General features: G+C 40.5%; 19 protein-coding genes across 25 annotated transcripts; 9 read left to right on the top strand and 10 right to left on the bottom strand.

The window, feature by feature from the left end:
- The first annotated feature begins 1,264 nt into the window (after positions 1–1,264).
- Positions 1,265–8,437, top strand: zmp:0000001174 (retinoic acid-induced protein 2). Its single transcript, XM_053322569.1, has 2 exons — positions 1,265–1,368; positions 6,744–8,437. The coding sequence occupies exon 2, from the start codon at positions 6,821–6,823 to the stop codon at positions 8,435–8,437; it is 1,617 nt and encodes a 538-aa protein (XP_053178544.1). The 5' UTR covers positions 1,265–1,368; positions 6,744–6,820.
- Positions 8,438–10,522: 2,085 nt separating this feature from the next.
- Positions 10,523–23,446, bottom strand: LOC128361895 (sex comb on midleg-like protein 2). Of its 3 annotated transcripts, XM_053322474.1 has the most exons (15): positions 23,373–23,446; positions 20,637–20,771; positions 20,092–20,166; positions 19,742–19,812; positions 19,024–19,258; positions 17,914–18,002; positions 17,578–17,821; positions 15,295–15,563; positions 15,093–15,186; positions 14,759–14,962; positions 14,450–14,611; positions 13,848–13,979; positions 12,903–13,124; positions 12,610–12,806; positions 10,523–12,413 (listed from the first exon to the last, which is right to left on the bottom strand). In XM_053322474.1, exons 2-15 carry the CDS (start codon positions 20,656–20,658, stop codon positions 12,288–12,290), a joined length of 2,142 nt encoding a protein of 713 aa, XP_053178449.1. In that variant the 5' UTR covers positions 20,659–20,771; positions 23,373–23,446; the 3' UTR covers positions 10,523–12,287. The 3 variants fall into 3 exon arrangements, with proteins under 3 accessions (XP_053178449.1, XP_053178450.1, XP_053178451.1); XM_053322475.1 differs by lacking the exons at positions 20,637–20,771; positions 23,373–23,446 and having other exon boundaries at positions 19,024–19,635; positions 20,092–20,157; XM_053322476.1 differs by lacking the exons at positions 19,742–19,812; positions 20,092–20,166; positions 20,637–20,771; positions 23,373–23,446 and adding an exon at positions 19,554–19,571.
- Positions 23,447–27,428: 3,982 nt separating this feature from the next.
- LOC128361967 (cyclin-dependent kinase-like 5) lies at positions 27,429–60,635 on the top strand. 2 transcript variants are annotated; one of them, XM_053322577.1, is made up of 19 exons: positions 27,429–27,534; positions 29,699–29,921; positions 31,794–31,828; positions 46,210–46,255; positions 46,400–46,536; positions 46,648–46,768; positions 47,417–47,476; positions 48,815–48,905; positions 49,026–49,215; positions 50,401–50,481; positions 51,400–51,566; positions 51,744–52,776; positions 53,193–53,294; positions 53,746–53,851; positions 54,197–54,305; positions 54,534–54,639; positions 54,860–54,982; positions 57,915–58,082; positions 58,183–60,635. In XM_053322577.1, the coding sequence occupies exons 2-19, from the start codon at positions 29,858–29,860 to the stop codon at positions 58,540–58,542; spliced, it is 3,099 nt and encodes a 1,032-aa protein (XP_053178552.1). In that variant the 5' UTR covers positions 27,429–27,534; positions 29,699–29,857; the 3' UTR covers positions 58,543–60,635. The 2 variants fall into 2 exon arrangements, with proteins under 2 accessions (XP_053178552.1, XP_053178553.1); XM_053322578.1 differs by lacking the exon at positions 54,860–54,982.
- A 419-nt stretch (positions 60,636–61,054) lies between these two features.
- On the bottom strand, positions 61,055–64,693 carry LOC128361972 (retinoschisin-like). Its single transcript, XM_053322584.1, has 6 exons — positions 64,642–64,693; positions 64,207–64,232; positions 63,904–64,105; positions 62,370–62,511; positions 62,088–62,283; positions 61,055–61,207 (listed from the first exon to the last, which is right to left on the bottom strand). Exons 1-6 carry the CDS (start codon positions 64,691–64,693, stop codon positions 61,055–61,057), a joined length of 771 nt encoding a protein of 256 aa, XP_053178559.1.
- Positions 64,694–66,115: 1,422 nt separating this feature from the next.
- On the top strand, positions 66,116–78,630 carry LOC128361974 (AP-1 complex subunit sigma-2). Of its 2 annotated transcripts, none has more exons than XM_053322586.1 (5): positions 66,116–66,157; positions 66,906–67,084; positions 69,023–69,131; positions 69,261–69,398; positions 78,121–78,630. In XM_053322586.1, exons 2-5 carry the CDS (start codon positions 66,906–66,908, stop codon positions 78,166–78,168), a joined length of 474 nt encoding a protein of 157 aa, XP_053178561.1. In that variant the 5' UTR covers positions 66,116–66,157; the 3' UTR covers positions 78,169–78,630. The 2 variants fall into 2 exon arrangements, with proteins under 2 accessions (XP_053178561.1, XP_053178562.1); XM_053322587.1 differs by lacking the exon at positions 78,121–78,630 and adding an exon at positions 75,063–75,369.
- A 2,570-nt stretch (positions 78,631–81,200) lies between these two features.
- On the bottom strand, positions 81,201–84,480 carry LOC128361970 (synapse-associated protein 1-like). The gene is made up of 9 exons (XM_053322580.1): positions 84,137–84,480; positions 83,906–84,024; positions 83,743–83,809; positions 83,531–83,604; positions 83,274–83,413; positions 82,921–83,072; positions 82,546–82,601; positions 82,262–82,406; positions 81,201–82,132 (listed from the first exon to the last, which is right to left on the bottom strand). The coding sequence occupies exons 1-9, from the start codon at positions 84,339–84,341 to the stop codon at positions 82,005–82,007; spliced, it is 1,086 nt and encodes a 361-aa protein (XP_053178555.1). The 5' UTR covers positions 84,342–84,480; the 3' UTR covers positions 81,201–82,004.
- A 4,344-nt stretch (positions 84,481–88,824) lies between these two features.
- Positions 88,825–119,366, top strand: shroom2a (shroom family member 2a). The gene is made up of 10 exons (XM_053322575.1): positions 88,825–89,109; positions 97,363–97,511; positions 107,140–107,262; positions 107,661–110,097; positions 110,560–110,645; positions 113,624–114,223; positions 114,819–115,373; positions 116,843–117,017; positions 117,353–117,625; positions 117,743–119,366. Exons 1-10 carry the CDS (start codon positions 89,107–89,109, stop codon positions 118,013–118,015), a joined length of 4,674 nt encoding a protein of 1,557 aa, XP_053178550.1. The 5' UTR covers positions 88,825–89,106; the 3' UTR covers positions 118,016–119,366.
- A 149-nt stretch (positions 119,367–119,515) lies between these two features.
- cldn34a (claudin 34a) lies at positions 119,516–122,561 on the top strand. 2 transcript variants are annotated; one of them, XM_053322581.1, is made up of 2 exons: positions 119,516–119,599; positions 121,691–122,561. In XM_053322581.1, exon 2 carries the CDS (start codon positions 121,764–121,766, stop codon positions 122,490–122,492), a length of 729 nt encoding a protein of 242 aa, XP_053178556.1. In that variant the 5' UTR covers positions 119,516–119,599; positions 121,691–121,763; the 3' UTR covers positions 122,493–122,561. The 2 variants fall into 2 exon arrangements, with proteins under 2 accessions (XP_053178556.1, XP_053178557.1); XM_053322582.1 differs by having other exon boundaries at positions 119,522–119,599; positions 121,688–122,561.
- A 4,874-nt stretch (positions 122,562–127,435) lies between these two features.
- LOC128361973 (putative claudin-24) lies at positions 127,436–128,095 on the bottom strand. The gene has a single exon (XM_053322585.1). It carries the CDS (start codon positions 128,093–128,095, stop codon positions 127,436–127,438), a length of 660 nt encoding a protein of 219 aa, XP_053178560.1.
- Positions 128,096–130,805: 2,710 nt separating this feature from the next.
- wwc3 (WWC family member 3) lies at positions 130,806–160,162 on the top strand. Its single transcript, XM_053322576.1, has 23 exons — positions 130,806–131,200; positions 144,090–144,199; positions 144,319–144,519; positions 144,989–145,065; positions 146,845–146,924; positions 149,863–149,992; positions 150,493–150,642; positions 150,883–150,956; positions 152,778–153,026; positions 154,215–154,304; positions 154,403–154,974; positions 155,074–155,194; positions 155,581–155,661; positions 155,771–155,857; positions 156,175–156,370; positions 156,468–156,638; positions 157,227–157,351; positions 157,473–157,620; positions 157,711–157,875; positions 157,968–158,060; positions 158,160–158,390; positions 158,492–158,619; positions 159,485–160,162. Exons 1-23 carry the CDS (start codon positions 131,055–131,057, stop codon positions 159,549–159,551), a joined length of 3,492 nt encoding a protein of 1,163 aa, XP_053178551.1. The 5' UTR covers positions 130,806–131,054; the 3' UTR covers positions 159,552–160,162.
- A 484-nt stretch (positions 160,163–160,646) lies between these two features.
- Positions 160,647–164,060, bottom strand: traf3ip2l (TRAF3 interacting protein 2-like). The gene is made up of 8 exons (XM_053322341.1): positions 163,454–164,060; positions 163,266–163,308; positions 163,110–163,168; positions 162,921–163,018; positions 162,746–162,814; positions 162,351–162,467; positions 162,180–162,254; positions 160,647–162,038 (listed from the first exon to the last, which is right to left on the bottom strand). The coding sequence occupies exons 1-8, from the start codon at positions 164,058–164,060 to the stop codon at positions 161,892–161,894; spliced, it is 1,215 nt and encodes a 404-aa protein (XP_053178316.1). The 3' UTR covers positions 160,647–161,891.
- A 2,752-nt stretch (positions 164,061–166,812) lies between these two features.
- On the bottom strand, positions 166,813–178,516 carry chd1l (chromodomain helicase DNA binding protein 1-like). Its single transcript, XM_053322579.1, has 25 exons — positions 178,363–178,516; positions 178,039–178,151; positions 176,999–177,105; positions 176,778–176,889; positions 176,662–176,693; positions 176,063–176,144; positions 175,786–175,948; positions 175,440–175,595; positions 174,505–174,597; positions 174,317–174,413; positions 174,033–174,106; positions 172,928–173,038; positions 172,144–172,258; positions 171,888–172,041; positions 171,586–171,766; positions 171,244–171,389; positions 170,245–170,408; positions 169,953–170,152; positions 169,687–169,785; positions 169,176–169,246; positions 168,843–168,957; positions 168,024–168,132; positions 167,679–167,939; positions 167,289–167,373; positions 166,813–167,065 (listed from the first exon to the last, which is right to left on the bottom strand). The coding sequence occupies exons 1-25, from the start codon at positions 178,454–178,456 to the stop codon at positions 166,943–166,945; spliced, it is 3,057 nt and encodes a 1,018-aa protein (XP_053178554.1). The 5' UTR covers positions 178,457–178,516; the 3' UTR covers positions 166,813–166,942.
- Positions 178,517–181,515: 2,999 nt separating this feature from the next.
- On the bottom strand, positions 181,516–184,306 carry sft2d2a (SFT2 domain containing 2a). Its single transcript, XM_053322340.1, has 8 exons — positions 184,241–184,306; positions 184,065–184,154; positions 183,713–183,798; positions 182,913–182,994; positions 182,474–182,509; positions 181,791–181,849; positions 181,655–181,684; positions 181,516–181,561 (listed from the first exon to the last, which is right to left on the bottom strand). Exons 1-8 carry the CDS (start codon positions 184,304–184,306, stop codon positions 181,516–181,518), a joined length of 495 nt encoding a protein of 164 aa, XP_053178315.1.
- A 736-nt stretch (positions 184,307–185,042) lies between these two features.
- tmem45a (transmembrane protein 45a) lies at positions 185,043–190,627 on the bottom strand. Its single transcript, XM_053322389.1, has 6 exons — positions 190,423–190,627; positions 187,723–187,930; positions 187,351–187,563; positions 186,388–186,572; positions 186,159–186,301; positions 185,043–186,008 (listed from the first exon to the last, which is right to left on the bottom strand). Exons 2-6 carry the CDS (start codon positions 187,916–187,918, stop codon positions 185,912–185,914), a joined length of 834 nt encoding a protein of 277 aa, XP_053178364.1. The 5' UTR covers positions 187,919–187,930; positions 190,423–190,627; the 3' UTR covers positions 185,043–185,911.
- A 4,135-nt stretch (positions 190,628–194,762) lies between these two features.
- Positions 194,763–198,763, bottom strand: lnp1 (leukemia NUP98 fusion partner 1). Its single transcript, XM_053322339.1, has 4 exons — positions 198,608–198,763; positions 196,091–196,324; positions 195,234–195,332; positions 194,763–194,933 (listed from the first exon to the last, which is right to left on the bottom strand). Exons 1-4 carry the CDS (start codon positions 198,761–198,763, stop codon positions 194,763–194,765), a joined length of 660 nt encoding a protein of 219 aa, XP_053178314.1.
- A 3,920-nt stretch (positions 198,764–202,683) lies between these two features.
- On the top strand, positions 202,684–211,093 carry tomm70a (translocase of outer mitochondrial membrane 70 homolog A (S. cerevisiae)). Its single transcript, XM_053322406.1, has 12 exons — positions 202,684–202,986; positions 205,009–205,182; positions 206,219–206,345; positions 206,475–206,584; positions 206,678–206,826; positions 207,913–208,120; positions 208,261–208,395; positions 208,510–208,617; positions 208,730–208,846; positions 208,962–209,059; positions 209,151–209,273; positions 209,361–211,093. Exons 1-12 carry the CDS (start codon positions 202,747–202,749, stop codon positions 209,512–209,514), a joined length of 1,743 nt encoding a protein of 580 aa, XP_053178381.1. The 5' UTR covers positions 202,684–202,746; the 3' UTR covers positions 209,515–211,093.
- Positions 211,094–212,287: 1,194 nt separating this feature from the next.
- tbc1d23 (TBC1 domain family, member 23) lies at positions 212,288–222,658 on the top strand. 2 transcript variants are annotated; one of them, XM_053322386.1, is made up of 19 exons: positions 212,288–212,337; positions 213,412–213,523; positions 214,727–214,832; positions 215,539–215,743; positions 215,832–215,955; positions 216,046–216,170; positions 216,259–216,305; positions 216,384–216,487; positions 216,626–216,748; positions 216,835–216,927; positions 217,020–217,190; positions 217,277–217,319; positions 217,445–217,551; positions 217,668–217,810; positions 218,032–218,076; positions 218,927–219,015; positions 219,160–219,295; positions 219,582–219,776; positions 220,524–222,658. In XM_053322386.1, the coding sequence occupies exons 1-19, from the start codon at positions 212,300–212,302 to the stop codon at positions 220,606–220,608; spliced, it is 2,091 nt and encodes a 696-aa protein (XP_053178361.1). In that variant the 5' UTR covers positions 212,288–212,299; the 3' UTR covers positions 220,609–222,658. The 2 variants fall into 2 exon arrangements, with proteins under 2 accessions (XP_053178361.1, XP_053178362.1); XM_053322387.1 differs by lacking the exon at positions 218,032–218,076.
- A 715-nt stretch (positions 222,659–223,373) lies between these two features.
- nit2 (nitrilase family, member 2) lies at positions 223,374–227,648 on the top strand. The gene is made up of 10 exons (XM_053322080.1): positions 223,374–223,468; positions 223,661–223,779; positions 224,195–224,315; positions 224,990–225,078; positions 225,191–225,284; positions 225,374–225,448; positions 225,528–225,606; positions 226,269–226,367; positions 226,612–226,667; positions 227,036–227,648. The coding sequence occupies exons 1-10, from the start codon at positions 223,441–223,443 to the stop codon at positions 227,134–227,136; spliced, it is 861 nt and encodes a 286-aa protein (XP_053178055.1). The 5' UTR covers positions 223,374–223,440; the 3' UTR covers positions 227,137–227,648.
- Positions 227,649–227,979: 331 nt separating this feature from the next.
- On the bottom strand, positions 227,980–231,744 carry LOC128361783 (uncharacterized). Its single transcript, XM_053322338.1, has 5 exons — positions 231,681–231,744; positions 231,247–231,570; positions 229,406–229,687; positions 229,138–229,314; positions 227,980–228,053 (listed from the first exon to the last, which is right to left on the bottom strand). Exons 1-5 carry the CDS (start codon positions 231,742–231,744, stop codon positions 227,980–227,982), a joined length of 921 nt encoding a protein of 306 aa, XP_053178313.1.
- Positions 231,745–233,310: the final 1,566 nt, after the last annotated feature.

The following is a 233,310-nucleotide window of genomic DNA, read 5'->3' as shown; positions in this document are numbered from 1 at the left end:
CCGGGACAGAGGGCAAGCACAGACCTTCAAAAGAACACACACAGTTTCTCTGCACTCAATGCAAAAGACCTGCAGATTTATATGTAAGTAGTCAGTGTAGGTTACACACTCTGTAATAGTGTGGGGACTATGACTACAATGTGTCCAATTCATATAAGAAAAGTAACATGAAAATTCAGGATTATTCACACTGACACATTTTTCCAGCAATGGAACCAGAAATTGTCTGAGATGAGAGCACCTGCGAGGTATTTCCTGCCAAACTTAAATGGAAAACTGTGTCTAATTTTCAGGGGTTTTTCTCCTCTAGTTTGGTGAAGAAAGTATTGATTGGACATCATGAGAACAGCACGCACCAGTCTTAAACTGAGCTGTACTTCCACATGTGAGTAATACTGACTGGAAACAGGGTGGGGGGAGGGACACTGAAGAAGGAACCACACCAAAGTCACCACCATGCCACCAGGGTATATTGTGAGGCTCATTATAGTGCATTAAACAGCCTCCCTGCGGGAGAGGCCCCCAGGGCTCTGAAGTAGAGCCCGAGGCTGGCTGGGACTGATATGGAGACCCAGGGGATCCTGCTCACCCGAGTCTGTCATCCACAGCTGCCTCTCTGTCAGACTTCATTCTCCTCTGATTCTGTCATCAGCCAGTCACACGGCTGGAGTATTGTTCAAAATGAAAGTATAAATGACTTTGTTAAAAAATCCTTTTAGCACTCAGAAATCTACCTCATCATACTTTATACAGAAGTTTATTTCTGTGCATTCTTACAGTTACTTTGATTATATAATCTATGGTAGATAATACAGATAAGATTCATGGTTTTTTGAGCGCTTTTTAAATTAATCTTGCCAAGTGTTTAGATCATCCTGTTTGTTGTCACAGTTATTGCTATGAGTATTATTTTAGTCAGAGTGGGTTAATGATATGGGTGAGGTTACTGTCACAGTCACAATGTTTGATGTCAAATGACTGCCTCTTGTTGTAAACTCTAGTTTGTAACCATGAGACACGCAAAATCAAATAATGTAAAATGAAGAATTTTTTCAGCCACATGAATGATGTTTTTGTGTGTATTTATTTGAAAATCGTTGTTGTTAATATTGTTTATGTTTTCTTCTTAATTCTTTTCTTTTTTTTCTCCTGATGTCCTCGTGCACAGAGGAGGAGGGGGGAGGAGGAGGAGGAGGGAGAGAGATGTTGCGTGCGCAGCTTCAGTCTGGAGTCGCTACGACGGGACCGCAATGAAGCGATATTAATCCTTATCTATTTATTTTAAAGTCTCACGGCTCTCATTCATCGATACATTACAGGGACGCGTCGGCTTGGGAAAGCTGCTAAACACGCCGGTGTGCTTGAGAGGTGAGTAAATAATATATATGTGTCATATTGTTGAAGAATGACATTAAAGGGAAGGAGATGAAACGGGGTGAGACAAGGCTTGTCTGCTTTTTTATGCAGGATAGACGCGGCGGAAACTGTAATTCCTTTAAATATCATCATGTGGATGAAGTGTGAATTATTAAGCTACTAGCTGTGTCTGAGTTTATTACGCATTAAAGCTCCTTTTTCTAACGTGAGAGCCGATGTGCGCAGCTAGCTTGTATCGAGAATAACGCGTACTGTCCGTCAGCTCGAGCTCATTCTCTCCAGTGTAAGCTAGTTGGGGGGGTTTTGGGGTGGGGGGGTGGGGGGGGACTTGAGGTCATAATTTGTGTAGAAATAATATAAATGTAAATATAATTGAATGTATTTATGGCAGCGTAGGCTCACAGCTCTCCGTGTGTGATGTGTAGAGACGCGCGTACACACCTCGCACAGCCTCCTCTGCTTTCATGGCGAACCGTCGGGTCTGTGAGGGACCAGACAGCCTCATAATGAGCATATCTGTCCGGGGAGGGAGGACGGCACCCACACGGCCTGTCTGTGGAGAGATACTAATGTTGTCACCAGCGGAGAAAGAAGGAAAATATATCCTCACATGAACCCTGGCAGTGTCACACTCAGGGCCCTGTTGCGACAGCTTTGGCTTTAACAGCTCGTGCGTTTACTCACGTGCAGGGACACAACTGTAATAATAAGAAAATAGTACATTTTAGTAATAACTTAGATAAGATATCAATATGTAGTAATGAAGGTTTATCTATAGAGAAGGGAATTGTTACTCTAGTGTTTTTACTTTTCAGCACATAGTGAGAGAACTGTACATTTTACGACTGTTAAGTGTAAAGATTTTACATTCAGTATATCATATGAAAACAATCTATTTACCAGCAGTCGTTAAAACACATGGCTACTTAAGTTCTTGTGTGGAAATGTATTTTTATTTTGAAACATTAAACTAAACTATTTCACCATGTGAGCAGAAATGATAACTGGATGAAACAGTGATTAGTTCACAAAGATCAGAATTCAAATCATAACTACAATATGAATCTGTGGATGATCACATTTTAAACGGAATTCAAGGCATCTAATTATTTTTTTATCAATAATTCATCTATTTTTAAGCTTATTGTTTGTGCTGATGTCTTCAGATGAAGTGTTTAATCCGACTAACAATCCAAAACTCAAACATATCCAGTTAATTATAATAAAAGAGTAAGAAGCCTAAAAATTATAGCATTAAAGAAGCTGGAACTCTTTTTTTGTGCAATTTTTGTTTGGAAAATGACTTTAGTCAATTATCAGTGATTTTTCGATACAAATCATTTAAGTAATCGCTGCATATGTTAGTTGTATTTGACTATCGGTGCATCCAGGAGATCAGCTGGAGGGAGGGCAGGCTGAATAAAAGGAAATCTGCATCAATGTGAGAGCAGCTTGCTCGTGATGAAGCTCTCTAATGAGATGTAATTGGCTATTGGAGCGGAGGGGTGTCGAGGGTGATGACCTTTAGATCATCAGCAATGCCGCTCCATCCGTCCATCCCTTCTCCTTTTGTTCCCTTTAGTCTAAACTCTAAATCAAATCCATAACAAGGAAGGATCATGTGAGCAAAGACAGAGAGAGAGAGAGAGCAGTCTCTATAATGTGTTTGGACTGCAGTGCACATTAATGCAGTTAAAGTTAAGGCGTTGTTGTTTTCTCCCTGCTATTGACTTAGTATGGCATACATTCCATCAATGAGGCAAGGAGGAAAAAAGGAGAGGAAATGTGGAAATCATTACAGTAACGGGGACAGGGGAGGGATTTCATTTGGCTCTCTGTTAGGTCTCTTCTTGCCTATTTACTCAATTAGCTGTTACTGGCTAGTGAACACAAACCTCTTGCAGATGAGGAGGGAGTTTCGAACGGCGAGAGATGTGCTTCTGGTCCTATCAGTGTTCGGCATTCATTCAGGTTAGTTTGAGTCACATTATTTAACAGAAACGGCATCAAACAGGAGCTGTGACCTCCATCATCGTGATGTAAAAAGCAAGATTTAGGAAGATTAATGCATTTAACCTAAAGCTAAATTGATGGGAATATGTTTTAATTTATTTTTCTAGCAATTCTCAGACTCTACAGTATATTGTGTGTGTGTGTCAGTGTGTGTGTGTGAGTACAGTTTTGCAGCTTTTTACATAAGTGTTAGATTTAGCTGGAGGAGCTGGTAGCAGTTAATCAGTCGTGTTTGACCACAGTGACGACAGTCGTGGAAGTATTTTAAATCAGAGGCTTAAGGAAAACAAACCAGATCATTAATTCAGCTTGTGGCACATCAGCAAGAATCAGAATGTAAGTAAAGCATCAATTTATCTACGCTTATGTGACATCTTTCTTCGACCTCCACTCTCTGTAATAACACTCTGACAAAGCAAAGTCACACAGTCCATTCATGGAAAAACGGAGCATGTTCTCTATGTACTTTGGCTCCCTCCAGATATTTAAAACTTCCTTCTCCTGCTCGTCTGCAGAGTTTGACATTTCGCTCACATGATTCAAGCGAAGGGGAGGTGGAGCTGAGAGCTGACCAACAACATGTCACCCTGCTGGTGATTCCTGCTTAGCATCAAGTCACCTGATCGGAAGGCTCAGCGTAAATCTCGCTAAACGAATACATCGAGTCAGGTTATTTAAAAAGAATGACAGCTGAGTTAAGAGGGAAGATTATGTAAAGATTATTATTGCCGCTTCAGGAATATCTGGTTTGTTTCCCTCACTTTGTGCACAACTGGGCCAAACCATTCCAGCCTGTGACAGAAGGGGAGTGTTAAACCAAGAAAGACTTCTTTCATATTGGTCAGCGAGGCTTTATCGTGTCACAGACCTCATGACCATGTTATCAAGCAGGAAATGTCTTGCCTCAAACTTCCTGGAATGCAAGTGAAACCGCAGCATCAACATGGAAGAAAAATAGAATAGTTCCAGATTTCCTATTCAGAGTCTTTAATTACTAACATCACATCCCAATTTCCATATTTTCTTAACTTTTGGAAGGAGGAGAAAGAAAGAAAAGATATGAAGAAATGATGGATGAGGCAGAGACAGATGTGTGCCCCATGCTTTGACTCTTGTGGCAACAATTTGTCCCCTTTTTTTTTTTTGTCTGGCCTGAAGTCCCATGACTCTTTCCCATCAGGACAAAGCGATGCGTGTATTACATAAGTCCTTAACGTGCATATAGACAACCGTGACCTGCCGGCTCATCTCTGAGAAGGAGCTGATATCTATATCACGGTGGGAAAAGACTGGCGAGTGTAAGCGCAGAAGCTCCAAAGCTATAAAACGTGTTCATTGGGTTCTCTCAGGGTATGTTAAAGCATGTTTTTGTATTCCCAAGGTGCACGCTTCCCACACTTCCCCGACCTTTCCCCATGTGTGAAATGGCGACAAGGTTATCGGCCGACCGTCTGGCCGTGGAGTCCTCTGTGTAATCCATCAGAGCCCCACTACAATGTCTCATCTATGCTTCAGAACAATATAAAACCAGCCTGGGGGGATAGAGGGCTCCTCCTCGCTGCTCAGTGAGGCAACCCAACACCACATGAAGGCTTCTGGGAGGGAGAAAGGAAAAAAAAGTGTCACGCTTTTGCTAGGAAATTGGAACTGCATGTGTGCATTTAATTGAGTTTTTCACTAGAAAAGGTGGCGTAGAGTGCGGACTTTGTTGTTATGTTTCAGTTTATTTGAAAGTGTCCCCCTCCCGCCCCCCTCTCTCTCTCTCTCTCTCTCTCTCTCCCCAAGAGCTTATACATTATCCTCAGTGATCCCATCAGTATGAGCGACCCTGCTGACACGGGATGCACTGTATCTCCAGGCACCCCGAGGGACGTTTTTATCACTACGGATGGATGAGGTTTGACAGCCAGCGCAGGCGAGACATGTGTTGTGTGGATGTTGACATAGTGGAAAGCAAAGCAAACACGCAATAGGCTTACGAAAGAATGATAGATACGCAGGCAGGCAGATGGAGGGATAGGTTTGGTTAGAAGAATGTCAGAAAATGAAGAAAAATGTCAGTCAACGTCTCCCAAAAGCCCAAGAAGTAACCTAAAATGTCTCGTTTTGTCCAGACCAACAGTCCATAACCCCAAAGACATTCACTTTATTGTCGTAGAGGAGTAAAAAACCCCCTGAAAAATACACATTTAAGAAGCTGCATCCAGAGAATTTGGGCCTTTTTTTTCTTTAAAAAAATTATTATTGATTATGTAAAAAATTATAAAAATGATCATAATAGTGATTAATTTCCTGTCAGTAATCGGTTGTTGATATAATTATGGATTCATCTTTTACTGTAGTCACATAGAATTTTATATCTTGCTTGAATATTTCTGTATTTATACTGACATTTAGTTTCTTAAGGATCAGTCCTTGGGCTGCTGTTGTTCCGAAATCACCCCCTTAGTCACTCATTCACTACTCCCTATATAATAAACACTTTACTCTATAGTGAGCAGTAAATTGAGATTTGGGACAGCTGCTTATCACCATCATTTGAGTCGGTACTGACAGCTGCAGAGTTGCATCTATAAAATGATTGTTAAGAGAAAGAAGCGTGCATGGCATGGACACACTGTGGAAATGTTGAGGGCCCTCTATAGAGGATACAATAACAAATACAATAGTGTCAGGTAAGTATAGAGAGTACTATATAGTAAATAAGCAGTAGTAGAAAAGACGCAGGTGTTGTTCTGTTTTATTCACTGTACTGGAACAGAGTCATCGTTAAGGTTTATTAGTGACACCTGTGCTATGACACATCAAACTGTTCTCTGTTATAAAGGCCTGTCGGGAATAAGGGAACTCTCGTCCCGAATATTAGTTTAAAACAACCAATTTCATGTTGGACTCGTCTCTGTTTATCCTTTTAATTTTTAATCACAGCAACATCGGGTGATAATTGGGCCCTGGGAAACACTGCATGTCAATTTCCTGTGGTATTTTACAATGGTTTGGTTACATATTAAGTTATATAATGTAAAATAAACTAAAGAATCCTCTCGTTCCCCCTCAGTTCGGTACGGTAATTAAATAAGTAGTAATTAAAAAGGCCCAATAACTGTTTTGATAGACGAGGTTTTCCAGCTCCTGCTCAGTAAATGTGATAGCATGTCTTTTATTTGTTGGACTTTGTGATTTCATTTTCTCCTTATTATTAATTCTGTGAAAGATTTTGTAATTTTGCTAGATGCTAAATCTGAAAAAATAAACTTGTTTAGTCCTTACTAAGCTGTACTGTATGGGGGCTAGCATGAAGCTTTGTTGAATTTGTACAGTATTAAACACTGTTACTGTTTCCTGTGTTTCAGTATTACCTGGATGAATAATGGATGAGACGTGTCACTGATGCTTGATGAAGACTGTGTTCGACCCTCGGAGCTGAATTATGGAGGGTAGTGACGATGTGCCTGTGACCATGGCGCAGCCCCAGACTGATGTGTGCAATGCTGAGGCTGGAGGAGGAGAAATCACCGGTAAAGTGGAGAATGGAGTAAATCTGGCTGATTCCTGTGATGCTAGTGTGGCGGGACTGAGTAAAGGAGGGGTCTCTAACCTGGTGGAGACCCCTGCACCGTCAGTGGTCAGTCCTTCCGCTGAATCTCCAGGGGGAGTGGCGCTTAAAGTAGCCACAACTGTCCTTCATCCGGTGTGCCTGGGAGAGAACCCACTGATGCTGCCCATTCACCTCCAAATGGCCGGAGCAGCCGGGGCTCAGCTCGGCCAAATGGGGGCGGCGCCGTACTTGATAACGAGCCAAAACCCCGTTTCACTTCCTCTGGTCTTGGATCAGCAGGTCCTCCAGCACATGAATCCTTCTGTGCTCCCTCAGAGCGCTAATTGCCCCCAGTTGCCGCTCCAGAACAATGTCCTGTGTCAGAACCCTTTGTCGTTTGGCTTGCCTCCAGCTGTCGACCAAAAGTCAGTAGGTCAAGCGCCGGATGCTAACCTGCTCTCCCTCCTCCAGAATCCAGCTTTTGCGGCCATCCTGCAGGACCTCTTCACTTCCCAGGCAGGCTCGTCTACCTGTCAGTCACCAGGCTCTCCTTTTTTCCCACTTCCTCCCCTCACACCTCCCTACACCTCTCCTCTGGCCCCTCTGGTCCCTCCTGCCACACTTCTAGTCCCCTATCCTGTCATCATTCCTCTGCCAGTGCCTCTGCCCATCCCACTTCCCATCCCCATTCCTGTTCCGCAGACTGAGGACTCAAAGGGGAACATGCCAAAACCAGTTTGCACTGTGAGTAAAAGCACTCAGACTTCTCCAAAAGATACTACCTCTCCTTCGTTGTCTTCGAGTAGATGTGTGCCGCCGTTCCAGCCGCAAAATGCCTCCCCGTCCTCTCTTCCTCTAGTTGAAGGACAGGCTCTAGACCTTTCCGTCAGGATGTGTCCAGTCGAACCAAAACAGGAGTACCCCAGTCCACAGCAGGACAGCGTGCTCGACTTGTCAGTGCCTGCTGCGAGGAAAAAAAAGTGTGCCCAGTCACGTAGCTCCAGCGGGTCACCACAGCGTGACAGAGAATCCTCTCTCGAATGCACTCAGAGTTTAGATTCCAAACTCCTGGGCAGTCTGGCTTCACTGGAGTTCAGCCGACAGCATAAGTGGGTGGTGGACAGCACTGCCGGGGGGTCTAGCTCTCTGGGTCAGGAGTCGTCTCTCAGCGGAGCGGGAAACCTCGAGATAGTCAGCACCTCGCAGACGGCCAAGGTGATCGTATCGGTGAAGGACGCGATCCCCGCCATCCTCTGCGGGAAGATAAAAGGCCTTTCGGGCGTCTCCACCAAGAACTTCTCCATCAAACGCGACGGCAGCCAGGGGGCATCTCTGCAGCAGCTTTACGGAGTGCCGTCAGTATCCCAGGGAGAACAGCACGACCCTAACGACCCGCTAAAAAAGGTCCCTAAAAGCAGAGCTATCAAACTGAAGAAGGTCAGCTCACAGGAGATCCATTTCCTTCCCATTAAGAAGCAGAGACTAGCAGCGCTGCTCCCCAGGAAGTGAACGTGCTCAGCGGAGGGGGATTAATTGCTGGCTCGCTCTCTGGTAATCCCTCCGGAGCGTACAACATAAAACACATGTGGGGACATTCTGTAATCAAACTCATACACTTGTATGTCCAATCAAAGCTCAGAGTTGGGCTCCAAATGTTGCAGAACGGAGCCTCGTGAATGTCCTGACAGTGTGACACAGTAGTAACAGACTTCACAAATGCTTTCCATTGGACTCCTCTGAACTGCTTTTTTTTTGTAATGCACTACTCTCCAGTGTTACACTAAACCGAGTTTAAGAGAAATGTTTTGCGTATGGCAGCTTAATGGGCTCTCCATGTGGCTTTGGAGATTGTCTTTATAAATCTAAGATGTTGAAGAAGATTTTTTTTGACTTTGTAATTACAGCAAAGACACATGGGTTCCATATTTTTTATTTTCCATTTCGGTTCATGGTTTGTTTCCACATGTAATTTTTACTTAAGTGCACTGAAACAAAAAAACCCTGATCGTTGAGGTTGTCACTGTTCGCAGCGGAACAGTATGTAATGGCAGGACGTGACTGAGACTGTTAAAACATGTCCCATCAGAGTCATCAGTGGCTCACTGAAGCGGTTCCTTCATTTTTTAAAATGTTTTTTTCTTCTGATGGGTCGGGGGTTTAGCATGACAGGCTAATAATGACTTGGCGAGGCCCGGAGCCGCAATTTTCATCTAAATGAATGTTGGCAACAGCTGTAGGTCACAACAAAATACATTCTTATTTTGTTTAACAGCAGGGAAAAAAAGGGATGTCTTAATTGTTTTCACATTTAAACTGCCGAACTTTCTACAGGCCTGTTTAAAATATAAGGAAAGCACTTCTGGAAAGAGCTATTTTTTGTTGCCGGCTGAATTAACCTTAAAAAAAATGAAGCAGCCAAATCTGAGGAACCACCTCACAGCAAGTGTACGAAACACTAGAAACTCCAGCTGCTTCCATTAAAACCTATTAAGTGAATCTAGGTTGTGATATTGACGGAGAACGAACGAAGAACGAAGTAAGGATCGTTTTCTTCTTGCTTCAGTGAGAGAAAATACTGTAGGTGTATGTGTTAAGTGTGTTTATTAGTCTGCTATTAGAATCAGTCCCTTTCATCCTCCTGTTTATCAACCCCCCCCCCCCCCCCCCCCCCCCCCCGTTCCTAGTGATTTGGTGTCATTTTTATCGTTTCCGTGGAGCGTGGTATTTCTCGGCCCTATGACTAAGAAGTCGTGAATGTGCGAGTGTCGTCCGTGTGTGTGAGCGTGTCTGTTTATTTATCCTCTTGAGTGCACTTTGTCATAGTTTAGTTGAAAAAGTTACAGGGTGTCCTACTTTAATTCTTCGGGAAAAAAAAGAAGTGTGTTGTCCCCTTTGGTGATGATAGCATTTATGAAATCTGTAAATTTACAGGCCAAGAACTAATAACAGCCATATGCAGTCTGTCTGGATGGAAAATACCTAAAGCTCCACATTTTACCAGTTGCTTTATTTATATTGATGTACATTACAGTACATTTGACTCTAACTCATGTCTGCAGACCACACAACAGAGGGCTCTTTTGTTTGTACCCACAGTGAAGTAGTCTGAACTGATTGTGCAGATTTCATCCTAACTTATTCTTTGTACGACTTTTAATTTATACAATCTGTACATATAATGACAGTGTGTGACTGGATATTAAGAAAACTGCTTCCTTTGTAACCAGCAGTCCTAAGAGGCATTTTTTTTTATGTGCTTCTGAAAACTGTGGTTTTAATGAAGATGTCAGTGAAAAAACAGATGAAATGTGCTGGCGGTTCAGTGTTTGCTTACTGTACAGTTTATGTGCTTTTTATATGGAAGTGAACTAAAATCCCTGAGGTCTACATTTGTGTCTCTTCATTGTTCCTTGATTACATTTATCAAGTTTTTTATGTCAGATTTATCATTCAGTGTTCTTGAAGATGAATTGAAATCAGTGAGAAATGTTCTTGTGTCAGAATTTACTCAATTTTGCAGTCTGGCAAGAGACAGGCCCAGGCTTATTTCTTATGTTTATGAGGTCAAATATTTTTAAAAAAAGACAGCACAGACCCATTGAATTTTCTAAACCAGCAACTAACTACATGTTTTTGTGATATTAAACAAAATTTAAATAAATAATTTCAGCAGCTTCCTTCCCCCTGTGTGAAAACCCATCCTGAGAGTAAAGCATTAGTTCTAATCAGTGACAACACATGCACATCAGTTTGTTTCGATAGGTTTATAAAAAAAAAAAAAGAAAAAAGAATATACACAACATCATAAACACATATTGTTTATCTGGTGTGATGTAATGGACAAGGGAATTTTTGCAACACAAATTTTTCAAGTAGTTTTAAGAAGATGTGAGAGGGGAACCGACAGCACTTGGATCCTGTGTTGAATATCATATGGCACGAGTCGTTTTCAAAATCAGAAAAAGGGGTAACAGGAAAATTCTGTTAAGTCTATTATAAACAGTTTGCTACAAAAAGCTTGTACTAACAAAGACCACTTTAACCTGAGAAATGTCATAAGTAAAGCGAGACAGTCTATTTACTGGGAGTATTTCAACTAAAAAAAAAGAAAAAAAAAAGCGCTGAGATAAGTATTAAAAAGCAGAATGGAATCCTTTGTGAAATATTCACCACATCCACATCGCCCTTTATCTTCACATTTCTAACTTATGTATATGATTTCCTTAAAATATTAACGTTTCTACAAAATGTACATTCTGTCGCTGATATTCATGGTTAAACCCATAAAACTGTACATATCTGTTTTCATTGCTAACAGTGATTGTAACGGTCAAAAGTGTCAACTCTGACGTCGCAGGCCGACCCGCGAGCTTCGAATGATTATGACTGATAAAAAATATTACATCAGAACTAAATGTGGAAAGCCCTTAGAAATGTCTTATTTGCATTTCCTTAACAATCCAGAGCTTATGATACAAACGGTTTGACATTGATAAGAACTGCATGGAGTCCAGTAGGAGTGTCAGCTGAAGACACGGTGAATACGTTGTGTCACGGCTGAGGGTTCTGCAGGACACAGGTCGTGTTATTAAAAAGGTGAAGTTTGATTTTCAAAAATAAAAATCACATTACAACATGATACAATTGTGTCAAAGCAAATGAAAACTTTGTGTGTCTGGCATTGTGTGAAAAACATGGAATGCATTGACAGGCATTCTTTCGGGCAGGCAGATATACCCATACTTCGAGGCATACACGTGAATTAACGAGGTGAAAACAACTATACAACAGCACAGACCAGAGAGCATCCAAATTCTCTTGGAGAGCATGGGGAAGAACATCTGATGGTTTCACTTTTTTTTTTTTTTTTTTTTTTTTAAGTATACCAACCCTTCCTTATTAACTGGAAATTTAACAATAATAAAAACATTATATAAAGAAGAAACATTCTCCATCTTTGGGGATCCAAAACCAGGATCAAAAGATTTCATCTCCGTAAAAAAAATGTGTCCACGTGTGCACATGTGCTATGCAATGTAAACACTACAGGGATTATTTTCCTTTGGGATTTCATAGAGTCAATGGCGTCTTATTTAGACTTGAACAGCTTCTTTTTTTTTTTTCTCTCTTTTCTTTTTTTTTTTTCTAGCTGATGAGGGGGATGAGGTAATGTGTCAGCAATGCACGGCACACTTCTCCACTCTGGAAGTCACGATGAACTTGCAACGTCTACTGAGTCCCTCAAGGTGGAGTATAGAGTTCATGTGTGGCCCCTGCTTGCCCCATGAGTCCAAACGCTGGTCCTTATCAGGGCTTATTGCTCACGGGTCTGACAGGGACAGGGCTGCCAGGGCACCTCTTACAGTTTGCCTTGTTTCAGCCTCTCTATGTGATGGCATAACTTGAGCGCAGGCCCTAACTTCAGACCCATGTACTTCATTATCATGTCACTCCGTAGAAGCATCAAGGCTTTCCCATCAATCTCCTGTGGAAACATATGCAGAGAGCCAAATGAACTAGAGCAGCCAAAGCTAATAATACACAGTACATTACATGGTGGACATGATTAAAGACAACTTTTTGGATTTTTTTAAGCTCAATTTAGCAATACAAATTGAGAAAAGGACGTCGCTGTTGGTGGTTAATTGTTCTTTATTTGAAATAATAAAAGGTGAACTTACATGTTTTCTGAATAGTTCAGCGTGTGGGGCTAATGCTGTGGGGTCGGCGTCCCTCACAAACTGCATCACCTCTTCGATGGACCAGGAGGAGGGGTTTTTACTGGGCGGCCGCAGACTCTCGCGGTCAGACGCTACAGCCTCGGGACCTGTGGTGGAGCTGGCTGCATCCAAAGCAGAGTAGACACACTGAACATGAACTACCACCGAAAAAAAAAAAATCAGTTTTCTTTTTACATGTAGAGACTGAAACATGGAGGGTTTTCTGGAGAATTTGCTAGAGGGTCTCACTGTACCTTCAACTCGTCTGAGCGGCTGCGCGGAGCTGAGCTCTGCCGGGTTCGAGGAATGGCGGCGCATGGGCGTGCCGTTGCCGTGATGGTAGAGGCTGCTGGCCTGTGGGTGGTACTCTGAGGAGCTCCGTGCCGTGTGAGGCCGAGGGGTCATGGAGTTGGAGGCCGAGTCCATGTAGCGCTGCTCCTTTATTAGGCCGTTCTCTTCGTGAGGCAGGGTCTCTGCTGGAGAGAGGGAAACACGACGGAGGTTAAAATATTGTTCTATAAGCGCTTCTATAATAATAATAAAACCCAATGATTAAATGTACGCGATGTCAAAGTGCATCCGAGCGCAGCAACAAAGCTTCAACATGAAGAAGTGCAGTCTTCCGTGAAACAGGATGATGCATGTAATAAATAAGGGGATGTTGCATATCCCTGCATTCCTGCTTATTACTATACAGCTGCAGTTAAGGTGACTAAACCAGCTAAATACACTCATTATAGTATCACCGCTCCATTTAGTGCCAAGGTTGACAATAACATTGAGCAATCAGTAGGCTTGATTGCACACACATGCAGAATAGACAACGCAGCATATTGAGGACGAATTGTTTTTTTTTAGCATATTACACAACACAACTTTTACGCCAGCCAAAGAGCTCGAGGTAGAATACATTAACATAAAAAACATGTGTTTTTAATCTGCTTTCTAAAATACATAGAGGCAGCCTCGCTAATGGAGATCCAAATGTAGAGAGTGTGGCGGGTAATGCAACACAAATATGTGTATTAAGATTACAAACGTTAGTCATAATGTAATATTTTGTTAAGATAATAAAAACTAATAAACGTTTTCTGTAATGGAGGACTTTGAAATTGTTTATCTAGACGTACAAAATGAGTCTTAATGAGCCTTAAAAATGACAGAGGAAGAAATTGTGTCATCTGCAAAGTGAGCTGTACCTTCTGAAGGGTGGGCTTCAGCTCGTAAATGTTTAGGAGACAGAGGGGCTGCGTATGGTGGACACACCCCAGAGAGACTTCGTTTACTACTGCCCCGAACCAGGGATGGAGCGTCCAGAGCTTCTTCTTTCACTGCAACACAATAACAGTTCAATACTTTTAGGATTATTGGGATTAAACAGCAAGATTTATGCTTTGAAGTATATTGTTTTCATTCAAATATCACTCACAAAATGTTCAAGTAAATTAAAAAAACTAAGCTCCATGGCTACAGTCAGCTACATGTGATGATCAGAGTCCAAATGTGAAGATTCAAACCAGAGTTGGTGTGCTGTTGTTTGAGATGCTTCATTAGGATATTAGCTGGAATGTTTTAATAGCATATTTTCCTTTGTAGTTTTTTGTCTCAGTAGAAGTTTATCATGAGAGGTGGCAGTTATAGCTCAGAGAGTAGAGTAAAGTTGGCAGTTTATTCCCTAACTTCTCTAATTCCAAACTGTGAATGAGAAACTAATTGTAAAGAGCTTTGGATAAAAGGCGCAATATGATTTCAGTCCAACAACCAGTAGTTTTTTTTCTAACTCAGCTCTCGGTGTATTTACCTGACTTGTTCCTGTCGTAGGCAGTGAAGTGGCTGAACGGCTGGCTGCTGAACAGGTTGTCGCATTGCAGGTGACGACACATGGTCTCCAAGAAGCGCAGCACGAAGGAAGCGCTGGAGGCGGATGGTAGTTTGACCATGCGAACTCCTCCGTCCGTTCTCACTGAGAGGAAGAACAACATGTGCAGCTATTAAATGAGCCACTTTTTTTTTTTTTAAACAGAAGTACTGAATCATTATTTTAGAGGTGAGATACATCCTAAAAAAACAGCACGGGCTATAACAATAAGCTGCTTTGTTTACGCGTTACCTCTGACGACCTCTCCCCCTCCTGCGTGAGTCTGCAGAGCGCTGAGCAGGATTTTAGGCTGGTAGGCGCAGTCTATACATGACTGGACCACCTGCTGCAGCACAGCGTTCACTGGCCCCGGGCCAAAGTGGTCTGGCAGATGCTGCATCTGCTTCCTGTCCAGGTGGGGACCGCAGTTTCCGTGCTTGTTCACATACACACACACTGGAGAGACACACAAACAGGCGAGCGCACACAACAGTGAGCAGATTAGATATTGTGACGATAGCTTTAATTCCATGCAGAAGAAGATGAGACGGCTAATTGTGAAAGACAAACAGCTGTGAATCGTCACCTGTTGAGACCACAGAGCTGAGGCTGGGGGGGCTTTCTTGTGAGACCTGGATGCTGGGTAGATGTGCTGTGCTTTGGAGGATCTTCGGCTTTCTCTGAGAAACACATGTTCAACTTTTAGCACGTGCCAGAGAATAAATCCACAATGACTCCGGTGTATAAATAAATCTCCATTTAGAAAAACAAGAGCGGGGGTTTCTTACCTTGCTTCCCGGTTTGGGGCCTCTCTTTTTGTGGGGTTGAGGTACGACGATGGGTGTGGTTTCGACCGGGGTTCCGTTCTGGGCGGCCGCTGCCTCCGCCACGGCTTTGAGGAGGGCGATGGTCTCGCTTTTGGGCCGGCGGCCTCTTACCCCCTTCCTGACGGGCAGCATGGGCAGAGGGTTGGGGAGTCTGTAAGGGGTCGGCAGGGAGCGCCTGCTGGGCTTGGAGGGCGATGCTGAGAGAATCTGTGGGCTCTTTGGCAGGGTGACTGTAATAAAGCATACAACACAACTATTATATACTCTAGATACCTATAAGACAACAAACTAAAACATAAGGCTTAAGAGACAACCAGTGCATTCTGCTGTATATGGACAGCTAACTGCCTGCACAGAATTCAAGGAAACGCTGTAATTTAAGCAAATTAAATTGTTTCCTTGATAACAATGCAAATACTGAACGTGACATCATCCCTGTACATGACAAAAGGACCTTCAATGGCTCCTGTGCTAAAAGGAAAAAAAAAAACGCAGAAACATGTTGGCCCCACATAGTTAACTCTCTTCTGTAGAGTCTAATTAGAGAGATGAATAGAGTGTCATTATCTCTCGACCCAGTGACCAAACGTGGTGTGCTGGCCTGCTGTTGGTGGCTTGCAATTAGAGTCAAAGCATTGAGGTGGTCTGGTGTCAATCTGGGTTTGGACAGGGGCAAGTCATTACTGAAATGTCAGGGGAAATGCTCGGCTTCATGTCGTACAGTAACTGATAGCAGTGTTTCAGTCGTAATACAATGACCTCTGTTTTAGCAGCAAAGCCCGTGTTGCTAATATAGCCTCGCTTCCTTATTTGAACGGCGCTGTCTACATTTTTTCTGCTAGCTATAAGTAGAACTACCCCAAACTGTACTGAAAGACATAAAAAAACAAATCATCTCAAAAAAGGGACAGCCCATTTACTCAGCTAGTAAATATTTCTCAAGTTTCGTTACGGTGCTCGCGATTTGTCAACAAAAGACCCACGTAAACACAAGCCCGATAATTAATCTTCCTTCAAAACGAAAGAGCGACCTCAAAACTGAGCCCACGGGTGACAGATCAGAGACCAATCAGCATCAGATGGAAGGAGGGGGGAGAGGGGAGGGGGGTAAAGATGACGAGGATGTTTGGGGGTCTGTGTGTGTTCTAAGTATCACCTCTAAAATCGTTTAAAAGGGTTGTATTAGAGCTCCTACGTGAAGCAGGTTAAATTACATTCTTAAAAAAAAAAAAAAAAAAAAAAGTAAGTTGTGGCTGCAGCTGTTTGTAAAGCTTTCCATGTTGTTACGTAGCAGAACATCTCCTCCTCTTCATCTGGAGTCTTAAACACAGACGTGCTGAAGCTGGACTGAGCGGCCCTTTTTGTGTAAACATAATTTTTCCATGTAAACAGGTGTGATGTGAAGGACATTAATCCTCCCCCGTCATCCCTCCCCTCTTGTAATTCTGCCCATTTCCCCCCCCTCCCGTTCTCCCCTCCTCCCCTAAACAGAGACGCGCACAAACACGTCGACGGGACTGTGTAGAGTAGATCATCTGCAGGGTTTCACATGCGATACATACACCGCAGCTTCTCCCGTGACAGTTTGGTGCTCGTCATGCTCCTGCTTCTGAATGAGCCCCCATTTTTTATTTTTCCTTTTTTTAAAATCAAGACCACCGTGTTGGAAACCATCACGGTGAACTTGTTACTAAGCAACCCTGCTTCCTTGAGCCTCTGTGGGGAATAAATCTTTATTTATTGAGGGTGACGGTGATGTGTGTGACATTAAAAAGAACTTAAAAGTGTTAGTGAACGAGGAAAGGAGAAAAAAAAAAAAACGGATGGAAGTTTTTATTATAGAGTTCTGACGTTTTTCTTGATCGAAATTAAATTGCTGGCTTCCAAAAAATAAAGTTTACTGACGACAATTCAAATGAAAACTCTTCAGACTCTTTTAACACTTGCTGCCTTTCCCTAAGATGTGAAATCATCCATCACACACTGATCAGTAGGCAGAATTGATGCTTTCTTTTACTGTGTGTCCAACACCTGTTACACATTAGTCTGTGTATATTTTACTCTGCCAGACTAAGCAACAAGAGCAGCTCATTAATGTTAATTGTGTTTATATTTATTTAGCTGTGGGTGCAATTTCCTGACTGTAACTAAATAGTGACATGGAAACATTGATTGCAAGCGACCGCATCTGCCTCAAACATTGTTTGTATCAAACCTGTGCTGCCACCTAGTGGCCCAACTCACCGCTGTTGCCTGGTGGCTGCAGGCTGTGTTTGGTGAGGGAGCACCAGCCCACAGGGAAGATGTCCCGGGAGTCGAACTTGCACCAGTAATCGAAGGCTCCCCGCCAGCCGTCGAACATGATGAACACTTCGTCGCCCTTCACCTCCCCGATGGTGGCGGGGCAGATGAGGTACGGGTTCTTCTTGTCCACGGCCTCCAGCTTCATGCCTGGTTTGAAGTTGTTCTGGGGGGGCCTCTGCGGTTCCTGAAAGGCAGCGCGACATCCTCATTGCAACAGCTGCGCTACTAATGTAATGATCTCTGTGTGCTAGAGATTTTTTTTAAAGCGATACACACCTTTTTAAAGGCTGTTGCCGGTGCCATCTCTGCTCCGTTTAAGGTTCTCAGCAGGAACATGGGCCACGAGGAGGCATTCATCCGAAATCCTGGAGGAGAGAATAAAAAAAATAACTGTTAAATTTCAATCACAACTATTTGGAAATCTACAGAGCTAAGTAGTGTTGTGATGAAGTGCGTGGTGAGTAATTTCTAGTATTCCTTTCATTTCAGACGACCTCGTTTGTTTGTGACCTCGGTGTGAATTGACCTCGGGTGTTAGAGCTGGGAATGATGTCACACCCGTTCTGGTTCAAGAAGTCAGAAAACCAGTTCTAGCCATTGATAGCAACACCAGTTGATAAAAATCACCATAGCGACATGTCCACAGATGTTGGACAGTCCAGTGTGCGCGACTGATTTAATGAGACACAAATAAGACAAAAGGGATATTACTACAACATTCACACTGTTGATAGATGGGCAGCCATGTTATATTTTGAGGTGGGGGGAGTTGGTGAGGTTGTTCCGATCTTCCCGAGTCGGAAAACTGACTACAGGGGGCATTCCGGTTTCCAAACGGGAACTTGGAAAATCCGACTTCTGAGTAAAAATGGAATGACCCATTAGACGTGGGCGTTGTTTAACTTTTTACTGCAAAAAATTCCATTTCATTATTTTTGTGTACACTCAAATTCACTGTATGTGTGCAGCTTTGTTATCTGACTGCACAGATGATGCCAGTTACGACACAATGACTTCATATTAAAACATTTCTTCCAACCTTCTGTTATCTTCAGGTTCTTTCAAAGAATACAAACAATAATGACAGAAATAATAATGAAGTAGGAGTTTCTTTCACTTCCCCATGCAACTCTAAGTGACATTTTATACATCGTGGTCTATCAATTATTTTCGGTCCAGTTTTATCAGTCTGCCACTCTTCTTTTATTGAGCTTAGTTGAGCTTTTATAAATCCGTCACAGCGGTTCTGTAGTGCACGGAATGGAAAAGAAAACCTGCTTCAGTCAATCATTTGTTCTGTACTGTGAAGAGCTGTCAAGTCTGACATTTTTTTGGCTTTAACGTCTCGACAATGCGCTTCCATCACACCTCCCCTCGCTTTCTTACCCAGCGGCGGCTGCAGCATGTCTCCGTTCTTCTCGCAGGTGCCGATGGGCTGGATGTCGGAGGAGTCCACAAGCCTCCAGAAGTCGTTGCTGTTGTCGCTTCCGTCCAGACGGAGACGCAGACGCACCCCGGTTAAGCCCATCACCGTGGCGATGCAGACGGAGGTGGAATTCCTCGGGTCGTGGGCTTCCAGCTTCATTCCCACTTTGAAGTCATTGGAGGGTGGGATTCTAGCCTGCAGACATAAGAACAGTGCTGTAAGTGTGGGTATTGTAAGAACTGCTGAAAAACACTGCAAAAATGATTTAATCACCCCGCATCATCAACCAAACCTAATTGCAAGTATGTGTTGTGTTATTTGGTATTTATGAGTTGCTAGTAATGCAGCGCAAAAGACAGTACGCTTCAGTGCTGTTATATCCTTTGGGGAGGGTGTTGTTGTGTTCAAAGCCATAAATACACAACCTTTGTGATGGAACAAAACCAGTTTGTAAATCACTCTCAGCAGCAGTTTACAGTCCTGCGGTTACCTGGGTAACCTCGGACTTAAAAACACAACTTTAACTGCAATGCCGATTAAACGCTTCTGTAATCCGCTGAGCGTCGTCAACCCTGATGACAAAAACGTCCCAGTTCAGTGTGTAATATGACTCCACACTGTGCCTATCTTCATGCAAATGGTCCCTGGTAAATATTTAATGAATGCAGGAGGGCGCACCTGACGAAAACAAGCCGGTGGAGCTGGTGTAGATGATGTTTCTTTTAGGTATTCTTCCCAGCTGAAAGCATCTAAAGAGAAACACATAAAAGATTACATAAAAACACTTGAGCAGTATACTGCAATATTCATGATATCTTTCAATGAATTTTGAGTAAGGGTGGTAGAATGGATTGTAATTTAAACAGTTAATGTAACAGTAGCATAAAATAACAACAATGTAATAATGTAAACAGAAACAGAAGTAGACCTACAAAATACCTGTATAACACCATTCCTGGTAATACAATGTTCAGTGTGTATAATACATGTCAATTAAAGTATCAAATACAATGTTTGAAAAGTTTCACCTTTAGTTGTAGCAGGAGTTGTACCTGTTGGTAGAACCGTCCTCGCTGGTTTCTCTTTTTTGACATCTTTCTGATCTAAAAATGACACATAAAAAATACAATATGATGTCATTAACGTAATGTAATGTAATTTAACTATTAAGAAGACTGTAACAAATCTCAACAGTATGTATGTGCTGATATGAAATAAGAGTCTAAAGCGTCTATCTCCACACAGGTGCTTTCACTTATTGTGCTTGATTAGAGCTCTCCTCCACACTGCGAGGGAACGCACACACACACACCTTTATCACTGTTACATACATTCTGATGACATGGCATCATTTTCGGTGAAGCTCTGCCAAACTTTAATCTGAAGAGAGGTCTAATCAGACGGAGTGAGTAAAAACATGTGTGTGTGTTTGTGGGGTCTTTAAATGAGAATAAATTGGGAGAAATGGCGTATTGATGATTTGATTGTTACAGGTGTGCTTCACAGAGATTCAGCTGACCACACAATTTTGAACACCGCCTTAATCAAATACAGTCGAGTGATGTCTGCTTGCCTTTTAACGGAGTCTTCCCCATGGTGACTGATGACCAATGGTGACAGTCGGACGCTGACGACCAATGGTGACGCTTTAATGTCGACGATCAGGACGCAGGATGTTGACCCGGTATGCCTCTGTGCCTCCTTTATCCTGAAAATATAAAAAGGGTGAAAATAATTAGCATGAGACGCACACAGCGCATACATGTAAACACATACGACATTCAAGACATTATTTAGAAGTCAGCAATGTATATGGAGAGCTGGATTTGAAAGAAAAAAAGCAACAAATTCTGACATTTGAGAGATGGTCCGTGACTAACATCTTCATTACATTTCATTACCGATTCATCGTTGTGATTTCAATCATTCCAGCCATTACATTTTGAAATGTTCTCTACAGCTTCATAAAGCCTGAGTTAACATGTTCAAACTCCTTGGTTTTTCTGACCAAAAGTCCAAATTTATGATTGCAGACTAAGAATGCCAACTAAAATCTAATTTACAAGTGTCAAACCAGTGAATTTTATGGCATTTTCGCTTAAATGAAGTAAATGATTATTTGATTGTCATAATGGTTGCTGATTAACAAACAAACACATCCTTTCAGCTCTGTTTGTGCAGCTGGAAACTGTGAATGTTTGTAGAGCCTGACTGATACTGGATTTTCTGGGCCAATGCTGGTACTGATATTATGGAGTAAAAAGATTCCTATATTGATATATCAGCTGATTATCCTACAGATACAGATGTACAGAATATATACATACACACACTTGTCACAAGAATTTGTAATGATGAGGCATGCTATTTTACATTTAATCATTTTAAATAACTATACATAAAAACACACACACACAGAAAAAGTATATATAAAGCTTTCATTAAGAAAAAGGATCAAATACACATAACACACTGCCTTTACGACTTTAAAAAATGTAAAAATATATTGGTATATCCATTACAGTTACTGAGAAAAAAATGTGTCATTCACTTACAGTTATGAAAATGGTGATGATTACAAAAGGGGGTTATATCTGAAGTCAGACCTTTAAGATTTTGCTCAGGATGGTTTTTCCCTCATTACTTAATATGCACCATATTACTGAATACATATATAACTGTTTTTAATTCTTTGAAATAAATATTTTTTGTATTTCGTTAGTAAATCATGACGTCGATTTATTTGGAGCACACGTGGGCTTAAATGGTGTCACAGTACCAATTAAGCTCATGCCAGACTTTTGACTGTTTCATAAAATATCTTTATTTTATATTCCAAAATCTACATGAAGTAATAAATACATTTTCAAATGAGAGATAAATCTTGCTTTATAAGAAATGATCTCCCTTATAAATCATGTCAGTATCCATGAAAAACACCTTAACTTAATGGGTACACTTACCCTAACAGTTGAAAACAGGTTTCAACAGGTATCAAATTACTTTGATAAAGTAATTGAAATAGTTACATTACTTATTACATTTTAAATAGGGTAACTAGTAAGCTGTAACTTGTTACATTTCCAAAGTAACCCTCCCAACCCTGAGAACAACATAGTAGTTACCATACTGTAACATGTCATTACTTGTGTTACTGAATTTCTGTTGATTTTCTAAAGAAAACCAAGTGAAAAGGGAAGTTGAGGTCAGACTGTCTCCAGTATAATTGTGTTAAATTGCTTCGTAATTTGATTAAGTATGGAGGCGTGAAGAGAAGCAACAGGCATGGAAGTGGACAGTAAGTAACTGCTGTTAACGACAGCTTTGCTGTGAAGTAAAAACATATCAGAGCCTCTTCCATGGACACTGGTGTGTTATTCCAGTAATGGACACTCCCACACAGACAGGAAGGGATTTTTTGGTGAGTTTTAAAGGGTTTAACAGTATAACGGTGGGCCTAAAGTGTAGGTTATTAAAACAGTCCACGTGACTATATTTGACTTTGTGTACATTCCCAATATCAGTAAGACACGTAGTAAACATAGGGGATTTAATACTGAGTTTGTTAAGAACGTCGTCCCTCATTTCCTTAGTTGTAAAACGATCAAAACAGGACTTGGTGTCATTTACGTCAGGTGATCGCTTACAGTAAAGACGTATGTTAATAACAAATTAACATTGACGGTAAAATGAGCCATTTTGAATAGCTTAATTAAGCTTATACGTTACCGCTCTGAGCCCAAATTAATGTAAACGTTTCATTTACGTTGCTAGGTATTACCTATTATACGCATAACCTATATAGGTTAATGTATATAGTCAAATGATTAACTGCGACACTTCCCAATGTTGTTTTTCTCACCAACTCTACCTCTCTATGTTTAGTGTTAGCTGGTTGTGTCACTTCACATTTAACGTAGCGTTTATGTTGAATGGTAACAGCTAGCATTAGCGTTGGGTTGGCGAAATGCTTCAGATAGCTATTAATTTACTTTCTATATAGACTTAAAGCATGTTTTGGCATTATCATTATTACATGTTTACTCTCGGATGCCGTATGACGTTTAACATTAACGCTACACAGTTCCAGGTAATAGTCGGGGCCCAATGTTGACAACTGGGGCTGCCTGATTTGCTAGTTACTGCTGCTGGCTAATAACTGGGTTGGCTAACCTTCGCGTAAACGTTAACCCACTGAAAGCAGTGTCTTTCTACGTTATCAGAGGGATTTACACATAACCCGGGTCGCATGGTTTCAACTGACATTCTTGCTAAACTAAATATTATTTACTGTGAAGAACAAACTTACAGGTGCCGTGTTTTTCTGGATAAATCGAGTGAAGATCCACACACTTTTCTCTATTCGTCAGCTGCCATTTTTTTTCACCCTTGTAGTGTATGCTTACACGCATGTAATATATGCCAAAGATAGTGATGAGCAGAGAGCAACGACTACAGCAAAGACGCGAGATGGGCTGGATGTGCAGTTAAGTAAGGCCAATAAATTCTCCTGATAGTCACACTCACAGCCAATCAGAAATAGGCTTACTCACTTTAACCAATCAGCTTTCTGGGCCACTCCGCCTGTAATTTGGGATTCCATAAAATAACACAAGTTACCCATCTATATATTTTTCTCATCTTTACACAGCACTCTCTCATACATCTGTTGTGAAAACTGCTTAAAATGTGTCAGTGAATGTCTTTAAAAAAAAAAACTAAATTGCAATATTATAACTGAATCTATTTCCACTCATACCCTTTTGAATGAACTCAGGACAATATTTTAAATGTGTGAGTAATATGTGGGAGAAAATCCCAACAACTGAATGATGTCACCCAGTAGGGTAGGTACAATAATAACGGACTATAAATAAATAAATAATGTCTCTAGAAGAACATGTTTCATATTTCATTTTCTTTTCATTTTCATTTTCATTTTCATTTAATTTTGTGCCCAATTATGAAATTTAAACGTCATTATTAATATATTAGTATAATAAAATACAAAACATATAGCCTATAAATGAGATATTTAATATTCTAAAAAATCTCATTTTAATATTTGGAGAATTCAGGTTATAATAATGATTAATGAGATAATTGGGGTGACACATTCAATCAAAGCAATTTCATTACAAAAATACTGGTGCCAAACCACAATCAGAATAAAAACAAGCCTCATTTATATGACAGCAAGTGAAATTTATAAGGGGAGCATGTGAAAAATTTCCAGTACATTTTCTATTAAAATAAGGAGTTGTGCGTCATCACATTAGGCAAAAAGTAGAACATGACTCAGAATCACTGCCCCATGTCAGTCTCTGTGTATTCCCCCACCCACACTAATGTCTAGAAGAGTTTAACTATATCAGCTACATAAACTGTGTGTCACATAATGATTAAACAGAGTTCAGCACGTAGCAACATTCCTGAAGTAGCCAGCAACAATGTAAATACTGTTTAATAGCACATGGCTATGATGAAGACATAATCAGGTTGCAAATGTTTTATTTAAAGTGTGTGTAATTTACGGTTGATAATATTTTTACTTCAGTCCAGGCTTAGGGAAAGCACCAAAGTAGACAGTATGCTAAAATCATCAGCAGTGTCTGAGGAAGTATCAAGTACTAAATTAGGGTACTTTACTTTCCATTCATGCTACTTAAAACTTTTACTCCAGTACAATTCAGTGAGCAATCCAGTTTGTTCTCCACTGGCCTGCATTTATCATACCATTCACTAATAACATATGTAATATATATCATTTTAATTGTGAATTTCTTTTACATTGCTACTTCTATTTCAGTAAACGATGTAAATGCTTCCTCCACCTTTGTTCATATTCAGTGGCTGTGAATCATCCTGTGTTTACTTTCCATGAGGTTACAGGAAATGTGCAGCCAGAATATGCTGGACACTCATTGTGTTGATGCTTTCACAGCTGGAGTGGCACAATGTTGTACAGTATGTGTGTAATAAAAGATTTAGTAATAGATTTTTTTTTCAAACAAAAAAACTACAACACATGAATTAGTTAGTGCCCAATTAGGCCTTTAAACAATGTTTTGCATTTTTAATATCACTGTGAAAACTGCTGAAAATGTAAATTTCAAAGCAATGACTTGATGTTATACACTGAACAAATGTTAGCAGATTATATAGTAGGTGCTCTCTATTAGCCCAGAAATATTTAGCCCTTGTGTTATATTCCATCATTATAGGAAACGCCTTTATAAGAAATCACTCTCCAGTCAGTTATGGGAGCTTCTCACGCTAGTCATGAGTCAGCAAAAATCATTCTGAAAATATGTTTTGTCTCTTGTATCAATAGTGAAACTGATACAGTCTTGGTGGTCTCATACATCAAATGATTTTCTCATAAAACGTGACTCAATTTCAAGCATGACGAGAACTTTATGAGTACCACTGACTATTGAGACCAACTGTATAGTTAATTAGCAATTATTCAAAAGGTGAACCTATTGGGTCCTTATATTAATAAACCGCATATATAAAATAATATTGAAACCAACCAATCTAAGTTTTCTTAATAGCTTTATGTTTTTGTATCTCATTTGTATTTACTCTCATTATTTTTAAGACATTTGACATATCGTATAATTTGTCCCTGTCACGCTCCTCTATTACATGTGAGCACCACGACCTAAATAAAATGACTAACTTGGTAGAAAAGCTATAAGTTGTTCCTCAAGAAAAGAAAGCTGCAAATGAAGAACACTAATTTTAGACATTTGGATTTTAAAATAGAGCTGTAGCATAAAAGCGACCTACTTTGATTTTTTGATAACCACTTTTCTTCTTTCTGAAGCCTTACAGAGCCAGTAGACTATGATGAAAATATCAGCTGGGTTCACTTTATGTAGAAATGGGCATCTTCAGAGAGTATTTACTACAGTTTACCCCATGCTGCCTGAGTAATGGGATGTTAGAGCTGCAACCACTCCTCTGGGACAGTTAGTCTCATTACTGATCATTGTTATAGACACATTATGACAAACGCCTGTAGATCCAAACAATTAAGACCCAACTGATTAAATACAGAGATAAACTGGCAGGTGCTCTGAAAGCATTATGAATACCAGTGAGAAAACCAGTGGACTTAGTACAGTTAATATTGACTATCTTATCACATGAATACATTCTTACTCCTTTTCATCTTATTCAAAGCACATCAACTTTAACTCAAACTGTACAAATATTTGAAATATGGTAAATTCACTCAATATAGCAATATTTCAATGTTTCTTTTCCTATTATAGGGTCATCCTGTGGGTGGCAGCATGGTTTCATCTGATAGCACTAACTTAGTGCGTTTGCGTTGTCATACTGTATATATAGTGTTTTAAATGTCAGCAGCTCACAGTTGGACTGAATAGAGTTAGGAGGGAGGGGGGGGGGGGGTGACAGGAAGTCATCAGCTATTTATTCTTGCTTTGTACTCGCTTGAACATACAAAGTAAATTGTAGGCTATTGTTTTTTTTATTTTCTATCCATAATCATATGGTAGAATACAAAGAATATATATAATTAAGGTTTTAGAGCCGTCTTTGTATTTTCTTCTGTAGACATTTGATGTCATTTTGCCTAAAAAGCCACACTGCTCATACACAATTTACGAACTTTCATAAGAGTTCATAATTATTGATCTGAGCTGGGTGATTACTTGGAAAATCAATTCCAAAAAACCAGTGACTGAATAAAATGAATCTGTGGACATTTGTGTGTTTATAATGTGTTGAATCATCTAATCTATAGTGTGCTGGAGGAACTTTGTTGTTGTTGTCAGGGCGGACTTTAATCTCTGAAGTTATTTACTTCCTCTTTTTTTTTCTTCTCAAAAACAAAACAAAAAAAGAAAAGGAAAAGAAAAAGAAAATGCATACAGCCATAGGTGTCGCCAACCTTAGACTAATAATGAGGAATGAGCAGGTTTCCTTTGAGCAAGGCACTAGCTCCTCATTAACGCAGCCCAGTTTTATATTTCTCTACACTTTTCTTAAATTGTGTTTCTCTATGACGTCCTTACGGTGTCATTTCTTCTCCTATATATGCTTTGGTTTGGCCTTTAGATAAATTACGTGTTCATACTGAACGTAGGGTGTGATCTTGTGAATTATGTAATTGAGAAATTAGAACAATAATATCCCACCTCACACCGAAAAAAAACAAAAAAAACCCACCGTCAGACCGCAGCACAGTGGTTCAGCCCCTGCAGCCGTTCCGCTCTGTGATTGGCTCAACAGGAGGGGGCGTTCGCATAACTCAGCATTTCGAGCGTTTTCATTGGCCGTCGTCACGCCACTCAAACTGTTGCCTGGTGATCTGCTTGCAGCTTGTCAACCGCACGATCCAGTTACTGTAGCTGCCTGCTGCAATGAAAATATCTTCGTTGGTGGGTGGATATATGGGCCCGCTTCCATCATTTGTTTCCCCAAATACTGACTGAGTGAGTAGTTTATTTTATCTTTACATAGATAAGACTTGTAAGCTGTACTTGTAATGTGAATATGTTGAGTACAAGCTGACCAGAAAGCCAATGTTACCAAGCTTGAGGTTTGTTTTTAGCTCATTTGCGGGGTTTTGTATGTTTTGTGAATAAGGCAGAGCACCAAGGAAACATAACGTAACTAACCACAGTGCAGGCTACAGAGCTGTTAATGTGAGGCAATTTATACTAAGTTGGCTTCAATGTTGTCATATGTTGGACTTGTTGGATTTATTGGTGCCTTGTATTGAAAATGTGGGTGCTACATCCAATCTGTGGGCAGTCTTAACTGACACACACCCACTCTTTCTCTTTCTCTCTCTCTCTCTCTCTCTCTCTCTCTCTCTCTCTCTCTCTCTCTCTCTCTCTCTCTCTCTCTCACTTGAACACACAATACAAGCTACAGTGCCTGGTAAAAACAATCATCTTTCTGCCTGGTTATTGTGGGTTTTTCACCTGTGCAGGATGTGAGAAATTTCTAACAAGTGGCAACAGGACAAGTGCATGACAGACAGATACATCCACAGCAAAATGATTTACCACAATGCAACCTTTCTCCATGCATTTATTGCTCTCAAAAACTGTGTAATCAAAAAAAGACCCTTCAAATGGCAGTGATGTTGTGAGCTGGATCCCTTGTTCTAATATCTGTATATGTCATTGGAATGATCATAACAGCAATTCAGCCTTAAAAATAGCGCGTTGATCATGTGAAGTGGTTTAAAAGCACTGTATTTTGTTGAACCCCTCAGTCTATTACCACGCATGAGTCATGCTGTTGATAGAGACAAAATATATGATCCACAGCAATGCCCAGTGCATTCCTGATCATATTAGCCTTCTAGGTCTGGGCCTGGAGGGTAGATGGCTGAAATCTGCTCTGAAAAACAACAGGCTGCACGCCACTGTGTGTAGGCTGGGGGAAATGAGGAGAAGAGGGAAGCACATTACCACCACACTTGTGTTTTTCTTCTTTCTTTTTTTTTTAAAAGAATAGATGAATGCAGGCATTTTCCCTCCAGCTTTGTCCACCCTCAAGTTTACCCACAGTTGCTCTCAGTTTACCTGTGCCGACGGTCTACAGCTGAGTAAGATGAGGGAGTAATAGACCACACGGCGACGTTTAGTGCTCTGGGAGACACAGAGAGTTTATTTTGGTGCCGAGGCTCTGCATACTGATGAGCAGCTCCCGTGCCCACAGCACCGTAGGAGACTGGGAGTGTGAGTAGGCTCTGTGAGTCCTTGAGCTTTCCAGCAAAGGAAAGGATGAAATGGAGAGAGCGTATCTGGAGCCTTATCTGATTCAATAAGAGTAAAGAGAGCACGGATACCAGAGGAGACGGTCTGATCACATTCAGAGATAGCTTGGTTCTGTTTCACCCCCTCCGAAAAAAAGGTAGGCACAAGAAGAAATTTGGAGGATTCATGAAAAAATGTTGGTTGATTAAATTTGGTATATTTTTCTCTTATTTTCTACAAACTTTATATGTATAAGGCATGAAATTTGACATTAACTTATTACCTGATCTATCATAAAGGGGCACTCTGATTTTACACAGTTTACTTGTCATTGGAGAGTGCTTCTCAGCCTGTGATAATATAGTTGTATAATGTATTGTGTGGCTCTGGAGGACGGTTTGTGAGCTCTGAGAAAATAACCCAGATGATGTCACCAGGGTTAGGTTGAATCAAGGTAATATAGCATTTAATAGAGAAGCATTAAGAGGTTGTTTTTAAATGAGGGCATTTAACAGGCAGAGAAGGTCTAATGAAAGATTAATATTATTGTAGGATGCAGCAGTTTTTTCCCTTGGTTTTTAATTGTGACTAAAAGTTAGCATATTGCTTTTTTTTTCAAAATGTTCCCCTATTTTTTTTCCAATTTTCAATCATTTTCTCATCCCCCAACTTTATAAAAGTGCTATGCTAAATAGCTGGAGTCCCCCTTTAATCATCATTTTTCTCCCCTTGAATTGCCTCATACAGATTTGTGTCATTAAGCTACACACTCTTGACACACATGAGCTACAGTATTTCACAGCAGGTATTGGCAATGAAATGTCAAATGTTGAGGGTAAATAAGGAGTATACAGTATATATTTTTATTTACTACATGTTTTCGCAGGTAAAAGCGAGCCAACTGGAGACGTCATGAGGCGAGTGATATGGCTCACAGCTGGCATTTGTCTCTCGGGAGCCAACAGCTGGCCGCCTCATGCCATCCTGTAGCCGGGCCCTCGCTCTCTGAGCTCCACGCACGTCATGCAACATACCTTTTGACTTCATGAAGATCCCTGACATCGGTGATGTAATGAATAAATTTGAAGTCCTTGGGATCGTGGGTGAAGGTGAGAAAAGCCTGTTTGCTTCCAACGTGTTAAAAGAACAATTTGCACGCTGTCAGTCTAACAAATGTCATCAACTACTAATCCAGTCCAGCAACAGCATTTCATTTGCACTCACAAATGCATTGTAGGGCTTTTCAGTGAGTAATCATTTGATTGTTTTTATCCAATTTCCCTGTAGAGCAAGGCCCTTAAAAGCCTGATCTTGTGTTCATGTTAGCGCAATTCAGTAAGGTCAAGGACAATTTTTAAAAGACTTATTCATCAGGAACAGCTTAATGTGGAAAAACTGAAGCCAAGTACTGTGACCCGAATTCAAACTCTGGTGTTGATGGTGTAGAAATAAGTGGTGGTGGTGGTGGTTTTAGGTTTTTTAGACTTCATCTCTATTGTTGTAAATATCAATGACACAGGATGATTTGATACTCTGAAGAGCTTCTCATGGCTTCTTCTTTTTCCTTGAGTCACTTGTTCGTTTTAAAGTGGCAGAGATCCAGAGGTTGAGGCCACCCAATTGTCCCAGTTTTTACAGTCATGCGCCCACATCCCAGGATTTTTTTATAACCTGTTCATAACACGTAGGACACCACAGTTCAACTTTTAGATGGATTTTTTTTTTTTTTTTTAAGTGCATGTCCAACGATGAGCAAGACTGGAAGGGAGGTAGCTCTTTTTGGTGCTGTGTTTAACTGTAAAGTTGTACAAGTGCTTGAGCCGGGCTCTGCTCCCCCTGCCCCTCATGGCACAGCTTGCTCCACTTGATCCAGCATCATAGATTTTTCCTCGTTGATCATGAGGTCAGTCAATGTTGTTAGTCATTTAGGGCCGAGTGCTGCATGGCTCAGCCCAGCTATTATAAAAAATACGCAGAATTGAATGCAATTATCTACATTGCCATAATCTGAGGAGGGAAATGGCTTATTATGGTGCTTCTTTATCTTTTAGCACATCATCACATATACTTTTTATTAAAGTTATGCTATTATATAATAGTAATGGATTTGTCTGTCATTTGACTTCCTTTTTTGGTGTGTTTAAGTGCATCAACATTCAAGATTTGAAAGTTGGCTGATGAGCAGCTAATATTTTTTATGGAAAAAGTTCATTTTTGGCACTTTCATTAAATCATTGTAAGTCATGTAAAGTAGTTCATAGACATAAAAAAACCCACATCTATGGTCTTATTGGAGTCAAAGGGTGCACGTCCATGTCTATTTGAAGTATTTTAGAAAGACAGTAAGTGTATAAGAGCAGTTAACTTGAAGAGATTCGATGGTGTCTTGTGGCGCTGATGTGCTCGTGAAGGAGCAGCGAGCAGTTCGTCGTATGCCTGCTCAGTCCAAGAATTCCTCTTGAACCCTCGGGGGATGCGTGTGTGTGACTGCCAGGGTCGATAACATCAGAACTACAGTAGCTTGCCAACACTTGTGTCCTACTTTCTGAGCCACCTGTCTCTTTATAGAGGGGGATGATTTTCCTTAATTCATGCAAATGTTTAAAAAAAGGGTTCTCTTTCTTAAAACCTTTTTCACTTTGTAGCACGGTGTTGAAATAAAAAAGGGGCTCAGGTGGGTCTTAGACTTGTTAGGAAAGGGACATTCAGTGTTGGCCAGCTCACTTCATGTGAGAGTGAGAAACTTTCTAAATGGAGCTAGTCTTTCTTTATTCATGACAGTAGCTCTGGCATTGTTCATCCCATTTTTGAAACTGAATGTATGCTGTCATTTTTTTATTATTTCATAAGGCTCTGCTTTTAAGTGAAGTAGGCCCACGTGAACAGCAGTAGTAGCCTGTGGAAAACATACATACTTAAAATATTCATGGAAAGATTAGTTGTGGTATATCTCAGAGTTAAACCTTCCTTTTCCTTTCTAGGTGCCTATGGTGTTGTTTTGAAGTGCCGACACAAGGTAAGATCTTCCAAATTGTAGTATAATCAACTCAATCTCTCTCTGCTTGTTAGTCTTTATCCGGTTATGTTATTTATGTCATGCAATAAAAGTTTTAAAGGACTGGTTCACCATTTTTCATAACAGTCAGGAGCCCAGATTAACATTGAAAGAGGTTTTTCTAACCATAATCATTCCTCCTGTTCATACTGACCATTAGAAGATCCCTTCATAATGCACTTGCAATCTAAGTGATGGGGGCTGAAATCCACAGTCCTCCTCCTGTGCAAAAATGTATTTAAAATTTGATCTGAAGCTAATATGAAGCTTCAGCTGTCCAAATGAGTCAAATTAAGTAGATATCTTTCAACCTTACAGATATGTGGCAGATATCCACTTGATATGATTCACTCAGACTGCTGAAGCCTCATATAAGCTTCACATTAACTTTTAAATGACTGTGTGGACACACTGTAGATTTTGGCCCCCATTACTTCCATTGAAAGCACATTTGAAAGGGATCTTTTAATAGTCAGTATGAACGGGAGGAATGATTACAGTGAAGAAAAAGCTCTCTCGCTGTTGATATGGGAACCTGACTGTTCGTTTAAGACAGACTGTCAACCTGTTCTTTAAAGCTTTTATTGCATGACATTCATATGAAAATGTAGAAAATTGCAGGACTGTGGGGATGGAGGTTGGAGGGTTGGAGGGAAGGCAAGTTGACTTCACGATATGCTTGTTGGAGGTTATATGACATGCATCTTAAGCATTAGCATTAGGGTACCGGGGCTCGCCCAACATAATGTATTTTTAAAGGTTTGTCTGAAGCAAGTGTTCTTCATGCAGCTGGTCTCTCCACTTTAGTGTAATGCACTGGTCCTCTCCCTCTGAATGATCAAATTGGCTCAAGTGGCTCCCATGGATGGCTGGATAATCGGTTATAGTCCTTTTGTCTCTGTTCAGGTTAATCAGTGAGAGGATCTGTTTTGAATGGCAGCACATTTTTCAATTTAACTACTCTGTGGCAATTATTTCCTCTGCCACTTCATATATATTTTTATTCATGTAAATGCGTCTGTAATAGTGCTCCTCGAAGCAATTAATATTTTAGCGTGCGTAAAAAGAAAATCAAAACAAAACAAAAAAATCCAGCAGGATTTTGAAAAGCAGGCGACCCACACTGCAGTAACAAGCCTTGTCATCTCAGTCCATTTAAGGAAGCGGCTGTGCCAGGAATTGACAGCAATCCAGTGTGAATAAGAGAGACTAACTACCTCCTACTTACTGAGATCTGCGGGAAACAGACAAAACACTTTCCGAGCTCTCCTCATCAAAAATTCCTCGTCGTTGTTCTCGTTCTACAAATTGCCACAGCGCGTATGCATTCATTACAGTGTTTATTACAGCAATGACCTTACCCAGTGTATCCATTAGCCAGGTTTCTAATGCCAACGAGTTAGCTCAAGTGTGAGAATCGTAAAAGACAACGGCGCCAGACTTGATGTCGAGCGAGCGTTCAGAAGCGAGGAAAAAGAGGAAAAACCCCGCTGTAAGCCGGAATCACAGCCTATAATTACTGAGCTTTATTATTCAGACTGATTGATCCTAGGCCTTGGCAGCTGCAAATGCCAATGTCTCCATTTAACACAACAGAAGTCACGTCAGTCGGCCTCAGTTAGGTCCACACAACAGATGGAGACTGGTGCTTTGTCTGTAACACTCTCTTTATTGTGTTTATTTGTGCGAAAAATCCATCATCATAACCATAACCGTAGTGTTCAACATCCTTGAGGAAATAATGACTTCTTTTTTTTTTTTTTTTTTTTAAACCTAGTCACCAAGTGAAAAGTTTATCAGAGCCATTTAAACTAAAGCTAGAATAATATGTCAGCTGGGCCAACGTGAATATAAGCATTTGGCTTATTTTTAATATTTTGGAGGAAGCAGAAACAATATACTTCTTTCATTACAAGCTGGTGTTAGTAACTTAATATGCAGTGGAGCAATATCTATGCCCACTGTAAATGTGTATAGTGTTTATGTTTAGTTATATAATGCCACAGTCTGCCCTGTCCTATAATCATTAAAGTTGCATTGATCAGTATTTTGGTTAAAGTTATTGACTAGATGATGAACATAATGGAAAATGTGACTAAGTTACTTTGCAGCACTGTCAAATCAGTTAAATATCAGAGTATGTGGCATCACTTGAAAACAAGAAGATAATGATAACATAAAGATCGAGTTGGACTCCGTTCATTATTCACCAATGTACTGATTGGTGCTTTACTGTCCGTAATGCGGCAAAAGTGCTGTAGTAAAAAAAAAAAACATTACAGCAATCAGTTAGTAGTAACCGTGTTTCCATTAGTGGATTTGACAATGGTTTGTAAAGCTAATTTGGAATGACCTTTTAATTAGATCATTACTTTTTTACAATTTCTCTGGCATTTAACAAATGAAGAACAATCCCCTATAGAAGTCTGACATTTTCTTACACAGTCTCTGGGCCTTGTGTGTGTTGTAAATTCAATAATATATGCAGTTTCCATACAATATCTGTTAGTAACTTTATTGCTTGACGTGTGAATGCACAGGAGGATGAATTTTCTGGCCGCGAATCAATATGGACCAGTGCCATCTGGAAAATATTGTATTGTTAGTGTGAATGAACCAACGTGTGTTTGTTTTTTTTCAAGGGCTAACTCACAGATCTATGCTGCATAATTGCGTGTGCATCTACACACAGACGCAGGCACACAGTCAAAAGAACAGTTCATGCGCACAAACACATGTGTTGACACTCACAAAGCAGAATCACACATAAGCTTTCTAAAGGTTTTTAATGGTTCTGTGACTACGGGCATTAAAGTGTACCGGCCAGAGAAAATGGCTTCATTCGTATGTAACAACTGCCGCTGAGTCGCAGCTGCTCGAGCTTTACAGAACATACTTATTTCACCAGCGGCACGCCCCTCAAATTTGTTTTACACAATACATGTATTTAACAGGAATAATTAGATCCAAGGAAGATCTGGGGGCCCGATACAGAAATGATAAAAATAGACCAACTGTGCATTCACCAATTTCCACACAATAATCTGAATCTATCTAGAGGCTGCTGGATTACACACACACACACTCACACACTCATACACACATGCTTTACAACATCCACACACACACTGAAGAGTCAGCTGGGCTGAGTGGGACATAGGGAAGTGACACAGAAAGGGATAATGCCTGAGGATAGTTTTTGGTGATATTATTTGGAGGTTTCAGGAGCAATCTTCTCAGTAGCCTATTAGGTCTAAGCAGATAAGTGGATGTGGATGATTCATGTCATTTTATCTTATTTTTTATAATTATTTAAGCAGTTTGACTGAGAATGAGTTGACTATTTATGGCAAATTGTTGGTCCAAAATAGGTTTGTTTTTATCTTAAAGGATGTTTGACAGAACCGCGCTTAAACATACATATATGTCTGAATGTCTAGTGACATCTTGTCTAATAGATACAGTCATACAAACTCACTTTAAGGTGACAAAATGTAGTTTAACAGGAAGCTGAAATAAAGTATATGCTTTCTGTAGCAGCCCTTCAGTTCTGTTGGTATTATCAGGTTCCTTGTAGGGACATATTTATTTTATGACTACCTTAACACTGTTTTCTTGAGACTCTTGTCTCACTCACTAATGCCACATTTTTGAGGGAATACCCAGACTGAAAGTGCAACGCTGTAATATCAAAAGGCTTGAACACACTGGGGCACAGAGAAGCCTTTGTCTTGTTGTTCTGGCTCATCTTTTATTAAAGGTAGGATGAGTGGGATTTTCCTGAAAAAAAACCCAATGTATATACTCATACAAAAGTCATCACTTATGACCTTTTAGAAGTGTGTTGGTATATGTATCTATAGGGACCCTGCACTCTGCCTGTATTTTCTTACTTTGGCATCTTATTTATCCTTATTCTGGAGGATGGGGCCAACTTTGTATGTCAACATAACAGTGGATTGCCAAAAGAACTAACCCTAACCATCTCAATTGGACATACAGTGCTGTACTGCTGCTATGACGACAGAAATAAGGGAAATACCATTTTCGTGGATTTTCAGCTATGTACTTGTGCACCTTTTACCAGCTGAGTCATAAGAATGCTCCAGGTCTTTTTCTCTTGTTTGTTGAAGCTTGATAAACTTGATTAAACATGCTAATTATAAGCTTTTGTCACTAAACTTAATCATATGTGTGGAGCTGTTAGGCTGTTTTTAAAACAAAAAGGTCATACAGATTTCACATGTAGATTTAAGATAGTATGGTATAAAATTTGATAATGTTTTTGATAGACCAAAATAGATAAGTGTCCCCACTGAAACCCAATTGGAGATAGATGAAGTGTGAGATTCAGTGATGGAGAAAATGAATGTTCTCCTATTTGTACCTGCGAGGACTGTAGTTGTATATTGATTATACTTCTTTAAATGATTCCTCCCATTCCTTGTCAGTATAGTATCAACGCTTATGATCAGTTAATTAGTGCTGCTTCTCTTTATTGTCATTTGTAAAATAAAATAATACTGAACACACTCCTTGCTTGCTGACAGCACTGTTTAGCCATTCAAAACCAGTTCTACTGCGGTGTAACGCTGTGAACTCTTTTTTTTTTTGCTTGTTTATTCATTGTGTTGACGAAACTGAGAATATCAGTACTGAGAGTGGAAACCACCCTTTTTTTTGCTTTGTCCAGTAAGACCCAGAGTTCACTGACACATGTTTGAAGGAATGTTTGCTCACTGTAGATTAAGGAGCAAACCCCCACCCTCCCATTTGACCCTGAACATCAGTTTTGCATTCAAACTAGAACATTTTGAGCATGTTTTGTATAGTTATTTGTTACATAAATGCTGTAAGCCTTTTAACAATTTAGTAACTGAGGTGCCTTTTTCTTCTCATTGTCCTTGAACACTGGCTACACTATTTAACTCTACTTCTACTGGCACACTTGTGTTCTAAGACCTTCCTCAAAAACACTTTGTACGCCTATCAAAGTTGAAACTTACCTCTGAGCTATACAAAGGCTTCTCTCTAACAGCTAATCTAAATCCAGGATAAGGCCCGTACATAGCCATCGGGGGTTTCTTTAGCTCGCTCCAGTATACGTGAGATGTAGAAGTGTGAGGGTAAACATGCGGTGAGCTGTGGTGAGTATTTATTTAAGTGGAACACCTCTCAGGAATGCATACTACACACAGCGGCACCCTCAATGTGCTTATCATTCAGTGAACCGGTTTCCCAAGCTGCCGTGTCTACAGAGAGGTAAAACATTGACAGCATCAGGGCTCTGTCTCCTCAGATTATCACGGTCTTAAATGATTCAGCCGGGAAGATTTTTAAGCACTAAATTTCTGTGATATGTTTTTTATTATTTTTTTATTTTTTTAATATTAATCGTAGGAGATTTAGAAAATTAAGCCTCTTTATGGCCCTTACTGCGGAGGTGTTCTGGCTACATTATGATTGGACCTCAGCCAGAGTCAGACAAGTGTAAATGCAGTCAATAAAAGTATGTTTACATCATTGAGAAAGTATCTGCCCACAGAGGAAGAGAGGCCTTCACGACAATTTAAACATATTTTTCATTTCAAATCACCAATAAAATGAATGTCTCATCGAGGCGTCGCAGTGCTTCAAGAGATCTTGAGGTAGACTGCAGAGCAGCTGCGTATGAGGAGTCATTTTCTGCATCTATAAAAAATGTGACTTTTGTTGACAGTGTACAGGCTTGTTACCTCCTTACCTAATTGCCTGCTTGGCATACTGCATGTTTAAAATAAGATCCCATTACAGTGTTGACAGAATGCAGACGAGAAAGCACAGAGACATCAGGTGTAAATGCAAGGCTGTGAGCATGTTTATTATCCTGATAACACACCAGCAGTCAATGCATTATATGACACTTTACAGATGTTTTTACACAATTGCCACAACAGAAATTTTTTAAAGTGCTGCACTGCGTTTTGATTTTGGAGCTCTTAAAAAGTCACATGAGCTAGTGCATCATGTATCATGCATGTCGCATTTACTTACATATAAATTATATAAATAGCAACAAGAAAAAGGCTTATATGGACATAAATATTTGAAATGATGAGGATTTCGTGTTCGTGTTCCTTTGCTACAGTAAATCCTGTATATTCAAGAAGAAGCAAAGTGATTATCATGGTTTTTCATTGCATCAATTTATATTTTCTTTTCTGCATCAGCCACAAAATGTGTATTTTTGCACTAACTCAGGTTAATATCATCATCAGTATAATATCAGGCTGCATTTAAAATTTTGAGCATGTAATTTTTTTGTTTAAAGCTAAGGATTTAGCAAAAGATTTAGCTTTTTGCACAAGTCTTTTGCCTAGTGAAACTTTATTGTGAAAACTGAAACAATCCAATTGTAGATTTACTCCTCTATCAAGTTAAAGTGATTGAAACAAGAGGAGGAAGACTGCTGAAGCTGACTTAAGATGAGACAATGAGAACAGTGGCTAATTTGACGTTGGCATGAAAAATCTAAGAGAAAGACATGAGCTTGAGTTGATTATAGGTGTATTTAATACCTCATGACAGGGATGTCCATGCATTAGTTGACACGCGTGAAGCAACAGACAGCTAAGTAAACAATCAGTTTCCTTCGTACAGTAAGTGGACAGTTTTATTTAGAGCCTCTTGTAGATAACACACTTTGGTCATGTTGCACTGCATAATCACTCCCTTTATTAAATGTGAACAAGCAAATTGGTGAGTTAAAGTGCAAAGAACACAGCAAGTGTTCTCCTGAGGAGTGGAAAGCAAATGTGATCACATGAGTCATCCTATTATTAGAAAGAGAGCAAGAACATATGTGGCACATGCCAAGTGGAGTCTACAGGCACAATGCTCGCCTCTCATGGTGAAGGCTCCTGGCAGCTCCAGTATGGCGTGGGGTTGTATTTTCCTGGCATGGTTTAGGTTCACTAAACCCCTGAGGGCAAGAGACAGATGCCAACATTAAACCTATCTTAGTCAACATGCTCAACCAATGGTGAAGCAGCACTTACAATCCAGTGAGTGGTATTTTTTCAGAATGATACTCCATACTTTCCCATTAGCCTCAAGCACCTGATTTATTGTGTGTTAGCACACAAATAAAGATTCTAATCAAATTTGTTGCACAGCTGAGTTACATCTATCTGCTCTCTGTCCCGTATTAAAGACTAAATAAATCACCAGAGTATTTCCATTTCTCTGACTTTGAACTTCCAAATAAAAGCAAAGAAGTTCCTAGAAATAATCTTTGAGTAAATCCACATTTAATGACAGAGAGAAACAAAAAAAACTGTTATTGCACTGTTATATATTGACTTAATGCGACCCATTTGCGACCACTCTTTTTTTGTTTTTGTTCCATTTTCGTTCCTAACCTCCTGTTGCCATTGTCAGATGCAGTAAACGCAGAGACAATTTCTCAAAGTTTTGGACTCATGTATACATTTATGATTAAATTATATGGCCTGACTCATTCATTTGACGTTAGCTGCTGGTGGTAGCATATTAACCTACAGTATCTCAGTACGTCTAACTCTCAGAAAGAAAACAAATAAAAGCAAATTTCCCAGAATGTTGAACTATTCCTTTAAATTATTAGTACAAAAATGTATGTGATTAATTTTTTCATTTTTATTTGTCAAAAACGATCACTAAACCAGCTGATTTTGCTTTGTTGGTCTAGAAGCTGACCTGTAAACATGTATTAAAATACTATTTTTTTGTTAATTAGCACAGTTTTATATGGTGTATTTGACAATTCTGTGAAGTGTAATAATGTAAATAAAACCAATAGGAATTAGTATTTAGCATTTCTGACTAAACCCTAATTAGTAGCTAACAGCAGGTGTTTCTCATCAACGATATTGGTAGAAACACCTGCTGTGATGTCACTAATTAGATGCTCCAAAAATGTCAACTCTCAGATAACAGTGAAACACTTTTCTGCTCTGTGTGACTCACGGATGATTTGCCCTTTAATGTCATGTCAGTTTACCCACTGAGAGGAAAACCATTAACTGCTGGAAATGATTCCTAAATGTTTGCATTACTTTAAATTGTTAAATGGAGATTCAACACAACGATAAAAGAATTAGTAATTAGTGTATTGACTGGATCCATTAAGCCCATCACTGTTTTGGGAGATGCCAAGTAGCATCCAGTGAGTCACCACAGCTCTGCAGTCATCTGTTGTTTGTCCTGTCTCGATCATAAATGTTCCGTTTTTTTTGATTGTCTATTATTTTAGTATCGCTTCAGCTTTGTCGTTGCGTAACTAATGGCGCCTTTTTTTCCCCACACATAATAGAACTGATGCAGTAGGCTTGGATTTTATTCTTCCTAAATAAGCTGAGTGGCTGTCAGTAACATCTAGATTTATTTGGTGGCAAAAAAAAAAAAAAGTCTATCCGCCCCCTTTGAAGGAACAGTTATTTTTGCACCCAGTGAACAGAAACTGGGACAGGAGAGGAAAAAAGGACTTTCACATCTAGCATTAAATGGGTCACCTTGAGTGGAGCACTTGTCTATGTGGTCCTATCTGGAGCCAGAGAGAGAGAGAGAGAGAGAGAGAGACAGAGAGATATAGAGGGGACACACGTTTCCTGTCTGAATGTTCGCGTCCTCATTGTCCCCTGATAGATGGAGGCTATTTCAAGTCTAATTCTGAACACAGACTGTCTGTGCCAGTCCACCTGTTGATGTGCCCTTTGTGACTGGAGTCTCACATCCTGGACGTGGTCTCTTTCTGAAGTTCTTTCCACTTATAGTTATTATTATACTAATAATAGATATAAAGGGTTGCATTAAAGTGACGCACTCCTGCCTTCTAATTAGTCTAATATAAAGTTTGATTCTCAAATGTTTTGCAACTTCGTGAAGAAAAGCTGCATCAGAGACTACTGACTATATTTAAATGTGGACGTCATGACAGCTCCCAAAAGTGAAGCCAAAGCATCTTGAGTGCTTCCTGGCTGCAGTTAAGGTCATAAGTCCCACCCCCTCCATATTAGCAGATGAGCCAAACTAAAAAATTAAAGTACACAACAAATACTTTTTTTTTTTTTTTTTTACCAAACATGATTTCTGTCATTTTAGATAGCTCTTATAAAGTGCTCAAGTTTATTTTTAATTACTTATTTGACGGTATAAAAAGGGGATGTGACTTCCTGATTGACAGCTGTGACAGCCACTGTCAAACCTCTGTCAGTTGGTGGGATGGCTGAGGTAGGACGTGGAGACGCGTCGTCCATATTTACATACAGTCAATGTCTAAGACAGTCACCTTGGCTGTCCTTTCTTTTGATTTGACACATTGAGTCGTTGTCAAGCGCTATCTGTTGGTGGCTGATTAGCATTTGTAGCGTCACTTGTCAGGGCATATACCATGAGGTGGACTATTATCAAACAGCACAGGGTCATGTTACTGTGAATAACCCTACTGGACTGATGTTGCTAGTGGAGATTGTTTTGTGTAAAGATGAACAGGTACGGATGGAGGGATGAATTTCTGTTGGCTGCTGCAGAGCGGCTGATCAGAGTCATTCCTATTCTCTCTGTGTCTCATGATGTGGCTCCTCATTGACCTATACAAGAATTTTACATTGTAGAATAAGAACAATATGAAAGATGAATAAAATCAGCAAGGTGACATGACACTAGGGATGGGCATCATTTAAACAATTATGATACCAGTACCAATCCAAGTACCCTTAAAGTGATACTGATACCAACTGACTACTTCATTTGATACCCATCATGTGAATAGAAGCATTAAATTGCATAAAATACCTGCACCCCTCCACATCTAAATGAATAGATTTTTACACAAATGCATTTTGAAAGTCTTCAAATGATTATTTATTAATCTAAGAATGCTTGTGTTGATTGGCTGTGAGCAAGTCCATACAAATAGTAATATTTTGTAGCTCTGGGTGCAAAAAGGATCGATTGCAGGTATCGTTTGAAGGGACATGTTTTGATACTATTTGGTATCGATTAATTTCGGTTGATACCTTAAAGGTATTGAGTACCAATACCCAGCCCTACCTGACACAGTAATAAACATTCCTTTATGCTTACGCCATACACTTAAAACTGTAAGCTCCACTTTCTGCATCACGTTGCCCACTCCACTCTGAGCTTAATGTCTATTTAGAGTTTAAAGTCTGCTTTGATCTTAAAGTCCATTATGTGATTTGTTTGAGGTCATTTTTTAAACATTTTGTTAAAAAGTCTAAGTGCTCATCATCCCAGAGATTCACCAGCCTGTTATTAACACGTTTCACGGTCCATCACTTCATGTTTGATCTCCTCCTTTTAGACAGTATCTATAGAGACGCAACACAAGATTTTGGCATTATTAATCTGCTCATATTATCATCTGTGTAGAAGATCATCTTTGACAGGAAATCAATGTTGTTCAAGCCGCAGAGGTTTGACAGCACACACTTCAAACCAGATGAAAAGGATGACAGAATGATGCTTGTAGGACTGTAGATCATCTTGTTTCAATCAATATCAAGAACAATAAATAACTTGGTGATTAATTTGTTGTCTTTTGTGATTTCCAGTAGGTGGTGTAGCTATGAAACAGACATAGTGTGAAAAAGATACTAAAGGGTTCCTGAGTGTACGTGACCATGATCTGATTCAGGATCTTAGTCACATGTCATCCCCTTCCCTCTGCTTCTGCCCTTGTCTTTCCACTTTCAAATTTTGAACTTTGAAAAAAGGGCAAATCTGAAAAATAATCCTATAAGATTAAATCATGACTTAATCTCAGAGGGCAGAAAAACTGCTGCTGCACTTCTCCGCCGCGGGTTGAAACTTTGATGCGTGTTGCACTCGTGGCTATATTCTAATCATTGACGTCACAGCAGATGTCTCCCAGCAGCTGTCAAGGACAAAACACCTGCAGTGTCATCAGTAATTGGGTTGTAAATAAAAAGTTTTGAACCAGAGAGAGGAAAGCAGTTGATGGCCTGATTAATAGTTAACTTTACGGCAGTTTTACATCTTTTAAAACTTTACATATAATACAGCATGTGTAATTTTATCTGATAAAGTTGTCTTGGATATACAGCACAGTAGATACAGTACTGTAGGTCGCCTGACTAGGTGGTACAGAATAGGTGGTCCAGTTTAATAAAAAGTGCTTAATCTGTGCTATTCATGTCATGGGAGAGGGAATGCATGTTCATAGTAAATAATCATTTACCCAGCTTGGATTCTCTCCCACATAAAAGAGCCTTGCAGTCCATCGCCACATGGGAATTCCTAAAGAGCTTAAAATAAAATGTTACACAAAAAGGTTCAGAGCAGCCGGTGTGCTGCACTGATCCCTCCAACATGAACATGAACACGTAATAAACTGTAAAACTTATCCAACTGTTATAAGTTACTAAAGTGACTCTCTGAATGGCTGTTAACAAATGAGAGATGTGTGTGAACATATTTATTAGGTTTAAACTTCACATTTTCAGATTGTGTTCAGACTGTAACGGATTTTGTTCTTGAAGCAGAAATAACTCGAGCTGACTTCAGTGATGTAATACCCTGTGAATCGGAGCAAAGAAATCTTAACAGGTTCCCTTGAGTCTATCAAGTCGTGAAGTCACTCTTTGGGAGGTGTTCTGTGGAGGTGGTGGTGATGGTGATGGCAAGTGCACGATGTAGTGACTAACTTTAGAGCCCTTCACAGCTCTTGGGACCAGATCAGTGTTGTCAGCACCTGTGAAGTTCCTGTGAAATAGTGCTGAACCATATGCTGAACCCTCTCCTCCATTGTCTGACCAAACATTTATTAAAGCCCAAGCATTAAAGTGCTCGGGCCATAATAAATGTTTGATGAGCCCACTCTGAGTCTTCTTGTGTCCACTTTGTGCTGTACGAGTAAAGTTACTATGTGGAAGTGATAGTTATTGCCTCCTGGGAAATGTATTGCTCCATTAATATTTCACTTATGTAGTATCACCTACTGGCAACAGGAAGAGGGGCTTAAAGGGCACACAGTTCATCAAATATATCCCCAATATCCAATATGTCATCTTCAGCGCAACATACTGCACATAGAATATAATATTTTACCCTTTCACACAGTGTCCAATAATCCTTAAAAATTTAGAGCTGTGTCAACCGGCCTCCAGCAGCGATCCCACTGTTACCGCTCCATCCAACGTGCACATCCTTCTGCCATGATACTGTGTCCTGTTCATAAACTGTGCAAGTGTGTGTGTGATGACGAGAAGAGGTTTCCAAATAGAGGATTTGGAATGTGGTTTTGGGTTTCTCTGTTTTTTGGCAAATGGGTGGAATCTTTGTGGGACTGAGTCCAAGACAAGTGAGCAGCAGCCACCATGGCTGCATGAAATAAAGCAAGTTAACAAGCTCCCCAGCACTTTATTTAATGTGTAATTCCTTTTTAATAAAATATTTTACATTTTACATTGAGGCACACATTAGGGATTAACTACTGAGAGATAATACTGAAGGGGACCTATTATACTTTTCTTTATTTTCAGTCACACACATTATATAATGTTACAATGTTGGATGTTAGTATTTAACATATAGCTACTGCGGTATTGAGTTTTTCCCTACTGCACAAATTAGCAAAGCCACTCAAACCGTTGCTATAATTGCCATGAATAAAAGTTTAAAAATGCAACCTCAGGTCTTAGGAAACAACTGGTAAAATACAATATTGGCCTGAATGTAAGGCAACCCTGACTAGAAAAAAATGACCCAATAAACAGACTTTAAGACACTTGGTAGCCTAGCAATGGTAAGTCTACAAACAACCCATATTGCAACACTCAGTGTAAGAGTGGGTTTTACACTGGTCTTTATTCACTCAAAAAGAATATTTTATGGTGTTTCCTGTAAGCTCGCTTCACAATAAAAGTCTCCTATTTAAGTCAATTAAAAAAATTTAATATGAAGTGGCAAAAGCAGGATATGTTGGGTTTGCATCAGCGGGAACTTAACAGGACTCTGATACAGCTGTCCCTCAGCAGGCTTCCTGAAAGCTGGCCAATGTGAGCAGAGTGGGCTCATCGGGAGAGGGGTTTTAAGACACATGAGCTAAAACTGCCTCTTAGAATAATGCAGCTACAGCCACTGACTGGCTCCTATTTCCTGCACTAGTCAAATGATTTAGACATATAACAGGTTATTAAATTTATACTCAGGCTGTATTGCGTGTGCACAGTACAGCGATGCTCATGAAGTTGACCCTTCTGTGAGTCATCCTATATTTCTCTGTGCTGGGAGGAGGGCTCACCGTTCACTGTGATCCATGTTGGAGTGGTGTGATGCTGCCTTTGGCTTTCTGAAGGGGGGCGGGGAGGGGGGGGGGGGGGGGGAACTGGAGCACAGCTCTGAGCCATAGGCAGAAAATACCAGGCCTAACTAGGACATGTCGAGAAACGGGGCTAGTGGTGGGGCGTCTCTCACAGAGAACTTCATAGAGCAATGATGAAAAGTGTCTCAGCGAAACTGTGACTCAGTGGTGATTTCTCAACCAGATTAGCTCCTAATTTCTCCATCCAAATGTCGAAGATTAAAAGATTGTTTCATAAACCACCCACAATTCCAGGTGTGTCAGTCCTAGTTGTTTACTTATTCATTTATTTCACCAATGAATCATTTTTCTAAAAAAAAGTTTAACCACATTTGTTTGTTTGTGAATAGTTAATACAGTATGAAGTGAACCTTGACCCTTTTCATGGAATGATTAGCTATGGCTGCGACCAAATAGTATAAATGTCCATCCCAGGCTATATTATGAGACCAAGAAAAGCACTTAATTCTCACATTTGAGAGCAGGTAAACATAATTTGAGGTATTTTCGCTTGGGAAATGTCAACGATTATAATGTAGTTGTCAAGTAATCTTAAATTGATTGACTATCAATTAATTAATACTCATCATTGTAGCTCTACTCTTTCTTGAAAAAGCAAGGAAAGATAAAACCATATAAAAAAGAAAAGATCAGAAAACTATATATATATGAAAATTTAAAAAAAAAATCTGCCCAGTCATCATTGTACAACCTCTTCAATTCATTAAAGCCTCAAGTTTGAACCCACTGATCTGATAATACACACTCATATCATGTTTTTTCATTTGTGTGCAGTTAGGTACAGTATGTAATCAGGTGATCTTGTGTGAAGATTTGTACTTAAACATGTGTTTAGGCACAACTATCTATATCATTTCTTGTATCAGCGATAGCAATACTGTGTACATGATGCACTGACTGCAGCAATGACCAGGAGGTATAACTTCTCATTATTTGCTCTGTGTTTTCATTACAGGACACCAATGAAATTGTGGCAATTAAGAAATTCAAAGACAGTGAAGGTAAGAAGGGTCTCTTCTTTGATGAGGAACACTCAAATTTGTATTTTTCTGTTAAACAAAGGTTTTCTGAGCGTCAGTATGATCATTTCATCCTTATCTCAAATAAGCTTATACGGTCCTGCTTTCCCTTCTGTCTCCATGCAGAAAATGAGGAGGTTAAAGAGACAACGCTCCGGGAGCTTAAGATGCTCCGCACCCTCAAGCAGGAGAACATTGTTGAGTTGAAAGAGGCCTTCCGCAGGAGAGGAAAGCTCTATCTCGTCTTTGAGTATGTGGAAAAGGTAGGATTCTTCTTCAGACCAGTCCTTAATGAGGTCTATACTGACTTTGTTGATGTTAATTGTTTTTTATTCATTGTGACATTTTTGGTTGTGTTCTCTTTTTTTTTAAAGAACATGCTCGAGCTGCTTGAGGAGCTGCCTAACGGTGTGCCGACGGAGAAAGCTCGCAGCTACATCTACCAGTTAATCAAAGCAATTCACTGGTGCCATAAGCATGACATTGTTCATCGGGGTAAGATCTCCTTTTCTTTTGATTTTTTTTATCAGAACATATAATGAAAATACTGAGAGGGAGACTGTGTCAGTGAGGCAGAGAAGAGCTGATCCTGATCCTAAGCCAGTAGAGACTCACGCAAGTCCTGGAAAGTACAGTATTTACCACTGGCACCATCTGGGCTTACATTTTGACAAACAAATAGACCAACAGTTGTCACATCTTTTTGAAAAATTGTGTTAAATAATGACAGAAAAAAAAATCTGGTCTGAAACTATGACTTAATAGGTTTTTTGATGTGTTTTATAGTGTTCATAAGACAAAAGCTTTTGGTGAATCAGTGACAGCAGAGCAGGAAACCAGATGGCCCATGTGAGCTTTTGGCACACCAATAGCCACGGAGCAGGCATCCAAATGGCCTGTGGGATATCCAAGCACACATACTGTATATGACAGTATTACTTAGGGATTTGATGTATAAGTTATGCTTCATCTTTACAATCTGTGAATTTTCACCCATAGATTCTTTTGATTCTTTGAAGTTTTTTTATGAGGATAACTCATTCACATTTTCAGAGACATATGAACAAGTGTAGCAATATAATGATGATGCCCCTCACCAGCTTATGTGTTGACTTATCCATCTGTGCTCTGCTTCTTCCTCAGACATAAAGCCAGAAAACCTTCTCATCAGCTCTGATGACGTACTCAAATTATGTGACTTCGGTGAGCTCCTCTGCAAAATATTCATACACTTTAGAGCTGCAAGAAAGGTAGCCAAACAGTCAGAGCTGAGATATGAAAGGAATATTTTCAACAGAGACTATATTTGGCTGAATCCAGTGCTTGAGTAGTGCTACTTGGAAGGCTTCATCCAGTCTTCTAAAGCTCTGTGTGCAACCCTCTCTTTTGGTTCTTGTGCTGATGCTGTGCATTCTTCCCCTCATATCAATTAATGAAACATGTTGAAACACAAGAGGCTAATCATGCGTTGACTCAATCTGGTGGACCCACAACAAAACTGGAGGGGGGGGGACGGAAAACACGGCGTAGCCAGCATCATGTGGGCAATCTGGAGTGAGAGACTGAAGACCTGCTGTTTGCTCTGTGTCAGCCAAAGGCGTTGAGTGAACAGACAGAGGCCACATAGACTCCACCGTGAAGGTTTACATTAGTACCACTGCACATTTATTTTCATTGTGTGGGATTTGGAAAGTCGGTGCAAGCAGTTTTGGACTGGGAATAAAAATCTCATGCAAACACGCATATATTGAATAGTCCATCATTGTATTTCAGACTGATTTTCCTCCCCTGCAGACATGTTTTGAGACATTAAAAAAAAATCTCTGCTGGGAATTATCAGTTGTTTTATGTTTTTCCCCTCCAAAAAGTTCTATTAACTTTTTTTTCAACATCTAACTAAAAAAACAGACTCTATTAATATCTAAATCTTTCAAAAGTAAAAGTGCAACACAGAAGATGTGTCCCGCTGCTCTGAAAAGTCCATTTTCAGTGTATGTACACCAGAGGTTTCAAGTTTCCACATTATACTTATATAATCTGCATACTGGACCATGATTGGCTATCACAAATCATGTTCATAAGTACTTTTGGAATTAGGGTAATGAAAGAGAAACCGTCCCCGACAACAACCTTTTAGTGTCAAACTCGTGCCCATACATCATTCTGCACAGTAAAGCCCAAACACTCAAGTGAAGATACAATAAGCAAAACACAATTTTGGTTTTTAGGTTTGACATTTTAGAAGTATGAGATTCATTCACAAAAGAGAGTGGTATCATCTGACTCTTAGCAAGAAAGCGATTAGCGTAAGTAATATTAATACCGCTACTTTTACCAGTACAGTATATTCTCAGAGGACTCATCATCTCTCCTAAGTGCTGCTTTTACTTAACTCGACTACTTCATGACTCACACCTTTGAATGATAATGAGTGCACAGAGAGGTGCCCGGCTGAAATCCCTTTCAATCGTCTCAGCATGTAAAGCATATCAAAAAAGCTCCTCATTATACTATATTGCTTCCTCTGTCTTCTCTTGCCAGGCTTTGCACGTAATCTCTCTGAGGGGACTGATGCCAATTACACCGAGTATGTGGCCACTAGATGGTACCGCTCTCCTGAACTTCTGCTTGGGTATGTCAGGCTTGGTTTTTTTTAGTTTTTTTTTTTTTTAGCTTTGTCTGGTTACACACTGATATTTCCTTTTACTATCTATTCTTCTCCATCACCAACCCCTTAAATCTCTGCTCCCAGGGCTCCTTACGGGAAAGCCGTGGACATGTGGTCAGTGGGCTGCATCTTAGGAGAGCTGAGTGACGGGCAGCCTCTGTTCCCAGGGGAGAGTGAAATTGACCAGCTCTTCACCATCCAAAAAGTGTTGGGACCCCTGCCACCAGAGCAGATGAAGCTCTTCTATAACAACCCCCGCTTCCATGGGCTGCGGGTAACGACAGGCCAATCTCACACACTCTCTCTCTCTCTCTCTCTCTCTATACCCCAACCTTATTACTGCTCCTTTTCCCTTCTCTTCCATCGCTCTTCACTTGATCTTCGTTTGCTGTCTCTTTCTACCTCCTCCTCCTCCTCTTTTTTTCTCCTTCCCTTATTTATTTTCTCTCTCCTTGCTGTCTCCACACTCTCTCTGCTTGTTTTATTATTTTTTTCCCTGGCTGAGTTTGCTGTGCCGTGACTGATTGGATCACAATGACTCATCGTGTATCATGTATCCTGTATGCTCTGTGAAGGAAGGCTGTGATAAGTCTTCTGAGGCAGGCTGATGGTACAACAGACCCTGGTCATCCATTCCCTTTCCCCTCCCTACCCACGCCTCAGGATATAATTATTAGTTTTTAAACCACCCCTTTGTAAACCCCTGACAGTGAATACTAACTGATCAGACCCCTGCTTGATAACGCTGCATTTTTATAAATGTGGAATACTTTTGGGGCGCATGGTGGACAGATATGTTTCCTCTATAAACATTAAGCATCTACTATTTTTAGCGCTCATTCCAGGGCAAAAAAATTCTATAATCTACAAAACTTTACGCCCGCTGTGATCGAAATGAGTAGAGATCGTCACCCCGCCTGAACTGACGAGCACTGAAAGGAGAATTGTGTTTTTTTTGTTGTTGAAATATTTATGTAGCAGACCAGAAAGAAACTGCGCGACACTTGTGATTGAACACAGTATGTTTGATGGTTTTTTTCATCACGTCGGCCACCCACGATGTGCTTTCTGTAACGCTTGCACATTTGTGATGTAAAACGAACAGCTTCTAGATGTCTTCTTGGCAAACAGCAATCTCACAAAAGGCAGAATCTTCCTTAAAAAAAAATTATAGGTTGATATAAGGAGATTAAATGTGGAAGAAATTAGCACTCTCAGGCAGAATTTAATCTCAGGAGATCAACATTAAAAAAAAAGACTATTAAAAAAAAAAGGATAAAGGTTACAATCTCAATTAATACACACTCGTTTTTTCAGAGCATCTCACTTGCACACACACTACAGGTGGCTGATACTCATGTCTTTCTACACAGCAGTGATTGTTTGATCATTTATCTCTTGGACATGTGTTCTGGCTACATTTCTCACTGCACTATTTTTCCACTGCTTCTTCTTTTAGTTCCCTGCTGTGAACCACCCCCAAACCTTGGAGCGAAGATACCTCGGTATCATCGGTGGAGCCCTGCTGGACCTGCTGAAGGTAGGGATCACAGGTCTGGCAAAGCTTCTCTGCTGAGGGATTGTTTTTTTTCATTCTTACTTACTTACTTTTTTTTTATCAAGTTCAGTTTATTCTTGCTTACATGCTATCACCAAAGGATACACCGTTACCATGAAAACTAAAATTGTCATTAGCCGACATGTGATAATTGCATCATTATCGTCGCGGTTACGTCGTGACTGCTTGATGCCTCCTCGCTGCTTCAGCATCTCCCAGCTCACATCCTGGTTCCAGCACTGCTGTTATTGCTGTGTCTGCACTGTAAACAGGAGCTCCATGTCAAGAATGTGGGCTGTGCTTGTGCACTTGCGCTTTTCCCAGCAGATAATGACTCACTGCTAACATAATGTCATCAGGACTGACTTCAGCAAGGGCAAGCATCTCTCTCACTACCAATCAGTGTGAAGCCTTTCTTGAGTCGACTTTAGATGTTAATCAAATTAAATATATCTGCTAATTGCTAATGCATAGCAGCGTGGCTCACAAAAGGGTAATTGCTTCAGATTTTGCCTTTAGGAACTGTGAAAAGTTGCTCCTTCTGTAACTTTTAGTTATATGGAAATAAAGCAGCAGTTGGAGGGCACAAATTATCTTTAGTTACAAGTCTTATTTTCTGAGCCTTCATACAGGATTCAGCCTTTCATTAAAGCATATGGAGATGGCTATTACACTTATTTATTCCAGTAAGAAAAAAAAAAAAGCATATGTTGCAAATTATATTTCACATCTTTGTTTGGCTTGTTTGGTGGCTGTAAGACACAATTAAATGCAGTGGCCAGACTTTCATGATAATGGCAGTGACTTATGATAGCAGTGACTGTTCAGTTTGTTTGCAAGCTCTTGATGTTCAGGTTGTCTCGCGGCCTCACAGGCTCCGTCTGTGTCTTTGTGCGTTAGAGCCTGCTGCTGCTGAACCCGACGGAGCGCTTTCTCACAGAGCAGAGCCTGAACCACCACGCCTTCCAGACCCTGCGGCTGGTAGAGCGGCCCGGCCCACCCACACCAACACCTGTACGCTCCTCCAAGAGAAAACCTCACCATGGAGACAACACCACCCCCAGCAGGTCAGCAGGAGGCACTATAGCTAGTTGAAGCCTGTCAATGTCTCTGTGTTGTCTAATGTACATGACCATTATCTATATCAGTCACTGTGCACTGACATTTTTGCCGATGTCTCGCCCTTTGTAGGATGATTTTAGATGCACTGTATGTTTATTGTTGTCCTTACTTCTCTTGGTCAGGAGCCATGGGGGAAAGAGCTCAGGAAGCCACCGCTCCAGCAGCAGAGAGTGCTCCAGCTTGCCTCGGCACGAAGACCTCCACCCCAGCAACGACGGCTTTCTCAACGGCAACATGCCCACAGCAATCAACCTCAGTCCCACCCTGCATCCTAAAAACTACCAGCCGCAGATCTATAACCACTCCACCTCGTGCAACATGGACCTGGCCAGCAGCAACCTGCCTCATCTGCTCAGCCCCGGCGAGGCCAAGAGCAAGGGCGACTTGGGGTCCAAGATGTCCGACGGCCCCGGAGCCAAGTACCTCAAATCCAACTTCCGCTCGCAGCAGAACCGCCACTCTTTTGTGGAGGGGAAGAACAACACGCTTCAGTCAGGGGAGAAACACAGTCGACACAGCTACATGGAGTCTCACAGCTCCACGCCGTCCTCCTCTAAGTTCGCCTACTTGAACTTGTCAAAGAGCTACGGCACGCTTAGCGATGCCAAGTCAGTGGGGAACTTGAATGATGTGCATCTTTATGCTGATGAGCCCACGTCTCGTTATTTCCCCTCCAGCTGCCTTGACCTCACAGCGCCGAGCAGCCCGGCAGCCCGCCGAGTTGACAGACTGGGACCCGGCGCTGCTGGCAGGGGAAGCACGCGCTCGGAAAGAGAGAGCAACACGCTGGACTCGTCATACAGGCGCTCCTCCACTCGCCACAAGGCCTCAGAGGAGTCCCAGTCCCCAGACGCCCTGGACCCAGGGGAAAGTGGCATGGAAAGGAGCCACGCTCATTCTCTGTCCGCCCCGCACGACCCTCTGGCTTACGGTCAGGGATACACCAGCCCCTTCTCCTCCCAGCAGCGGCCACACCGCCACTCTATGTATGTAAGGAGGGACCACCAGAGGACACACGGAGGGGATGAGGGGTTGTTGGTGGGGCAGGGAATGCCCACCAGAGCCAGCAGCCTGCAGCTCCTGTCTCCACAGCTGCAGCACCGCACACTGCCTCGCCACTCTGGGGGCTCGTCCAGAGAAGAAGACATGAGCAGGGTCAGTCATCAGCCCACATCAAACCTCTCCAACCTTAAGGAAAGCCTAAGCCCACAGGATCTAATCATATCAAATGCCTACATCAGGTTGTGTTGGATAACTCTCCCTCAGTCTCAGTTTCACTAACTGTGCAGCCAGGGTTTATTCTGGTGGCGTCTGAAAATATCAGGATCTGTGTTTGTTGTTTTTAGCCAGATCTGATTGGTCAGTTTGGCAGGATTAACATAGCAGCAGCAGCATCTTAACGGTTTCGAGTGTGGCTTTTCTTGTAAGAATATACACTAAATCATGTTACTTGTATGTTTATATATACTGTATACACACATATAGTATATATAGCGTGTGCCGGTGTGTATTTGCATGTGTGTGCTGCAATGCTGAGCTTACTCCATGCTTCATCATGTCTCCATTAACAGAGCGAACAGGCACCCACTGAGGTCACCCACAGCAGACCCCCAATAAGGGACTCCACAAGGGACAACACCGCATCTTTTCACACACAGCGGCAAAAAAACGAGGTCCGACATTCTGCCTGCACCCACCATTCCCCACCCACATCCAGTCTTCCGAGAGTGTGGATGTGGGTGGATACTGCTGTCATGAACTGCTCTCTCTCTCTCTCTCTTTCTCTCTCTCTCCCCCTCTCTCTCTCTTTCTCTATTTCTCTGTCTCTGCGCATCAGATGCCTCTTCATTTTCACTGTGTGCTTTGCTTCTCTCTAATGTGACTACTTATGATAGCACAGTCGAGCTTGTCACAGCAGCACATTTCAGTTTGAATACATTTATAGCTTCTACAGATGTTGTTTTATTATAATGACCACTTCTCAATCAACAACCCCCCCTCCCCTGCCCTCCCCTTTTGTTCCTATCCTTTCAGGTAAATAAAAATATGAGCTCAGATAGTGAAGCATGCAGAGCAGGTGGCCTTCTGAGTGTTTGTGTGATCAGTTCTTTTGTTGTGACTCAGGTTGGCTTATATCACGACCAGCAAACAGAAGATGGGGGCTCTTCCAAAGAGAACCGCAACATCTACAGCGAATCCATGCCTAGGAGGGTGGGCAGCTTCTACAGAGGTTGGTTTAGTCACACTGATATCTCTGGCCGTGCCTCTCTTTCTCTAACTGTTGAGATCAAGACATCAGTTCAGATTTAAGCATCACTCGACTGCAGTCTAATCATTTCTTACAAATCAGATATTTTCCTACTTAAAGTCACTGAGTGTACAATTGTATGTGATTATAGGATCTTTTAAATACTATATTGATATTAGAGAGTTTTTTGGTTACAATCAGTCTTGACTGATGATTATTGATAATCATACAACGTGCTTTGAAATAGTTTTGAGCTACAAGGTAAAACCTGCTAAATGCGGTGCATCTGTGTATGAACTTACAGTATTTGTTGTGTTTGTTGAACAGTCCCTTCTCCCCGGCCAGACAACTCCTTCCATGATAGCAGGAGTCAGAGGTCAGGGGATGGCAGCAACATGACCAACCACTCCAAACGCCAGCCAGCCTTTGACCCCTGGTAATTATCTCCAGTGACCATGACAGAACATCCTAAAAATGGGTTACCCTGATAATAAACACTAATATGCTCAGTGCCCATAGCTCAAATTTAAATTGCTTAAATGTCAAACTGCTCACACGACACAGCTGTTTTTCACACAAATGATCAGGTCTGATTGGGGGTTGGAGAATATTATACATTGGTAGCCAGGACAACATGCTCATTGCTCTCTTGTTTTACTACAAGGACCGGCCCAGACACTGTAGTGTTGAACCCCTCTGAGCCATCCAAAGAAAAGGAAAAGCAGGGTTTCTTCAGAGCAATAAAGAAGAAAAAGAAAAAATCTCAAATGGTGAGTCTATGTTGAGTACTTCTCACTCTATGATTCAAACATTATTGAGCCATGTTCTGGATTTCATACATATGAACCGTCTGTCTACATATCTCTTCATCTGCTTCTCAAATGTTTAATGCTTTTATTAGCACCTTTACCGAGAGATAAAATCACTTCTTGTTGTTGTCATGTGCACCATGTTTCCCTGTGCCACCAGTCATGTGCCTCTATATTACAGATGGAAGTCCCTGATGGAAGACCTCCTGTCATCAAGAAATATCTTTTCCCTCTGTTTAGCCCAAAGAATAACATAAAGTATAGTTCCTCTGTGAGAGTCCTCCCTGTAGTATCCTCTCCCATGGTACATGCTGTTTTACACTATCCTACTCACCTCCTAACTCCATGCCACAAATCTAACATTGCATGCATTAACACCAATAATCAACCCTGCATAATTGTTTTTCTTTAAGTTCGCTTTCAGCGGTTTTCTTTTTAAATTTTGTAAACACATTTGGAGAAATGGTTCATTCCCATAATAATGAATTGCAAACAGAAACCAGCCAGATCCATCTACACGAGTACATCAGTACGGCTTTTGCCCAAAAGGCAATGATGTGCCTATGAATATATAAATAATAGATTTATTGCAACCAGCTTTTACCCTTTGATTTTTTTATTCAATGAAAAGCAGAGCTCTTAAGGAATTTTTCTTCCAATCACAGGTATGGATCTGGCTGGTCATTTTTGTGTTCACTTTGTCTGTCTTTCTGATTCTGATTACTCACCACTGATTTCAGCCGCAGCCCTAACAGCATGTCTCTGGTTATGAGCTGAGGATGATTGAGAGCGCTCAGGCTTAGGTTAACCACATGAGTTTTCAGGAGTCTGTTGTTTGTGTGCCTGGTTACACTCACACAGAGCTTTGCTGCTTATCAAGATTCAAGAGATTCAAGAGCTTTTATTGACACATACATAGAAACACAGCCACACAAACACTGGAGGCAGTGAAATTTGGCTTCTTCAAGCTTGAGTTCCAATTATGGTCTGAAATAAATATTTACAATTATTTAAAAAAGGAGAGAGAAAAGAGAAAGATAAGAGAGATGAAATAAACAAAGACTAGCTCACAACATAGTATATGGCGGGACTGTGTATGAAACGCTAGAGGGCTTTTCACCTGAAATCATTGATACAGGAAATTGTGACATGGGCGACCAAACACCCAGGATGCGCTCCTGGCTTTGACCCAAGTGGGTCTATCTAACTTCATATGTTGCATACCCACTTGGTTAGGTTAGGTTGGTTGGGGAGTGCTGTGTAACATGCCCTGAGGATAACAACATTCTGAGAAAGGTCCATTTGCAGTCTTGTAGACCTATATAACACACTCACTTCACTACACAACACCCTGACCAATGTTGTCAGCATAATGAATTGTTATACGACACATACTCCTGACCCCTAATCTTAACCCTAATTATCTCATCATGCCTCAACCTAACCAAGTCTGGGTGTGTCATGTAGATGGATCTACTTGACATAGACTGTAAAAACATAATGGCCGTAGCCACTGTGATGTCAGTCGTTGGTTTGTTGACTCTTGTTTTGAAACATCAAGTTTGCATTTTGAACATCACCATCTTGGATTTTTGGAGTCAGAAGTGACCCAATTTGGACAAAAGGATGGACTGACCATAATGTTAGCTGCTAGTTTGGTTAGCATGGGGCATTTACAATCTATGGTTAACTGTTATAAAGCTAATGCTAAATGTTGATAGCCAAAACAGGCTTAAAACCATTCAAACTAAATGTATTTCCTGAAAAACTGAACATGCGACTAGTTAAAGGGTCTTTCAGTACAAACAGAGGCTGAATATGGTTGTTTTAGGCAACCAAAATGTTACAATTAACTTTCATGAAATGATAACACACTAAAATAACCACAGCTACATCCATGTAACATCATGTTGCATTGAAGAAGACTTGAAACTAGCAGTTGAGACCATGAACTAATTTGGAAAATGTTAATTTTACTGATCAAGTGTAAATTAGGGTCATCTTCGTGTAGTGAAACGGGAGTGCCATGTAGTAAAGTGGGTGTAGGCTTGCAAGACTGCACGAAGACATTTTGCCTTTGACTGTATATTTTTTCCCACCTGCACTCTACAAAGACTCGCCCCTACTCTGCCTTTGACTGGCCCAGACCCTGATATCCTTACTCCAACTCTAACCAATCTCACTCCTCATGCCTAAACATAACCAACAAAAGAGCCAATCAGAGGAGGAGTAGGGCAGGTGTATTTATAGACATTATATTGCACATTGGTGCACAAGTGCGGTATTGCACATAAGTGATAATTAAACAAACAAGTTTATTGCACATATGTGATAAATACAAATGACGAAAATATAAATATTGCCTAGTAGGGAAGAGTGTGTGTTTGGTGAGGAATGAGTAAGTGTGGAAGAGAGGAAGAGAGACTGAGACTTTGTGTGTGTGTGTGTGTGTGTGTCACGGTCAATTTTCTGCCAATTTTCTGCCAAAGTCTATCAAAGTTAATTTCTTAGATCATGATCATATCTTGATTATAGAGCAGAAATTTGGAAGGAGGGGCTACCAACTGACAAAATGATTTGCTAAATATAAAAGCAGCCACATTTTGACATGTGAAACTGACGGTTCAGCATGAAACAGGTGTTTGAGACTCTTTCTTCCCCTCACATTTCTATTTATATGTGGCAGTTTGTTCAGATTCTGAGAGGAGGGTTACTGCTGATGACAGAGCACAAATAAACACAATCTGGCCAGGAGGAATCGGGAGGGAGGTGGGGTAGGGGGGGTGGGGTGCTAGTGTGTACTGCTGCCTTCAGATTTCTCATGGACTGTATAAGTGGCAAATATCACCCAACGAGAATCATTTATCAATAAACAAGAGGAGTTGTCTCTCCTCTTCCTCAGATCAACGAACGCCCAGAGTTTCTGGCTTTTAATTTTTATTAGACTCCACTGCACTCTTGACCAAATATTGCAAAAACTCATGGCAATGGTAGGTCCACACACATATATACTACAAACATAGAAAATGTGCACAAAAAACATATTTAGGCTCTGTATGCTGTAGCCTTCAATGTAATGTAGTGACTGTGGCTGAAATGTTATGATTATTTCACCTAAAAACACAATTTGTAAGCACATTTCTTGTTCTTTAGTTTGTGTGGACCTACCGTATTCATATGTGTGAAGTTGTATGTTTGAACTGGTTTATTTGAATAATGTCTACACCATGTGACAGATTCCTAACGACGGGGTAGATACAGTCATCCAGAAGTCCTCCAGGTCCTCAGGTCACCAGAGCAGCCGCCACAGGTCTCGTGACAAGAGCAGAGACCGGGACCAAGACCGAGACCGAGACAGGGACAAGGACTGGCCACCTGAGAAACTGTCTGATTCACACTCGCCGGTAAGTTTCACAAAAGAAATTCAAGTGTGTTCTGCTTTTACTTTAGGTTTGGTTTAAATATGTTGTTCTTCTGTCATGTGATGTCCCTTTTTTTATTTAGAGTCAGCCACTGAAGTCTTTGCGCAAGCTACTGCACCTTTCATCCTCGTCCTCCAACCAGACCGCACCCTCTGACATGCGCTACCAGCCGCTGCCTAATCAAGCCTCTGCCCAAGGTGGTTTTACTGAAAGTCGGGGTCACTCAGGGGTCAGTACACCCCAGCTGAAGAGCCGACAGTCAGGCTACCCGCTGCCTGGACAGCTGGAGTCTGGCTGGCACACGTCTGCCCTGGGCCGCCCCGAAGGCAACCCTTACCCAGAGCAAATGAGCATCAAGGGGGGCCAGAACGGGCACGGCTTCGGACGCCCCTCCAGGTCTCGTATGCCAAACCTCAACGACCTGAAAGAAACGGCTCTGTGATCTCTACTCTGCAGCTCTCAGATCCACTTTAAACTCCTCTGTTTGCCCCTCTGTTGCTCCCCCACCTCCCTTGCATAACACTTCATCTGCTGATCACACACACACACACACACACACACACACACACACACAAACACACAAGATACCAAACCTTCAGTTTAAACACTGCTTGCAAACAGGCCAAAAGCCTTTTTATGTCTTAATGTTTTTTTAAAGCTTCCATGTTTGATAGACTTTATATTATTACTTCTGTAATTCTGATTATAATTTGTATCATACAGTAAATACATTACAAATTAAATATATATATATAAATGGATAGATAAAGTGTAGATTTTAAGTGTAAGTATTTTTGTTTCTATTCGATATAGAGATATAGTACATTTTACTGCGTAGTATTTCCTTAAAACTATCTAAGGCATTCTAAACAAACCAAGTTTTATCAGTTGTTACGATAGAGATCGTTACAGTAATGTCAGTAACTCGTGTTCATCTCACCCGGGATTGTATCTCTTGGTCCGAGCTGTCCTGCTTTTGGATGTGCTCTGTCATACTGGTCACAGATGCTCAAACGTCAAAGCAGTCTTGTTCTTGAACGTGTAGCTGTTGACACTGACAATCTATAAAGCTTAGATTAGATTTTTTTTTTTAAGTATATCTAGGTTTTCATGTCTTTTTAAAAAAATGCAGCCATTTTAGACACTACAGTGCCATAAACTGACAGAAATCCTAACCTACATCGCCCTCTGTAGGACATAATAAAGCACTGCATTTACTCTCTCTGACTGAGATTACAGCATACTAACACAAGGCACTGACTTATCATGCATCATTTTCATATATACTATGAAAACATATAAAATTATCTAAACTATGGTCGCACCTCAATCACGTCCAATAGAAACAAACATAGCAACACCGTATAACAGAATATACCGAAGGTCTTTTTTATAGTGATGTAATCTAAAATTCATTTCTTTAAACACTGAAATGTGTGTGTATGTACAAGTGTTACGAAGCATCCTTATTGGTGAATCATACAGACATACATTTTGATAGGTTGCGCTGTTTTGAGCAACTTTAAGGATCCAGTTTATGGCAAAGGACATCTGAAATGAAAGGATGATAACTTCCTTCACTACCAGGAGTCAAGGAAGTCTTTTTGTTTCTCATTTCTTGCATAAAGATTTCTAACAAAAAAAAAAAAAAAAAAAAAGCTCCCTCTAAGTAGTTCTGCCTGTTTAATGCAGTTAAAGAAATGTGCAAATACATTCAAAATATTATATACAGTTTAACTGCTGTAAAAATGTATAAAACGTGAAATGCAAGTTGTTGTTTTTTTTTCCTAATCGTTGTTAGAAACTTAATTTTTACAGCAGTTAAATGAACTCAAAAGCCATTCTGGGTGTACTAGTTCATTTTAACTGATCTGACACATTGAGCTACTTACATTGAGCTTTTAAAGAAATCTTAAAGCACAGCCGGGGCCGACGCTCTGCGCTGTCACATCGTTTTCTGTCTGAGATAAAGTGCCATGATAGTAGCTCGGCAGAAAATTCCAACCTAAACTTTTTAAACGTTGCACTTTGAAGAGACCTGTGTGTTTCAGCAATATTGCTCCGACTCTGTAAATTCTTCCTCACGTCCATGTTCTTCGTGTGCACAGTGTGTGGAGACTTGACGTTTCGGGCTCCCACAGTAAACACACTTGAGTCCAAACATGACCGTAATCGTATTGTGCGTGGTGCATCTGTGAGGACTGTGCACACTCTTGTACTCGACACAGTACGTTTTCTCTCTTTGGATTAATGTTTTGCTGAAAGGAACACCGTGTATTATATTAATACTGATGTGTGACTACTCGTTTGGTAATATTTATAACAGAAGATGTTTATCTCAACTGTTTAAATGAAATCAAGTATTAAGTTTGTGCTTTTATTACAGACACAAATTAGTAGCATAGTCAGTGTTTTATCTGCTTTTTTTTCCAACAGAGCATTTACATAAGAACATAAATCCACAAATGAATGCTTAACAATTTTAGATTATTCATGTTTACATATGTAACAGTAAATCTCAAATAAAACAGACTCGTTTGATTTGACACTCAGCCTGTACAAACTTCTTCTTCTGTGTGTAAAACAGTGTTTGTCTCTATATGAGTAACTAAATCTTTATTTCTCTCTCAAAGCTTTATGAAGATTACAGGCCTCCATAAATGACTTTTTTTAAACAGGAATGTGCTGTGTGGGTATTTAATATTTAAATATTAAAATAATTAATTCATACAGATTTTAAGACAGACCAATCAATGCATCAAAGAACACCAAACATGTCCACCTGCCCAGACTTAGTTTGCTTTGAGCCTCGCCAAAAAAAAAGAAAAGAAAAGACAGACATGTTAAAGAAATGATAGGTCATTACAAGATGGATCTACCAGATGCTGGACAAAGTGTCCCCCTTTTGGCAAGCGGCAGGCTGGCAGGGGAAGGAAAAGCAGGCCGGGTGCACTTCACATACACTTGTTGGTGCACATCAGCAGCTCCATCCTCATGGCGATGCGGGTGTGCCAGCCCAGCGGCAGCAGGCGGATGTAACGGGCCACGATGGGTGGGCGCAGCAGGTTCTGCACCGTGGAGGAGCGGTCAGAATTCCCATAGAAGACCTGAAGATTGGAAAGCATGTGATCATTTCTATACATTCATTATTCAAGGCCATACATCAGGAAAAACTGGGCTAGTTCACTGACTTTCTGACTACCTAATTGTCACATATAGAAACAGTGGCTACTGTGCAATGAAAGTTATATAGTTTCATTATAAACTTATTCAGTAAAATACATTCAAACAAAATATTTCCTAATAAAAGTGACATCCGAATACATTAATGAGCATAAAACAGACATACAGAGGGAGACAAGACTACATATTACTATTAAGGAGAAAATGACACAAGGTTAAAGGTCAGTTATAGTGTAAACAAGCTGTACAGTGCTGTGCTGACTTCCCTGATTGTAAAATATCAGCCCAGATAAATTATTGTTTTTGAGTAAAGTTATTATCCTAATATGTTGTTGATCATTTTCTTGAGCAGTCGATTAACTGTTTAACGTGTAAAAAATTAGAAAATAGTGAGAATCACAAAATGATTCACTTTACTGTAGTTAAGTCATCAAAAGCAACACATATTTCTATTCTTTCATACTTGATTCTTCTACTTTATTAATAGTTTGACTACTTTGACTGTAGTTGATCACCAAGGATCAACTACAGTCACAAGATGCCAAGAGAGGAAATGATAAAGACTTTAATTAGAATTTAGGACTTAAATCTGATGTTTGCACCTTTCTTGTATAATACTTTGACTGAAAAAAGTCTATGTGCAGTTCTCCTGGTTACTTCTGTCACATGCAAAGTGGTGTCTTCCAGAAAGTGTATCATTTTCTAAAATTGGTTATTGAGTCACTACTACAATATATATTTTTAAATATACATTTCAGGTTCAGTGCAAGGTCAGGTTCAGTGCTGATTAGTGTTAGTACTTACCCTGTTGTTGCCTGTCTGGTCTTTGTAATAGACCCAGTTGAGATTTTCCACAGAGCGGTATTGGATGCTGTATTTAGTAATCCATTCATCAGCATCGCAGCGACCCTGTGTGAGGATGCCAGACACCACACCCACCGACTTCAGGTCGATCTGGATCCACTGGAACTGGTCGTTAAACTTGGAGAGCCAAGCACAGCTAACAGAGATGATACAGAAATACAGTCATTTGTTTTTGTATATTTAAAATGATTGTAAGAAGAAAAATGGGTCGTCATGACTTACCCAAAGCCTTGGTTGTTAAGACGAGCCTTGTTGGGGATCCAGGAGATGTACCAGCCGGTGTACTGGTCCTGATTGGAGCAGCTGATCTGCTCTGATGACACAGATCCAGATTCAAACCCCAGGGCTTTGTGGTAGGGGCATTCTGTGGAGGAAACAATGTCATACAGTTCATTTGGATATCAAGACAAGACAGAGCTATTATAATGTATGACAGACTTCATTTGATCAGGACTTGTATTTATCACACTGCTAAAAGTAAAAATCCTTCTCTTGCTTACAAAGTAGAAGAAATGTAGTTAAGAGCAGAACATACCTGCTTTCTGTCTGACTGTACAACATATAATTGCTCATGATGAATAATACATTAGCTGAAGCAGCACAATTAAGAATAGAGTTGTTTTTGCCTTATATAGTAATGTTACACCACTTGCAAGTCATTTCTTTTTTACTTCATAATTAAGACAGCAAACAACAACAGCAAAACAAATCCGCCTTTGATTTTGTTTGCAATCACTTTCTAAACATCTTTATTGTCAGTGTGCTGTTAAATTCTCTTCATTATAGGTTTGCAGTGTAGTTTCTCATCTTCAAACAGCAGTTTCAGACAATTTTCTATATTATTTTATGTATGACAAATATCATAGATTAGTTAATACTACTTCTACTACTACCAGTTCATATCATATGTTAATTACTCCCTTAGATTGAAAGAATAACATGGCTGAGTGAGAAAACTGTAAAGATTTGTATCAAAGATTGTAAAATATCTGTCCATGTGTCTGATTGCTTTTCCTTCTCTGGGCATATATGTGATTACTTGAGAGATGCTCTTCAAAGTTACTTTTACACTCGTCTGTAAAGAGGATTAAGTCACTTGGTAAATGTGTTATATTGGTCACACCCTGTGATTAACTTGAGTTGACTCAAGTTTTCTTCGAAGGTTTGCATGTGTGGCAGGAGAAGATGATCAGGATATTACCTGATGTGTGCTTCCTTGCCCAGTATCATGCTATTAGACGAAGGGCAAGCCCTATTTTGGGCTCCCTAATCTGCTCATCACATTCCTGCACAGGTAATAAGATTATCTTACAGCATTTGCCGTCCACTATTCCACTTCTCTTCCTCTCTTTAAACTGTCATTACCTCAATAAAAGTTTCAAGTTCAGAGTCCACTAAGAGGATCTCAAGATCACTGTGGACAGTGATTTGAAAGCACTGCAGAGATAAAGAGACAGAGCCAAGAGTGTCTGAGTGCATTTGAGGACACAGTAGGCTACCGTCAGCTGTGTGATCCATCACGCCACCTGCAACTCCACAGGAGAGCTTCCTGCCAACCATTAATCTTCACGTGTGTAATGTCCCCCAACATGTCATCATCCTTCACATAGTACAATTATGAGAAAGGACTGTGTTTCCCATTCATCACTTTTTAAAATAACCTACTGGCCTGGAGACTTTATGGCTTTCAAAGCAGATAAAGGATGTCCGGCATCCTTGTAAGTGGGACATGTCAGTCCAGGTCAGTAGTCCCCACCTGGCATGCAGGTCAATGGGTTATCCACAGGCGACGGCCGTGACAATGAGATTGGCGGGACAGACGAAATGACGGTGGGGCTGCTTGTAGGTGAATCAGCAGATTCACAGTCACAGGTGCAGGCTTTGACGCTTGACGTCCATGTCTCGATGACCTGCTGGTCCTCCTCCTGCAACTCCTCCTCCTGGATTGCCTCCTCTTCCTTAAGGATACACGGGGAAGGAGTTAAATCAGAATTTGCTCTCACAGTTAAAATCACATTTCAGACTTTTTTTTAGGTTTAGGTTACTAATGGCCTCTTACCTCCTGTGTATGAACAGCAGTCAGGGCTATACCACATCAATAAGAGTGCAGGGAATATAAAGCAGATATTTAAATATTATGTGTGAACTAAATCTCACAGAGCAAAAGGAAAAAATAGGAACAAAACCAATATCATTTTATTATATATATGTAAAAATGGCTTTATATGTCCCAAAAAACTGATTAATATAGAAAGAATAAGTGTGCTGACAATAACAAACACAAAACTGTTCATTTGCCATTGTCTTCATAATGAAACATGATTTCAATTATTTCTCTTTTTCCATTCAGAATAAAGTGACTGTCTCTATCCTACACATAAAGACACCATCACTAAGGTAAATTGTACAGAGATTCCTGATTCCTTCCATTCAGGCAGAGAGTATAATGATTTAATAAAGTCCCTCATACCGGTGCCTTACTTTAGTAACTTACCCTGAGATAGAAGCAGGAGGAACAGCACAGCAGCACGAGCAGTAACCTCCATCGTCTTCTTCAGCTCTGATGGAATGAACTGTGTGTGATACCCAATGCTAAAGGATGGGATTACTGTAATCCACAGTCCTGTGATGGCTTTATCTAATACTGGTTATTGGTCCTTAGACACCTCCCTTTGCCTCACCTATTGTACTGCACCTGTGATGAATGCATCATCATTATCGCCTCATGGAGTAAGTGTCATGGTGGCAGTGATGTCTATCAGGATTACAGTGTCCTCATCAAAATCACAACGCACTCCTGGGTTTGAATCTATGGATGCTTTGTTAGACAAGATCTATGCCAGTGGTTGGAAAGGGGTCATGAGATAGATTTTAAAAGGTCAAACCTAAACAGTCTTCTAATCTTTGATTTATTTTTCCTGTGGATAATTTTACATCTTTAATTGTCTATCATTCCAATGGAATCACTGAAAAATACATTCTTTGGTTGAGTTAAAAGTAGATGTCCCATTTTAACACGTGCAAAAAAAGTAGGGAATCCATGACCTATACAAAGGTATATATATAAAACTAGAGTATGTTGGGGCACCCTGGTAAATGGTAGTTTAAGGTGCTGAACATGAACTGCAACATCTCCAGCTCAAATCTAGCTGAGGACCCTTGATGCAAGTCATTACTCTATCTTTCTCTTCCCTCGTGACCCAATTTCTCTACTATCTAATAACGATACAAACGCAACATGTCTTGTTTGTCTTAAAACTAAGGTTTGCTTCCCCTGTGTGAGCAGTATATCTTCAAGAGAGTGCAAAGGCTCCAAATGCTGAATGGAAAATGGGACATCACTATGTAAAGATCACTTATCTGAGCAAATTTAGGTTGGGGTTAGGTAGGTTCAGTTCACACAAATGAATCAACAACAAAAAAAAATCACTCATTCACCTACATACAGCATTAGAATGTAAGCAGAAATGTCAGAGACAAATACAATAAACAAGAATTGAGATTTATTTATCTTTTGCTGTAGTTGAACCACACCTTTAATACCTGTAAGTGTTTGTTGCTCACATTCTATCACAATTGTAGCCTATACAGTGTTGTAATATTGCACATTATGAAAAGTCATATCAAACACACTGTTAGTCTCCTCTTAGTTAGTCAACTTGCCACTCCTAGCTGTAATTAAGCTGGTGGTTCAACCCACAGACATATGTCTATGTTTCCTCCTCTGTTTACTTTAAACCTTTAGCTCAGACCTCCGTTAATGACGTGAAGTGGGCGGAACCATTCGGCTCCTTGAGTTTTGTTTGACGTCTCTATCAGCCACTCACACGCACACCAGCAAGTTAAAGCGTCGAAAAGGCGGGGGCTATCGAACACCAAACCCTTCGCCAATGAGCGACGGCGTGAGAGCTCCATTGGCCAATCAGAAACTTGATGCCAACTGGCCGTGTTTCAGGGTGGCGCTGGGTAATTCATTTCTTCAGAGGGGGCTTACAGTGTTTTCATTGAAGGTAAGTAGTTTTAAGCTTCAACTGTTCAACCGTTTGTATGAAAATATATACACGCTTTACTTGGTCGTGTGTTGTATTTTAAATAGACTAGCCGGTTGGTTGAACGGACTAACCGCAGAATAACGGTGTTGTTACCGGTGTTCCGTTAACGGGGCTGTGTTGATAAGGCGAGTTGATGATTTCAGTCATGTCTGCAGGGTAACTGGAGTCTACCCAGAGTCCGAATTGCCTATTAAAATGTCAGGTGTCGTGTTCCCTGTTTGAGCGAAATAAACATATTCAGTAGGTTGTCTATGGTTACTGCTCAGGCTGCATTTGAACCAGGAAGTGCGCGCTGTTTATGTTAAACACATGGCAGCAGACCGCACACACTAGTAACTTAATGTCACTATCTTAATGATAGCAATGTTTAATTGGTACATGCATGTGATTATTAGCTTCCTGAGTTGAATGAACCCATGAAATTGAATGTGTCTTGCATCCTGGTAAATGCTTGTACACGTCTCCTATAATCGTCCTATAATTTATTTTTAATTTTTCTTCACTTGTCTGAATCAGTCTGACTGTAAACATCCCACATCATCACATACAAACTGTTGAGACGTGTTCTTCTGAATGCTCTTTGTTTCTCTCTGCAGATGTCTTTTAATCACCCACTCTTTCCTCCCATCTCTCATTGTGTTTCACAGTTCTTCTTGTGCTTGTTTTTTTCTCTCCTCTCCTCTCCTCTCCCATCTCTTAATTTCAGATGCAGTTCATGCTTCTGTTCAGTCGACAAGGGAAGCTCAGGCTTCAGAAATGGTACGTGCCTTTGTCTGATAAGGAGAAAAAGAAGATTACCAGAGAGTTGGTGCAGACGGTCCTGGCTCGAAAGCCTAAAATGTGCAGCTTTCTTGAGTGGAGGGACCTCAAGGTTGTGTACAAGAGGTAAGTAGAGATTGGGACATGTTTATGAACAAAGCATTTTCCGGGTGAACGCTCTCAGAATACAATTCTCACACTCGTCTGGGCAATTCACAGACCCATCATTCATAGACGTGGCTCAGTTGGGGAATTGGGAGAGAGTTTTATCAAAGAGACGAAGACATCATCGCTGCAATGAGAAAGAGCATTAATTTAGGCTCATTATATTCTGTTGCCGTGCCAACAGACTGGCAGGCAGACTATCTGTGAACCCAGGGGACCCAACAGGGACCGACTCAGCACAAGAACCCATCCAACAGTTACTCTAGTATTTTAATAATAATAAGTAATACAAAGGTATACCAGCGTCATTAAACACTTCCTCTGATTGTTAAGTAATTGAGACCACTGCCTGTGGATCTACCTGTACTGCAGGGGTCAGAATTCCCTCCTTAATAAAGACCAGCATGTAAAAAGTAAGTTCTTGGAAGTAATTATCAGAGTGTTATTAAATATTTCTGAGCCAAAAATTAGCGAAACTTTCACCTTCAGCACAAATGTGGGAAAGAGATCCAAGAGTAGTAATTATTTAGAGAATACGATTCAATGTTGGGTATGTACCAAGCTATAAGAAGCCACAGATACTTGATTTTTTTTATTACTTTTGGACACAGAAACTTAAGTGAGAAGAAATGGAAAGTATAAGATGTCAGGTCCGATTTGTTGGTACATGGTCTGCCCCAGAGCCAGCTGAGCCTCAGGACACAATAACTGTTGCCTGTTTGTTGAGGTTTAGGCCCCGTTTGATGTAAAAATACCACAACATGAAATATAAAATATACAATGTAGCCATGAAGCACAACAAACAGTTCAGACAACTGAACAGAAACCTTGTTGTTTTAGCTATCCGGATTCATTTCAATTCTGAATGTGTCTCAGAGAGAAGCCTGAATCCATGACTGAAGGAACTACTCTTGCTCACATTTTTTGCCAAATTGAATGACCTTGATATTTGCTAATTGAAAATATAACCACAATAACGGCTATTGGCTTCCTGCCATGCTTGGAAAAGATTATGTCCTTTTGACTATAAAACCCAACAAAGTCATAAACATTCAAAAATGAATTTAAGTAGAGAATAAACCCATGTTTAACACAAGGATCTAACTGCATCATCAGGATGTCAAATACAACACTAAGAAGCAAATTGTTTTAGCAACATCCTCTACATACTGTAATAGCTTTGCTTCAAAAGGTTTGACTCTTTGACTTCCTCTTGCTGTGACTGGTGGCTTATTAAAGTGTTGCTTCACTTCTCTGTGCTGCAGACAACTGAACTGAAGCCTTTTGTGTTTCCTGAGCTTGGCTGTGCCTTGCATTCACTTGCACCAACAGATGACAAGGATGGAACGCACCATGAAACAATTAAAGAATTCAAAGACAACTGTTAATCAATTGATAATTGATTGGAAATGCCAACTGGTTGCAATTTTGTACTGTTGGAGACTTGTGCCAGTATTTTAGCCATGTCTCTGTAAAAATCAACAGTGTAGTCCTTTGTGCCTTTCTGCCTTGCTGGTGGGATCAACTGACCTGCTCCTTTATTAGCCAATCATCACATGCTTAAAGAGTGCCTTAGGGATTATCAGGGATAAAGAACCATGGCAGAATGAGGCTTAACTGATACAGCCTCCTGCATCCGGCTTTTGGTTTTTAAATGAATACCCTGCACACAGTAAACAGCAGCCCTTAATAACAAGGAACTGCTATCTCAGCACAATTATAGTGACCTGGGAGAAAGTATATTACTTGGAAATCAAGTCTTAAGTGTTGAAAATGCATAAAGTCAGCTCTTTTTTTAAATTCTCTTTGTCAGGTTGACGTTGCAGTTTTTCACAATGAGAGAATGTTTTCTGTTTTGATTGTCAAACTGAAGCTTTCTTTCGTGTCACTCTCTTGCAGATATGCCAGCCTGTACTTCTGCTGTGCCATCGAGGACCAGGACAACGAGCTCATCACACTGGAGATCATCCACAGATACGTGGAGCTGCTGGATAAATACTTTGGCAGTGTGCGTTTGTGTTGTCTCCTCCTTACCTCTCTTAGTTTTCAAATGTTGTGCTCAACAGGTGGCAAAGCTACACATCCCAAAATGATTTTTTCCGGTGATAATCAGTGCTATTTCTTTTCTGCTCAACAGGTGTGCGAGTTAGACATTATTTTCAACTTTGAGAAGGCCTACTTCATTCTGGATGAGTTCTTGCTGGGTGGGGAAGCTCAGGAGACATCCAAAAAGAATGTTTTGAAGGCCATTGAGCAGGCTGACCTGCTACAGGAGGTAAGGCACACTGATAGAATCAAAGTGGAGAAAATATTGATTTCATACTAATGACTTTGTTTAGTTTTCTTCCTCCCACCTCATCAATAATCTACATTCTTGAGACCAAAGTCAGGGGAAATAGAAGGACTTAGAAAAGAGGCAGAACATCCTCCCTTAAGGATACTATTTAAGTTCTTCAAATTAACATAAATCACAAAGCAGGTATGTTATAGAGTGTCAAATTTCAATTTACTAAATGTTTTAAGGTTTATTTAAGGTGAGACAGAATGTTTACAGTCACTTGAAGAAATATGAATCTTGTTACCACAGAAACGAGTAGCTATACCTGACACACTTGCTCAGGAAGTCTTTGAATGTTGCTAGTTCTTCCTGCTGTGTCATTTTTCACATTTCCTTTCTGATCAGTGATACATTCTTCAATCTTTAACTTATTTTGGTTTTCCAAGCTGCATGAATACACTCATCCAGCTTTATTTGTCAAATGTCTTACATTTAATTTCCTGTGATGTTCCTCTCATTGGCCTCACAGAGCTTTATCGTCCTCCGTTTCATTTCTTTACCTCACATCAGCTGACGTGTTTCTCTCTTTGCCTGTGTATTCTTTACTGTTGTGATTTGCAGAATATAGACTTTCAGACGCGCCTGTTTTCAGGTACAGTTTATAAAAACCTAGCTCACCCTTGCTGTAGTGTTAGATCCGTACCCTTAGATGTAGATTCACCACCACCACCAGCAGAAACAACACAGCAGCAACAGCAATATTTCAAGTGGCAGGAACACATTACAGATATTGGAAGTTGCTGATGTGTTTTTTCTGCTTCATATTGACTTCAACCCTCATATCTCTGATGTAATTGTGATCTTAGACACTGACTAGGCAATAACTCTTTGTCAGCAGCATATACCTAATGTGGAAAACCTCATAATAATAGAAGTGAAAAATCAAACTGTGTTCATCAGTTAAAAGAAAGAAAGTAGTGAAACCTGTAGTCTGGAGCTGTGGATGCAAGTGCACACAGGATGATTTAATGTTGAGCCAACATCAATAGCACAATTATAGTGTAAACATTCAATCATTTTGTTCTCTTTTTTTAGCGTCAGTAAAATATCTGAAATGATGTGATTATACTCACATTCTTTACAGTCTCTTTGGTTGACAGCTGAAGTGAGGGGGGGGGCTCAGATTGCAGCCCAGCAACAAAGCCTCATTGTCTGCATTACTAAGACCACTCAAACACTTTGTGGCCCAGATTGGCTACAGCAGCAAAACCACAGTGTCACTGCAGCTATGGTGCTGACTGTAAGCATATCCAGCACCACACATCACAACAATTCAACGGTCACAGCATGACAGCTCAGTATGAATGTTAATAGAAAAGAGGTTCTCTTTCACTTCAATCTGATGATGTCGTATCAAATCCAGAAGCTTGAACATTCAGATAATTCAGATACCGTTACCATTTTAAATTTTTGTGTATACTGCAAAACAATTTGAAAGCTTTGTAAGTGCAGTTTTTTTTAATGTTAAGAAAACAGTAAATGGGGTCTAAATGTAGAATATATTTGGGAATACAAACCTGTCTAGTATTGACCTAAGCAGTGTCAGCAGGCTATTGGTTGTTGCTGGATTTGTTTGTTCAACACTGAGTGAGGCAAAAGGCCACTGCTAATGAGTTCAGGAAAGCAAAATTAGGCCAGTGCTACAAGCCCATTAACATCCAGTAAAGAAGGGTAACGTGAACTATGGACCACGTTTAAATACGCAACATGAAAGATAACTCAAATTTGGCCGTTACTGACAGAAATATGTACTGAGGCAGGACAGCATGCAGTTTAAAAATAACCTAATAATGTGTATACAGAGTAGAATCATTTAGAATGTACAAGCACAAGTACATTGCTTCTAGAGAAATGCACCCTAAAAAAAAAAAAAAAAATCTGCTGTTGGTGAGGTGATAGGTACCTTCCTTTATTTTTTGTGTGATTTCTATTTAATTTAAACAGGGACAGTGCACAATAAAACATTAACCTTGTATAAAACAAGGAGAGATGCATTGCACCGGGTTTTAGCAAGTTGCTATTTTCCGCCCGTAGTCCCTGGGTAGATAGATGGAACATACAACCAATTAAAATCAATAACATGTGGATGAGAATTTTGACCCACTTTGACATTTTACACATTACCAAATCTGGAATAGAAAGAAGCCTGATGTACGAAATGATATGAGCAATAAATTCATGGAGCATTAGAAAAGCCAAATGTGGCCCGTGACCATTCGCTGCGAGGAGGTTGCAGCCAAGTCCATAATCCCTGAGGACAAACTGTGAAGGTCTGCATTGATTTACAGTCAGCTGGGCCATCAGGTCGTTGCAGTGTAGAGAACATACTGTGCAGTGATCCTAAAAGGCTTATGGTAAGTTCTTAATGTAGGCTTTTTCCTTTTAAGGATAGGAAGTGAGAAGTTATTTAAGATCATTTCACTGAAATTCTCACTTTCGAAGAAGTGGTGTCAAAACCTCCAAGATTGCCAATCCACGTTTACCCTGAGAGGGAGGGAGGCAGAAACAGGTCTCTGATTGGCTCAATTCTGTATTTATAGAGCCAGAGTGAAGACTGGGGAAGTTTGCCAAATGAGGAGATCTTGTAAAGGGCCTAGAGTCCATCCATGCCTCCGTCCAGTCAATTGGTAACTACTAGACTGGTGCAGTCAGTCGGTCAGCATGGGTTTCCAGTATTGCGTGCCGTGAACTTCTACCTGCATGTACTTCTGTCAGCATGACTGTCTCATGACTCTGAGTGAACCAAACGTGACACGACCACAGAGTCATAACAGGCATGAACTAAAACAGTAACGTTTAGGTCATGTCTGAGAACACCCAGTTTCACTTACAGGTGGCATAATTCAACACTTTTCAATTTGATCTAAGATGTTGGTGTTATAGTCTAAATTTGGATCATTTTGACATCAATGCAAAGTCATCTATTCAATTTTTTCCCCCACTAATGCAATTTGTAAAATGTTAAAAGCTCATCTGAATTGGGATTGTAAATTGAAGTGGAAGAGCTATGCTGCCTGTGTGAAGAGTAGCTTGTTGTTTTACTAATAGCACTGAATGAAATTGCTCAGATTAATGATTATGTATGTTGGATATTAAAGGTGGTAAATGATCTCTGAAGAGTAACACTCAAATAGTAGTTAATTAACTTGTACTAATATTAATTCCCCATGTTTTACATATGGTGCTATTGACCTCAAAGTAAGTTGTAGTAGTAGCTGTTATCTTCTAATTAATGTCATGTTATTAATTCATATAGTCAACGTTAATCTGTATTTTTCACTGTCAACAACTTCCATGAAAAACCAACAATGCCTGATTTTTATCTCTTAATACTCTCCAACTTTCCCACCTTATCTGTGGCACTCAGCCTCTTGCCCATGTGTACTACTGACACATGGGCTAGAGGCTACAGACATTCATCTTTAAAAAGAGGTCACCATTGTTTCATTTCATTTTTTTAAAAGGGGTTCTGTGACTTCCTAAAACAGCTGGTCTGTGCAACATTACTCAAACAGGAGTAGATAGTATATTTGTTGAAAACTATTTTCATTTGTGGATTATTACTAATACACATGTGTGTAGCATTAGCTAATTAGCATTAGTGAGATTGACTAAAATTAAACTACAGTGCCCATGTTCATGCTATTATGGTAATATTAGATTATAATTTGGCTCATCATTTTTATGGACAACAGTGGAACTTTATGGCATATAGGAAAAAGCTATTTCACGCCTTTGGGTACACAAATGATACTTCTTAGTAGGACTGAATTTCTTGTTGGTTATCGTCTTTTCATGGGATTTGTTGACTGAGGAAAAAAAGAAGCTGCCAGCCAGAAAAAAGCTGCATTTTGAATGTTTCAGTGGTTTTCTTTGCAAAGAAAACAAGCATTCATTGTGACCGTTCCAAGCACCAAAGCTTATCAATAATTAGTTATTATTTCAGTGCCTCTTCTCGTCGAGGTCATTTTATAATCATGACAGCAATAAGATCAAATTCAGAAATGGCTCTGCTACTTGAGATGAACCAGCTCCTTGTTGGTGTAATTTAATCAGCTGAACTTTTAAACTACTGTGATTGAAATGGTGAGATCCTAGATTTCCACGTTTAGTCAAATTTTCAAAAGGTGGTGTATAAGATGCATGAACAAACAAACAAATACACAAAATCCATTCTCTCATTTCATGTAGGGGAACTTGAATTATTGTCAACCCACAGGAGTTTTACACATAGTGTATAGTGTATATATTGGGTGAAATAAAGCAGGGGTTGAGTTGAGGTGCATTTGGATCTGGTTCCTCTGGCATTAATAGTGCATAGTGCAGTAATTACATGGAAAACATACCACAAGGGATTTGGTCGAAGCTATTTTAATAAGCCTTTAATGAAACATTTCTCAGGAGCGGGCCATTACTTTGGCGCCAGCAAGCACATCTTCTGTTAGAATAATGATGCCTCAGAAGATTTCCAGCTCAGCTCAATTCTGCGTCTGAGACTTTAGAGATAAATTAAGCAGAGAAGTCCCCATGAAGAGGGCATTGTTATTACAGTGGTGCGCGGTTCATCTACTGGTCCCTGAACTTATCATGTTGATTTGTTAACACTGTAGGTTCCTGAGACATTTTCCCTTGACCGTAGTTGACCAGTGGTGTGTCATTCTGTTTATTTTTTTGTCTTCATAAAAATGTTTGCCTCACAGGTATGATGGTCCCAAATGTGTCCTCTGAGTCCTCTGGACTTTTCCAGAATTAGGCTCGCTGAGGTGAATACTCTATGTCTGTGGATCTAGGCCGTCTGTACAACTAGAGCCCTCTAGTCAGAGAGCTAGTCTCAGTCTTCTTATACTGTCAGTCTGTCTGTAGCTCAGTTCCAGTAAGACAGTGTCTCTGGTCTTGTTCCTGGTCTACTGTCAATAGTAACAGCTTCTCTATGGCTGAAAGTACATGTTTATATTGTAAACAAAGTTTGTCTTAGTGTGTGTGTATTTGTTTTTCATTCTCCAACATTTCATTGACACTGTTTATGCTACTGTATAATTGAATCTCTGTGGTTTGGATAACTGACACTTTGACTGTGTGCCTGCAGTTAGACACATTTAAGACAGGACTCAAACTGTTTCCATAGTTTCAAAGTGTTCATCTCACCCCACTCAAACTCAATTAAATGTTGTTGCTTTTGGGGGAATTACTATTTTTTCCTCTCACTCAGATAAGATATCTTTTCCTAAAGAATATGAGATAAATTAAGCTAACAACACTATTAGGCATAAGAACCACTGTGAACAGTACCAGGCTAGCAGTTCTTTCTTGCTATTCTTTTCAGGCTCTAGCTTCATATTGAAAGCACAGGCATGAGAATTATCCCAGCTAAAACTTGCAAGAAAGCAAGTAAACACATTCTATTCCCCAAAAAGTGGAACTATATTTCTGATAGAAAATGAGAAAATAGTGAGTTTTTTGTCTTTGTCACCAAGTGATACATCCTGCCTGCTGCTCTGTCTCCTGCATGTCATGTGTAAGAAGTGGCTGAATGAAGTGGCTGTTACAGTAGGATGCAGTGTCGCTGTGTTTTTCTAAGCTGTGTGCATTTCTCTCCCTCAGCCCCGTCATGAGTACTTTAATGTGCCTGTGTACTGAATGGCTGCCATCGCTGCTGCTGCTGCTGCTGCTGTTGCTGCTACTATCCACCCTGCATGCTGAGCTCCTCAGTGCCTGGCACCTTTCTCTCTGCCCTCTGAGCACCTGTCATTGTCACTGGTTTTGGGATGCAAGAATCTTCTTGGCTCACTATTCAATTCACTACATGACAGTCATGATACAATATTATCACGAGGTTTAAAGAATATTAAAAGAACAGTAAATTATTAACACAATGAGGCTGGATGTTCCAGTTACTGGGGCCTGAAATACTATCCACTTATACAGAAGTGAGTCAGCAACATGTTTATTCATGTTTTGTGGTGATACATTGTTACATGCCTGTCATTGGTGTTCTTAATGTTGGTTTCATTGCACAAGTTGAACACCTCTTTTTTATTATTATCACTGTAAAGCAGGAAGTTTGCATCAGGGGCCAGGGTGACTGAAAGTACGCTGTTTGACCAAGAATTTGATCCACTTACTGTACCATAATTCTTCTGGGGCTTTTGGCTTAAAGCTCTAGGAGATATCTAATAAGAGGGACCTTGATTTAAGATTGTTGATTTTTGATCTAACTTCAAGCTTAACAAAGAAATACAGTTTTGAGTTCAACCAATGATTCAGCAGCTAAATAACTAAATACTTAAAACTTGCTGAAATTAGCTGCTGTATTTTTTGGGTGGAAAAACAAGGTGTACACCATTGGATGAAGATGGCACATGATTGAAAGTCACTTTAAACTGTTGAAGTCTGTTCACATTTACAATACTGATTTATCAAGCAGAAGTTAAACAGGACAAATCATGTCAAAACTTTAGTTATGATAGATGTTCTTCACCTAGTCTCTACTTCCTTTTCTGCTCATCTGTGCCAGTGCCACTCAGAATATGTGGGGGAAGCCTGCCCCCTGTTGCACAGGTTGTAGTACAGGTGCACAAACATGTCCGACTGTGTTCAGTTATACCGTATTATATACCGTAGTATCAATGCATACAGTATTTATGTGTGAAGTGATTGAAATGATTATGTTAATGATGTTAGTTAAAGCATAGAGGACCTTCCTATTTAATATCCAAGAGGTGTTCATCATATCATTTTTAAATGTCATGTTTTTATGCTTCCCTCATTGTTCTCGCTTTTGTGACTGAACTCACATTCATGGGTGTGAAGGGAATGCAACAGGAGTCATGTGTTACCTGTTCCTTTATCATGTCTCTTGTGGATTTGTAACTTAGGTTTGTATCTTAAGAAATGTTAGGTTTGAATGTTAGGTATTGTCCTTGCTGTGATTACTAGGAGTTGTTGTTCTTAGAAGACAATACAAGCCTTTTTGACATCTGTGCATTAATAAGCTCAGTATGTTCATTTTTAAATCTATAAAGTTGTTTCTAGAGCCTGATAATTTCCTATTAAAATCATTGAAGAAAAAAAAACGCCCACTCTCAAGGTAAGTGTTACCCGTGGGATTAATGCTAAAGAAATATTTGCTCTTTGCACTAATTAACTAAGGGCTCTTTTTGATTTCTACACCATAATGATGAATATTTAAACAGTTTAAAGAGCTGAAATAATTTGCCTTACAAATTATTTATCTATCATTAATGCACACTGGCTAAGCACTTCAAATGTTTTATATGATCTGCCAATGCTCATTTGTGTTCTACTAATAAAGACAGATGGCATTAATAGACAAATTGAGGGTATTTTTTATCAATGTATATAATAGGTAAATAAATTGTTTATGATTCTTTGGCAATTAAGCACACTGGTGTCTTTCTTTACTGTAACTGACTGGTCCCTGTGTATACACATGTGATATCTTGTGAAGTTCAGTCTGACACTTAGCAAATAGTACTTTTTATAACAGCTGTTTTCTTCTAATTGGAGAAAAACAAACTCAGTAATCTTACCACTGAATTGTGCCAAGCTCCATATGCTTTGCAGATGAACATGTTTATCCTACATTAAAAAGCCGATCAGGGATTCATCATTTCTGCTTACCCGAGAGGGAAAAAAAGACTATAAATGGTGAATAATACATAGTTTATGTTTCAAGATCTGGGCTGAACATTTCACGCTGAAATGACACATCTCAGAAGTGTCTGTGTAGAAGTGGAGCTATTTTCACCTCTTACTGTACGATGAAAAAGGCAAGATTATCTGTTTCACTGCTCTGATGCTACTACTCTCTTTACTTTGTGCTGAACCTTGTTATAGGATGCAAAAGTAAGTGCTTCTCTCTTTCTTTCTGCCATGAGCTCACAGTCTTGGATGTTTTCCTGAATAATATCTATGCTGTCATTCATATCAGCTTAGACACAAAACAGATAAAAACTAATAAGTATTTTTGAAAAAGGTTAATGATTTTGAGTGTGTTTGTGTATGTATAGTAGTATAGTATAAATGTCCATTAATGCAGCTTTAACAAATAATGGCCTACATATCAAGTGCAGTATCAATTTCTAAAATATTAATGTAAAATTCAGAGGGTGAACTGAACTGCAGGATTGATGCTCACTATGAGCCACCCCTTTCACTTTACAGGTATTAATTTGATTCGATAATAATAATACCCAATGCATTGATATATTGAAGATTTACTGCAGCTTTAACTTCCTCAAATTTAAATGAAGAGGTTAGAGGGCATTGCTCACTTTGAGCCACACCGTTTCATTTTATACGTCTTTATTTAAGTCAATGGTTATAAAGGTTGGAAGATACAGCCGAAGAAAATACTGATTAACACAGCCTTAACTTATTGAAGTATCAAATGCTTAATTAATCATTCAGAATTTGAAGGGTAAGCTGTCATTTGCATGAAGCAGAGTGGAAACTGAGTGTTTGTCATGTCAGTGAATTAATATTAATAGTATTGGTACTGATGCTGAGGCAGTGGTGACACAAGATCAAATGTGGCCTTGCAGAGTGTGTGTCACTCTATTGTCTAAATCTGGTGTGATCACTTTGTGGTGTGCAGCTCACTGATCACAGGAGTTGTGGTTCCTCTCTCCTTCCACAGGACGCAGAGACTCCGCGCAGTGTACTGGAGGAAATTGGACTGACATAAAATGGCCCTCGTCATCACCATCCACTCACTACAAACTCCTTCCTTTGCCAGCTACTCTGCTGTATGTTTCCGATACCAACCCCAGTTCACATTTTAGCACATGCACGCTCACAATCACACACACATGCATGGTTTTCTTCTGCATCTGTGCTCCGCAACTTTCCACAACGATGCTTTTGTTGTCTCCTTTTATATTCGGTGACAAACAATGTAGCACTGTTTGTCTATTTTCTACTGAGTTATATGTTTGTCCAGTATATTGACAGTAACTGTTATTGTACCAAGGGAAAACGCAGCATAATTAAGTTATTTTTTTGCTGCTTTTCAGTCCACATCATATGGTCTGTGGTCCACAGGAAGATGCTGTACTGAGTTAACTACTTGATTTAGATTTGACCAGATTTAATCACTGTATTCTTTGAAATAGATTTCATGATTTCAGAAGTATTTATGAATTACAAATGTTAGACCCAAAAGTGTTACATTTACAGAACCAAAGAGGTATGTTTCATAGTAAGCATTGCATTGTGATTATCACAAACTTAGACATGAACCATAGTTTCAAACATATTAAGCATTTAAAATTGACTCACTGTACTTACACTGTAATGCACTGCTGCAGTTTAAAGTGAAATCACTGTGGATGAACTGGCTTGAGAATAGAAAGTGTATGTCATATAATGAGGGCCTGCGATTGTTTGGTATAGTAGTTTTTATAATGACAGGTTCACACCTCATGTTGAATGCCTTAATCTCTTGAATGATGGATATCTATTCATTTGAAGTGAGATAAACTGTTAATGCCCCATTATCACAGCATTTGCATGTCAATACATTGAGTTTGATTTATTGATGTATTATGTGCATGAACTAAATTGACTGTTGAAATTTGTTCATGTTCTTCTCACTACTGTAACCCTTTTAGATTGTTTGTGATGAAAACATTTCAGTGATTGATGTTGTAGTATTCCAGTCACTTCAAATATCTAATCAGTATTGTTGAGGCAGAATTAAAGCACTTAAAGCTGCATTGGTCGATTTTCAGCCACTAGATGGCAGAAGAACTCCAATGCAAGTTGACATACACCGAGCATTGAAATATTATTGCCTTAATACGTTGTTAGCAAATCAAAAACGAAACAAGAATTCCAGCAAACAATGACCTACTTTACATTTCCATCAGATATGGAGCACCATCATCATCCCATTGTGGTGATGTTTCTGACCATCTGCTGTAGTCTATAACATTCACAGTACTTTAACTCTATTTGGTCTCCACCAACTCCTTAAGAGTAACATCTGAATATTTACCTGCCACATATTTGACTTTCTTCACCAGCTAGTTACTACTTACACTGGGTTCATCAGAGCTTGTTTACTGGGACAACTGGCTGCTGGAAAATGGGTTAATGAGAGTGGTGAGACTGAACAGAAAAAAAGAACAGCACTGCAGAGTTGCAGGGTTGTAGGTGCTCTTTGGGTTCCTTACTACGAGTAACCCTTTTTATACCTAAATGTATTCACGGATTCATGATTTAATGTTAATGTCGGATTAATGCAGCTTTAACTTTACACTTAAGTTTCAGATTGGATGTGATTATGATCTTAGAGTGTTTTTCAGAGATGGATAAAATGGCAGTATATCAATCACTCCTGCCCTCTTTATACTTATACTTCATACTCTGAGGTAAACAGTGTTTTTCATTTAATAGCAAACCTGTGTCAATCATACACAACTCTGACCAGCGCGACAATTTAAAGCCAAGGCATCTGAGTATTTGACTTTAAATCACACCTAACATCCACCCACACAGGTTCTTTACTTTGCTGGGACTGTGTCTGATTGACATTTCTTTCACTCTCCTGTTGTTTCAACATTTTAGGCGCAACAAGTTCAGACCTTTATTTCTCAATAGCACATGAGTTTGTTGACCTTACGTAATTCTCAGCATAGCACCACCCAACTACAAATCTCCTCATCTCATCAACAAGAAGAATTGAAAACAACTTTTTAAAAACTGTTTCACTGACTATCTCAACTTGGTAATGCTTAAAACAAAGTAGCTTTGACCACTGACAGCCACATGTGACCTACTGTACAGCATAAAAACTACCGGTTTACTACTGTGACTCTGAAAAAAGGTAGTTAAAACTTGAATGATTAAAACAGCAATGGTGTCAGTGATTTCCAGCCACTTAGATGAGTAATTAAAAATTATGGAAACTTAGTAAACCTCAAAAATGCCTCGTACACAGGACTGTACAAACATGAACTGGCATTCTGTCTGTATATTATCTCTTTTCTTTAACAGTGTGTACATTTTTAAAAGCTGATATTGTAAAAACTAAAACCAAAATCTTATATATATATATATATATACACTATATATATATACACTCAGTTTTTGTTTTTTCCTTTTTTGCAACATCTGTATATCACAGTTGAAATATTAAAATCTTCCTATTCTAACTTTTGTATTATTTTCAATGAGCATTTTCATGTATAATGTATGCAGTGTTTGATATGTTGTATCTCAGTTGTGTGACTGATTGAATCTATGCCGTTCTATACTGTGAGCTAAATCTACAGTGGCTTAAGCATGAATGCAGTGCAACCTGTTTATTACATCATGGACTTGTGTTTTCCAGAGGATCAATAGTGTAGTCTACTGGTACAGTGTCTGCAATTGGCAAAGGAGGAAGATTGTGTTTTCCTGTGTCAAGTTAAGCAATAAAGAGTAATCTGGGGCAGAGAGCCTGTACTGTCACACACAGCTTGTTTCCTTTCATTCTTCACTGGTCACCCACAGAGCCTAAGGAATGGACGGTTGAGTTTTAGTCATGAAAAGAGCAATGTCTCTCAGAGTGTTGTTACACACTGACAAAGATGTTTGAAGGACACTTAATGGGCATGAGAGATTTTAAGCTAACCGAAGAGAAAGATATGCTTTGGTTTTAGATGCTTTTTTCCCCTCTATGCAAAAAACCCATATACAACTAACAGAATCACTTAGGGGAAAAAAGACAATACATTTAATGCAATAATAAAGTTCATGTTTATGTAAACATTTATATAATAAAATGTAACAATACACTGCTGTTTGAATAACTATAAACACAAAAGACAATGGATTTTGAGTCAGTTTTTTTCTGAATAAAGTTTCGTGTAAACAGGAAGAACACCCAGCTTGTTTGGACAGGCATATCCACACATTACATCAGCATCTACAGAATGTGTGCATGTGGAGACAATGCATTTGATTTCATAAAACACATACATATGTTCAGTCATTCAACAGCATTAACGAGTGATATCACAATTAAATCATTTCCATTTATAGAAAAAAAAAACATTGGCTCAGTTGTAGGATAACCTTTGCTACAAAATATACCTTACTTGTTCTATGGTTCACATGAAATCCACTAAAGCTGAAAAAATACTCGTTTTGTTAAATGTTTCAATTAATTATATTTCTGCAGCAGATTAATTAGTATGGCCGGAAAGACACATCAAAGCCAGTAGTCTAGCATTCATACAAGCCGTCTTTGTCAGTATTTGGGTTATTGCATATCTTCACTCATTAACTGGACTTTTTAATCAGGATGTACTATACACATTTATCTTCCACAGAAAGTCATAGTCACATTTTTATATTCAGTTTCTGTTGAGCTGCAGAACCAGTTCTCCTCTATTTCTGGCCGTGGAGATAACATTTAAATGTTGTATTTCTCTATCTTGACAGTTCCCAGAGGGTCCTGAAATATTATCCAAATATTAAACTGTATTATTACACATGGCATATGTTTCTGACCTTAAAGTGGTCTGACTAACTATCCTAACTGTCCTCCTTAAGCATTTCTTCAATCTCTTTGTCCCAGTTGTCATCACAGTTCTCAGTATCAGGCAATACGTCGTACTCCTGAAGTTCCTCCTGCAATTCTTTCTCCCAGTCTGTAGTCTCCTCTGTAAAAATAGAAAAGAAAGAAAGAAAAGAAACACACACTCACACAATGAGTCACTCATTGAACTTTCAAAAAGCAACTGCACTGATTACATTATAACTCAGTTTAACAAAAAAAGCTTCAAACGTACCCTGTTGCTTGTTTGGATGATCTTTTTTGTCTAGAACCAGCTGTTCCATTTCCTTGCGTAGGTCGTCCTCATTAATCTTGCATGAATCAAAAGCATCGCTCGCAAATTCCAGTGCAGGCGGGCTGGTGGAGATCTCCTCTTCATCCTTTCATTACAAAAATATAAGAGGGTCACACTGTGATTACATTTGTACTATCCCAATCACTGCTTTTAGAATGATCTCTATACTTTCTTGGATTTCATGGTGGAATGATGATAAAAAGTTGGACAAAAAGGTCTCTTACCTCAGGCTTTTGTTTGGAAGTGCTCATGGCCGGGGTAGTTGTCCGTTTAACTACATCTGCAAAAATGTTCTCATATTATCTTTTGAATATATGAAAAGACAATAAGAAGGTAATATTCAAGTTCTCAAACTGTTACTTATAAGACTTCCTGAGCTGTATTTATTTATTTGAAAAGTTCTTAACACTGTTTTCTATTTAACATCGTCCAATGCAGGTCACATAATCTACAAAGTAGATTATTTCACAAAACAGTAAAATATGATGTATATTTTTGTTTCTTTGAACTATTTTTGTTTTTGCCTGAGAAACTATAAATTGAAATAAATGATCTTAGGTTTTACCCCTGACAGATACACATTGTAGAGCATATTATACCCTTTTGATGGACGTCCTCAGGACTGGACCCAGTTTTGTCATCGTCCCTCCGCTCAGCAGCCTGTTGTGCTGCAAGAGCTGTGAGCTGAGCTGACTGTTTTATCAAGGACACACGGTAGAAGTAATTCTTCCAGAACACCTCCTCTTTCACCCTACAAAAAATTAACAAAGGACATAGTGGTGATGTCCATGTTGGAATGATACAACAGGCATCCCGTGGACCACCACACACACATGCTGCACAGAGCTATAATCATTTTGTTTTTAATATGACTGATTTTTAATAAACCCACAGAGACACACATGATGAAAACACAGCCCTGAGTATTATTTGAGTGTCATAACATTCTTACTGTTTGGGGACCAGATGGAAGCGCATCTTTCTAAGCAGCTCATCTTCCTCTAACATCACCATGGCGACTGGATACATTTGCTCAAAGTCAAAGTGAAACTGCACCCCAGCAGGAGGGTCACGCAAAAAATTTCGTTTGTCCTGTCAACAAATAAACCAATAAAGCAAAAGTTAATTGTTGATATCATCATATCGATGAAGAATTTTTCTATTTTTCCACATCAAAAGTTTGTTTTCTGTTGAGTGTAGAATACTTACAGCTGAGAGAGCTAAGATCTGATGCTGTATGGTTTCTTCTTCATTATAACCCACCCATGGGGGCACAGCAGCACCTATGAACAATGAAAACTGTCATGTAATATGCACCTACATATGATTCAGTTTTGATTAGCTGCCTTGATAAATGAAGTGTAAAAACTGACATATTCAACATGTCTGGATACATTCATAAATAAATATTCAATGCTTACCAGACTGTTTTGATTTTTTCTCCTGAACAAACTTTTCTTGCTCCTTCTGGAAATCCCCCAAAATGGTCTGAGGAGGGAAGAAGAGATTTTAGGCAATACTTCTCGAATCTAAAAAAGGGTATAGTCATATTTAAAATCAAAACAGACAGGAAGAGAAGTTTACCTTATCAATAATCCCATTTATCTTCCCCTCCTCCACACTTTTCTTGAAGGTTTGTGCTGTTTCAACCACGGACTGGGATAGTTTCTTCGAGGCGTTGCTGGCGAAATTATAAAAGTAACCTGCAAAGAAACGAGTTGAATAAATATTAAAGAGGAAACAGAGGACCCAAATCCACTGGCACAACTATTAGCACTAAGTTCCTGTACTTTATCAACTATCAACTAAACTTACCACTGAAACCCTTGGCTTTTTCAAGAAGTTGAGGCGGTTCAGCAATTTGCTCATTGCTCTGCTCAACTTCAGCTTCAGCAGTCGGTTTGTTTATTCCATCATTCGTGTCTTCATTACCGTCAACAAGAACTTTATACTCGCTGTCTTCTTTAACTTGGCCATTTTCGTTTTCTATCCCGAGCCAGGTTCCAAAGTTCTTAAACATACTTCAAATATATTGTGAATAAAGCTAAAACAAGTGTTTGAACATGCTCTAAAGGCGACCTTAGTAGTTTTATGCTTCACAATATTTCGAAAGTGTAACACTGTTGCCTAAAGCATAATAATAGCTGGTGACGTTTCAACACTCAAACCACTTCCGCGACGGAGTTAAGTTTGGTCCTACTGCGCACCCTTAAATTAACGTAACAAGTTGTCATGGAAACGTTTGTGCTTTAGCGTTTCTAAAGTTATCCAATTTAAAAGTTCGCCACGTAGCCATTCACTGCGGTTAGTTGTGTTTCACGCCCAGAAAATGTTGTTAAAGCATTCATTCAGAGGGCTACAATGTGTTCCTACCTGTAAGTGTAAAGTTGAACAGGTTTTTTGGGGGGAGGTTAACTTGTGTGCAAGCTAACAGTAGATGGCGCAGTTGGGCTATAATGCTGCTACACTTGTTCTCCCCTGTTGTCCATGGATGGGGTTAGCTTAGCTTAGCTGATTTAAACTCTCCTGAGTGTGTCAGTGTGTCGTTGTCGGTTTGTATCATGAAGTAGGATACGGAGTGAACGGCGGTGTTTAAAACAACAGTGAGAAAAAAGCACTGGTAGTCGGTGAAACTGAGCAAAAAAACAACAACTGGCGGATAACCAAAAACAACAAAAGTGATTCCTTTGGAAATGAAAAACAGTTCCAAAAGATGAAGTATGTGTAACGTAAACCTGGGAGATAGCTGCGAGCCACCCTCGACCAAACGACTGTGTCCACCGGTTTATCCAGAAGTTGAATTCCCAGGTAAGGTCAAACGTTTTATAAGTATGAGTTTTGTGTAAGAAGTGTGGAAAAAGCGAGGGTACTTGTTGAGTCGAGTGTTTAGTTTTATGACAAAGTGCTTGATTCACTAGTTTACCTATTTCATATAAACAGGTCTGCTGAGCTCTGCTTATCTGTCGGTACATGCGAAGATGGTTTCCATTGTGTTGCTCGACAATGTTGTGTGTAATTGTCTCACACATAAGAGCATTAAGTTTAAGTCAGCCTGTCTGGAGTATGACAACAGGTGTTTACGCAGTGTTACATTTTAACAAGTTAACAGGCTAAAACAAGGATACATTTGTATTCACTATAAAATCAGGAAAACATCTCTCATTACAGGCAAAGTTACTCAAATCAACAATCAGACATTCATTTTATGTGTTTAAGGATAGTCCCTGAGTACATATGCAGTCTTTAAGACTAACAAGAGTCCAACAGCTACAAACATTCAGAAACCTATGGTGTAAATTTTCGGATTTTATATTATACGTTTTAGTCTCAGTGAAAAAAATGATGATGATAAGGGCTTTTAATCTGCCCCCAGTAACCTTAAACCTCTGAAATGATGCTGATTGATTACTTAAAATGAGATGCATTTGTGTTGCAATTGTATTTAACAAATAATATTAAAACAAAGCAGAACTTTTGTCATAGAAGATTAAATTAATTTAATCCTTTATATTGAAAAAATGAACGTATTTCTTCATAAAAGCTATTAAGAAGCTTATCCTCCATTGGTATTTGGATACTTGTGATACTTCTTTTGTTTAATGCATAATTATCAGTGATGAAATACTACAGGCTGCTAATAAGCTAATAAAGTTAGCAAGAGCAACTTTAATACACAAAAACTGTGTGTTAAGATGCAGTTGGTCAAAATTAAATATTTGGAGTTAATTTTTGATCAAACAAAATGAAAAGCATTCTGTACAAAAATGGGTTAGGGTTAGGGTTAAAATGTTACTATAACTACATATTTATATAATTGTGTGTATACTAATTATTAAAAATAATTTGGCTTTTAATTCTTAATTAGTTTGTATGTTAAACCTTAAAGATGAATATGTATTATTTTTAATGCAGCAAATGGATTGGGAACCATGGAGCAATTATTTATCACAATACCACCAAATAACAAAAACAAGCAGCAATCAAACTGCCTTCTATATATAGTGGATGAAACTGAAACATATACATGATCATAAGAAACACAATTAGAGCTGCAACCAATACTCAACTAATTGATTGACAGAAAATAAATCAGCAACTGTTTTTATTATCAGATAATTGTTTTAGTCATAGTAAATAAAATATCTTTGGGTTTTGGACTATTGATTGGACAAAACAAGAAATATGAAAACAGTCTATTTGACTCTGGGAAATGTATTCATTAGTTTTTTATTATCTTCCATCATTTTATAGACAAAATTGTTCATTAAATCATCCAGAACATATTCTACAGATTTATTGATAATGAAAATAAGCATTAGTTGCTGCCTTAAAAACAATGTCAGCTGTAAAAGAAATTAAAAAAAAAAAATAATGACATAAATGATTTAAATAGAATAAATAATTGAATTGAACATTTACTTATCAACCAGTCTAAAGGTGAGCCCTAAAATCATTGTTTGGCTTGTCCATCCACTGGGAAATGCTCAGTTGCTTTATTCTTGAGTCTAGGTTGTACAGCAGTTGGTTGTCTTTCCAGGTCATGCTCGGGTTCAGAAGGGCTTAAAAGATCAGCAGTATAACGTGGGGCCACACTGTGCTGAGCTGTGAAAGTGATCAGTTAAATCTTGATCATAAAAACTGACTCGTCAACCAGAGTAAAGATGCTGAAATGTGAGTAATATTGAGTAATTCTGATGTGCTGGTGAATATCTACCAGCAGCTCTCTGTTTCTGCAGGATGTTGTTGCTGCAAGGACTGTAGAGTTACAGCAGGGTGTCATCAGCATAGCAGTGGTACAGATCATGTGCCCAGGTTGGACAGTATACAATGAAAAGAGGATTAGGCCAGAATTGCAGTCTCATTTGGCCAATGCTGACTAATCGTACTTTTGGACAGGTTCATATCATTACCTGTTGCCTGAACATGTTTACATGCTCTCTGTCTTTGTGTTTCTTTACTTCTATATCAGTGCCATGGATGCTGAGCAGTACAAAAATGATCCACGCTATACAGAGGCAGAAAGTCATTGGCATGTAATGCAGAAATCAGGAGATCTGGAGCAGAGGACCAGAGATGGGGAGGGCTGGAAGCTGGTGGATGTATTTCTTTCAGGAGGTGCACCATGGGGATTTACACTCAGAGGGGGTCTGGAGCATCGAGAACCTCTGCTCATAACCAAGGTAAGACGCTTATTTTTTCTAAAACGGAAGAGAATTGAAGTGGCGAGTTCAAGTTTTCTGCCTGAAGAGCAGGACTGAAATCCTTTTGTTATGTCTTTCAAAATCCAATAAAAATGAAATATGTAAATTGTCAATTTTAATCAAAGTGTGCATTTTTGATACCTCACTTTGCACTCAGGAATGTCTACAAAAGTTTCCTTTCAACAGACGGCGAGGCATTCAGCCACTCTCACTGTTCAGAAATTGTAGGTTCAACAAGTTAATGGATGTGAGTCAGAGCAGGTGCGTGTTTGCTGTGAATTTACAACAGTAATTACTGCCAGTGTCCAATTGTTCCACCTACTTTAAAACTCTTTAATCAAATGTTTTCAAAAGTAAACACTGAACACACACCTCCATATTCCTTTCATACATCTGTCTGCCAGGAACAAAAATGACATTATGTGACCTTTATCATAATGGCACAGATGATGATGTCTGGCAGAGTGTATCATTGCTCAATCAGTTTTGGCAGAAGTGACCTGAGAGCCAGCTGAGATGATTATTTTATTTTATGAGTCGCTGTCATCTAACTAAACACAAGGTGCTGACTGCTCCGACACCCGACCCATCACTGCTTACATAGCATACATGTTGCTGTGCATTTTTCTTGTCTCTACTTTAACAGCATTTTCTAACACAAGATAATAAAGTAGAAGATGGAGGAGGGGGCATGACAGGAGACAAATGTCAGATTTTGATATTGTGAGCTCATAATGATCTCTCTTAACTCTCTGACATGAGCCTGTTCAGTGCAGTTCTTCATTTTTGAAAATCATACAAACATCTGGGTATGGAGAGTGTTAACGGTCTCTAATTAAAGTGTGATCTATGTAGTCAAAGCATGTTTGTTTGGCCCAATGTTGGACTGAGTATTGTTACACATTTGGCTAAGCGAGTAGTAAAATCAGAGTGGAGTTTCTCCAAAAATTGACATCCAACAAAACTTGCACTATAGCCTGTTTAATGACCTTGTTAAATGGGTGATATAAACCACAATAAGGCATATACTGCAAATAAGAGGGAGTGCATCTAATCACAGTGCAGCCCAATCAGCTCTGAAATCACACTGTTAACCTCACTTCTCTGTTGACTGTGTAATGATTAACCACAAAAGACCTTGCTAGTTAATGACATGGTAAAATACCAGCACCTGTTTGTCAGGAGCTGTGCCCCTGCTTGATTTTTGTTCGTCATTTCTGTATTGACTTAAAAAAGGGTCCAAAGTCCAGCTCAGAGGGGGGTGAAACTCTGAAACTCAGGAACACAGGCACCATATGGGTTTAGAGTAATACAGTCACGACCACCTTCACCCCATTACGGTAGGTTTTAGAAAGCATGTGATTCTAATGACGAGAATTTCTGACCATTTAAGTCTTTAAGCTATAAGATTAAATGGTGAGGTCACATTGCTGAATAGTGTGTGGTGGATCATTGCCCAGCTGGACTGCTGCTCTCAGGTTTGATATTGGCAGCATTTTTTTTTTTTTTTTTTTGTTAATGTTTTGTCACTGAACGCTACATCTTTACTCCAAGGACCAACAAAAGTGGACCCGTGTGCATCTGATGGTGAGACGTTCATTTCTGACCTTTTTGAACCACTCTCACTCTTGACTTTTCATCTGCTTATTCACTACCCTTTAAATATTATTTTATAGTCTCACCAGAGTCTCCCTGGTACTTGAAGACATTTTCAGTAATCTCATAAAGTAAATTGGTCATGGACTAACCTTAACACAGGTTTGACAAGCTGATTCAAAATGCTCCAGAGTTTAGTTTGCTGCCACTCACGCCACGATGTGTGTTATTAGATTCCCACCTGGGACATTTTGCTTTCTCACAAATTCGTGCCGGGTTAAATTTCAGTTCGGAGGGGTAGCGTGTGGTACCAGGAGCAGGGGAGGAATGTTGGAGCTTTGTTTGATTTTCTAAATGTAGTGAATTATCCGTGACAGCCCGAAGCCCGTTGGAATGGCATGATGAGATAAATTAAGTCAGGATTAGTGATTTGTGCTCTTTTTCGGAGCAGCTCACCGAGTATAGCCACTAATTTTCAAAGGTATGTTGTTGAGTTATTTCTATTAACTAGATAAAGATGCAAGTAATCAATTGTGTAAGCAGTCAAAATGCCCACAGTATGTCCACAGACGAGAAGAATCTTAAGGCCTCATACTCCCAACATTTGTCTTTCTAATGATGGCATACATGACTGAAGTCATAAATATGTGGTCATACAGCAACTTAGTAAAACATGTACTGCCTGATTCTGTTTGTTCTGTATGTTCTATTTCTTTGGAGGGCACTTTCACCCATGAAGGCTGTTCAAAGTGACACATTGTATCCTGGAATATCTGTGTAAACCGCAGTGAGTCAGGAGCTACAAACTATTTGCATATCCACTGTAACATGAACAAGTCACACTAGTTAATATTGTTCAAATCTGTTCCCCGTCTCACCGTGTACTGCATGTATGTAACACAGCGGTGACCATGTGAATTGTGGCGTTCAAGTTCTTCACAGCTTTCTGTAACATATTTCAGCTTCAGTCCACTGTGCTGTTAGTCAGACTACACATCTCACCTCAAATGGGTATATGCAACCCCCTTTTTTACATCTTGTTCTAATATTAAATGACTCTCTGTTTCTTTGTGAGCACACTGTTGGTCTTGGCAGGGATATCTGTATTTTACACAGTAACCTGAGGAGTATAGCTACATGTAAAAACCTTGCTGGCTGCATATGCATTTTTACAGATTGATAAAATTAAAAGATGATAGAAAAGAGAGGGCCCACAGTTTGATGAGAGGGTAAGAGTATTGGTTAAAAAATATCCTGGATCTAATTAAAATTCTTAACATTCCACTCATAGCTCAGGTTATGCTCAAGGTCTTCGTGGACTTAAAGTCCTTAGTCTCAATAAACTTAAATAATCCTGTTTTACACAACACAGCTGGGCATGTACCTCATACATATGTTTCCTCTGCCAGGATCCCATTTTATATGGAGGAAAATATTTGGCTCTTAAAACACGAGTGCCAGATAGACAAAAATGTCTCTGTTCTTACACGCTGCGATAAAACCCCCACAGGTAAACGGGTTTTACTAATGATTGAGTCCTGTGTGCGACATCTTTGTGGGCTCGATTTGACTGTCCCACAATTGCACAACCACTGGAACACAGATGATTTGTAGAGAAAAGGATTATGGCTCATGGCAGGAAAAAGACTTCAATATTGGAATAGTTTTCTATTTGTGGGAGTCAGGATTTTGGATGTAGGAATATGGAATGCTGAAAGGATTATTGATTGAGTTCAGAAGGAGGACTGGTTCAGAGTGTGCTCTTTGATGGAAATGCTATTGTAAACAGTCATAAGTGTTAAGTTAGCGTTAGGCCGTTGTGCCTTGTTATGCCAAAACCTATTAGATTTAAACTGCGCTCAGGCTCGTTTTGGTAATTCACTTTGTTTGATGGTCATTTTCATTGCTTCCACCTTTGCCTTCTGTGGGGAAAAGTTTTGATGGTGGAAAAAAAATAAAGCCAGCTTTTGGTTCCACAGACACATTTCAGTCAATATCAGTGAAGTACTGTGGTTTGGTTCCCAGCTCAAGGTAACTAAACCTCACCACAAACACCAAGTACAATGTAAATTGTGCCATACTCAAGTGTTTAACAGACTATTTGATATTCATAGGGTTTGTGATTGGAACTTTCTATCTGGTGCTTTGAACCAAATGCTAAGTTTAGCATGCTAATTTGCACACAATGACAATGCTGATGTTTAGCAGGTATCATTTTTCCTTTGTTCACCATAATAGTGCTAGCATGTTCATTTTGACTAATTAGTGCTAAACACAAATTGACATGTTCATGTTGACCTGATAATGGCGCTAGTTAGAAAGAAAAAGGATGACCAAATATATTCTGATTTGTCTTGATGGGATGGATGAATGTCTGCACCAAATTCCAGAGCAATTGATCCAAAAGTTGGTGAGACATTTCACAAATATCAGCCTACTGGCGAAACTAGAGGAAAAGATCTGTAGGATTCATCCTCTGTGGACAATAAATGTCTGAAATATCACAACAACTACTGGATTGATTATCATGGCTTTTCTACAGTCTGAATTGGCGGGGGCCCTCTCAACACACCAATAATTATTGATTTCATATAATAATATGATCATACATTTACAACACCCAAATTGAACATATGGCAGTATATAAAATAATAATAAAAAATATCACTTAAAAACAAATACACTGTTAATAATCAAGGTAAGAAGGACAAACATTGACAGTGAAAAGAAAATGGTAGTAAATAGACCAAATGAATAAAAGATAAAAATAACAGTACTGTGAGGAACATAGAACAGTGTACAGCACACATTCCTCACAACAGATGAGTGATTTTCACCATCACTTTGCACTTTAATGCCTTTTCAATGTCCCCATTTTTAAGAAATTCCAAAAACATCTCCCAGACATTGTAAAACTTAGAGGCATGCTTCCTAACTATACAAAGGAGTTTGTATGACCCAAACTTGAAGTTTTTTTTAAACAGTGGTGAAAAGAGGGACAACTAACATTCTCCAACATGGATACGGACATGACTCAACCATTTGCTTTCTCAATTAAATAGAGAACAATTGTATAAATTCTCAGTAAACACAGTTTAGGACTTAGAAGTATTGGAGAAGAGGTACTTTAACAGATGTAGTGTTTCACGGAACTCTCCCTTTCACCATTATATTATATTTTTGAGTAACACACCCGTTGCTGAAACCTTTTTTTGGGGAAAATATCTCCAGTGTGGACATTGGAGGCTGTTGCTCTGAATTCTTTCCGTGTGCTAGAATAAAACATCTAAGTTGTAAATACTTGAAGTAATGTTTCTGTGGCACATTGTACTTGCTTTCAGCTCATCAGATCGTTGTCCTCATAAAAATTCAGTATTTTAATTATCCCCATAACCATGTTTTAAATCCCATGTCATTTTGAGCCGGGTGTTCATTGCCCCAAATTGGTGATTAAACAAGATAAACAACCGGGGAGTCACCCAGATATTTATCTACTTGATGCCAGACAACAAAAGTGTTTTTCACAGAAGGATTAACTATGTTTTTTCATTTCTAAAAAGCTACTCAGCACCAAACCCCTCAAGGACAACAATTCAGTTTGTAAGCAGGGCAGATCAACCTCTCTAGAAAACCAAAACATTTCAGCCCTCAACCGGGCAGCCCAGATGTACCACTGTAAATTTGGTTGTTCTAACCCTCCCTCATCGTAAGGTAAATACATAAGAGAGGCTAAATCTTGGCTTCCTGTTATTCCAAATAAAATAGGAAAGCAGCTCTTTGACTTTTGGGGAAAACAAAGGACAAGGAGCCAAAACATATAACACATATAAAAATGTAGTTCATATATTCATCTTAATCATTCTGCATTTAAAAATATTCTTCCCATCATAGACAAAGGCATTGATGTCCGTCTTGTGAATTAAAATACAATTTAATTATTTAATTCTGCTTAAATTCCATAGATTCCTCGAAGGAACTCAGCGTCCAGGCTAACGTGGTTTACTACAACCAAATGTTGTAATTTACTGCAAGAACTTTGCAGAAAGACAGATGCTTAAAACATCTGCCTGTCGTACAGAGACAGATGCCTCTTTAACTAAAAGCTCAAAAAGCTACAAGCGGAGCTAAAGGTCAACTTTGGGTGAATTTGTTTATGTGGTTGCTGGTGGCTTGTCAAAGTGGAATGAAACACTCTCAATGATGTGTGTGAAGGCAGCCCCTAAAACCATACATGAGGTCTGAGTTCAGTGCCCTGTCAGCACACTGCACCACACATCTGTCAGCAGAAAAGACACATTCCTTACCCCCATCACCACCACATCCTTCCCTTCATGTCCCATGGAGAGACATAGGGCTATTTTTGAGGATACTCAGGCATCCAGGATGGCTGTAGCTTGACTGATTACGGCCTAGAGGAAGATGGTAAACAAAGGACACGGTATGGCTCATGCTGATTGGGCTGCCATGGTGAAAAATGTTTGGAAAAGCAGTAAGAAGCTCCTGTCTTGATGTTGTGCAAACGTTGTTTTTACATAACCATTTTGTTTTACTTAATGCTGCCATTACACTCTATTTGTTGATATAATTTACATTCTTTTTGTTTTCTTTTCTTTTTTTACTGTGGAGGCATATTTCCTGTTAAATTTCTCTGAATAAAAGCCAGGCAGCTGTGTAGCCGTGGGCCCTCCAACAGATGTCTCAGCATGTTGTTGTTATTGATGTTGAAGACATAATTCTTGTATGCACTGTATATGCAACACAATTAGTTATCTCATCAGATCTACATAAATGTGCTGAAACCTAGTTTTGCCCTCAGTTTTATCCTCCGCCGGGTTCCGCTGAATAACTGACGACTTCCTCTGATTCTTTAGTTGTAGCTGCAGTTCACCGTTCCTGCCTGCTTAGTCTCTACTACAACTAAGAATTTGCACAGCAGACCAATATGGTCCCAAACACTGTATAATCAATTATATTCTGCTGTTACGTCACAAATACCTCAAGTAAAAAGCTTTTAAATATCATTAAAGGTCAGCTATGTACCCTCCAGCTTTGCAACCATTCCAAAAATGTAGCAGAGAAGAGTTTTTTAAACAGTGAAACTTAATAGAAATTATCCCATCTCTCAGAGTCAAACCGAGGTTTACAGTTTACACATGAACACAGTGTATATTTTTCTTTTTTGTCAACAAACCCCATGAGTTAGTCCTGCTGCCGTAAATACTCACAGGAGCATCAAATGTGAATTCATCCGCAACTGAAAATAGTCCCTAGTAAATGAACTATTTGTTTCTGTTTGAGTAGTGTTTGCTAAACACTACAGCGGCCTGCTGTTTTGGGAAATTACAGAGCCTTTTTCTTAGAAATTAAAGTATGTATTTATGACTCATTAAAAAAAAAAAAAAAAAAAAAAAAAAAAAGCGATTTACTTCTTCATTACGAAACAGGCTTGGCTCAGAGACCCCAGTTAGGGTAGGAAAGTGAGAAAGTACTGAGAGACAGTGTAACACAGTGTTGGCTTTGGTCTTTTCATGGGAATTATTGACAATGAAAGAAATATATATGTACATATACAAAAGCTCCAGACTGACCCTTTAATACAGTTTGCTACCTCTGACATCTCTATCTACAATCCTACCTTTTTAATCTAGCAAAAGCCACAATCACTAGTTTACCAATGTGAATGATAGTCAGTTAACCTAAATGTGAAGTTCATTTCATGCTCCTATTCATCCTGCTGTTAACTGGTAAGAATGGTTTCTCATTTCCAGTATAACTGGGGTGTTTTGTGTCCATTTTAGACATTGTAACCTACACTAAGTATCTGTGAGTGATTCAGTCTCTCTTAAAAAATACACTACCATATCTGGATGATCTCAGGAATCTAGCCAGCTATCATAAAAATCCTCAGTCTGCCCTGCCTTAACCTTGCCTTAAAATCGGTATTATAGAAAAATGAAAAGAGGGTATGATTAGTGCTATCTGGGCTCTGGTTTTCTGCTGAGGATAAAGGCCATATAAGACGTAATGGTCTGTAAATGTACACATACCTCTGTGGTTGAGTCATGCAGCCCCCTCTCACAGGTTTGAGTGGAGAACTGATTATCAGCTGCAGTGCTTGGCTTTTGTGTGTTAATGTGCCAACTGCCAAGCACATTCTCACTGCTTTTCTTTCCACAGTGAGCCGGGCTATCTTGCACCTCTCGTGTCTGACTATCTTCAGCAGTGCGAGGACAGCATTGACCTTTTACGTACGGTATACCTGACACTTCAGGGACCTTCGCTCGAAGCTGTCGTTCTGTCAGTTTAATATCTTATATCGTGAGTCGACACTTTAGTTGGCGGGTCGTCTCCAGAGATACGCCAACACTAGCTGTTGCTGACATCAGTCCACTGTACGCAGTTCACTGTACCTCCCTTTGACAGATGTGTTATTTCAGGTGTCTGCCCTCAGACAAACAGTACAGTTTGTTTTCACATCATGCCACTGGCTTGGACAGCAGCTTTTTGAAGTATTTTTATAGCCTTTGAGCCCTGTCTTTAGAAACTGGCCTACCTGCTGTTAACTTTGATAAACACTGTGTTTCTTTTGTCACTGTTACCCTATAAAATCTGCGAGGAACGTCAACAAGCGAATCTTGGCTTTATGGTGCATTTTTCGCACGTCTTAAGCATTTTTCTTTTAGACGTGCCCTTTGGTTTCGCTAAGTTTACTGCCATATAATTACACTATACAGTTCCTTTTTTTTCATATTAGGCTGTCGAAATCTAGAATCTATCACTCATACACACTCATAAGTTTGCAAAATGTAAACAGGGTTCAGCCATCATTAATGTTAATAACTGCAGCTGTGCTTTGACATATTAAAATATCTGCTGTAAAGATTATCTGTTGAATAGGTTTATGATGATGAGCATTTCGTTAAGTAATTAAAACATCATTTCTTTCATGTAGATGAAATGTGTAAATTTTTTATTTCGTCATCTCTTCAATAAACACAAGAAATTATTACATTTAAGCTTTTTACTCACGTGTATAGATATAAAACAAGAATCTCATCCCTAATCTACAATCTTTTATTTTGAAAATTGAAATGATTTGTTCATTGATCGATTAGTTTAAAAAATGCCAGATATTCTCTTGCTCCAACTTCTCAAAAACAATTCAGAGACACCACCTTTGACTGTTGTGATGGTCATTTTTCACAATTACGTGACATTTTATCGACTAAAATGTTGTTTGTTAAAGTTAGTACAAGGAACTTTCATTTTGCTTTGATTTTAGTGACCCCTGTGGACAAAATTGGTAGTGTTTCCCCGGAATGAAGACTGCAACACCATCTCATATTGCAAAGATCTTGGCATATTTGTTTCTGGAAACAAGTGAAAGACACTCATTTTGAAAAACTATTTTTCTTTTTTATACTGCTGTTTGCAAGATGTGTAGCTATGAGGTATCTGTTTGTCTTTTGTAAGATTAATAATTGTAATATAACAATGTTGAAACAAAGTCAACTTTGTCTTAGTACCTTGCTCTTTTTATTCATTGTTCGTGTTCTCTCTCTTTTTTACTCATCTTTTTAAAAATGTGTTGGGGAGCCAACTAACTTTTAAGGTTGTCAAACAAAGACAAATGTCCTCCCCCTGTCCTCACCTCACCTTATTATCGTTGTACTCCGTCATGCTACATTGCTACAAGTAATGTAAGCAACTGGTTAAGTGCTGAGAAGCACTAAGTAGCGCCAAGGTAAGGTTATATGAGGTTATTTATTCCCTTTCACAACACTGTGGAGGGACCCAGTGATGTAATCTCGTTTCTATTGAATTCACACACCTGCCCCACAGGGCGCACACAAGTATGTCATCCTCCTTTCTTGTTAATTTTATACAGAAATCAGTGCTGGTGTGTTTGGACTTGGCAAAGCTATTAAGTGAAAAGTTTCTACAGTGTCAACAGGCCAAATTTGTTTGGATCAAACGGAAGCTTTTAAGTATGAACTCTATGCAAAACACAAAAAAGTGAGCTCATGTTAGCTACTGGTCATCTAGCATGTTATTTCCTAAGTTTATTCTTCTGTAGCTCTACCTAAGTTGTATGCAGAGGCCTGATATATTATAGTGATGGAAACAGGTTGTATGGAGGAAGTGTCGAGATAAAACAAGAACTAGTACCAATATATGTCACTTGCTCTCTGTAAAATGGTGTATTTAACTCTCTGTTTTCCATCTGCTCTGTTTATTCTCCAGGTCGAGGAGGGCAGCAAGGCGGCAGCTGTGAGTCTCCAGGTGGGAGACGAGCTTGTCAACATCAACGAGATTCCCCTGAGTGGCTACAGACAGGAGGCAATCTGCCTAGTGAAAGGCTCCCACAAGACCCTCAGTCTGGTGGTGAAAAGGTACCTAACTAATTCACTGTCCCCTCCCTCTCCTCCTTCATCTGCTGCTGTCACAGGTGCACCTCCCCCTCCCTTACCCTAACAAGTCACCATGGTAACCTCTCCAACAAACCAAGGTGACGGAGGAGGAGTGGAGGTAGAGGATCCTAGCCCTTGCAGCTGTTTGTCTGCAGACTAGCTGACACTTTCTGGGATTTGTAGCTATCACGGGGAAGTTCTCGGTAGCTGGATGGTCCTGTTTTGCCAGGTTGTTCTGGGTTGCAGTCAGCAGGAGTTCATGCTTTGTCATATAGTTGTTTTAGGATGATGAAGTTGAAGGAAAGAAGAAACGTTGTGGGTGACATCATTCACCCAATTATAGAACCCACCCAGGCATGTGTGGGAACATTAAGCAAAGGGAAGTTATGATGCAAATGTCGTGATTTGACACTGAGATTTTTTTTTTAATCCGCTCAGAAAACCACCTCGTCAGTTGGTGTGACTGCCTTTGTGATAAGACATGTCTAGTTTGCATTGTTCTCTCTGCTCACACCACACATGTCACTGTTTGTTAATGACCAAAGAACACGCTGTTGATGAACAGTAAACCCATTGGAAGTGCTTACATTCACTCTTTTTGTCCTTAGCTAATCCTTGTGACTTATTGACTCTGTTGTATTGTTTGGTATTCATATCTTGTTTAACTGATGAATCATTTGTGAACTGAGTCCTGGAGGCCTTCCTACAAATGGCCTTGCTGTGTGTGAAACACCGGACTCATTGTCTCTCTTTGCCTTTCTTTCTGTATTGTATCATATCATAACGTAATCCCTGAACAAATCCTACCGTACAAGGAAGTCCTTTCACCATTTATCTTTCCAAAAGGACGTGGCATGGAGTCTCACTCATTGTCTTTTATTCTCAATAGACATGTCTGTTACAGGATCTAAATACAAGGAGGCACTACTGTCTGTAACAATATTAGATGAAATGTAATTCAAACTCATAAACTTGTGTATAGTTTACTTTTACAGACATAAAAGCTCTGAAATCATATTTTATCAATCAGTTACTATGAGAGCGATGGGGTCCAAGATAAACACTCAATTTTCCTGCGAAGTTAGAATGATTTTGTTTGTTTCACATGAGAGATTTCAGTATTTGTGTTTCTGTGAGGACCCACATTGGAAAAATGTGATGTCATGCACCACTGCGCACCAATCGTGATTCAGCAAGCACTTGAATCACAATCTGATGACTGTTGTGTGGTTGTTTGCTCATGTTGCCGGACACTATCGATCAAACAACCGCAACCACATGGTCCAGATTAAGCAGATTAGCGTTTTTCAATGTAAAATTCTTGAAACTTCAGAATATGTTATTTTCCTGTCTTTGAATCAGATTGTTGTTCATTTATACACAACATCTTAATGTTCTAGAAAATACTTCGTTTTTAGTGGCTTTGAACCAAGTAATGAGAATTTACTTTCTCTCAGCAGTTAGCGTTTTTAGCCACATAATATGACGTCTTTCCAAGGGTGTGGTACGGTTACAAGAGAGATATTAAATCTTCGCTTTTTATTGGTTTGTTCAGAAGTGGGCATGAATTAATGAAACCTCAGCTGCATTCTTTTGAAATGTAAAAGTTTTTGCCACCACAGATGTGATACTGCTCTGCTAGCTGCTACGACACACTAGATAACGTCAACTGGAAGGAAGACAAAAGAGAGGCAAACACTCAAAAACTCGCTCAGCTTCTTCTGAGTTACCAGTTAATCAAATATGCTGCTGCAAGTTTTTCATGTCTGATTACATGATGGATGTCAAAAGAGAAATAAGAAGCAAATCAACTGAAAAATAACCCACAAAAAGTACAGATATTAGTAAATCATGTATCATGGCTTCTTAGTTGCCTGGAGAAGTGTCTCTTTTCATGTGGTTGCAACACTTGTTTTCCCACTTGAAACAAGGTGTGTGTTAACACAGAGTTAATACCGGGCAGATTAAACTACAGAAGAGCAGGAGGCCTAACTGAAGGATCTGGTTATTGTCTTTTCAGTGTGCTTATTGTGATTGTAAATGGAAAAAAGATGTTTCCTTACAAGGACAAGTCTTATTGTTCATATTGTGTTTTAGACAGGCTTTGGATCCCGTGGGAGTCTCAGTTCCTTCCTACTCCTCGTGTTCATGTTAAAGAATTCACTTTGTTCTCAATGTCTCAAATAGCATCTCCAGTCAGTCATTTTCCGAGGCCACAATAACAAGTCTGCGTCTGATTTAGAATATAGACGGATGATAGTTGTTCATTACAGAACCTCAAAGCTTCAACTCCAGTCCCACTTTGTGTTGTTTTGATCCACAATGCTGTGTGCACGTTGCGAAGATAACGAGCACTGAGGTTTGCAAGTGTATCACAGTTTAGCATTCCACATCTACCCACATGTCTACCCTTCATGTTTGTATGTAGCTTCATCTGTGCCCAGGCATGTAGGTGTGAGCCTGCACATTTCTTTTTTATCTCAGGGATAATGCTGGATAGTCGATAGAGGATCAGGAAGCTGTCAGAACCTGCTCCTGTGTACAGGTGTGGCCTCTGAACACACTGCAGAAAGGAGGAGCTTGGTTTTAACGAGTCATGTTTTTTTTGCATGCAGTGACTAATGTGAGATTGTTGGCATAACGTCATTTGACAGAGGGGTGTGACTGGAAAGGGGGAGTTGCTTGTCACACAGAGGGACACACAGGTGAGGTTATCTGTGGGAAAGTGTTTCGTCGTCTTCGCACATGCCCCAACAGAACCGTTCTGCACTGGATATCTAAAATTTTGCTTTTACATTCTTTCGACTTATTTCACAAACAAAATCAGGGTGTGAGCTACCGTACAGCCTAATTGCACGTTTCATTCAGAATTTGTTTAAAGCTTGCCAACACTAACTACTGCATATACTCAAACACTATAATTGTGCCACACCAACACATCGCATTTGTACTGTATGTACTCCAGATCGGCATTGTTACGGTTTGTGAACTGTAAAATCCAAACACTGTAATTTGGTTTAAATGTAGCATATTGAAAGTTCACTTTGAAAGAGAACATTTCACTGTTATATGGACAAGCCTTGTTTTCAAAGCAGCTTTTTCCACAAGATGTTCACTGAATGTAGTTTTTACTCTCCATAAGGACCCCAACAGTCTGGCCTGCCTTTCTTTGCCTTTAATCAGTTTGCTGTACATCCATCCGGTTGCATGGAGAATCATTAAACTTTACAACATGAAGCTTGAAGTTTATTGTGGCATTTGGTTTCCCCCTTCTGGCATTGTTACAGAAGTACCACAGACGTTAAATCTGCTGTTTTTTTACACTTGAAGAAGAAGTTGTCTAGTGTATCAGCTGCCCTCTGTTTCGTCAGTCAGTGTTCTTGGCATCAAATATGCTGATTAAGAAGACGTTTCCAACATCCCTATACGTGTTTGTGTCTATTTTGGATGAGTTAGGCCTGTACAGAGGTTTGGTGCACAATCCAATTATACCCGGAAAAGCTTATTGGCCTAACTTAGAGTGTAAGCGTTCGGTAGGGGGTTGCAGTGTAGTGGCTTACATCCACCGGTCTTTGTTTTTCTAAATAAGCCCGTGTAGTATGTTTGGAATGCCGAGCACTGAATTCTCATCGTAAGTAGATTTCTTAAAATTGTTTGGGTCTCAGCAGAGGAAATCATAGTTTAGAGATTTTCAGTGTAGCCCGTTCTTAACTACTGCACCCCTCGGATTCTTTTTGGTTTGTTCCGCCACCAAGGTGAGTTGACAGTCAGAGATGTCACTAGTTTAACAGGAAGAAGGTTTTAGTTATTTTTTTAAACCATACAATCCAATCCAAGAAAAATACTTTGCTTTGCTTCTTTCTTTTTGGTGCATGACATGAAGAAATATGAGTTCTTGATAAACATTTGATGAGGTATGTATGTGAATCTGGAAGACATTCAAACATTCAGCATTTCTAGGAGCTTCAGGTTTTTGCTTTGTCATTATTTTGAACTGTACAGTGACATTTTGCCTTTTGGGCCAGACTTTGTGTATGTGTGTAGTTCGAAGTAGTCTTAACATTGTCACTAAATGTTTTTAATGATGTTTTTTTACAAAGTCTGTCTCTTATCTTGTCCAACATGTGAAATATTGAGTCCTCACAAGACTTGGGGAAATACAATCAGATTGTGTAATTGCATAAACATTAGCAGTAATTTCTCACACCTTGACATCTCTGCACATATTTACTTCCAATGTTATGTTATACATGACACTTTTATAGATGAGTCATTGCAGTCCACAGTAAGTCATTGTGAGTGAGTACAGTTAATCCCTACACTGTCTGTCGTTGCTTCATTTACTTAATGTTGTCTTCTACTCTTCAGCTGCGTCAGTTAACAGAGAAGCCAAGCTGCTTGATTTAAGTTATAAACAGGTTGTTGGTTAATTTAATACCTGCATTCTGACCCGTACATCTCGAGCTGTAACAACGGACTTTGTTATAGTGATGGTTTTCAGAGCCTCAGCCTCAGACAAAGGTTTTCCAGGTGTTTCTGTGGGTCAGAGCAGGCTCCCAGTGACTTGACAGCTGGTATGCCACTCATCCCAGGAATGTGCTGGTCATTACATGCTGCTCACGGTTCACCTCTCTCACCCGAAACATGACTGGTTTGATTGTAGGGTCTGCTGAAGAAGGCCTTTGTCAAACCCTCAGGCACCGACTGAATCCACCCGCTCACCTGCAAGTCCAGGTTTGGGTGCATACAGCCATCCGTATGTTTCTGTACAGTTATACTGGATGTGATGCTGTACTTTATCATGTGTTATTGGCATGTTTTGTGAAGGGAACTTACTTGACAGACAGGTTGTTATCACAGTTATCCCTAATTTTATCTTCTGGAAATGTTATACAAGTTAATACTCAATTCTTTGTTTCAAAAACATATTGTTGTCACTTTTATGAGTTTTACTAGAGGAATCACCCAGGTCACATTTAAGATTCATGTGTTATGAGTGTTATTAGATTAAAAAACCTCAACACAAAACAGAAAATCATGCATTTGCTGAACCTCGCAATGAAAACCCTCATTTGAATTGTATGCTTGATTGCTTCCCTCACAATAGATTACTGTGGATTTTATTGCCGTCCTATCAGCTTTAGGTTGCAACCATTCTTTGCTAATCTGCTTGCCTGTCACCAGACCTCTCGCTGGTGTGCCAGAGCACGTTTTAATAAGAAACACTTGTTGGTCACTCAAGAAAGTGTATTTTTCCTCTGTGACGCCATGTAAGATGGTCATTATCCAACGTTAAGACAGCTATAACTATCTGTACTATCCTCCTGTTGAAAGGAAATGCTCAGTCAGTTTCGCAAATAAAATAAAAACCCCAAAAAGAACAGTTTGGATAATTGTGAGATTATTTTTTATTAGAAAGGACTTGCATTTATTTACATTGGAGTACTTGTTTCAAACTGCACTTGCATTGTAAATAATTTCCTATACAGAAACAGATCCTATTAAATATAATTAGTTGTATGAGAGCATTTTAGTCCAGAAGAGGACAGTATCAAAAACTGTTTTTATTAAGAAGTTAGCCAAGGATTTGGACAGAACAACCAGCCTGTACCCTAAAATCTTCAGCTTTGTTGATAACAAAAGAACATCTTTAAAGCGGGTTTGAAAGAGAGATTATTTAGAGATATTTTTATATACATGTTATGTAATAGTTATCAAATAAACAATACTAATCTGCTATAGGGAGATATAGCCTGTGAATTCTATTTTAAAAATGTATTATTTTCAATGCATCGTACCAAAGGAGTGAAAATTAGCTGGCAAATATTTAGATTTTCAGTAATAGTTATTAAAGTGCATTGTCCTTGTAAAAATTAAATCAATCAATAAATGGATCCATCTTAGTACACATCAGCATTATGCATAGCAAAATGACTACACATCAATAATTTTTGCTCAATAAAATAACACTACAATTAGAAAGCAGTGAATGAATGACCTATAATATACTGTCTATGAATCAGAAATAGTGTAATTAAGTATGGTGCCACTGTGCCATAATCCTTTAAATCCAACCTTTAAATATACTCTAAATATTACAAATGAGTGACGGATCTTAAATTAAAAAATGTTAGTGTGGCATTTTAACCTCAGTGAAACTAATGTAAATATAAACAGTATAAATGTTAAATATTTACCAGTTCTTTAAGTTCATGCATGTAAAGCAGATTAACAAGCAGAACTAACTCAAACTAAAATCTAATAACAGAATCATAACAAAATGTTCAGGAGTCAGTACTTTTCAATACTGAGTGCTATCTGTCATATGTTATTTACTTCCCTTACTGGGGCATTGTTGCATTGCTCATTACCCAAGGCTTTCAGGAAACAGGGTGCCCTCGCACCCTAGAGATCAACCTGTTGCCATAGTAATGGGAGAAATGCATGTCTGCCTCACAACAGGGGAGATGGGAAGAGAAGAGTCCGGCATTTCATCCCATCATTAGCATATTAGCCCCTTAGAGCCAATAAGACGAGGCAAGGTACGAGAATACTCCAAGGGGACTGGCTGTGACAATGGCCCTCCTCCTTCTCTGTACACTCATCCACCCCCCTTTCAGGGGTAAAACCCCAGTAATCCTGAAGGAAATCTCCCCACCAACTAATTCTGCCAGGAGAAGTTAGTTTTCGTCATGCTCATTGTGGGTTGAATTCTGTGTTTGTGAGTCGGTGTGTTTTAGCAGGTGGTGGATGAGTGGCGGAGTGAAGCGATGATGCTCAGATCTGTGCACGTCTCTTTATTTTGGCCTGTCTCTGAAGTGTCTGTGGAATGTGGTGCCTGACCAGCACACGGGTACAATTGGTCTCACTCTGTTGTCCAAACTGAGCTCCAGTCTGATATTATTGTGTAGGTCTTTCGGATTTCACATATTCTGCTTTGTGTCCATTTTGAATTCCTTCATCCAGATGTTTGGTGAGTCGAAATTAACTTTGTTTTATTTACTTTTTGTGTTTTTGAAGGCCGTTGTACCTGCAGCTTTTTGTATTTAACATATTGGGGTTTCCGGTGCTCGGGTTTTATGACCCTAATACTCTGTTATTGCTTTTATTGTTTTTGTCTCATCATTCAGCATGAGGTCATGCATCATTTAGGTTAAGCCATGATCAGATAGACTTAGCTTTTCAAAACCAAATGCAAATTAATTTTTGAGAGAAAAGGGTTAATAGTTAAAGCCAAATTATCTGTGAATGTTCTTCTCAGCACTACAGCTGTAAGATATCATTAACCACAATAGGTGATGAGTTTGTCTGGAAGTGTAACATGTTCTCTGTTTGGTTTTAGTATGCATATGTGAGCTGTTTATTTTTGAATGTGGACTCTTTGGTACCGGACACAAGTGAGATGGGGCTCCAAACCGATCACCCTGAAAACAGTCTCTCCCCCGCCCCCATTCCAGCCAACTGATTCACTTTCCGAGCATATCTGTGCCGGCCCAGCTGTAGCCCTGACGATAGGCCTAATAAAACCAGCTTCATTTGCATACCAATAGCAGGCGCCATGTGTGGCTAGCTCCTAGTGCCCCAGAAACATGGACTCTGAGGAGACAAGGAAGACTGAGCTTCATGTTGGCTTTTCTTTGTCCTCTAAATAGGCCTTAACTCTAATCCACAATTCATTTTTTCCTAGAAGTGTCCCACTTTATTGAGATTAACCAAATCCCTCCATCTAAAAACTATAAAAATCTATAAAATGAGTTTAAATATAAGAGTCACTCATTTCACCCAGCAGTTAGTTTTTAGGGATAAGTCTCGATCTGAAGGAAGCTGTTGTTTGGACCTCTTGTCATCAGATCATTGAAAGCCTTTAGACAAGGTGACTGAGGGGGTAGGACCTCTTGACCTCCGGACTTTGTAGGGCCGTCCTGAGTCCAATGAGAGTGAAAGCTTTGTCTAAAATTCTTGACCATTTTAACACCAATGTTTCACGGTCCCCTCTCAGTAAATCTAGTTACCTGCAGCTAAAAGAGTTTGGAAGCTGATGCATAAAAATCATTATATAAACTCATTCTAAACACTGGCCTTGAATTAGTTTGGTGGCATGTTTCATACAAGCAGTGAAATTACCACTTGTTTTCCTCCTTTGTAATCATTTTAAAATCATACACACAAAACTACATAATGAATATGTCTTCAGCTGTAACTACAGAGTACTACCAAAAGTCCCTTGTTCCTGTCAAACGTTGACAGGTTTGGACCTCATCTCATTGAGGATCGAATTGCTGTCTGGTAGGCAGACGACAGCTTGGATTGAGGGGTGAGGTGGCTGATCTGATTGTGTAAGAGATTCTCTATTCTCTAAGCCCCCCCGCCCCATGCTGAGCTTGTGTTCCCCTTGGGACCATATGGCAAAGTCTGAGCGCAACCAGCTCACCTCAGCAATGTCCTGTTCAAATAATGAGCCTGATGAGAGACAAGTAAAACTGTGTGTGTTTCATTGGTGTCATCAGCTGTGATGCAGGTCCATCATATGGGGAGTTTTCATATTACTACATGAAACTCAAAACTATGTGACAGCATGAGCATGTAGTAGTTTGTCCAGGAGAGGGAGCTATAACACCATTCATCAACAGCCATTTACAGTCCTGTAGACTACACATTACTGTCTAGTGAATTAGAAGCAGTCTGTTGTAACTTAGCTGGATTGGAAATTTAGGAAACCTTTGTTCTAGTGACCTCTTGCAACCAACGCACTCACTTTTCTGCAATGTCGTAGTGAAGCACAACCTTTCAAAAGTCGGCACAGACTAAGTCTAAATGTAACAGTTGGTGGTGTTTGTCTGTTATCAACTGAGTCCAGTGTATTGTGGGTGAGCTCTTAGTGTGTTTGTTCCTCCCCCTGCTGCCTAGGAATATGAAAATGGTGGATATTGTAGCTCAGAAAATGCCCTCAGAGAATGACGTGCATGTGGCCAGAAGCTTTCTTACGAAGATTTTGCGAAGTTCCATGAGGTACGGTTCTGTGGCTTCATCGTAATCAGTAGTGTCTATCCCCTATCTTTCCTTTCCTCCCTTCCCTGCTGTGCCCATAGTCACATTAATCATTTGTCAAGTGACGATATCATTCATTACTCTCACTATCCTTCTCCTGTGGTTTATTACCTGCCTTCAGCATGCCTGTTCAGAGTGTCATGTGGTTCACTTCATTAGATAAATGAGATCTCTTTCATGTGTACAGCATGCAACACAATGTCTGTCCATGACATGTATATCCAAGTTTTATGTTTGTATTGATAAGGAATTTAAATTGTGTTCATTTTATGGTGATATGTTGTATCTCTACCGTTTCCTGACATGCATTACAGAAAGAACCGCTTTAAAGGGTATGTTCGTATGCATAATTAACAACTGTACCTTTGTGATGAAGAAGAGAAGCAAATTAAGTTTTTAAAAGTTTTTATTTGATATGTCGCATCACTGTCTTGATGGACGTGCAGTAGATTGACGAACAAGCACCAACTCTCAGTTGCAGAGATTCATATGTGGAAACACATGATGTTTTCCATAAGGGGTTGGTCTCTAATCCACTGTGTGTCTTTTGCCCTCTCTGCAGGCGGAATGAACCCATAAGCAGGCCTCACTCCTGGCACTCTACCAAGTTCAACGAAAGCCAATCAGAGACTGCCAAAACACAGTCTCCACCCACACCAGTCTGGCACACCAAATATGATGCAAGGTAACTCCGGGATCTTAAAGTTCTCTTCTTGGCTTTCAGTGTTAGATATCAAGCTCTTTTAATGAACAGTTTCTTATTATTATGCTCACAGGGGCTTTAAATTGAAATGTTCTTGAGTTGTCATTCTACAACATAATCCTTTCCCTAAAAATCCAAAGTCTTGTTTTCTTGTGAGCTGAAGAATAATGAGATGGCAACACCTTCTCAACATTGGCTCGTTTATAAAAATAGAATCATAAATTGCAAGAAGTGGATTCATGAAACTCAGCAGAATGAGAGCCCATAATTCATAACTTGATAAACCACAGCGATCTTTAAAACAGCAGTCTACCTTTTGCTTAAGAAAAACGGGTTTTTGTTTGTATTTTCACACTTTGTCCCTTGGCTTCAACCTCCAGCTCATCTTCAACTGATCTCTCCTCTGGCTGGGAGCAAACAAACCTGCGCCGAGTGTCTGACCAGTTCAGCTCTCTTGGCAGCATGGACAGCCTAGAACATGTATCACACCCATACCCTGCCGGTCAGCTGTCACCTGCCAAGTCCAACAACAGTATGGAGCACCTTGGAGGGGGGAAGCGAGACTCTGCCTACAGCTCCTTCTCCACCAGCTCTGGCACACCAGACTACACCCTCTCAAAGAGCAACGCTGCCTCAACAGAGAACATGCTCTATAAAGTCAATCAGTGGGACGCAGGAGGAAAGCACAACGGCAGAAACAGCCAGAGTTTGATTGAGGGAGTCAAACAGGATGATAGACTCACCTACTTTCAGATGCCAGGAGGCTGCGAGGGTCCACAGACTGATGACCAGGCCGGTTCCCGCCATTCCACTTCAAGTAGGACCAGCTGTGGACCTGTTTGGCATGTTCCTGAAAAAAAGAAGACCACGTCCCCATCTCCTCCCCCTCCTCTCCCACCTGCGCGCAGTGACAGTTTTGCTGCAACCAAGGTACATGAAAGAGGGCTCATTATAGCTCACCCTGAAGGACCTAATTCAAACATCCCCTCTAAGGTTTCCAATGAAAATTGCCGCAGCCACAACCTATCCCCGAAAAATGAAAGTTTTTACACTTCATCTGATAAATCCAACCACAACCAGGTCAACTCAAACAAGCAGTACTCCCTGTCCAGCTGTGACGTTCGGCAAGGCCAGCCCTACCATCAAAGACACCATAGTGACAAAAGCACTTTTTATCCACAACCCTGGGCTACATCCGTACCAAAGCCACAGAACATAGGTGGCTATGCTTGTAGCATGCAGGAACTGCCTACTAACGGTTCTGCACAACACTTTGGTCAGAACCAGAGAAGGAACTTAAGCACCTCCCTAGCTACCGCTGCTACTGATCAAAGCACTGACAGCAGCAGTGGGCATAGCCGATACTACTGTGTCACTACATGCCAGCCCACTCAGCCAAACCCCCAGACATCAGGAAAACCAGAGGACAGGAAAAGTGCCACAGGCATAGACCTGGCACAGACTGGAAATGAGCGGAACTCACAGACAGTCACCAAAGCCAAGTATAATCTGCCCCAACATCAACAGCAGCAACACTCCTCGCATAGTAGAGACAGTAATGGATACAGCAAGCACCAAGTTACTACTGTAATAGAAACCTCTGTATCTAAAGCCAGTCCTGATGATGGAGGAAACCAGAGAGGACACAACTCACAAACTGCAGAAACTCAGTACATGAGTTATCCCCCCAGCAGACAGTCTGAACAACGGAGGTCTCTGCCACTGCAACACAGAGAAGTACCCCAAGACATCAGACACCACGGCCAAGGGAGCAGCAAGATCTGCCCCCAGGCAACCCCCATGCTCCACTCTCTATCCTTGGATGCTGCAGGTCAAGATGAAAACTCAAGAGGCTCAAACTCCAACGAGTCCCTGGAAAGCAAGCAGTTGAGACGTAGTGAACGTTTTGCCACGACATTAAGGAGCGAAATCCAGATGAGAAGAGCCAATCTGCAGAAAAGTAAAAGTGCTGCTACCCTCCCCGGTACTGAGGGTGAGACTGAAGAAGATAGGGATGCCTGGAAGTCGACTGAAAGCACCATCCCGACCTCTGCAGATAGTCCCTTCACCAACACCTACAAGGATAATCTGAAGGAGGCACAAGCGAGGGTGCTCAAGGCTACTTCTTTCAGGAGGAAAGACCTGGAGCCTGTGTTGCTGGAGCACCCTGTGGCTGAGGCCTTACCTAACTACCCTTCCTCAGCTCTTGCCCGCAAAGATATCACCCCTCTACCAACTGTGTCAGAGTCTGTAATGAGTAAATCAGGGCCTGTGGGCGGTCAAGTAACTCGCATTGGTGGCCGAAAGCGTTTTCAAGCAGAAAAGAAGGTTAGGTCCTTCTCTGAACCAGACAAAATCCATGAAGTCGGGGTAAAAGAAGATCTCCCTCGCAAAGAAAATACAAGCCTCTCACTTGAGCAACAAAAGCTCTTTAAAGACGGGAAACCAACATTCCCCAATCACATGCCCCCTCACAGCTATACCGAGAACACAGCTGAGGCCAAGGGCCGAGGTCTCGCCTCCAACAGTGAAACAGAACACACGCTGAAAGGGATCAGGAGCAGAGAGTACTCTGAGGAGCTCCAGGGAGTCCCATACTCTGCACAGAAACAGTATGTTCTGGACCAGCAGAGACTTGGCACCTTTGCTGAGTATGAGGCGAGGTGGAATATACAGAAGAAACCTCCAGAGACAAAAGCGTCAGGACGGTACCGGTCAGCTGATAACATCCTGGATCCAGGACCAGAGGAGAGAACCAAAGCCACCTGTTTCCATGAGAGATCCCAATCCTCTCCTTCAGCTGACATCTACGGGCAGGTGAGGGACAAAGTCTGATTTATCATGATCGAAACTGATTTGCACGTTACCCTTTCACATTTGAAACTTTCCCACTTAATCTGACATTTTAGTGGACAAGTGAGATGAGGTGTCTCATTGTGACTTAATTTTAGTCACTTACCGTTTGTAATTGTGTCAAACCCTCAAGGTGGCTTTACATCTTGTTAAGACAAGCACACTGGATGAAGTGAAACGAACAAAGGAAAAAGCCAAGTCAAATATTAATCCATGTTTGTTCATGATGACACACCCTCAGCTTAAGAAGGACAGGGGCAACTACCCACTGATTTTCTTGAAAACCAGGAAGCTGCAACATAGGTTGTAGAGTTATTAACAAAAAACAAGAGTTTTAGCCCCTTGAATGAGTTAGAAGCCTCTTTTCTGTACATTTGTAGATGTTCTTGCATAACGGAGGATGTGTTTGTTCTATTTTATTTACAGAAGATTCCAGTTCCTGCAGTAACGTCTGAGACAGAATATTCCCAGGCGGAGAGTAAACTTGCTGAACCACTCAACACAGCCACAGAGTGAGTAAATCTCATTTGGTGTAACTTGTAAGCACATCTGTTGCAGTGGGAAACTCTTTGTGTCCACAATAAAGTGGCATTATAACCTTTTTTGAGTAACACAATAAAGTTTTAATGAGGCAGTGTTGCAGTTGGTTAGGGGATTGTTTTTTGAGTCATCTTGAGTAATCACTGGTGTAGTAAACTGGTAATGTTATGTGTCATCAACTGAAACTAAATGCTAGTATTACAACGAAGACTATTGTATTTGACCTTTTATTATTAATAATTTTGCTCTTGCTCTCGTCTTCATTTATCTGTCAACATGTTTAGTGTAATATCTTAGTGTGTTTCTGCTCATGATCTCGATCAGTCGTGGAGGGCAGTAAGTTTGTAGAAGAACAGTGAAGTCTTTATTATCTGTCAAGGCATACCAGTGGCACTGCCTTGGCGCAGCTGTGACAACATAAGCCTTCTCTCTGGCTGCGCTTTGTGTCGTTTAGTGGAGGCTTACTTCTGTAGGCGAGGCATCTGACTATGTCTGTGACAGTGAGGAAGTGTTTCTTCAGCCCGCTACCAGAGTGTAATGGGGAGCCCGGTTCAGAGGGCCAGCCTGAAGGCATGAAAATATCGTCAATAAGATCTGTTCCTTTGCACAATAGGAATTTTATGGTAATGTAGGTTGACAAGTCCACCACTTTAGTCAGGGTTGATATATCTCTGCCACTATCAATCAAACTTCAATCAATCAAACTTTATTTGTATTGCACTTTTCATACATAATGTAACACAAAGTGAAAACAAAAGAAAACAAACAAACAAAAAAGAAACTATTGGATGAAATGCCAGAAAGGTGTGTACAAACAAATGATCACCAACAGGTCAAAATTTCTCCTCCATTAAAGTATTTGTTTGTTTGTATATGTAAAATTTAAGACTTTTCCATCATTATACCGGCCAAACATTAGCTTGCTACCATTGTCATTATGAGCATGCTAGCATGCTGACATTAGCATTTTGCTCAAAGCACTGTTGTGCCTAGAAACAACCTCACAGAGCTGCTAGCATGTCTACAGACTCTTGTTTTTTTGCAAACAATTAGATGCAAGGTAGTGTGTCTAACCAGCTAAAGGCAGACTAACTTACTATCATAACTTTTATGAGAACATGTATTTTTGTAGTTATTATTAGTGTGGCTTTGTTTGGTCACAGTGGATCAAACCTGCCTCCTTAGTAACTGTTTGTTTTGTGGGCCGGGTGAAGTGTTCATGTTTTCATGTGATCTGTTAATGATCATTCATTAACTCCTGTCTCATGAAAACAGTGAAATATAATTGTTTAATGTTAGATTCTTGAGTTGCCTGTTGTGCCAGTCCACCTCTCTTATGTATGTAAATTCATCATTTTTCCACCGTTCAGCCAACTGCATCCAAAAGCACAGTTTGTATTAAAGGGGCAATCCACCAAAAGGGGCAATCCACCAAAAGGGGCAAAAGCACAGTTTGTATTAAAGGGGCAATCCACCCCTGTTACATATGAAGTTCAGTTTACTCACTTCATGAATATTTCGGCCCAGGCGTGAGACATAAAATTTGCATTACAGGAGATGTATTTTTTTTGGAGCTTGACCCAAATTATAGACTTAAAATCGGGATATCTCGGCCTCTGCTGCTTCAACTTCAACGTCCATTCTTTTTTAATTCCATCTCTTGTGAGTCCACTAACCTTTATGAAAGTGTAACACTTAATTCCTGTAGTTCCCCTTGTAATGGGGAGTGATTCACTTTGTAATGAAGGTATTATCTGATCTATACATTGTGAGGAATTATTTCCTACTGCCAGCATTTTGAAAATTCCAAAAACATGATTCCCTGTTACTCCAGTTTTTTGTGACTCATGGAGTCTGTAACAGTGACATGGTCAAGATGACTTCATGGATTTGCAACCAGTTATTCAGGATGCTTTTTGCACTATCTAACTTTCCACAGGTGAGACTCATACACGGGTGTAGAGTATCTTGTCTTGAGCAATCTTATTGTATGAGCCCCACCATATGACACTCTTACAACAACAGCGTAGCGGATGTTATTGTTATTGAAAAGCGTGGGAGATGAGCTTAGTGAGACATGCACCACCCAGATATTGTTACTGATACAGGCGTAAAGAGATCCCAACAGGTGGCATGTGTCACAGAGAAAGCAGCAGACAGACGGCACTCGCTCACTTTTACTTCTGCTCTATGGAGACGACAGGGTTAAAGCTTCACTCAGGGTGAGTAGGAACATGAACTTGTCGCAGCTTGTAAGACTTGAGAGGTTTGAATGATGGCGTCTGTCTGTCCACGAGCCACCACGCTGTATCTTGTGACTACAGGATCAATACAATTTTGCCTTAATGTTCTCAGAGTGCTCCTAATTTAATTTGTTTCAGGGCACTCGCATGCATGGAAATGTAATCTGTGTGCATGAAACCAGGCTGAAGCAGGTCTGCATGCCTTTACCATTAACAGTCTAGGTGGTTCAGTTAATGACAGCATGCCACTGTGTCGTAAGGTTAAATTAATGCTTAAGGAGGCACAACATTGTTTTTAACTCCTTTAGTTCACCATCAGGCTTCCAGTAATGTCTGACTTTACCTACAAAGAGTTAAAACTGTAAATGCAGGAATCAGGCAGGAAAAAATGATTCGGTCTTGCTTCGGACTTGCACTGGAGGATTATTTATTCCTCTATGCAGACTTGTGGGAACTGAAATATGCTTCTTCAGACTGCCAGCTGAACAGTTACCAGGGAGGAGCCTTGCACAAGAGGGAGGGAGAGAGAGAGAGAGAGAGAGAGAGAAAGAGAGACATGTGTCTTGTCATGCTGGCACAGTCGTAATCATAGTGGCTGCTGGAGAGATGAACAAGGCCTCTGCCACAGTGTATTATTTGATTGAGCTGCAGATGATAGTCCGCACTGCCTCATCGTGTAATTAAAAGCTTTCTATTGTGTTCCTCAGGTTCTCTGACAGAGGGCCCGCTGACTGTAAAGTGAGAGAAAAGCCTGTGGAGTTTGAGCGTTACTCAGCGCCACCCCCTCCGCCCATGACAGGAACCAACTCTGACTGCAGACATAGAGCTGCTCCAGCCACCGTGAACCACAGACCCACATCTATCTCTCACAGTGTCCCAGAGTCTGCCCCGCCTCAGCCTGAGGACCACAACCACACCGAGCCGCCGTCTGGATCGAGGAGGAAGCCCCCTGTGCTGGAGAAGCCTTCCCCACCCAGATGCCCAGACTCCCTAGAGTCCTTCGCCAGTTCCCAGAGTGAAATCTTCACCCACCGCTCTCCCAACAGTGATCCTAACACCGCCTTCGTCCCCTCCCACTCTCCAAAGGGAGACTCTGAGCACAGCAAAGGACTAGTGGACAAAGGACAAGGGGCAGTGCATCAGCTGTCAACATCCAATCCTCAGCCTGCCTCCTCTCCCCCGGCTTTCTCCTACAGACCTTCAGGGCCGGTGACCATGGAGGGGCAGCGCTCTCCATCGCCACAGTTTTCCCCCCAGAGGCTCAGCGACAAGCCTCCTGTCTCTCTTCAGGATGAAGACTCAAACAGGTAATCTTCACTTTTTCACCTCCTCAGAAAGAAAATGAGAGTTTTCATCCAGCAGCCACACCAGTGCAAACATTGCTGTGAGTGTTAAACCACTTCTCAGTGTAGTCAGAACTTCTACTCATTGTGTCTTTTATGCTACATGTACAAAGGAGCTTATTGAGAGTCAACATGTGAGTGCTATCAAGCCGCAGTGAATTAGAGGGATTCTCCGCATTTCTATAAAAGCCACAGGCGGTTAAGGCGCAATTCAACCCAATGCAGAAAATGTCAAATGTAGTCTAAAGCCACTCTCTTAAAGCCGTTTGTTCATCTTCTTGATTCAACAACTAATTGATATCATCTGTAGTGAATTTATGACTGTACAGACCGATTATTACAGCTAGCAGAAACCAGAGTAGTGGGAGGAGTCCAGGAGTCTTGGATATTCCAGCAATACTGGGCATGGAAAAAATCTCAGTTGCCATCACACAATGAAACTTTAAATCAGCATATGGCTGGAATAACAGCTAAAAAAAGTTTTGCTCCTCCTTTTCACAGGAAGATTCAAGGAGACTCTTTCTATAAGATTGTTTTCTGTCTTTCACTCAAATTTCAGGATGGAACATGTGATAGAAAACCAGAATCCTGCAGTGAAGAAAGTACCCGTCAGGATTGTGCACTCAGAGGGAGTCACAGAGAAGGAGAATTGTCCATTTTTGCGGCACACCGACTCCCCCGTTGCTGAAGCTGAGAGTCCTGATGTAACCAGGCTCGGCAGCCTGGGCAGCAGCGCTTTCACTCGTCAGAGGGACCCCGACGGCACGCCGGCTGCTCAGACAGACCTGAAGCCCCCGAGAGACCCATACATGACCACTGTTAGAGACCACAACACCTCCAACAGTCAGCAGCCACCGCAGCCCACAGAGGAGCCCGGCGGCAACAGAGGAGGCGTAACCACAGGACTGTCTGAGGACCAGAAGAGAGAGGTGCTGGCCAGGGACATCATGGGGAAGGATAAGTCACTCGCTGACATTCTTGACCAGAGCAAGATGAAAACCACTATGGACTTGATGGAGGGCATCTTCCCTCAGGGGGAGCAGCTGCTGGAAGAAGCTCATCAACGCAGGAAGGTGCCAGTAAAACAGGCCGTCACTCGGTCTGCTGAGGAAAGGTCAGCCTCTATCTTTAGCTTCTATACTAGACCCAAGAGGGGCCCTGCAGCTAATATCAGTGATTTATAAGAGGTGTTAACATTTTGATTACATTGTTGAAGACACATTTAATATTTACATTTTCTCACCTTGTTGGGTCTTTTAGAGTCTATTTACTGTCATGTATCAACTAAATTCACTCCTGGAAAAAACACTTAACATGTATTTAGCTATATGAGGTGAAACTAATTCATATGCATGAATTGCGCATCTGTTTGGGTCATCCTGGAAAAAGTTATATACTGAATTACTGTGACGTTACACTAACAGTCATTACCAGCTAGGCAACTGGCAGCCGTCAGTCATTTTCAGCCGTAACTGTAAAATTTAACTGTAAGATATGTAGTTAAACACAGTAGTCCAGCCTATCCTATACATTCCTGCTGTGCTTATTTAATGTAGTGTGTTGCTTTGCAGGCGTCGTATAAACCAAATCTACCCAACAGTGACATCTCACCGCCGCTCAGACTAACTGGTGGCTGCCTTTGTCATAGTGGGAAGCCGCCATACTGCTTACCTCACTGCTGTATTCATTCATACTTATTTGCGCTTACTTTTAATCACTTTTACTAGTTACTGCTTATACTTACTTCTACCATATACTTTTTTTTTTGCTCCACGCCTTTAAATTGTATGTACATGACGCAAGGGTTTTTCTTACCCAGACGTTATTGTAAACAAACACTGTGATTGGTCATACAGAGCCTTTTACTGCGAGACTGTATGGTCCAAGTTTGATTCATCAAACTTTTCAAGTTTAACTTGTTTAAACTTGCCACCTGTTCATGAGCAGGTGCACGTTCACAAGATTTGATCACTTACGGAAATGTTACCCAAGAGTCAAAAAAACAAAAGAATCACAATGTGGAGCTTCCAATTCTGCTGTTTGAAATCAGCAGTCAAATACATAACACATTTAACTATGTCAGTATTCATATGAGGGGACCCCAAAACTATTAAAAGAGCTGCAAGCGCCATCAGATCAGCTCAAAGAGGGAATAGTTTGACATGAAGTTAGATAATAAGAAACATCTGGCTAAAGCAAAGTGGTCAATGAGTTAGATGGGAGGAGGCAAAAGAGACGTGACCGGAGAATATTTTACAGTAGGTGATGTTACACTGCTGGTGTTGGTAACACATTAAACTCCAAATTCATCCAGATGAAGACCATTTTAAGGGAGATAACGTTTTTTTCACTGTGGAGAAAGGCAGACCATCTCTGCATGATTCAGTCAAAAGACCAAGATCATTGGTGAAAAAGCTCTGAATTCTTAATAAGGGAAAATTACTGATTTCAACAAGTTCCCTGAAATCAGTCATAAGTGAGTCTTGAATGAGGTCCAGTGTTTGTTTTAACAAGAGTTTACACTTGATCTTTGTTTGGTTTCTTTGCTAATATGAGAAACATTGTTTGTTATTTGTATCTCAGGGAAAAGGAGGACAGCATGGCGGCTGCCGTCACCATGGTAACCAGCTCTACATATTACAGTACATCTGCTCCCAAAGCTGAACTCCTCATCAAGATGAAGGACATGCAGGAGCAAGAGCAGGAGGAGGAGAAGGACTCTGAAGATGAATTGGACATTGATTTGGCCAACAAGAAGGTAACATGCAGCTAGAACCCACTATCCATCTTTAAGATTCATATGATAACAAAACCAGGAGGTATTTGTTCTCGAAAGAAAACTAAAAGCAGCAGGAAAAAAAAAAACTTTGTATTGGATCACAGTCCAGTGTTGGTGCTTTAGGCCCAGACAGTATTTCAGCCAGTGCTATCCACCTATTTCGCTCCCCATATGGACTGCTTACCTGCATTTTCCTCTAGAAATCGCCAAAACAGAAACCAGAACACAAATCTTCATTTATATGCAGAATCTGTTTATTGAGATTAACGTCTTTCCCTTCATAAAATTTATTATATTTTTATTCTCATTCGCAGCAAGAGCTGATCGACAGCCTTACCAAGAAGCTCCAGGTGTTGCGAGAAGCCAGGGAGAGTCTTCAGGAGGACGTCCTGGACAACAATGCTCTGGGAGATGAGGTGGAGGCCCAAGTCCAGAAGGTCTGCAAACCCAATGAGCTGGATAAGTTCAGGATGTTTGTGGGGGACCTGGACAAGGTGGTTAGCCTGCTACTGTCCCTGTCAGGCCGTCTGGCCAGAGTGGAGAACGCCCTCAACAGTCTGGAGGAAGATGCTACTCCTGAGGAGAGGGTTAGTAAAGTAAAAGTCTCAGATAGTAAATGCTTCTTTAATGATTCCTCATTCCAGCAGAGAAAACTTCATGTATCTTCTCAAATCCTCTTGTTCTTTGTTTTTTTTCCTCTCCAGCGTACATTAATCGAGAAGAGAAAGTTGCTGATCCGACAGCATGAGGATGCAAAGGAGCTAAAGGAGAACCTGGACCGCCGGGAGGGTGTGGTTTTCGACATCCTTGCCAACTACCTGCAGGAGGACAGCCTTACAGACTACGAGCACTTTGTCAAGATGAAGTCCGCGCTCATCATCGAGCAACGCAAGCTCGAGGACAAAATTAAACTAGGCGAGGAGCAGCTCAAGTGTCTGATGGACAGTCTGCCGATAGAACAAAGGTTGTCCTTTTGAAGAAGCTGGACCCTGTTTGTGGTTGAAACAGCCCCAAACTCTTGAATGATAAAAGGCTAGTTATTGTGCTAGTTGCAGTTGAGCGCTGTATCCAGCAGAGGGAGACAGAGATGAGAAATTACAGTGACAAACAGCCTGTTTGGATCTATGAAGACTGCTGCATTTTCTGTCATTTTTCATTTCAGCGTCACACATAGAGCCAAGCACATCCTACTACTTCACACCTTCTACACCGGACTGACAGCATCCAGAAGTATCTCCTCTGTGAGAGATGCTGCTTTTCCTGGCATCAAACAACCACTGTATCTAAAGTCTTTAATGCCATTTTTTGATTTGTTTTTATTTTAATGTTTTTTTTTTTTTTTTTTAGTAATTTATTGTAGCCATTTGAATCCGTGCAGGAGGGGACAGTATTTTATCTTCAACTGATTTTGAGCTGCCATGCTACCTGGTGTGTGTTAACACGCTGAGCAACTAGGAGTATTTATCATGTTTTATTTTTAAAAAAAATTTCACACTCTGAAATCCTGTTCACGTTTCACATCATTTGAAAATCTGGCCAAATATTTCAACAAATGTGAGGTTTTGGTTAACATTAATGTATAAACTAGTGGCCTTTTATAAAGACATATGTGCCCCCTGCTTTTATCACTGAAGAAGCTTTTTTTTTCTTCTGCATTAAAATGAACTGTGATAAATGTGAGGTGAAGTTGGAAGGCTGTAGAAAGTGTGCAGATTCTGGTCATTTTTAAAGAGCACTTGTTGAACTTCTCTACACAGAAGAAGCACTTCACATTCAGACTTTTGTCTCAAGTGAAATTCACATTTGAAGTGCCTGGGAGTCACCCCATGTCACTGCAAACACTGTCCGATATTTTATCCACTTTTGCAAGTGCTGTTCTGTTTTATCCACTCACATTCAGATCATCTTATTTAGATTATGATGTGGCCACATATAAGTTGACCAAGTGTTGTTGTTTTGGTTTTTTTTGTATAGGGGTCTTATTACTTCACTGTGTATTGTTACTCACGGTGAAGATGTTGAATGCATAGTTACCACAGTCGTTACTTGACTTCTAGTTTAATTTCAACACTAAAAAGAATTGTTCAGGTTGATCATTTTGCAACCAAAAAAAAATGGAAGTAAAATCATTCCAAAGCATTTTGACCAGCTTGAACGTCACTCTAAATTTCAGACTTTAGGGATTAAATCTGTCTCCCGAATGTAAATGTTTGTGCTGCACATTCGAGTATGTTACAGTTTTACACGCTTCATGCACTGCTACAGCCTGACTCTTAACACTTTATCAGCTGTGCTACTTTATATCAAATAAAGAGTCTGCTGAAACCAGCCAGTGGTGTCCAATTTATTTCCTGCTGTGGATCAGCTTGTTGTCCGATGTCACTTATTAACTCCACCACACCCTCCTCTCTACTGATAATGTGGCAGGTAAAGACTTTGACATGACCATCTTTACAGCCAGACATTGTGTCGCATAACTGAAGCAAAATGCAAGTTTTTCAGCATGTGTGGAAGTATTCTGTTTATACCGAGGAATAACAAAACTGAAGTTCATTGTCAAGGTGAGTAAAAAGGATAAAATGTATTAGTGGTTGCTTTATTTCCTCTACCTGGAAATATTTAATCGGACAATCATTAACCACAGCAATGCTCAAACTGACCTGCACATGTACCTGCAGCTACTGTAAAAACAAGCTTTCAATGCAATTTTATTCTATTTCTCAATGTAACTGATGAACATTTGAACTTCATCTTGAACAGTCCATGTATATTCCAAAATTTCACAAGGCAATTCCTCACCATAATGATTTATAGGTGTATACTGTGAACAATAGGTGATTTGTGAGAAGGACTCGGCCTATGATGTCTGACTATCTCATGTAACAAAGAGATAAAGAAAAGAGTGAAGAAAAGTGAAAGAAAATTAGAGAATTATAAGTAAATTTCCTGTAAAAAAAAAAAAAAGAAAAGAAAAAAAACCCAACACATTAAAACGTCATCTTGTACTGTTGGTTTATTTCGTCAGAATTCCTTTCCCTCTGTAACAAACAGGATATTAATTGTTGTAATGTCATTTCGCTTAAGGATGAACAATATCCCTTATAGATAAAAGTATCTTTGTGTTAGTCTAGGTGAAGATTCTTACAGTTTATGCACCGCTTACATTGAAAAGAAAGGCTAACTGTTATAATGGCAGTAAAAAAGACAGTAAGGAAACAGACACAATAATACTGTACCACTAAAACTTGTTTTATCGTTTTTAGTATTTCATAATTTACATGTACTCAATATTTCAAAATAAGATGAGAGTAAATAATCCTTTTGCATTGTTATTGTTAAAACGTAACGTAAGTATACGTCACAACAATTGTACAGTAAGAGTTGAACGTTTGGCCACTCCTTCTTGTCCCAGGAAGTCATGACAGTGAGCCAGCATGAAACTGAAGCAGCTACATGGAAATCAGCCATTGTTAAATTTATTATTTATACCTGTGCTTTTCCTACCGTGACATGATAAAATGTCATCTGTGAAAAAGGCCTGTTACCTCCTTTCAAAAAATAGATGGTGGACATTAACCAACAGTAAAAATGTGTTGATTGCATGTCTCTGTTTACAACACAGTCAGCGTTTAATTCAGTCATTTATCTTCCTGTTGCTGCAATAAATACTCCTTGATGGGTCAGTTCAAGTTCAGACATTTCTTAAATAGAAAGGGTATCCAATGAAACCTGTTTGACAGTGAGGTCTGTGGATTATCAAATGTAATCAGGACACTGTTTACCAAAAGAGGTTTTTTTTGGGGGGGGGGGGGGGGGTTGGTCATTTCAGTAAAGATTTTAAACAACAATAATGCAAAGATAATGCAGTTCCAGTTACTCTCAAACCTGATGTGAATATGTGATTGAGAAGATGAAAAGAACAACCAAATGTGTTAAGAAAAATAAGAAAAATCATATTTTAAGTTGCAATACATGACATTCAGCCACTAGGTGTCACACTGAAGCACTAGCAACTCAGACAAAGACAAATGTACATGTGACACTTCATTTGTCACGTTGTTTACTTAAGTTGTGAGGAAAAAACGGTACAATTCTCTTTGTCTACATTACCTATTTCTTACTTTAAATGTTTTCAGAAACATATTTTATTGTACAGTTCAGCTGTCATTTGAGAAAGTTTGCAATACATTGGCCACATTGGAAACAGATTTGGAGGACAGGGAGGGACTCGCATGCACCAACATGCACATGTGGCAGGACCGACTACTAAAACGAAGAACAGAGAAATTCAGATAACAACACATATGAGTGTGACTTCATTCACTGCTCAGGTCGCCTTACTCCACTGTATCTTTACATAGCAAATAGCTGTTTTCTGTCATCCAGTGAGGCTGAATGTTGTATATTGCACCTTTAATTCAAATATGTATTTTTTTTTTAAATCATTTGGGTGAACTGACTCTTTAAAGGTTTCCTTTCTGAGGTGAATCCCAGCATACCTTTGGCACAAACCCAACCACGAGTCCCCACTGACGGGTTTTCTTATAATTTCCTCAGTGTATTGTGACCATGTTTACAGATCTGAGCATAATACCAGAATATAAATGAGTTTGAGTCCATGTAACACAACTGGATATGTTTGTATTCAGCAGGAGTGATGGATGTGTACTCGACGTGTGACTCAGAGATCCGTCTTTCAGAGCATTAGCAGTCACACAGGGCAGGATGATCTACCTGGCTAACACAGCTCACTGGCAGTTCCTGGGCCTGGTGGCAGGGTTTCTGGCATGGATCCTTATCATGACCACAAACGGCATGAACGAGTGGCGTCTTTGGTATGTGACTGACAAGTCAGTTGTCACCTCAGGTGTGGCCTGGGTGGGTATCTGGAGGGTGTGTTTCTACAGCCACACCCTTCCCAAATTTGAGAACTGTCAATGGATCAGCATCTCGGACACCTTTGTTCCAGCAGAGATCTCTGTGGCTCAGGTGCTGATGCTGCTGGCGGTGATCTGCGGCCTAGCGGGGAACATCAGTGCTGCATTGGCCATGAGGATGGCCTACTTCTCTGTGGAGGATCGCAGCAATATCCGGCTGGCCTTCGTGCTGGCAGGGACCCTGTATGTGTTCACAGCTGTGTTATGCTTGGTGCCACTGGGTTGGAACATGAGTTCTGTGCTGAACAACAGCACCATAGACTTTCCTCCAGAGTTCTACCTTCCAGAAGCTCCCGCCAGTCAGCAGGTGGGCACAGCCATCGGAATGGGCATGGTTGCCTCCATCATGATGCTCATCTGCGGGCTGGTTTTCCTCTGCTACCAGTACGTCTGGCAGACCCTGAGCTCAGAGGCCCCCAGACACACTAGGGACCCACTCCACGGTACCTGGACAGAGTTTCCAAATGGAAACCAGGGCATCGATAATCCTACCTTTCAAACTGAGGAAGTGTCATGATGGCAAAACAGAACTTCTCGAACAATTAAGGGACTTTTCATAATTTCCATCTTCAGGAAAGTGACTTCACTCGGCACCTTTTGTTGTTAACTTTTGACTTTATTCAGCAGAACACTGGCCATCATGTAATATTATGAGATACACCATGAGTTGTACATTAATCCAGGACGCCACATGAAATAACTACAGTAATATAACAATCGAGAATTCACTGTCACTGGATCACAAGATGAAAAATAAAAATTGATCTAAACTGTTAGTGCTTGAAAAACACATGAGGATTCTTATTAAATAGAGTTACTCACATTTGAAAAAGCATTGATTGAGTGTGATATTAAAACCCTGACATGCCCCCCAAAAAGCATGAATGGTACATAAAACTGGGTTGGAGAGTTTACACCTGCAGTTAGAGCACAAATGAAAACCCCTGCTTCATTTATTTAGGTCAAATATAAGTATAAGGAATAAACTTCACAGTGAGTTAGGAGACATTTTGTGTCCAACAGTTATACAACATTATTTAAATGAACAATATTGGCATATTCATAGATTCTAGGGTGTTTCGATGAGGAAGAAGGAATAGATTACATGTTAAGGTTTTTAATGAGGTGATAAAACATATTAGACACGTACTATTATTCCAAGCAGAGTAGTTGACATGCAGTATGTTGAAGTTGTGAGCCAACAGTTGTTAATTTTACAGTTCCAGCAAGTATGAAACAACATTAGCTTTGATTTGGAGTCATGTTTCTTGTCACCTGACAATTGTAAGTCCAATGTTCAATCTCCTTCTAACCTTTAACAAAGTTCTGACAGTGCCGGGGAGCTAACTTACAGTGAGCTTGTCAGAGTTTTACATTTCCAACTCTGCCAGACTCACTGACCACTTTAACTTTCAACCAAAGCTGTGACTGGAGCTGAATTATATATGCTGTAAGTGTCAGTGTGGTGATTATTCTCTGTGTATACAAGCTATCATGTGATTCACTGTTGATATAAAAAATGTTGACTATAGTCATATTATGGATTGCAATATGTCCTTGCAGTCACAATCTTAATTTAATTTAGAGATAACAGCATGCCAGCCATATTCTATTTTAACTTTATTGCTCCTGTGAAGTGAGCACAGTTACAGTGAAGTGAAGCCGTCAGAGTCCAGGGACAGATATCTGCTGTTAGATGTTATACTATCATAAACTGTTTATCTCTCCAACAGAGCAGTCTGAAAACAGACCTGACAGATCTTGTAGTGACTCATCAGCATAATCGCCACACAGGCTGGTGGGAGGTGATGTGACATGTCAAGGTGTGGGCTCCTGACAGGCCTCATGTGAGGAAGGATCTGAGCAGGTCAGGTTGGACTGGGGGCCCTGCTCATGTGACCTGGGTAGGAGGCTGACGAGAGCAGGCATGTGAGTATGGAGAGGGGGCCGTCTCACAGTAGTGATTGTTGCCAGGGAAGTCATACGCACATGCATGCACATACACACACACACACACTGCACCTCTCTGGAGGCGGCTAGCTGCAATAGAACAAAAGACCCTCTTCAGCCGAGCACAGCTCTCTGTCAAAAACACAAGTCCCACAAGTGGATGAATGGTAGACCTGCTCTGACCACTTCAGGGGGGCGGTGAGGTGTATCGCAAACTGCATTTTTGGTGCCAGATTGAGTATAACTAAATATTATGCAGAAACATTCCTCCAGATAAGAAAATTTGGGAAAATTCATTCATCTTGCATCCCCTCCTCTTTGTCTGTAATTCCCTCCCACTACATTTGTACATTCCCCTCCGCAGATAAGCCTGTCATAACACCCTGACCTGCCTATGTTTTATCTAATCTGTTATGCTAAGTCATCTTCTTTGTCAGCTATAATGGAGGGGTGAAGGTTTTTAGACAGAAAGGTGACCAGTAATGTGGAAAAACTGGAAAACTCAAAAGCTAAAAAATTACTAATGGTTTATTTGTTGTGTACTTAAAGCTGTAGGCAGATGAACTTCCTTTTGGATTTTTGCTATTCCCAGTGATCAACATCAGATAAAAGTTATAACAGACAATACTCCATCAGAAGACAGTGGTGGAACGTTACTTTTGAGGTACTTCTAGAGTATTTCTATTGTGTGCTTCTTACCCAAACACTATAAATATCCAAATAACCAAAATATAAAGGTTACTGTTCTTTTACCCTACAGCGGTAAAATGATCAGAATGTTGTTTTTTCTTTTTTCCAACCTCGTTAATCAGGGCTGTCAAACATACGGCCCTCAGGCCAGAACCGGCCACCCACGGGTCTAATCTGGCCCACTGGATAACTTTGCAAAGTATGACGCCAGCCACCAGGTTTCAGGAGCAAGTAAAACTGTGTTGAGCCCATTTCATTTAAAATTCTGCTTCACTGCCTCAGAAGTTCCCACCCCCCGGGCAGAACACATATTGTGGTCATATTGAAACCATTCATATATTGAACATTGTTCAAAATACTGTCAATCAGCAGCTTCTGTGCAAAATAATCTGAAAAAAACACATAATGTTGTTGAAATTACACTAATTTTTTGAAGACATCTCAAACTGTTTTGTAAATAGATATTTTATAGTATAGTTTTATTACATATATATTATATGTCATTTATAGCTTGTTATGCAATGGTTTTACTTTTCTGGCCCACTTAAGATCAAATTGGGCTGTATGTGGCCCATTTATCTTGTGACCCTTTGGCAGGGCTCATGCACTAGATTGGAGACCACTGAGATAAACTGTATATTATATTCTGTATACCTAACTCAACGAGCTTCAACAGGAAAATGCTGCTACCTTGCCTTGTTGCATCACTATCAACATTTTTTTTTTGAAGAATTAATACTTTTACTTTTACTATGTTAAGTACGTTATATGATGATAATAATGATAACACATCTGGAGCACATAAATACTTCTTCCATCACTGTCAGTTGAAACCATTCTGATCTTATATGTAGACTAGCTCGGAAACTGTCAGTAAGTGTCTGTACTGGCAGGTCATTGCTTCATCTTTACATTTTACAAGTAAAATCAGTTATTGTAGCATGTATCTCATCTAGAGATTACTCTATTCTCAGCCTCCAACTGTCATAAACAGTTAAGGGGGAAATGTGAATTGTGAGGGCGTTGAAACATTATCAAGATTGTTTAAATTCCTTTATGGATGTGTTGAGCTGTGGATTTCACAAAACTGCAATATCCAACCTGCTGCACTGACTATAATATCTTATCAGAGTTTGAACTCGGGCCTGGATTATCTTTATCAACATCTGAACCATCAGAATTGAGGGTCATGTTCCAGTCAGTCATCTCTTAAGATAAATAATTTGAGCAAAATGTTGAAGAAATATTTTGAGTGGTTATCTTATCAACCTCCTCTGGGGCAGTTATGTTTGTTTACCGTCGGATGTATTTAAAAGTAATTCATGAGAAGAGCATTTCCTTTGTGTGTAGCCTGTAGCTGCACTGCCCTCGAAGCCTCTACGATAATCAAAAGGAACATCTCTGTTGTTTTCACTGCCTCCCTGCTGATAGCGGCCCTCACACTGGGAGACAACAGGCCCTCCCTGTAGATTGCATGGCATCAAAAGATTGGAGGGTGCCTCTCAATCCTGCTCCCCGCTCCTTGGCTCTGAAAGGCCTGACAGAACCACTGTTAGCTTCTTTTTCATCCTCAAAAGTGAAGTCTGTCATGTCTTAGGCCCCTCAGCCATACTTCATTATTTCTCATTAACTTCATCCTATAAGAGCTGACTACACAAAAAGCACCATGAATAGGATCCTCACACATCTGTGTAACTATACCTGTATGTATGTAAATGATAAAGATAGACATTTTGGAGTGAAGAGAGCAGCGGCGGTGGTGGCGGCCTTTGACCTTGACAAATTTGTGTAATTATGTCAAAGCAGGAGCCGCGAGGGCAACCTGTTCTACATTCTTCCCAGTCCACACTGGCCATTAAAGCATTCATTAAACACAGCTTAGCTCAGCGAGTGACCAGGAAATCTGATGGAATTAGTCTCAAGCTGTGTTTCCACCGCCGCAGACACACCTGACGAACCAAGACGGCTGTTTTCAGTTTCTAACCGCCTCCCCCCCCTTCTCCTCCTCCAACACCCCTTCACTGCTCAGCTTGTCGTCTGGTAAGAGGGCGACTGTGTGGACTGCTTCAGACTAAAATAGGCTGCAGGTTTATGTGACTAATGGATGACCAGATGATGAATGGGCAAAAGAGCAGTCATGTTTCAATCTCTGACCTAACTGGAGACAGATGTAGTTGGTGTTTAATACAGGTCCTCTGAACATTACTTAACATATTCAGTATATTCCAAATGCAGACAATAATCTGGCTCAATCAGTGTAGTGCAAGAAACTGACAAGAGACAAATTTTCAAAAGAAATTCAATATAGTTCTTTATGTCAATCATCTGAATGTGCAACACAATGCAGCACATAAGCAAAAATAAGCAGGCACATAATCATTTGTGCTTCAGGAGGTCATCTCTATGTTTTTAGTACTCAGTATAATGTACAATCACAGCATTTTAAAAGCTAAAGTGTCATGAAAACAGACTTTAATATATATACTGTTGGCATTGATAAGAGAAAAAGTCCTGAAGCCCTTAATCCCAGAATAAAGAATATAAAGCATTTATAAAATATATCTTCAAAAATATATTCATTTAACTGATAACAGCAGATTATCTTCAAATGTACTGTTGCATTTTGATTGATTGATTGGTTCAGTTATACAAATGGATCTTTTTTTCCACAAGCAATGAAGCCACCTTTATACAGAATGTCGTCTTTGATATACAACCAGTTACTGACATTGTTTTAAAAGCAGTTTGAGGTGCAGCTCTACATGTGATTGTGTTGTGTTGTCAGTCTCTATATGTGTCACTTTTTCATGGTTCGGCTCCTTAAACATACTCCAACCGCTTCTTGAGGGAAGCATCAGTACTCATCACCTGGTACCTCCGCTGCATCGCAGGCTGAGGCTCCTCTTGTGAACATAAGCAAGAAGTGACCAAGATCAACCCGGCCACTATAAGCAGAAATCCTCCTGCCCAGCCGCAGAACAAGGCATCTCCAAACTCCCATCGTGGCACCACCTCAGGTACTTTATCGTCAAAGAAATGTATCACGGCTAAATGGGCCATGTAGGAAACGGGGATCAGACACAGCACTCCAGAGACCATTCCCAGCACCCCTCCCATGGTGGTTAAAGACCTCTTGGTTCGATTGCCTCTGTTCCCTCTACAGCTGTTGATCAGGTGAAGTCCAGGTATAGTCACCAGGATTCCCAGCAAGCCCACTGCGAGGGAGGCACACATGAGGATGCGAGCCAGCTTGAGGTCACTGGAAAGGCCCAGCAGGCTGTCATACGATCTGCACTCCATACCCCCGACATCCTGCACCACGCATGTCTCCCACAGGCCCAGCTCGTAACTCTCTATTGGCAGCAGCGCAGTGGACATGGTCAGCCACTGTGGTAAGATAGTGGTGGCTAAAGCGCACAGCCACGCTCCGACATACAACAGCATCCCCAGCAGCTCCAAAGCGCAGGCGCATGTGTCCATCTTTCTCTCTCTCTCTCTCTTTCTCTCTCTTTGACCTTTACGCTTGACAGAGCCACAAGAGTTCTTCTCCGACTGCACTTCAGATGGAGAGACCTGCAGTGTCCACTTGGGACAGGAGCAGCTCACAACACCTGATAATTAGAGTTGACCGCTTGGGCTCTGGACTCGCAGCTCTTTCACAAACAGTTCCCACTCAGAGGAGCACACATCTTCTGCTGCGGGGAGGAGAGGGGGGCCCCGTTCGGCCCTCCCCTTTGTGGTCCTCCTGCTCCGGCTGCTGTGCCAATGGGCAGCAAGGGCAGAGGCAGAGATAGCCAAGCTTCCACAAGATCATTGTCAAATGCCTATTTTTTTCTGCCTCTGCCGGCCACAGGGGACACACTTAGACGTAGACAGCAGCTTAATTTATATGAAAAAACCTCCTGATGTCCATTTATTGCATCCTGTGCGTCCTCCATGAGAGATAGCAATTTTAGTGTCCAAATAAGCAATTAAAATGGGCAAACACAAGACAGACAGACAAAACAGAGCAGAAAGAGATAAGCTCTTCTCTTGGGCAGAGATGCTTTATTCATTTTGTTTTTATTCTGTGATTAAAACTTCATACTAACATATTTTACTTCCTTCAAAAGTGTCCATTCTGTAAACTTATAAACGTATGGAAAATGAATACATTCATAAAGACACTATTATCAGTGTATCATGTGTCTTCCATAGGACATCCTTTACAACCAGTGCCTTCAAGTTCATTAATTTATTATCCATGTAATATCATTACACAAGCAAATTAAATGTGCTCCATGGATAAAAAGATTGATTGATGATCACAGCAGCTGATATAACCAGTTAATGAAATTATGTTCATCTGTCTGGGATTGTTGTTCTCACACTCCCGCTTTTTGTTTCATGTGACTGAAAATGAAACAACAGTGCAGTTTATTGTGTCCTCTCATATGAACACTACACAGCCTGTGGGAAATCATTGTAGGAGGCTATAGATCAAAGCTGTGATGTGAGAAAATGTTTCCCAACCACACACACACACACACACACACACACACACACACACACAGCTGTACACACCACGAGCAAACACGAAGACAAAAACGCACAGATAAAATCCCCGGCCTGCTAAACTCCTCCTTCTGTGGAGAACAAAATGCTCAGCTGACTGCCCTGACTGTCAGACTGCAGCAGGAGTGCACTTGTCTGATGCACAGGAATCACTTTTTATCACATCTCCTGCTGAGCCTGTATTTCCTCTCACAGTCTCTTCTGAGGAACATTTCCTCAAGGAAACAGGTATGAAGAAAATACTTGTGATAATCCAACCAGTTTGTCAACAGAATCCCCCCCCCCCCTCTGTGGAAATTCCACTTGATTTTCAAGTCACACTGTATTTCAGTCACTGCACCATCAACTGGAAGAAAAGTATGAGGAAATGTTTTATTAGTGTTATTGCAGTTCCTTGTAGTCACACATAGGGGTCGACAAATACCCTAAAGTACCTAAAATGTCAGCAAAACTGCCTCTCTCTCCCACATCACACACACTAAGTATGTTGTGTATGTTATCAACATTGAGTTAGTTTATTATCTGATAATAATTTTCTTATATCTGGTCTAATTATGTACTTTTATAAGTGGCCATGGGGAAATCACCGAGAGTACAATTGCTGTGACCCCTGAACTTTTATACTGTTGCACTCTTGTAATACATTGCTCCTGCAGCTGGTAGGTGTGTGGATATTTTCCTATAGACAGTAATTGGTGCAAATTGTCCCAAAAATGTCCTCAGGGGTCCTCACGTGGTGCTAAGTAGGGAGCTTAAGGGTCTAAGGGGCAGGTCAGTTTCTGTTTATGTGATTTTTAAAGGGAATTAAAAAAATGTACAAACAGCATTACCTTGGATCTATAATATAGGTAGACTACATCAGTGGTTCTAAAACTTTCCCCATCAAGGACACAGATTTGACGATTTATTGCAGAAATTGTATGAAACTCATGACCAAAATAATCCTAAATTGTGTCATTGTGTTATGGATGGAATTATAGCAGAAATGAACAATTCTCCTTTTTGCTGGGGACCCCCTGTAATCCTCGCAAGGACCCCATCATAGCCCCCTACTTTAAAACCCGCTGGCCTACATTATACACTGGACAGTGTAAACTGCTGCAGTGTGTGTAGGGGACAGCAGATGGCGCTGCTGCATCACTCAAACTACCTGCAGTCAACAACAAACCACACTATTGCTGCTTTCCTGATGTTGTCAGTACATTTAAATTAAATTAAACTTATTTAAACTACTGACCCACTTCAGCCATGTCCCCTTTTTTGAGTTAATGATAATAATAATTTATTATATGATGGTACCGGCCCGTTATGTCATGCAGGTTAAATAGAAATGAACAGTTTTGTCCCGCTGTCTTTTTATAATCCCTCTCTGTTTCTGATTGAGTTAAAGTGAATGTAAATAAACTTTACATAAACCGTAGTATCGATGGGGTTTTTTTTTCTTCTTCTCCACAGATAATGAACTTTAATGAAAGTGTTGAGCTCTGAAGTTCCCCTATTGGACAGAGGAGCTCGCTCAGTCGTACGTCCGACCCGTTTATGCAAATCCGCTCTTCCCGAATATGGACACGGAGGAATGAAATATGGTGGAGGAGGCGAACATGGAGGACCGAGGACCGTGAGAGCGCGGCGGTGGCGGCGGCGGCGGTGTTTTTTTTGGGGGGGAGTCGTGTGAAGAAACGTGGATGTACCTCCAGCGGGACTTTTTTTTTTTTTTTTATCTCCGACGGACAACTTCGGTGGAAAGTTTTGTATTTACGTCTCCATTGTTTTGCGCCGACAAGTGCGTCGAGGTAGAGTTGGTTGTAATGCAGTGAAGACCGACTTTTCGGGAGGATAAAAAAGCAGGGCAGGGGGGCTTCAGCCCTCTCACCATCCCGACGCTATGCCGTGGGTCAGCGGCGGTAAGCGGAGAGAGAGCTCGGAGCTGCCGCTGCCCGCGGGCTGGGAGGAAGCCCGGGATTTCGATGGCAGAGTGTTTTTTATCGACCACAACACCCGGCAAACTTCATGGATTGACCCCAGAGATAGGTATGCTAAAGGCCTGGGAGTGTTGGGATTACACACAGTCACACAAAGTAAGATTAATCCAACAAGTCCTCCTAACAAACAGCCTTCATTTACAGGAGGAGATGCCAGGGCGGCCAGAGGGAGGGAAGTAGGGAGGGGGGGGCGACAGAGGGAAGGCTGTTTTGTTTTTTTTTGTGGGGGGGACAGGACAGTATATTTCCCTCCATTCCCTTTAATGTGATCCAATGTAGCTGCGACCGATGGATCAGCTGAGATTTGTCAGCAGTCGGCCTCCCCACCTCTTGAAGAAGTCCCCATGCAAACACGGGATGTAACGCCCATGGTCACCTACCGTGCAGCTGCTTCTTCTCTCTAATGCTTTACCAGTGTGTCTCTGTAGTCTGACTGGGTTAGACAGCAGATCAAGCCTTTCCTTGCTTTGTTATGTTTCAAGGAGTTGGTTATCAGCAAACAGAAAAACCCACTCATGCTAATGTACATGTATGAGTCCTGCTCACCTGAGTTTGTACTTAGGCTATCTGTCTCTTCTTCATTGGAGGAAGGAAACTTGATGTCTGTGTCAAATCTCAATCATTCAGACTCATCAGTAAACTCAGTAGATTTATGACTTCCACTGACCTGAAACATTCCTGGTTCACACACCTAACACAGAGAGCTATTGTTATCCACCCCCCCCCCCTTTCCTTTTCATAAAAAAAAAAAAAAAACACCTCCTTCAGACCAGTGTGTCAAGACCTAGCTCTGAAGTCTCCTCTCGATAATTCTGCATTTCAGTCCAAAACCACTCTTTAACTGTGTGTGTGTGTATGTGTGTGTGTGTCACTGGATTTGAGAATGGAGCACAAGCACACGGCCAGAGCTTTAAACTTCAACTCCCAGAAATCTTTGTGAAAGTATGCGAGGAATGCTAGTTGGGCCACTGGGAAAGCTGCAAGGATGTGCTTTTGTGGGGACTGGGATTTCACCAGCCCAGAAACAGGCTCGATCAGGCATTCACGGCCGACTTTGTGAGATTACTGGGAATTATAGCGAGTGTTTGACTCTGCTGTGCTATGAGGGAAAAAGCAAGAAAGTCACAATGCTTCACAGAGTCCAATTTAAATGTCTGTGTGTGTGTGTGTGTGTGTGTGTGTGTGTAACTTTGATTATCCTCTTCTCCAGCAAACATTTAAACCAGATTTCTTGCAGCTGATTTCAGCAGTGGGAATGTAGTAGCTGTATGTAATCTAGATAAGAAAAAACCTGATTTCCTTGAAGCCCCCCCCCACACACACACACACACACCTCCTCCTCCCTGCAAGTTGATTAACCATTGTTATGTGAAGCTGATAGCAGTTCCAAAAGATCTTCAAGTCGTCAACGTTTGAGAGAAGGGGGTGGACACTGGCTTCTGTTTTTTTTTCTTCCTTTTCTTTACGTTTGCATGACTAAAGAATGTTTTCTGCATTCGTTCTGGTGCTGCTCAGTGATTTATAGGTTATCTCGACCAGAGGAATCTTTTCTGTCACCACCTGATACTGACTTTCCAATAAATCACGCCACCGTGCAGCACTAAAGCTGACTTTCTGCTAACGTGCAACAGATACAAAAAGGTGTCAGCTATTCAGTCGTCGTTGCTGCTCTCTTCACGGCTGCGGATAAACGCTCTGTTTGCATGCCACTTGAGCATGATGTGTTTGCGGTCTTCCCTTTTTTTTTTTACGTGCGGCAGCTGCTCTACAACGAAAAAATCAAAGGCTGATAGTTTAAGGATGGTTGTCTGGTATCAACCGCATGTTATCGTAGGCCATCATCATCATGAGTTACAGGCTTTAACCGAGTGTGACGCACTGCTACATGAGACCACGTCCCAGATTTCGAAACAAAGCGATTGTGATCGGATTCCTGACGTTGTGTGGCGGGGAATCAGAAGAATGAACCCAGTGCGGTCAGGTGCAGGGATCTGTCAACGTAATGGGAGCTTAGTCAACTTTGACTGATACTAGCATCAGTTGGATAAGTAGGGCTGAAATAATTAGTCGACTCACCGATACGCCGATCAACCAAAAATGAAGTGGCGACTAGATAACCACAAAAATTTAAAAGATTCTCTTGTTCCAACATCTCAATTATGAAGATTTGCTGCTTTTCTTTGACTTATGTGGGTTTGAATTGAATATCTATGGGGTTAGTCAAACAAAACAAGCTAGTTTGATGACATAATGGGTAACTTTTTGTAAATTTTATAGATCCTAAAGTCACTTGAGAAAATAATGGTAATGATCAGTAGTTGCATCCTTGGAGATGATGAAGCTTAGTTGTAAAACATGTAGTTCATACTGAGCCAGATTTCCCAGACCAGTTTTAAGTGGTTCTTGGTCATTTGTGTCAGTTTGTGTTGGAGACTGAAATGACAAGTGTGACACTCAGAGGGGGCTGAAAACCTTATTTGGCAAGAATGAAACCTTCATGTTTTTGGCATAACATGATCTGTGTTTGAAGTCAAACGCAGGCCTCAGGAGGTCCCCCTCAACTTCTGATGCTCAGGAAACAAAAGCTCAGTGTAACACCTTGTGGGAGGCATCGCCGAGCGCAGGTACGACCGTCCTGTGATCTAACAGCTCTCGGCGAGGGCCGTCTGACGCTCGGGAGCCTCGAGTCTGCCATGCTGCTGGGAGGCGTGTCGCCGGCGGATCATCGCTTAATCACTAAAACACAAGAGCCATTGAGCTGAAACATAATTGTCAATGATGATCGTGATGTGCTGCAATGGAGCCGCGTATCAGCCAGAGTTCAAATTTGTTCCTGCTGGCACGGCTGACGTCTTGCAGGCAGCGGAGAGGCAGGACGAGGCGGTTTTGGTTAGATGACAGCATGTAGTGAAAAATTGGATTGATGTGTGAATGCAGTGCGCAGATACCTGGGGAAACTTGATGGAGTACCTCTCAGTCGGCACACATCTTACTGAACTGTCTGTGAGACGACCTGTAAACACTTTGCAGACCCTTTTACATCCCCTGCACTCATTACCGTCACCCCCTGACAATTATTACGTCTAAAAAGGATGGTGGATACCTCGAGTGGCTAGGGGGCGGCCCCGCCAGCTCCTGCCGATAAGCTGAGCACTTCTGTGGGGCTTTTTTGTTACTGTGGAATGAGCGTTATGTCAGGCATGCCTACACTAATGCCCAGGGGCTCTGCTTGCTTGCGGCCCCAGACAAAGCAGCAGAACAGAGGCAGTTCCCACGTGTCTGCCTCCTCCTCTCCATCCAGGGCCCTGTAGGCCTCCTTTATTAGCTCTGTTATGCAACAGCCATGGCCGGCCTGCCGCTCAGCAAAGGGAGGCCTTTATGCTTGGTCACAAAGCACACCAAATTCAATTATTCTGGAAAGGGTGAGCTGTGTTTCCAGCACCGAAAGGTTATTCACATGCGCTGAACCCCGCTGTTATTTTGCTTCCCCCAGTGTTTTCATTATGATGGCTCTTTTTTTGTCTTTTGGTTGTGGGGGAGGTTGCGAACACGCCATCGCTTGATCTGGTGTCATTTTGCCCTATGTGTTTTCGGTGTTCTTTTTCATTGGCGGACAATGTGTTTTTCTTCAGCTTTCACCTCGCTCCTTGTCCTGGAAGTTCAAACATCTCTCCTCCAGCAGCCCGCCTCTTACAATAAGACCACCACGCCTCATTGTCCAGGTTCCCCAACTGACTCCATTCATATCAGTGTGATTCACAACACAACACTGAATAATCACCTGGATATGACTTTGCACTATTTTCTACAACTTTGTGTGTGTGTGTGTGTGTGTGTGTGTGTGTGTGTGTGTGTGTGTGTGTGTGTGTGTGTGTGTGGGTGTGTGTGGGTGTGGAATTTCCTTCTTCAGACCTGTAGGTTGCTTGTGTTTTTTGTGTATATTGTGAAGAATGCTACCTAAACAGGACATGCCAAACTCAGTGGACTCGCGTAGAGCTGTGGGACACCATTGTTGTTTTTTTCCCCCCTTCCACATATTTGCACAATACTTATTCAAAAAGAAAGAAAAATGTAGTTTACAAGTAACACTGGCTCTGCCTGTTTGGTGCGTATGTTTCTGTACTTTGCACTCATGTTGGAGGTGAAGGGTAACAACAAACCTACTTATTCAGCAGGTTTTTATGAGGTTGTAGTTGATAGGGCTCACTCGAGAATTCAGCTAACACCTGGCATCTATGTAGCAGTAATGTTGTAAGCACATATAAAGATTTATTATTCATGTTCAGGCTTTGTCAACAATCCTAACTTTTCCCTTCAAGACATATGTCATAATAAAGATGACAAGATTGATACCACTTGCTAAAATGGTATGTGAAATATGACAGGAAACAAAGCCACAGTTAGCTATTTCCCCTCATTTCGGTATTTATGCTAAGCTAAGCTAAGCTAAGCTAACCTGCTAAAGGCTGTAGCTTCATAGCTAACGTACAGACACAAGGGGGATATTGACTTTGTTGACTCTGACTAAGAAAGCAAAATATTGTGTACTTTTTGATGAAGTAGCGGTCATATTTTCCAAATTTTTATTAATGGATAGCCCCTTGAGAGGAACCATCTCGTTTTCAAGGGAGTCCAACATATTTGCTTTTTGACAACCAAGTATCAGACTTTAATACAGCCCAATGAAACCCACAAGAAAGCTTCTATTGGAGAGACGAAATGCTCACTACCATTAAGTTCATGATTGTGGTCAGGGTGCTACACTGTTCTTCTGACCATATGTGTTGTAATTAAGTATTTAAAGTGGTCTCCTAAATAGCTTTCTTTGCTATTGTGCAGGTTTGATTGAGCAGCCCTTCTCTATTTGACTAATATTATAGCTTAGAGTCCACATTTCTTAAGCAGGTCAGTCCTCGCAGCCTTGAGAACTGTTGTGACAGTTTTACTTTTGTCACAGTTGACCCAGCTCTGTTCCGCTCCCCGTGAGACGAGCCCTTCCCATGTGTCCAGACGCTGTCTAAATGCGCACAGAGACAGAGATGTCAGTCTACTTATAGGAGACCTATTTCCATAAGATTCGACACATAATGGGAGAAGCGGGTGTCCGTTTGTCTGTCAGCTGCTTCAGGCCTCGCTCTGAAATGCTGCACCAGGCTCTCGGAGAGGCTGGACATAAGTGGCATTCCTCCCAAAGTTGTTTTCACATTTCTTTTTTAACACAGAATGGAATTTTTAGACCAACAACACTTGTGGCCTTTTACTCAGTGACTGTGTCTGTCACCCCCCCCCCCCCCCCCCCCCTCTAGAGATGAGCTAAGAGAGAATAAAAGCAGGTGGTATTTGTGGTGCATTTATTGGAGTAAAAAAAAAAAGGGGGAACATGCAGAATTTAATGTTATCGCCTTGTGTCCATGTACATCACTGCCTCAGTGTCATCACATTTATTGTTTTTCAGTTCACATGTGTCTTGATTCTTATTTGTAGATTTCGGCAGCTGTCTCACAGGGAAGACGATAAAAGACGTGGACTTTCTGCAGTTGGGTTGTCATTGTGATTTCTTTCTGATCTCTAACAGTCCTCCGCTGTGGTTGAGTCTTTGTATTGTATCACATTAGTGTTGGGTTTATTTGTACAGTGAACCTTTGCACAACTAAACATCCGCGTCAAAAATTCATCCTATGTGCAGTCCTCCTCTGGGAAGCCCTCATGAGGCTGCGGTGACAACTTGTCTAAATGAACACAGTTGGTGGAGTAATCATCGACATGCCTTTTAATTTAATATGAACTGACTGAACCGTATGAAAGGCGGCAGCGGCAGGAGCGCCTTTGATTGTTTGTTAGCAGCTTGGAAACATGTGGCTGTCAAGTCTTTGAGTGGTTAGTGTGCTCATTGTGGTCACAATGAAGGATGGCAACCCGAATGCAAAGTATTAAAAAAACCCCGGCTTCTTGGCTTCAACTGCGTTTTCAAACAATGTCTCTATTGATTTTAACAATAATTTAACACATACCAGTATATGTGTACATCTATACACATACGCACAAGAATACAGGACACATGAATAGAATCTCCAGTATGGCAACAGAAGATTTAACCACAACATCCTCCACTCCACAATCCAACCCCCACCCTACCTCCAAAAAAGAAAAAAGGAAAAAAATTGGTTTAGGATCATATTAGGTGAGTTTAAGTAGATCTTATGTGAATGTGCAGATGTTGCAAAAAAAAAACTTTGGATGGATTTAGATGTTGAACGGTCCCCAAATGTTGTGAAAGAGTAGCTGATTACACCTGATAGCATATGTGATTTTTTTTTTCTTAGGGCAGAGTCGTAGATAATTCAGACATCTATTGACTCATACTGAGCCCTACTGACCTTTTCCCATGACAGAGCAATAACTCTTTTGGCCCATGACAAATGTATGTTGTTGTCTCCTTCAAATGTTATGATCAGCTGGATATAATCCAGGTATGAAAAGCGTTGTGTCTATAGGTATTTCTATGTATTATATGTCCTGGATTCACCCTCTTACTGCTTCCTACTTCCTTTTCGCATTTGATACACATATCAGATGTATCACTGTCGTCTTTAATGAGCTTCTCTGGAGTTGCAGGAATATTATTTTAGGTTTAATGCCGAGTCAGCTGTTTGACACTTCTTAATTTGCACATTGTTGTACCCGAGGAACAAAGGCTGAGGAGCTGCTGGGGATGACCAGACCAGACGAGGTCCGCTAGGCCCAGACTCCAGTTTCACATGCCTTTCCCATGCAGCGGCCCGTCGCCAGGCAAAAAAAAAAAAAACGGGGGTGGGGGGGGGGGGGGCTGCTGCAGATAGAAATATCCTCTGGGACTACCCAGGATGGCACAGATTATTCTAGATTTAGCAAACGTCTTTGACAACTAAATATATTTTGCTGGGAAGTTGCGAGACGCGAGCAGGCCCTGCCGCATTTCATTCCTCCACAGCTGAACATACTTGTCATTCTGTCAGTCTCTCTTTTTCTATTTCAGATATCTGTCTCATTTTCTGTTTCCTCTTAGATTGAAAGAGGATCCTGGAGAATGTGTTGTATTTTAGAACAAAACTGAAGCCCATTAATAACCATTTAACTGCTGGCAGAGCAGCTTAACTAACCATACCAGTGTTATTTTCATTTTTAAGCCCATGAATGCCTTTACAAATGTGCATCTGTATTCTTTCCATTCCATTTTCAGTTAATCGTTGGATCTACAAAGTAAGAAAACAGTCAAAAATGTTTATCACAAGTTGACAGAGCAGAGGTGATGTCTTTGAATGTCTTGTTCTGTCTGAACAAACCAAATCTATGCAGTTCACTATGACATAAACAAAGATAAGCAGTGTATGTTCACACTGGAGAAACTAGGGAATGCTTTGAGTTCCTGCTGACTCTTATGATTCCTTTATTATCAAAATTGTTCCCTAATAATCAGTTAATTGTTTTAGCTCTGGAACTTCATCCAGTTAAACCTGATTTCTGCTGTTTAGTTTTGGCATGGGGTTTGAAAAGGTGAGGCTGCAGTTTGGCACGGTGTTGCTTTGAGCTGAACGGTCATAAACCAAAGTATTCGAAAAATGGAAAATTTTAGAAGATGGAACGTTAAGGGATCACTGAAGTTTGTACAATATATCCAAAGGGGAACATGCCAAATTTTATGGTGATCTGTCCAATAGTTGTTGAGACATAGCTGTCTGTCTGTCTGTCTGTCTGTCTGCATGTCCTCTGCGTATCTCTAACTTTTCATCTGATCAACTCCACATTTAGAGGGTGTCTTGCTGGGGACCCAAGGGAGTGCAGTGTCAAATTTGGTGCAATTTGGACACACGATATGTTTAATATTAATACACTTTGAATGCACTAGTGATCAGTGAGCCGCTCTGCCCTATGAAGGGGCAGGGCAGAGCTTCAGGGCTCTGGGAGAGACCAGAGACCAGAGACCAGGCGACAAGTCAGAGAAAAGCGAGAAGTAGACCATTGAAAACAGCTTTTAATCAAGAATGGACACTCTGACTCTGTTTCTAGACAGAAAACATAGCGTTAGCAGCGAGTGACCATGCAGGAGGCGTTCAAGTACATGGTCACCTGCATTTTGGAAGTGCTTGGAGCCCAATACACAGTGACCATAGTTACATAATGTGACCCTCCACTGCCACCACAACAATTTTACCTCCGGCACAATGTGCAATAACTGCATAATCACTTTATTTTATATTCTATTTGTATAGTTATTTATCATTCAACCCACAGTTTCTTTTTATGTGAGCATGTGAGTGAATGGACGGATGAGTACAGTGAATTGGGTATAGTTTTCCTTTTTAAGAGAAACAGCAAATTTTGTTCTATGTTAAAATGCAATGACAGTAAAGGCATTCTATTCTAGTTATGCGTGTAAAACAGAGCAAATATGTCCACGGGCAGTTAAAAACCAGTTTGTCTCAGATGCTCTGAGACCGTGGAGACTGTGAAGCGCCACTATGAGACAAAGCACAAATATTTTGAGCAAACATACTCACTCAAATCCAAATTGAAGGCTCAGAAAACTGGAACTATCTAAGAGCCCAATAGGTTGATCGACTTTGTTTTATTTTGAAATGCCCTTGTTTTAGGCTACATGAGTATTAATATCATCTATGTGTAATAGAATGTTAGTTTCTTTAATGGTGTTGCTATAAATACTGATTCACACCTCACATCAGCTTTATTAATGTTTCTGGGGATCAGAAAAGTCATTAGGATGCGTCCACTGGGGACCATGAATGTCTAAATAAAACTTAATGGCGATCCATCCAATAGTTGTTGAGATATTTTAGTCTTGACCACAGCAGACTCTTAACAGTCACTGCCAGCACCTGCTTCAGACTTACAGTAATCCCACAATAGCTCTATGATAACCTGATAGTAAAATAGTTATTATAGGAGTCAGTGTTTAGCCTGACACGCCACAGCAGGGTCAGTCCTGCATTAACTGGCGGTGGCTGTTGACCAGTCGACAGCGTCAGCAAACACCGGTTTATCCAGGGTCACTGTGTCAGACTGACGGGAGCGTGACACCATTATTTCTCTGTGCCAGCTCGCTGACAGACACAGCCTCATGAATTTGATCCGTGTCATGTTTTGTTTTAGATTCCAGTTAAAAATGCTGATGTACCCAACGCAGCTAGATTCAGTTTTACTACATTTTTTGGCTCGTGGCTCCTGTGCTGCTGTGTGTGACTCTGCCGTGCCTGTGCAGCGGTTTACAGAGTCTCCCAAGACCAAGACATGACTTGGAAAAACAGCCTCTGCTGTCACAAGACTGCGTAACAAACCAAACATTCAGATATTCTCTGATTCTGATCTGTGAGAGGACATGTTTTTCCCGTTGTCTCTCCCTTTCCCTCTCTCTCTCTCTCTGGGGAGGTTGGAGGGCAGTTGAGGACTGAACTCCTCTCTGCCCTCTTGTTTTTCCCAACCGCTTTGATGTGAGCCCCAAAAATCTATCAGAACTGCTTGAAACGCCCCTCGTCACTCATTCCTTTCACGCCGGTTAAAAGTGTGACTGAGTGTTTTTTAAGTATCTACAAGTGCAGTTAGTGTCAAGTCATTTATTTACCTTTAACAAACACTTAAAGCAGCAGCAGGAGCAGGTGTGTGTATGTTTGTGTGTGTGTGTGTGCGCTGGTGTTTGCCTTCTCCTGTCTTGTGTTTGGCTGTACACACTTGGCTCACGTTTAACCGGCTGTCACCGCGCCGCCGACTGAGTGTATCAGATCTTTGCAGTTATTTAACAAATACGGGTGCATGTCCCAACAGGTACATTTTTGGGAATATGTGGGACTTTGCTGTGGCAGTCACTCACCTATGTGTTTCTATCCAGTAGGGACACGAAGGAGAAGAGGAATGTTGCATTCAGGAACAGCCGTAAATTAATCGATTAGTTGGTGGTTTTTCAGTCTGGGGTTGTGACCCTTCAAAGGCCGTCACGAGATGAACCTAAGGGGGTCGAGAGAACAAAAAGCTGGTTCTGCTTTCTTTTTGAAGAGCTTTTTTTTTTTTTTTTTTTTTTTTTCTGGTGAACTACTGAATAGTTTCACCTCTTTAGGCCTGGAAATGATTCAGATTCAACAATCTGAGGAGGCAGAAATCACTCTCACAGCTCTTAGAAATATGTAACCTTCAAGGGGTGGTGAGTGGAGGTTAGGAACCAGAGGATTAGTTGATTGACCAAAGGAAAATCAGCAACTTTTATATTTAGTTACTTGCCTTTCATTTTTTCTGGCTCATCTTAAATCATTGTAAAGTGAATATCTATGTGTTTTTTAACAGTTCATTGAACATAACGGAGCATTTGAAAAAGTTCAGTGTCAGCAAATATTTGTGTATTTTCTGACATTTTAAAAACCAAACATTGAATCCATACATTTGAGAAAACGCAACACACAACAGTCATACATTCATATTCACGTCCATCATAATAAAATCAAACATTTACGCAGCCAATTGGAAAAATGAGATGTGAGGTTTGAGGTTTAACTCTGTGACATACTTCCTGTAAGAGTCGCCTCATCTTTCACTTATGAACCATAACATCTGAGAATTTTGTCATTATAACATTAAAGCAAGAAGATGACGAACAAATCTCATCATCTGGCTCTTGCATGCGAAGCCGCACATCAGCTGTGCTCGCCGCAGGCTCTCCCAAAAAATGTGTGAAATGCGAAGAGAGCCCATTGAATTTAAGGCATTGTTGAAGGATTTTGACAGGCGCGTGTGATTCACTACTGCTAGGATTCCTTTCGCTACACCCAAATAGAAATACATGTGCCAGTAAGGTTATAAACTATGAATCATGAGCATAGAACACTTTGAGAGTACAGCTATTATCTTTTTAGATGTTGTTGGCAGGGGACGACCTCTGTGTTTGTCTCTAATTTGATTTAACAACCTTTGGCCTGTAAACGATTTCTTTGCAAAGTCAGATCATAGAGGAGCGAGTTCATCCTGAGTGGCTGTGTGTGTGTTTGTGTGTGCATGTGTGTGTGTGTGTGTGTGTGTGCTGTCTCCTGAGGAATGCGTTGCAGAATGCCTCAGCTACTCTCTCTGGGCCGTCCCCTCATTGTATGCATACCTCTGCAGGATCAGGCCTCTTGCCCTGTCTGCATTGTGAGCATACTGTGGTGGAAGGGGGTCACTGGTCGCTGGACCCCCCCCCTCGCCCCCCTTCTTTTTTTTGTCTGCTCTGATTGATGGTAATCAGACAGTTACTGTGTGTGTGTGTGCGCTGCTGTCATCAGACCCGCTGGTTCACAGCTCACTGATATGTGTAGATTAGAGGAGTCGGTTATGCATCAGCCTGATGTCATTAGCTTTACCCTGTTGCTGTTATAGCCTGCTGCTGCTGCTGCTGCTGCTGCTGTTTGGGGAACACACACACACACACACACACACACACACACACACACACACACGATAATCATTATTATTTCTTTTTATGCTCTCTTTTATAGTTAACACATTTCTCGTGTATTTTTATCCTATGAAATGACAGCAAACAGTAAATGGAAAAAGTGTTATTTTGTTTATTTTTTTTTTATGTTTTATATGTTTATATTAGACTTTACATTCATTTACAGCCTAACCCTTGCAGCCAGTGGTTGTAATGCTTTAAAGGCTATTAGGTCATTGTGTCCATGCATAGTGAGGAGCAAGTCCCCATATGTAGGTCTCATTAAGGCTTTTTCTAGCAGAGCAAATGTATTAATTCACAGCATGTTATGTTTGTTATTTAGTTTAAACACTGTCAAACCTATCAACACTTCGGTCTCCATCTTCCCCTGAGGAGCTCTAAACTGAACACCTTTTTATATCCTTGTAAAATACTCCAGCTTGTAAATCTGACAATCATCAGAATAGAGAGAAGAGTTTGACGCCAGAAGGAGATCTGCTGTGTCTATTCTCTTAATTTCTATCCAGATCCAGTCATCATTCTCTTTCTGAACGTTCAGTGTGATAGCTGGAAAGTTTGGGATTAGTTGTTCAGTGTGCTTATCTTGGACAGATCAAGCTTTTGGCTTTTTATAAGGTGTATTTGGGATATGAAGGAATCTATATCAGGGCCTGACCAATACTGGATTTTTGGGGCCGATACCAATATTAGGGAATAAAAAAATTCCAATATTGATACATCAGCCTATAATCTTATATGTACAGAATATGTACATAAACACACTTGTTATAAAGATATGTAATAGAGGCTGAGACATAGACTGCCTGTATATCTTCTTTTTTTTTTTTTAAATCGGCGCACATGGGATGATATAAACATTGATACCGATATACCTGTGATAGGACAATATTGGCCAATAATATTGGTTGACCAATATATCAGTCTGGCTCTAATCAACATGTCACATGATATAATTTATTTTATTCACATTAGAGCATTTCCCCATTTTATAATATGAAATCAGTGAGTAAGGAATGATCAGCGTAGAACATTTGAATCGGTCATATGAATGAGCCTGTGTACTTTTAAGTGTTGTGACTAAATAGTCTTGATGGGGCAGATCTGTAATAATCTCCTCTCTGTAATAAGGTTGTACGATGCAGCGCTACAAGTATATAGAGAGGGTTGGACTGGTACAAGGTGGAGTTTTGCTGCTGAGGGTCAGCGTGCACAGGGACACGGTATTCTTTAGAGTCAATGTTTGCTTTTGTAAACATGGTAATGATGCAGAGCGGCCCGTGGGGAGAATGACATCATGTAGGAAGCCGCAAACTAGATGACTGTAAGAGTAATTACATTCAATGAAAAATGGGCACTCCTAAATTGAAAAAAGAAAGTAGTCTTTGAGTCCCTGTAGGAGAAAGTGTTCCTGAAGTCACATGTAGTTACTACTTTAGCTGTGATTGAATGGATTTGACATTTCTTTCAGGATCACCAAACCGCTGACGTTTGCCGACTGTGTTGGAGATGAGCTGCCTCTCGGGTGGGAGGAAGTTTATGACCAGCAAGTGGGAGTTTACTACATCGACCACATCAACAGTGAGTACATCCAATTCCCCCCTTTTTACCTCCAAACTGTATAAATGACAAAAATAATCTCACTTCTTTTCCGCATCATTTGCTCATTAGTCACTTTTGGTTGTATCTTCTGTTCTCAGAGACCACCCAGATCGAGAACCCGCGGACGCAATGGCGGCAGGAGCAGGAGCGCATGCTGAAGGAGTACCTGGTGGTGGCCCAGGAGGCCCTCAAAGCCAAGAAGGAGATGTACCTGATCAAGCAGCAGCGTCTGGAGCTGGCTCAGCAGGAAATGTTGCTCTTCCACGAGCTCTCTGAGGACAACCGCTCCATCACCAGCAGTAAGAGCCGCTAACAAGCCCCCAGCTCCTCCCCCCTCCTCCCGATAGAGAATAAGTCACAGTGTTTCAGAGAGGGTGTGAAAACTGGAAGCATCCATTTAAAAAAAAAAAAAAAAAAAAAAAAAAAAAGGGAAGCTGACCTTAGCTGACCTCATTATCTGGCTTGAACATGCTATATTGTTGATGTCCATTCAAGACCTGGGTTGGGGTTGCAGATCTATAGGAAATCTCCCCTTATCCTTGTTCCTGATTCACCCCACCCGCCCTTTTTTTTAATTGAACCACCTCCACCCAGTTTACCGTCCGACCTCAGCCAGCTGTCACACAAACACACAAAGCAGGGCAATGACACCGGACCCCCCTCCCCTCCTTTCATCTTTTTCTGTTACAAGTTCACCTCAAAATCATCACTATCAACTAACTGACCCCCCCCTCCCTTCCCTTTGCTCCCCTTTTCTTGTGTTCACAGCAATCTCCGGCTCGTCCTCGAACGCGAAATACGACCCTGACCAAATCAAAGTGGAAATAGCTTGTAGACGAGAGCGGGTAAGTCATTATCGAAGGAGAACAATGGGCTGCAGCAAAGGGGCCCTTCTGGGCAGAAGAAGAAAAAAAGGGGGGGCCGGGGTGTGGCCCCTACAGGATACCGTGGCTCTGGCCCTGGGGCCTCGAGAGGATGAGGATGAGATCATCATCAAAGGGTCAGGCAGAGGCTAGGTCACTGACTCACATGGCCAAGTTAGACATTTCTGTGCGCTCAGTCATGTGGGTGAGGGTGTTTCCTGGATCAGAGACATTTCAGAGTCGAGTGTTACACTGAAAGACGAGTCACACTCCAGAGTAATGTTACAACACAAATCTCACTTCTAATGTCTTTTTTTTTTTAGTTTTTTTTTTAATCTTACGATGACCAATTGTTAAATATACTTAAGTGATTTATGGACAGTTGTGTTTCCAAATTTGTAATTCATTTTTTCCTCCCAAAAACGTCAGCGTAGTGATTAAATTTAGGGCTGAGCAATAAGGCTTATGTTAGTATCACACCATTAACATTAACATAACCTTTTCTGATAGTGATACAAATCACTTTGAAATGTAATTTGCAAACGTTCAGCAAAATGAATTACAGTACTTTTAAAACACTGAGCCCGAAATTGCTCTCAAAGGCCATCGGTGTGTACTATGTGTGTGAATGGATGTAATATAAAGCGCTTTGAGTGGTCGGACGACTAGAAAGGCGCTATACAAATGCAGCCTATCACCGTTTTACCAAAGATAATCCACTTAATGTTCAGCACATTGAGCTGAGTGTATTACGTCAACCAAAAATTCTTCACACATGTAAAACAAAGAGCTTAGTAACTCATTTTATTGCTTTTTTTAATATATAAATGTGTCTTCACAAGACTCAACAGAATCACATCACCATCACCAACAGTAAAGATCCTACAAAACACACATTCATACACTGTCCCTCTGTCACTGTGATGTGTATTACATAGAAACATGAGGGACCATCCATTACCTCCTCTTCAGATTAAGTCACTGTATATCTCTGTCAAGTGATTTATCAGATGCTGTTGCTCATCTGTAATTGACTGTCCAAAAGTGACAGATGTGAGCTCCAGCTGTTTACATTTAATACCATTTATTTAGTTCTCTACATGTTGAGTGTTCAGGAAACATTTGATATTGTTTTTGAGAGGCCTGAATACACACAACAAACTGGCTCCCTCAATGTAATGTTCATCACAGCTCTGCAAGCTATCATAACAGTCTGAGATCAATATTTACTTAAGGTGAGATATGTTTTTATACCTCTGGATTGGTCCAAGAAATATCATATCCCACCTTAACTTAATTAATCTGTTGTGCAACATTATTATCATCAAACACGTCTCATATCAGTCTTCCTGCACAGGGAGTGAAATCCAGCACTTTTAACACCGGAGGAGAAGTCAGACATTAACATGATATGATCATGTCATTGTTAATAAAATTGAGTGATTGCCTCTTTTAAATGGATCTGATACTCTTAAAAAGCCCTCAAGGTCATAATAAGTGATTCTGCATGAGTAACAGTTCAGATTCAAACACATCTTTTTTTCCAGGAGAGAAAAGCCTCAGTGAGAGCTCTGCCGTGGTCGGACACACGCGCACGTACACACGCATGTCAATGTGTGCACGCGCGTGCGTCCCTGTATAAACACTGCCGAGCATTCCTGTATGCGAATAGTGATGACTAAGCAGATTTGGTGGGTGGTGGTGGTGAGAGAAGCCCATTGTACGCCATGGTAACCTGGTGCCTCGGCCTTGTGTCCGCAGCTCTCCAGACTGAAGCAGGAGCTGGCCCAGGTGAAGCAGGAGCTGCAGTATAAGGAAATGGGAGTGGAGACCCTGCAGGAGTGAGTGTTCCTCTGCCGTTGTATCCCAGGCCCACCCTTCCTCCCATGACCACCCTTCTCTTTCCTTTAACAGTCAGCCCCCGCTGCTCCCCACCCAAAGGCCTTTTCCCCTGTTTTACTCTCTCTGTCTCTCTCCCCCTCAGTGTTCGTCCTTTATCTTCAACTCTGTCTGTTTCTTCTTCTCTTTCTCCTTACACATCTCCTTGTGTTCATCCAACCTGTTCTACATAGGTCAGTTAAGCTTTGACATTTAAAGATATCCCTTTTAAAAAGTGATTTTGATGTCTGGAACAAAAAGATTTTTGACTCAAATGTAAGCTGTGAGGATTTTCTTCAAATATTGAGGAGATACTCTTCCTCAGCTTGTATTTTAGAGGCAGTCTCCCATCTTTCCTTTAGTTTGTGTTGCTTTTTCAGACACATACACACACACACAGTGTCTTTTTTGTGCCGGGAAACATTTCAGAGCGCTTCCAAACTTCGATGTTAGAAATAGAAGCTCCACCTCTCAGAGAGGGGAAAAAAAAAGAGAGCGTTTGAGAAAAGGCAAATGGAGGGAGTTTTTTGATGGAAAAGGGGACTCCACCTCAGGAAGAGGATGCACCAGTGGAGTGCAGGGAGCCAAGGCTCAGCCTGGAGAGGAAGTTGCTGCGCGGAGAGAGGAGGGGAGGGGGAAGAGGAGGAGGAGGAGGGGGTGCGGGTGGGGAGGTGTGGGCTCGAGAGCAGTTTCAAAAACACAGAGATATCTGGCAGCAAATTCCTCTGCACTTCCTGAGTCCTGGCAAAGAGTCCCTTATCTCTTAGATAATATACAACTCGAGTGATTCCCAGAATAGCCAGGAGAATACACAGCTTGCAGAAAACATGGAAGCATCCTCCTCTTGAGTTTTTCACACACATGCGCACATGCACGAATGTATGTACGTGCTTGTGTTTTTGCCTTTGTTTGTTTGTGTGTGTGTGTGTGTGTGTGTGTGTGTGTGTGTGTGTCCTATTGTTTCTCCTGGGTTGGTTTTTACCCAGTAGGGTTGAGGCCAGGAGGGACCCTACGGCTGTTGTTTTTTCAATCTCAGCTGTTGTCAGCAATATAGCTAATTGTTCTCTAGCCTCGTCACATCAGATAACGCAAACAAACAGTTTCTGACGTACGACCCCCCCCCCCGAAAAAAACCCTCCTCCTCCTCCCCTCTTCCAGCCCGTCCTTAATCATCACAATTCAACGAAAAGAATCCAGGAGTTGGAGTCAGGAGTTTATCTCTTTTCGGACAGTTTGGCGAACGAGTATCTTTTCTACTCATCTGTAATTCCGCCTTATCTTGACAAATTTCTCCGATTTTCAGACACAGCTCATGCTTTTACTGAAGCACCAACCCACATCCAAGCAGCTAACGCACATAAAACATATTACTTGTTAAGAAAATATTAGCCATGCATTCTTGTAGAGTACACAGGGTGGGGGGTGAAATACAGGCAGGCACCGAGGGGTGGGTATCGCCTTTTTTTTTTTGGGCTTTTTTTTGCCGAGTATATAAACTCTCAGGCCCTGCCAATGGGGTGGGGGGGAACAAAGCAGGGCTTGTTTTGGGAGGAAGAGGCAGGGTCGGTGGATGAACAGTACCTGCTGTTGAAGGAGAGTGAAGGAAGCGGGCTGTGGTGAGAGCAGGGGCCACGTGCCAGCAGGCCCAGTGATGGAGGAGGAGGAGGAGGGGGGAAAAGGAGGCACCATGCCACACACTCCTCCATCTCCCAACCCAACAAACCCCCCCACCCCCCACCCCCAACTCCCACTCAAGAACCAGTTTATTTCAAAGAGGGAGAGCAGATTGGCAATTGGTTTCACAATCAATAGACACTTTAAATCACACTTTGGGTTTCTTTCAAGGAGCCGGTACTCAATACTGAGGGTCTTCAGTTGGGTTTGACCCCCCCACCCCCACCCCACCCCAGCCCCCCTCGAAACCTGAAACAATATCTCAGCATGTTGACACAAGCACAGATGAGCATTTACACCGGCCTGTCACATGCAGTGTCAGTATTTCATAACTGACCACAGTCTAAAAAAAACAAAACAGTGGCTCACTGATATCGCCTCCCACACAAAAATACTTCAGATGTTCGTCTCATTTGTGTGTGTGTGTGTGTGTGTGTGTGTGTGTGTGTGTGTGTGTGTGTGTGTGCGCGTTTGTGCGTGTGACTTATTTTCCACTGACCTGTTATCCCACATAAAGCACCACCCAGTAACTAGTAAGTGAATGAGAGATGTCATTCTTAATTTGAGACCTGTGTAGAAAGGGCGGGCTGGATTCTTGTACAAACTATAATCGGGTGAATGTGTATATAGCGTAATGATGCTCAGCAGACACATTTTAGCTTTCATTTGGTTTTTCCCCCTCCCAGAATTAACGATAATAATAATAATAATGCAGCATCTGCTCTCCGCCATCCCTCTCTTATCCCTATTTTTCTTCAACACAAAAGAAAAACCACTTTTAAAAAAAATATTTACAACTTGAGGAGCTTCATTAAAACACCATTCAACTCCTTTCCAACTCCCCCCCACCCCCCCAAAATACTCCTCCTGACACTTTATTATCACAGAAACTAACACTTTACAGACTTGGTGGTCTACAAATATTTAAAATACCGTCCCCCCTGCCTGCCTGTCAGCCTGTTGTCTTTTCCTAATTAGATGGAAATACCACATCACATTTACTATAAGAGAAAATCTGCAAATCTGGCATTTTCTATGATACAAGGATAAAAATATAACTAATAATGCACCTTTATATGCTGATATTTTACATGTAACATCTAATTTATATCTTTTTATTATTGCCTTTTAGAGACAACAGGAGTTCTTTTCCTGTATGCAAGGATACCTTTTTTTTAACCTCATTTGGGAAATCTAAAGTGTTAATATGTGTATTTTCTCTCACAGGATTGACAGGAAGATGTCCAGCAGTCAGACAAACTACAAGCTGGACGAGGCTCAAGCCATCTTCAGTGAGCTGCGTAGCATCAAGAAGGCCATCAGCACAGGCGAGAAGGAGAGGCAGGACCTCATCCAGGTGTCTGATTCTTTTTTTTCTTTTTTTTTAACCCATTTCCTTTACTTTCTGCAGCATTTTCCTCCCGATATAGTCATCGTTGGAGTATTCTATGCTGACCTCTAGTGTCTGATAACCTCCACTGTCCTGTTGTGTCTTCATTGTCTTAAAAAGCACATTTCCAGACATCTGACTCACCGACCACGTCTCTGATTTTGCCAGCAAAGCAAAAAAAAAAAAAAGTAAAGGAGTAATAAATAATGAACAATTGAGTGGTAACAATATAGTGATTCACTCTGAATGTCAGATTTACAGAGGCATTTCCTGGCAATGTCAGAATCTACTTACGAGCACATGCTGGAGGCAGATGACACACTTTTACATGTTGAATTGATTAAAAACACACAACAGGAAACTAATGCTGGAAATGTATTTAGCAATTATTTTTTCCATTACAAAAAATGTCACACTGACAATTTGTTATTTATTTTTCTATTTGTCGCGCACGCTCCGTCTCGCAGAGCCTGGCGAAGCTCACAGTGAACTTCCAAAGCGGCTTGTCTATCGGCGACTCGGCCAACGAGGTGGCGAACAGCACTGGAACGGCGGGCGACTCGTGCAGTCTGCAGCAGTACTGTGACACCGGCTGTCAGACCGACATCATGGGAGAGGTAGGAGACGGTTGCCGTTCCTCCCTTGTGTCTCACCCCTGCAAGACTGATCAGCAGCTCTGAATCATGACTAGATCAGCTGATGATCACTCCACAGCTGCCTATACTCCCTCATTAAGAGTCGCAGCCTGATCCTATCTGTCACTGCAATCCCTGTCTTTTGTTGTGTGAAAGTTTAAAGCTGCCTTGTTAATGTTTTATCTTGTGCCCCCCCCCCACCCCACCCCACCCCTCTCAAAGTATGGTTCCCAGGATTCCTCGCACTTGGTGGACAAAGTGAAACTCAACTGGCAGTATGAGGAAGCCAAGAAAAAGTAAGTATGTTTGTTGCTGATCTGTCGTAGTACTATGACACGCCGGCATGCTCACACTGACTCACTGAGCCCGACGGGCCCCCTCTCTCGTTCCTCGGGCCTTTTCCAGTGGGAGGATGTGTTATGAATAGTATTTGCGCCTGGTGGCCGCGGCTGCTGAGCGATGTCTGGCCAGTGGAATGAGCTGGGTGGTCACATTCTTCCCTGGCCACGCTGCTGCTGACTGTGTGCTGCCTTTGTGTGCACGGCCAGAGAGAGCGCTGCCCAACGCCTGTCCTCAGTGCACACCCCGCTCCTCCGCAAGGTGGTTTAATGTACACACTGGATGGAGTTTGCTTATATATATAGATATATATCTCCCAGCTCACAATATGGCCCAGGCTAAATCATCCACTGGCAAAATCGACATTAAAATGAAGGCTGGTGTTTAGTTTTATGAATTCAGTGCAATCAGGCGTGTCATAGTGAAGTGTTATCTAATAATTGGTACACCTCCTGGTTGACGCTCCAGCTGTGAGGCGGTAGATGTGTGATGAGAGAGTCATCAAGCAGCAAGAGCAAGAGTCACCGTGTTATTACTCTGGCTCCTCTCAGCCTTTTTTTAAAATAAGATTCATGTTGCTGTGGTGACCCAGCAGCAGCAATGCCAACCATGACATCAGGGAGGGAGGGAGGGAGAGAGAGAGAGAGAAGGAAGACCTGTGGAAACTTGCATGCTCTGTCACTGAGTCACTCTGTCTGAAATCCAGCACACATAAACACAGTTATTTCATCCGAGCCGAGCACTCGAGCACTCGAGCTCCCTGCAGATCCCCCTTCTTTTTTTTTTAAGTCGGTCTGAATAACGTCTCGGAGGTACACACCTGTAAGAGTGCTTGCAGGCTGATGCATCATGGTAGCTCAGGTAGAAATGACTCGGCTCAATGCTGTCATTATAGTCGCAGCGTGAAGCGTCTGCTTGGCTCCAGTACGCGGTGTTATGCAAAGCTGATTCTTGCCATATTGCTATAAACACTTGTGCAGAGATGCTGTATTTAATACTGCAGGTAACATTAACTCAGTAACCTCTCGTCATATAAATATTACACAGCAGCCATCTGGGAAGTTACTTCACTTTAAGTCAATAAAAACTACTTAGTGGCTGTCCATTGGTCAAAATGAAGCAACATTAACCAAAGTTATTTACGCATTTATCTAAAAAGCATATATTTATTAGAAAAGCATGTAATTATAAAGGAATAATTCCAAATTTTAGGAACTAGTTTTTCTTTCTTTCCTGTAGTTGAATAGATTGATACCAAGTACCAACCTCAGTACGCCACCAGTACTTAGTATGTCCTCAGTAATAAACATAAAGTAGAATTATCACCTTTTTGACAATGTCAACAAACAATGAAAATATATAAACTTAAGAGAATTTAAAGCAGAGCTATTGTATTGGATTGAATTAAGTTGTACAAGTGCTCCTAAGTGGCTGATGACTGTATTTGGCCCATGGATGACAGTCTGACAGAAGTGTGTGATTGTATGTGTGTGATCTGGGTGAAGGGAGTATGAGTAAAGAGGGGGATGATTTTTGGGATTTTTTTCCATGCCGTAGTAAATCTGTACTCTTGATACTTCAGAGGCACATTTGGCTCCAGAAAAGTTTGTGTAAATATATGTTTGCAGCTCAGTAGTCACAGCATGTACTCGCCTGCCTCTGACTATAAATTTGTCAGCTGTATCCATAGTTGACCCAGTGTCAGGTGTAATGAGAAAATGAAAGTTATCCAAACGTTCCTGTGCAAAACTGATGTCCCCTCCCTCCCATTCTGCCAGGGTGCAAAGTATCCAGCACCAGCTAGCACAGCTGGACAGTGAGAGCTGGTCGGGGCGAGCCGAAGCGGACCGCGACCGGGACTTCTTGCAGCTGCTGCGCGAGAAGGAGGCCCTCCTGCAGGAGATCATCCTGGTCAGCAAGCAGCAGCACTCTCCAGAGACGCTGCTGCAGCTGGAGGAGGAGCGCTCCAGGCTAGAGGAGGAGGTGCAGAGAGCCCACCAATCCCAGAGCCAAGGAGCCAATCAGAGGTGAGTACTAGCGACGGTCTTGAGTGTAAAAGGTTGAATTTGGGCACTTGAACTCTTCTTGAGCTTCTTGAATGTCATCTATACTTGTTTTAACATGTTTTTACTGTTACTATCAGGCCTTTGTAAAGGCCACGCTTTAAAGAATGAGATGCATGCACCTGATACTTGACAACAAGCAGACTAGTGAGATGAAAGCATCACACACACACACACACACACCTCATTCCTCTCTCCAGGCATATCCTCCCAGCTTTTCATAGATAATTTGGCTAATTTAAACTTGGCAGTGAGTAACACCTGGCAAGTAATCACATACCTTTTTAAATGAAACGCTGCTTTATTAATTAAACTTAAAACACCTAGCAACACATCTCTGATTTATGAACCAGGTTCATAAATTCCATTTACACCCAGGAAAATGCCAAGATCACCTTGTCAGGTATCATCAAGACATTTCAGGGCACATTGCAAACTGCAGGTTAGTACACTGACAGACACACAGATGTGGTTGATTGATGACTCCAGTAGACACACAGGTTATTTTTGTGTTGTATAAATAAACATTAAAACATGCTTCCCCTATGCTGAACTGACTTAGTAATAGTGAGCTGTGTCCCAAATTGACACCAATACTAAGCAGGTTATGAGTATGTTGGTGTGTTCATATTGAAAGAGTGACATCATAAAGTACACTCAAAACAATGTAAGTGCAAGTACTGGAAATGCTTTTCAAGTTTGCCCTATAGGTATTGGCAGTGTGTAAAACCACTGTATCATTTCCTGTTTTGCAGATGTAATACATACTATAAACAGGTAGCATGTATTTTGCAACTGGGACATAGCATATGTGTGTTAAAGTAAGCAGGTCAAGAAGAAGTAGCTCTTAGATTTCTCAGTATGTGTTCACTATCAGGTAATCTGTCAGTTTAGGAGTTCTGCTGTTGAAATCGCAGGGGAAATACGGGTGCCCTCATGGCTCAGTTTCTCCTGTAAGATAACACACTGCGCTGTTATGGACTCGCTGGCTACAATGGAGTCAAGATACAAGCAGGACAGATAGATCTATGATTGTTTTGGTTTTCTGGATAAACCACACACACTGCAGCGTTGAGAAAAAGAGAGAAAAGGAAAAACTGTGTGCTTATTTCACTTCATTTAACTTGTGCATCTATGTGTTATTCACACCAGGATCCTGCAGCAGGAGAAGAGGAACGTTCTGCTGAGACAGCTGGAAGAGGCGACACGCATCACCACCTACCTTCACTCCCAGCTGAAGAGGTGCGGCACACACTCATTCTTCAAGCCGTCAGTGGTTCTTCGTTGCATCTCTTTTCTTACACGTCTCATCCCTTCTCCTCCTCCTGTCTTCTTTTCAGTTTGTCAGCCAGCTCTCTGACGGTCTCATCCAGCAGCAGCCGCGGCTCTCTAGCCTCCAGCCGGGGGTCCCTGGCGTCTAGCCGAGGCTCCCTCAGCTCCATAAGTTTCAGCGACATCTACGGTCTCCCCCAGTACGAGCGTCTCGAGGGGGCCGGGGAGCCGCTCGACCCCCACCTACGCTACCTGCTGCCCCCAGAGACCATGTCCAGAGACTGCTCCATGTTCACTCCCGACCCCCTGACCCAGAGCAAAACCAAACGTTCCCACGACACCCCTCAGTCCCTGGCCTCCCTGTCCTCCCGCTCATCGCTCTCCTCGCTGTCACCGCCCAGCTCCCCCATGGACACCCCCTACCTCTCCGCCCCTCAGGACTGCCCTCTCACCCAGATGACAGAGGAGTACATGGAGCAGGCGGGCCGCGGCCTGCTAGAGGGGCTTCGCGCGCAGTCACAGTCGCTGTCACACAGCGCCATGTTGAGCGGCGAGGACGCGGTCAGCTCCGCCGCCGCACATCAACTGGACAGCAAGAGTCTCAGAGACAGCGGGGCTCAGGGGGCTTTCACCTCCACAGGCAAGAGACCGAGATCTGATCCCCGTGCCAAAAGAATCAGCGGTACCTGTGATGATTTGTGCTCCGTGTTAACTGGATTGAATGTGTTCCTCTCTGCAGGTGTTACTCTGAGGGGGAACAGTGCCAACAGGAGCGGCAGGAGGGCCAGGAGAGTGTCTGCAGGTGTTTCTGAGGACGCTTTGGCCACAGACAGCGGTGTTTTCGAAGCCTGGGGCAGGAGGTGAGAGGAGGTCCACCCCTGATGTTAAAACATAAACACAGCAGAACATAAACAGCTGCGCCTCCTAGTGACAGAGGAGGAAACTGCAAAACCTCAACCACAACAAGGAAAAGCAGAATTACAGCTTCATCACAGCTGTGAAATGTGGCATTTATGTCTCAATGAGATTTAATGCTGAGTGTGAAAACTGTTTTAATTTTTCAATCTTAACATTTTATATCTTAAAATAAGATCTTAATATCTCACTTACACAGAAATCGATTATAAGGGGAAAAAGTAACTGTGTAGTAACTGGACTACATTCACGTGTTAGCAGATGAATGTTTGTGTCCAGTACAAGTGTGAAACAGTTTGTTTATCTCTCTGTCGTGTCGTTCCTCCCTTAGGGCAGAGGAGTCCGAGGAGACATCGTACATGAAAGAGCTGACGCCTGGGAGCGAACCCACCCAGATCCAACTGGGGCTGCTGTGAGTAAACTGTTAGTGCAGACTGTGTGTGGATGGCACGCTCACTCACTGTTAGTATCTGACTCTGTATTCTCTCTCTCTCTCTCTCTCTCTCTCTCTCTCTCTGCAGGTGGGAGTCCAGTTCTCAGTCTCTGCGACTACATCTGCTGCAGCTCAAGAATCTGAATAGGTCCATCGTGAGAGACGGCTACAAAGTGTGAGTGCATTCAGCTCTGATGATTGTGGATCCTTTTTTGGGGTGGGGTGGGGGTGTTTTTGCTTTTATTCAGTAAGTTAGTGGCAGACAGTCCGACAGGAAACAAAGGGAGAGAGAGAAGCGGGTATGACATGCAACAAAGGTCCCTTGCCAGATTCAGAGCAAGCATATTGAGGATATATAAGGCATGAGCTGTAACCACTTGGCTACCAGGGCGCTCTATTTGTGGATCTTTTGAATTTGAACTTCTTCTATTTTGTGCCCAAATGAGGAAAACTAAACTTTGTTATGACCAGTCACAAATCACATCGTTGCAGGTATGTGAAGGTGCACCTGATTCCACTGGACGCCGGCAGGGCCTGCGCGTTTTACTGTTGTACGGCATTGGAGCCGCAGTCCCACATGAGTTTCAACGAAGGCTTCCGCATTCCTGTCCCCGCAAACGCCCTGGCGGTGTGCGCTCTGCAGCTGTCCGTCTGCTCGCTGGGACCTCAGGCTCAGGAGGAACTACTGGTGGGTCCGAAAAAGGCTCGACTCTAGCCAGCCCTGAAGCAGCTGCTGTTATCTAAATTAAAATAATGACGTTGTCTGTGTGTGTGTGGACCTGCAGGGTACAGCCCAGGTGAGTCTGGCAGACTGCGAGGGAAGTGCAGAGATGGTTTACCACTGGCTGCGAGTCCAGATGTACAGCGGGACGGAGTTGCAAAGGCCTGAACAGAAGAGCCTCGTCCACCGCAGACAGCACGACGGGATGGAAGAAGAGCAAAGGCCCAGAGCCATGGTAAACAATACGTACATATATTTGTTCTGTAAATAGCAGCAGAGTGGAGGAACAGCATGACAGCAGACAAAGTGATCTCTGGTATCAGCTTCAAGGAGATGTATGGAGGGGATTGGGAAAATGGGAAGTAGAGATATGTCTATATGTGACCCTGTTTTAGCAACTATCGGACAGATTAAGATGAGATTCGCCCCCACTTTAAGTTTTTTTTAATGGTCTACAGAGGTAGAATAAATCCTGTAGTGACTGCTCAGATAAGAATGGAAAAAGATCTGTGCTCTGGCTTTTGCACAACCTGATCATGAGAGAGTTATGGTATATTATCGGTCTAAATCAGAAAGAGAAGAGTTTTCTAGTGCATCCACCAAAAAACATTTACAAACCTGAGGTGTTACCAATAACTCACTCGCTGCGCTAAATGCAACAGTAAATTGCACTGCGCCTTTAACAGGAATTCCTGTTTTTACTGTTGTTATGTAGCTGTTTGCCTACAGTCTGCAGAAGCTTGTAAAAGTGAGTAACTGACAAGAATGTGTCTCACGAGGTGAATGAGCCATCAATCAGCAGTTTCGCTCTGTGACGTTACAGGACACTGTATGTAACCTGCTGTCACGCACCACCGCCACCACCACCCACCTGGAGGAGCAGGATGCAGAGCTGGAGCTGCAGAGGCTGCAGAAGAAGGACGAGCCGGGGGAGGTGGCATCTGAAAGGTGCCAGCATTGTTTTTTCATTTTAATCCATCACACTGGCACACAAAAAAAATACAACATTCACTTGTTTGTTTTTGTCTGCAGAATATGTGACAAGGTGTTTTTTTGTTTTGTTTTTTAGGAGCTGGCAGGCAGAGTCTGTAGACAGCGGCTGCAGCAACAGCACAGCGTTCAATGCTCCCTGCTCAGAGGGACTGTGTGCGGAAGGCATCTGCATCACCACTGGAGGGCGCTGTGATCAGACGACTAGTAAACTCTCTACAGTAAAGGTGAAGTCTTTAGCGTTGGTACTGTGTAACCAGTCAGTTTAAGAATCTGTGGCACAGGTGCAATAAAGTGTTGTCGATGGGTTGTTGCAGGTGGAGAAGGCCACCATGACAGAGGGTCTGTTCCCAGAGCCGGTGCGAGTCCGACCCAAGGAGAGGGGGGGTCGCTGGGGTCACGCCTCACCTTTCATGCGCGGCAGCACCATCGTTCGCTCTCAGACTTTCTCTCCTGGAGCTCGTAGTCAATATGTCTGCAGGGTGAGTTTATGCAAACATATCAAAAGAAAAATATTTACCATGTTACCTTTTTTTCCCTTCTCTACATACAATGGCTTATTTTTACCTTTCAGTTGTATCGCAGTGACAGTGACAGCTCAACTTTACCAAAGAAATCACCTTTTGTCAGAAACACATTGGAAAGGAGAACGCTGCGATATAAGCAGGTACAGTGTGTTTAGTATTCCTGCAGGTTACATGTGAGAGTGTTTAGTATCCAGCATCTGAGGGTGTGTTTATGTGTGTGTGTGTGTGTGTGTGAGCAGCAGTCGTACCGCTCCTCCCTGGCCGAGCAGCCGACACGCACCTCCCTGGACCTGGAGCTGGATCTCCAGGCCTGCAGGACGCGTCAGAGGCAGCTGATGGAGGAGCTGAACGCCCTGAGGGAGCTGAAGCTACGACTGGAGGAGCCGCAAGCCAAGGAGGCCACCGAGCTCCCCCACTGGGCTCTGAGGGACGAGCGCTTCCGCTGCCTGCTCAGAGAAGCCCAGAGACAGGTGAGGCTGAAAGCACAGCACAACAGCTGCTTCACAACCCAAGTGAGATTCATCCATGTCCAGAGGTGACTTTTTTTTTTTTTTTTGTTATTGTTCCGCAGGCCAGCCAAAGCAAGCAGGAGCAGCGGCAGGAGGAGGCAGCAGAGAGGAGGCTGAGGAAGGCTTCTAAAGAGGTTCTGCAGATGAGGGGGCAGAGCCATAAGGAGCCCCTGCCTGTGCAGACATTCAGGTTGGTATTATGCCCCTCCCCCAGATACAAGTTACATTAACTTAAGGTTGAATTATATGCTGCTTTAGATGCTTTGTTAGGTCAGGAGAGTCCCTGCTAACAAATCCAGCATCCAAACACACTTTTTACTCTGATACTGCACTGACCATGACTCACAATGACCACTAGGGTTTTTCCAGGAAGAGAAAAGTATTTATGATACTACTCTACCAGCTAATAGAAGCTAATGATCAAGCTTGTTTTTTTTTTTACTGTCGTCTGTATAGAACACAGTCCTGATTTATAAAATGTTTCAGACTTTTTTCCCTGGCTGTCAAAATCATCAGAAACTGCCAGTTTCTCATCTCGCTGCAGTGATTCAACAGAGCTTCGTGACATCACTGCTGGTTGTGGTCACAGGTGCAACCGAGCACGTTTCCGACCTCACCTGCTGCGAAGTTACACTTTGAGGCTACAAACAACCCATACAGCCTTAAATATCTAGTGCTCAAAGATAATAAGACCTCCACTTTTTTCAAACGTGGGAGTCACGTTTGAAAAAGTGTTTTAGTGTCAGTTACTTGGTCCCAAATCGACTGCTGAGTTGAGATGAGTCATAAAAACTGGTCTTTTTTCAGGGGCAGAGCAACCCAATTTAAAATATTTTCATGTCTTATATACACCAGGCTCATACCAAAAGATTAACGTGATAAAAAAAAAGTGTGCGATCTTTAAATTCTTTTAAGAGTGTTGTAGTGATGAAATGATCCCGGTCCGCAGCAGGTGATCTGTATAAACTCACTGACCTTTTTTTGTGTAGCTTTCATTTGACAACCACACGACAGGATGCGTGTAAAAAACATTTAATTGTGTTCTTTGTCTGCAGAGAGAAGATGGCTTTTTTCACAAGACCAAGGTTCAACATACCTCCTTTGCCAGCTGATGATGTATGAGAGCTTGCCTCTGTATTATGTGACTTAACATGAAGTATTTGTCAAAAAAAAAATTGTTCTGAACTCATGAAGTACAAAGTTCTTTCTACCGAGGACACGGGCAGGGCGACACGCAGATTATGTTGAAAGATTAGAAGGTTTCACATTTTCACATTTGTGCGGCTATACTTATAAAAATGAACACACTAGACACAGTTACTGACAACAGCACGGCTGTTCATTTCCTTTTTTGGGGGACGACACCTTTCATAAGGAAACAGTATCTCTTTACTCCTGTATGAGTTACTTCTGTTGTTTGTGCTTACAAAAGGCTGGAAGACGGGAACAAAAGTCGGTTTGGACAAATTCACTGTACTGTAACTTATTTTATAGTACTTTTCCTTGAAGGAAATTAAAAAAAAAAAAACGCTTCCTGCTTTTTAAGTGTATTTTGTAGCTTTGAACAAATAGCACTTCAGTGTTTTTACATACAGTAAAATGGAACTATCTCATTTTGTTTCTGTTACCTAATTCTTAAGAGTTATTTACATAAAATGTCACTTTGTAATCCACTTTTATTACAGATGTCATTGTCCTTTTGTTGTTATGTTATTAAAATTAATATTATTTCATGTACTTTTCAATATATGGATGAATATATGAAACACTGTATTCAGATTTTTTTATGATGTCTGTATGAACATCTGCAGTGTTACCTCTTGTGAAGATAAAACCATTAAACCACGGCTCGACGCTCGGGTTTTTCATCAGTTGTGTTTGAGGTGCAGATTTTAAGAGCGGCTGTTTATTTAATGATTAACCTCCACTGGGATGAGCAACACATCATGTTCTGCACACACACATTTTCTGGAAGTGTGTCACAATGTTACACGTGATTTCTCTGTGACCACAAACGGTGGTGATGACCCATTTAAGTCTGAACTTGCCGATTCTTGAGAAGCCCTACCGCACAGTAGGCAGGCAGCTGTGTCAGCTATTATCTTGAATTCGACATCCTGTTTAGGTCTTTCAACATAAGCCGCGAGAAACCGGGGAGAGGCGCAATCAATGTCGTTCTACCTGCAGTGTGTTGATGGATCTTAATAGCAACGCACACCTAAACCTTCACATTTCTCATGGCTCATTCCCAAAACAGAAAAATGCAGCTTGCTATTTAAAAGTTGCCCTCAGAACGCTGCAGGCAAACTAGTCTCAGGTCTCTGCTTGTCTGTGTTAACTCTCAGGTTTGGGACCAGCTTCCCGAGTACTGATTTATGGTTCCCTAGACAGAGATTTTAGTGTAAGGCCGAAACATTATCACCTGCAAACACACCATTCAATTCAATTATTTTATACATTGTTTTTTAGGTTTACAATTCATTCCCCTAAAATGGTTCGTGTCAAAATACACTTGAAATATCTGTAACATCGACTTCTATAACCAAATAATTAAATGATCACAGTATCAGTTTTTGCTTGCTTTAACCTTTTTTTTTTTTTTTAATACTGATTCAGTGGGTTTTTATTTTTCTGTACACAATGAAAATCTAACTGTAGAGACTATAACCTTGATTTAGGTTAAACCCACAGCCACAACTATTGGTTTCTTATTCGTAGTAAATGAGCTGAAAATGTGCAGAAACAACAATGTGGCCCCTTTAAGAACAACCATCCAGTAAGCCAGCACCTGGCTACCCACTGAAACCACCTTTTTGCACATTTTTCTAAAAAATAATTTAGTTCTGACTATTATGTAATATGAGTGGATTGAAGACGATGCATGATTCTGGATGCTGCTTAGCTGAAAAAAAAATCTGCACACACTGATAACGAAGCAATGACAAGTCTACAGCCTCACTGTTTAAACAAAAGCTACCGTGCACCAAGACATACAAACAAAGTCAACTACGTGTTTTAATGCAGTGCCTGTCTTGCTCACTCTTCAAAATCATACCAGTGACTCCATCCAGTTCGTACATCTGTTTGCATTAGACACACACTGTAATAAGTGAGACAACATGGCAACAATGAGGAGGTGTGTACTGGTGGGAAATATCTGTCCATATCTCATAATGACAGCCCTGCTGCTCCCCACTGCAAATAAACTGTAATAATCGGACTATTCTTCAGTCTCTGTGTGGAATCTAAAAGGAGCGACCTACAATTATGCAACGTATCCCAGGAAGTTCACATGAGTCACCTTAATATCACAAAAAAAAGTACAATCTCTACACGATCACATTTAACACCAGAGTAAAATAAAATACACTCCGCTCCACGTGTGTCCCTGTCCTCCTCGACAATGTCATTCTCCAGAGAGAAAGTTTCAGGTTTCAGTTCCAGTCTGAATCTTCAGGGTTTTTATATGGGGATGGAAACAATGGTTGGCAGTTCCCCAATGGGAGGTGGATTATATTTCTCCACCCTCATCAGCCGCCTCAGAATGTCGTCCCGATCGCGCGGCCATCCATAAACATGTGTGTTTTGAAGCCAGTTTGGGACGTGACACTGATTTTTTTTTTTAAAAAGAGAAGAAAAGTTTCAGGGTTCAGTTACATCACAGATGAACGTCTTTATGCTATTGTACACGTGAGTGTCACAGTGAGGAGAACTGCAGAAATAAAGTGAGACATATAATACAGTACCAACCTTTTTAGCTCCGGGGAATAAAATGGGAATAAACCTGAAATTCTTGCTTCCATTCTGGATGAATTCATTCTGGAGCTGAAAGACAAACAAGAAACAATAGTATATAATTACAGTCTATAAATATCAAAGTGAATATTTGTGTTTATTCTGGACTCAGGAGGGGCTGTGAACCTGTTTATGTATGTAGACGGTGTTGAAGGTCCTCTCGTCGTTCTCCAGGCCAACAGGGGAGGCCGTCACCGTCTCGTAGTACTTGGGACTGATGATGATGATGATCAGATACTCTCTCTGGGTGTTAGGACAGCATAATAATAATATTTTAATGATGATGGGCACTTGAAGATACCTTAAAATGTCAGTGAGCTATTTTCATTCTTGTGCTATTTAAACATGTTCAGCCTTGCAGAGAGAAAATGAACCCTGACATTCTGATTACCTCGAGATGTCACAATAACTTTCACAGCTGAAATATTCTATTTAAAGCCTTTGACACTTGTATTAAGAACAACATGAAGAATTATTATTATAGAATTAAGAATTGAATTAATGAAATAGATTGTTTTTACCTCGCTGAGGTACCGCTCCATGAAGTCTATCTTGCTTATGCTCCTGAACTGCTGCTCAAAAATATCAATCTGAAACCAATAAAAACATCAGTCAGGAAGTTTACCTGAAAAACAAAACTCAAACTACACCCAATAAGCCAAAACCTTCATTTAGAACAAAAAAATGTGTACGTACATGAGTATCAAAGCCGTTGTGTCGCAGCAGAGCAACAAAGTTGATGATCTCCTTGACATGCCCGTCGTTGTCGGCTTCATAGGTGACAAAGACCCTCCCTGTATTCAAGATCAGTAGATACATTGAAAGGAGTGTGCAGCATCTAAGTAAATAATGCCCTTATCTGCAGATCTGGGTGTCAACACTTACTCTGCTCCAGTGACAGCGGTGTGCTGTAAGGTTTCTCTGGGGCTGGAGCATTGTGGCCACTGCACAGAGTTAAAGATTGTCAGATATTCGACTTGTGAGCTGTGTTATTCAAACAAGTAGTAACAGGCAGGATTATAATTTAAACAAAAAACTCACATCTGTGTGTATCCAGCTCCAGGAAGTCTGCAGTCACCTGGATCTGAAGCAGATAAGAGATATTAGAGAATAAATCTTCACATAGTGTGATATGATGGGGAGTAGCACAGCTCACACTATGTTTACTGTTCTGAATGAGATACATAATGTGGCTGAGTCAGGGTGGATAAACAGTGCAGCACACTTACAGTATGGGCCATAAGCTGGGTGATACTGAGGCCAGACGTGTTTGTTGGCCACAGGCCCCCTGTTGAAGGCCTCCGGAGGGCACTGCGCGCAGCAAGCCGCACCAGGTGGCGGGCACGAGTACGGAGACAGAGTGTGGTGACCAAAGTCGGCCGACGGGGGGTTGGAGCGCAAAGACATCGGCTGCTCCAGGCTGGTCATACTGGTGCTGTGTCTGCCGGGGAGAGACAGGAACTTGTACCTGGAGGTGTTGCTGTCTCCAGCACAGCTGGAGTAATCTTTCTGGCTCAGATATGACGGCAGGCTGTTGGTATAGTCTGACCAGTTGCTACTCGGGGGGGGCCAGGGGCCTTCAACCTGGCTGGGGAAGGGAGTCGGCTGGCTATACCCAGCCGGCAAGCAGCGAGGAGGCGCGTATGTGCAGTAGCTAGCACTGGGCATGGGAACAGTGTGGTTGTGCTTGTGTTCCTGCTCTAGGTTGAGCCTCTCTCTACTGAGCAGGGAGTTATCAGCAAGCGTGGCATGCTCAGGAAGGGGGTGTTGTCCATTGGGGTGAGATGTGGAGTCCGGCTTCTGGATGACAGCGGCTTCTCTCTCTTCTGTGCTCATGGTTTCATCGTCTTCTTCAGGTGTATTTTGGTGGTTGCTCAGGTACCTGCTCAGCTGGCTGACGTGACTGTGAGCAAGAAACAAATTCAATTATTAATAATCACAACTACACCCGCACTACCAAACAGTAAAAAGGACGTTGGTTTGTGTACTGTGCTGCATTTTCTAACAGTATACTTGTCGTGAAGCTCACCTATATGGTGCTGAAGCTGAGAAGCTCGAAGTGGGCAGCATTATTTGGGTTCTCCCTCCTGACATCCATGTGTGTCTGGTTTAAGCTGCATCTGAAATTCTTTTGAGGACAGGTGTCTAGTTACAGGACAGATTCACATTTTTTCTTATCAAACAACAACAAACAGTCTGGAGCCCAAGTGATCATTAAAACAGGTGTTTCTTGCTCTAATCATTCCTCCTGTTTATACTAGCCATTAGCAGATCCCTTTATAAATGTACTACCAATGTAAGTGATGATGGACAAAATTCAGTCCTCCTTCTGTGTAAAAAAAATATTTAAAATTGTATCTGAACTTCAAATGAGTAAAATCAAGCAGATATCATTCAACAGTAGTCTTTTAAGTGCAAAGGCCCTCTTTTTGTTACTATACTTCCACCACAGCTCAACACAAAGAGGGAATTTGATGCTAAAAAGACTGTAAATGTGTCAGATATCCACTTGATATGACTAACTCAGACTGTGTGGACACAATGTTCAGTTTTCATTTGTGGAACAGTGATACAGCTGAACAAAATCTAAACATCTGATTTAAAGGACAACACCTTTCTGTTTGCATATTCACACACGATGACATTTAACAGATGACATTTTTTAATAGTCATTTCCACCCCTGCTGGAGTCTCCTTGATATACAGATGCGAGCATTCAGTACATGACAGTGTGTGTGTCTCCCACACGGGGACTTTTTCTTGAAATATGTAGTGGGTAATAAATCAACGCATGTGTGGGAATAAGGAAATTCTGCCTGTCACGAACAGAAAAGACTTGGATGAGAGAAAAAAAAACCTGACACCACAAAAACGTCCAAGAGATAAAAACTCTGCGTAATGACGCGCGATTTAAGATAATAAGTGAAATAGGCTATCCTCACTGCACTTCAACGCATCATTTATAACATCATTTATAACAGCAGACATCACATTTCCCACGTACAGTAAACACATTCAAAGTCCTGTGAATTCAAGTCTGTTTTGGGTGAAGTGATGGTAAACAAAGGGGGTCAAAGCCTCTCCCAATTACACACGTTTACTTATTTTTAGGGCAACGCAGATTGATTTTTCCGATGCTACTTAACATGAATTTAGGCCTGTATAACGTCAGTTTAAGTGGGTTTTTACCTTTACCTTCCACACATCTTACTGTTCCTGTAAATACACACTCATTAAAAGCCTTTGTGGTCGCACACACACACACAGTCGGCTGCACTTTCCACTGTGACTGACCCAGATATGTCTCCGTGTGCTTCTCCATACTGACTTTAAGCATTTTAAACCACAAGTTAAAATATAAGCAACCTAATTAGGAGAGTGAGTAGAGTTTTCACGCAACTAAACCGCAGTATAGCTTTCAGTTGCTAGTAACACCTTTCACTCGGTCACACGGGCTATTCCGAAAACACAGGCTACGGATATATATATTTTTTTTAAACCCAAATAATGAAAGGCTTTAATACTAAATGTACCTGTTAAACGTTAAAACTACGCTACAACCTTTACCAATGTTGTTATTCGTCAATGTGCAACAAACTGCTCATTAACAGGTGACATAATTATAGTCTACGCAACTTACCTTCGCTGTTCAACGTGCTGCGTCTCCTACAGGTAAACTCAGGCTCCTCCGTTTACGCTCATTTAACGTCAAAACTTTCACCGACACGACGACTTTAAGTTAGTTATCAGTATACACGTCCTTTTTTGCCGTCAGTCCGACACTGATGAAACTGCATCGAAGAGTTGGATGGGTTTGTGCCTCACTTTGTCGCTCAGCAGGACCGCCCAGCCAACATGCTCCACCTTTACACACCGTGCTTGTGTGTGTCAAGTCTGTCATAAGCTACTTTGGGGGACACATTTCAGACTTCGAACAGTTACTTGGGGAAAAAAACTGATAATTGGGTCAGTTGTTAAAGTTAGGGTAAGCGTCCAGGAATTTCATGTAAGCCAATGCAATGTCCCCAAAAGTGACCATGGTCATATGACTTGCGTAGGTCCCTTTCAAAGAGACACACCAGACTAGACCACCAGCTGAGTCCCTAATTGATAAAACACTGATTTTGGGGTTAGTGGTTAATGTTAGGTTAAAGGTTAACAAGTGGTTGTGGTTTGGTTTGGGTAAGTCTCCAGGAAATTAATGTAAGTCTATGTCGATACCCCAAAAGTGACTTAAGTAAACATTTGTGTGCGAGTACTGTACACACACACATACACACACAAATACAGTCCTATGTCACTTTTGGGGACATTATACAGCATTACATTAATTTCCTGGAGACATATCATAACCCTAACCATAAAAACTACTTGCCTAACTTTAAATACTGACCCAAAATTCAGCTTTTGTTGCCAATTGAACAAGCCATCCCTCACTGGTGCGTAATCCAAATTTGAAATTTGTCCCTGAAAGTAGCTTATGACAAATCTACAAACACACACTGCATTTTTGACTCATTACACAAACCAGAACTACGCCAACAGCCACCCAGCAAAAGTGTCAACCCAAACCATTTATTTACTTGTTTCACTCATAAATCAGAAATTACAAATTATTTTGATAGTGTATTTTCTAACAGCAGAGTTCATTCAAGCTAAAACAAAAGGATTTTTTTTTTAAAAACAAAAAAAAAACAAAAAAGCAATGAAACAGTGTTTTATCTGAGCACATGAAGGAACTGTTCAGTGTTGACTTTTCGTTGTTTGACGAAACAGGACTCAAGCCAGGCCTTCTGCACAGGGACAGCCTGTGTGTACTCCCCCACCAGATCCTGGAGCTCCTGTTCCACACAAATCATACACATCAAAATTAAAATTTAAAAACTTGTTTTCATCACCATGCTTTGCTGTAAGAACACTGTAGTGCTTTCGCTTCTTTTTTCGGCAGCCTGAACATTTACCACAGCATTATTAGACTTTTTTTCCCCCATACCACTTAAAAATAAGTATGAAGGGGAAAGAATTGTAAAAGTCAAGGGAGATTATGATCAGTGTGATACTAACCTGAGAGTGGATACTGCTCTCCACCTCCGCAACTATGTGGGTGACCTCCGGACTCATGATCTCCTCCTCATTTCCATCGTAAGTGCACTGCAGCTAAGGAGCTATGACATTTTCACACCGCACGATAATAATAATAAACACATCTCTGTATTTCTTGTGAAAACAAGAAGACCCAAAAAAACCAGCGGTACATGTAAACACACAAAGATGTGAGCTCTGATATTGAGATTAAAAACGGATTGCTTTTTAGTTTAACTTGCTCGTTATGTGTCAGCTTCATGTCAGGGGACGATACCTAATCTTGACAAACATGAATTCACAACTAACTACTTTGTGTTTATCAGGATTTCTCTAGTTCAATGTTACAATACTATGATGAAAGGATATGTGATGAGGTAGCGAGCCAGCTTCTTCCTCTCAGAGGCAGGTAGATTGTAGAAAAACACACAGACCCCCCTCATGAAACTGGGGAGCTCTGCAGGGCCTCCGCTCTGGACAAGAGTGGAAGGGCCTGCCGTTTCTGCCTCTGCCTCGTCCGTCACCCTGCTGGAGTCATGCAGCTGTGGTTCAGGGGAGGATGTTTGCGCTGAGGTCACAGAGGTGGCTGTGTGAGGTGTAGCTGTGTTCTTAGCAGTTCGACTGTGATAGTATCTGTCGGTCATGTCGCGTTAAGGGAAAAGATTCTGAGAAATGGCACTTTTTAGATTTCAACATCAGCTAAAAAAAAAAGGATACATGAATGCAGGGATGCCTCTGGAAGCCAGGTGCTTCCTAATTAGCCTCTCTGTGCCGTACCAGTTGAAGCCTTTGGTGGAGTGGCCGATGCGTGGAAGATGCACACTTGCTGTTTTTTTTTGGGGGGTGTGGGGGTAAGAAAAAAGATAAGACAGGGTGATGGTTAGGATTTCTATTAACTGGAACATGTTTACACTCCCCTCAAGCTGAACCGAAGGTGGGGTGACTCAGTAGTGAGTCATTTTTGAGCAAGGTGAGTTGATTGGTTTGTTTTCTCTAGGGCGTGACCTGAGGCAAATTAAAAAAATTCCTCTCATGAACAGTGCTCCAGTAATTGTGTTTGCAAGAATTTGTCTGTGCACACAAGACGCCGCCACTGAGATATCTCGTCAGTCAAGTCGAACAATAATCAAACAAACAAACACTACTTTTATCGTGCTTCTCACAGGCTTCGTTACTCTCCTTTGTTTCAAGGTATTTTATGTCATGAATGTTTTTGTCTTCTTTTGCACTGTGTGGGCTGAGCAACCATACTTTTGTTGTGCCCTGTACAATGACAATAAAGTCTATTCTGTTCTATTTCTCCCCTTACTTAATTAACAGTATGTGTTATTGGTAAGTGAGGTGCTCTCTGACTTCATATTTAAATATATATTCATTCATATAGTCTAACATCTTATATAACCATTTTTTCCCCTTTATTTATTTCAATTATATTCTGGCTTCATCTTTGCATTAACAAAAGCTGAACCTGCAGCTTGCTCATTATTGCTGCATGTTAACACTTAATGAGTTTTCAGTAAAAGTGCTTGAATATACCCTTGTTTCTTTTGGCTGCAGCGTAAATCTTCTTCAGACCTTCGTCCAGCGCAGTTAGAAAGATCCCAGACAAGTTGTTGGCTTTGTCTCTTTGCTGTGCCACAATGAGGGCCAACTGACGTCACAGGAAGGAGATCGAAAACAGGTTAAAATGTTATCTTATCGTTGCCACAACTTCACAATTCTGTCACCACACATAAACCCAACTCCGGGTGTATCGCACTTTTGATCACTACTACTGCAGAGAAGCAACGCGAACCATAAAGCAAAAGAGCATTTCCAGGCTGCAGACTTTCTGTGCACAGCCTGGCTTTCACTGAGAAAGGAACCTACCTGATCCTGGCCGTCCGGTCTGGACTGTTTGTCGTCGATGGGGAAGAGCAGCACGTTTCCGAGGTCCAAGTCTGACAGAAATATTACAGTAGCACTTTCAAAACAGTCACTTATAAGATTCAATCAACACAGTCGAGCCTTTTAAAGATCTCTGATGGTGTACAGATGGCGGCAGAACAGCTAACGTACTGAAAGACCCATCCCACCCTGACCTGCTGTCCTCCAGTACATGCTTTATATCCATCCAAAAAAAAAAAAAAAAAAAAACAGCTTCTACCCCCAAAACTGACTGTGACTTGTGTGACTTGTGTACAGCTATATAGGTTACAGCAAATTGCTGTTCACGTCTGAATGCACCATCAGCATTTCAGCTCAAATTATGTTGCACTTCGGTTTAGTTTCATTCTTTATGTACATCACCTGCTGAGGTTTTTCACAATTAGCGTGCACTGACAATAGAGGAATTCTATCCCATTCTATGAGTCCTCTAAGCAATTATGGTAAATCTCACCTTTCATCTTGCCAGCCAACGCATATTGCTTCCGTGGTTCATCAGATCTCACCTCTAGAGCTGTGAACAAGCCTCCCCTGCCCCACCGACCTGAGTCATCTGTGCAAAGATCATCACTTTGATAAATACAAAACATACAGGAAAAGCAGTACTAAGGAAACATCTGGTACTTTTTACGAAGTTATCTTTCTGTATATCGTAAAAAAGGGGTATGTTGCTATGGTAAATAATAAGCTACTGTAAAAAAAAAAAAAAAAGATCAGTACCAACACAGTGGACAATGATAGCGTTTCCATGTGCAGCGTGAGGATGAGTAACATCCCCCAGAATATACTGGATAGCCATGCTGTCTGAGTCTGTGGAACACACGCTGTCGTCGTCATCATCCTCATCTTCCTCCTCTTCTTCACTGTCCACAGACTGCAGGCACATTGATTTGTAGCCACAGGACTCCCACCATGCCATTCTGCATTATAAGCAAACAAACACACACCGAATAAACATGGGACTGAAGTAAGAGATGTCTACACTGTGAAGAGTTCATTGATTAATCTTTACTTTTTCTTGTATTTCTGCTCTTGCTGCTTCCTCTTCATGTCTTCCTGCATTTTGGCTCTCTTGGCTGCAGCCTCTTCCCTCCTCTGCCGCCTCAGTTCCAGCTCAGCCTCAGTAAGAATTTTCCTCTTCCTCGTTGGAATTCCAAGAGCTACCGCCAGTGAAACCTGGGAATACATGAAGAAAATCCTGCTGTTATAGCTGTATAATAATCATTTCTGCGATAAATCTGTGGATACCTACTTACTATGAGGTTTCACAAACTGTGGAAGATTTGTGTATTGAGTCTGGTTTGTTTTAGTTGCTGGAAATGCTGTCAATTAAGACCTCTTGTTGAATAAAAAATGTCCTTAAAACCACATTAAACAATTTGCCTTCAATAGCACTCTTAACTAACGTCTAATTAACTTATTTTTCCGGCTTTATTTTCATTGAATGTGTTTTTGTGAGCTGTTTGTGATCATTAAAGAAGATAAACGGTATCAAAACAAAGGTGTCAAACTGAGACAATTTGCATGGATGTTGCGCTGCTCAGCACACATTGCTCCTAAGGTCAAAGGGTAGAAGGAAGGATGTGTTTTTTTGATGTTTCCTACAAACCTCGATTATGAACATGAAAAACATTGAGTGTAAAGCCTTTGCTAAAGCAGAATTTATGGTAATGGTACATATCTATAAGGTTCTCTGATGAGGAAAGACTTTGTTATGTAATTTAGTGGAGTAGTATCTGTTTCACTTGTGCAACTGCATTTTTGGTGTCTTAGGTCCACATGGGTAGTGCACATATATGAGCATAACACAATAATAATAATAAACTAAATGTGACAAGTTAAGATACTAGAGCTAAAAGGAAATGATGGGATCATTTCCTGCTTTAGTGTGTCTGAACAGACCCATACCACAGGAGCGACCATGACCTAATTCAGTGCCCTGAATAAAGCTTTCTCAGGTGGGTGGTACCTCCCCTCACACAAGTTGGTAGTGAACAAGACAGAATCTTACACCGGCTTTGTGTCGTAGAGCTCGTCCCTCTCCTGCAGCTTTCTGGAACTCGGCCAGCTGCCCTTCCAACAAGCGATCAAAGCTCTTCTGGTCCTCAGAGCTGGGGTCCTTACTGTAGTCTTTCCCCTCAAAGTAGTACATGTGGCCTGGAGGGACAGGACAGCATGGTGAAGTGTTATTATCACTGATACTAATATAAAAATGATGGGTTAAAGTTGTGGTTGAGGTTGATGGGATACATCATGGCTGAAATAATCACATTTACCAGGTAAGCAGTGAATATTCTGTAAACACAAACACTGATTCAAGATTTAAATGTGATCACTTGATAGTAAAACATACTCTGCCCATCAGAGTCGTTTTCTTCCTCCTCTTCCTCCCCCGTGAGCGAGGTGGTGTCTTCATCGTCGACCCACTGACCGTCACGTGATGCACCGAGGATCTTCTCCAGTTGCACATCCTGTACAGAGCTCTCTTCTGACGACAGCAGCTTATCTACCCCGAACTTCAAGATCTCACTGAGCTGTGCAGGGACAGTAAGGAGTAGAGTAGAGACGGTGAAAATAAAGAGGAGGACACAGACAGTGAGGAGTGCAGCAGTAACTGAATATAAGTATTGAGACAGTTTATGAAAGTTCATGAACCTGCAGTCCCGCTGCAGCTGACTGAGCTTGATCCAGCAGAGAGAAGCGTCCCTCTTCGATAACAGTGTTGGTGAGTTGCAACTTGGAGACAGCGCGGGAGTACATGATCTCCTCCACGGTGTCTCTGGCCAGAAGGCGGATCACTTTCACGGGTCTGTTATGAGAGAATATAAGCACAAAAAAACATCATAAAACAATCAAAATAAAATCCCACTGAGTAGCCTGTTGGGATTCATTTTTTTGACACACGCTGCACCTGTTCTGACCAATCCGATGGCAGCGTGCAGCAGCCTGCAGGTCATTCTGAGGGTTGAAGTCACTGTCTATAAAAATGACAGTGTCAGCAGCTGTGAGGTTCATGCCCACTCCTCCTGCAAAAACAAATTGTTAGGAAGTCAAAACCACAATGTCTGAAAAGTGCAAACCTATTATTCACTCAATTCTCACTTATTTTCACACAGAGGTGACATAATTTCACATAAAAAGTGATCAGCTATGACAGGAAGCCAGGTTGTTTCCTTCTCCCTACTTTCACATTGTGAGTGAAAGACGGTAAGAAAAAGTTTCTGGCCTTATTTACACCGGTGTGTCATCCTGCCACAGCTCTTATCTCTGTGTGATCAGTAACCCTTTCTTCTCAGCTAGTTCTATGAACTTGACTGTAGACTTAGATATGCATGAAAGCTTGCAAGTGCAGCTCCATCACTTTTGACTTATCACACAATATTAACTCTCTTATCTTACATACTTGCCACAGTCTTGTTTAATAAGATGCAATTATTTCAACGATATTTCAGGCATGCTCAGTAGACTCAGTGAGAATGGAAAATGTGTGAATCTGCGTCTACCAACAATTCATACAACTAAAACAGCTGCAAAGTTAAAAGCAGATAACTATAGATGTTTATGGTGTATCTAATATCCTGCATACCTAAAACATATCAAATGCTGAATATGTATATTGCACATTGCTGGTGATGTTCAGTATAATCCCACACACACCTACAACAAGGAAACACATTTATTTCACTTTCAGTCACCTGCTTTAGTGCTGAGCAGAAACACAAAGATATCTTTGCTGCTGAAGTTCTTCACCGCTAGATTTCGTTCTTCTCCTCTCACAGACCCATCTAGACGTTCATAACTATAACCTGAAGGGGGGGGGGGGGGGGGCACAGTTTAGCACTTAGTGGTGCGGAAAATTAAAAACCACTGACTTCTTGCTGTTAGGAAGTAGATTAGAGATTAGTTAAGATGGAAACAAAACAGCATAATTAAAATAAGTAAATATACAGTAAGAAGTAAATATAAGAAGACATCTGAAGCGGATTAAAAAAAGTAGGCAGAATGTACACACTGTGAAATCATCAACAGGTGTTATTATGCCTGTTAAACTTCAAAAAATGGGACTCATGGATGAAGTGTAAAAATGTAACAGATAGGAATGTTATTTTGTTTCTCCTTTTTTGGAAACAAGTTATTAAAAGTATGAGAGATTAGCTGCATAGGTCACTGCCATCCTGCTGTGCTTATTAAGAGACAGGCCTCTCTTATAAACAAATAAACATTTTGGACTTGCACTGGCGAGCTTTATTGCTGCTTCAAGGATCCAGCACTGAATAGTCTGATGAAACTGGATGTTGCCGAATGATTCAAATGAATGGCATTGCCCCTTTTTAATCACTAATCACAAGGATTAATAATTATAAAGAGAAGTTTTATTAAATTTGGTCTAATTTTCTGATGTAGATAAAGACAGAAATCTAAAAGGAAGAAGACAATTTGTTTTGTGCTACCTCATTTATTATATTATACACATAGTGCCTGTTTGCAGCTAATTCAGTTTGCCTATATTTATTTATTCTTGTTCTATTACTTATCTTTCAGTGATTTACTACAATGAGTGGTCTTGTGTTTCCTTATGTTTTTAATATATTGGAAAAAAGCTATAAAAATACAAATTGGCATAGCATTTCTTCTTGATGTTTCAAAAGAATGAAAAGATTAGTGTTAGACTATCAGGATATTAGGTACATTTTAAACTTTGCAACAATCACTGCAACATTATTTGAACATTTATGGTCAGTTTCAGGAAGCATGTGAACTGTTAAATGACAACACTCCCTCCTGTAAGCCCCTGTTCACCTCTGTACTCCATGTAATCCTGAAGAATGTCCAGCATCCTCGTCATCTGAGAGAACAGCAGGATCCGATGGCCCCTTCAGCAACAAATATTTTTTAAAAAGAAGTAAATTAAGACACTACTAATGGAGGAAAAAGTGACTTAAAATATGAAAAGTGACTGCTCAGAGTGATCAGTATACTGAGTCGGCATCTAGTTCATGTGGTATCAGAGTTATCAAAGTGTTATGAACTGACTCTATATTTCCACCAGGTGGAGCCAAGTAACAAACAACGGAGTGACGAACCCTTTGTGCAGGTATGTCATGATGCTGTCTAGAAGGCAAAGTTTCCCACTGGCTTCAATTAGATGCTCTCCCATCTCAAAGGGCTCTGGCTCCACCCCTGGGTGAGGAAAGAGGAAAAATATTTCTGTATCCCACTTGGATGTCGCATCGGTCCTTTCAGTACACGTTTATCACTGAGCATGTCTCACCATCAAACAGGTAAGGGTGGTCCACACACTTTCTCAGCTGTATCATGATGTTCAGCAGCCGGGTTTTGCTGCCCTGTTCATTCCCAAAAGCCTCTGAAAACAGAGATGTATGCTCATGAGTCAGCAGTTACATGTTCATCTCAAGATTAACAGAACACAGATGCACTGATCTCCACACCAACAACATGCTGTGTGAGTGTGTGTGTGTGTGTGTGTGTGTGTGTGTGTGTGTGTGTGATATGCATGTTGTGTCTGTGCAGCAGCTGCTGCTGTGTGTGTGATATGAACCAAAGTGCAGCTATGTGGGGAAAATCAGACATGAGACTGATCGGGGGCCGGTCACTGGTCACTGGTCACGGCTGGTCAGCTGAAAATCATTAAAAAACATTTTCGATCGGTGGCCAATTGATTAGTGTATCTCTATCAAGAACCATTCGTATGGGTGTATCCTGCAAAGATTTACACCAACAAAATTTACAAGACCTTTGCACTAAGGCGTGCCATGGTGCAAAGGTCTGTAAAAGTGAAGAAAGATTAACAATTGGATTGATCATTTTGATCTAAGACTATGGATGTAAGATCACCGGTATTGCCTCATCATTGTGTGTCCTGTGGAATGTGCGTTCTCACTTATTTGCACACAGAGGTGACATAATTACATATAAAAAGTGATCAGCTATGACAGGAAGCCAGGTTGTTTCCTTCTCCCTACTTTCACATTGTGAGTAAAAGACGGTAAGAACCAATCATAGAATGTTTCTATGTCTTAAAAACACTAGAAAAGATGTTAGTCTGACCGTGTATAATGAGATGGAAGCTTGCTTTTGTCTGTGTGAGTTCTGTCTCTGTATTGATTAATAATAACTTAATTTAATCTTCAGATCAATCAGTGTCTGTGTCCAGTGTTTTGGCAGTAATTCCACAACAGGTCTTACCCAGATCCTTCATCAGAATGGCTTTGTAGTATTTTTTCTGCAGAGCCGACATGCCATGGTACACCACCAGCTCTGTCTTCTTGGGCAGATCTACAGCCACCTCCGCCTTGACTCGACGAAGCAGGAAAGGCTCCAGGATGCTCTGCAGCTCAGCAGCTATAAACACAAGCACAGACACATCAGTGTTGATGCAATGCTACAGGGGTTTTCTACAACAGTATATCAGATACATCACAATCTCTGTAACTGATGTTTTCCAACAACTCTTTGATTAAACATCATGAGACACTTAATGCTGTATATAACCCACTGACATAAACAATACTAGAAATGATATCTGTTATACCAAGAGCAGGTTGATTCTGTACATTGGAGTAAGAGTTGACAAAGTTGTCCGTGTCATCTGCTGTGAAGATGCTGGGCTGAATGAAGCTCAGCAGGGAGTAGAGCTCCTGCAGGTTGTTCTGGATGGGAGTCCCTGTCAGCAGCACTCTGAAACCGACTGAGAACTGCACGAAAAATGCAAGAATTAAAAAGCAATTAAGTGGTCGAGGAGGGAAAAAAACTGCGATGACAGCGGGGAAACAACACAACAACCCAAAAAACCAGGTGCTACTCAGTACCTCTGTCAGTGTTTTGTGCAATAGTGAGTTCTGATTCTTCAGTCGGTGAGCCTCGTCTACTACAAGCACCTTCCACTTCCACCTGAGCAGAGAATACAGCAATTAGACTATTAATCAATTAGTTAATTGACAGAAAAAAGGCAACTAATACAGCTCTAAATACATGTATGCATGGAAGTACAGTGCTATTTGATGTTTATATTCATTTTACTAAGTTAAAGTCAATAAAATAATAAATAAAAAGTATGTGCTGATAAACACCTGCTTTTTCAGAATGTACCCACCTGTTGATTTTGGCAAACCAACTACATTTGATATCTCTCTGATAGATTTAGTGACATCATATTAAGGAAACACCAGCACTTTCTATGTAACATGCATCCACAGTAACAAACTCACATCTATGTCTCATTTCTAATGAAAAATCAGCTCATCATCAACATTTACAGCAAGTTAACTACTTTAAATGATTATTTGTCATGCAAGATTTGATTATTAATTCATCAACAATCTGTCATTTTAGTTTCAAGTACACCTTGCTGGTCCATGTAACTACCAGCAGTTATTTAACATGCTTGTAATTCAGGACACACACTCACCGTCTCAGGAATGAAGCGTCTTTGAGACAGAGCTGAAAATGAGAGAGATTTCAACATGTCAGTTTCAGCACAGACAAAACTGGAGGTTGTTTCATTCTCACAGAATAGTCACAGACCTCATATGTAGTGAGCAGAACATGGAAGTCATCTGTATCTGTCTCCCTCTGAATCTCTGCCCGTCTGTCCTTGTCTCCCTTGTAACACAGCACAGTCAGAGAGGGGGCGAAGCTGTAAACAACACATATGAAGTTAAGGATTTTACATGTTTACAGTTTGTGATGGACAATGTTAGTCTACCAAGCTAAATATACTGAATGCATATATCGACGTGATTTACCGTTCCAACTCATTCCTCCAGTTCTCCATGACAGAGAGGGGACTCAGGACCAAGAAGTGACCGTTCTTCCCAAGAGCTCCAGACATGTACACCAGCAGGGAGATCGACTGAAGAGACAAATTATGATCACTTGGAAAGAAAGGAGATGTGTGGTTGTCAGCTTAAAATTGTTGCATTTTGAGAAGAGGAAATGAATGGAGAAAATGTAGCTTAACTGTCAAAGAAATATATCATGTTTTCTGTGTAAAGCATTATCCTGTTCTGAATAATAAAGTGTTATTAAACAGGAGTTAACAGCGTTTGGTGCCATTTGTCAGGAAAGTATACTAAGTTATAAAATAATAAATAAGATACAGGTGCATGATATGATCAGTTTACCTGTAATGGATAATTGCTTATAATGACTGTACATTATTGGTATATAAGACACACCTACATCACATTTATGACTGATATATTGCACAAGATTGTATTGGTTATTGTAAGTGGATACGCTCATTTTAATGTATGTACAGATACTTGTAAACAGCATAAAGCAAGGAAATATTATTATTGACATCATACATTAATCTGCTAATCATTTTCACAGTTAATAGATTGAATGTTTACTCAATAAAATGTCAACAAATAGTAAGATATACAATTTCCAAAAGCCAAAAGTGATGTCAAATTGTTTTATTTGTCCAACCATAACCTACAGATATTCAGTTTATTAACACATAAGACAACAGAAGCAGAAATCTTCACACTTAAGAAATTAGCAGTAGATAAGCTATATAATACGTTTATTAATTCCAGTACAATGAGTATAACGGAGTCATCAATAATGTTATTGGTAACACCTGTGATTTCCCTGTCAAACTGTCTAGTCAGTGTTTGTGTGTGTGTGTGTGTGTGTGTGTGTGTTTCCACATCTGCACACTGGTGAAAAGTAGACATGCAGAGGTGAAGCAGTGAGAACAACTTATAATCTATTACCGTTGTTATTAGTATCTGTTTAAAATAAAAGGGATAATACAAGTTTTGGAGTCATCTCAAACCTGGCAGGTTTTTCCCAGTCCCATCTCATCTCCCAGGATGCATCCCTGCTGGTTGTTGAGGCACTGAGTGAGCCACTGTACACCATCCAGCTGGTAGGATCTGAGCTGGATCCCTGTCAAGAAACACTGCTGACACTTTACCAATATCTAATCTGAGCTCACAAAGGAGAACCAACAAAATAATCACGCTGAAAGTGTAAAACTCATTCACCGACTGACGCAGTTTACGGAATGTTTACAAATTAGCAAGTTATGTTGCAGAGTGAATGAAGACAACGTTAATGACTTCCCGTTAAACTCGACCGAGTTAAAGACTCTCCGTACCTTTTAAACCCCATTTCTGCAAGTCACTTTGCGTAAGAGACGTCTTCTTTTTCTCTGCTACGCTGTTTTTGATCTTTAACACAATGTCTGACATGTTTACAGACCAACCAGACTATAATAAACACAAACTTCCTTTAGCTATGACATGCACGGGACGCGGTATTTTTTCCTAGGATGACGAAGTTATGACCCGCCCTACTCTGCCTCTGATTGGCTGACCCAGAAATTCTCACCCTATCCCTAACCAATCATATTCCTCATGACTGACTTTTTAAAACTTTATTCAGACTTACTAGTTGACATTTCACAATTGACTTGTGTCATAAAGAAGAACATAAAAACAACAATAAAACATAACAATAAAACATGAAACGTCAATGTTATGTCATTACATGTGAGCAATGAGTAAAAACAATACAATCACAAACAATTGAAATAAACACACAACAGGTTTAGTTATTCAGGTAAAAAATTGAAGCATTTGCATAAATCAATAGTTTTGATTAATTTTTAATTTGATACAGGTTTTTAGATTTAGTAGGAGTTTAGGCCATTTTCTCGTGGTAATTTCTTCAAGAATTTAATTTTATGAATTTAGATAAAATAATAATGACCAAATTAATGACAAATTGTCCATTGCTGCAAAATTTAGGATTGTTGAATGTGAATAACAAATCATGTCCTTTGAGAGAAATGTCCTTCTTTAAATATGTTTTAAGATCCAACTGAAAGTCAGCCCAAAAGATTTGTCATATATACACACTGAATAAAAACATTTCTTCTACGTCATTATTACAAAAAGAGCATTTGTCGTCTATATAGGGAATACATTTGCAAATAATGAAGTTGACAGAGTAATATCTATATCTACAATAAATAACTAATATCTAAAATAATCTTTGATTTATTTAGATAACACATATTTGTGTGGGAGAGTAAATACAGTCTTCCATGTTCTACAATCAAGAGCTTGATGTGTCCATTTATATTTAACAGGATGTATTGTTCTTGGAGCCTCATGCCTGAGCTTACCAACCCAAACAGCTACAGAGCCCAGAAGTTCAAAAGGCTTGATCTTCACATGATTCATGTAGACCTCAAAAACAAGTTCTTGGTGGGCAATTTAAATGTGTGTGTCCTAGAATAGAACTCCCTATTTAAATCACTCAGCTTAGTGAACAAAAAAGCAAAAAAATACTGAACCATTAAGAAACTCTTTTCCTTGAAACCTACCTGTACATTTGTATTGTAATACCTTTTTATTAGATTTTTCTTCTTATTTTCATATGTAATTATTTCATGTCATACTTTTTATTTCCTCCTATTTCTGAAATATGATCTGTTGATTGTTGTTTTGGTTGCGAAGAACCTGAGTATATCCATTTTCACTCCTGTCAGGTTTTGGCGGCTGGCAGACTCTACTTATTTTGAATTTGAGTGCTCAAAGTGCGCATGTGTGTACAGTGTGTGAGGGAGAGATTGGAGATGCTCACACAGAAGCACAGATCATTGTTCCATCTCTGACAGCAGTACACTGAGACTATATTTGTGGATTTAAATTTATTATGTTTCGGTTTCAAAATGTTTCTACCAGTTTCGAACCACGGACCTTTCGTGTGTGAGGCGAACGTGATAACGACTACACTACAGAAACTGTTGTAGACCCCAAAATATATGAAAAAGTATATGAAAATTTAAAGGACATATAACTTTATTAAGTTGCTCAGATGAGAAGAGTGCCATGCCATCTTTACTCACATAGACTAGCAGTACAGTGGAGCTGTGTGCTAGCAGGTGATATCATTATCATCAGTCATCATAGTCATTGTGCTCACCTGTGTTTAGCTTCATATTTACATGAAACAATTCACTGGTGTTGTGATTTCTTCTTTCTAGTATAATCAGTGTCACACACTGCTGTATATGAATGACTATTAGCTCTGTTTTATCTGAACACCAACTAAGTGTTAGATCATGTATGCATGTAGTCAAACAAAAAAGAAAAGAACAGAGGACCAATACCCAGACATTAATTCTAGAGTTTTGTTAAACTGTGGGACAAAATCATTCACATCAAGATGGAGGAGTACCAAAAGGCCAACACCTTCCTCCGGGACATCGTCCATCTATAACAGGGAATGAAGTTTGGTCAAAAAGGAGGTTTGAAGCCTGTTCAAACAGAGATGATAATAGCAGCAACATCAATTTTGGCCAAACAGGAACATATGAAGCCAGCTGACTGCAGTCAAGAAGAAAGAAACCCCATCTGGCAGAGAAGGGGGGAAAAAGGAAGACCCAGCCCTGCCAGGTACTTGACAAAGCTGATTTTTAAGACAGGAGAAATGAGACATGAGCCAGGAGACAGGAGATGAACAAGGTTGTTTATTCAAAAGGCCCCATTCACTCAGCCTGAGAGGATGCAGCCAGAGCCAGCAACCACAGCTACAGAGAAGTATGAAGGCCTATTGCAAGCAGACCAACCAGACTCTGCTCATGATCCCTGAGCTTGATCTTCAGCACATAGGAGAAAGGAGGAGCAGGCATCAAAACTGGTCAACGAGGAAGAAGGCCTGTTCAAAGGGGTAGAGCAACTGAAACATCAGTTGGAGACAAAAACGAGAGTGGTAAACCAGCATGGATGTCAAATAGGTCCAGACTAAAAGGATAGCTCCACATAAAACCGGACAATTTGAAAAGGCTCTGGAGGTTGAGAAGGAACAGTGGAAAGTGATGGAAATGACCTCTTCATTGGTAAGTGTGGTGGAGGTTGTAGCCAAATTGAATAGAAAGGGGAATATAGCTCCTATGACAAGAAATAACATTTATTCCACTCAGCAATGGAAATAATGAGGCACAGTGTGATCATCCACAAAAACCAGTAACATTTTCATTTATTACAAATATTTACACATATTACAAAATAAGATAACACTTATTTAATTTGGTATAAACAAGCTGTAACTAATACATAATAAGATAATCTGTCAGTGATTAAATTAATGAAACATAAAAAAGAACACATAAACATCTTAGCTGATAAAATGTGTCACTTATCAACAGGAAGGATGTGCAGTATGAGGGAGAGTCACAGAAGATCTGAAGCAACTGTTACAGCAACTTCAATAAGAGATCTGATCATTTCTAAAAATCACTTCATCCAGACTTGAAGCAGAGAGACACCAGCTTCAGTATTGCATCCCTGGAAAGTAAATAGTATAAATTAGACATGTAGACTGAGTACGAACATAACTTCATGTTGCTGATTCAAATAAATGCTTTTAAAATTACAAACCTCACAAACGGGATGTATGACAGGCTGTACCTGTAAAAACCGAATCAAACACAATAAAAAAAACATTGCATTCTTTGTCATAAATGAACATCAGCTGGGAAAAATGTGTTAAAACTCAAGAGGAATGGTGACTCACCAGGTAAATGACAAGATTTGCAAGATGACAAATAGTAAAGCAAGTCCAAAGTTCTTCCACTGTGAGGAAAAAACAAGTGCTGAATGATGACAGATTGAAATGCATTTAATTCTGTTCATCTGCAACATTGACCACATACAAATATGGACATCATGACAGAGCCCCAAAAGTGAAGCCGAAACATCTTGATCGCCCCCTGTTGGCTGGCTGCAGTATAGGTCATAAATCCATCTCCCTTCATGTTAGCAGATGGGATAAACTAAAAAAATATCCTGCATAAATCTCTCTGTATTCCTTAAATCTGGTGTCAGTGGCAACATTTCCACATTGGCTAGATGATTCTATGGGCACTAAAGACTTTCACCTAGCAGCTAACTTCTGGTTAGCCTTCTGCTAACATGAATGTGGATCAAATCATTTAATTGTGCATCTCTAATAGACTTTCCAAATGTTATCAGACTGCATGGAGCAAATTTTGACAGTGACACCAGTAATTTTATTGGGGTTGTGTGACATTAAAAACAACTTATTCACTGTTTCACCACCACAGCAGTAGCAGAGCCTATGACTTAAGCATGTTGACATTGTTTTTGTTATTATTCTCACTGCCAGAAGGGGCAGACAAAACTCTCGCACCGCAGCTTTAAGTTGGAAACAATGACAAATTATTTTTCTTCACTTACCCAGAAGGCTGCACAGAGAGTCAACACAAGACATGTCTGGAATAATGAATGGCACAAATGTTATTAAAAACATGGATGTGTCAACTTTCACAAGATTTTCAGATACAGTTGTACATAATCCAATTAAAGAGGCAAGGTCAAATGATTTCCATTAAATTTGCCTTTTATGTTTAAATTGTCAAAGCAAGTGTAATAACTTTCAAGGATATGCCACCCAACACATCTCACAGCTATTTTTTGTTAAGTTTTCTTTCCCAATAGTATGAGCACTTGAGTACATTTCCTGGTTATAGAAGGAACAAGTTTTCAATCCCGTTTCACATGTTCCAAATCTGAGAATCTGAAAATCTCCTGAGTGACAGTAAATAGGTTTAATGGTGGCAAAGTAAACTAGTAAACACATGACAACAGCAGTTAAAAATCATGGTTTTAGACTCACAATCATAATAGTGGTGGCCAGCGCTCTTGTCTTGTCACACATCCTTTTCAGCTGCTTCATCGGCCCCAACAGAAACATGGTGCTGTTGAACAGAATCATGAGATAAAAAGTAAATAATCAAAAAGTAGTGCTGGTATACTGGTATTTTAATATAAAGCCCTCTTTACACACGCTTTAATCTGAATTTCTTTCAGGGGTGGAAGAAATGTTCACGGATAAAAAGTAAAAGTACTTGCTATGCATAAGGCTTCCTGTAGAGTGTTATATTATTATGGTATATTGTATTGTTTTTTAGCATTAATAAATACATTACAACGTTGTGGTTTATAATTGTGGAGCCAATTTTAGATACCTTGGGTAGATTAGCAGTAGTAGTAGTGCATCATGTTATATAAGTGTATCATATGTTTTTAAACAATGCTAATAATAACAATAATAATAATAATAATAATAATAATAATAATAATAACACATTTTATTTATATAGCCCATTTATATAGAATCACAAGTACATAACACTTTTAAAAAACTAAAGAGGAGACAAAACAATCATAATATACATTACTTAAATACATTATTTTATCTAAAATCTTAACCTGAAAAGCAACTAGTAACTAGCAACTAGTAAGTAGCAAATAAATGTAGTGGAGTAAAAAGTACAGTATTTTCATCTGAAATGTAGTGGAGTAGAAGTACAAATCAAAATACTCAAGTACAAGTACTTTGTTCTTAAGTACAGTACTAGAGTAAATGTACTAAGTTACATTTCTTCATTGCATTGTGTTGTTGTTGACACTGACCTGCCCAGAGTACAGACGTTTCCAAATGTGTAAAAGACGATGAAGAGAGTGACGCCAATCTTGGGGAGGAAGAGCATACACACTCCCTGCAAGACACACATGTTCACAGATGATTTGCAGCATCTTCACATGGTAGGTCATCTGTAAACTAAATATCTCCTCTCTGACCTGCAGTTGGCTCATAAAAGTCAGGACTGACTGCGATGTGAATGATCACATCTCAGCATTCCTCAGATCAAGCCGGACCGGTAAAGCGACCTCACCTCTGCCTGTGCGCTCTGACTTTCTCATTGTAGGAAACACAACTCAACAACAGCAGATAATAATTACTGACATTATTATAGATCCTTACCAAAATAGTGCATACACCCCCTATCACAAAGCAGGCGATGAATCCCTTCACACGTGTCCCCCAGCCTAGAGTCGAGGCTTCATTGACAGTCTGCGTGAACACATTGATTGAATCATTAATTAACAGCTGAGTTTCGGTGATCGTCTGAACAGCATAGACTAAAGTTTGAGTTTTACCTCTAAAACTGTTCTGTCATCTCTGCGCGCCTCTTCGCCACTCAAAACTGATTTTAATTTATCCATAGCTGAAGATCCGAGAAGAGATCGAACAGTTATTAAATTAATAAAGTTTGTTTCCTGGAGCGACAGAGATGATTTGATGGTTTCCTCAAATCTGTGTGGATGGACAACAACGTCACATGTCTGCTGGAGGACTGGCAGCCGACAGTTAAGCTTGCCTGGCCAGCTGCATGACTTCAGGTAAAGTCACACCTGAGCGCAGAAGCAGGAGTGAGGTCTCACTCTGATTTTATTTTTCAGTCAAGTAAAAAAAAACAAACATTTGAAAACACACCAGGGGTAGAAAAGATGACTTAATTACATTAGACAGAAGACAGTTAGAATATCTTATGGACATTAAGAATCGAAGCATTAAAACACATTTTCTCTTAAATATTTAAGTATATTATCATGTATACATGTAATCAGTAGGGAGCAGGTTCAAATTGTTTTACAAGTAATAAACCAACATTTATCACCTGAAGTTGTAGAATGTGCTCATATCTGCACAAACATGTAAGGACAAAATCCCACGTGAACCAACTGTCATTACTTAAGATCAGAAACTTGTTTCAGGTCTGAACTGTGACAGACTGCCTATTAAAGGAAGTCTGTCACAAACCAAATCAAGGAAAGTGCTTCAAGTGTTATAGCTAATGCTAACAGACATTAGGATCGTTTTTTCACCATTGAGTGATACGTCTTCTGCTACACACGATCTTTTCAGATAACTCAGATGTAACGTATTATCCTGCACTGACAAAAGTAGGCAATTTCTGAGCCTTATGATACTATTTCTGCCTCCTGCTGGGATAACTTTGCGACACATAAGTGATCAGTTACTATTAATGTTATATACTGCAATATAGTGAGTAATTAATATAACAAATATACAAAAAATGTCCATATGTATTTCATAGTGTCTCATTAAAGCATCAATTCTGTAGATAGTCTCAATGCAACCTTTCAAACAGACAGGAAAAAGTATGATAGCTGACTCTTGGACAGCCACTAAGTTCCTTCAGATAGTCATAGACACAGTCATGCATATACAACAAAAATACTCTTGGTGCTGTTTGGTTGATTAGCAATCTGTAATAAGGTCAAATGGCAAAATAGAAACATTTAAACACATATGTGACTCAACTTCTTGACATTATGTCACAAAAAAGCCAAGTAAAATACAGGATGACATGTTTTCACATGTCCAGATGTGCTTGAGTTGATGATGATGATGTTTTTACCACAAGGTGGCACTACCTAACCCCAAAATGTCTGACAAGAAAAGTTCCATATGGCAAATGACAAGCATGCAATCCATAAAAAGCTTACCCTTATCACTTCATGTTCACTAACACTGTTTGTGCAAATTTATAGTAAAACAAATGATATGGCAGAATATATGCAAAGTGTAAGGCCACAGTGAAATAAATAGCGGTAAACAATGAGTGTAGGGCTAAAGGGAGTTTACAGCTGATTAAATAAGGCAGAGGTAGAGATATATTTCAAAGATAAAGCGTCCAGAAACTCTGTCCTTATCCTCCGTCTGTCTGTGTGGCTTGCTTGTACTGCTGCTGAAACTGAACACATCGTATCCCTGATTTGATTGTAAGCAAACAACAGTCGTCCTCATAAAATGTCATCCTCTGAGTCTGGATCCCTGTCTCTGGGTTTCAGTAGCCCCATTTCCATCGGGGGAGTCCTCTTCAATCTGGAGCGAACCACGCTGCAGAGAAAGCACAACAAAAACCAGAGTCACTCATCATACCTAACATAAACTGTTCTGAGTGAGTGCCATTAGAGGCACTCAGGCTGTTAATATATATGTGTCTGTAAAACATCCAGGACAAATATACAGTGATGAAAAGGTTCTCACTAGTTGACAGTGCAGTAGAGCACGCTCACGACGAGCATGGCGAAGGCGAGGTGCCAGGAGTAACACATGGTGATGAACATCATGTTGCTGGGATCCTTCAGGTCCCACTCAGGGCCGTGTGGAGGGTACAGCACATAACCAATCTGAGGAGAAAGCAACGTCAGGTGTTAGTAAGCAATGATGTGACAAAGACTTCTGCTTGCACGCGCTCACGTTGGTTCACATGTACCTGCCAGAACCAGCTTCCCTGCAGGATGGTGAGGGTGCAGCGCAGCAGCTCCAGAATGATGTTGCCTCGGTGGAAGACCTCCATGAAGGCAACGAGAGCCTGGCCGAAGATGGCATAGACCAGGAGCTGGTGCACGTGGACGTCCAGCATAGTCCTGCCATGGAGGTGGTACATGAAAAGAAATCCTGCAATAATAAAAAATAGACAGAAGAGGAAAGTTTTCACCCATTCATCACTTTTATACATTTGTCAATTTGTCTCATGGTGTTTTGACTTGAGATGCTTATGTAACTTTTTGTTTTCTAATTGATTAATTGACAGATTAATAGTTAATGGATTAATGGTTTTAAATTTGAGCTGCTTAAAAGCTGTTATGAATTCAGTCTATTGTTTAAACCAGAGGTCACTAATAGACGGCGTCCTATCCGGACACGTAACTGATGGAATATTGAGGATTGTTCAATTCTGTCTGAGCGTTTCTATTTTAACGGGCGCAGTTTCTCCAGCTTTCACAGTAAAAGTGTAGTGATCTGTTATCGTACATGCAGTCAGTGAGATACACAGGGAGAAAAGAGTTCATATGTGTTAAGATGTTTTGTTAGATGTTTAGATGTGAAATTACATTTATGGTTTAAATTTAAGTTAAGTTTAAAAGTATAAAGGGATTCTTTTTTTAAACTAATCACCTTATTCAAGAATCACAATCAAAAGCTTTCTGTAATACACTTTATTTCAAAAATGCCATCTTTATTTTATTTATTTGAATCCCACAAATTGAGTGTAAATACTAATGAATGAATTCTACTGTATTTATTTAACAGTCTTCAAGGTACTGTAGACAAATATTATGATGTTTCAGTCCTTCACTTGATGAAGATTTCACAAATTCTAATGAAATACCCCTGGTTTAATCCATGTCAACGAGAACAAGGACTATACAGACTATACAGTCATTTTTCTTACCTTCATTAAAGAAAGAAATAGCCAACATTAGCCTATCCAGTGCTATTGGAGCAGCCTCTGTGGTGTGGATGATCAGAGACACAGCCCCAGTCAGGCCAAAGAACAGGTACATGGTGGCATGCTGCCAGTTCATCAGATCTTCCCAGTGTTTCTCTGCAAAGTCATACAGCTGGAACCTCGGTCCATTCGCTACAAACTGTTCCAACAGCATCCCTGAAGAATACAGCAAACCATGCAATCAACACTTAGACCTGCTTAATTAAAGAGTGGATTCTGTAAACGCCTATTTGTGTCAGATGCACTGTCATTAAAGGTTAAATTGCCTCAGTGTGTGCTGGATTTATCTCCTTGACTTGCTTTGTCAGTGCTTACCGACAAAGGAGAAGAAGAGTATGACAGAGCCTTCAATGATCTCCAGACGGCGCTGGGAGGCTCTGCTGGACAGCCGAGTTGAACCTATATTCTTGTTCCTGCGGGTGGCGTACCAGAGCGAGTACTTTCCGGTCCACCAGAGCCCCGCTATCAAGAAGAAGCTTCCAGGGAGTGCGTGGCCCTTAAAGCTCCCCATGATTAACAACACCTGAATCATGGGAGGAAACAGATCTATTTAGCAGTAGGAAGGGATAATTACATCATAGCAGATTAATAATCAGGTGAAGAAACACTATTGCTGTCATCTCAGTGATTTAAATCTCAGGTTTTGACACAGCATCACTTTACTCATTATCTATAAATAACACCAGCAAGAGAAATACCACAAGGTAAATGTATCAGAACATAAAATATCATTTGGCATCATAAATACTATTTGGCAGGTATTTTACAGTATATTTTTAACACAGCTGACAAACTGAAGGAATTAGAAATGAGAAGATAAATGTGGGGGAGTGTCTGCAATTTAGTTAAACAGCGTCATTAGTCATAATTAGAGTGTGTGCTGGCGACAGCCCTTCAGCTGACCTCGGTACAAGTGTGTCTAGTCAGGGAAGAAAACCTGTGAGAGTCTCAAGGCTTACACACCTTCACCTTTCAATAGTCAAACCTGTTGGTTTTACTTACTTACTTTGCATTGTAAAAAAACAGGATTTGTTCCTCCCCCATCCATCCATCTATCCATCCATCCATCTATCCATCCATCCATTAATGGTTTACAAAAAACCCCCATAAAAGTCAAACATGCAAATTGGATCATACAAAGAACAGTCTGAGCTCTATTCTTGATCCGGTATATTTATTTACCTGGTGTGAATGTTCTCCTCTCTCTCTCTCATTTCATTGCAATTTAAAACTGCACCTGAGTCATGTGTGCTAAGGTCTGTGGGTGCAGAACAGGCTTCTGCTATCCATCCCAAAATAGTTACTCTCAAGGGTACAAAATGTACGACCGACAAAAGGAAAATGATCAAAAACTGCCATTTCAAAGCCACTCGTGTTTGTGCTCTTTCCTGTCGACTTCCTCCTTTCACTGTAAATATAAAATGACTTCAACCAGTGTAAAGATGATTTATAACCTGTTTTATTTCCTTTAGCTGTAAATCATGCTGTGATCATGTGTCATCAACAGTGAGCAGAGAATAAGAATAAGGTGCGTTGGCTGTTGGCTGTTGGCTGTACTCTCTTTTGTGATGGAGATGACCGGCAACCATGGGAAGCTTTTGAAAGAGCACATTCAATACAAGCAGATTGTTTGGGATTTTAAACTGAGCTCATCTGTGTCCGACGGCCCTCTTCACACTGAGGAAAACACTTCAGTCGCCATGGCAATCACTCCCTCATGTCACTTCACTACGACTGGAAGACTCAATTGTCGGGCTGATTTACTCATCAACAGCAACATCTGTGCTGTCTTGTTTCCAAAGTCAATGGTCCCCAATGATTTGAAGGATTTCATGAAATAAATAATTGGTATTATGTAAAGTGGAATAGATCATGCTTTCCTTGAGTGTTTGTGGTACTTTAAAATTGTACTTCACTGCATTTCCCCCACAATTTACAGTTACTTATCAATTCTAATTTTACACACAAAACATCTGTTCACTTCACAACGTACAATACATTGTCATATATTATATATTGTATTACCTCAAAGCATATGAAACATGTCAAATGAGTTTATTATTAAACATTAAAGTACTGCTTACATGTTAATGCATTAATAGTAATGATCAGATAATAAAGTATAACACTGATTGGGACCAATCTGCCCACTTCTGATACCTGACCTCCATTCTGTTGCTAATACCTCTGTATTTAAGTCACATACTGAATGCAGGAGTTTTACTAAACACTACTTATATTCAGTCTTTAAAGTCTGTCTTTTACTTGATTGTTTTGTTTAGCTATGAACGATGAAATTCAGTAGAAAGACATTCCTACAATCCTGCAGACAGTGTCAATGTTGAGATAAACTACACTTTCACTAAAGTAATTGTGAAGTCAAGTCATGGGGTGTTGGTATCTTGAAGATAACACGATGTCTATCCTTTCTGTGGATCCATGTTTAGTCTTCATGGACTAAAAAGGGATAGAAAAGGTGAGGCTATAGCAATGACAGACATCAGATGTGTGGCCTGACGGGATCTGGACTTTAAAACCAAATATACATCTAAAAATGCAGATTTTAAGGAATTTCTTCATCTGCCTCAATGTGCTGAGACTTTTTTTTTGCTATGGCCAAGCAAACAGAAAGTGGAAAGTTAGTGAATGGTAGCCTATGTATGACAGTTACAAAACATTAAGAGCTCATGAAATATCTTTTTCCATGTGATACTGGAAACAAGATTTTACCATCCAAGAATTATGTTATTATTATTTGATCATAAAAAAAAACTTTGGTAGTTTGCTGAAGTTTGCATAAATGTAAACTGCTGAATCAGTCCAACATAAGAGTTTTATTAGACCTTTTATAGACCTATATATATATTTATGTTTTTTTTTATTGTAGGCATACTTTTTATAAAGTGTAAAGCCTTTGGAAGTAAAGGCCTGGCTGTACATGCACCATTTACTGTACAGGATGCAGTAGCCTTGAATTCCTTTATAGTAAAAAGGAAAAAAACGGGGAGGTCTTACCCAAGCAGATTTGTTTCTGGATATGAAAAGTTGCTTGAAGTATCTTCACCCAAAAAAAATCAGAGCATCTTCATTTTCCAATCAGATAAACCATTTTTTTCCAGTAGCGAAGAAGAGAGCTTTCTCCTCTGTTTCTCAGCAAGACACGAAGTAAACATCAGCTGTCTCCTCCGGCCCTGGCTCCCCGCAGCCTCCAGTCCAGACCCGTTTCACAACCTTTTTTTTCCCTTAATTTTTTCGACTCTAAACACTTCTCCTCCAAAAAACGACGCCATTGGACGACTGAGGTGAGCTGGCGTCATCGGCTCGTACTGTTATTGGCTGAAGTCCACGTCAGTCTCAGGTGTCCACGTGTGCACTTTCACTCCGCCCGCTCGTGCTCGTCTCGAGTCCCTCCCTGCTCGAAGGAAACCGCTACTTTCCATCCGGCCAATGCAAACTGGCCCGGGACAAGATCTTCGGCACGTACACTGCAGCTGGAGAGTCTCCGAATGGACAGACAAGAGGCATGTCTCATAGTGAAGTTGTGTCATACAGTCCAAACTGGAGGGAAACTACTCTGAACTACTCTGAAAGTATGCAAGCTACTAAACATCTGAACTATAGCAAAGATACCCTCAAGAGAGTTAGCTACTTGGAAAAAAAACCCTACTGGGATGAATTAGGGTAAAATGGGACATTGATTAAAGTGGGACAGCTAAGCTCCAGTGCATGTATCTCTTTTTCTTCAGACTGCTAGTTTTTTAAACTAAAAAGTGTGGGTACGCACATTTAAGAAAGTTTGCTGCTTATAAATCAAAGTGTTTCTAAGCCTTAAAACTAGTGTCCCACATTACTAAATCTACAGTAGGGAATATTAATATAAGTGCTATGTTCCTTTTGAGTACAATATCCAAAAATTGTCTTCTGATTTAAAACAAGCAAACATTTCAGGGATTTCATAATGATATAAGGGTTTGATATAATGTATTGGATTCATATGTAAATAAGGTAAACAAGTAAGAATTGCAAAACGTGTCCCACATTACCTCAATCTACCCTACTAAAATTATAACACATAGGCTGAAGCCTTTATTAGCTTCAGCCCCTAAAAGTAGCCAAACTTGAAGATATCGACTGAAAAAATACTGGAATTGGCCCTTAAAATACCCACCATGTTTATATTTTTTATAATAGAATATAAACTGCTCCCAGGTTGCTAAAAAACCCATTCTTCACTCACATGTACAGCCCTGTTTTTCAAGATAGAAAGTATGTTTAGTCAAGCACTACCTATGTAAAATCATGTGGTGGGTGTCTGTGTTTTTAACCCTCACTCTTCAACATATAGTGAGAGTTACAGCACTCATTACTTCACTATAGTTATCTGAATTTGCATGTAAAACAATTTAAAACATATGATTAACAACACAATAGCCACAATGAGATTTTTTAAACAGCTGTAACTAATAACATTGACAATGACGATGAATGTCTGTTTCTTGTGTAAGCTCCAGTGTTCTGGTATTGTGCAGGCTTACTTACATGGAGTGGAGCCATGATTAATATTATTGGTTACGCCTGTGTTTCTCATACTAAGTCAAAAATGTCTGCCTTGAGAAAAGTTGAGCTATTATAGGATTTTTTGAAAAATGTTGAATACTTCATTACTCCCTTTGATGGGCTGTAGTGTTAAAATCTACACAAAGGAAGCACCATAAGTTGAGAAAACTACTGTAAATGATATATATATATATTTAGACACAGAGAAGTGGGCGTTTGTTGAAAGTAAACCAAACATTTATTTAGCGAGGGAGTGTCACATCGGTGGGATTTTTATTGAAGAGTGTACAACCACAGCAGTCACAGGAAAAACAGTGCTGTGTGTCGCCAGTCTGTTCTCAGGAAAACAGTGAAGATAACGGCTGAAGGCTGGCGCTGCCTCGGGCTGGCTGTGTGTCGGCCGTAGTGTCGCTTCACCCTTCAAAGCCTCAGTGGTGTGATGCGGGGCTTATGCAACAAGTCTGTGATTTTTGGCTATGAGTAAAAATCGTTTAAAAATGTAGGACAGCAACAAAACGCTCAATATTTCACATGTGAAAGACAATTGAAAAAAAAACAAACAAACAAATGTTCCACTCACCGAAAGGACAGTAAACACAGCTTCAATCAATGTCAGTGAACACTCATAATAATACAAATCTTACAATCTGTGTAGCAGTTGGTTGGTTGGACATAAACTCAAGCAAGATCACAGCAGATTACCAGGATCTATTGGTTATTGACTGACTTATATGACTTATATTCAGCTAAATATGTAGTATGAGTCACATGAAGCAATAATAATATAGTGATTAACATGCTATATGTGGAAAGGTTACTGTTTATATAGTTGTAAGATAAATTTATATACAAGCAGTCCGATTTCGTTAGACATTTTGCACATGCTGTAATCTCTGATTTGGCAGAGCAAGAAGCACAACGCAACAGAGATGCTTGAAAGCTCAACATTGCAAAATTGACAGTGGACAAGACTTTGCATGCAAAATATGTTCGCATGCAAAACAACAGCAGAGATAAGGCAGGAAGACGGAGTGGATGGAAAGTGAGGAATGACAGACAGGCTCACTGTTTCACTGTTTCATGCTTTTATAATTTCAGAATAAAGATAATAGATATAGCACTTTCAGATTAGCAAAGCTGCTCATCATAAAGTATTATAACATTAATATTTAGTTCTGTCATTAATGTGGGTTGAGCGTAGAGTACAGTGCATGAAAAATACTGGCTTCAATTAGTTTGAATATGCAAATACTATTGACAATTTGAGGTTAGCCTGTAACTCAACAGCAGAGGACAAAGGAGAGGTCTTGTTTTCAGGATGCTTTTACCATCCGTCTGTAATCAAGAGCTGTCAATCAATCAACATGGTACAAATCATGTGGATCTGCTCAAAAGCTAATTTGGTTCATATAACGCCAGGTTCAATGTCCCAACAAATGTTTTGAACACTGTTGAAATCTGTATAAAAAGACAAAATCTCTCCTAATAGAGCCAATAATACAAACAGAACATTCTGATCTTATAAAAAAAAGAAACAGCACCCAACAAATAACAACTTCTCTTTCTTTTCTCTCAGGGTCTGATAACTCTCAAACAGCATCCAGAGGCCTCTCATGACGAGGGATGCACTACATTAAAGTCACCTCCTTGAAAGTTTCAGGTACTTCCTCAAACAGCAGGAGTTCATGCAGAAAGACTGAGGTGTGAAGGAGTTCGGGAAGTCGGGAGGGTCACACGGGCATGCGTGCGTAGCAAACAGACGTGCAGGACCGTTATGGGACATGGATGCGGGACGATGACCAGTAGAGGGGCTTCGGCATTGACACGTGGATGTGGCATGTGGGACACTTCTGTTTCTTCCACAGCCATTGCTCCATGCACTGAAACACAGTTTGAAAGAGATTATCGCGTGTGTTTTTGGAACCCAGGCTCAATATTTATGACTTTACTGCAGGTATTGATCTTCTTCACTGATGGCAGCAGGTCATTTCATACATACTGACCTACAATAAGTATGCAGCACTGACCCTGACCTGTGGCGGTGAGGACACTGCTGTCACATGTTTTACTGTTTTTTTCACAGACGGCATTGTTGATGAAGCCCAGCCATAAAAAGTTATAAAACAAAAAGTATATCAAATTTAGACTTTATGAGTTTGATTATTTATTAACTTTGAACACTGAAGTAATGATTGAACACAAACACACACATAATTCGGACTTCATTACACTTCGAAGCACAAATCCTCAGACTCTATCATTTATCAAGTGACATGAAACAATGAAGAGGAATATGCAACTAAGTCACAATATTCACACTTAAAACTTATGTTGTAGTTGAAATGAAGATGAAAATATTAAGCTTATTCTTTATATTCTTTGCCTGTGTTAAAGCAGCAATATATGTCAATATGACAGCAGGTAAATACAGTCTAATTCAAGCAGGAAACTTCAAGTACAGCTAATTCCTTGAACAAATAACATATACTCTGATTTTTTCCTAATAACAATGTTCAGCAAGTTAACACTTTTTTTTATAATTATGGCTTATTAATTCTCACTTTGACACTGAAGAGAAAGAGCAGTAATGACTCCAAAGCTGACACAGCAATAGAGCTCACACAGCAGTTTTACAGGATCAGGTCAGGCACATTCAAGGCCCTGAGATTTCAACACTTGCAGGTGACATCATATACTAAGTTAAAGTTCAGGACAGATTCCTGATGTTTGACCCATGGCTCCCAACCCTTCATCTTCTCCTCCCAAAAGGAATCACATCATCCTTCCTCAAAATGATATCAGCGATGTCTCCGCAGGGAGAGTTGACGACGGAGTGAGTGCTGCTCCTTCTCCATGGAGATGGGTCCATCTGCCGACATCCTCCTCCCACCTGAGGGTCTCTTCGCCCGACAATCGGCTGCTTCGCTGCTGCTGCTGCTGGGCCGACACTGGTCTAACCTCCGAGCCGCCTTCAGCGCCCACCAAACGGAGATATCACAACCGGTAAGTGTCAAGTCTTCACACCATGGGAAAGCTGTTATAGCGCTCCATGCTTCCACAGAGAGAGAGAGCTTCAGGGGCAGGCGGACTGTTTTCATACCATTTCACATCATGCATGTCCAGGAATGAACTGGCTTCATGCAGCGGGGGTTATATCTCACATGCTGGGAGTGAATAAGTGAAGACTTTGCAGTAGGGAGGTCAGGGCAGTGTAAATACAATGCAGAGAGGAGACATGCAGTGGATCAGACTTCTAGAAGGTGTTTTACCTCTTTGTGGAAGCGGTGTGTACAGTGCAGCTCTTGAACTGTCCCTCCATTCTTACGCATGTCCTCATGACAGATCAGGCACAGCTTGTCATCATCAGCCTGCAAAAATTAAGGCTTTTTATTTAAAGTCCAGATCCTGATCAAAATGAACTGTTATACTAAAGTAAACAAGTTTTTACAGTATGTATAATGTGTCAATGCATGCAACATTAATGCCTAGTATTTATCATATAAAAGGCTAAAGCTTCAAATTTGATGACTAAGATCAAACACACAGCTATGATTTGGAAAGCTTTGTTGGATGCAATACACATTTAACCACAAATTCCTCTCCAGAAATCTTTTAAGTTATCTGAATAATACATTAGCAAATAATAAATATACTTTATGTGACAGTTAATCTAAGCCTTGCGGTGAGAAACTGGCTTGATAACAGCAACAGCAAATGTTCTAATCATAGTAAGTTAAAAACAAGATTAAAGGATGGAAAAATTAAAGACAAAACTTATAGAAAATATGAAATGCTAACAGTAAAATACAGACTACAGAGGTAATGTAGCTAGTGCGAAAAAAATGTGAAATGTTTCACTCTACAAGTCGTCATAATATCACTGCATAATATGAGCTTTTGGGACGTGCCACGCAAGTTCAAACCTGCCCATGATCCTGTCAGTCCATTTAGACAATGCACCTATTAAGGCCTCTTGAATCTTTAAGAACTTCATAATACCCAGCAGTATTAGTGAAAGACAGAATAGAACAAACCTGATTGACCCTGCAAGGCTCATCAAGAAAACTGTGAAAACTATTTGAACTTTATTGTACTTTATAATCCTCTTGCTCACCAGAGACGCGGCCCTCTTATCACGGAGGTAAAGTCTCCTCTCAAAGGACTCTGCGAGCTCTGGGATTGTGGTGATGCGGTTCTCGGGGATGGCCGACTTGGGACGGCTGTTGTCGTCCGAGGAGGAACGACGAGCTCTCTGGTGGGGCCTCATTTCCCCTTTCTCCTCTCTTGTTTTAATGTGGCTGGGGGTGGGTGCCATCGCTGCTGCGTGGAGCCGGTTCAACTTCATGGCATCTAATTGTGACTGTGGATCACAGAGAGGGACAGTTACACAACGTTACACTGTTACACAACGTAAAAACTTGACTCGACTATTTACATGTTTCTCATTATAGCAGAGTAAAGAGCTGCTGTGAAAACAATCATGACTCTGCTGAGCTTTGTCTCTTAATGGGGTTAATCACTCCTAATATTCTTAAGTAACAAGCAAAGCACCTGCCTAATTATAGGAGCATGGCCTTTTGACTCCGGTCATCAGTTCACAGATTATTCACACAACAACAATAATCTGATTGTTACACTTTTTTGGAGTACGTGTTGCTAACAAGGTATATTGAGGATGAAGCCTAAATGTAGCAAACACAATGTGTAGATTTTTTGTTGGTGTGAGGTGAATATTCTGATGATCCAATCACTCATTCGTAAACTTAAGTTGATGATTAAAAGAACAATTCAAACCTTTACAGCAGGACATATTTCCTTAAAGCAAGGTTTAATTGAGATCGGGACCAAAGTTCACCTGTTTTATCTAAATCAGGGGATAGGGTACCTGCATATAAAAGAATAAAAAATCAGGTGGTGCTTGGGCACAGTTCCAAAATAAACAGTTCTGCTTTGCTTTACACAAGTATAATGACAATAAAGTTACAGTTAAAAAGTGATATATTTGAATCAATAACCCTGACCTGAGGAGACTGGGTTACATATCAATTGGGTCATGAAGCTTGTTTGTCCTCTGGCTCACATGCAGGAGTTGATCCGTGCTGGCAGAAGAACAGACTTTCACATTAACGCAAATCCAAATTTTCAATTGAGCTGCATTATTATTAAGGCCATTAGTGCGTTTGTTTGACAACCCCTGGTCTGTATGAAAATATGCTGCTTTTGTTTTATATTACATGCCAAGTAACTCATCATCATTTACCTTATAGATAAAATCAAATCGAATATTTAAAACCTCATATTATTTGTTGAACTTGATCGATTGAATTAAAGTGGAGTAACTCATACTGTAGGCATTAACAACCTACATTATACAGATGTTGCCTCTGATTTTAATACATCCATCTTGCTGAAGTGTCTAACTTGAAAAGCTACTTTAAGTGTGCTGCTGTGTGGCTGCCAGTGACCTCTGACCTTGCTATGAAGGGAGGCAAGCGCATATTTAATTCCCTTGGCAATGGCAGTGAATAGAGTAGCACGCTGCTCCATTTAGAACATGTTGTCTGGCATCTAAAAGTTCGTGACTAAGAGAGAGCAGGTATTTCTGTAAAACTAATACGATTTCCTGTAAGGGAGTATGTTTGCTTCAGCTGGAAAGTCACGTCTCCCAAACTTACATCATCACTTGTTCACAACAGAAAACATATCCAAGACAAAACTTAAACCTAGGTCTGGATTCATTTGAAAAGTTTATGTGTGACAGTATTTGCACAACTTTGACCCCACTGGCTGACATAAAGTAATACAGAACTTTGAGAACAGTAAATATCTGACACCAACGTTTTTACTCAGAGTGTTACTAATTTGTTTTTTGGAAGTTTTTGTGTTGGAGTTTTGAATGTAGCATAACAGCAATGAGTAAAGTTAAATAAACGTATGTATGAGTTGCAGGAATATACACACGAGTATATAGTCAATTAAAGTGTGTGTGTGTGTGTGTGTGTGTGTGTGTGTGTGTGTGTGTGTGTGTTACAAAACAACAATAAAGAAAGTTAAATAAAATTATGTTTTTTGACTTGCAGCAGTATGTGCAGAAGTATATAGTCAATTTAAGTGTGTGTGTGTGTGTGTGTGTGTGTGTGTGTGTGTGTGTGTGTGTGTGTGTGTGTGTGTTTGTGCGCGCATGTACATCTGCAGGCATTATTGATGTGACACTGGTCAAGGCGAATTACAGGTTAGGACATACACAGGCCTACCTTGTCTCCATATTACTCATACCAAAGTGTGTGTTTTCATGTCTGCAGATAGTAAAGTGTGTTTTATGCATTAGTCTGTACTTATTGTCTGCCAAAATGTAAATGAGACCATACTTTCTTTCTTTTTGCCTTAGTCTTTGTTACAAATCTTCCACACTAACATGTGTGATTTTGATGCATGTTGATACAAGCAGAAGTATTTGTTAATTTATCTTCAACCACTTTATATCAATCTGTTATGCTGTGGTCAAACATAGCTTGACTTTTTTCTTTTTTTTAAAAGGTAAACTGGAAACAAGTGTTTTGTTTAAATGCCAGAACAAACACATATTGAGCAATAAACAGCTGAATCCACAGGCATGCATCCATTAAACGCTGCTGGTCCTTACCACAGTTGGAAGCGATCCTCTTCGATCAGCTTGTCCTTTTGCAGGTCTTCTGAAACTGCGTTTTCTTTCTCTGGAGTGCCCAGATTCTGCTCCATGGCCCCAGTAACTACTCATCCATTTTGTGAAGTTGCCATCATCGTCATCATCATTGTCCATCATGATGGCCGGCAGGAGCCTGAGAGACATGATGGAGTTGTATGGAGAGCCTCTCGATGCGACAAGTCCGAGCACAACAAGTGAAAGTGCGATCCTGGCCGAGTGGTACAGAGAGTAAAGACAGTGCTTAGCTGACCTACTAAGCCTCTGACTGACTGGCAGTTGGTGTGGCTGCTCTACTATACTACTCTGTCCCACAAAGCAAAGGTAACTGACTTCATTTAGATCCCTTTTGGTGCCTCAAGCTTTGTTGCTGCAGTTGTGTTATTCTTAGATGAACCAAAATAAACTGCAGAGCTTTTGCTCAGGTCTTAAAATAAGTGAATCCCCTTTAATCTAGTTAACTTCACTGGTAGAAAGTAAAAATGGGGGTGATTGGAAGGCGAGAGTCAGGGAGGTACGGCTAGAATTTTGGCACTGGGTTGTTGATGTGACCACCGCTTTTAATCTTTCCATTACAGTCATGTGCCTGGGGGTAGACAACTGAAACTCCAATTTCCCCATACTTTCCACTCGTTGAGTACATCAAACCTGTCAATAACTATGGAGTGCAGGCGTATGTGTCTACTGCTGTGAGCTGTGAGCCTCAGGCTTGTGTTATACAGGACAACAGGGGGGCATCTTTTCATATTACAGTGGATATGACTGAATCAGACTGTTGTTCTTGTTGTTCTTGATTTTGTTTTCAGAGGTAATTTTTAATCAAAATTGTCAAATACAGTTGTGATGAGAAAAATGCACCTGTGCAGTACACAATTTCAGAAATAGGAAAAGCAGCATTTGCACAAATTGGTATAAAAAACTTTGTGAACATATATTTGAAGGAGTTGCACTGTAAAATGAGGTGCTGTTCATCTGCCATGTATCATTTGATTTTGATTTGAATTACCTCAAAAGAGAATATATTCTACATGTCATAGAGCCATTGTGAAGTCCTTGTGTATCTGGAGTGTCCATTACAGGTCATCAAAGTGCTCTGAAGCTGAAGTAAGAACAGCTGGCTGTACTGAACATGCTTTAATAAGTCCTGCAACTATAGAGATCAAAAACACAACATGGGAAAAGTGCAGAAACTGCAAAGTAAATATTAAACATATAATCACTTAAAATAGTTTAAAAGAAACAAATAAAAAACTTGAACTACCCAAATCATTTCAACACTTTACTTTAAGTACTCCTATTTAGCAACAGTATATAAAGGATAAAAATGTATTGTTTCTTACACACATGTAATATAGCTGTGTAACAAATAATTATAACTCCTATGAATGATTTTTTATAAATACATATATACATAAATACATTTTATATTATAACTGTATTTTACTCTACTGTATATACATACAGTTATGGGTTCCCACAGCACGAGTTTTAGTAGTTGACAGTGTGTTGATAGTGTGTTATAAACTGAATAAAATAAATGTTGACATATCAATGCTAGATGGGCTCTTACTGTCACTACAAAATCTTCCTTCACGCCTTCAGAGGGAAAAGTTTCAGATGCTGGAGTCTTACTGAAGGGAATAATCTGGGCAGACAATGTTCTGAGATCTTCATGCTGCTTTCTCATGTAACCTCAGATGACTGAGAACAAGATTACAGTAATCTGGTGTTCTCTCCAGAGATGGGCTAATTAAGGCAAATACTAATCATATTACAGATTTGGGGGGTTTGGCTGAATTTATATGTTTTGTAACATATTTAAATTCTTTACAGTGGTTTTACATGATCATTTACATAAACTTATAAGTCACAAATGTAGAAAATGCCTGCAAATCTAGCTGAAAGACTAGAGGATCAGACCTGTGAATGACACTATTGGCTGTGATCCAGCTCAGTGACTTATTATCGACTGATTTAACTTGCTGTCTCTGTAGTTGTGTGATTATATAGGGTATTACTTAAAGTACTTGGTGGAACTTAAATCAGTCAGCCAAAGGTCAAGATTAACAACAAGATGCATAAACTGTACCCACACAGAGATCTGAAATGAATCAGATTACATGATCTAACTGGAATAATTTAATGTGATTTACATTTTCAAAGTGCAGGTTGCTCACAGATTATCAAATATCTTGTTTCCAGCGACTAAAACTAAGCCAGGCTGAGCCAACAATAGCAGGCACATATTACAGGAATAACAAGCAGAGTCAGGAATAGCCAGAAGATCAGACCACCTTATTGGAACCTCTATACGCAGCCCTTCTGACCTTTGTAAAACAACAATACTGCTCAGCCAGCGAGGACACACCACACATGCAAAACACACTTATTGTGTCTCATCACGTGTCATAGTTTAGTGGCCAAATTGATTTTGTGGCTTTTCAAATCAAGCTACTTTGTCAGTATAGAATTGATTCTTTTGATGCCAGTAACATGTTTTGAGTAACTGGGACATTTTTATTTTATTTTTAACTTGGTATTATAAACCCATTTTTAATATCAAATTGTATATTTTAATATGGTACAATTTCAGGAACAGAATTGAAACAACAGCAGAATGTCTCTGAATTGTAGACCAACTCTTGAGGGAATAGTTGCTCTAATACATACCTATGTTGCTGTGAGTACAGGGCTCTTCATCACACAGGCTTTCCTCTAACCAGCCACAGCTGACTTTGAAAACTGGGCAGCGCAGGTCACTGTTCGAGGAAAGATGACCTGGGGCGAGCAGCGTCCAGACAGACCAGCCCTGTCATGGGAGAGAGAAGAGACTGAAATACAAACAGAAACACACACACACACATATATTATGAAGTTTGTGAGTGTTAGTGCTACAGCTGAAAAATAAGCATTTGTAAATAAGATTGTCTATACTGTAGAAAATTACACTATACTGTAGCCCTTGTGTTTCATGACATCAATAAATTAATTAATGTCCTCTAACATACAGGCACATACAGAGATAATCATGCAACTTTTTAATTGAATTGATCACCTCTGTAGAAGATTGGGAGAGAGTCACAACACTGCCACCTGGTGGCTGCAGTCAACCTGCATACAGGCAAAGAAAAACATTTTTCAAGACTGAAAAATGATTTTATTTTTTAATGGTTTAAAACATTTCCCCAAAAAATATAAAAGGTAAAATGTTTTTTAAAAAAAGAAAAGTGTTTTACATAATTCATATCACATATAAAACTCACACCAGTTGTTATGTTGCCCTATCTATCTGTGTGGTGTACCTGGGATCAAGCAGAAATAATAGACTGGGTAGTCTGTGGATCACATTTCTCATAAAAATAGCATGTATGCAAATTACTGATGAATGGTAAAATCTGGTGAATAACATAGTGTTCCAACATAGGCCTACTTCTCTTGTGTATAACTTTACAAAAAAGTGTTTCCTATAAAAAGATTCAGATACTGTACAAACTGTTTAGTTCTGATAAAGTACACCACAGAGTGGATAATGCTATTATGACAGTGTCAGGTGGAGGTCATGTTTCCTGAGAGTACTGATATACACTCACTGAGCACTTTCATAATGAACACGTGTAATCTAATGCAATCCAACACTAGCCTACAGCTCTGCCATAAAGTCTATTTAGAAATGTTCAGTTTTCTGTTGACATTGACTGTTCTACTTTGTGTTTAGTACTGAGGTCAAAGTGGGTGGTGGTGGTGGTGGTGGCGGTGTAGCCTAGATTATATTGAAGTGTTCCTAATATTTTGTCCACATCAATAACATAAATTCAAATTCAAATGTGTTTGTCAATTTGTCTTTTTTTACACTTACACTGCACACTGTAACTTAGACAACAGCAGATAACTGAAACTAAAACAAACAGCTCAATATTTCTGAGTTTATATTTGAACTACAAAACGTCATACCGCACTACAAATACACACAGTGCGGCAGTATCCCATGATTCCTCGCGGTGTGTGACCTCTCAACGCACGGGAAGAAGAAGCGGCCCCGCTCACGCTGTCTGACGCACGCAGGTACTCACTGCTGGCTAGCCACTGCTCGCGTATAGATCATGGCTGCTTCAAAGCCAGTCGAGCCACAGTCCGGGACTGGACTCCCCCGCTGGCAGCTGGCACTGTTAGTCGGGACTCCCATAGTGCTGGGGGTCGGGGCGGTTTATCTATGGAACCGCAGCCGGACGAAGGAAAGGCGAGGGAAAGATACCGGAGAGCGGAAAACACCGGAAGGCAGCGCCAGTCCAGTGCAGGGCCAAGACGGCGCAGCCCGGGCCAGCAGAGAGCAGGAGGACATGGTAACTGATGCATGGACACTGAGTTTAATTCACCACTAATACAATAGCTCATGTTTGCATGTGTACCGTGTGTACGCCTCGTTCACTATGTGCGTCATTACCGTGAAAGAAGCCTCAAGGACACCTGACGTTATCGAGAGTCGGTGGCCGCTACCTTCAGGGGAGCAAGGCCATTAGCAGGCGGCTCAGCGGGGCTGGATTAGCCGGGGTTAATATTCCTGCTAGGTTAATTTAGCCTGGTTGTAAAAGCCTGCACGCCTTTAAAAGCCGTCATTGTCCATACAGAACATGCCAGTGTAACCGAGGAGTGAAAACACAGCAGGGACAACGCGACACAGGGGTTGTTTTTTTGGAGTTAAGAGCACACCTTTATGGTTTATATGTTGTGTAAATGTCATTTGAAGCAGACTAGTTTAATTTAACAGTGTGACAGGCTGCCAGCTGTCTACTTTCACTTCGTGGTGTCAAGCATGCGTAATATACACCTGACTTCTCTTGAGGAGTGTCCCGCTGCTCGTCCATTCACAGTGCAAGAGTGAAGCAGCTCTGTGACATGAAGAGAGCACAGTGTCATTAGTATGAGGTAGTTAATGAGTTACAAATGAGATCTCAATGTGTAATAATGTGGATTAAAGTAAATTGTTTTCCCAGATGAACTGCACTGTTATCAAAGTGGACATAACATTTTAAACACACCCCCTGTAATCACCCCACTGATCACGTTCATATGTTTTAATCACACTGGACTTTACAATTGTGCATTATAGTCAGCCTCCTCTGTTATGTAATTGAAGTGTTTATTGCACATTGTCACATTTAATCTTTGCTCCTGTCACCATTTATTGGTCTGTAGTACAGTCCATATTCCCTTTATACAATCACTATTTATAAGTTTTGTCTCACATTTCAAAACTATTATTATTCCATTCTATTCATAGATTGTAATTTTTCATTTTTTTTAGTACTACTTTGTTTACTGTATCCTTTCATCATCATTATTATTATCTTACTCTTCTGTATTTTTATTTTTGTTTTGTTTGTGGGAGCAGTGACACATTCTTTATATGCTGCATACTCAACAGATTCTGATTATATGTGACAGGAAACAGATTTTGACTATTTTGTGATATTAATGTGAAGTAATGGAGCAAAAATGAAGTTAAAAAACTATTAAACTATTATTAAATTAATAAACAAACCGTGCACTTTTGGAGGCAGCGGAAACCGTTTCACATTTCAAACACAAACATGATCAATTAGTCACAGTTTATTTGTTCCTGTGGTGTTTGCTAATGTCAGTGAAATGGGCATTTCTTCTCCATTACTGCACTCATTTATTTATAGAAAAATCTGAAAGCAGTTTTTTGAGTTAATGCATAATTCATCACTCAGTTGATGGTCAGAAAATCTATCCACAAAATAATATTCATTTATCATAAAGTGCTTTTGTTTCTTGCTAAAAATGCCAAACTGCACACTCAGTAAATTGTGACAATCAATTTTTACTTTTTTGTGACATTTTTACAGACCAAATGATTAGAAGAAAATAACTGGTAGTTTAATCAATTAAAATAATTATTACCTACAGGCTGAAGCCTACAGTTAGCATCCTTAAATGTTGGTGATGGCATTGTTGTTATAAATTATGCTTTTGCAATTATGTCTCTTTTATCAGATGACATTTAAAGTCTATGGTAGGGTAAAATGTATTGTAGGACTGCAACTAATATTTTAATTGATTTAATCTTTTGGTTTGTAATAGATCAGAAAATATCCATCACAGTTTCTTCAGCCCAAGGCAATGTCATAAGATGTCAAGCTTTACCTTATCACTGTCTAAAATCCAACAGATGTCCACGTTATTATGTTAAGACAATGATCGGGAGTTGCCGGTTCATTTTCTGTGCTGCAGCTCTCGCGTGTTTTTAAAGGATACTCTTCAGTTCTGGATCTAGTCTACTGAGTCACAGGAGACAGCGTTCCAGCCAATAAACACTGCCTTTTCTCTTCTCTCTCATTTAGAGCCCACTGGACCGGGCCCAAGCAGCAAAGAACAAGGGCAACAAGTACTTCAAAGCTGGGAAGTATGAGAACGCCATCCAGTGCTACACAGAGGCCATCGCTCTCTGCCCCACAGAGCAAAAGTCTGATCTGTCAACGTTTTACCAGAACAGAGCAGCAGCTTACGAACAACAGGTTGGCACCACCTTCTTATAAATGTTTACATGAAAGCTCCATATGATATTTAATAAAATAAAAATGAAAGCTGAAATGATGGCAGAAGCACTTTCCCATTCACTGAAATGAGAAAGAATGTCCAACAAAGACAGTTTCTTCTTAATGGATGAATTGTTACTGCTGGTTTTAGTCAAATATTTCTTAAACTAGGTTTGTTAGGTTTACTATAAAGTGAATTTCTCACTATTATGTCAAAGTTTAGCTACAACGACACTGTTCTTCATTCATTCATTCTATTGCTGAAATTAACAATGCAGTATCATTGTAGCTTGTTTTAGGATATCCTATTGTGTATGTTGCAGTAAAGCACAATTTCCACCTTTCTAAATGTCCTCAGAGATATTCAGTAGGCTTATAGAAGGAAAGGCACACCACTCAGTACTCGTTACTCTAACTTGAACTCAAAATGGGCATGAAAGGGCTTCAGTGCATATTAACATCCCGCAGAAGAAATACTCTTTTTACAACTTAAAGCCGGGCAAAGATGGTGTCATCTGTAGAAAAACATTAGTTTGAGGTCTTTGGTCAATGTGGAGCAACACCAAGTGAAATGTCAACACTCAAATCCTTCCACACTCATGTTTCGTCGGGTGTTGCATTAACCTTACGTTTGGCTTTTTGGTCTCCGTCTGGAAGTGTAATGTTGAGCTGATTAATCAGTGAAGATTAAATCCCAGTTGCCAGCAGTTGCATCTTTAGTTTATAAACCATTAATATCCATTCAGGCTGCAGTTTTCCAGGTGTAGCTGGTTGTGTTGGTTGTATATGTTGTATGTCTTCAGCTATCAGGATCACTGTAGATCTTGTGTGGTGAAATGATCTCCAACAGTCTGTAGTGTTATCCAGTTCAGTTGCAATTAAGCAATGTGACATTATGGAAATGATTTGATATACAGGCTTGTGCTTCTCTGGATAGTGGAAACACTTTTGGACTATACTGTGTTCTCATGCAGATATTTTTGGAAAATGTCAAAGTTTATAACTGTAATTTCAGATGAAGTGGACAGAAGTGGTGCAGGACTGCTCTCAGGCTGTGGAGCTTAACCCACGCTACGTGAAGGCTCTCTTCAGGAGGGCTAAAGCTCTGGAAAAACTCGACAACAAGAAGGAGTGCCTGGAAGGTGAAATGAGACCTCTTTTCTTTCTTGTGAAATGATTCTATTACAAACATATCTTTTTAAAAATGTGTCATTTTTGTTGTGACAAATGCTGTCAAGTTGAGTTGCTATCATTCCCTTTTAATCCTCCAGATGTCACAGCGGTGTGTATTCTCGAGGCTTTCCAGAACCAACAGAGCATGCTGCTAGCAGACAAGGTGCTGAAACAGCTGGGAAAAGAGAAGGCCAAAGAGAAATACAAGGTATTCCTACACTTTTACAGACATTAGTTTCACTTTCATTTCCTCTGAATTGTGAGGGTAAACTTTTTTTTTTTTTTAACCCTCTCTCTGTAGAATCGTGAGCCCATGATGCCTTCTCCTCAGTTCATCAAGTCCTACTTCAGTTCATTCACTGATGACATCATCTCACAGGCCCTGCAGAAGGGCGAGAAGAAAGATGAAGACAAGGACAATGAGGGCGAGGCGGCAGAGGTCACTGAGAGGTCAGAGAATATTTGCTTAGGATCAATTTAGTTTGGACATTTGGTTTTACCAGGGGGGATGGAGAAGCAGTTTTGGGCAGTGACACATTATTTAGTAACCTGTTAACCTGCTAGTTATACTATTTTTAAGGGATTACAGTTTGAATTCAGTTATTACAGTTGCTAATCCCAGTAATGCCCTGGTACTTTTACATGTGGGGGTTGGTGTTGTCTCTGTATTCAGCTAACAGACACTCTGAAGAAGGAAAAATGTAACTTGCATTACTTCCAAAGTAATGCTGTAGCTTAGCTGGCTTGCCTATATTCAGGAGTCACCTGGTGATCGTTTAGTTTAGAGAATTAAATCTGTGAATCGTAGATCGAAGGGCCAAGACTTCTGGAGTGCTTTGTGCAGTTGTTAAGGTTACACTAACACTAGTTGAATAAATTCATCCAAACTGTATCCTGCCTCTTGTTAAGCCACAACCGTCTCATTTTTCTGCTGTGTATCATATACAAACACAATACATATCATGTGTGGGTATGGAGGGTTCTGGTGGAGCTGATGGGTGAGTAAAGTAAAGTAAAGTAAAGTAAAGTAACAAGTTATCTAATGCATTACTACTTGCTGCTGAGCAATAAGTACAATTATGTAATTAGTGATATATAATCAGAAATGAATTCCAATTTTCAAGTTAGTTGCCCAACAGTGCAGAGGAGTTTGTGACATAGAACATAATGCTCTAAATGTTCCACAGGAATCACTCTGTCTGTGTGTTGACATAACAGTCACAAAATGTCCAAGAATATTGAAATGTAACGGGCAGGATGACATGAAAGCTCCAAACATTTTCATACATTCAACAGAAGAGACATTTGTTTTTATGATGCTGTGGCCTTTCTATCAGTGGCTATCTTAGCACACAAGGACAGGACTGTGAGTGTTGGAAATGTGACTTTGCTCATTGTCATGGCTATCTTCCATATAGGTTTTTTTATTTTTTATTGTTTTTGACCAGAGAGGCACATTGAAGATCTTTTGAGGTTAGGTGTTTTACTTGCAGTTTAAAAAGTGTATTAAATGAAAAGTCTTCTTTGTGTCCTTAGCTCTGGCTACCTGAAAGCAAAGCAGTACATGGAGGAGGAGAACTACGACAAAATCATCAGCGAATGCACCAAGGAGATCGAGTCAGGCGGTCGCTACACCGCCGAGGCTCTGCTGCTGCGTGCCACATTCTACCTGCTGATTGGCAACGCTACTGCCGCTCAACCAGATCTGGACCGAGTAATCAACATGCACGATGCCAACGTGAAGGTACGGACTGTTAAACCGGTTCTCCAGGTTTAATCAGATTTTTTTAACGGATGCCAGTTTGTCACAGTTTAACTGATGATTTTTATTTATAAATACTTTTGTGTCCTGTTTCTTTTTTTTTTTTCTTTTTTTACTTACAGTTACGAGCCAATGCTTTGATCAAACGTGGAAGCATGTACATGCAGCAGCAGCAGCCCATGCTCTCGACACAAGACTTCAACATGGCAGCCGACATCGACACACGCAACCCTGACGTGTATCACCACAGGGGTCAGGTAGGAGTCTGGATGAAGTGGTCTCTTTAAGAATATATTGAACTCACTGGGTGTCAGTGTTACAGGAGATGTTTGTGATGCTTCATAACAAGTCCTCTGTATTTCCTCTCTCAGCTGAAGATTCTGCTGGACCAGGTGGACGAGGCCGTGGGAGACTTCGACGAGTGCATCCTGCTCAGGCCTGACTCGGCTCTAGCCCAGGCGCAGAAATGCTTCGCTCTCGTAAGTTTTTTTTTGTTTTTTTTAAATGGTAAGATGTCTAAAGTCAACTCAGCTATCTCATGAATGAATTGTCGAGATTAGCTGTTGAGTTTGTTTCTCTGTTTTATTCCAGTACAGACAAGCGTACACTGGAAACAACCCGTCACAAGTACAGACCGCCATGGACGGCTTTGAGGACGTCATCAGGAGGTTCCCAAAGTGTGCTGAGGGCTACGCTCTCTATGCTCAGGTATGACATCAAAAACATGGATTGTACTCATTTGTGTGGCAGTTTTAAAATATTTCAGATGTTAGTGATGTGTTCAGTAGACCTTACAATGCCTTTTCTTTCTCTCTCTCTCCAGGCATTGACTGATCAGCAGCAGTTTGGAAAAGCAGACGAGATGTACGACAAGTGTATTGAACTGGAACCAGACAACGCTACCACATATGTCCACAAGGGGTAGGCGTTTTTTCCCATCAAGCGTGCATATTGTTAAAATGTCATATGTGTAAGCTAGATATCAGTTGGTAATTCTTCAATATGTGTCCAGTTTGTTACAGCTTCAATGGAAACAGGATCTCGATTTAGGTCTAGAGCTCATCAGTAAGGCGATCGAGATCGACAACAAATGTGACTTCGCTTATGAAACTATGGGAACCATCGAGGTTCAAAGGTGAGATTAAGAGCTCGACCAAAATCTCATGTTATGTCTTTTGTCTTTGTCAAAGTGCTTAAAATAACCTGAGTGTTTTCCTTCCAGGGGCAATCTGGACAAGGCGATAGAGATGTTCAACAAGGCGATTAACCTAGCCAAGTCAGAGATGGAGATGGCCCATTTGTACTCGTTATGTGATGCTGCATACGCACAGACAGAAGTGGCGAGGAAGTACGGGCTGAAACCTCCGACGCTGTAATTTTCGAGGCCTGTCGATTGCCAATCTCAGTCTTCATTGCTGAACCTAACTGTGTTAAAAAGTGCAACTGTCTGACTTACTATGATTTGTCAAAAAGAAAGAAAAAAAAAAAAAGAGTACTGGATCATAAAAAGATTTAAAAAAGGATGCACCCTGAATATTATACTGTGTTTACATCACATTAAAGGGGTTTGCTGTCATGGAAACGATGGATATATATTTCACAATCAAGCCAAGGCAGCGATTGAGGCCTCTGGTGTACTCTGTAGGTTGATTTAGGTAGGGGTCTGGGTCTTTAACAACACAGCCCATTGACACTTAATTCAGCCAGAAAATCGTCATCTTTTTTTTCTTTTCTTTTTTCTTTTTTTTTTGCTCAGAGTAAAGAAAGATTGTCATCTAGAGAGAGAAAAAAACATACATGAACAGTCATGTATACCTGTCCACATTACAAGTAACGATGTAAAATGTAAGAGAAATGGAGACGTGAACCAATTACTAAGGTTTTTGTGACACTTTTAGATCTACAGAAAATACTGTGAGAGCTTTATCTAGTTCTAATGGACTGCTCACCTGTTAATTTAAGCTGACCTGAAGGGGTTTTGTCCGGCTACCTTCTACATTGTAACATACAGCATCAGCTCTGAATGCAAGATTAAAATTATAGTCAAATGTGTAATGTCTGTGTTTGTAATGCTGGAACTGATCCCATACGGGATAAGGGCGTACAGAGGAGTTAGATTAGGATCCTGAAGTGTTTTTTTTTTTTGTTTTTTTTAAATTACAGGACTGCCTGTTGTTTTTTTTTTGTTGTTTTTTTTTAATATATATTTTTTGTGCAGCATGTTCACTTTATAAATAAATGTAAATGCAATGCTCGTGCTGTTTGAACACTAGGAACACCCTAACGATAAGAGGCTGAGCAAAACACTTTGGATTAGGAAAACATAACCAACTTCATGTCTTTAGCTTTTTTTGAAAATGTTTTTTGCCTTTAGTGTCAGAAAATGTCACGAGGGATTGGATATTCAGTGTTTGTTTTCTAGCTCACCTAAATTGATAAGAACCTGATTTATTTTCTATACTATTGTAAAATGTTTATTTTTCATGCAACATTTGGTTTCATCTTTTTTGACAGAGTAAGAAGACAAATGGTTTGATTTTATTTTTTCTCTACGTGCCCTCCTTTTTAAATGTATCCTCCCATAACCCAAGCCTTATTGTTTCCAGTCTACACGCGGTGCTGAGAGTCTTTTGGCACAGCGTATGATTTGGTTCTCAGGTAGCAAGGAGCTACCACTGCTGAAAGATGTTTTCATCCATCTAGCAGCATTATTGGCTCCATTTCTTTTAACGTACGGCATTGCCAAAGAACCAAATCATACATTCCTGCTGCAGCTGGTTACTTCTGGTTACTTCTCTTCAGATTTTAGAGAAACAAAACGGGTTAACCTCTGATATATAGATGTGATCTTCAGCTTTAGATAGCCACTAAATTTTGACTGACAAATGACACTGACATTCTTCATCAACAATATGTATGGTGACCAAAGTGAAAGAATCCTAATAAAGTTATAATTCCTGGAATTATTTTCATCTTTGCAACTTTTCTTCCAGCCTGTACACAGTATTGTACTTTTTAATTCTATGATAACACTCAAAGAACTCTTCACTGACCCTAACCCAATACTTTAATTTGTTGTCAAATACCAGATGTCCTCTCCATTTCTAAATGACCTGGACTTAATGGAAAGCGTTCTCAGGAGGTTGACTTTTGGACCTGTTAGGGCGTTAATGTAGCAGAAGCACAGGTGTAAATGAAATGAATGATGGCCAAATTCCACTCAGCTGCTTCGATTTCACGGCCCTGATAATATGTGCGCCGGCTGACGCTGTCACACTATCATGGCTTATTACTAGATCACACCCAGTGTTAATGATATTAGTGACACATAGTTTCCATACCATGACCACTGCAAAGTGTCTGTATTGAAAAAAGGCCTACAATCTACAGAAAGTCATCTCAGTCTTAAACCAAGACACTACAGATATCTAAATGGTCTCAATAACATCCAAGTTTACTGTGTTAACACGCAAATAAAACAACCTTTACATTACATTATGCAGGTTTGATATGAAAATGACAACAGTGCATGTGAAGCACATTTCCTGCGGGAAGCTTTTTTGAAGTGTGATCAGGAACAATGATTAAACAGTATGAGGGAACAAAGCCAACAGACTTAGTTTTAATCCTATTAGCACACAGAGACTAGAGGTCATTCACAAAGTAGATTTGTGTATACATGAGGTAGTATGTCAAAGTGTAGCATTTGGCCTTCAAACTTATTCACTTTTACAATATATGCAAAACATAATGAAACACAAAACCATTTATTTCAGTAAATAAATGAAAAATAAGCAACAGAACAAACAGAATGAAACTAAATAAATCTGGGCAAGCAAAATTAGCGAAAATGTACAATAAGAGAAAACAGATAATTGTGGAGAAAAATGAAATATAAAACTGAGGGGCCAACATGCATTTAACCTTAGTTCTGTTTAATATCCTTGTGTGTTAAAATTAAAAATGACAAAGTTACTATAAATATCACTCACTAATATTAAAGTAGAGCCTCTAAAGTCTTTATAAATAACTAATTAATCGCCATACAGGCTGAAGTGCTATAATCTTATAATTGACAAGACAATCTAATTAATCACTGACAGCGCGGCGCGACATATCGGCCGTGTTGACGGCATGTGACGTGTCTCCGTCAACACAACAATGGCGGATGCGGTGGAGGAAGCTCTTCAGGGCAGCTGGTGAGACGATTTTACATTAGATAAGAAGGGGTTTCCATCGACTTTCAAACTGTTGCGTTAGCTTCATCTGTCAGGATTCGGTGTGTGGTCTCAAAATAAGAATTAGTGTGGTTAATGTGCTCCGCTGGCGGTCGATGTTTGTGTTATTGAGGCAATTTGGGACCGTTACTGCTCGGCAGCTAGCAGCTAATATTAAATAACCAACTTCTAGTGAATAAAGAGTGGGGGTATTAATACAGACACGAATAACCGAAGAGCTTGTGAAGAAGAGCTTCATCATTACACCCATTTCCTTCTTACTTTGACAATTTTACGGGTAAAGCTTGTTAGCAAGAAAGCTAACCATATCAAGCTAGACAACCGGTGTTATGTCTAAGTCTGTACCCTCGTCAATGTGTTCCCCCTTCTCCATAACCCCCAACCAGTCTTGTTTTGAAGTGCTTATCTTAACCCCAACCAGCTAACCGTAACCATAATCTAACTCCTAAAGCGGATGTGGTGCCATGAGAAACACAGTTTTAACAGGAGGGGGACATTATTCGAGGGGGCGGCAGACTTCGACACAACACCGGTGTTATGTCGGATATGTTTCAACTCAACTACAATCACAGCTGGAGCTGCTTTAACCGGAATCTCATCATCTGTAGTGTTTCATCACGTCTTCCTGAGATGTGATACAATGACCTGTTGGGTCCAGCTAGAGTTTCAGTACGTTTGACAGCGTGATGGTGAAGAGACAAACCAAAATCATCACCTGACTTTAGTGGTAGAACATACTGTCCATGGCTATAATTACCAGAACTTCAACAATTAGTCCATTCACGGATTAGTTGTTATCTATTAAAGGAGTCACCAGCTAGATTCGGAGTCATCCCTAATAAAAGAAAGTCCTAATTTTAATATGTTGTAGTTTCTATGGTAGTTAACTGAATGTATTTTGGTTGTGGACAAAACAACACATGTTAATATGTCATTTTGGGCTTTAGGAAACAAATTGACACTTTTTCACCATTTCCTGACATGTTATGAAAATGTTTATCCATTATAACTTGTGTTCTCTGCGCGCCCCTTCAGGGACCAGGATCTAGCCGAGGCTCTGGACTCTGGCGGCTCTGACATGGAGATGGAGAGAGGCATCATCCAGGTCCAGGAGCATTCAGCTCAACACAGGGCCAAGATGTGGAAGGTGAGGGGCACGTTTCCATTTCCACACTGTGATCACCACAGACAAGTTCTGTTTGTTGTTTATCTGAAGCTAAAATGACCAACTACAAAATAATAAAATTAACTTATAATGCAATAGTGTGGTAGTGTGAAACATACAATTCATTCATCAGTTTATCAATGTAAAAAATCATGTGTAAGCGCATAAATAGAAGTGAGTAATGTTTCTATTATTAGAGTCTACTAGCTGAGGGTTATTCACCACAGACAGCCACCTAACTGGAAAGACAAGTGTCACATACGTAAATGATATGAAGGGTGTCACCTCTTCATGACACACCCACAGCTGGACTGTCAGTAGTGTTTGAAACCACATTCCTACAATGTCATTTCAACATGCTGATCGAACAGTACTTTAGAAGAGTGCTACCCTATAGCTTATGTAAGTCAGCGCTCATAGAGTCATCATTTCATTTTAGAATTTACATTAATACAATTGACAGTTGTAAATCGTATAAGCTGAATAAATGTACTTTAAAATATTGTTAATGCATTCTAAATCATTTTCAGAGGAAATAGTAACACTGAATGATTGCAAATTTAGTTGCACTTGTATTCATTCTCATATTGACACATTGGCCTCATCTAATTACTTTGAAATATAAATAAATAAGTAATAAACAGTCATAAGTTTCATATGAAGTAAAATATTAATTTGTCCAGATTGTATCTACATGTTAAGACAAATGTTCATTCATGGATGGATAACTCTACATATTATGCTTGCTTAACCGGGTGATACAGCGTTGGCCTTGAAATCAGCTCCATTCAATAATTTATAGCAGATAGTGATTATTTAATGTGAACTCCAACTGTCGAACAAAACGGGGCTTCATGAATAATTCTAACTGACAGGTCAAATTAAGTTCATCATTTCTCCAAACTGTATTTTGCGCTGGTGTCATGGTTCTGTTTGAATAAAATCCTAATGTGAGGATCCACATTATATATTGTAAGTGATCCCAACTGGAATTGCATGGATTGCTGCATGTAAAATCACAAGTTAACATAAATCCATTCATCCACTTCACACTTCAGAGTAGTCATTACTTTGTGGTGGCAGCTGTTGACAGTCCACACTCAGTCTTTAAAGTGTATTATCAAGTGTCCCTTCATCACTGCGTAGCTGCACGTTTAACAGTGACTCCTGGTTTTGTGTCGGCAGATCGCTCTGAATGTCTCTGGCAAAGGAGACAGCCTGTCTCCTTGGGACGGTGTCCTAGATTTACCAGAACAGACTCTCATACACAATCGCAGCCAACAGCTGATTGGTAAGTAAATGCATGTGACTCTAATTTCTAATGACACAATCCTGAATGTTGGAATCGTCAGCCCCTAAACACCAGGACAGGATGAATTGAACACCTCACAGTTTGTGTAGGTGCAGGATGTGACAAGCACCAGTTATAATGAAAATAAACCATGAGGTAGATTTTATGGAATGAAAACTGACAGCATCTCTATATTTTGCTTGTAAAATGCTAAACAATGAGCGAAGATAAGTGTTGCAGTGGTTGAACATTAGACTAATCCTTTAGCTTTTCATATGCAGATAACTTGGATACCAAAACATCCTCAGGACTTTGTGGCACCTTCTGGAAAATGTGTGTCTCTGAGGCAATATACATGACACAAATAGACAGACACACACATTTGTAAGCAGCAGGAAGGGAGAAAAGGTTATTTTATTTTTGGATCATATTTAGTCTGGCAGTATCTGAAGAAGATTGTCAGGATTTCATAGGAAAAATTACTTTAATCAGTTTGTTATGGCTCAAAATAGGAAGCCTCTGATGAGAATGATGCCCAAAAAAACTCTGCAGGCAGAAAAACAGTGCTATTTTTGTGTCTAACCTCTCAGATTTGTCACACTGAAATTTTTCTCTCAGTGTCACGTTCTACAATTCATATTTACAAAGATATTTATAGGAAAAAAAACACACTACTAACGCTTCCCAATTTGTTCCCCGTGTTTAGACCAGCTGGAGATGTCAGAGGAGGAGAGGAGCGACATGGCGTCCGACGTCGAGTCAGTCATCACGTTCTACTGCAAGTCCCGCAACATCACCTTCAACCCGGAGCTGAGCTGGCCGCACCTGCTCAAACCGCTGCTGGGGCTCCAGCTTCCCCGCAGTGACCTCTACAACTGCTTCTACGCCATCATGAACAAATACATCCCCAGGTGAGACATCTGAGCTCCCCTCGTCCTGTTCGCCCCGCTCGTGTGTTGAATTTTTATTGTAACGCCTGCAAATTTGTGTCCGTTTCAGGGATTGCGTGCCAAAGGGCCGTCCCTTCCACCTGTACAGACTACTGCTGCAGTACCACGAGCCGGAACTCTGCTCCTTCCTGGACACCAAAAAGATCACGCCTGACTCCTACGCCATCAACTGGGTCAGCATGAAACGTTGCCGCCTCTCGATTCCAATATATTCATGGCGGCATGCAAGCTAAATGTCTCCTTATTTATCTTTCTCTCAACAGATGGGCAGTCTGTTTTCCAGCCACTGCCTTCCCGACGTCACCCAGGCCTTGTGGGACACCTACTTCCAGCAGGCGGACCCTTTCTTCATCTTCTTCCTCATGCTCATCATCCTCGTCAATGCCAAGTAGGCAGCCGCTCGTGAAAACTATACAGACACATGTTCATACCGAGGAACGTAGATTTTGATTTGTCTTTGTTTGATTGACCCTCAGAGAGAGCATCCTCACACAAGAAGGAGGCAGCAAAGAGGACATCATTAGTAAGTATGACTTCCTGTCTTCTTATTTATCCAATACCACACAAAACTGAGCCTAAACAAGACTTTTATCTGTTACAGAAATGCTGGAAGACTCTCCTTCCCTTCTGGAAAGTGAAGACATTGAAGATTTGTTTTCTCTGGCGCAGTATTACCAGAGCAAGACCCCCTTATCACTCAGAAAGGTAAGAGAATATATTTTTGATGTACACAGAGTCACGCTGAGGAGAAACAAGACTGCTAACAAGAGATGAAGGATGCTGCACAAGAGGAGGCATTGTTTAAAAACTGGTATAATATGTTTGCTTTCTCTGCCCTGCTAGATGAACCAGAATCTATTTGGTAGCAGCCTCGTGGCTCTGAAAGAAGAGGACACAGATCTGAGTCAGGCGCTGTGTCTCCCCGTGTCTGTCCCTGAAATCCTGCAGGCTAACCAGATGCAGCAGGTCAGTAACGCTCCACTGACCCTTGATTTAGCTTCCACTAATCACCCGAAGATATGATGATAATAATAATGAATTTCACTTTTCAGGACGGGGTACGCTTCTTTGTGGTGGATTGTCGGCCCGCCGAGCAGTACAACGCCGGGCACCTCTCCACCGCCTTTCACCTGGACTCTGACCTGGTGAGTCACAGTGTCAACGTCACCGCATTCAGCTGTAGAGAAAAACGTTGGTGAACCTGATAGTGTAATAAACGTTTAATTTCTTCCCACAGATGCTCCAGAACCCGTCAGAGTTCGCTCTCTCGGTGAAGTCGCTCTTAGAGGCACAGAAGCAGTCTTTGGAGTCGGGCTCCATCGCCAGCGGGGAGCACTTGTGCTTCATGGGCAGCGGGAGAGAGGAGGAGGACATGTATATGAACATGGTGTTAGCCCATTTCCTGCAGGTGGGGGGATTAGACATATAAAACATCTGTATTTTCCTTTTTTTATTTTTTGTAACATTTTGCTAATTAAAGGCTTTCTGTTATAGAAAAACAAAGAATACGTTAGCATTGCTAAAGGAGGCTTCATGGGTGAGTGGGTTGAATACATTGAGAATTCTGCAACATCTGGTCACAAATTGCAGTGTTTTATTGGGCAAGAACTGAAAACTCACTTGAGATTTGTGTGATTTTTTTTTTTTTTTTTTTTTTTTTAGCCCTCCAGCAGCATCTGGTAGACATGAATGTAGAGGGTCTTGACTCCTCATACGTACACTGGATCGTCAGCACGTCGGGATCTCACAGCAGCCTCAGCTCGGCAGACGTAAGTTCACCTCAAAGACAGTTTTTTTTTTTTCCCCAGCTCGCAGATGTGCATTGTGAACACGTTTCTACTTCTTTGTAACTGTTGTTTTTCTTTTTGTTTTTTCGACAATGCAGGGAGATTCTCTTAGCAGCCCGGGAGACAGTAAAGGCGTCAAGTCTTTGGTCAACAAAATGACGTTCGCCCTCAAATCCAAGTCAGTAAACGTCAAGGAGAAGATGATCAGCTTCATTGAGAACACTTCCACCCCTGTAGACCGGTGAGCATCCAGTGTCTCCTCTATAATAGGCAACCTTTTTATTATTACATCTTTTACACGCGGCTTAATAAGCAAGTGTGAAATATGTAGCCGCTCTTAAACTGTACAGCTATCAAATCAGAAAACTAACCCCTATAACACATAATTTTTCTTTTATTATATATATATTTATATATACTTTAATTTATGTTCACCATACCTTGTGCCTTATTCCATGCTAGAATATCTTTCAATCTACCCTGGCCAGAGAAGGTGATTCCTGATCGGTAAGAGCTCTCCAACATCGAGCTGTTTTTTCACCAGCATGTCCACTGGCTGCAGACCCACCAGTCCGCCCCCCTCCTCCCTCTCCTTGGGGATTGTAGGAGACTTAGCCTGTGTCATATTAAAACGCATGCCTTTTTTAGTGTCAGCATCCCTACTCTCACACCACTCACTCATGTAGGCTGGCGGGCGGGCTGCGTACGAGACAACAGTGTATTTTTTTTTTCTTGAGGTCTCGTCTTCATGCTTTCACTAACAACATCCAACACCGCTGTTTGGTTTGCTGAAGCTGCTGTCGCCCTCTCACGGGAGCATTGAGTCATCTTTACATCAGCAACTCCGCAACCCGAGGCCGTCGACTATTTCTTTTAGTAGCCGATCATTGAGGCGTTTTTTTTTTAGGGTGAACCTCCTCTTCACTGCTGTTTGCTTGGAGATGCACTTTAACAGTCTGTCTTTTCATTTCATTCAAGTTCTTTTAGATGATAGACAGGGCTATGCAGAAAAGTTGAATCCACATTGAAATTTTTTTTTTTTTTTTTTAAAACACAGTGATTTGCTGCACATAGCCCTGCATATCATACAATAACTTACCTGTAACCCTTCTAATATCCAAGTAGAAATGTCTCATCTAACCTCTGTCTTTTATATTTAACAGCATAACCTGTTGCAGTAGATTGCTTACATGTTTTAAGAAGGTGTTTTACTGCAGCCTGGAGGTTTTCATGCCATCGCTATATGTGTGTAGCCTTGCTGTTATGTGTATTTAATGTGACTTTTCAGTTGCAGGCATTGATGTTTCTCAGTACTGATGAGAGGCTCTAAAGTTGCCCCGTTGCTTTCTGTCTGTAGGCATGTAAGCAGCAGCGACCGCGTCGGCAAACCTTACCGGGGGGTGAAGCCTGTTTTCAGTATCGGTGACGAGGAGGAGTACGACACAGGTAAAGCCATTCTCAACGCAGCCGCAGTGGGGAAAATGAAGTATTTAAGTATTTCTAGGCATTTTATTTATGAAAGAAAACACATTGCAGTATAATACAGTTTTGACTACTGTATCTAATGTCTGCCCCCCCTCCCTCATATAGATGAGATCGACAGCTCATCCATGTCAGACGATGACAGGAAAGAGATTGTCAACATTCAGACATGGATAAACAAACCGGACGTAAAGCATCACATTACGTGCAATGAGGTGAAAGAAACCGGTCACATGTTCCCAAGGTGAGTTCTGCCTGAGCGTCAGAAATGACCGTTAACATTGAAGTAATGTGTGTGTATGTGTGTGTGTATAAAATCTTCCTCACATGACTCTCCCACACCCATCCTCCCCAACTGTTCTGGGTGTTAGAGTCTGGATTGAGCAAGCAGAAGGAGAAGTAGCACTTAAACGTGACTAATCCCCCCCCACTACTTCTTTCAAATATGAATGAACAAGAAGCATTGAGATGACTCATGAATGAATTATTCCGAGCGCTCACTCTGTCTTCTTGTCCTGTTGACTTTGCAGCCACCTGTTAATCACAGCCACTCACATGTACTGTCTGCGGGAGATCGCTTCGAGGAAAGGTTTCGCCTACATCCAGTCGAGACAAGCACTAAACTCCGTGGTGAAGATCACATCCAAAAAGAAACACCCGGAACTGATCACGTTCAAGTTTGGCAGCAACAACTCAGCTGGAGTGGAGATAGTGGCGGTTGAAAGGTGCCTGTCTACTCACACAGATTGTTGTTAGAATTGGACACTGTAATGATCAGAAAAGGTTTTAATCTGGGGGTGATTTTTATACCAGTGATAGAGTAAACCCTTCTTATTATAGGCTGCTTTCACACTCCTTTTAACTGGAAGGACCAGAACTTAAAAAATAAATAAATAAATAAAAATAAAAAAAATATATATTTTTGTGTATAGGCTAAAATAATAATTTGGTGTTATTTCTGACTCTGATTTTGATTTTAAGCCTGTCATGTACACATAAGGTGATAGTAGAGCCCAGAAAGTATATTATTGAATTTTTTGGGAAGTGCACTTATTTGCTTTACTCTAAAGACGTGTGAGTAAGATAGAGCTCTCATGTCTGTCTGTTACCTGGATCTACAGCAGATGGGTTGCTGTGTTATTGTGACAGGAAATGGTCTCACACATACAACCACAACTTTGTTTTTGTACCGATTCAACAAACCAGGTCAGGTTATAACTGTTTCCATTAGTTTCCAGTCTTTGTGCTAAGCTAAGCTAACAGTCTCCCAGCTGTAGGTTCATATTTATTGTACAAACACGAGAGCGATCTTCTCATCTAACTCTCGTTTCCCAAACTTTTCCACACATTTAAAGATTATTCTGTGTGATAAAGGGCTTCATTTTGAATACTTTATTTAAATCAGATGTTATTTTCCTGTTTCAAGTGTTTCCTCCTTTTCTAATGTTTTATTTCTGTCCTTCCCCTCTCAGATATTTGATACCCAACGCTGGCGACGCCACAAAGGTCATCAAGCAGCAGATCATGAAAGTCCTAGATGCTCTGGAGAGTTCGTAAAGGGAGACGGTGGGGCAGGAGGGGGGTGGGGGTCATGATTGGGAATCATGACGGCCAGCCGTAACACAAACTGTTAGAAGAGTCTCTGTCTGCCAAGAGTGAAACCTTCTCCCACTCTCTCTCTCTCTCCTCGGCTGTCCTCCCTCTCCGGACAGATTCCAGTGCAGTGTTTGACTGTGAAGCCCTGCGTGTCTGCGTTTTGAGGCCACAGGGGGGGGGCCACGCTGCTGACTGCAGAGCTGCGGGACAGGCCGTGTGTGTGTTGAAATACTTAGGTGCTCTGCAGTCATCCAACTCTTACACTAAGTTTAAAAAAAGGGTTATAATGTATGTTTTTTTTTTTTCTTTGCTGTTAATTAAAAAAAACATCTTTACAGTGCAATTCCACTTTGGAAACTTCCCTCTGGCCTTAAACGTAGCGTACTAACCAGTAACTTGACCGGTGGCAAACCTTTCCACTTCAAACATCTCAGCTCTGACCCCTTCTTTTTCATTTGGTTTTGTTTTGTAGTGAAGAGCATCGCATATCAGTCACTTAAGACTCTTAATTTCCTTTCTCATGTGTCGACAGCAGGTTTTTCACCATCATTTGTTCTGGTCAGGAAGTGAACATGAGTCACATACTGCCGGCTCCCAACAGAAGATGCACATCCCCATAAAAGAGAAAAAAAAACTAAAGAAAGCAGTGTTGGCACATGAGGCAGGTTTCCTACCGCAACAACTGTTTTTGATAACTTTTTCTTTTTTTTTTCCAGCAGACAGCCTTAAATAGGAATTATTTGAGGATGTTTATAAATATGTAATGTGTATATATTGTGTAAACTGCTCTATATTATCAGCACAGACCTTTGCAATGTCATTTTGATGGTGAGAATATGCAGCGAAAACTTAACATGGCTTCTAAAACCAGCTCACATGGTTTGAAGTCCTCTCCTCCTCCTCCTTCCTTCTTTCCTCCCTCCTCCTTTCTTTCTAGAGCAAGCAGTAAGTAAGTTTTACAGAGTTTCTGGGAGATAATTTATTCTCTTTTTCTCTATTCGCTTTTAAATTTAAGAGTGATTCAACTTCATCTCATAACAGTGTGATGTAGCTCTCAAAAAGCATCATTCTCAGCCCCTCTGGACTACAGTAGTATTACAAAAAAAGGAGGATCAGTGATTGTAGTTATCAAGAGTTTGAGCTCCTCAGTATTTTTTTTCCATCTCATTCAGATACAGTGTGTGAGGTTTTTTTCCCCAAGTTAACTGGATCAAAATATGTGCGATGAAGACTGTGCTCTACACAGCTTCCAGAGGGATGAAAAGATAATGTGATTTAAATTAAAAAAAGATAAGTTATTATATATCCATGGTTTCTGATCAGTCTTGTCGTATTAATCCAAACTAAGCAGCTTTAGTTGGCTTGCCACTGTTGCCTTCGGCCTCATGCCTGTGATGTGTGATAACTGTCACCAGCAGTGGGCAACGTATCACAGTATATATTGCTGCTTCTTCTTCTAACCTTTAACTCTATTTTGGACCTTTTTCTCCTCCTTCTGCTTCTCTCGCTTAACTTATTCTTTCGCATCGAAGTCTAGTCGTGTAGACAGCCTGGGTATAAATTGTCAAGTAAAGCCTCTGAACTGACAGCTGTGGTTGAAACTTCAGTCCAGAGGGGAGGGGGTTTATCCCTTTTTATCATCAAAGACAAATTAAATGAGGGGGAGATCTCATCCTGACTAAATCATTATGGCACATTTATAATAAATATGGGCAACAAAAACCAAAAAAAAAACTTGAATTAGAGACTCACAAATCTGGTTTTACTTTCAATCCAGTGTCTCATAGCATTCCTGTGTAACCCATGCATCGTGTCGTAATTTGTAATTTTGTGACATATTTTTCAGTATTCAACTGACTGGAACATCCTCGATTACTCTGTAACATCACTGGCTAAAGGATGTCACCACTAGTCGAAATGCAACATGTCTCAAGTGTAATTTGCACCTTACTGTACTGCTATTATTTTCTAAACGTTTCTGTTTTTAATAAATGGAAATTACTCAACTGCACCTGTGGAAATACTGTCATTCATATGCTGTCATTTGAAAAAGATGTACATTAAAACAGTTTTTTGACAGAGGCCTGTGTGAGTATAAATGCAATTTCCTCTCCCATTTCGTTGCTGTGTGCAATATTTGTAGAGCTCAAATATTGGAACAAAGGAAAGATGTACACAGGTGTTCTGTTTCTGCAATCAAGTCACAGTTAAACAAGAATATCATGTTTTCTGTTTACTTGCTTTTCATATGTGGTGGTCATATTGGAGGACAGATAACAATGCAAACACCTGCCAGAAACAATATGAAGAGTTGGTCTCCTCAATAATTGCTGTATTGCTGTGTAAATAATGTGCTTTACCATCAATTTCATGCACAAAAAGAGTTATAAATATCATTTTTTTGGTTCAAATATAAAATATAAATACATTAGAACATACCTGTTCATTTAACCAATGAGGATAGGCGTGTCATCTCGCACTGTAACTTGATTGGTAGGAAAACACCCTCCCTTTGTGACGTAACTTCTTGTCTAAATTTCACATTAAATGTTGTGAAGTTTACGTGAGCTGAAACCAGTGTAGTAGAATCACTGTAAGAGAGAATAACAATTAATATGCATCTGTAAACGTGTTTTATTATTGTATTAATGCACTTATTCCACCTTAAGTAAATAAAGAAAATTAAAAAATAAAACTGTAGACTTTTACTCTGAAAACCGGAGAGCCTGCCGCAGTCACGTGACCTTTGCTTGCTTTGCTCTGTGTGACAGCAAACCGCACTGTGCTGCATTCATGTCTAACTTAACTAAAGCAATGTCCAGTAAGTATAAACTGCTCTTCTGTGCGTTTCATGCGTGTATAATGTATTTTACTGAATGTGTCGCCAATTGAGTACATGTACAGTTTAATAGTATCAGCTGGTGTATTGACCCTGCCTGCTCTCACTGTTGTTGACACACTTTTAAAGTTGTAGTAAAGCCAAACTTACACTGAGACTCTCCTGTCTGCTCAGAGTTCCGTCTGGCCGTGGTGCAGCTCCAGGTGACCAGCGTGAAGGCGGATAACCTGAGCCGGGCCCGGAGGCTGGTCCAGCAGGCTGCAGGAGAGGGCAGCAAGGTGGTGCTGCTGCCGGTGAGGAAATACTCTGACCCGGTGCTTTAGTAACAGCACCAATACAGCAGTGTGGAAATACTCTATTACAAGTCAGAAGTAGAAGTAAACAAATATTACCAGCTTGATGTAGTTAAAGTCAGTAGCAGTCCCTTTGCAATTTCATTTCATATTTTTGAAGTGGAAAGTCCAACTCAAAGGCATGATCCCTCACCGGCTTCCCACAGGCAAACACATCTAAGCAGGTGGAGGTATCTCTATCAGGAGTTGTGATCATGCCCCTGCACCACCCACACACACCCCACACACTTTGGAGTACTTTTAACACACAGTTGTAAAATAACAATCTGTGTCAACATGGAAAAGAGGTCAAACTTCTGACTTAAAGGTTTCAATGCATGAGTCTGAGTCAACTGATGGTTTCTCACTAACACAGGAATGCTTCAATTCTCCATATGGAACCGGCTTCTTCGCTTCGTATGCTGAGAGGATCCCAGGAGAGTCCACACAGGTGCTGTCAGAGGTAGCGAAGGAGAACAAGGTGTATCTAGTTGGAGGTGAGGAAGCTGCAGAAAAGAGGTTCACAGAGCACAAGTATTTTTCTGCACTGTTAATTAACATTTTAAAGTTTATTTCCAATGATAACCTCTGAATGCATATATTCATAATACAGTACTATTTTACAATGTTACACATTTTGTTCCTTAATTTGAGTGTTGACTAGTTGTAAATACTATTGAATTGAAAGTGTATTATATTTCTTGTACTAACAGGTTAATTATATCATTATCTTGAGAAAACATAAGGTTGTTTTCTCAAGTTAACAAGCGGAATCAAAAGTCTGAGTACACTTGAATGGTCTAAGTCTAATTTACATAATGAATATCTACTTCCTGTGAATAAATGTATAATAATGTTGCATCACACCAGTTTTTCTCTCCTCATCTAGAATATCAACCCTGTGCATCAGGTGTTTGTGTGTGCTCCGAGTTGAAGCTAACTGACTTTTTAATAGTTAACAGATAAACTCAATGCAGCCACATGACTCTCACTGTTTAACTGGCACTAACAGATTTAAAGCAAGGTCTTTGCTCTGGTAATGTGTAACCAACTTTTTAACCACACACATTTTTACTGTCTTACTGAAACTAACATTGTGAAGCATGAAGAGTCCTGGCATCATTAAGTGTTATTAATTGCTTCTCCTGCTTGCTGTCCTCTTGTTGACTAGGATCCATCCCAGAGGAGGACGGTGGGAAGTTGTATAACAGCTGTACAGTGTTCGGCCCTGATGGAGAGCTGATTCTGAAACACAGGAAGGTATTGGTTGTTTGCTGTTTGTGTGTATTTAACGACCTCATCAGTGAAAGCACTTTAGTTTCATATTTTATTATCATTTTAACCAACATCTACGTCTTTCTCTTTCTTCAAGATTCACCTTTTTGACATCGACGTTCCCGGGAAAATCCGCTTCCAGGAGTCGGAGACACTGAGCCCAGGCAACAATTTGTCAATGTTTGAAACCCGTAAGCGTCGTCTCCTGACTCCTGAGCTTTGTGTCCCTGCAGCTGGTCGAGCATCACGTTGATCTGTTTTCACTCTCTCTGTCTCACAGCGTTCTGTAAAGTAGGCGTAGGGATCTGCTACGATATGAGGTTCGCAGAGCTCGCACAGCTCTACAGCAGGAAAGGTAAGTAGCTGAAGCGTCTGTTTGTCTGTCTTTAAACGCTGTGTGAGATAGTAGATCATGTTTTCCTTTTTGCTCTCAGGCTGTCAGCTGCTGGTCTACCCTGGAGCCTTCAACATGACCACTGGTCCGGCCCACTGGGAACTCCTGCAGAGGGGGAGGTCAGGCTGAGTCCATGTTCAAAATCTTTCTAAATATTTTGTGTGTTGTGCAACATTTCCTGTTGACTCAGCTCACTTGTAATTTAAAACTATAAAACTTGAGATCTGTCCTCCATCATGAAATATGACTGGAGTTTAATAAAGTGAGCAAATCTTCCATATAAGTCGAAAGTTAAACTATTCTATCATATAAACCACTGATATTATCTTACTCACATGCCAATAACAGCATATTGTTTAGTTTAATACTGTATAGAAACATGTAGATAACATAAAGATGAATCTTGTTATATTTAAGAATATCAGTGGCAGAACTCTTCCAAATCTCTCCTCCATACACTTTGTAATGTGAGTTTTGGAATGTGCTCATTAAATAAAGATTATTATTAGTATTAGTATTATTATCATCCAAGATAAGGTTGACATAAATAACACTCAATCATTTATATTTTTATATTTATATATTATTTAAAGGCATATTACAAGAAAATATATAGAAGTAACAGGTTTTCAATGAGCGTCTTCATGGTTGTTTTTGTTTTTTATTATCCACTAGAAGTGTTTTATGGGAGTCTTGAACCAGAGATATTTAGGCTGTAATTAAATATCCTATCATTTGGTATAAATCATCAGTGTGTGTTCTCTTCCTGTCTCTCATGCAGGGCACTTGATAACCAGGTATATGTGGCCACAGCATCACCTGCCAGAGATGAGACTGCCTCTTATGTGGCCTGGGGTCACAGCACTGTTGTAAACCCATGGTAAGAAACAGGCTTCATCTGACCAGCTCACATGTGCATGTGTGTGTGCGTGTGTGTGGTGTGTGTGTAAATGTATAAAATGGAAATGCTCAAGTAACTCAAAAGTTAATGTAGTCTCTGCTTCTTCTAAGCTCTGGCTTTCCAATAATAACCAAACCACGTCTTGAACTGTGATGTCTGTGAATATTTTAAGGTGTAAATTTTGCAGATTTCTGATTTTTTTTTTTTCTTCATTCTGATGCAGGGGAGAAGTAGTCTCTAAGGCTGGAGCAGAGGAGGCTGTTATTTACGCTGATATTGGTGAGTGTATTCACACAAAAACTGCTAAAAATGCAGTCACACCAGTTTTATCACGTGTTTTTGATGATGATGATGATGATGATGATGATGGTACATTTGCACAGTCTCTATAATAACTGAACATTATGAGCTTCACAAAGGAGGTTTTTATTTCTACTCTGTGGTATATTACAGTAATAAAGTCCAAAATAATGTCTAAAAATGACTAAAATAGGAGCGTTTCTCTCATATCTCTATTTGTATTGGATTGCATTACACTGCACACAGGTTGCTGTTATTGTGTTCACTCTCTGTATATCTTGCACTACACACTCATATCAATGTGTCACTTAGGTTAACCACCTCTCTCTGTGTCCTCCTGTCACCAGACCTGCAGTATTTAGCCGACATCCGGCAGCAGATCCCCATCACAGTTCAGCGTAGGGGCGACCTCTACACAGTCAAGACCGTGCAGGAAGGATCCAGCTGAACTCCGCACACAGAGAGTCCATTCACTCTGATGCCACGTCATCTTCTCTTCCTGCACCAGAAGCACCAGACTCTTAATTGTGGAAATGAGAGATGCAAACGAGAGACATATGTTGATGCACACCGCTCACTTTTTTGGATGGAGCCTCGATTGCATCTGTGTGATGTCTAGTGCTGAAATGATTAGTCCATTAGTAGAAAATATGATGAGAATTTTGGTAAAGAAATAACTGTTTGCCATTTCTGGTCACAGCTGGTCTAATGTGAAAATGTAGCTCTTATTTTAATCTGTTTCAGATTATTGGTAAATGAACAGTTGGTTTGCCCAAAAAAGAAAAAAAAAAACAGATGTTGGAATCAAAAAAAGCTAAACTATTGTTACTGAAATCATAATCATCTCAATAGAGACTGATAATTAGTTTGTCTTGTTTTTTCAGGACATTTTCTGTCCTGATGGGAAAATATGAACACATCTGCACAAAGTGAAATAAATAAAACAGAAAGTGAAATAAAACAGTCAAGGTTTTGGTTTTGGTATCTTTTATTAAACCTTAAAATAGCAGGACTGCACCCTGTGAGAAAACCCAGGGAGTGTCCAACAGTAAAGCTTATTTATGAAAGTGAAGAGATGAAGATGAAACATGTCACCAGCTTAATTTACATCTTTCTTTTACTTATTATCTACATGCTCTGTTTAGAAAAAATGCAGCTCAAGACAGAATATTTAAGTAGTCAACCACAACAAATATATATATATATTTATATATTTACAAATCAGTGCTCTGTTAGTCAGGCTGAAACCTGCCAGTTTATGAGGATTCATCAGTGTATGTAACATAAAAAGTTACACATCTGTCTCCTTTGGCCCCGACTTCATCGCCTCAGTTTCCTCTATGTCTGGTTCTCTCCTTCTGTGTCCTGATGATGACAAATATTTCAGTAAGATAAAAATCACAACTAAAGCACATTACAATGTCTACCAGGTCTTCTTGATACAATGGACAATGAATAGTTTCTGCTAAGGTGAAGCAGTTGAGTTTCTGTTCTACCTCTAACAACACTGATCTTAACTAGATGATGCTCCACCCAGTGTGTGTAGGAGTCTCTCAGTAACTGACGGTGACTTACATTCAACCATTTCAATAAAACAGGTTATATGGGCTGATTTGCTTAATGTTATTCATAGGTTACTGCTGTGTCAGTAACCTATGAGTGTGTCAGTATAGTTTGTGCTTTAGACAACATCAACATTTTTTCTGTCATTCTAACAACCAAACAGCTAATCCATTAATTAAGAAAATAATCAACAGATCAATTGAAAATGAAAAATAACCATTAGTTGAGGCCCCATATACACCAGATCCTGTGACATACTGCAATAGTGTAAAATACTGATTCTAAATTTCAAGGTGCAAGTGACTTAAAAAGACGTCAGCAACTTCTATTAAATGTAGAGACTTTGTTTATTCTTCTTTAAATGTCACATTTTGATGGTTGGGAGTGGGACAGCACTTTTATCCCAGTATGTAATATATCAGAGAGAATAAGAAAGAAAAAGATTGACTGTTGATTCAGAAGAGCTGAGGATGATTGATAAAGAATTGTATCAAATATAGAAAAACAAAAGACTTTAACTTTATATCTGATGGAAAAATCTGTGGCTTAAAGTTTCTCACACAGAGGAGGAACCAGAGCTGTGTGGTTTTATATGTGAGAAGTAGAGTCTGTATTTTTTTGAACTGATCTAAACAAAGTCTTCATTTTTTATTTCTTACACTGTGACTCCTGCCCCCCCCCCCCCCAGAGAGGCAGAGAGGGGGGCACTGGCACGCAGGATAGGACCGCTCGGGGTTACCTGCAGTGAGGACTGTAGCCTCAACACATGGGGCGGGTGCTCTACCCACTGAGCTAAACACCGCCACTCTCTCCCCTTTTTTAACTTAACTTAACTTACCCTTTTTATCTTATTAAGAATAATGCATCCTCAGCAGCAGGTGCCTACCTCTGCCTGGACGGCTGTGCTGGTATTGCTTCTTCTTCTTCTTACTAATCCTGTCCAGGTGGATCTGATAGAACACTCCAGCCACCACCATGACCCCGACCACCACGCAGAGACCCGTGCTGAACATCCACATGGCCTCTGACGCTCGCCTCACCACCGGGCTGCCTCGCACTCCATCTGAGCTCCGACAAAGAAGCAGACATTAGTGACCCAGTGTTGACCCAGCCTGTGCTTTTTTAAAACCTGATAAACTGTATGAATCACTCACAGCTGGTGGACGACAAGGTTTCCTTCATGTACATGTTCTCTATGATGCACGACACGCTGGATTCTTTGGAAATGTTGGCCGTCAGGTGGCTTGTGACGTTGTAGAGACGGGAGTGTGGGAGCGATGAAGCCTGGGTCTTCACTGAGCCTTCAGGGGGCTCGTGCGTGTCGTTGATGAACCAGTAAACAGCTGGTGCAGGAAAACCACCGCTGGAGTGACACAAGAAGACCGTCTCATCACCCTGAGCTTCTTCTCTCAGCAGCAACGGGGAGCTGAAACTGGCTGCAAACAGACAGACAAGACAGGATTAGTACCTTTAACCCTTTATTGGGCAAATAATCATATTTGGTAACTTCTGTAAATATCCCAAAATATCCTTCCTTCCTTCCTTCCTTCCTTCCTTCCTTCCTTCCTTCCTTCCTTTCTTCCTTCCTTCCTTCCTTCCATCCTTCCTTCCTTTCCTTCCTCCCTGCCTTCTTTCTTCCCTTCCTCTTTTCCTTTCTCCCTCCCTCGTTCCTTATTTCCCCCGTCCTTCCTTCCTTTCCTTCCTTCCATCTGTCCTTCCTCCCTCCCTTCCTTCTTTCCTTCCTTCCTTCCTTTCCTTACTTCCATCTGTTCTTCCTCCCTCCCTCCTTCTCTCCTCCCTTCTTTCTTTCCTTCCTCCATCCCCCTTTCTTCTTACTTCCTTCCTTCTTTCTTCCCTTCCTCCCTCCCTCCTTCTCTCTTTCTTTCCTCCCCCCTACCTTCCTTCCTTCTTTCCTCCGTCCTTCCTTCCTTTCCTTCCTTTCCTTCCTTTCCTTCCTCCCTCCTTCCTTCCCTTCCTTCCTTCCTTCCTTCCTCCCTTCCTTTCAATGAGTGTCCTATAAAGGGTTAAAGTCCCCCTCCCCTCAGATCATGTGCTTTTCTTTGTGTTCTTACAGCTGGATGTTTGAGCCTCACTGTGCACAATGATGCATGTGCAGAGTTTGTTTTCACTCTCACTTTCTAGTTTCATCCACTTATTTAATAGTCACTTTATCTAATTATTGATTTATTAGATTTTATTAATCCTTTATTATCTTCTATTTTATCTAGTTATTCTGACTTTTACATTGTTATCCTATAACTGGTGTTTCCTCACTGCAGATTCATGAGAGTTTCTGCAGTTCATGTTTTTACTGAGTCATTTATTTCTTCTTTTCTTTGTTTGTTCTTGCTTTCTTTCATTTTCTTTCTTACTATGCAAAGCACTTTGTCTTAAATGACTATACATGAAAAGTGCTATACAGATGAAGTCTAATTGATTGATTGATTTCATCTGCAGAAAGTGGAAAGTGTCTCTGAGCTCATTAAAAATCTGATTTTAGGGGACGGGGATGATTAGTGGAAATCACAAACAGTTTTGAAGTCAATCATGATCCAGTATTCAATTTACACAAGTGTGATATGGGAACTTGAGGTCTCCAGTGCAGGGGTGGAGCTAGGTTATAGAGGACTGCAGCCCTGAATGGTTCCTCAAAATGACCAACATAAATCACTACTACTACAACTATTGTTTGCAGTAATCACACAATGCAGTAAAATGACACCCTAAATCCACAGCTGCTCCACTGCACAAACACTGAAAATGGACTTTACAGTGAAGCACACACTCACCTCTTTTACCCAGAAGATAAAAATATTGGCATATATTTATATTCTAGATGTTAATGAGAGAGAAGGAGTAGATGTCAAGTGTGAAAAGACCAAATCAGACACACCATATTGTTCCATTGTTCCAAGCAGAGTATTTCTATATATCTTAATAAGTGTCTGGAGGCTATCTTTAAATACTGATAACAGACTGTGCGTTTGACACTGACCTGCTGTCTTGAGACAAACGGTGCACAGAGGAACACTGTGATTCCCCTGTGATGTTACGAACAGACTATAATAAGTTTTGTCCTCTTTGGGGTCAACTGTGGGCAGCTTCAGAGAGAAGTTTCCAGTCAGGGGAGCATCAGCTGAGATGATGAGGCTGTTAGTGCTGCATATCTCCACATTTCCGTCCTCTCTCCACTTTGATTTGAGCACCACTTCACTGCCTCTCCTCCACTCAATGGAAATATTCACGAAGGTTAATAATTCAGTGTAAATGCAGGGAAGTGACACCGACCGTCCAACTATGCCAAGGACGCACTCCTCTTCTGTAAGGAAAGAAGTGAAAGAGCACAAGCACATGTAAAATCAGCAGTGAGTTTAAGTGTAATAAGTGATCTCAGTATGTCATCTGCATGATCAGACAGAGTCATCTCACCCAGACAAGCGCACAGAGTCAGGAAGCTGAGCAGCAGTCCTGTCCGACACAGATCCACCGCCATCGCCCACTGAGGGCAAGTTTGCGCACTCAAAGACGCAAATCCAAAAAGAATCCAAAGATAATTAAGTCTTTAATCTGGAAAACAAAATCAAGTCCATTATTGATTCATATGCAGATATGAATCCTCCCCTCCTCGTCCTCGGCTCGTTCCCTTTAACAAGTCCCGGTCCCAGCTCACCTTTATTCACTCTGAAGGAATTCATTGTCAGTCATGTTGCAGCTTGTTGTGCTCTACCTGATGTAGCAACGCTGACGCCTCTTAAAATAAAACATTTACATACAGAATGGACTTAAAAAGGCAGCCTGCTTAGTTTCCATCTGATTAGTTCCACTTCTGAGTCATTGTGCAAATCTGTCCGACCTGTTTGACTTCTTTTTATGTCACCTACACACCCACCCACCTAATACACATACACACACACATATAGGCTACACACACACCTCAGTGATGTCGGCGCCTGGCAGCGGTTCAAGAATCAAAAACATCTGTAGGTCAGGATCAATTTAAAAATTAGGATGACGTCAATATTACAACCAAATAGCCTATTAAAGTTTTCATGTGATACCAAAAGCGTTAAAGATTTTAACAAATGATATCCACGTCACCTGAAGTTTAATATCCACTGTAGTCTAATGTTTGCATTTCCTGATTAAATTGAAATAAAATGTTGACTCTATTGTTTCGTTCTTTTTAAAACATATTATATTCTTTGTGTTCCGATATTTCCATGGCAGCAACATTGTTTTTAAGATCTTAATGGATGACTAAAGACTGCATTGCTTGTAGGATTTTACTGGCAAAATATTATTTACATAAATGTAGATTTGACTAATCTCTTCCTGTATTTATTTTTAGCATTTAAAAACAACTGTATGACGTGCTTCTAAAATCCTTCAGACATATTATTAAACGTAAAAAGTCAGTAACACTCCTTAGAAAAGAATTTGAAGTAATACTCAAACTTTTACAAGACGCTTAATCTCAACACAGTTTTATTCTGTATTATATAATATAATTTTTGTTCACTATTTATTTACATAACATAATGATGTGATGATATAATTGTATCGGGCATATTACCAGTTACTGTGAACATTTGAACTTTGTATTCAATAAATGAATAAAGAAATCTCTGGGATCCAAGCTTTAATAATGTTGAAAGTGAAATTGCTGAAACTAATTCTGACTAACAGCTTACTAAAATAAAATAAAAAAACATTTCATCCGCAGAAATAAGTTTATGAATGAAAAACAATCTAAAAAGGACCAAAATCATGAAAATAAATTCCTGTCAAATTCATATAAATACAAATGCTGACTGTACTAATAAAATAAAACTGCTAGGATACTTTTAACCAGAATATGAAACAGTTTGAACATAAACTCAGAGTGAATATGACATATAAATGTAAAAGCAGATTAAGTGTGATGTCCAGCAGGCGGCTGTATGAACCTGTGACACACAAACATTTCATTTATAAACTCTGTTTAGTACATTTAGAAAAAATCATGCCTTTTACACTAATTTCAGTTTCGTGTTAATTATTTGTCAGTAAAGTGTTTTTA

This window comes from Scomber japonicus, chromosome 7, assembly GCF_027409825.1.
Source record: "Scomber japonicus isolate fScoJap1 chromosome 7, fScoJap1.pri, whole genome shotgun sequence".
NCBI classification, from domain to species: Eukaryota; Metazoa; Chordata; class Actinopteri; order Scombriformes; family Scombridae; genus Scomber; species Scomber japonicus.
Note: the sequence above shows the minus strand (reverse complement) of the source record. Positions and strands in the feature narration are given on the sequence as shown.

Bases quoted from the DNA above. Each gene is read 5' to 3' on its own strand.
- zmp:0000001174 (XM_053322569.1), top strand. From the start codon at position 6,821: ATGGAGGGTAGTGACGATGTGCCTGTGACCATGGCGCAGCCCCAGACT.
- LOC128361895 (XM_053322474.1), bottom strand. From the start codon at position 20,658: ATGGGGAAGACTCCGTTAAAAG. The intron at 13,125-13,847 runs GTACAGCTCACT...CCCTCTCTCCAG, and splicing joins TGAAGCCCACCCTTCAGAAG to CAGAGACCCTGCCTCACGAA. The intron at 12,414-12,609 runs GTAAGTTCACCT...ATGTTTCCACAG, and splicing joins CTGAACTATTCAGAAAACAT to GAGATTGATGGGAAAGCCTT.
- LOC128361967 (XM_053322577.1), top strand. From the start codon at position 29,858: ATGAAGATCCCTGACATCGGTGATGTAATGAATAAATTTGAAGTCCTT. The intron at 48,906-49,025 runs GTATGTCAGGCT...CTCTGCTCCCAG, and splicing joins TCTCCTGAACTTCTGCTTGG to GGCTCCTTACGGGAAAGCCG. The intron at 54,640-54,859 runs GTGAGTCTATGT...TCTATATTACAG, and splicing joins AAAAGAAAAAATCTCAAATG to ATGGAAGTCCCTGATGGAAG.
- LOC128361972 (XM_053322584.1), bottom strand. From the start codon at position 64,693: ATGGAGGTTACTGCTCGTGCTGCTGTGCTGTTCCTCCTGCTTCTATCT. The intron at 64,233-64,641 runs GTAAGTTACTAA...GATGTGGTATAG, and splicing joins CCTCCTGCTTCTATCTCAGG to CCCTGACTGCTGTTCATACA. The intron at 62,512-63,903 runs GTGGGGACTACT...TTTCCTCCACAG, and splicing joins CCCATTGACCTGCATGCCAG to AATGCCCCTACCACAAAGCC.
- LOC128361974 (XM_053322586.1), top strand. From the start codon at position 66,906: ATGCAGTTCATGCTTCTGTTCAGTCGACAAGGGAAGCTCAGGCTTCAG. The intron at 67,085-69,022 runs GTAAGTAGAGAT...ACTCTCTTGCAG, and splicing joins CTCAAGGTTGTGTACAAGAG to ATATGCCAGCCTGTACTTCT. The intron at 69,399-78,120 runs GTAAGGCACACT...CTCCTTCCACAG, and splicing joins AGGCTGACCTGCTACAGGAG to GACGCAGAGACTCCGCGCAG.
- LOC128361970 (XM_053322580.1), bottom strand. From the start codon at position 84,341: ATGTTTAAGAACTTTGGAACCTGGCTCGGGATAGAAAACGAAAATGGC. The intron at 83,073-83,273 runs GTAAGAATGTTA...AATTTTTTGTAG, and splicing joins TTCCATCTGGTCCCCAAACA to GGTGAAAGAGGAGGTGTTCT. The intron at 82,133-82,261 runs GTACGTTTGAAG...CTATTTTTACAG, and splicing joins TCATCCAAACAAGCAACAGG to AGGAGACTACAGACTGGGAG.
- shroom2a (XM_053322575.1), top strand. The intron at 107,263-107,660 runs GTAACTCCGGGA...TTCAACCTCCAG, and splicing joins CACACCAAATATGATGCAAG to CTCATCTTCAACTGATCTCT. The intron at 110,646-113,623 runs GTGAGTAAATCT...TGTGTTCCTCAG, and splicing joins CCACTCAACACAGCCACAGA to GTTCTCTGACAGAGGGCCCG.
- cldn34a (XM_053322581.1), top strand. From the start codon at position 121,764: ATGATCTACCTGGCTAACACAGCTCACTGGCAGTTCCTGGGCCTGGTG.
- LOC128361973 (XM_053322585.1), bottom strand. From the start codon at position 128,095: ATGGACACATGCGCCTGCGCTTTGGAGCTGCTGGGGATGCTGTTGTAT.
- wwc3 (XM_053322576.1), top strand. From the start codon at position 131,055: ATGCCGTGGGTCAGCGGCGGTAAGCGGAGAGAGAGCTCGGAGCTGCCG. The intron at 155,858-156,174 runs GTGAGTGCATTC...ACATCGTTGCAG, and splicing joins GTGAGAGACGGCTACAAAGT to GTATGTGAAGGTGCACCTGA. The intron at 158,391-158,491 runs GTGAGGCTGAAA...ATTGTTCCGCAG, and splicing joins TCAGAGAAGCCCAGAGACAG to GCCAGCCAAAGCAAGCAGGA.
- traf3ip2l (XM_053322341.1), bottom strand. From the start codon at position 164,060: ATGAGCACAGAAGAGAGAGAAGCCGCTGTCATCCAGAAGCCGGACTCC. The intron at 163,169-163,265 runs GTGAGTTTTTTG...AACTCTGTGCAG, and splicing joins GGAGCTGGATACACACAGAT to TGGCCACAATGCTCCAGCCC. The intron at 163,019-163,109 runs GTAAGTGTTGAC...TCTTGAATACAG, and splicing joins ACCGCTGTCACTGGAGCAGA to GGAGGGTCTTTGTCACCTAT.
- chd1l (XM_053322579.1), bottom strand. From the start codon at position 178,456: ATGTCAGACATTGTGTTAAAGATCAAAAACAGCGTAGCAGAGAAAAAG. The intron at 178,152-178,362 runs GTACGGAGAGTC...GTTTCTTGACAG, and splicing joins GCAGAAATGGGGTTTAAAAG to GGATCCAGCTCAGATCCTAC. The intron at 173,039-174,032 runs GTGAACAGGGGC...CCCCCCCTTCAG, and splicing joins GGATTACATGGAGTACAGAG to GTTATAGTTATGAACGTCTA.
- sft2d2a (XM_053322340.1), bottom strand. From the start codon at position 184,306: ATGGATAAATTAAAATCAGTTTTGAGTGGCGAAGAGGCGCGCAGAGAT. The intron at 181,685-181,790 runs GTGAGTCACCAT...CGGTTTTTACAG, and splicing joins CAAATCTTGTCATTTACCTG to GTACAGCCTGTCATACATCC. The intron at 181,562-181,654 runs GTTTGTAATTTT...TTTACTTTCCAG, and splicing joins TCATACATCCCGTTTGTGAG to GGATGCAATACTGAAGCTGG.
- tmem45a (XM_053322389.1), bottom strand. From the start codon at position 187,918: ATGGGGAGCTTTAAGGGCCACGCACTCCCTGGAAGCTTCTTCTTGATA. The intron at 186,302-186,387 runs GTACATGTGAAC...CTTTCTCCTCAG, and splicing joins AGGGAAGCTGGTTCTGGCAG to ATTGGTTATGTGCTGTACCC. The intron at 186,009-186,158 runs GTGAGAACCTTT...CTTTCTCTGCAG, and splicing joins CTCTACTGCACTGTCAACTA to CGTGGTTCGCTCCAGATTGA.
- lnp1 (XM_053322339.1), bottom strand. From the start codon at position 198,763: ATGGACAATGATGATGACGATGATGGCAACTTCACAAAATGGATGAGT. The intron at 195,333-196,090 runs GCCGCGTCTCTG...TAATTTTTGCAG, and splicing joins TTTACCTCCGTGATAAGAGG to GCTGATGATGACAAGCTGTG. The intron at 194,934-195,233 runs GTAAAACACCTT...TGGGCGCTGAAG, and splicing joins CACACCGCTTCCACAAAGAG to GCGGCTCGGAGGTTAGACCA.
- tomm70a (XM_053322406.1), top strand. From the start codon at position 202,747: ATGGCTGCTTCAAAGCCAGTCGAGCCACAGTCCGGGACTGGACTCCCC. The intron at 208,121-208,260 runs GTACGGACTGTT...TTTTACTTACAG, and splicing joins TGCACGATGCCAACGTGAAG to TTACGAGCCAATGCTTTGAT. The intron at 208,396-208,509 runs GTAGGAGTCTGG...TTCCTCTCTCAG, and splicing joins TGTATCACCACAGGGGTCAG to CTGAAGATTCTGCTGGACCA.
- tbc1d23 (XM_053322386.1), top strand. From the start codon at position 212,300: ATGGCGGATGCGGTGGAGGAAGCTCTTCAGGGCAGCTG. The intron at 219,016-219,159 runs GTAAAGCCATTC...TCCCTCATATAG, and splicing joins CGAGGAGGAGTACGACACAG to ATGAGATCGACAGCTCATCC. The intron at 219,777-220,523 runs GTGCCTGTCTAC...TTCCCCTCTCAG, and splicing joins GAGATAGTGGCGGTTGAAAG to ATATTTGATACCCAACGCTG.
- nit2 (XM_053322080.1), top strand. From the start codon at position 223,441: ATGTCTAACTTAACTAAAGCAATGTCCA. The intron at 223,780-224,194 runs GTGAGGAAATAC...TCACTAACACAG, and splicing joins GCAAGGTGGTGCTGCTGCCG to GAATGCTTCAATTCTCCATA. The intron at 226,668-227,035 runs GTGAGTGTATTC...TCCTGTCACCAG, and splicing joins TGTTATTTACGCTGATATTG to ACCTGCAGTATTTAGCCGAC.
- LOC128361783 (XM_053322338.1), bottom strand. From the start codon at position 231,744: ATGGCGGTGGATCTGTGTCGGACAGGACTGCTGCTCAGCTTCCTGACT. The intron at 229,688-231,246 runs GTCAGTGTCAAA...GTCTGTTTGCAG, and splicing joins CGTTTGTCTCAAGACAGCAG to CCAGTTTCAGCTCCCCGTTG. The intron at 228,054-229,137 runs GTAGGCACCTGC...TGTCATCATCAG, and splicing joins GCACAGCCGTCCAGGCAGAG to GACACAGAAGGAGAGAACCA.